This window comes from Pinus tabuliformis, chromosome X, assembly GCF_031772625.1.
Source record: "Pinus tabuliformis cultivar Carrire ecotype Pingquan chromosome X, CPIR1, whole genome shotgun sequence".
In the NCBI taxonomy this organism is placed as follows: Eukaryota; Viridiplantae; Streptophyta; class Pinopsida; order Pinales; family Pinaceae; genus Pinus; species Pinus tabuliformis.
Window position 1 is genome coordinate 499,302,661 of NC_142308.1, and position 274,060 is coordinate 499,576,720.

The 274,060-nt window shown below is 39.8% G+C and overlaps 1 protein-coding gene across 2 annotated transcripts; it reads left to right on the forward strand.

Moving 5' to 3' along the window:
• The first annotated feature begins 41,066 nt into the window (after window positions 1-41,066).
• Window positions 41,067-217,046, forward strand: LOC149140866 (multifunctional methyltransferase subunit TRM112 homolog A-like). 2 transcript variants are annotated; one of them, XM_089449551.1, is made up of 3 exons: window positions 41,072-41,224; window positions 128,954-129,038; window positions 216,287-217,046. In XM_089449551.1, the coding sequence occupies exon 3, from the start codon at window positions 216,335-216,337 to the stop codon at window positions 216,701-216,703; it is 369 nt and encodes a 122-aa protein (XP_089305677.1). In that variant the 5' UTR covers window positions 41,072-41,224; window positions 128,954-129,038; window positions 216,287-216,334; the 3' UTR covers window positions 216,704-217,046. The 2 variants fall into 2 exon arrangements, with proteins under 2 accessions (XP_089305678.1, XP_089305677.1); XM_089449552.1 differs by lacking the exon at window positions 128,954-129,038 and having other exon boundaries at window positions 41,067-41,224.
• The last annotated feature ends 57,014 nt before the right edge of the window (window positions 217,047-274,060 follow it).

Genomic DNA, 274,060 nt, shown 5'->3' on the forward strand with positions numbered 1-274,060 from the left:
GTCGTTGCCATCCAATTGGCATGGCGGCTCTACAAAGCGAGGTCAGTTGTCGTTGGCTCCTCTCTCGCTACCCTCTCCTTGTTCGGTTGTGAAGACCACTAACCAAAATTTATTCTTCTTCCTGCGAAGATCGCCTCCGACTCTATGCTACTTTCATCGCCTCCCCCAAACCGAATGATTACGATCTCTTCTTATGATATTGCCTTTTGCTTCATTCGTTCATGATCCATGTTATCTAGGTATTTAGATTGAAAGTTTTTTAACCACATATCCAGTGTAGTGTACTCACCAATACCTTTTTCTATGCATTGCAAGATCTGTACGGGATTTGCCCTGTATTTTATGGGCTGAGGGAGCAGGTTCGAATCTCCTCTCCCTTGCTGGGTTGTTGCGCCATGAATTTCTAGAGGCTGGGAAACGGAGCTTGAAGGATTTGCAGTGTTCGCATTATATGAGTGTGTATAAGAAAGAGGACAATGATGCTATTGAAGCATATGGAATTTGTCTCTCCTCTGTTCTTGATTGTACGATGGACATCATACTCTGTATTTTTAATATTTTGGTAATTAAAAGAAACGTTAGAAGAACTAGGTTTTATCCATATATGAAAATAGTAGTGCAATATTTTTTCTTTTTCAAGTAAAGTATATTTCAAGTGTAGTCCCAATCATTTCTTATTATAGACATACAATGGGCCTCACTAAGTCTTATTTCTGGAACAATGCCATTTTATCTAGGCATAGATCATTGTTCAAGTCACGTACTCATCTTCCATGTGTTGTCCTACCTGATTTTGATTAACCCACGATTTTACTGTGCAAATATTCTATGAGTAAATAAATATCACATCATTTGGAATCAAAATTGGTTAGATGGTTTTTAATTAGGTAACCATAATTTGATAAACTAACTGATAGACTATGTGAAGAAAATGTGAACATATTTTTCTATCATGTATTGTTTGTCTTAGTATAAGATTTGTCCTGTGCACAGAACATTACCTTCATAATCTATCATGTATTGTTTGTCTCAGTATGAGATTTGTCCCATGCGCAAAACATTACCTTCATCTGCCAAATTTGGCATTTGGGCTGATATCATGTTAATAATTAATCTAATGATTACAAATACTACATTAAGTGGCATTTTTATATTGATTAAAATGGTTCTAACTATTGGCATAGTTATAAGAATAGACTCAGAAGTGGAAAGAAGTTGAGATTTTGAAATTGTTGAGAGCTAGAAATTGCAGAAAATTAGTAAATTTGTTACAATTATTCTTTCAAAATGAACCTAAAGGGAAAAGAAAGATATGATTGACCAGTTATCAAAAGATTGATTTAAAAAATTTAGATCAAACTCACTGCAATATCCTATGCAAACTAATTAAGAAATCATCATGCAAAATCCAATCCAATTAGGATGTTGCCATCAACATAATTAGGCTCTTACCATCAACCTTATCTCTTTCTTAGTTAGAAAATTTGATGCCGTGAATAGTGAAAATGAGAACACCCATTAAAATGACCACACCCATTTTTTCCATGTTGATAAAAACTTAACACAATTAGACCATTAACATCTACCTAGCCCCTTTGTTAACTAGAAATTTTGATGCCATAGAAAGTGAAAATCCATTTCCTTTGCATATTCTGAAAATGTGTCAATGCATTTTTACATATATCTTGGAACAGAAAGGAGTAATACATTAACTACTTTCTTGTAAGAAAAAGTAGGGATCTATAGTGAAATATAATGGATAGCTCTATGGTTCTTATGTATAGACTGTGGTTGCATTTATCTATGCATAAATTGAGCCTACTAATAATTTGGGAGTAAAAGTGTGAATGATAGAGAGGTGATCAACAACAAATGTGGTTTCATTTATCTATGCATAAATTGAGCCTACTAATAATTTGGGAGTAAAAGTGTGAATGATAGAGAGGTGATCAACAACAAAACAAGTACAGTAATAACAATCTAACACAACACCCTTCCTTTACTTGAATGTGTAACAAGTACATTATTAACAATCTCAAATAACGTAATTCTCATAAATGAATTAGTGTATTATAATGTGTTATGTTGCATGTGTTTATAAGGGTCTATAACATATCTCATCATCTTCATCTATGCTCTTTTTTCATATGCTATCGACTTATGGCGTTTCCTTTGCAACATTTGGTGTAATTGCTAGTTACGACTATATTCAATGGTGGCATGAATAAAGATAATAAATAATAAATGCATAAAAAGCTACTACATTTACTTGCCTAAAATGCATTTGTCTTGTCGTTGCAAGATGCGATATATGCAATTTAAGTTCATTATTGTTTTTTTACTTCAATTTAGCTATATTTAAACTAAGCGACACGTACTAGCTACTATGTAGTACTTGTTTTTTTCTTTTCTAAATGGTATTTTTATTCAATTTTTTAGAGATATATTTTAATTAGAAGTAAGAACAATGGCGGAGCAGTGCACTAGGATTTTATTTTTTATGTATTTTTGTGGATTATATCGTTGCAGTCCATGCGGCTGTGTTACACAGAGGAGGGCATCGACTGGAAGACAATTTTCCCATTTCTCTTCATGGTGAGGAATGATGATGGTCTTGGAATATAAATTTCAAGGAACTCCTGTTTTTTTGCAATAGAATGCCCACAGAACCCACAAAGGAGCGATGGAATTTTCCATTGGTTTCTCTTTTCTATGGAGCTCCCACCGCATCTAAGGTTCATCATAGCGATTGGGTTTATGCCAACGAGGGGAGCCTACAAAATAGTAGCTACGATAATACGAAGTTTGATTTTCACATAGACTCTTTTGACTACCCAGCAGTACTAGATCTGGGGTTTCGTGATCTAGGATGTGCCAAATTGGAATGATTGTTGCAAAGGAAGCCTTGCCTCTTCAAGGGATTGATGGGAATGAGATTTTGGGGGTAAATCAAAATCCCTTTTCCCTAAACAAATCAATTCTGAGGTCTATGGGTTATGGCCCACAAAGCCTATCGGAAGCGTTTTAGGCTTTAAGCCTTTAAACTGTGGACTTACTTTAGACCCTTTCAACCATTCCACTATCGGGTCTTTATTAACACCTATCGGGAGCTTACACATGTCGCATTAAGCCTTTAACCCTCCGGGAAACACCAATTTCAAAATACACGGGGAAACATACAAAACCCCGCTCCGGAACACATACAGGACTTCAAATCATATACACCCGCTTTAATAACTATCGGCGGGTTCACAGCTTTATTCTGTTGCAAGTCCACCAAGACAATCCATCCTCTGATCTCCAATAGGGATCGCTCCGATTGCAGATCGAAGCTTATCGGTGACATCGCTTCGTCAGCCCTCGGTTCATCGCCAGAATCGCTATCGATCATCCTGACTTTCCATCGCCGATTTATTGCTATCGGCGTTCCACCATTCCACTATATTTGGTCCTTTGACTTGCCGATCTGTGATCCATCTTCCAGAACTGATCAGGGTATAGACCATGTTCTATGACCTTTCAAGTCCGGACTCTCGAATCTGCTAAGGGTTTTTTTACGCTAATTCTCAGTGTAATTTGGATTCGCTTGCGGAACTATCACTTGCTAAATAACTTCGCCAACGTGATATAACTCTTATGCATGCTCACATTCGTCTACCATTTGATGGAATCTATGCTTTAAGCCAGTTTCTGGGCCCACACTTGCGTTCACACTCTGTTAACACATATAACAGTTATATATATCTCTTTGGATCACCATCGATCCTACAGTGGTCGATGGTCGATCAACATGCATCTATAATTGGGATTAAACCCTCAGCGCACATACACGAACCAAAGTTGAATAGAGACATAACACAGACACACAGGAAACACAATATCTATATTATATATATAGGACAATTACAGCTAAGGCATTTCAGCCTTAGAACAATCTCCTCTTGACTACATCGCACCTATCTTTGATTTCACAAATCTATCTAATTCTCTGTCTCTCTTCTCTGAACACACAGGTTCGTTGTACATATATTTATATGGAAAATATTGTTGGATCGGATCACTATGAAGGGTCCGATCACATCCCCTCCTTGATTTGCTCCAACAAAAGCCCTAAAGCTCTATAATGCATGCATATGGAAGAAGACAATAATAACAAGTCTTCGAGAGACTTTTCTCCATATTTTTCCATCTTTAAATCTGTTTTAAAACATATTTTTCCCTTTTTTGTTGCACTGGTCCACGTCTGCTTTCTTTTTCCGCTTTGGATTCCTCCCTTCATCTAAGGGTGTTGGATGCTCCCGCATCAGACTCCCGAGGCACAAAAATTTATGACCTCCTGGTCATATGCTTCTCCTTGTCCTTAACAATTCTACCCACTGCATTCTTCAATGGAACTACCTTCATGGTCTTCTGTGAGCTGCAACCAAACCTCTGCAGTAACAGTCTCCTTCTGCTACATGATACCTCACCAAGCTCTCCTCACTCAGTCTTTTGGCATCCTTCAGGTTCTCTCCTCTGGAACCATATGAGCACTCCTTGCTCTAGGTTTGTTGCAAGTCGTCTCACCTTCCGCTGTTGTTCTTTGCGAGACAGTAAGACCACAAACTCTCCAGCTTTAAACAACTGTACCTCCTACTCCTTCTTTCTCTCTGGAATCCTTTAACTTTCTCTTTGCACGCAGAATCTTCTTCTGCTCTAATACCAAATGATGGGAATGAGATTTTGGGGGTAAATCAAAATCCCTTTTCCCTAAACAAATCAATTCTGAGGCCTGTGGGTTATGGCCCACAAAGCCTATCGGAAGCGTTTTAGGATTTAAGCCTTTAAACCGTGGACTTACTTTAGACCCTTCCAACCATTCCATTATCGGGTCTTTATTAACATCTATCGGGAGCTTACACATGTCGCATTAAGCCTTTAACCCTTCGGGAAACACCGATTTCAAAATACACGGGGAAACATACAAAACCCTGCTCCGGAACACATACCGGACTTCAAATCATATACACCCGCTTTAATAACTATCGGCGGGTCCGCAGCTTTATTCTATCGCAAGTCCGCCGCGCCACTCCATCCTCTGATCTCTGATAGCGATCGCTCTGATCGTCGATCAGAGCTTATCGGCGACATCGCTTCATCGGCCCTCGGTTCATCGGCGAAATCGCTATCGATCATCCTGACTTTCCATCGCCGATTTATTTATCGGCGTATCGGCGTTCTACCATTCCACTATCTCTGGTCCTTTGACTTGCCGATCTGCGATCCATCTTCCAGAACCGATCAGGGTATAGACCATGTTCTATAATCTTTCAAGTCCGGACTCTCGAATCCGCTAAGGGTTTTTACGCTAATTCTTAGTGTAATTGGGATTCGCTTGTGGAACTATCACTTGTTAAATAACTTCGCCAATGCGATATAACTCCTATGCATGCTCACATTCATCCACCATTTGATGGAATCTGTGCTTTAAGCCAATGTCTCAGCCCACACCTGCGTCCACACTTTGTTAACACATATAACAATTATATATATATATATATATATATATATATATATATATATATATCTTTGGATCGCCATCGATCCTACAGTGGTCGATGGTCGATCAACATGCATTTACAATTGGGATTAAACCCTCGGTGCACATACACGAACCAGAGTTGAAAAGAGACATAACACAGACACACAGGAAACACAATATCTATATTATATATATAGGACGATTATAGCTAAGGCATTTCAGCCTTAGAACAGTCTCCTCTTGACTACATCGCACCTATCTTTGATTTCACAAATATATCTAATTCTCTGTCTCTCTTCTTTGAACACGCAGGTTCATGATACATATATTTATATGGAAAATATTGTTGGATCGGATCACTATGAAGGATCCGATCACATCCCCTCCTTGATTTTCTCCAACAAAAGCCCTAAAGCTCTATAATGCATGCATATGGCAGAATACAATAATAACAAGTCTTCGAGAGACTTTTATCCATCCTTTTCCATCTTTAAATCTGTTTTAAAACAGATTTTTCCCTATTTTGCTCCCCTAGTCCACGTCCTCTTTCTTTTTCCACTTTGGATTCCTCCCTTCGTCTAAGGGTGCTGGATGCTCCTGCATCAGGGATCCCCTCAAAAGACAACTAGAGATGGTGAAAAAATTCCATAACTTCTTAATAATTTTGACAAGAAGACCGAAAAACTAGATTTAGAGGAGGGATTTAGATATTTGTTAAGATCCTTAATGGGAATTTGACCCTGTTGTGGGAATCCAGATTTGATCTAGTGGTGGATGTAAAACAGAAGATAGAGCAAAGGACGAGCATCTCTGAGGCCTTGCAACAACTATTACACAAAGGGAGGCAATTATTGGATTCTTCTCCTTTATACGAATATGGTATCTCAATAAACTCCACCATCGTCATGCTTGCGAGGTTGTGTGGTGGAGTTACAAGTACTAGGAAACCAAACGTATCTTATAAGGAACCTGCTCGATCCAGTAACCCCATTGGCTCTGTCTCTTTCGAGGATGCATCTTTCAAGGATGCAATGAAAGGGAAGGCTACCTTTCTTGTCGATCAAATCCAAAATATGCCAGGAACCTATGTTGTTTAACAAATAGAACAAGCACCAGCCATGGAAGTTAAACACCCAAAGGTAAATTCATTTTTCATCAAACTTCAATCCAAGGCGTTAATATGTAAGTTTAATGGAATCTGGCCGAGATTTGAAGATTTACACCAGTGGGTTTTTTCTTCTTGGACACCCAACTATGAAATCTATTTATGTTTCAAAAGTTTCTTCCTTTAGTTCCTTTTGAAACATAGAAATATCTGGAAAACGTATTAAATGATGGACAATGGTTTTGGGGTAGATCTAGGCTCTTCATTATGATATGGTTTTCAGATTTTGATTCCACAAGAATGGTGGTCACAACAATGTCAGTTTAGGTGAGATTACCAAAACACCCTCTTCCTTTTTGGCACCATTAGGACCTGGAGGCTATTGAAAATACTCTGGGAAAATTCAAAAAGATGGACTTTAACATAATAGAAAAAATTATCTTTACATTTGTCAGAATTCGTGTGGAGATGTATTTCAGTAAAGGTCTACCTAATCGTATCCTACTGAAACATAAAAACCTTCAGTGGACCCATGTTTTATATTATGAAAACATGATATTTAGATGTTGAATTTGTTTTCATACAAGGCACTTGCAGAACATATTCCCACAAGCAAAAAGGATCCCAAAAAAGAAAAAGAGGCAGGCCCAAAAGCCAAAGGGATGGCAGGTATCTGACACTCACCTTTTTGAAGAAGAAGAAGACACCATGGAGAACAATCCAAATATGGATGCATAGGCATAACAAGGTAACCAAACAGAGGGAGGTGTTGTGGATCAGTCGGGAATTGTGACCCATATCCAAAAGGGTGTTGAATTAGTAGAGATCAAAGCATTACAACAACAAAAAGAGGAAACACTCAATGGAAAGGGCATGGAGGGTATACAGGGAACCCATGTATTTGAGAGCTTGGACTCAGACAAAGAAGTCCCTTTGTAGGTAATTGGAAATGAATTGGCAATGGTAAAATTTGATCCCAACCATGGGGTTTGTCAAAAGGTTTAGAAAAGGAAAGGCAAAAAGGGAAAGTTACGTGATTTTTATCACACTTAACCTCAACAAAAATTATGTATTTTTTTACAGTTTTCTTTTTATTGCTCATTAGCCAAAAGGTTGATATGACCAAATGCTTAACAACGTCTCCAAAAATGTAAATTTGTTCCTTGTTTCAGAGTTAATAAAATTACGATTTTTTCTTCAGATTTTTTTTAGAAAAGTTATTATAGTAATTATAATTTTATTTTTTTGAATATAATTTTTTTAAGAGATTTAAATTATGATATTTTTTAAAAAGATATATATAAATGACAATAATTATATATGGATTAATAATTTTTTAAATAATCTTGTTTTTTTTAATTTTTTTTTTCTTTTTGTGTGGGATAAATATTTTGTATTACTGGAAAATATGAAATACATATTAAATCATATTGTTTGAAAACACGAAGTACATACTTAGTCATATTGCTTGAAAACATAAAGTGCATTAAGTCATGGAGTTATAAGCTAGTTTGTGAGTGAGAAAACTAGACCAAATCTAGAATATCAACATTTTCAAAACATAAAGTACATAAAGTCATGGAGTTCTAGGCTAGTTTGTGAGTGAGAAAATTAGATCAAATCTAGAATATCAACATGTTCAAAAGAGTGAACATATTTCTACGCGCTGATATAAAAATTAAAAACCAAAAAAAAATTGAGTCACATCGGCGAATTATAGACTAAGACATACAGAGAAAGAGCGTGAAGCAATAAGATAGAAAGAGACCGATCAAGGAGATTTGTACTACTTAGCTATGGTCTAACATTTTTGCTCGAGGGTAGAGCCTTCAAAGGAGTGTCGTGAGGAAGAGATTTGTGAATATGATGAGACACATCCTTGATTGGCTAACTTATCTGCAATTTTATCTTCAGTTCTTTTGATGTGTGTAGAGATCATCACTGGAATGGAAGGAGTGATGCTACTCACATGAGTAGGCTTTCAAGTCTCCTATTGTAGACTAATCATGCCAAGCGAAAAAACTAGGGTCTCTTAAGTGAAATTCATGAAAAATAGCAGTGAGTTTCTAAGTGGTTCACTGCCTTGCAAATAAGGCTAAATAACGCTAATATTTTTTATTATTATTTGGAGCTTGTGATATTATATGACAATTTTTTTACAATTTTATTTTAAAAATTTATTGTTTTAACAAAAATCATGCTTTCATGAGCATTTTGCTCTAAATCTTTTATTAAAAGCTATTGGGCTTTCTTTCTTTAAAAGAAATGTATTGGGCTTTCTTTCTTTAAAAGAAATGTATTGGGCTTTCTTTGAGGTTGTTAAAAGCCCCTTTCTTTAAAAGAAATTTATTGGCTTTCTTTCTTTAAATGAAAGAATATTGGGATTGGGCCCAATCTCCAAGTCACAATCAATCGATAGTCTCGATAGTCAAAATTCAAGCCAACACCAACTCAAAGTGTCAAATTACCGTGAGATTGTCGATGAATATAAACACCAAAACAACTGTTTTCACAACCAATTAATTTCCTCAAAGTATCAAATTATTGTGAGATTTTCGATGAATATAAACACTAAGACAACTGTTCTCACAACCAATGTGGGATATTGGCCATTGTAAATAACATATACACTATATAAAGCTGGAATAAAATATTCCATTGGCGTATTAATGCCGAGATTAGCTCATAGGAGGTGCAGAAAATTCGGGGTCAGATTCATTATACTAGTCAATGGATATTTGGGTGACAAGGTTAGCCCACCTGCATAATTTCAACCTTCATTTTGGGGTTCTTGTGGAAGACCAGGATTTGGTCGAGGAGGTGGTGGCTATGGTTCTGGGTCAACTCGTCTAGCCGTTGAGTAATTGGCATTAGTTTTATCCATCTTAACTTTTAAATTCATGTGACATTTCTTATAGATGTTGGTTCCTAGAAATGTTTTAAGCTATTTGCAAAATCCACAGCAAAATCAGCCCAAGTGCACGCCGAAAAGTATGATGATAACCCAATTGGATTTTCAAGATGAGACCACTTCTATTTTGGACTCGTATGTCTTTGTGGGGAACAGAGTCAAATCATGGTTCTATATGCCTGTTTAACAACTGCTCCAGATTACGCTTTTACCTTTTTATAGGCATCAATTGTAAGGATAATATTTATTAAACAAGTTTAGAAGAATAATTTGGTTCATCCTTAACAACGGTCTCATTTACTTTATTGACTCTAGAAATAAAGAAGGGCTTCAATATTGTGTGCAGTTATCTCTTAGATAAATGTACGAGCATGAAAGAGATCGATTTCAATTTTGTGGTATTTTGGGGAAAGAGTATAATGAAATATTTGTTATGTGTCAGATCCAGAAGTAATACAATCGATCTTATGAGAGCATTGAAGCAAAGAATAGATTTGGACATGGTTCTAAGGCCCACCTTCACCGAGGGCTACATGTCATCAAATCATAATGGCATTTAACACAATTCATGTATGAGATAATTGGCTCTAGGTTCTTTGATGTGGCCCATATGATGGAAAGATTGAAATTTATGTGTGTCTTAACAACTTGGCAGGGATGGGTCCCATTTCTCATTGTAAAAAATTATAATATGTATCGTGTTTATAAGAAGACTTCAAACCGTGTACGTAATGGAAGTATGCAAATATTTATCAAAGCAATCGTCTAGGAAATTTTAATTCACTAATGAAGAAGATGGCTCGAGGCACTGACAATTCAATAACCAAATCTCTTCTTGCGCATGAAATTGACATTGTCATTGAGATTAAATTTCGACGAAGATCGTGTTTAACAAGATCGAAACACCGACGACTTATGGGTTCAATGTCTAGACAGTACCACTGGATGGCTTTGCAACAACGGAATCCTCTCATATTTTCTCAATCAACTACTGGAAATAGAGCCAATTTGCATGGTTGGAAGATATTATTGGGTGTGATTTGTCAGAAAGGAAAGAGAGCATTCGAGGCAGGCCAAGTTTCGAAGAATTCAGTCTAATTCCATGGGCATCGAATATCTTCGTTTTATCTTTATTTAACCCTGGTTGTTCTTGTTTAAAAAATGACATTATCTCTAGTAGAAGTTACCAAATTCCTTCATAAATTAATTCGGGATTCAAAAGATGAGACTGTCGAATTGCAACAAAACTCTTTGTGTTATGTCAGCATATGAAATTGAGTGGGAAGGAGTTTTCCTTACCATACCAAGTGTAGTGACCCTCCTCCCACATTTACCTAAGTAATTGGTCCACCGGGATAACCATTTGATAAAGATTTATTATGATATGATTCAACTCCCCATGTACAGTTAAGGAAGTAGAATCGACATACCAAAACCAAACTGACCTTCCTCAGGAGCTACAAGACTTCCAAGGGCTAACCAACCACTCCAGGTGCCCAACCCCTGAGTTAACTCACATTTTTATTGAACTAGACCCCCAGTTGCTCCCATAAAAAGCCTTCCATGTGACTAAGACCCTTCAGTCGCTTCCGCAGCAAGGCATACATGCAACTGTGGCCTTTTCCAGACAGTTTTGTGCCAACGACCCTGCATTCTGAGCCACTTTTTCAAGGCTAAGACTTAGGCCTTTACCTAGAACTTCATGAAACTTCCAGAAATGATAAATAACATTAAGACAAGGCTACTAATACAAAAACTTGAACAAGGACTTGACCTGACCCTTACCAGCCATGACAGGCATTCCGTCAAACACATCATGAACATGTAATCCACAAGTCATAACAATGGATCTAAACATAGAGGTCTCATACTTATCTGAGAATCATCAAGAAGGTTTGATGCCCTCTCACAATAGTTGCATTATCATCTATTAGGTCATACATTCATTAACATTTCATTTACTAATCAAAACATGATGAGATCCATAACTAAAGTTTGTCATAAACCATGCTTATAACCAATATATAATCAACAGATTAAAAATGATAGAACAACCATTAAAACCACATAAAAACAAGTGCATTTACACATGGAACACAAGAGGAAAAGAGCTTTTATTAACATATGCAAAGGCCAGCCAAGTCAAGGACTTCCACGTACCACCTGACCATAGATTGGGCTGAACCAAATCTTTCTTTCAGCCAATCACCCCTGTGCCATATTCCAAGCATGAATGTGGGACTCACAACAAAACCAATCAAGGCTTCCTCAGGCTTTACCGTGTATCCCGCTAAGGGATTCCTAGGCCCAAACAATAAACATACACTATAGGCTTTACCGCAATCTCGCCATATATCGGTCAAGGGATCACTAGGCCCTAAACAAGCATGGATGCCTCTGGATCTCTCCACCTAAACCGTGAGGAATTTGTCTGTCTCCACCCTCTAGGATTTACTGTGTATCCCGCCATTACTGGTCAAGGGATTCCTAGGCCCAACGAGGGTATTCACAACCAGGCTTTACCATGTATCCTGCCATTACCGGTCAAGGGATTCCTAGGCCTTGTGATTCTTCCTGAGACCACCCCACTTAGATTCGAAACCATTCGACAATCCAGGTCAACCAAGTAAAAGAACCTCATCACACAATGGTTATCCAAAAATGGAAAGGAAAGGTTGAAAACCACTGTCACACCTAGCAAAACCCATGTTAATGATAACAAAGAGAACCAAATACACACATGCATATACCATGCATGCCAAAGCTAGAAAGGAAATCATACATGCAACTCGATACCTACACGTAATCTTGTTGTAGCCGCTTGATCCCGCTCTTCCTTGCTTGATCTTTGCTTCCCTTTTGCTTTCTTGTCCTTCCTTTGCCTTCCTTCCTCCAATGTTGAAGTGCTCCAAGAACACTCTAAGTGCATGAGAGTATGAGAGAGTAGAGAGAATAGAGAGAAAGCTCCAAAACTGAACTAACAAAAGGTTGTGAATTGATCCTCATAAGCCTTTTTATCAATGAGGCCTCTATTTTCTTCAATTTCCACTATTTTTCCTTCAATTTCCTCCTCACATGCAACCTATGACCTTTCACCTTCCCTTTCTCATATTTTCCATTATTTTCATAAAGAAAATCTCAATTAATGCCACTTGTCTTTCCAAAGTCTTTGTCGTCGCCTTTGTCAATTTCCCTCAGCCATATTAAACCAAATGAACACCCACACTAGGTTGTTTTGCCCAACATTCAACTTGGAATAAGTGTCTTATGACCTTGGTTATTTTTTTGCCTTTATTAATTTTATTTAATGGATTTTTAACTGGGGTTGTTACAGACCCCTCCCCCTTAGGGGAACACCGCCCTCGGTGTTCAATGACACCTATAACCAGCAGGACCGCTGAAAAGAAAAACATATTGCCCATGGAACTTTATAACTTAGCTCAATGAAGTATCTACAATGATCAACCTGCTGAAAAGCAACTAACATGACAAACATAACAACATGACAACCATACCGCTTATTGGAATTTTATAAAACAACTCATGGCGTATTTACATCCATATACATATATACATATACCAAAATACCACGCCAAAACATATACCAAAAGACATATGCTCAACCAGCGAATAGAGAATTGTACATAGCCTGCATCTGGTAAGTCGTCTCCCATGTAGCTTCATCAGGCCCAAAGTGCTTCCACTGCACTTTAACCTGCTTGATTTCTCGGTTTTGGAGCATAAGCATCTTTCTGTGCAAAATACACTGAGGTTCCGACTGGATTTCTCCTTCTGGCTCCACCTGCAATATAAACCAATCAATAACATGATCAACATCCTTTATATATCTTTTAAGCAATGAAACATGGAAAACATCATGGACTTTCAATGTTGGAGGAAATGTAAGTTTGTAGGCCACTGGTCCAATCTTCTCAAGGATCTCGAAAGGCTCACAATACCGAGGTGTTAAGTTCGCACATGACCCGATCCTCAAGGATCTCTTCTTGGGCTTGATGCGCAAGTACACATGTTCCCCAACCTAAAACTCCTTAAACAACCTATGTTGATCTACATAATTTTCCTACATGTCTTTTGTTGAATTTATATTCTTCTTAATAACCTACATTTCATGTTCCATCTCTCCCAACATGTCTGGTCCTATAAGTACCCTGTTCACTGGATCACTCCAACTGATGGTAGTATTATAACTTCGCCCCTAAAGTACCTCAAACGGACTCATCCTCAGTGACTCCTGATACCCATTGTTGTAAGAAAACTCTACCAGTGGAAGATACTCTTCCCACTTTCGTTGTTGATGCATACCATACATTCTCAACATGTCTTCTAAAATCATGTTGACCCTCTTTGTATATCCATTTGTCTATGGATGATAAGTTGTGTTGAAGGCCAACTCTGTACCCAAACCTGCAAACGACTCTTTCTAGAATCTGGAAGTGAACTTAGCATCTTTGTCTGACACGATCTTCTTCGAAACACCATGCAACCTCACTATCTCCCTGATGAATACTTGTGCTACATCACTAGTTGAATAAGTAGACTTCACCGGAATGAAATGTGCTACCTTTGTTAATTTGTCCACCACAACCATGATAGAATCATATTGTTTAGATGTCCTCGATAGACCTGTAATGAATCCATGGAAACGACCTCCCATTTCCACTTTGGAATCAAAATCGGTTATAGTAAACCACCTAGATACTTACACTCTACTTTTACCTATTGATAATCCAAACATCTAGCCATAAACTCTGCCACTGCCTTCTTCATATTCGGGCAATAGTAGAACTTCTTCACTGTTGTCAATGTATTTTTATATCTTGGGTGACCTAAATATGATTTAGCATGAAATTACCTCAAGATATGCTTCCCAAGCTCGTTGTTCTTCGACACATAGATCTTATCCCTAAATCTAACCAAACCATCCACTCTGAAACGATAGTCCACATCCTAATCACCGATACCATGTTGTTGTAACCTGTGCCTAAGCTCTCTTTACTTATTATCCTGATGTCATGCCTGTAAGCTTCGATCCTATAAATTTGTCCCATAAGAACTCATAGCTACTATATGATTCACGTGCACTCTTCTACTAAGAGCATCTGCAACCCTGTTTTTCCTTTCCCTTAATGTACTTGATCTCGAAATCAAACTCACTTATCGTTGGGAACCATCTAGCTTGCCTGGAATTTAGATTCGGTTGGTCAAACATGTATCTCAATCCACTATGATCACTCATTAATATAAATCTCCCGCCAAGAAGATAGCACCTCCACAACTTCAAAGCATGGATGATCATTGCCATCTCAAGATCATGTGTAACATAATTTTGCTCGTGCTCATTCAATTTCCTTTATTCATAACATACCACATGTCCCTTCTACATCAAGACTCCACCAAGTCCTCTCTTACAGGAATTTGTACACACCACAAACTCTTTATCGGGATCTGCAATCTTTTGAACTGGAGCATTTGTCAACAACTGCTTCAACTACTCAAAATTGGTTGCACATTCCTCTGTCCATTCAAACTTCTTACCTTTTATTTGCAATGATGTAATAGGATATGCAATTCATGAGAAGTTCTTGATGAACCTCCTATAGTAACCTGCTAACTCCATGAATGATCTTACCTCATCCACATTCCTAGGAGTTGCCTATTACATGATAGCTCTTGTATTTTTCGAATCCACTACTATGCCTTCCTTAGAATCAACATGCCCCAAGTAATGTATCTTTGTTTGAAAGAAACTGCATTTTCTAAGCTTGGCATACAAATTGATGTTTTCTTAGCAATCTCAACACTGTTGCTAAGTGTTCAACATGCTCTTCCTCATTCTTAGCATATATCAAGCAACACACTGTTCATCAAGCATAAAAAAGTAGTTGGAGCATTGGTTAGACCAAAATGAAGCACAACAAACTCATAATGCCCATACTTGGTCTTGAAAGCAATCTTGTAGATGTCCTCTTCTTTGATGTGTACCTAATGATATCCTGATCTCAGATCAATGTTTGAGAACATTGTTTCTCCCTCCAACTGATCAAACAAGTCATCAATCCTCGGCAATGGAAATTGGTTCTTGATGGTTACCTTGTTCAAAAGCCTGTAGTCAATGCATAACTTGAGAGTACCATCCTTCTTCTTCATAAAAAATACCAGTGCACCCCAAGGCAATACACTTAGCCTAATGTATCCCTTGTTAAACATTTCCTTCGACTGCAACTTCAGCTCTACTAACTCTAGTGTGGTCATCCTGTATGGTGCCTTTGATGTTGGTCTTGCCCCTAGTATTAAATCAATGGAAAAATCCACTTCTCTATGAGGCAGCAACTCTGAAATCTTTGCGGAAAATACATCCTAAAACTGTTGTAAAATCGGGGACTTGCGCAATACCTCTGTATTCTCAACATATTTACCTTTATCACTTGAAATATGTATTGCAAACAATATACATCCTTTTCTATGGCTACGCTTTGCCTGCATAGCTATCACCATTCTAACTGATGTTGCCTTCTTCTTACCCTGCAAGATTCTTTGTTCTCCATTGTCATCCAAGCATTTAATGGCTTTGTCATAACAATCCACCTTGGTCCTATGAAGATACACCCAATCCATACCCAAAAGCATACTATACCATCCCAATGGAAGCACATTCAAATGCATTGATGTAGGCATACCATTCAACTCAAATGCACAATCTTTTACTCAATGATGAACTCTTTTCTTTGTACCTGTAGCCAACTCCACTAACCAAGATTTTGCATGCACTTTTTATTCAAACCACACTTATCCACCAGGTCGGGATTAACATAACTATAATTATACTTGGGGTCAATCAAAATAGAAACAACTTGATCACAAAGCTCACCATCCATCTCGATAATAGATTCTTGGTGATCCACCTGCCTGTTATCCATTGTTGCATACATTCGTGGTATGCTCTGCCCAACATCCCCAACTATCTACACTTCTTGTGCACCGTAAATCTGAGGCCTACCACCCTCATACTATAGAAAATCTCTCTTGAGATGATGCTTGCCACATATCCAACACTGCAATTGTCCCTTACCATCACCTTTATTCTTCTTCCCTCATGCTGAGGTCCATTAACCTTCTTGTGAGGTGCAACATTCTCTTTCTCATCTACATCTTGGTGTCTTGTTCTTTTCAGTTGCCATTTACCTTTAGTATTGTCTTTCCCTTTCCAACCTTGCTGATATTTTGTCATATGCTTTGATTTCTCATAATAGTCCTTTAACTTCCCAATTAATTCCTCAAGTGACCGAGGCTCATCATACTCAATCTGATCTTTGAATGCTAATGGTAATCCACTGAAAAATCTCTGAAATCCACTGACAAATCTCTGAACTTTGGCTTTCTCATCTTTAAGATACAATACATACCTCAACAACTCCAGGAACTTGGTTGTGTACTCCTCATCTATCATCGATCCCATCTTTAGCTCATAGAATTCCTTGGCTTTACTGTTATAGTACCTCTTTGACAAATATTCATTCCTGAAAAGTCTCTTGAATTCATTCCAACTCAACTCTTTTGTTCTAATGTCTCTAACCCGCTTCACATCTTCCCACCAGATGTTTGCTTTCCCTTTAAGGCTGAAGATAACTATTATGACCTTCATATTCTCTGTGTAATCATGTAGCTCAAAGAACTTCTTCATCCCAAGTAACCATGCCTCTGCATCTTTTGGTTTCTTCAAGTCTTCATCAAAGGTAGCTGGCTTGGCTTTCTTGAACTCATCTAGCAAATATCCCTTGTCACTCCTCCTGTAAGGATGATAATGATGATGACCATGGTACCTGTCGGAACCAGAACTAGAATAGAACCTGTGCCCATCACCTTTCATATCTGGTGTATCCAAGAACCTTCCATCTCTAATCGTGCCATCCCTATCCAACTTGTGTCCACCATGAGACCTACTACCATATGCCCCGTTAGTCCTATCATCCTGCCCATGACTGATCCTAAGAGGTCCCTATCTCTGCAAAATTGACAAACGCTGAAGGATAACGTCACTAACCTATACTTGTTTCTCCTATGCTTGAATGATTCTGTCATTATCTGTCTTGCAAATTCTTATTTCTACCTTCAAACTTCTCAATGTGTCTGCTATGTCAGGAGAGTGCCCATCACCATGCTTCTCATTTGATCTATAGGTAGAATATCGTGAACTGTAGTCTACCATCTTGCTAGTCATATTTGATCTGATTCCTTCAAGTATACCATGTAATCTAAACCAAAATATAAACATAATCAACACACCTCAGTATAGTTTAGGGGAGGATATCTTGTCTACAAGATCAACCAGTTTAACATAATACATGTATAAATATATTCATATCAGTATATAAACATAATTTCAACCATTATTCAGTTATCATGCATGACTATAAAATAACCATGACAATGCATGCATAATGACATATAGACACTAACATGCATAACAAATGCATAACCGACATGCACTCACAATGACCACATCCAACAACAATCACCATAATCTTCCACATGGCGACACAATTGCAACAATGACCACTGCCATGCATACACAACAAGCACATAGACCACAAGCATAAAGAACACATATGCTACCAACATGTATGCATGACAAACACATTCCACCCATCCAGTCCAAGGGGTGAACCATGCTTTGATACCACTCTGTAAGACCCTCCTCCCACATTTACCCAACCTAACTGGTCCACTAGGGTAAACATGTAACAAAGAGTTACTATGATATGATTCAACTCCCCATGTAAAGTTAAGGAAGTGGAATCGACATACCAAAACCAACTTGAACTTCCTCAGGAGCTACAAGACCCCCAAGGGATAAACAACCACTCTAGGTGCCCAACCCTTGAGTTAACTTGTTGTTTTACTGAACTAGACCCCCAACCACTCCCATGACAATCCTTCCATGCAACTGAGACCCTCCAGTCACTTCCACAATAAGGCATCCATGCGACTGTGGCCTTTTCCAGGCAGTTCTATGCCGGCGACCCCGAATTCTACACGGGGGCTTCATTGGGGGAGCAATACCATATCACGTGCATTCATATTGGGGATATATATTGAGGGAAAGTTGACATAATATATTGGGGATATATAGGGAGTAAAGGGTTTTTATATTGGCAGGTATAAAAAATGGGGCTCAAAGTTAATGAAAAAATATAAAGGGGTATAAAAAATGTTAATGAAAAAATGGATACCTACAATATCTAGTAAAAGAAGGGATTTTTTTAAATTGGGAAGTTGTATTGGGCTCGTATTGGTAGGGGGTTAAATAATGTGATTTTTAGAGGTATTTTCCAATATGTTCAAATTAAGGGTATTGTTGAATATGGCATGAAAGCACGTGATATGTCAGAGGTTCATTAAGTGAAGTCCCCGTGGAATTCTGGGTCACTTTTTCAGGGCTAGGACTTAGGCCTCTGCCCAAAACTTCATGAAACTTCCATAAATGACAAATAACATTAAGACAAAGCTACTAGTACAAAAATTGAACAAGGACTTAACCTAACCCCTACCAACCATGACAGGAATTTTGTCAAACACATCATGAACATGTAATCTACAGGCCATAACAACATATCTGAACATAGGGGTCTCATACTTATTTGAGAATCGTCAAGAAGGTCATATGTCCTCTCACAATAGCTACATTATCATCTATTAGATCATATATTCATTAACAATTCATTTACTAATCAAAACATGATGAGAGCCATAACCAAAGTATGTCATAAACCATGCGTATAACCAACATATAATCAACATATTAACAATGATAGAACAACCATTAAAACCACATAATAACAAGTGCATTTGCACATGGAACACAAGATAAAAAGAGCTTTTATTAACATATGCAAAGGCCAACCAAGCCAGGGACTTCCATGTACCACCCAACCATAGATTGGGCTGAACCAAGTCTTTCTTTCAGCCAATCACCCCCGTGCTATATTCCAAGCATGAATGTGGGACTCACAACAAAAACAATCAAGGCTTCCTTAGGCTTTACCGTGTATCCCGACAAGGGATTCCTAGGCTCAAACAACAAACATAAACTATAGGATTTACTGTAATATCGCCATATACCAGTCAAGGGACCACTAGGCCTTAAACAAGCAAGGATGCCTCTAGATCTCTCCACTTAAACCGTGAGGAATTTGTCTATCTCCACCCTCTATGATTTACCGTGTATCTCACCATTATCGGTCAAGGGATTCTTAGGCCCAACGGGGGTATTCACAACCAGGATTTACCGTGTATCCATCCATTATTGTTCAAGCGATTCCTAGGCCTTGTGATTTTTCCTTAGACCACCCCACTCAGTTTCGAAACCATCAGAGAACCCCATCACACCATGGCTATCTAGAAATGGCAAGGCAAGGTTGAAAGCCATTGTCACACCTAACAAAACCCATGCCAATGACAGTAAGAGAACCAAATACACACATGCATATACCATGCATGTCAAAGCTAGCAAAGAAATCATACATGCAACTCAATACCTGCAAGTAAAACCCATTATAGCCGCTTGATCCTACTCTTCTTTGCTTGACTGTTGTTTCCCTTTTTCTTTCTTGTCCTTCCTTTTCCTTCCTTCCTCCAATGCTAGAGTGCTCTAAGAATACTCTTAGTGCATGAGAGTATGAGAAAGTTGAGAGAATAGAGAGAGAGCTCCAAAACTGAACTGACAAAAGGTTGTGAAGTGATCCTCAAAATCCTTTTTATCAATGAGGCCTCTAATTTCTTCAATTCCCATTATTTTTCCTTTATTTTCCTCTTCACATGTAGCCTGTGACCTTTCACCTTCCCTTTCTCATATTTTAAATTATTTTCATAAATAAAATGCCAATTATTACCACTTGCCTTTCCAAAGCCTTCACCAATTTCCCTTAGCCATATTAAACCAAATAAACACCCACACTAGGATGTTTTGCCCAACATTCAGCTTGGATCAAGTGTCCCATGACCTTGGTTATTATTTTGTCTTCATTAACTTTATTACATTTATTTTTAACTCAAGGGCCATGGAAACAATTCTTGCATAAAATGGCCTTTATCAAAATGCTCTTAGACTATTAAGTCTTGTAATGGCCACGTGAATATAAATTCGGATAGACTTGAGGGCTGGCCATACATGGAGGATAACACCAACAATGGACTTCAAGCATTTGGCTCTAATGCACCAAATACCATGCTAGAATCAACAACTCATACATTAGACGAGGATGGTCGTTATTCTAAGACTTTGTCCACCATATTAGAATGACAATTAAACGGGAAAAAGGGACACCTACATGCAGGTAAGAAATCTCTTAACAAAATTTTGTGAGTCTTAGAGCAGTCAATGATCGATGATACACCTGAGCTAGATCAATGGAGTCCCAATGGTTTAAATTGCATGAAGTTTTTGCCAAGGCAAGCCCTTGGAAAGCGGTTTAGCCAAACTGCTCTTCTACAAATCAATGGTCGACATTTATCCCGGGGCACCCTCCCCGATTTTCCTAAACTGCTATGAGTGCCCTCGGGGGTGGTCTCTTATTCTTCAAAACCACAAGTGGTTTACAAGTGGATGATGAGATTCAAGCCCACACATTTAATGTATGTGTTTGATTTAAATGCCCGATATATATATGTTTATGTTGTAAAAATTTAAAGGGGTTGAAGTTTTATTTTCTTGAAAGCGATCATATATGTGTGTGTGTGTGTGTGTGTGTTGTAAATTATTATTTCAAAAAACTGCCAAGAATAGCTAGTCTAGGGGGGAGAGATAAAAGTCTGAAAATCACATTTTGTAGGATTTTAGAGTCTTGGAGTCATGACTCTCTTGTAACAAAGAAATCTCTTAAGAACTTAGTAATAGAAAGCAGTTTTGATTCCAACTTTAGTTGTAATTGCAAACATTGTTTTTTTTTTGTATTCGTCATTTCATTTATGTTTTTCCTCTCTTGGAACAATGTAAGATGTAGTTGGTTGCTTTAATTTAATTATCCATGAATTTACTTATTGGTACTCATGTTTTTTTCTCACATGGAAAAATCACAATTTTATTCATAATGAATAAAATTATATATTGTAGATGCTAAAAAGCATATGCATAAAACAACAAATCCTGGTGTCCAAGATCAATAAAAAATCATCAGAGATATAACACTAGTTTACTATTTTTTACTCTTTTTTTTTCCACTTTCCACCAACCACTAGAGTTGGGTGTGGAAGATACAATAGTCATTTGATTCTCTTTTACATTTACAACGATTTCTTTATTAGAATTCGAACTTTCTGATGCATGAATTCGTTTGGTACCACTTACTTCTTTTTCAGATGGAATCATCTCAATTTGCTGCTGTTGAAATGAAGGAATTGGAACTAATGAAGAATTAAGCTCGACCTCGTTCTTCAACGTGGTATCTTGGGATTTCTGGTCATTAATGTTTGAGGTGTTTTCTGGGGTTTCTACATCCTAGGTTTCTAAAATTTGCCAACCTTTTGGCTTTTGAGCTTGTCTCTTTTTTCTTTTAGGGTCTTTTTTACTTTAGGACACGCGTTTTGAAGATGGTTGGTTTGAAGACATGTACGCTAACCAAATGTTGTATTCTCATAGTCAAGGGGCTACGACCACTGCAGATTGTTGTGAATCAGAAAAATGCGATCAGGTAAACCTTTAATAAGGCCTACCTCTACACAGATTCTAGAAAAAAGTGAAAATGCCTTTTGAGACTCGATCTGCATCCACCTTTAAGAACTCCCCCAAAGAATTCCCTATTCCTTCTAATATTTTGCGATGCCAAAAATGCAGTGGTATATTATGTACCCTAACCCACACTAGCATTTTGGAGACTACCATGGTGCTTGCATCAAAACCCGAAAACCAAGATATCATGAATACACCCACATTACCCCATAACCATGGTCCCTCGTTTAATACATAATCCATATCTTTTGTTGTGTCAAACTTTACAATAAAAAAAACCCCACAACATAAATGGATATCACAATTTTCTGTCCAAGTAGAGAAAATCCATTGATGTAGAGCCTCTGATTTGGGCCAGAAGCCATTAAATCTACATATAACTTCTCTTGCATGGAAATCAGCATAAAGCTAATTTACCTTGGGCAAGTTGACTGCCAAAGCTGGCACCTAGGTCATCTGCTCCGCAATATAGGGACCAAGAAGATTGAGAGGTTGTTTTGTATTTTTTGTGGATCTGCCTTCCTTTTAACTGCATCCTTGAAGGAAGTTGGGCCTTTAGAGCTAGATCCGGGGCACACTCCATGAAGTCTCATGTTAAGGATGATGGTTGAGTCGGGAACAATGCCATAGTCCTACAACGTGTAGTCCTCTTGCAATGATTTCCCTACATAAATCAGATTTTGAAGTCTTGCTGGAATACCCAACTATTCTTGAATCTTTTGCTTAAGAGCTTGTACCTGATCCCAAATCCAAACCCTTGTACACGTTGTTTTCCTACTCAGGGTTCTAATAAAAATTTGGACCAGAGTTCTTTCAAGCAGATCTAGGGATTGACATTCAAGATCCATCCATTTATTGGTCTCGACCAGTATATGCAAGGGTAAATTGGGGTTCCAAGAGTGTTTTACCGAATACTGGTAGAGAATGTATTTGAGAACCTCCCTGACATCAGATGCTTGAAAAATCCATTCCATACAGTTCCCAACTTCCCAGAGAAATAAAAAACCTCAATGAGTTATTAACTTGACAAGGTATATAGGATCTATGACGAGAAAGTAATTTGGGAGTTGTGATGTTATGAAACCAGCTCACAAAAAGATAGAAAAGATAGATAAACACCTTATAAATAAGCCTCTTCGAGGGGGCAACCTCCTTTACATTACACAAATGAAGAATTCTTGGATGATACAAATGACAAGAAGTCCTTTCTATATATAGGAGTCTAAGGGGTCATAATATAATCATAGCCGACATAACAATAATAATGTAAGGGCACAATAATAACAATAGTGGGCTTCTATGGGGCACAGTAACAATATGGGGACTATATGGGTGCAACAATATAATAAGGGGGTTGTACTAATAACAATAAGGGGTTACACTAGTAGTATAGGGGCCTAACATGCCCCTCTCCTTCAAAAAGTGTTGTCCTCAACGCTTGAGTAGTTCTTGATGCTTCTATATAAAATTCTTGTCCTCCATGTGGAATCTTCAACGGGTAAGTTCTTCCACTTGATGAGATACTCTGAAATTGATTGATTTCGTAGCCATCGGGTTCTTGTTTCTGTGACTGCTCCAGGTTCCAATATGATTTTTCCTTCCTCTTCAAGTTCTGGCAATATTGTTTGAATTGGGATCTTCTGCAACTTTTGAATGAGTGGCCACACTTCTTTGTCCTTCTTCCATTCATCCCTTGCTTCATTTATCCAATCTGGTTGGATAATAGAAATAGCATAAAACAATGCTTCTACATCCTCATCCTTTCTTGAGAGTGCATCTGCAACAAAATTTTGCTTCACTTTTCTATAGATGATGTCAAAGTCATAACCCAACATATTTGTGACCCATTTTTTTTTGTTCTTCTAAAGATAATATTTGTTCTAAAAAGTATTTAAGACTATCATGATCCTTTTTTACCTTGAAGTGTCTTCCCATTGGGTAAGGTCACCATTTCTTAAGTGCATGTAGTATTGCCAACATTTCCTTCTCATAAATAGCTTGCTTGAGATGTAGCCGTAAAAATACTCAATCACCTACATCAAAACATTTTTCACTGCGATGTTGATCTGCTTGTTGTTTCATTCGATTTTGCACTAAAGTGGCGTTATCCTTTAAAAGTTGGAGAACTTGTTGTTGATGCACGATGTGATCTTTCACTCCTTGAACCTTTTTCTTCTTGATATGTCCTTCTATCTTGAGAGTTTGAGGCGTGGTAATTTCTTCCAATGCTTTACAAGATATGGTCGGATTCATTTCTTGATGCTCGATGTGATATTTCACTTCTTGAACATTTTTCTTCTTGATATGTCCTTCTATCTTGATATTTTGAGGAGTGGTAATTATGGGTAATATAGCCAATGCATTACAAGATATGGTTGGATTCATTTCTTCTTTCTCGATGTGATCTTTCACTTCTTGAACCTTTTTCTTCTTCATATGTCCTTCTATCTTAAGAGTTTGAGGAGTGGTAATTCTTGTCAATGCTTTACAAGATATGGTCGGATTAATTTCTTCTTTCTCTGGGGTTGATTCCTAGTGTATATCCTCTTCTTTTGATGTTTTGTGATCTTTTTCTTCCTCCTCTTCATAATCTATGTAAAATAATTTCTTCTTAGCACACTTATGACCTTTAGTGAATTTGCTATCACAATTGTAACAAAGCCCTTTTTCTCTTTTTTCTTCCAATTGTTGTGGTGTCACCCTTGTAGGTTGTGGAAGGCTAGGAGAAACAACACTTCCATGTTTATAGTTGTGAGGGTCAGAATTCCTTGTTTCCACAATTTTTCTTTCCACTTTTCTTGCCAACCTGAATGCCTTCTCCAATGAAGTAGGTTCCCAAAGACGAACCTCATGTTGAATGTTATCCTTTAAAGTCCCTATGGAGACATCAATCCTTTGCTTCTCTAGAATATCATTTTCCCTTATATTCAATTTTTGAAAGTCCTCAATGTGCTCTGCCATTGAACACTTTTTTTTGAGATTTATCAATTGGCTAAAGAAGGTGTTTCTCTTTTTATCCTCATAATGTGCTATCATTTCCTCCGTGAAAATTGACCATGTGACAAGTGGTTTACAAGAACAAAGCCCTTTGTACCATAAAAATTGATTCGGTTCTAAATAATTAGATGCAATACATACCTTTTGTAATAGTGGTACACCATGTAGATAAAAATATTTCTCTATATGTAGTATCCAATTTACCGGATCCTTGCCATCAAACTTCCTCATCTCGCTTTTTCTTGATTTTAAGAGCTCGATCTCGAAACAACTGTAACTCTGTAATTTCGGATCTTCCAGTTTTGAAATCACGACCTGCAGTAGCCCTCTGCGTCCTCTTTCCAATGCCACTAGTCTGATCAAAATTGGATTTTCCAAGAAAGAGTTATGCACAATCTCCCAAGATGATCTGATTATATACCTTTTCAGAAGAGCGAACTTGTATTAAGTGCCACGTGTCACTATTTTGACCTTAGAATCTGAAAAATATACACCAGAAACTATAGTCCGTACTCTTTTTGTAACTTCTTACGAAATTTCGATCTGATGCTCAAAACAAAAGTTATGACTATTTTCCCCAAGTCACCTGTTTGGAATGTAATTCGGGAGTCTGCAAAAAGGCCAACTTCCTCAGATCATATCTCCGCAAATATAGCGTGCAAAACTCTGAAATTCGGACCCGAGGTTCAGAACGATTTCAAACCAATTGGGTTTTTTTTTAGCGTCTGAAACATCGCAAAAAAAAAAAAAAGAGTTATAGTGCAAATACCACAATGACCTGTTTGGAGCAGCGAAACCCTAGAATCCAAAGATTTGATACCAAATGTTATGAAACCAGCTCACAAAAAGATAGAAAAGATAGATAAACGCCTTAGAAATAAGCCTCTTCGAGGGGGCAACCTCCTTTACGTTACACAAATGAACAATTCTTGGATGATACAAATGACAAGACCTCCTTTCTATATATAGGAGTCTAAGGGGTCATAATATAATCATATCCGACATAATAATAATAATGTAAGGGCACAATAATAACAATAGTAAGATTCTATGGGGCACAATAGTAACAATATGGGGACTACATGGGTACAACAATATAATAAGGGGGTTGTACTAATAAAAATAAGGGGTTACACTAGTAGTATAGGGGCCTAACATGTGACCAAGATGTCTCAAACTCTAAATTCCTATGACTGCATTCTAGGCCCATATGTGGCCAAGCCATTGATCCCTGATGAAGCAGATCCTGCCAACCATTCTCGTCATACCAAGGGTTGCAGCGAAATATGTTGCTAATCAATCCTTTGTTTGCAATTGCATGCTCTGCCTCTGTTGTCCTGCAGATCCACTAGATCTCGACCCTAGGCCCTAGATCCAATTGGAAAAGCAGGAAAAACAATTTTTGAGATGTCGCCCCATCTGCGCTAGAGGTAACATGGCCAGATCCAATAAATAAAAGTGTATCTATCCATGGATCTACACTTTCAAAAGAACTATAATTCTAGGGAATTTTTAGTACTTCAGAATTTACCAAACTAAACCTCCATATCTTCTTGATGCCAAAATATCTCTACTTTCCCAAACCCCACTCCTTGACTTTCCATATGCGTTGATCTATATATATCAAACAATTTCTTATTCTATGATTAGCGTTGAAGGAAATGTAACTAGGTTCGGTCTTCATAAATGTACTTTTGATATTTGTATTTATTCAAGAAAAAGAATTTTATTTTTATTATATATGCCAATGAGTTTCTTGCTCATTGAAATAGGTCTAGCACATGTTAAAGTGCTATAGGTGAGTCAAAGAGTCAAAAGAATTATGTTGAAGACCTTAAGTACATGTTACACTAGGTACACTTATGTATTAGAGCCAAAGAAGACACATCCAAGCAAAGTCAAGTCTCCTCCAAGCAAAGACACCATCAAAAGAACCCATCTGTAGCAAAGAACACAAGTCGACCCACATTCATCAAGTCGGCCTAAAGGAGGGACAAACCTCTATATATAGAGGTTGTCCACTCCTCCAATTCCAAGCATTCATTCCTCTGAAATCAACGAGCAAGGAAGACGAGTTAGGTGAAGAGAAAGCAAAGAAAAGGAGCCTCTAGTGCAGCAAAGAGGGAGGAAGATTTACCAAGCCTTGGAAGTCTATTCTAGGGCTAAATACAGTCACATGTGCGAAAATGAGAGGGTATCCCTGCTATCATAGCAACCCTATATCATAGTCACATAAAATTCATTGTTTGGGCTAGATAATTAGGCCTATAAGACCTCTCACTCAAGCGAAGAAGGAAGAGGTAAATCTCACAAGAAATCCCCTCACACGTGCGAAGAAACATGGCTGCACTACTGTAATAACAAGTCTGCAACTATATCTCAATAAAGAGCTTGGTTGGGCAAGAGAGAAAGGTCTCCTTATGTGTACTAAGTATCAAGGATAAAACATCTCTTCTAGAGCTCACATAACAAGGTCTATCATCAGTTGTCGGAAGAAGAAGGAGGACGAAGTGCTAGAAGAAGGAAGACTAAGTGTCGGGGAACAAAGTGCAGAAAGGAGAAAGGACTTGACTTGTGCTTGGAGGGCATTCTAGTCAAGGGTATAGGTTTGGCATTTATCAATAGAAGCTTCAATAAGAGAAACTTACCAAAGGGTTTTCCTCTCAAGAGAAGAGAGGTTTTGGCCCTGACAGAGAGCCAACATCTTGTGTTCTTGTTCTTATGTTTTGGTAGAAGTTTGATGAAGTACGCACAAATGCATTAATAATAATAAGAAGAATATTAAGCTAACAAGACAAATTGTAAAAAGACTTCACAAATCGTTATCAAGTCAAGAAAAAACACACTACACCTAATTGCCCTAGATTCTTCAACATGGTACGAGAGCTAAGGTGACGCATCAAGGAAAGGGCATCTTAAGAACACTCATCAAGAAAGGACATCTACAAAAGTTGAAGCATTGAGCCAAGAAGTCTCAATCACTTCAAGGACAAGAAGGTATACCATATATCATTCATCAAGGAAGACTACAAAGAAAGAAGAAGAGACTTACATAAAAGCATCTACAAGAGGAGAAAATCAAGGAAGGACCTAGATGATCTACAAGCCATCAAGCACATCTCATCATCAAGCAAGTCCACTTAGAGAAAGAAATTTGAAGAACATCAATATCTAAGGAAGGCAAGCCATCAAGTCTTCAAGGAGAAAGCAAGTCCACTACATCTCAAAATCTATCAAGTAAGTATATGTCCCCTTCTGAATATACACCAATGTCTTTCTGCAAGGAAAGCAACAAATTGGTAGGTACCAATAACTTTCTTCCGTGGAAGAAGAGGACTGATTTACTTCTCAAGGAGCATGAACTTCTATAACACATCAAAGGGAATATCACTATCCCTGCTAAGGAACAAACTCAAGCCTTAGCCAAGTACAATAAGGATGAAACAAGAGCTCAAAGGATTCTAATAAAATCCATCAAACACTCTCTAATTCATTATGTATCCAAACTTGAAACATCAAAAGAAATCTATGATAAACTAGTAGAGCTATTCTCGGTAACCACAGCTGGAGAAGTGATATCTCTGCAAAATGAATTGTACAAAATGAAGATATCAAAGGAAGGAATAACTCCCTACTTCATGAAGATCTCTGAGATGAGGGATCAACTTCAAGAGCTAGGGGAAGTCATGTCCGATAGGGAAATGACAACTGTAGTACTCAATGTTATACCTAAGGATTGGGGAAACTTCACATCAAGCATAGATGCAAAGAAGGAAGCTACCCCACTAAGTGAAATGTGGTCTCTATGCAGGATAGAGGAAACAAGACTCAAAGCAAAAGAGGATGTGGGATTAAAGGAGCAAGCATTTGCAACCATGGCCAAGAAAAAGGAAAATTTGGCAAATTTGGTCCACGAAGAACAAACAATAGAGATATGTCTGAAATCCAATGCTTTGGATGCCAAGAATATGGACACTACAAAAGGAATTGTCCAAAACTTAATAAGGACAACAACAACAAAAGAAAAAGGGAAGAAGCTCACATGACTCAAGAGATGAAATAAGAAGAAAAGAAGCAAAAGAAGGAAATCCTCTGGATCTCTACTATGACTAAGTCTACGTCTTTACTTAAAATCTTCTTTCAAAGTTTTGAGTAGTATAGGAACATGTAATATTGCATGGCTAGAAACATCTTCTAGAATCTAGAAGCATGATGTACATAGAGTTCAAAATACTCATGTATAAGGAGCATTTAGAAATAGAACAAAATGCATGGTTATAAATATCTTCTAGAATATAGGAGCATAATGTACATATAGCTCAAGATATTCATATAGAAGGAGCATACCTAGTATAGGACCTCACCCACAATGAAAGAAAATTGATCATGATTAAGAATCTTAGAAGACCTCCATCATAAAAAAGAAAGAAACATTTGCAGGGTAAGGGTCTTAAAGATCCTCTGATGGAATCTCCAAAAGAAGATTCATAAACAAAAGCAAATGTCTCAATGGGAGTCTCATTCATGGAATTCAAGAAAAGTATGATATGCAGGCAAGCTAAGATGAAGCAAGAAGAGCCACACCAAGGACAACCAAATGAAGCTAAGATGATCAAAGGAGAATCAAGATGAGGTATGCATGCACCAAAGTTAAGTCATGTCATCATATGTATATTATTTAGTCATGGGAATAGTTCTATGACATGATCAAGTATGAAAGAATCTCTTTCACCAATGACATGCTCGAAGGCATGTACTACAATGCAATGAAGGTCAACAAAAGGAAATACTCACATAAGGAGTATAAGATTGCTGACTAAGAAGCAAGAAGAAATGCTGACTAGTCCAAGAAGCAGGCAATGAAGAAGTGCTCCCACAAGGAGTAGAAGGTGGTTGACCAATATATCCAAGAAGAAGCAAATGAAGAAAGAGATCAAGCATGAGAAGAACACCATGGTCACAAAGAATCACTATCTGACAAAGATCCATTGAAGACATCTCCCGAAAGAAGGAAGGACAACTTTGAAAAAGGAAGGAAAAGACCAAAGGACCATTGACACCTATGAAGGCCTTGGAGATATGAAAGGTGCAGATCACTGATTCTAGTCTACGAAGATGTCATGATGAATAAGCCATCCAACAAAAGCACCATTTAATGTTGAAGCAATATCAGGAAGAAGTCATGAAGGGCTACTAGATCAAAGCATGGGAATAAGCAAGTACAACGAAGCATCCATGTGAAGAGTAGTCTTAACCATAGACAATATGACAAAAGAGTAGCCAAGATGAAAAGAGAGTCTGATATATGTCAAGAAGGCCACTTTCCACGAGGGAAGCAATGACAAGACAAACCAGGAAGGAAAGTGATCGATGGATGGTGCCCTACCAAGAAGAAGTTCAAACAAAGACTTCATGACATCAAAGGAAATAAGGAGATCAAGCAGCTGGAGGACCCATGAAGAAGAATTTGCTAATGAATGGACAAGTCCCTAGCTAAGAGGGAGTTATAACAGGTTCCCATACAAAGGAACTTGGACAAGTACCTTGTCAGAGGATACTTGGTCATGTCTTCCTCAATTGAAAGGAAGAGATAGACACAACATTCTTGTCTTCACTTGGAAAGAGAGAATGGGAGAATTGGGTAATCATCTAGCATCATATACTCTTTGAGGATGTGTAGGGCATCCAAGACAAGAGTATGCAAGAGGATCGATATTCTTTGAGGGTTGGGAACCCAAGATAAGAATAGTCCTAGAAGGTCATACTCAGTGAACACACAGGTGGGTATGTACCTTGAGAGACAATGACTAAGGTGTCTATAAGTCATTGGTCTCACCAACATTGAGCTCTGATCTATTGAGAGATAGAGTTGTCAGTCAAGGCCTTGTTGTGGAAACAATAGATGTTACTATGATGCTATAATAGATGGATTGCCAATCTAGTTTCTCTTATGTGAATTCTTCAAGATTGAAACATAGCCAAACACCTTGTAATGTTGTATGAATACCTCCCTAGTTAAGAGTGAGTGTTGAAGGAAATGTAACTAGGTTCGGTCTTTATAAATGTACTTTTGATATTTGTATTTATTCAAGAAAAGAAATATTATTTTTATTATATATGTCAATGAGTTTCTTGCTCACTGAAATAGGATTAACACATGTTAAAGTGTTATAGGTGAGTCAAAGAGTCAAAAGAATTATGTTGAAGACCTTAAGGGCATGTTACACTAGGTATACTTATGTATTAGAGTCAAAGAAGACACCTCCAAGCAAAGTCAAGTCTCCTCCAAGCAAAGGCACCATCAAAAGAACCCATCCGTAGCAAAGAAGACAAGTCGGCCTAAAGGAGGGACAAACCTCTATATATAGAGGTTGTCCACTCCTCCAACGTCAAGCATTCATTCCGCTGAAATCAACGAGCAAGGAAGACGAGTTAAGGGTGAAGATAAAGTGAAGAAAATGACCCTTTTGTGCAGCGAAGAAGGAGGAAGAAATACATAGCCTTGGAAGTCTGTTCTAGGACTAAATACAGTCACACCTGCGAAAAGGAGAGGGTCTCCCTGCTGTCATAGCAGCCCTCTATCACAGTCACATAAAATTCATTGTTTGGGCTAGATAATTAGGCCTATAAGGCCTCTCACTCAAGTGAAGAAGGAAGAGGTAAATCTCACAAGAAATCCCCTCACACGTGCGAAGAAACAAGGTTGCACTACTGTAATAATAAGTCTGCAACTATGATCTCAAATGGAGCAGATTAGTAATGCTGTGCTAATTCTCCATTCAAGATAAAACCCAATATGCTTATCATTTTCTTATCAAGTGCTTAAGGATTAACCATTTTTTCTTAATTATCTGATTCCCATGAGAGTTTCTTATGTAAATGTTATAAACAATTTTAACATAAAACATATGTTGATCAACAACAAAATAACAACAAAGAACATCAAAATACAACACATGACACAAAGATTTGATGAGGAGTTCACCTCTCTTGGGCTACATCTCCTTGGTCCAACTTCCAATGCTTGGGCCTCTCTATTATGCTCAAAATTACAACAAAGGTGTGCTTACAATGCTCAAATGCCTCTAAAGCATGTCTCAATGAGTTTAGAATAGCCAAAACTACTAGAATTGACTCTTTTTTTTTACCTAATTTGGATAAGAACTGAAGAAGTTATCACTTCTCCTAGTTTTCCCACTATTTGGTCCATAATTTTCTCCACATCAGGCATGATCCTACAAGTTAACCCCAAAAACTGCTAACTAGGTGAAAATTTTGCCGCGTAGTGAGCCATAATTTTTCGGTCGAATCGTAAATCGCAAATCGCAATTAATAAGAACCGACAGGATTAAGGTCTGTGAAAATGGCGGCGGTGTGCGATTGCAATGTGCACGGACCCGACGAGAGTATTAATTGGAGCTTATAACCTTATTGCATCTAGAATATCACGATCAGCGGAAAACAAATGGTCTTGGATATGCGGGATTGTGCAGTATTGCGATTTGCGATTGTGATATCGCATTGCAACCCTGATCTCGCCGGGGTCAATTTTTTCATACTTCACTCTCTTCGTCGATGTGCAATTGTGATTTATCGCATCACAACCCTTCCCTGCTCAGGGCCAATTCTTTAACACAATCGCCTATGATTTGCGATTGCGATATGTAGGGGCCAATGGCAGCCTACCACTTGGCACCTCCTCATTCGCTGAAGGGTTTGCCATGTCATCCAATCCTGCCATGTGTCTAAGTCAAACCTGAACTTTGACTTGCTCTCACTTCTGCATACGAGCTTGAATTTGAGTGTCATTCACATTGTTGGAATTAGAATGATGAGCTCTTCGATCTGAAGCCGAGTTTAACAAAATTCTAACACTTTGATTTTTGAGCATAATTTTGAGCACCTGATCACTCCTCCCCATTGGAAGCTTTTGGACCCCAAAAGAATATATTTAGTTATTGAACAGATGAAGGTATTGTTCCCTCACCTTCCCCTCTTCAATCCATTTTGCCTTTGAAGGATTTGTACCTTTGTGACCCGCTCGAAGATAATCAACATTTCTCCTCTTTGATGACCTCGTTCTTTTGTCAAGTATGGTGTCTTGTTGAAGCTCATCAAGAAATTCTGGAGAAAAATCTTCAATTGATGGAATCTATACACTTTCTCCTTGATCTTCAATCAAAGGAGGCTCATACAATCTCAAATTTTCAACATTAACAACGAAATAAATTTGCATATATGAAGGCAAATCAATCTTGAAAGCATTATTACCAATCTTGTCCAGAATTTTAAATGGACCATAACATATTGGTTTCAACTTTTTACCTTCACCTTGAAGCCTTTCCTTGCTAATGTAAAGCCAAACTCCATCACCTACTTGAAACTGATGATCCACATAATGCTTATCATGCCTTGCCTTATACTTGCCTTGAATCTTTTCTAGTTGTTCTTGAACTGTTTGGTGAATCAACTAAATTTGCTCAAGAATTTCTTTGCTCTGTCTATGCTGTTATGTCCATCTACAATTACATCTTTCTCAAAGATGAAATCCAAAGCCGATTTAGGAAAATAACCAAGACATGCCTCAAAAGGAAAAGTTAGAGTAGAAGAGTGTTTTTCTCGGTTGTAAGCATGTTGAATATAATGCAACTGTTCATCCAACAACTTAGGATGTTTGTTGCAATATTCTCTTAGCAAATGAATAACTATCCTATTAACCACTTCAGTTTGACCATCTTTTTGCGGATGGAAGGCTGTACTTTTCTTCAACTTGGTGTCCATCAAGTTCCATAAATTTGACCAAAAATTCCCAACAAATCGGGAATCACAATCACTTACAATAGAAGTAGGTAATCCAAAATGAACCCATACATTTTGAAAGAAAAGTTTAGCTATTTGTTGAATTGTAATTTGTTTTTTACAAGGCATTAATGTGCACATCTTACTGAACCTATCCACAACTATGTACAAATAATCACGACCTTTTCTTGATAAAGGAAGACCTCCTACAAAATCCATAAAAACACTCTCCCATGGACGTGAAGACACTTTAAGTGGTGTGTACAATCCTAGTTTCCTATTACTAGGCTTATTGACTGCACACAATGAACAACCTCTGAAAAAACGTGACACGCTTTCAAGCATACGAGGCCAGTAAAAATACCTCTAAAGATTTGCCACTATTTTACTTACACTGAAATGTCCAGCAATAAGAGAAGTGTATGCTTCCCTTGTGACATTTACTCTCTTTTCTTTTGGAACATAATGTTTTCCCAAATGATACAACAGATTATCATGTACATGGTAGTCTAATTCTTCAACTTGGTGGCCTTGACTCAATTTTGAATATACCTCTTGAAAGTCAACATCATGTGCGTATTGTTCAACATAACTTTAAGGCAAAACATAATGATTCTTGAGTAAAATTGCTACATTAACAAACGATCTAGAAAGCATATCAACAACTCTATTATAAATACCTTTCTTGTACCTGATTACCAAGTGGAATCGTTGTAAGAATCCCATCCAACGAAAGTGTCTTGATTGCTGCAATTTTGTTTGAGATTGCAAATATTGCAAAGGTTGATGATCGGTGTGAATAATGGTTTCTTTTCCCATTAAGTAATGCTTCCATTTATTCACATTTTGCACCAATGCATAAATCTCTTTATCATATATAGGATAGTTAATAACAACACCATTAAAAATCTCAGAATGAAATGAAATGGGCTTACCATGTTGTAAAAGAAATACACCCATGGTGTAGTCATTTGCATCTGTTTGTATTTCAAATGGTTGTTTCAAATTCAGCGATGCTAAAACTAGGGTTGAACTGATCTTTTGTTTTAAAGCATCGAATGCTTTTTGTTGTTTGCCTCCCCACTGGAAGACAACCTTCACGTTGGTCAAAGCATGTAGTGGGCCTACTATGGAAGAGAAATTGGCAATGAACTTCCTCCAATACTGTGCTGCTCCCAGAAAACTCCTTACTTCTATGATTGATTTGGGTACTGGCCAATTCACATGACCGAAACGTTAGAGGGATCAATCTTCAACTCACCTCCTCCAACTATGTGGCCCAAATACACTAAGGAAGTTTTCCCAAATTCACATTTAGACATCTTCAGAAATAACTGTTCTTTTTTCAAGACATCTAACACTTTCCTCACATGCTTGACATGCTCTTCTCGTATTTGCTAAATATCAAATTATCATCTAAATAGACAATTACAAACTCATCAAGAAAGGATCTTAAAACATCATTCATAGCTCTCATGAATGTAGTTGGAGCATTGCAAAGACCGAAAGGCATAAGCAACCACTCAAACAATCCTTGTTTGGTTTTAAAATAAGTCTTCCAGATATCCTCCTTAGCTATTCTAACTTGTTGATATCCACTTCTCAAGTCTAGTTTAGTGAAATATTTTGCATTCTTCAACTAATCTAGCAAATCATCTATTTTGGGCAGTGGTTATCGATTCTTTATTGTAATTTTATTCAAAGCTTGATAATCTACAAACATGTGTCAGGTTCCATCTTTCTTGGGTACTAAAACAATTGGTGAACCACATGGCGAAGTAGAGGGACGAATTACACCTTTATCTAACAATTCCTGGACTTGTTTCTTAATTTTTGAACTTTCCAGAATTGAAATTTGATACATACTGATATTTGGGAGTGGACAGTCTTGCTGTAGCTGAATTTCATGTTGAATTCCCCTTCTTGGTGACAATCCCTTTGGTTCTTGAAACACATCTCTATATTGATTGACCACATCAACCAATTCGGCTTTCAGCTTCACGTCACAACCTGCAAAGGATTCACGCTCTGTGTCATTCTTCTACTTGATCATAAGGAGCACGAGACTCTTGCTGGAATTGACCCGTCGCTTCATTTTCCCTACACTTGCTAAAGACATATTAAGATTTCTACGATGGGCTCTTACAATATACTCCACTCCATCTTTGAACAAATGATATTTGTTCTCAAATCTGTGGAAAACAACTTTCCGGTCATACATATACGGGCTTCCCAACACAATTTGAGAAATATCCAGGTGCACTACATCTAATTCGATTTCATCAATGAAATTGGTAGTAATAGCAAACCTGAAAACACATTTCCTTGTGACCTGAAGATTTGCATCCACAGTTATCCAACCCAACGGATATGGTTTATGATGAGGCACGGTTTCCGGATTCAACTTCTTGACCAAGGCTGTAGAAATTAAATTTGCCTAGGATCCACTGTCAAACAACGTATCAATCTTGGTGTGTTTGGAAATAACTCTGATATGGAACAACTCAATTTTGTTTTCTTCATTTGAAGCATTGTTGGAGTTATATGCTACACTGGTGCTTGCCACAACTTCCTCTTTGCTTGTTTTTGCCACTACTTTTCCTTTAGTGACTATGGCTGCAATATTTGTTTCATCACCTGAGTCGAAACCAAGTCTTGTTGTACAACAACGCTTGTCTTCTATTTCCCTTTATTGTTAAATTTCTTTGGTCTTAATTCAAGATGAAGCTTCCAGCAATGCACTTCATCATGGCCCTCTTTGAAACAATTCTTGCACACAGGTTTCTTCCCTTCCTTCTTAACAAAAATAATTTTCTTATACTTTCCTTTAGATTTCTTTCCTCTTTCAGCACTCTGGAATGGTTCTTCTTACCTCCTTCTTGTACATTTTTCCCTCTTGCTTTGAGGTGTGTAGCTTGAACACATACCTCATCAAGATTCATGGGATTAAACATAAGAATGGTGTGTCGAAGATAACTATGAAAACCTCCTATGTATTTCAACAAAGTATCTTGTGACTACAAGTCTACTCCTAACATAAGAGCTCTTTTCCTAAACTCCTGAGTATACTCTTTCACATTTTGACCTTTTAACTGTCTAAAATTTTGCTAATTCATGATAGCTTTTTGCATATGAGCTAAAGGGTAGAATTGTATTTTTATAGCAGCAATGAAATCAGACCAAGTAATAGAGATCTTACCATGTTTTTTGATCTCGTCTTGAGTCCTTGCTTCCCACCAAATGAGTGCTACACCCTCCATTCTCAATGAAGCCAATTGAATTTTGATATCATCCTCTTGAAGGTTCTAAATTCTATAATACACCTCCAACTAACGAATCCAATTATCAAGCTTCTCTGCATTCACTTCACCATTATACATGGGTAACTCGAATTTAACATCTAGTTTAAGTAGAGGTGATTTTCCAGCTCCTTTTGAAGAATGATGATGAGTATGAGTAAGGGTTGTATTAGTGGAAGAGTGTGAAGATGCTTGTGAAGAAGAAGATGAAGAAGATGGTGGAGAGGGTGGAGGTTTGTCTCCATTCCCATTACCTCCTCCTGAAGAGCCTTCTCCTTTGGGAGGTTTGGAACTTTCTCCTTGCAACCTGCTATTCCTCTCTTCATAGAGAACCTTCACCATCTTTTTCATATCAAAGAAAGCCTTTATGAAGGTCTTCTCATCCTCTGTCATGTTTGTAGATTCTCCTTCATGAGACATGATCTCTGGAGTCTCAACTACAACTTGAGGCTGAACTGGTGTTGGATATTGTGGCAACCTTGCTCTTCTTTCCCTTGACCCAACTTCAGGGCTTCCAACCAGCTTTCCTTCACCTCTTTTGATTTTTAACCTTGTTAGCATGACACAAAACTAGCAAACAATACTCCTTCTTTGCACAAGCAAATCTAGTAAGCAAAAACCAGTGCTCTAATACCAACTTGATCTAAAATGGAGCAGATTAGTAATGCTGTGCTAATTCCCCATTCAGAATAAAACCCAAGATGCTTATCATTTGCTTATCAAGTGCTTAAGGATTCACCATTTTTGCTTAATTAACTGATTCCCATGAGAGTTTCTTATGTAAATGTTATAAACAATTTAACATAAAACATATACTTAATATCAACAAAATAACAAAAAAGAACATCAAAATACAACACACAACACAAAGATTTGATGAGGAGTTCACCTCTCCCGGGCTACATCTCCTTAGTCTAGGTTCCAATGCTTGAGGCTCTCTATTATGCTCAAAATTACAACAAAAGTGTGCTTACAATGCTCAAAATTACAACAAGAGTGTGCTTGCAATGCTCAAATGCCTCTGAAGCTTGTCTCAATGAGTTTAGAATAGCCAAAATTGTTAGAATTGATATATATATATATATATATACCTAATTTGGATAAGAACTGAAGAAGTTATCACTTCTCCTAGTTTTTCCACTATTTCTTCCACAATTTGCTCCACACTCGACATGATCCTACAAGTTAGCCCCAAAAACTGCTAACTGGGCAAAAATTTCAGCGCGACGGACCATAATCTGGCGACTAAATCACAAATTGCAATTGGCAAGGACCGGGGGCGGGCTTAAGGTCTGTGAACATGGCGACGATGTGCGATGTCCGCGGACCCAACGGGAGTATTAACTGAAACCTATAACCTTATCACATCTGGGATATCGCGTTCGACGAAATACCAATGGTCTTGGATATGCAAGACTATGCAATATTGCGATTTGTGATTACAATATCACATCGCAACCCTGATCTCGCCGGGGGCCGATTCTGTCGTATTTCACTCCCTTCGCCAATGTGCGATTGCGATTTATAGCATCGCGACCCTTCCCTGCTCGGGGCCGATTATTTAAAATGATCCACCCGCAACTTGTGATTGCAATATGCGGGGCCAATGGTGACCTGCCACTTGGCGCCTCCTCATTCGTTGAAGGGCCTGCCATGTCATCCAATCATGCCATGTGTCCAATTTAAACATGAACGTTGACTTGCTCTAACTTTTGCATATGAGCTTGGATTTGAGTGTCGTTCACACCATTGGAATCAGAATGATGAGCTCTTCAATCTGAAGCCGAGTTTAACAAAATTCTGACACTTTGATTTTTGAGCATAATTTTGAGCACCTGATCAAACTATATCTCAATAAAGAGCTCGATTAGGCAAGAGAGAAAGGTCTCCTTATGTGTACTAAGGATCAAGGATAAAAAACCTCTTCTGGAGCTCACATAACAAGGTCTACCATTAGTTGCCGGAAGAAAAAGGAGGACGAAGTGCCGGGGAATGAAGTGCTAGAAGAAGGAAGACTAAGTGTCGGGGAACAAAGTGCAGAAAGGAGAAAGAACTTGACTTGTGCTTGGAGGACATTCTAGTCAAGGGTCTAGGGTTTGACATTTATCAATAGAAGCTTCAATAAGAGAAACTTACCAAAGGGTTTTCCTCTCAAGAGAAGAGAGGTTTTGGCCCTGGAAGAGAGCCAACATATTGTGTTCTTGTTCTTATGTTTTGGTAGCAGTTTGATGAAGTACACACACATGAATTAATAATAATAATAAGAAGATTAAGCTAACAAGACAATTTGTAAAAAGACTTCACAAATTGTTATCAAGTCAAGAAGAATCACACTACACCTAATTGCCCTAGATTCTTCAACAATCAGATCCACATTCATCGTCTATGATCAAGGCTGAATGTGTTTTTGCATGTGAAGCGGCCTTTGTGAAGAAAACCTGATCCAACTTCCCTACTTTCTCCCTTGGGTAAAAGGGGGCCAAGACCACAACATAATGTAGATCTGTCACCGCAGTTCCAACCCTGCCGCCGACGTCCACCAGAGAAATCACTCCATTGAGGTCGTGAGATTTGGTAAGGAGAGTTGTCGACATGATCCCCAAGTTGGAGGCTATGGCTTCGTCCATTTCTCTCTAGTCAGAAATCTTGATGCATAGTAATAATTGGTACTCATGTTATTTAAACTTGAAATCCTTAATGAAGCCACATCCAGGAACGCATACACATTTTCCCAGTCTTTCATCCTTCTTTGTGCAGAAGTTTGAATTCAGATTCTTAGTTGCTCAGGTTTAAACTTTGTCTTCTTTATTTCTCTTCTAAACCATTTCTTTAGTTCAAAGTCCCAACAACTCCCAATGTTTCTAGCCATTATGGTTTTGAAGGTTAGGGTTTTGAATTAGAAGATTTGTTGCAAGCTCTCAAGGTCAATCCCTCCGCTACCTATTTTAAAATCTTGATTAGTTTTGTGGATGTCCCAAGCAATGGTTCCTTGCACCCAGGAATTGTCTTCGGGGTTACTACATCTCCAACTGCGAGATATTTTTTCATATATTCTACCTTCATTAAAGAACATATTTAAGAATAAAAATTAGTACATCGATAAAAATGATTTTAGTGGTGAACCAAAGATTAAAGGTTTCGATCTTTGTGGATGTGTGGAGTATGATATGGATTTAGTACCATACATTGTTTTTTAAAATGGATTTTAGAGAGGTTTAATGTTTTCAAACCCATAAAAATATTTTTGCACATAAAGTTTAATGCATAGATAAAAAATGTAGAAAAGTTGGGAGCACGGTTTGTTATCATTTTTTGCAATTTCAATTCTAATAAACATGTTTGATTCTTTGTGATAAGGTTAAAAGGGTAAGCACCACACTCGCAAGGACATTTTGACCTTTGCTAAGTCACAAATTAGCACAAATTATTGACATTTGACTTACTAGCTGTTAAACATACTCTAGAAGCTTACTAAATCTTAAATTATTAATATATGTAAGGGGTAGATTATTGGATATCTTCGACATAGTATAATGGCAAGTGACCAAAGCCAAATTACTCTAAATGACTAAAATGAAAACATTTGAATGGAAGGTTCTCAAAACTCATCCGTATAATTGAAGGGTTTTGGTTTCATAACCTTTGTTTTGTGTTAATGGATTTGACAAATGCATGATACAATTATTTAATTAAGCTATTAGTGGTCGGGTCGAATATTATTGCTTGCAACTGTATAAACTTACTCTTTGCTTCTTTGCTCATCACTACGTCGTCGCGAAGAGAGTAGGAAAGATCAAACAGGCTCAGTTTCTGCTTTTCTCATAGGCCAGCCGAATTACTTTTTAAGGTAACCATCTCATCGTTTTCTTCAGAATTACTCCGCTTGACTACAATTTATGGAAACTCAAGCGAGATTTGTTGTAGCCTCTTTTATTTGTAACTGGAAATTCGTACGAGGCAGAAGTTCTTACTCTTGTTGAATTGGGAACAAATGACTGAACTTAACTTATTTAACTGTATATGATTTTTTCAATCCCGTAATGCGGTGCCCACTTTCTGCGTGTTCTTTGCGTGCTGTACCAGCAAAAAATTCTGCCTTTTGAATTGAACCTGCCGCCGACCTTTAATAGGCTGCGCTCTTAAATCCTAGGTGTAATCCTAGTTAGCATTTATGACCTCGTTTCTGTGCAGAAACGCTGAGAATGATCGTAATCGGTATAATATTTGAGCTTGTTTTTGGTACAGGAAGATGTGAACACCCTTGTCATGTTATACACATTTTTGGTCCAGACTTTCTTGCGAAATAAAGCACAAAATAAAGATATTTATATGAGAATTAAGTCAGGTGTTAAGATCTTATCCTCCTCAAATATCGCGACTATTTTAGTTCCAGACAAACTACTTGCCTATATTCCATACACAAACTACTTGCCTACGTTCGATACAGCAGTGGAGTTTTCAGTGTTTCATGCTTGTATTCTATTTTTATTTTTATTTTGTATTTTTAGTTCCAAATCTTTATATTAATATATGAAGCATTTATATTACCTGTAATTATTTAGATTCAAACCAAACCAATGGCAAAATTGAAGGATTTTGTTCAAAAATTTCAAAATAAGCTTCATAGCCTTAACATAGTAGATAACAAGCATAGAAAATGGTGGCTTATCAACAAGTATTGAGAGGCTAAAACTTGAAGAAACATGTAGATAACATAAAATGAAACATTGTTGCCACATGCAACTATACCCAGAGTGTCATTAAGGTTGATTTGTTGGCTCTGCTGGATCATGATTGGGTGGGGGAAGAGGATCCCTGTGCTGAAGTATGGCAGCCTCCATACGCCCCATCCTTTTGTCCATGTCCTGGTAGAGCAGTTGGAGCTTCTCCATATGAAGAGACAACTCGTCCCTGCTCTCATTACATTCGAACAACACTTTTCCTAGTAGTTGCTTAATGTGCCAGTAAAGGTTAATGCTAAGTAAATACTGGTTTTGCTGAGCCCCCGCAGTTGGAGCTCCTCCATCTGAAGAAAGTTGAAACAATTTGGCCCTGCTCTCATTGCATTCAGACAACACCTTACCCAGTAGTTGCTTAATGTGCCAGTAAAAGTCAATGGTAAGTAAATATTGGTTTTTCCAAGTCCGAGCATTGCCTAGGTCCAACATCCATTCCGAAAATGCAGCCAAAGCTTCTGAATATGATTGATTTTCTCCGTCCTTGATAACTACTTGTTTGATGTTGTGCAGTTTCTGTTGCACCCCAGGGGATCTGTTGGCAGTAAAGTCTTGTTGAAGTGCAGGCTCTAAGGCAAGCTGATCCAGGTGGATATTGGTGGCCACTTGCCTATTCCACTTGGATCTCCAGCTGGTTTCATTAGTTTCCTTGATTATAGCACAATTAACTATTTTTAGCAGTTTTTTTAGTTCCTGAATTTCCAGAGCTGTTTTGACCCCCTAAACGACTTTTTTTGGAGGTTCACAGCATTGTAGTACTTGGAGAAATCTTTCTAACAAGGTATCGTAAACGCCAACTGAAGATCATTTGACCATGTTACGACCCTGGGAAAGTTGGATGTCCAACTAACCCCAATGGGGCCCACAAACTCTTGGCATTCCATCTCCTAGGGTTAGGGTTTTGGTTGATTAGGGTTTCCCTTTGTTGTCCGTTAATAAAAGGACCTTTGAGCCTCATTGTAACACAATTCATAGGCATGTCGTTGCCACATCTCTTCTCAGAGATAAGCTATCATTGCTTGAGTTAGTTTATTTCCATTCTGTATGTAAGCATCTTTCAGTTCTTTGATATTAATGAAATGAAGATTTATTTCTGTTGCATCTCTGTGTTTATGTTTATATTTGTATTCTGTTTCGCTTCTGCATAAGCCCAGACCAGTGGTATCAGAGCAATTTTCTCTTTCTTTGTTTTTATGTGCATGTCCCTAACGAGGTCGGGGTATAAGGAGTTAGGGCTCGAACTGGTTGAACCTTTGTAAGACCGACCTCGTCAACCTTGATGACCTCCCATGGTGGAAGAAAAGAAAGACGAGGGAGCAAGAGATCCTTTCAAAATATTGTTCGAAGAAGCCCTTGAGCGACAAAGGAACGCGATGATGGACAACTTTGCCTAGATCCTTCAGTGGATGCCCAAAAGCGACGCATCTTCATCCGACAACCACTTTGGAGGCGCCACTCCCTTTAAGGTACACGTCAACTTTGACATTCGCATATTTGAAGGCTAGATAAATGCAAATGCCATAGATAAATGGTTAAATCTGTTGGAAAGATATTTTTCGGTTCATTATTTTTCCAATAGGGAAAAGATTACTTTTGCACTCAAAGTCGCCCCCCACGTCAAGGACTGGTGGGAAACCTACTGTGAGCAGAGGGATGAGAGGGAACCCTCACTGTTTTTAGCCGCACCCACTTGGAATTATTTCCGAGACGCCATCAAGGAACAGTATTACCCTATCGAGAGCTATGACGACAAGTACATACAATGGACTACACTGCGACAACAAAGGGATCAAGATGTGCATGAGTTGAGGAAACTTTTTCATACCCTACTCGCAAAGTTGGGTATCAAAGATTTCGAGAAATATTTGGTGCTCAAGTACCGCTGTTGTTTGCACAAATACATTCAGGAGGAAATGGAGTTCTTGGACATCTCCTCGCTTGGTGCAACATACTAATACACTGCTAAGATTGAGTAGAAATTCAAGTAGAAGAAGTGAGACTTTGGATCTGTGAACCCAAAGCAGAGCAAAGGGCAAAGCTAGGATGCGATGCCCCAAAACAACTCCTCGAAGCCGAAAGCCAAGAATAACGGGAAGGCAAAGAAGGACACCGACAAGTGGTGTGAGTTCCATAAAACTCCCACTCACAACACGAATGAATGTCGCGCAAAGCAGGAGCTAGTGGCCGAGCTAAAAGACTCAGAGACGGATGCATGCTCTTTGATTCTGAGCTAGAACTTGACAAAGACTAACAGGGAAAGCAAATCTATTACGCAAGACTCACTGCGATGGTAGCCACCACCAAGCTCCAAAAGGTGGAACCTAAGGATTCAGAGGAGGGGGAGCGCCTCTTCCACTGGCAAATGAGGGTAAAGGGGTCGCCTATGCAGTTCATTGTTGACAATGGGAGTAGAAGAACATGATCTCAACTTAGGTCGTTAAGAGATTGAAGCTGCCAAAAACGCCGCACCCACATCCTTACACCATCGGGTGGTTCCACTAAGGGCGAGATCTCTGTGTCAGCCAACAGTGCCACCTACCCTATAACATCAAGCCCTTTGTAGATGAGGTATTGTGCGATGTTGCACCTCTGGAAGTCTATGATGTTTTATTAGGTTAGCCATACCTATGGAAGCGTCATGCTGTATATGAATCCATACCTTGTTCTATTATTATTACTTTGGGTCAGAAATTGTACAGGATACCAAAGGTAGCGCCGCCTACCGCCTTTTCTTTGATCTCTGCTAAACAATGCAGTAAGATAATTTCCCAGACTAGGAAATTTGTCTTCCTTATGATTCGCCCTCAAAGCAAGAGGAAGATTGTAGCCACATCCACAGCCTCCAAATAGGGCTCCTCCACATGGCAGCAACAGATGGACAAGGTCGTGGAGGAGTACAGGGACATCTTCACCTCACCCATAGGGGTACCCCTATACTGTCAGGTCAAACACTCCATTGATCTGACCCCGGGTGCGTCGCTACCTAATGGACCGATCTACTGACGCTCTTATATGGAGAACAATGAAATCAAAAGGCAGATTCGGGAGCCATTGCAGAAAAGGCACATCAGGCCAAGTTCATCACCTTGTGGGAGCCCGATCGTGTTGGTACAAAAGGACGAAACCTGGAGGCTCTGTATTGACTATCGGGCGCTGAATAAGATCACTGTACGGAATAAGTATCCAATCCGACGGATTTATGACCTTTTGGACCCAACTCAAGGGGGACAAATATTTCAGCAAGATTTACTTAAAGTCCCGTTATCACCAGGTACCAATCGAACCCTCTGATGTGTGGAAAACTGCCTTCAAATCCAAGGAGGGCCTTTTCAAATGGCTGGTCATGCATTTCGGGTTGACGAATTCCCTCACAACCTTCATGAGGTTGATGGATGACATCTTGCGACCCTTCACCAACTTGTTCGTGGTAGCATATTTGAATTTTGGACAACTTTCTAATCTTCAGCCAGAGTTGAGAAGAGCACCTACTCCATATTCGACAGGTCCTCCAAACCCTGCGACAACACAAATTGTATGCCAATTCGGAGAAATGCACTTTTGGTATGACCCAAGTTCAATATCTGGGGTACATTATTGATGAGCAGGGTGTGCATGTGGATCCAGCCAAGAGACAAGTTATTCGGAATTGGTTAGCCCCAACCACTCTAATAGAGCTCCGCAATTTTCTGGGTCTTTCCAATTTCTATCACAGGTTCGTGTTGGGATTCTCTCATATCACTTGGCCTTTGAGTCAAGTCACCAAGGGCAGAGCGAAAACAACGTTCTTTTGGTCCAAATCCCAACATAAGGTGTTTGCTGAGTTGAAGCATTACCTCTGCTCTGCACCAGTGCTCACATTAATAGACCTGCAACAACCATTTGAAATTGAGACAGACGCCTCTGACAATGCTATTGGTGCAGTTCTTACCCAACAGGGGCATCTAGTGGCATATCACAGTGAGACACTTTCAGATACAATCCAAAAGTATCCCACGAGCCACCTATAACAAAGAGATATATTCCATTGTGCAAACCAGTCGATAATGGAAGCATTACATTCTGGGGAAGGAAACAATCATCCACACAGAGCACCGACCCCTGCAGTTCATACAAACACAAGGAAAGTTGCAGAACGATCACCATCAGAAATGGTCCATATATCTGCAACAGTTCCATTTGAACATTAAGTACAAGAAGGGCAACACCAATAATGTTGCACATTGCCTCAGCCGACTGCCAGTTATGGCACTGACCACTGTGCTCGACTCTTGTGGACACGAGACTTCAAGATGGCCACATCTTTACAAGAGTGATCCAGAATTTGACAACACATACCAGATGCTCTTGGAAGGCAAGAAAGTTCCAAACTTTCACCTCCAGGACGCACTGTTATGCCACTTGGGACACCTCTGTGTTCCTTCAAGTGAGCATGCCAAGATGATTTGGGAGGCGTACTACAGTCAGGTTGTTGGACATTTTGGGGTAGAAAAAATAGTTGCAGTGCTGCAAAAGTATTTTTATTGGCCGAACCTTTGACAGGATGTTGGGAAGTACATCAGATCTTGCACTGCCTGCGCCATTGCTAAACCTACAATCAAGAAGCAAGGTCTGTATACTCCTTTGCCTACTCCTAGCCGACCCTAGGAATCCGTATCCATGGATTACATGTTGGGCCTTCCTTTTACCAAGCATGGCAACGACTGTGTTTTTGTGGTCGTCGACAAATTCTCTAAGATGACCATTCTGGCGGATTGCAAGAAGATTATCACAATAGATCCACTGTCAAACTCTTGTTTGAACGAGTGTGGGTACACTTTGGGATCCCACAATCCATTATCTTAGATCGGGACAACAGGTTCCTAAGGAAATTTTGGTTAAGCCTCTGGTCGTTGTTGGATACCAAGCTCACTAAATCCACGACCTTCCACCCCCAAACTGATGGCCAAACAAAGGTTGTCAACAAGATGATCATGCACACCTTGCGCATGTACAACTCGAAGCATCCACACACATGCGATGAAAGCCTCCCCTATGTCCAGCACAGCTACAACAAAGCTCTCCACAAATCAACTGGCCACAACCCCTTTTAGGTGGGGTTGGGATTCCAATCTCTATGTCCCATTGATGTTGCCATACCACTTGCAGCTACTCAGGCAGATTTGGCTCATGTCCAGTCTGAAGCTGACAGAGCTACCAACTTCATTGAATGCATTCAACACATCCACCAGCAGGTCCATGACATATTGGACAGAGCAAATGCTAAATACAAACAACATCATGATTAGCATCGAGTGCCACACAAGTTCCAGGTGGGAGACAAAGTTTGGTTACATTTGCAGAAGGAGCGCCTCGCTAGGGCCCATTGCAAGCTTCACCCGCTCCGATATGGGCCTTACACCATCACTAAGGATGTAGGAGACAATGATTTTGAGCTCATCATTCCATCATTCCTTGGCTTGCACCCAATATTCAATGTGGACCGACTGCTGCCATACTTTCCCCCATTGCTGGACACATAAGACATTGTTGAGCAACTGACACCAACAGAGCTCAACCCAAGCTATATCGAACATGTCACGATTGATAGGATCATGGACACACAAATGAAGAACAACTGACAACTGTTAATTTTAGATAGCAATGGTATGTTCTATGCTTAAGCACAATTTACTTCAATGTTCCATTAGCAGCCGAATGACAATTTCCAATTATATCCAGTGGCAATCACATTCACTTATAAACATTGACAGTAAATGCAGATAGAACATAAAATCATATGCAGAAAACAAGCCAAGGCAAGAGGACACAAGATGTGGCGGATGCTAGAGACAAACCCCAATGTGGGGAAACCCTTTGATCAAATCTTATTATTCTTCAATAGTTCAGTAGAGAGAGAGTACAAATATCATAAGTACAAGCCCAAAATAGATCTGCCAAATCAGCAGTCAAACCAGCCCTAACCAGAAAGTCAACAGTGGTCAAAGCTGTCCAAAAATGTCCTCCAAACAATAGTCCAATTCGGCCTTCCAGGAGAGTCAAAGTTAGCCCAAAACAATTTGGTTAAACCCAATCAAAGGAGAGAGAAACAATGCTGTAATTTTCTCTAGTCAAATCTAAATTCAATGCTGGTAAACCTATCCCAAACTCCTTGAATTTTCTGTGAATAAATGTGGTCTAGAGAAATTAGAATTCTGGCCCAAAAACAGAGGTCAACGCTGGTCAAATTCCCCTTGGTCAACGCTCTAAAACTCGGCCTGTTTTGACCCAGAAAAACTTGGCTTCCTACCACACGTGCGAAGAAGAGAAGCTGCCTCCTAGAAGTACAAACCAAATAAGAGAAGAGAGAGATGATGTGATGTGTGATGATTGAATGTCCAAATTGTGAAAATTCCACGAGAGGAACCCCTACTGCAGCAAACTGATGTTACTTCTCCTACTTGTTAATCCATACAAGTTATTTACTGTGTGCTACGACAAATATCAAAGTAACTACTACTGCAGCCTTCACTTAATTAAATTATAAGCAGAAACAAGATACTGAGAAAGAAAGAAAATACAACACAATAGACACCGTTATTTTTGGACAAATGTCCCTGGAAAAACCCAATGCGGGAAAACCGAAGCAACAACTCTGAGGGTTTATTATTATTAAGCAATAGTTCCGAATACAACTCTGGATGCGCTTCCGGCAATCCTGTTACAAAGAAAAAGACAATGGCAAAAAACTTAGTGAGATTACCTCATTCCACCCGGCAAATCTTGGCTGATCCGACAGTTGAACTGATTGTCCTCGGCTACAACTGTGCTGCCCCTTCGTAGTAACTGTGTGGGCTTGCGTGGAGTTCTCTGAGGCTTTGCGTTAGCTCTGCGTTGGGTCTCCTTGCCTCCTGGAGCTTTGACGTCAACCCTCCCGGCTGATCCGACAGCTCCTTGACAATTTTGGACTTCTGCTGGAAGGCAGCTCTGCCTCTGAAATGGTCCTTCTGGCTTTGCGTCAAGCACTGTGTGGGCCCTCCTAGCCTAGCGTCAGTCCTTTTTGGGTCTGCACTGCCTACACTGGTGCTTCTCTGCCTCTCTGCTGAGTATTCGAGGTCCCGAAGAAGATACTCCAACCATCCCTGCCCCTCAACTGCAAGAAATCTCCTCAATCGAATTTTCCTCCTGAGAACTTCTCACTTTAGAAAATCAATTTCTTGATCTCTCTTGGTGTATTTTCCAAATGACCCTCAAGCCCCTTCTTATATCTTTCTATTGGACAACCAATGACCTAGATTAACTCCTAATCAAAGGCTCAGATCGTTTTGACTTGATCTCTGTCTTTTTCTAGAAGTTACACCCACAATTAGATTAATACCCATTAATATTTTAATTTTCCTAAGTTTAGACTTAGGAACTCCATTAAAAATATTAATTATTTTAATAAAATCATCTCTGGGTGGAATTTCCCAAAACGGTTTCTGGGTTCTTTGGAATGCATGTGCCCAAGCCTCCCTGCAAAATTTGAGGCCTAGAGCACATCCGATGCTACCCCAAATCAACACTCCCTCTTAGCGAGGAATGTGCTATAACAATACACTGCTGTTGCATATTGCTCTGACTCTGAAGCATCGTCCTCTGCGCTGCTGATGTCTGACATGCTGTCCACCAACTACTGCGCTGCTGCTGCAACTGTCTTGTTGCTTTTGACACTTCCACTGTCAATGTTACATCTGTACTACAACTCCCTCTCAAATGCTGCATCTGCTATGTTGCTCGCACTGCCAATGCTAACACTGCATCCGTACTGCAACTCAGTTGCTAAGAGAAGCAACTAAAAAACATCCAAAATTACTGAACTAACTGTGTTCAGTATGATACGACGTGAATGTTGGAATTGATTGCTGCTAGTCTCAGAGTTGACCCTCTAAATCTACGACATTGTCGCTGACCTCTGCTCTGTGCCATCTGCACTGCTGCGAACTTTGCTCCGTGCTACTCAGACTCTGGCGCTCCTATCCATTGCAATTATCCTAAGTTACCGGATCCGGCCACGGCAGGTGGAGTATTGCCGGATCCACGGATCTGAACCGGATCCGGATCCGGATACTCCAAAAAACGGCAAAAAATACGTATTTTTGAAATCGCAGATTTTTGAAACGGCTCACCTTTACCGGATACGGATCCCGCCGGTGGCCGCCGGAAGCGGGCCGAAAAAGTTAAAAAAACAGATATTTTTTTAGGTTTTACGTTTTTGTGGTCCCGCACGGGCATATATTATATCATTTCTTTTGTCCGCTCTACTGTTTTCTTCTGTCGCCATTCATTCGTTCCGACCGCCGGCACAGTAATATTTGCCATTTGCCATTTGTTTGCGGGCTTAACTCCGGCCCCACTGCACGCAGCACCTGGTCAGGCGCCGGTTCCCCTGCACGCACTGTCGGGCAGACTGTTCACGGCAAAAGTTTAAGCGTTAACAGGTATTTACTATTAAGCGTTAATAATATATGTATCAGTGCTGTATTATTTATGCTGTATTATTTATGACTGTGCGTGAACAGGTATTAAGCGTGTGCTGTATTATTTATTTCAAAACAAATAATATATATTTATTTCAGAACTAAAACCGTAATATATGTATTATATTAATGTTTTATGTTATTTAATATTAATGTTTTATGTTATTATATTAATGTTTTATGTTATTTAATATATGTTTTATATTAATGTTTTATGTTATTTAATATTTATATATATATATGTTATATATATGTTATATTTATTTATGTTTATACGTTCGAATAGTTGTTATGTTTATTATTTAATATTTAATATTTATATATATATATATATATGTTATATTTAATTTACCGTATGTTTATTGTTCAATGCTGTTTAAACTTTAATGTTTAATATATTAAATAATTAAACTTTAATAACAGTTATAATATATATTAATATAACAGTTATTTGATTTGTTAATTTATTTAATATTTATATTTATATGTTATATTAATATAACATAAATGATAAATCATAATAATAACAGTGATATTAATATTTAATATATGTTATTTAAATTTTTTAAATGTATTTAATTTTTTTTAATGTATTTATAATTTAATTTTTAATTGTTTATAGATAATATTAATATATTATAATTTGATTTTTAAATGCAGTTGCAAGTAACTCTATACCATTATCATAATGGAACCATCACAAGATTCACAACATGAGCATGGTGAAGGGGAAATCATCAAAACAGATCCAAAATCTCCTCTGTGGCAGTATGTGGAGATTATTGGAAAAAATCCCGGAGGTGGTTCATTTAAATGGAAGTGCAATGAATGCCAAGATATAAAAAATGGCTCATATACTAGAGTGAAGGCCCATCTCACCGGTCAAACTAACACAGGGGTGCAAGTATGCACCGGGCCAAAAGATGCAAATGGCAAACCTGGCCAAGGTTTGAGTCCTGGAAAAATGAAATTCTATGCATCTTTGCAAGAAGCTGCTGATAGGAAACTTGCTAAGGGAAAACACCCTGTGCAAAGTTCTACAACTAGGGCGCCATTGCCATCTAGGTCTGCTGTTACATCTAATAAAAGGGCCACTCTAGGCCCTCTTGAAGCGTGTTTCAATAATCAAGGTAGAGACATCGCTGATGAACATGTAGCTCGTTGCATCTATGCAAATGGGCTAGCATTCAATTTGGTGCGTTCCCCTTACTGGCAACAAATGATTAAGGCAGTTAATGAAGCGCCAAAGGGGTACAAAAGCCCTGGATATGAAAAGGTCCGCACTACTTTGTTGGCATCAGAAAGGCAATCCGTGGATAGACAGCTACAGGCAATCCGGGATACATGGGCAGAAACAGGGGTGTCCATCATTTCTGATGGATGGAGAGACCAAAGAAACCGCCCATTAATTAATGTTGTTGCAGTATGCCCCCAAGGGGCAATGTTTTTGAAGGCTGTTGATTGCAGTGGAATAGAGAAAGATGCATCTTTCATATCCACAATTCTTATTGATGCAATAGAAAGTGTGGGGCCACATAATGTTGTCCAAGTCATTACGGACAACGCACAGGTTTGTAAAGCTGCAGGTTTGATTGTGGAGGGTCGATATGACCACATCTTTTGGACTCCATGTGCAGTCCATTCATTGAACCTGATGCTTGCCAAGATTGGTGAGATTGAATGGATTAATGAAATATATGTAGCATCAAAAGAAATCCAAATGTTCATAACAAATCATTCAATGTCCCAAGCCATTTATCGGGGTTTTGCAAAGTTGGAGCTACTGAAGGTAATTTTTTTAATCAATACTATTTGTATTAGAAATAATGAAATTCTTATTTTTAATTACAAATTTATATATAGTTTCTCATTTGAGATTTGGCCTTTTGAAACTTATAGGTTGCTGAAACTCGTTTTGCCTCCCACACTCTTGTCATAAAGAGACTTGTGGAGGTGAGACAAGCACTACAAGCAATGGTCATTGACCCTCTTTGGGAATCATGGAGGACTTCCACTTCTGATAGAGGGCAAAAAATCAAGTCCATCATTCTTGATGATGCATGGTGGGACAAGGTTCAATATCTTCTACGGTTCACTGAACCAATCTTGACCTTGATCAGGGCATTTGATACAGATACACCTTGCTTGGGGGAAGTTTATGAAAACATTGATAGTATGTTGGAGAGGATAAGGGAAATTATCAGGGCAAGTGAAAATGACCCTCATGAAACATTCTATTATTTAGTGAAGGACATAGTTACAGAAAGGTGGAACAAAATGACCACGCCATTACACCTTCTGGCATATGCATTGCACCCTAAATACTATCATTCTAAAACTTTGTCTTTACCTGGTAGAGCAGCACCAAACAAAGATTCTGAAGTGGTACAAGGATACAAGACAGCCTTGAAGAAAATTTATAGAGATATGGGAGTTGCAATGGAAGTCCGCCAAGAATTTGGAGGGTTTGTACAGTCTACTGGTAGCTTTTCAGATCCAGTAGCAATGGATGATCGAGGACATCTTGATCCTATTACTTGGTGGGGCTTCCATGGTGGGGATAGCATTCATCTGTCTACTCTAGCCACTAGGTTGTTATCACAGGTTGCTAGTTCCTCATCAGCTGAGAGGAATTGGAGTACATATGGCTTCATCCATTCAGTGAAGCGAAACAGGTTGGGAGCGGCAAAGGCTGAGGACCTTGTTTATGTTCATTCCAACCTCCGTCTTCTATCACATGTTGAACCAGAGTATAAAAAAGGTCCGAGCAGGATGTGGGATGTGGAGCCTGAGATCTCTGACTTGAACCTGACACTGAATGCCATGACTCACCTCAACCTACTTGAGGATATTGTTCCACCACCAGTCCAGCCTACTGATGCAACTTCCTACATTCCAGGACCCCCATCATCTATTCATGATGTAGAGTTGCAATATGCAGAAGATATAGATCCATTTGAGGATATGTAAATGTATTTACTATTATCATTCATGATATTATGAATCATGATCCTTGGACCTTTTTGTTACTTTGTATGAGGGACGATGCACCATTTCAATGTTTTAATCTTCATATTTATGATTTTATCATTCAATGTTCTAAAAATGTTTGATGGTTTCATGGAGTATTTGATTTTTTAGCTTTAAGGTGTTTTTTAAAAGTTTAAATATATATATATATATATATATATATATATATATATATTGATTGTACGTGACGTATCCTTGCCGTATCCGGATCTTAGATTTTCAAAAAACTAGCGGATCCAGATCCGGATCCGTATCCGTATCCGTATCCGTATCCGAATCCTGGTAACTTAGCAATTATCTCCGCGACACTCCTCGGCACCATCCGACACTAGTCCATCCTGTTACTGCAAAACTGGGCTCCCGTAGCAAGGTATTGATCCAAGAGGTGGACTCCTGAAGGATCCTGCCCATCTATAGCTCTTTTGAACTACAACTCCAAATTAGCCCACCTCCTTCCTGGAGGTATCTTGGCTGTCATGGCGAACTCCTCTTCGATCTTCGCGACTGCAACCTTAGGATCATGCTTCTCATCCTTGTCCTTTTTCTTCAAAGGACACTGGGATGCATAGTGGTGTTGGCTTGTATGGGCCTAACCCAGGTTCGGAAGAATTATTTAGCCAAGCAAATCTCGCAGCGACCGGCCCTTTCGGCAACAACCTGCGAAGCGTGGGCTGAGGTCTCACCCGAGGTAGTAGGGGAGGGTGCTGGAACCAGGTTTCCGCACCCTTGGGATGTCTAGATGTGGTTTGAAGGCTTCGCGCCCCATTCTACAGCTTTGCGCTGTGCTGTATTCGCGCAAATCCGGAATACCTTTTACTGTCTATTAACGTGTAATCTACTGATCTAATCTAGAAGCATTGCAACCCGGATCTACTTTAACGTGGTCTTTAAACAAACATTTATCACTTTTATCCAGTTCGCATATTAAGATTTAAACCTAGATTTACAAGTATTCAATAAGCAGTGCGCATAAATCAAACAGTCTTATTAACCATACAAAATGCCAGATTCGAAATAATTCGGAGAGCACAAATAATTCACAGAATGAACTTAACTTTTATTTCCACTTCTCACTCGTACAACCAGATCTGCCCTGCGCACTCAGCTGCAGGGGTCCGCGCACACAGCTGCGGACTCTTCCAGGCCTCTGCGCACACAGCTACAGAGCCTCTATCCTCTACCCAAACCCTCGACTCGGACTTACAGATGCTTTCAGAGTGCTTCCCTCAACAACCCATTACAATTTAGATCCCAGATCATGTCCCCAAAAAGAACTGCCTTTTCCTCATAGAGCTGCGCTCTATTTATACCTTCCTATGGTCCACAGACCGACTTACTTCCTATTATTTTACATTATTTCTTGGGCGGACAACCCTTTGACTCGACCTTTTACATTTCGCACTCCACATACTTCGGAGTTTTTACAATAATTTAATCCTAATTTCTAGGCTTTCTGCCCCAAAACCGTTACGCGGGACCTCCGCTACCCAACAGTCCCCCAACACAATCATCGTGACTCGTCCCGAGTCACTCGCCGGCGCGGCTAGACGCTCTGCCTTGGCTTTGCGGTTCACCTCCCTTTGAGTGACGCTTGTCGTCCTGCAGCTCCTTCGTTGCCTCCTGCAGCGCTTCGTCCGGCTCCGGCTTCGTTGTTTCTCCCACTTCTCGCAACCGATAATGCTCATTCTGCTCTGCTCGGTTAACACAGAACACCCCCTCAGAAGATTTTAGCGCGAGCAGGGGAGCCGCATACGGGACGCCCTGGTACCACCGCAGCCACTTTCGACCTTCGTATCTTCTCTTCGTACTGCCTGCTGCAGCTTGTGTTGCAATTTTGCAAGACCCTTGCTACTGTCCGCAAGATCCCCATTTTTAAGGAGCCGCAGAGCCGACTTATTAACTGCATATCTACCCGTGGTCTCCGTTTGTCGATCCTTTTGCTTGTTTGGTGTAGTTTGCCGGCCTGCCCCTAGGGGGGCGACGACATCCGGACCAATTCTGCTTCGTGTCTCCCCTTTTCCAGTACATCCTCTACTGTTGATGCGGCAGTCTGCGGGGTGCCCGCAGCTGTCAACACCATACCCCTTAGAGAGTCCTGCTTCTTCAGCGGCCATATCACCACCCTCGGGCTTACTCCTTGTGCAGAGAGAATGAACAACTCCATATCGATACCTAGTATATGTTTTCCAGAAGCGTAGGTCACCCGGTGGATGCCCCTCGGCGATTTATAAGGCATGCGAATTTCAAATTCACTGATTCTCGCATGTTCTATCATCCTTGTGTAAAATCTGTGGCAGCTCGTTCCATATCTGGCTCGTACTGTTCCGCTTAATTGCCCGCCGCCCGCTCCCTTTTGCCATAATGCAGACATCTTGTCATGAATAGTGCTATCAACGGTCATCGTTCCTCTTACCGGTGCATCCGCGTGATTCGTCTTGCGCAACCGCGACCCTCGTGTTTGGCCAAATGGACGCGCACCCTGGTATTTGCGCATTGGTCCCCCAGACTGCTTTATCGTCCCGCGCTCTCTTTCAACTGGTTGGAGCGGTGAGACTATCCTCTAAACGGTTAGTCAGGCGGTTGGCTCGCCCGTGTAGAGTTTCAGGCGACTGCCATTCACTCAGGGGTCTCCATTGAGTTTGGCAAGCTGAACCGCGCCCCCATCGGTAACTTCTTTGACGACATAGGGTCCCAACCAATGCATGCGGAGTTTGCCTGGGAACTTCTTGAACTTACTGTCATATAGTAATACTAGATCGTTTTCCTTGAAAGTGCGCACCTTGATATGGGGTCATGCCATGCTTTCTTGCGCTATTTCTGCACTTGCTGATGGAATCCTGCCAAAAATCGTTCCTCCTCCAGTTCTTCTAGCTGCGCGAGCCTTTCTTCCAACGCCCCATGGTCTGCCATACCTGTGATTGCCGCGATCCGCAGACTAGGCACAATATATTCCATAGGCATAATGGCTTCCTTGCCATAGACTAACTGAAAAGGTGTCTGGCCTATCAACTTCTTGCACGTGGTTCGGTATGCCCATAGCATAGCAGGGATGCGCAAGTCCCAGTCATTTCGTCGTGCATTACAGACCTTAGTCAACACGGTCTCCAAAATTTTGTTGAATGCTTCAACGGTCCCATTTGCTTGCGGGTGGTATGGCGTACTCTGTTGGTGATATATCTGGAATTCCTCAGTGAGTGCGCTGATCGTTTCATTTAGAAAATGCATTCCCCTATCACTCATGAGAATTTTGGGACATCCAAACCTGGTTAGTACATTCTCGAACAAGAACTTCGCTGCTATCGTAGCCGTGCAATCCTTTATTGGCTGTGCCTCTGCCCATTGGGTCAAATATTCGGTCGCGGTGATGATATAGTGCGCACCCGTCTTTCCTCGCGGTTCAATAGGCCCGACGAAGTCAATTGCCCATTTCTCAAATGGTTGTAGCGTCATCTGTGGCTGGAGTGGCATTTCATCCCTCCGCGATGGTTTCCCCGTCCGTTGACATACATCGCAGGCACGACAGTATGCTTTCGAATCTTGATGCAGGGTGGGCCACCATAATCCTGCGCGAAGAATCTTCTGGGCTGTGGCACGACCCGCATAATGTCTGCCAGCAACCCCCCCATGTGCTTTGGCCAGGATCTGTCCTCGCTCGAACTCTGGGACATATCTACGTAATATTTCGTCATTGCCCATTTTGTAGAGGTGTCCTGCAATCACGGTGAAGTCTGCTACACGTATCACTAATTCCTTCTTCTGCTGAACAGAATATCCCTGCGGTGCGGTTCCTGTCGTTAAGAAGTGGATTATATCTTCAAAGTGACCATCCGCTATGTGCACCACATATAGCTGTGCATCTAGGAGTCCATCCTCTAGATTTGTGGGTTCTTCACCAGTCTCAATTCGGGACAGGTGATCGGGGCCTGCGTTTAGACGTCCCGGCTTTACGACAACCTCAAAGTCATACTCCTGGAATAACAGTAACCATCTACAAATGCGCCCCCCCAACACAAGCTTGTTCACTAGGTATTTTAACGCCAAGTGATCGGTATACATCTTAAAGTGGCCTCCAAGCAGATAGTGGCGGAATTTTTGAAGTGCATATACCATTGCTAATCCCTCGTGATCGGTAGTGGAGTAATTCTTCTCAATTCCCTCCGCTCCTGGTTGAGTAAGTATTGTCCTCAGCGCGATACATGATGCGTTGACATGCACATGAAACTCAATGTCCCATTTCATAAAGACCAATATAGGGGTTGATGCCATCTTTTCCTTGAGCGTCTCCAGAATTTTGTTGCATTCCTCATTCCAATAATAAGTAGCATCCTTCTTCAACAATTGTTCCATCGAAGTTGTGATCTGGGCATAGCTTTTGATGAACTTCCGATAGTAGCCCGTGTGTCCGAGTGTGGCGCGGAGTTGTTTGACACTTTGCGGCACTTGTAGATTGAGTATGACGACGATCTTTGCCGGATCCACCATCAAGCCTTGCTTACAGACCACATGGCCCAGCAGGTTCCCGAATGGGACAAGGAAAGTACACTTCTTTAAGTTTAGTGCAATCTGGTGTCGGCGGCAAGTATCCAGCATCAACCGTAAGCTCGCTACGTGCTTCTTAACCAGTCCAAACACGGTCCAATCATCAAGATAGACCTCTAAGAACTTGTGTATAAATTCTTTGAATGCCGCTACCACTATTCGTGAAAATATCGCCGGCGCATTCTTCAGTCCAAAGGGCATCACCGTGTACTGAAAAGGAAACCCCATTCAGTGGCGAACGTCGTTTACTCCTGTCCTCTGGCGCGATCTTGATCTGGTGGTATCCTGAGAATCCATCCATGAAGGAGTAGGCTTCCTGCCCCCCCACATTTTCCAGTACCTCATCTGTAAACGGAGTTGGAAATGGATCATTAACGCAGGCATCATTGAGCTTCCTGAGATCTACGCAGATACGAATCTCACCCTTCTGTTTCTTCTCCTGCACAACCATCGGACTTACCCAATCGGACTCCTCGACTGGTTCAATGATTCCCGCTGCCAGCATCTTGTCCAGTTCTTTGTGGACCTTTGCTTTATATTTTGGGTTCAATCGGTAGGGTCATTGCTTAACTGGTTTCGCGTCTGGCTTCAATGTTATCTTCATCATTCCCAGGTCTCCTAGGATCCCTTTTAGCTCCGTGATTTTTGTTGGGAATAAATCTTGATATTCGCGAAGCAATTCGACGACCTTCTCCACTGTGGCGTCATCCCAATAGTCCCCAAGCATTGCATACTTCGGCTCGTCTTCTGTTTCGATATTGACTTGTCTTGTTTTCAACGGCGTCGTGATATCTGGATCTTCGATTTCGGGTCCGCGCACCTCACGGCTCCCCTCTGATTCCAGAATATTGACGTTTCGCGGATCGTCCTCATCATCTTCTGCCTAGACATTATAGCATTCGAGAGCCTGGCTCAACTGTCGCGACCAGTCGGGCTGCACAGTTTCTTTTGGTTCCAGTGGTGTCTTGAAAATGGCGGCCTTTACCAGCTGTAACGCGTCATCCACGGGATCCATCCATTGATCTTCAAAGAGGAATGTCGACAAAAACCCTTCGCGCAAGATATCCCACTCGCCTGTGTCGTGCCGGAGCTCTGCTTCAGTATACCAGTTTCTGGGAATGACGTCCAGGGTGTGATAAAATAAGTGCACCCATTCTGGCTGAGGTTCTTCTTTGTAGGCTTTGATCCATCTGGTAAGGTGCATGCACGGGTCATCACGTCCATCGTATTTCTCCGTTAGGTGTAATTCCGGCTTCCCAAATCTGATCTTCATCATACGCCTGCAGGCGCGCCAATCTTCGAACGTCCCTTCATGTGTTCCCCACCATCGCGCAGGCGTCGCGTGCAACGCCCACCTCATCGCATCAAACTGCTGGTGCTCTAGTACTGCGATTTCAAATTTGGTCAGGAATTCGTCTATTATTGTCAGCGCATCATATGTCAGTATTTTGCGATCCTGGGCCTTCACGCAATACAGAAATTTAGTCACCATGTTGCAATGTAGTGTGGTCACTCCGTTCAACCTGTTGCGCCACCGCTCGTCTTCCTCATCTGACTCGGAAGTGTAGGATTCTCCATAGCCTCGTGATATTCTTCTATCCTTCGCTGTCTTGACCCCTTCTCGCCTTTGTGCAGCCATTCTGTAACTACAATCTGCGTCGTCGTCGCTTTCCCTATCGCGCACAGGTTCAATGTAGCGCGGTCCTTCAGCCGGATCTAGCGGAATGACCACGCGGAGTGACTTTGTTTCAAATACCATTGTCCGCTTCTTTAAATTAATAATCCCATTCATGTCGGTGGCCCAGTCTATCCCTAACAACGCAGGATAGGGCGTACTTTCATCCATGAGCTCAATAACTTCAAAGTCCGTCCGAGTACTTGCGCCGTCAAGGTCTACCGTAACTCCTTGCAGCCTTCCCATGGGCAATACCTTCTATTGATTTTCCATCCGCAATTGGATAGGGGACCATTGTAGCGTAGGCTTACCCATGCGCTCCCAAGTCTGTTTAGGCAGTACGTTGGCATCTGAACCTAGATCCAGAATGACCTGATCCATTTCATACTCGCTGATCTGTGCTGTTAGTCGCATTTCCCTCCCGGTCCGTGATGCATGTCTTCCCAACTTTCGAACGACGCAAGGTTCACTCCATCCTGTGCATCTATTTATCAACTCCTGCAAGCCTTTAACTGCCCTATTGTCACGAAGCAATTTTATACATGTCTCTAAAAAGGTAGTTATCATTGAGGGATCCTTATCTGCCTCCGGCTGATCCCTACTACCTGGAGTAGAGACCTCCACGAAGCTCCCTCGAGCTTCCAGATATGTCTCCTTACCGATCCCTAAGTTCCTTTCATCTGCTCCTGTGGCCATGCCACTTCTCAGTACCATGTTGACTTTGGGATCTTCCTCGCGGGGTTCGGACCTCATCATCTGCACATTTTGGGTCGTTGTTGGTTGTGCTGTCCTTTTTTCGCGAATCTGTGCTATCAACGTAGGACAATCTATCAGCTCATGATCGAATTTCTCACAGTAACTGCACGAAATTCTAGTTGGGTTGGTACAATCCCGCGCGTAATGTCCTGGTCCCCCGCAGTTGTAGCAGATTAGCTGCCCGCGACCCCTTCCTGGCCCCATTCCGCCTCGTCCTCGTCCTCGGCCCTGGAACCCACCGCGCGCGATCACTGCGGCTGGATCCTGACCTCGCGCCTCAGTCTGCATTTTGTAAGCAGGTGACTGGTCCATTAACAATTGGTAGCTACGACAGTCTCTTTCCTCGTGGCCCATCGACCTGCAAAAGTTACAAAATCGTTGCTAGGGGGTCTGGTTGTATTTTGGTAATAGATGACAGTTATCAGTGTTGTGCTTTCCTCCCACCTGACAGATTGCGCACCAGAGTGGGGCTGTGGTGCTTGGTCCTGCCTGTGCCTCTGGTCGCAATAGGGTTGGTCCCCCCGTTGCCACAAAATTCACTGAGACTGGGCAGTGATCTTTATCGTGTCCCTGGCTTCTGCACTTTATGCACCATACTTCCTCCCGGACTTCCAGTCGCGGTACCTGTTCTTGTTTTAACTTCTTCATTTCCAAACACAAATTTTGGATCTGTGCTTGGATTTGCTGAACTCCCAACCCCGGGTCTTGTAATGGAGTTTCGTGTAACCTCATTGCTGTCTCTAGTGCTTCGGCCTGGGTTGAGATCTTTTGTTGTGATAAAGCCGTCCTTAGATGTGGTGTTAAGGATGCCATAAACCAAGCGCAGTGCTGCGCATCCGTCAATGTCATGTTAGCCTCGCGAATAGTACTTTTCAGTCTTTGGTCCAAATCCCACAGGGTTTCACCAGGCATCATCGCAATCTCTTTGAACCCTATAATCGACTGTGTTTCTGACTTTGGCCGACTAAACTCCTTTAATTCGGTCTGGATTTTTGCTGTCCTCGCCGTTGGGTGATCATTCGAGTACTTTATGTACCATGTCAGTGCTCGATCCTGCAGCGCACTGACTAAGGTAGCCTTTCTGATATTATCATCTACAATTCGCTGCGTGTTCCATATTGATGTTAACACGAACCAGAATTGTTCTGGGTCTTCGCCTCTTGCTCCTTTGAATATTGGTAACTGGATTGCGCTCGTCATTGTTACCCTTAAACTACTACTGTTCCTAGTCCCTCCGCTCCTCTAGTTCTTTTCTTTATAGAGTCCCTGCGTTTCACACCAAACACCCCTTAGGCAGATCCCGGTCCTGGCAACGGAACCATTTATTGGCTTGTATGGTCCTGACCCAGGTTCGGAAGAATTATTTATCCAAGCAAATCCCGCAGCTACCTGACCCAGGTTCGGAAGAATTATTTATCCAAGCAAATCCCGCAGCTACTGGCCCTTTCAGCAATAGCCCGCGAAGCGTGGGCTGAGGTCTCTCCCGAGGTAGCAGGGGAGGGTGCTGGAACCAGGTTTCCATACCCTTGGGATGTCTAGATGTGGTTTGAAGGCTTCGCGCTGCGCTGTATTTGCGCAAATCCGGAATACCTTTTATTGTCTATTAACGCGCAATCTACCGATCTAATCTAGAAGTATTGCAACCCGGATCTACTTTAACATGGTCTTTAAACAAACATTTATCACTTTTATTCAGTTCGCATATTAAGATTTAAACCCAGATTCACAAGTATTCAATAAGCAGTGCGCATAAATCAAACAGTCTTATTAACCATACAAAATGCCAGATTCACGATAATTCAGAGATCACAAATAATTCACAGAATGAACTTAACTTTTATTTTCACTTCTCACTTGTACAACTAGATCCGCCCTGCGCACTCAGCTGCAGGGGTCCGTGCACACAGCTGCGGACTCTTCCAGGCCTCTGTGCACACAACTGCGGACTTTTCCAGGCCTCTGCGCACACAGCTGTAGAGCCTCTATCCTCTACTCAAACCCTCGACTCGGACTTACAGATGATTTCAGAGTGCTTCCCTCAACAACCCATTACAATTTAGATCCCAAATCATGTCCCCAAAAAGAACTGCCTTTTCCTCATATAGCTGTGCTCTATTTATACCTTCCTATGGTCTGCGGACTGACTTACTTCCTATTATTTTACATTATTTCTTGGGCGGACAACCCTTTGACTCGACCTTTTACATTTCGCACTCCGCATACTTCGGAGTTTTTACAATAATTTACTCCTAATTTCTAGGCTTTCTGCCCCAAAGCCGTTACGAGGGACCTCCGCTACCCATCAAGTGGCCTATTTCCCCACATATGAAACACTTCACTTTGGAGACGTCCTTCTTTCGTCTCTGTTGCCCCTGCTGCCCCTTCGATCCAAGGGCTGCATTATCCTCCTCCTCCTTGGGCTTCGACCTACTACTATTGCTGCTGCTTCCATCAAGTTTGACCTCGACCAGGTCTCTCCTCAGCTCCTCTTGTTCTATAGCTGCCCACATCTCATCTCAATTAGGAAATGTTGCTCTGCCCAGGATACTCTGGACAAAGACTTGCCACTCATCTAAGACATAATTAAGGGCCAGTCTAACTAACTCTGAATCCTGAGGTGTATGCCCCGCAGCTGACAACTCATCACAGGTTTCCTTCAACTTCGTGAGGAATGGATCCACACGCTCTCCGTTTTGCATCTGAGTAGATCTCAGCTTCTATTGCAAGTACATCTTCCGCTGCTTGGAAGATCCCCAATATAACGTGGCCTAGCATCCCACATCTCCTTAGCAATTGCTCTGCTAGCAACGTGACACACCACGTGATCCTTGACTCCATCCAGGATCATCCTCTTGGCCTTTGCTCATCTAGAAGGAAAGACATTCTAGCCTTCCAGATGACGTAGTTGGAGGCTCCGTCCAACTTGTCCTGATCCGTCAAGCCACTGGTTGCCATATCTACCAAAAATGTCGAAAATCCCCTCTGCTTCTCACTGTTGCTGCTTAGTCAATGAGAAAACAGACTTCTCAGCGGGAAGTCTGTTGAGGAAAAGTTCCCTCAAGGTGCTTCTCTTCTCTTTTCTGATGTTTTTTCGTCCAACAAACAGCCTGCTGAAAATCTGCGTCCCACCAGCTCTCTCAATTGAGGCTTCAACGCTGCTTCCTCTGCCCCCTGCCAAAATTCGAATTGGAAGTCCTTCTCTTCGTCGACTCACTCGGAGAGAGACTACCTCGAAAATTTGTGGCGCGACTTGGAACTGCATCAACCTTTTGGGGTTTTCGAACTGCTGCCTCCTGCAGCTTTTTCGAACTCCCTTCTTCTGTTCAGTGCTGGATCTATCAGCTCTACTCTTCTTGCTTCACCTGCAGCTCTGATACCATGTGAAAATTCCACGAGGAACCCCTATTGCAGCAAACTGATGTTACTTCTCCTACTTGTTAATCCATACAAGTTATTTACTGTGTGCTACGACAAATATCGAATTAAATACTACTGTAGCCTTCACTTAATTAAATTATAAGTAGAAACAAGATATTGAGCAAGAAAGAAAATACAACACAATAGACACCGTTATTTTTGGACAGATGTCCCTGGAAAAACCCAATGCAGGAAAACTGAAGCAACAACTCTGAGGGTTTATTATTATTAAGCAATAGTTCTGAATACAACTCTGGATGCCCTTCCGAAAATCCAATTACAAAGAAAAGGACAATGGAAAAAAACTTAGTGAGATTACCTCATTCCAACCGGCAAATCTTGGCTGATCCGGCAGCTGAACTGATTGTCCTCGGCTACAATTGCGTTGCCCCTTCGTAGTAATTGTGTGGGCCTGCGTGGAGCTCTCTGAGGCTCTGCATCAGCTCTGCGCTGGGTCTCCCTACCTCCTGGAGCTCTGACGTCAACCCTCTCGACTGATCCGACAGCTCCCTAACAATTTCGGACTTCTGCTGGAAGGCAACTATGCCTCTACGTTGGCCCTTCTAGCTTTGCATCAAGCACTGCGTGGGCCCTCCTGGCCTAGCGTCAGTCCTTCTTGGGTCTGCACTACCTACACTGGTGCTTCTCTGCCTCTCTGCTAAGTATTCGGGGTCCCGAAGAAGATACTCCAACCAACTATCCTTGCCCCTCAACTGCAAGAAATCTCCTCAATCGAATTTTCCTCCTGAGAACTTCTCACTTTAGAAATTCGATTTCTTGATCTCTCTTGGTGTATTTTCCAAATGACCCTCAAGCCCCTTCTTATATCTTTGTATTGGACAACCAACGACCTAGATTAACTCCTAATCAAAGGCTTAGATCGTTTTGACTTGATCTCCATGTTTTTGTAGAACTTACACCCACAATTAGATTGATACCCATTAATATTTTAATTTTCCTAAGTTTAGACTTAGGAACTCCATTAAAAATATTAATTATTTTAATAAAACCGTCTTTGGGTGGAATTTCCCAAAACGGTTTCTGGGTTCTTTGGAATACATGTGCCCAAGCGTCCTTGCAAAATTTGATGCCTAGAGCACATCCGATGCTACCCCAAATCAACACTCCCTCTTAGCGAGGAATGTGTTATAACAATATACCGCTGTTGCATACTGCTCTGACTTTGAAGCATCGTCCTCTGTGCTGCTGATGTCTGACATGCTGTCCACCAACTACTGTGTTGCTACTGCAACTGTCTTGTTGCCTTTGACACTGCCACTGTCAATGTTACATCTGTACTACAACTCCCTCTCAAATGCTGCATCTGCTACGCTGCTAGCATTGCCACTGCTAACACTGCATCCGTACTGCAACTCAGTTGCTAAGAGAAGCAACAAAAAAACATCCAAAATCACTGAACTAATTGTGTTTAGTATGATACCACGTGAATGTTGGAATTGATTGCTGCTAGTCTCGGTGTTGACCCTCTGAATCTACGACATTGCTACTGACCTCTGCTATGTGCCATTTGCACTGCTACCAACTCTGCTCTGCGCTGCTCAGAGTCTGGCACTCCTAGCCACTGCAATTATCTTCTCGACACACCTCGGCACCATCCGACACTAGTCCATCCTGCTACTACAAAATTGGGCTCCCGTAGTAAGGTATTGATCCAAGAGGTGGACTCCTGAAGGATCCTGCCCATTTGTAGCTCTTTTGAACTACAACTCCAAATCAGCCCACCTCCCTCCTAGAGGTATCTTGGCTGTCATGGCGAACTCCTCCTCTTCGATCTTCACGACTGCAACCTTAGGATCATGCTTCTCATCCTTGTCCTTTTTCTTCAAAGGACACTGGGATGCATAGTGGCCTATTTCGTCACATCTGAAACACTTCACTTTGGAGACGTCCTTCTTTCGTCTCTGTTGCCCCTACTGCCCCTTCGATGCAAGGGCTGCATTATCCTCCTCCCCCTTGGGCTTCGACCTACTGCTGCTGCTGATGCTTCCGTCAAGTTTGACCTCGACCAGGTCTCTCCTCAGCTCCTCTTGTTCTAGAGCTGCCCACATCTCATCCCAATTAGGCAATGTTGCTCTGCCCAGGATACTCTGGACAAAGACTTGCCACTCATCTGAGACATAATTGAGGGCCAGTCTAACTAACTCTGAATCCTAAGGTGTATGCCTCGCAGCTGACAACTCATCACGGGTTTCCTTCAACTTTGTGAGGAATGGATCCACACGCTCTCCCTTTTGCATCTGAGCAGATCTCAGCTTCTACTCCAAGTACATCTTCCGCTGCTTGGAAGATTCCTAATATAATGTGACCTGGCATCCCACATCTCCTTAGCAATTGCTTTGCTAGCAACGTGACACACCACGTGATCCTTGACTCCATCCAGGATCATCCTCTTGGCCTTTGCCATCTCAGCCTTGTACTTCTTCAGCGGATCTACATCCACAGGTTCAGCCACCACGCTGTCGACGTACGTCTTGAGGGCATGCTCATCTAGAAGGAAAGACATTCTAGCCTTCCAGATGACGTAGTTGGAGGCTCCGTCCAACTTGTCCTGATCCCTCAAGCCACTGGTTGCCATATTTGCCAAAAATGTCGAAAATCCCCTCTGCTTCTCACTGTTGCTGCTCAGTCAATGAGAAAACAGACTTCTCGGCGGGAAGTTTGTTGAGGAAAAGTTCCCTCAAGGTGCTTCTCTTCTCTTTTTTGACGTTTTTCAGCCCAACAAACAACTTGCTGAAAATCTGCGTCCCACCAGCTCTCTCATGCTGAGGCTTCAACGCTGCTCCCTTTGCCCCCTGCAAAAATTCGAACTGGAAGTCCTCTCCATCGACTCACTCGGAGAGAGACTGCCTCAAAAATCTGCGGCCCGACTTGGAACGGCGTCAACCTTTTGGGGTTTTTGAACTGCTGCCTCTTGCAGTTTTTTCGAACTCCCTTCTTCTGTTCAGTGCTGGATCTATTAGCTCTACTCTTCTTGCTTCACCTACAACTCTGATACTATGTGAAAATTCCACAAGGAACCCCTACTGTAGCAAACTGATGTTACTTCTCCTACTTGTTATTCCATACAAGTTATTTACTGTGTGCTACGACAAATATCGAATTAAATACTACTGTAGCCTTCACTTAATTAAATTATAAGCAGAAACAAGATATTGAGCAAGAAAGAAAATACAACACAATAGACACCTTTATTTTTGGACAAATGTCCGGGAAAAACCTAATGCGGGAAAATCAGTGCAGCAGCTCTGAGGGTTTATTACTATTAAGCAGTAGTTCTGAATACAACTCTGGATGCCCTTTCAGCAATCCAGTTACAAAGAAAAAAACACTGGTAGAAAACTTAGTGAGATTACCTCACTCCACCCTGCAAATCCCGGCTGATCGGACAGTTGAACTGATTGTCCCCGGCTACAACTGCGCTGCCCCTTCATAGTAACCGTGTGGGCCTGCGTGGAGCTCTCTGAGGCTCTGTGTCAGCGCTGCGCTGGGTCTCCCTGCCTCTTGGAGCTCTAATGTCAACCCTCCCGACTGATCCGACAAGTCCCTGGCAATTTCAGACTTCTGCTGGAAGGAATCTCTGCCTCTGCGCTGGCCCTTCTAGCTCTGCGTCAAGCATTGCGTGGGCCCTCCTTTCCTAGCGTTAGTCGTTCTTGGGTCTGCACTGCCTCCACTGGTGCTTCTCTATCTTTCTGCTGAGTATTCGGGGTCCCAGAGAAGATACTCCAACCCCAACTATCCCTACCCCTCAACTGCAAGAATTCTCCGAAATCGAATTTTCCTCTGAGAACTTCTCATTTCAGAAAATCGTTTTCTTGATCTCTCTTGGTGTATTTTCCAAATGACCCTCAAGCCCTTTCTTATATCTTTATGTTGGACAACCAACGACCAAGATTAACTCCTAATCAAAGGCTCAGATCTTTTTGACTTGATCTCCATCTTTTTCTAAAAGTTACACCCACAATTAGATTAATACCAATGAATATTTTAATTTTCCTAAGTTTAGACTTAGGAACTCCATTAAAAATATTAATTATTTTAACAAAATTTTATCTGGGTGGAATTTCCCAAAATGACTTCTGGTTTCTTTGGAATGCATGTGCCCAAGCCTCCCTGCAAAATTTGAGGCCTAAAGCACATCCGATGCTACCCCAAATCAACACAAATGAGAGAAGGGTCACTCCTATTTATACAATTTGTTGAGGGTGAGGAGACCCATCCATTGGGCTTCAAGAGCCTACATTTGACTAAGGCCAACCTTGACAATTTGTCCATAAGAAGAATAAATTCATAATTCCATTTCTACTTGTTAGAATGAGATGATCTTTATATCAAAATTGTACCTCTCTGAAAGAGGAATCCAACGCAATAATCATCTCCATCATATGAGCTGTCGTAAGGTGGAAGTTGGCCCTAGTTGCCAATTTTAACACTCCCTCTCAACTAGGGATAATTCCACCTGCCAATCCATCATCATGCCAACTTGTCATCCTGAACCATCATGCCATCACTGCTCTGCTTTGCTTTGCTGAACCATGAAGTAATAATGAAGAAGAAGTGATCGAGAGTGTATCATACCACTCTCCATTGACTAAAGTCAGTCCTTGATCCCAGATCAAGTTGTTGAACACCATGCATCCTAGTCATAGGGAGTATGACAGTACACGATGCATCCATCGGTAGTGCTATGGTCCCTAACCAACTTTTCCCAACTCATTGGCCAGATGAGAGGTACTTCCCATGAGTCCTGGACTCTATGGGTATGATGTGTGTTAGGGCATCAACAGGAGAAGGTGAACTACTCATCCTGCTCATATGCCATAAGAGAAGGTGAACCACTCATCTTATGCATATGTCAATCGTAGGGGAAGGTGAACCACTCAACCTACATACATGTTTCCGGGTAGGGGAAGGTGAACCACTCACCTTACACACATGTCAACCATAATGGGGTATCATGTCAACCATAATGGGGTATCACAGGGGAAGGTGAACCACTCACCCTGTATCCAGTGCACCACTAGGGGAAGGTGAACCGCTCACCCTTTGGTTGCTCATAGCTAGCTCCAAGAAGTACCCCATGCCCCCAGGAGCTCCCAGAGTTTTGCGCTCAACTCATACGAGACCCTCATAAAAGGGTCATTCCACGACTCCAAGACTCTCTTAAAAGGTTAAAAATTTGACCTTCCTGAGAGGCTTTGTGAGAATGTCAACAACCTGCTTATCTGTCCTGATGTATGAGAGCCTAACTGCTCCCCGCTCTACGATATCCCGGATAAAGTGGTACTTGATATCAATGTGCTTGGAGCGGTCGTGGAACACAAGATTATTTGATAGACGAATCCCACTCTGGTTGTCGCAGAAGATCACGGTGGTATCTAGCATGTGCTCAAATAGCTCATTGAAGAGCTTCCTCAACCAAACTGCTTCACAACATGCCATATTCGCAGTAATGTATTCGGCCTCGGCGATTCTTAGTGCAATCGATGTTTGTTTCCTGCTCATCCAAGATATAGAAGTAGACCCCAAAGAGAAGCAACATCCAAACGTGCTCTTACAATCCACCACACTGCCAACCCAGTCAGCATCTGTATATCCATGTAGCCTCAAATCCCCAACAATGTATCTTAGTCCATAGTGGATTGTGCCTCAGAGATATCTCAAGAGATTCTTGGCAGCAATCCAATGAATGTGATGAGGCTTGACCGTATATTGACTCAACATGTTCACAACGAAGCATATGTTAAGACGGGAGTTGACCAAGAACATCAATGCCCCCAAAAGTTGACGATACTCGGAAGGGTTTGCCAATTCGGGCCCAGCAACACTTCTTCTTGAAGTTGACTTCCATCGGAGTAGTCACAGACTTGCAGTCCACCGTCCCACATCTCTCAAGTAGCTTCACAATATATTTTCCTTGAGAATGGAAAATCTCACCTGGCTTTTGCCAGACCTCCAACCCTAGGAAATAATGCATCAGTCCTAGGTCCTTTATCTCAAACTCGGAAGCCAACTCTTTTAAATTGGCAACTAGGGCCAAACTCCATGTGGGTCAGCTTATTTATGGTAGCTGATATTTTTATTGGATCCCTCTCGTCGAGAGGTGTAGGATTGATCCAAAGATCATCCGATTCCGATAAGTATTTATGGAGATATGAATTTATTTTGTTTATGTAATTACCATCAAGCCGACCAGCACTTATGTAGGCTCTAGAAGCCCAACCGACGTGTCTATTGAATATTCAACCTCTACATTTTTAGTATAAATTAGAGAGGATTTGATGTCATTTAGACACACATTCTTGAGGTGATCTCCTCTCCACGTCTTGGGTTTTTGGAGAAGGAGAAAACCAAAAGAATGTGCTGGCCTAGAAGAAGCCCTAGCTGCAGATAAAGCTCTAATCACAGTCAACGTGTTGCCCTCAAAGTGATGCTCTAATTCATGTCTGTGGAAACATCTATACGTAGGCTATGATACAACGCAACAAGATATACATATATACGCAAGCCATGGCAAACACCGTTCTTGAGGCACTTACAGGTTGTAACATAAACGGTGGTTGTAGGAATAAAGGGACGCAGTCAAGTTGTGGTCATAATCCCGCTGTCCTGAAGTCTAGCCACCATCAATGCATGGTAGCCGCAGTCACAGTCCTGAGGTGAATGGAGCCGCAGTAAGGTTAATGAAACTGTTGTCAAGGTTAGGGGAACCGCAGGCTAGAAAGCAGAAAACCTAACACGCAGTGGAAAAGTTATGAGCTCTCATACGCTGTCCCAACACTCAGCCAGAATAGTCATACGCTGTCCCCAACACGTACGTGGAATCATACGCAGCAACTTCATGAATATATATACACAGGTGGACTTCAGGAATATATATACGTAGGTGGATTCATGATATATATACACGCAGGTAACTTCATGAATATATATACGCAGGTAGACTTCATGAATATATATACGCAGGTGGATTCTTGGATATATATATACACGCAGGTGACTTCAAGAATATATATACGCAGGTGGACTTCATGTATATATATACGCAGGTGGACACGTAGGTGACTTCATGAATATACATACACAGGTGGATTCATGAATATATACACGCAGGTAACTTCATGAATATATATACGCAGGTAGACTTCATGAATATATATACGCAGGTGGATTCTTGGATATATATATACACGCAGGTGACTTCAAGAAGATATATACGCAGGTGGACTTCATGTATATATATACGCAGGTGGACACGTAGGTGACTTCATGAATATACATACACAGGTGGATTCATGAATATATACACGCAGGTAACTTCATGGATATATATACGCAGGTAGACTTCATGAATATATATACACAGGTGGACTTCATGACTGTATATACGTTGGGCAGTCACGCTGGGCAATCATGGGTATATATTCGCTGAGCAGTGTTGACATGATGCATGAAGCATGGGCAGCTTGATGATGTATGAGACCATGGACATAAAGGGCAGCATGAGATCATGATCATGGGCAGCATGATATATGAGCGACATGATACATTAGCAGGGGCAGCAGCATGATGATGATGCACATTAGTTTGAGCAAGATCATGGACATGGACAGCCGCATGATGTAGTATGCAGTGGTGCAACTAGAGAACCAGATGCAACATGATGATCTCATCGTTATAGGAGATGATCTATGCTTAGATCTAGATAAAGTCAAAGTGTTGACTTCTGTTGCAAATGTACTCTCTCTCTCTTTGCTGAATTTTGAAGATAAAAGAAGATTTGATCAAAGGGTTTCCCCACACATTGTGGGGTTTGTCCCTGGCTCGCGCCATATCTTGTGTCCTCTTGTCTTGGCTTGTCTTCTGCGATTTTATATTTATGTTCTATCTGCAGTTTATTGTAATGTTGATGTGATTGCTAACTATGAAAATTTAAATAAATTGCTCTAGCATAGAACATACCTAAACTTAACATGGTATCAGAGCTGAGGTGAAGACAATGCCCAAGCAAGAGTGAAAGAGCAATCACTGAAGACAGTTGGGACAAGACAGAAGGATCAATGGGTTCCTCATAATTCACCTAGGGTGAAGTCAAAGCAGAGAATGTTATCAGAATGGCGCAGCGGAAGATTCTGATGGTCCATCTTAAGATCACTTCATTGGGAAGTTCGGATCTAAGGGTGGAAGGAAAGGCGGATGCCTTGTTGAAATAAGTTCGACCGTTATGCGAAGGAGTGGCAGAGACACATCTCTTGATGAAGATAACAATCATCCCTGGGACATCCTCAATGATCAAAAGAATGACTGGTAATGCAGGTCATCAAGGAAATGGTTGACTCTTCCACGAAATCAAGGAACCCCAAAATCTCTTTTATGTACCTGATCGAACCTGGTTACAGGGTGGCACTTATCGATGGAAAGGTACGTGTTTGAAAATAGATTTTTTAAAGATGTTTTTGAGTTCAGGGTTGTATCAAGTTACAGGAAGTCCATTGGGGACCATGTCCTTTGACTCAACTCTGGAGGTCTGTGAGTTAGATGGTCACTAGGATGCCTGAATTCAAAAAGAAGCATGAAGGTACATGTTTGAAATGTACCGAAGGAAAATATTATAAGGGGACCATTCCCCTCTTACAGCAGGTCCATAGGCTTGGAACAACCCAAGGAGTTTGAGACTCATGATCAAGAATCTCATGTATACAGGAGGAAGAAAGCCCTTTATGGCTTGAAGCAAATCACCTCAGGCATAGTATGAGAGGATTGATATCTGTCTAATGCAGCTGAGATTCACTAGGAGTGAAACCGATCCAAAACCATTACTCGAAGGTTGTGGATGCTAAACCTCTCGTACCGGCACCTATGTCTGACAGGTGCAGACTCTCTCATTTATAGGAGACAGAGGGAGTTGGATTCTGAATGTGGGAAGATAAGTTGCAAGCCTGTGACTACCTCGAGGATCTTAACTTTCAAGAAGTTATATGGTAGTGATGTCGGACCTGATTTGGGAATGCCTTTGAAATTCATAAACTCATTCGCATTGATGTTCTTGGAGAACCTCCGTTCAGACATGTGTTGTAGTCAATGTTTTACAACTCGGACTCGGACTCGGACTCGGCCGAGGATTGACTCCGACTCGGACTCGGACTCGGTAATGACTCGGCCGGCTCGATTTCAATGACTCGGTCGTTGTAAAAAATACATTAAATATTTATTTTTTTTATAAAAAAACATAATTTTAAATATTTTAAACATAATTTTAAAGATTTTCATTCATGTTTCCAAACACACAGCATTATAATATAGATGGAAGACAACATATGATCAAAGTAGGCTCATGAACCAATCCATTATATCAAAATGGTACCCAATGGGTGGGCAGAGACTTCAAGCCCCCGACTTAGTTTCCCAGCTTATATTTTGAGATAAGTGTTTACCACAATTGATATGAGCAATGGATGTCATGTTTATATTTCTGGAATGGTTTATATGCTAATTAACTGTGTGAAGTATGCTTTCTTAAGGGATTGGAATTGCTCATGTTATGATAATGCTTTGATTGTTGATGAAAATGTAAATGATTACATGTGTTGACCTCATGATATGCATCTGATCATGTGAAAATTGCAGTACTCTATATGCATGTGCCATGGACTCTCGAGTCTAATTAATCTCAGCATTAAGGGTGCTTATGGACACTATTCAAGTTTAAGATGCTTGCATTAATAGATTCCTGTGTGGTAAAAGGAATGCTACAGTTCATAGCCTAGATCTTTATTAAATAAGTCTACACTTGTGTGAAATCCTACATGTTGTGTCTACACTGCTGAAAGAATGGTGATCATAATCATGAATTAACTTTAGCTATACGTGCCACAAGAATGCATCACAGTCATTGAGTGGCTGATTGTAGTTACTATGTCTAATCCTGGGCTGCAAGAGCATAGATGTACATATACCCAGCTATTTTATTAACTGTTCTTGAACACCTATTTGAAACCTAAATAATACAAATGGCACCTAGAGAAACCATGGGTTCTTTGACTCGGCCGAGTCAATACGGACCCGGCCGGTTTGACCGAGTCAACTATGACTCGGCCGAGTCAATACGGACCCGGCCGGGTTGACCGAGTCAACTATGACTCGGTCAACCGAGCCGGGTTGCTGGCCGGGTCATTAAAATTTGCTTTGGCTCGGTTCGAAACGGCCGTTTCCGAGTTGACTCGGCCGGGTTGTAAAACACTAGTTGCAGTTAGCATGGTGAGCTCATATTTGGTTGAGCCTCACTGGATTGGTGCCAAGAATCTTCTGAATTGAGATACATTGCCGAAAATATGAAACCACATGATTATTCGAATGATGAGTGGGCAGGCAGTGTGGAGGATAACTAGAGCACTTTTCAGTGTTGGTTCTCTTTGGATTCTGCTTCGATGCAGGAAGCAGAAGTCGGTCACTATAAGCACCGCCAAGACCAAATACATGGCTACGAGTATGATCTCGTATGAAACTGCATGGTTGTGGAATTTCTTATGTTAGTTGTTTTTCTCTGTGACAACCAGAGGTGTGATTCGATTATTGAGGAATCCTGTATTCGACAATTGCTCCAGCAGATAGACATCAAATACTGCCTTATCTGCGATATGGTAACTCGATGATCAAGGAGGGTCCATCACACTGAGATGATGTACAGGACAAAGCCTTGAGGAAAGATCAAATTTGTGATTTTCCCGAACGACTTGGAGTCGTCGAGAGATCTTTGTAAAAGGGTCCTGCATGTTGCATAAATTGAGCTCTAGGAGCTTTGGGGGGCTTGCAGTTCTATTGGAGCAACATACGACCACAGGGTGACTCACCCTCCCCTGGTGGTGCACACTGGAACAAGATGATTCGCTCTCTTGTGGGACAAGATGATTCGCTCTCTTGTGGAACAGGATGATTTGCAATCCTGTGTAGCAGGATTGATGTGTTCTCCTGTGAGGCCTGGATTGATGTGTTCTCCATGGTGGCCTGGATTGATGTGTTCTCCATGGCGATTGTAGCAGGATTGATGTGTTCTCCTGTGAGGACAGAATTGATTAAGTTCTCCTGTCGAGGCATCCTACCCATGCAGTCTGGGACTCATGGGAAGTACCTCTCATCTGATCAATGAGCAGGGAAATGAAGTTAGGGACCATAGTAGTACCGATGGATGCATCGTTGTATCTACCATACTCCCTACGCTAGGATGTCCTCCATTGATCTGGGATCAATGATACTGGTCTGGGACCAGTGGTAGGAGTTGTACATACTATGACGCTAACTTCGGGTCTGCTGAGACTGGTCTGGGACCAGTGGTACATACTCCGACTGACTTCGTGTCAGTGCAGGACTGGTCTAGGACAAGTGAGAGTCATACCTACTACGATGCTGACTTTGGGTCGGTTGAGACTGGTCTGGGACCAGTGGTACGCACTCTGATTCTGACTTCGGGTCAGTGGAGAATGGTATGAGAAATTCTTGATCAATTCTTCTTCTTCATAGTTCAACAGAGCTGAGCAAAGTAGAGCTAGCAGAACCAGCAGCGCTGAGCAGAGCAGAGCTGAGCAGAGCAGAGCTAGCAGAGCCAGTAGAGCTAGCAGAGCCAGCAGAGTAGAGCTAGCAGAGCCAGCAGAGCTGAGCAGAGCAGAGCAGAGCCAACAGAGTTGAGCAAAGCATAGCAGAGCTAGCAGAGACAACAGAGCTTAGCAAAGCAGAGCTAGCAGAGCCAGCAGAGCTGAGCAGAGCAAAGCAAAGCCAGCAGAGCTAAGCAGAGTAGAGAAGAGCCAGCAAAGCTGAGCAAAGATGGGCAGAGTAGTGCAGGGCACTAATGGCAGAGATAGTACAGTCGGACATATGGATCAGCAGATGGAGTTCCCCCTAGTTGAGAGGGAGTGGGAGTGTTAAATTGGCAACTAGGGCCAAACTCCATGTGGGTCAGCTTATTTATGGCAGCTGATATTTTTATTGGATCCCTCTCGTCGAGAGGTGTAGGATTGATCCAAAGATCATCCGATTCCGATAAGTATTTATGGAGATATGAATTTATTTTGTTTATGTAATTACTCTCAAGCCGACCAACACTTATGTAGGCTCTAGAAGCCCAACCGACGTGTCTATTCAACCTCTACATTTTTAGTATAAATTAGAGAGGATTTGATGTCATTTAGACACACATTCTTGAGGTGATCTCCTCTCCACGTCTTGGGTTTTTGGAGAAGGAGAAAACCAAAAGAATGTGCTGGCCTAGAAGAAGCCCTAGCTGCAGATAAAGCTCTAATCACAGTCAACGTGTTGCCCTCAAAGTGATGCTCTAATACATGTCTGTGGAAACATCTATACGTAGGCTATGATACAACGTAGCAAGATATACATATATACGCAAGCCATGGCAAACACCGTTCTTGAGGCACTTACAGGTTGTAACATAAACGGTGGCTGTAGGAATAAAAGGACGCAGTCAAGTTGTGGTCATAATCCCGCTGTCCTGAAGTCTAGCCACCATCAATGCATGGTAGCCGCAGTCACAGTCCTGAGGTGAATGGAGCCGCAGTAAGGTTAATGAAACTGTTGTCAAGGTTAGGGGAACCGCAGGCTGGAAAGTAGAAAACCTAACACGAAGTGGAAAAGTTATGAGCTCTCATACGCTGTCCCAACACTCAGCCAGAATAGTCATACGCTGTCCCCAACACGTACGTGGAATCATATGCAGCAACTTCATGAATATATATACACAGGTGGACTTCAGGAATATATATACGTAGGTGGATTCATGATATATATACACGCAGGTAACTTCATGAATATATATACGCAGGTAGACTTCATGAATATATATACGCAGGTGGATTCTTGGATATATATATACACGCAGGTGACTTCAAGAATATATATACGCAGGTGGACTTCATGTATATATATACGCAGGTGGACACGTAGGTGACTTCATGAATATACATACACAGGTGGATTCATGAATATATACACGCAGGTAACTTCATGAATATATATACGCAGGTAGACTTCATGAATATATATATGCAGGTGGATTCTTGGATATATATATACACGCAGGTGACTTCAAGAATATATATACGCAGGTGTACTTCATGTATATATATACGCAGGTGGACACGTAGGTGACTTCATGAATATACATACACAGGTGGATTCATGAATATATACACGCAGGTAACTTCATGGATATATATACGCAGGTAGACTTCATGAATATATATACACAGGTGGACTTCATGACTGTATATACGTTGGGCAGTCACGCTGGGCAATCATGGGTATATATTTGCTGAGCAGTGTTGACATGATGCATGAAGCATGTGCAGCTTGATGATGTATGAGACCATGGACATAAAGGGCAGCATGAGATCATGATCATGGACTGCATGATATATGAGCGACATGATACATTAGCAGGGGCAGCAGCATGATGATGATGCACATTAGTTTGAGCAAGATCATGGACATGGACAGCCGCATGATGTAGTATGCAGTGGTGCAACTAGAGAACCAGATGCAACATGATGATCTCATCGTTATAGGAGATGATCTATGCTTAGATCTAGATAAAGTCAAAGTGTTGACTTCTGTTGCAAATGTACTCTCTCTCTCTGCTGAATTTTGAAGATAAAAGAAGATTTGATCAAAGGGTTTCCCCACACATTGTGGGGTTTGTCCCTGGCTCGCGCCATATCTTGTGTCCTCTTGTCTTGGCTTGTCTTCTGCGATTTTATATTTATGTTCTATCTGCAGTTTATTGTAATGTTGATGTGATTGCTAACTATGAAAATTTAAATAAATTGCTCTAGCATAGAACATACCTAAACTTAACATGGTATCAGAGCTGAGGTGAAGACAATGCCCAAGCAAGAGTGAAAGAGCAATCACTGAAGACAGTTGGGACAAGACAGAAGGATCAATGGGTTCCTCATAATTCACCTAGGGTGAAGTCAAAGCAGAGAATGTTATCAGAATGGCGCAGCGGAAGATTTTGATGGTCCATCTTAAGATCACTTCATTGGGAAGTTCGGATCTAAGGGTGGAAGGAAAGGCGGATGCCTTGTTGAAATAAGTTCGGCCGTTATGCGAAGGAGTGGCAGAGACACATCTCTTGATGAAGATAACAATCATCCCTGGGACATCCTCAATGATCAAAAGAATGACTGGTAATGCAGGTCATCAAGGAAATGGTTGACTCTTCCACGAAATCAAGGAACCCCAAAATCTCTTTTATGTACCTGATCGAACCTGGTTACAGGGTGGCACTTATCGATGGAAAGGTACGTGTTTGAAAATAGATCTTTTAAAGATGTTTTTGAGTTCAGGGTTGTATCAAGTTACAGGAAGTCCATTGGGGACCATGTCCTTTGACTCAACTCCGGAGGTCTGTGAGTCAGATGGTCACTAGGATGCCTGAATTCAAAAAGAAGCATGAAGGTACATGTTTGAAATGTACCGAAGGAAAATATTATAAGGGGACCATTCCCCTCTTACAGCAGGTCCATAGGCTTGGAACAACCCAAGGAGTTTGAGACTCATGATCAGGAATCTCATGTATACAGGTGGAAGAAAGCCCTTTATGGCTTGAAGCAAATCACCTCAGGCGTAGTATGAGAGGATTGATATCTGTCTAATGCAGCTGAGATTCACTAGGAGTGAAACCGATCCAAAACCATTACTCGAAGGTTGTGGATGCTAAACCTCTCGTACCGGCACGTATGTTTGACAGGTGCAGACTCTCTCATTTGTAGGAGACAGAGGGAGTTGGATTCTGAATGTGGGAAGATAAGTTGCAAGCCTGTGACTACCTCGAGGATCTTAACTTTCAAGAAGTTATATGGTAGTGATGTCGGACCTGATTTGGGAATGCCTTTGAAATTCATAAACTCATTCGCATTGATGTTCTTGGAGAACCTCCGTTCGGACATGTGTTGCAGTTAGCATGGTGAGCTCATATTTGGTTGAGCCTCACTGGATTGGTGCCAAGAATCTTCTGAATTGAGATACACTGCCGAAAATATGAAACCACATGATTATTCGAATGATGATTGGGCAGGCAGTGTGGAGGATAACTAGAGCACTTTTCAGTGTTGGTTCTCTTTGGATTCTGCTTCGATGCAGAAAGCAGAAGTCGGTCACTATAAGCACCGCCAAGACCGAATACATGGCTACGAGTATGATCTCGTATGAAGCTGCATGGTTGCGGAATTTCTTATGTTAGTTGTTTTTCTCTGTGACAACCGGAGGTGTGATTCGATTATTGCGGAATCCTGTATTCGACAATTGCTCCAGCAGATAGACATCAAATACTGCCTTATCTGGGATATGGTAACTCGATGATCAAGGAGGGTCCATCACATTGAGATGATGTACAGGACAAAGCCTTGAGGAAAGATCAAATTTGTGATTTTCCCGAACGACTTGGAGTCATCGAGAGACCTTTGTAAAAGGGTCCTGCATGTTGCATAAATTGAGCTCTAGGAGCTTTGGGGGGCTTGCAGTTCTATTGGAGCAACATACGACCACAGGGTGACTCACCCTCCCCTGGTGGTGCGCACTGGAACAAGATGATTCGCTCTCTTGTGGGACAAGATGATTCGCTCTCTTGTGGAACAGGATGATTTGCTCTCCTGTGTAGCAGGATTGATGTGTTCTCCTGTGAGGCCTGGATTGATGTGTTCTCCATGGCGGCCTGGATTGATGTGTTCTCCATGGCGATTGTAGCAGGATTGATGTGTTCTCCTTTGAGGACAGGATTGATTAAGTTCTCCTGTCGAGGCATCCTACCCATGCAGTCTGGGACTCATGGGAAGTACCTCTCATCTGATCAATGAGCAGGGAAATGAAGTTAGGGACCATAGTAGTACCGATGGACGCATCGTTGTATCTACCGTACTCCCTACGCTAGGATGTCCTCCATTGATCTGGGATCAATGATACTGGTCTGGGACCAGTGGTAGGAGTTGTACATACTATGACGCTGACTTCGGGTCGGCTGAGACTGGTCTGGGACCAGTGGTACATACTCCGAGACTGACTTCGTGTCAGTGCAGGACTGGTCTAGGACCAGTGAGAGTCATACCTACTATGATGCTGACTTTGGGTCGGTTGAGACTGGTCTGGGACCAGTGGTACGCACTCTGATTCTGACTTCGGGTCAGTGGAGAATGGTATGAGACATTCTCGATCAATTCTTCTTCTTCATAGTTCAGCAGAGCTGAGCAGAGTAGAGCTAGCAGAACCAGCAGCGCTGAGTAGAGCAGAGCTAGCAGAGCCAGCAGTGCTGAGCAGAGCAGAGCTAGCAGAGCCAGCAGAGCTGAGCAGAGCAGAGCTAGCAGAGCCAGCAGAGCTGAGCAGAGCAGAGCAGAGCTAGCAGAGCTGAGCAAAGCATAGCAGAGCTAGCAGAGACAACAGAGCTTAGCAGAGCAGAGCTAGCAGAGCCAGCAGAGCTGAGTAGAGCAAAGCAATGCCAGCAGAGCTGAGCAGAGTAGAGTAGAGCCAGCAAAGCTGAGCAAAGATGGGCAGAGTAGTGCAGGGCACTAATGGCAGAGATAGTACAGTCGGACATATGGATCAGCATATGGAGTTCCCCCTAGTTGAGAGGGAGTGGGAGTGTTAAATTGGCAACTAGGGCCAAACTCCATGTGGGTCAGCTTATTTATGGCAGCTGATATTTTTATTGGATCCCTCTCGTCGAGAGGTGTAGGATTGATCCAAAGATCATCCGATTCCGATAAGTATTTATGGAGATATGAATTTATTTTGTTTATGTAATTACTATCAAGCCGACCAGCACTTATGTAGGCTCTAGAAGCCCAACCGACGTGTCTATTCAACCTCTACATTTTTAGTATAAATTAGAGAGGATTTGATGTCATTTAGACACACATTCTTGAGGTGATCTCCTCTCCACGTCTTGGGTTTTTGGAGAAGGAGAAAACCAAAAGAATGTGCTGGCCTAGAAGAAGCCCTAGCTGCAGATAAAGCTCTAATCACAGTCAACGTGTTGCCCTCAAAGTGATGCTCTAATTCATGTCTGTGGAAACATCTATACATAGGCTATGATACAACGCAACAAGATATACATATATACGCAAGCCATGGCAAACACCGTTCTTGAGGCACTTACAGGTTGTAACATAAACGGTGGCTGTAGGAATAAAAGGACGCAGTCAAGTTGTGGTCATAATCCCGCTGTCCTGAAGTCTAGCCACCATCAATGCATGGTAGCTGCAGTCACAGTCCTGAGGTGAATGGAGCCGCAGTAAGGTTAGTGAAACTGTTGTCAAGGTTAGGGGAACTGCAGGCTAGAAAGCAGAAAACCTAACACGCAGTGGAAAAGTTATGAGCTCTCATACACTGTCCCAACACTCAGCCAGAATAGTCATACGCTGTCCCCAACACGTACGTGGAATCATACGCAACAACTTCATGAATATATATACACAGGTGGACTTCAGGAATATATATACGTAGGTGGATTCATGATATATATACACGCAGGTAACTTCATGAATATATATACGCAGGTAGACTTCATGAATATATATACGCAGGTGGATTCTTGGATATATATATACACGCAGGTGACTTCAAGAATATATATACGCAGGTGGACTTCATGTATATATATACGCAGGTGGACACGTAGGTGACTTCATGAATATACATACACAGGTGGATTCATGAATATATACACGCAGGTAACTTCATGAATATATATACGCAGGTAGACTTCATGAATATATATACGCAGGTGGATTCTTGGATATATATATACACGCAGGTGACTTCAAGAATATATATACGTAGGTGGACTTCATGTATATATATATGCAGGTGGACACGTAGGTGACTTCATGAATATACATACACAGGTGGATTCATGAATATATACACGCAGGTAACTTCATGGATATATATACGCAGGTAGACTTCATGAATATATATACACTGGTGGACTTCATGACTGTATATACGTTGGGCAGTCACGCTGGGCAATCATGGGTATATATTCGCTGAGCAGTGTTGACATGATGCATGAAGCATGGGCAGCTTGATGATGTATGAGACCATGGACATAAAGGGCAGCATGAGATCATGATCATGGGCAGCATGATATATGAGCGACATGAATCATGATACATTAGCAGGGGCAGCAACATGATGATGATGCACATTAGTTTGAGCAAGATCATGGACATGGACAGCCGCATGATGTAGTATGCAGTGGTGCAACTAGAGAACCAGATGCAACATGATGATAGGTATCAGTTGAAGCAAAATGTCTTCAACTGATCTCATCGTTATAGGAGATGATCTATGCTTAGATCTAGATAAAGTCAAAGTGTTGACTTCTGTTGCAAATGTACTCTCTCTCTCTTTGCTGAATTTTGAAGATAAAAGAAGATTTGATCAAAGGGTTTCCCCACACATTGTGGGGTTTGTCCCTGGCTCGCGCCATATCTTGTGTCCTCTTGTCTTGGCTTGTCTTCTGCGATTTTATATTTATGTTCTATCTGCAGTTTATTGTAATGTTGATGTGATTGCTAACTATGAAAATTTAAGTAAATTTCTCTAGCATAGAACATACCTAAACTTAACATGGTATCAGAGCTGAGGTGAAGACAATGCCCAAGCAAGAGTGAAAGAGCAATCACTGAAGACAATTGGGACAAGACAAAAGGATCAATGGGTTCCTCATAATTCACCTAGGGTGAAGTCAAAGCAGAGAATGTTATCAGAATGGCGCAGCGGAAGATTCTGATGGTCCATCTTAAGATCACTTCATTGGGAAGTTCGGATCTAAGGGTAGAAGGAAAGGCGGATGCCTTGTTGAAATAAGTTCGGCCGTTATGCGAAGGAGTGGCAGAGACACATCTCTTGATGAAGATAACAATCATCCCTGGGACATCCTCAATGATCAAAAGAATGACTGGTAATGCAGGTCATCAAGGAAATGGTTGACTCTTCCACGAAATCAAGGAACCCCAAAATCTCTTTTATGTACCTGATCGAACCTGGTTACAGGGTGGCACTTATCGATGGAAAGGTACGTGTTTGAAAATAGATTTTTTAAAGATGTTTTTGAGTTCAGGGTTGTATCAAGTTACAGGAAGTCCATTGGGGACCATGTCCTTTGACTCAACTTCGGAGGTTTGTGAGTCAGATAGTCACTAGGATGCCTGAATTAAAAAAGAAGCATGAAGGTACATGTTTGAAATGTACCGAAGGAAAATATTATAAGGGGACCATTCCCCTCTTACAGCAGGTCCATAGGCTTGGAACAACCCAAGGAGTTTGAGACTCATGATCAGGAATCTCATGTATACAGGTGGAAGAAAGCCCTTTATGGCTTGAAGCAAATCACCTCAGGCGTAGTATGAGAGGATTGATATCTGTCTAATGCAGCTGAGATTCACTAGGAGTGAAACCGATCCAAAACCATTACTCGAAGGTTGTGGATGCTAAACCTCTCGTACCGGCACCTATGTCTGACAGGTGCAGACCCTCTCATTTATAGGAGACAGAGGGAGTTGGATTCTGAATGTGGGAAGATAAGTTGCAAGCCTGTGACTACCTCGAGGATCTTAACTTTCAAGAAGTTATATGGTAGTGATGTCGGACCTGATTTGGGAATGCCTTTGAAATTCATAAACTCATTCGCATTGATGTTCTTGGAGAACCTCCGTTCGGACATGTGTTGCAGTTAGCATGGTGAGCTCATATTTGGTTGAGCCTCACTGGATTGGTGCCAAGAATCTTCTGAATTGAGATACACTGCCGAAAATATGAAACCACATGATTATTCGAATGATGAGTGGGCAGGCAGTGTGGAGGATCACTAGAGCACTTTTCAGTGTTGGTTCTCTTTGGATTCTGCTTCGATGCAGGAAGCAGAAGTCGGTCACTATAAGCACCGCCAAGACCGAATACATGGCTACGAGTATGATCTCGTATGAAGCTGCATGGTTGCGGAATTTCTTATGTTAGTTGTTTTTCTCTATGACAACCGGAGGTGTGATTCGATTATTGCGGAATCCTGTATTCGACAATTGCTCCAGCAGATAGACATCAAATACTGCCTTATCTGGGATATGGTAACTCGATGATCAAGGAGGGTCCATCACACTGAGATGATGTACAGGACAAAGCCTTGAGGAAAGATCAAATTTGTGATTTTCCCGAACGACTTGGAGTCGTCGAGAGACCTTTGTAAAAGGGTCCTGCATGTTGCATAAATTGAGCTCTAGGAGCTTTGGGGGGCTTGCAGTTCTATTGGAGCAACATACGACCACAGGGTGACTCACCCTCCCCTGGTGGTGCGCACTGGAACAAGATGATTCGCTCTCTTGTGGGACAAGATGATTCGCTCTCTTGTGGAACAGGATGATTTGCTCTCATGTGTAGCAGGATTGATGTGTTCTCCTGTGAGGCCTGGATTGATGTGTTCTCCATGGCGGCCTGGATTGATGTGTTCTCCATGGCGATTGTAGCAGGATTGATGTGTTCTCCTGTGAGGATAGGATTGATGAAGTTCTCCTGTCGAGGCATCCTACCCATGCAGTCTGGGACTCATGGGAAGTACCTCTCATCTGATCAATGAGCAGGGAAATGAAGTTAGGGACCATAGTAGTACTGATGGATGCATCGTTGTATCTACCGTAGTCCCTACGCTAGGATGTCCTCCATTGATCTGGGATCAATGATACTGGTCTGGGACCAGTGGTAGGAGTTGTACATACTATGACGCTGACTTCGGGTCAGCTGAGACTGGTCTGGGACCAGTGGTACATACTCCGAGACTGACTTCGTGTCAGTGCAGGACTGGTCTAGGACCAGTGAGAGTCATACCTACTATGACGCTGACTTTGGGTCGGTTGAGACTGGTCTAGGACCAGTGGTACACACTCTGATTCTGACTTCGGGTCAGTGGAGAATGGTATGAGACATTCTCGATCAATTCTTCTTCTTCATAGTTCAGCAGAGCTGAGCAAAGTAGAGCTAGCAGAACCAGCAGCGCTGAGTAGAGCAGAGCTAGCAGAGCCAGCAGAGTTGAGCAGAGCAGAGCTAGCAGAGCCAGCAGAGCTGAGCAGAGCAGAGCTAGCAGAGCCAGCAGAGCTTAGCAGAGCAGAGCAGAGCCAACAGAGCTGAGCAAAGCATAGCAGAGCTAGCATAGACAACAGAGCTTAACAGAGCAGAGCTAGCAGAGCCAGTAGAGCTGAGCAGAGCAAAGCAAAGCCAGCAGAGCTGAGCATAGTAGAGCAGAGCCAACAAAGTTGAGCAAAGATGCGCAGAGTAGTGCAAGGCACTAATGGCAGAGATAGTACAGTCGGACATATGGATCAGCAGATGGAGTTCCCCCTAGTTGAGAGGGAGTGGGAGTGTTAAATTGGCAACTAGGGCCAAACTCCATGTGGGTCAGCTTATTTATGGCAGCTGATATTTTTATTAGATCCCTCTCGTCGAGAGGTGTAGGATTGATCCAAAGATCATCCGATTCCAATAAGTATTTATGGAGATATGAATTTATTTTGTTTATGTAATTACTATCAAGCCGACTAGCACTTATGTAGGCTCTAGAAGCCCAACCGACGTGTCTATTCAACCTCTACATTTTTAGTATAAATTAGAGAGGATTTGATGTCATTTAGACACACATTCTTGAGGTGATCTCCTCTCCACGTCTTGGGATTTTGGAGAAGGAGAAAACCAAAAGAATGTGCTGGCCTAGAAGAAGCCCTAGCTGCAGATAAAGCTCTAATCACAGTCAATGTGTTGCCCTCAAAGTGATGCTCTAATTCATGTCTGTGGAAACATCTATACGTAGGCTATGATACAACGCAGCAAGATATACATATATATACGCAAGCCATGGCAAACACCGTTCTTGAGGCACTTACAGGTTGTAACATAAACGGTGGCTGTAGGAATAAAAGGACGTAATCAAGTTGTGGTCATAATCCCGCTGTCCTGAAGTCTAGCCACCATCAATGCATGGTAGCCGCAGTCACAGTCCTGAGGTGAATGGAGCCGCAGTAAGGTTAATGAAACTGTTGTCAAGGTTAGGGGAACCGTAGGCTAGAAAGCAGAAAACCTAACACGCATTGGAAAAGTTATGAGCTCTCATACGTTGTCCCAACACTCAGCCAGAATAGTCATACGTTGTCCCCAACACGTACGTGGAATCATACGCAACAACTTCATGAATATATATACACAGGTGGACTTCAGGAATATATATACGTAGGTGGATTTATGATATATATACACGCAGGTAACTTCATGAATATATATACGCAGGTAGACTTCATGAATATATATATGCAGGTGGATTCTTGGATATATATATACACGCACGTGACTTCAAGAATATATATACGCAGGTGGACTTCATGTATATATATACGCAGGTGGACACGTAGGTGACTTCATGAATATACATACACAAGTGGATTCATGAATATATACACGCAGGTAACTTCATGAATATATATACGCAGGTAGACTTCATGAATATATATACGCAGGTGGACTTCATGTATATATATACGCAGGTGGACACGTAGGTGACTTCATGAATATACATACACAGGTGGATTCATGAATATATACACGCAGGTAACTTCATGGATATATATACGCAGGTAGACTTCATGAATATATATACACAGGTGGACTTCATGACTGTATATACGTTGGGCAGTCATGCTGGGCAATCATGGGTATATATTCGCTGAGTAGTGTTGACATGATGCATGAAGCATGGGCAGCTTGATGATGTATGAGACCATGGACATAAAGGGCAGCATGAGATCATGATCATGGGCAGCATGATATATGAGCAACATGATACATTAGCAGGGGCAGCAGCATGATGATGATGCACATTAGTTTGAGCAAGATCATGGACATGGACAGCCGCATGATGTAGTATGCAGTGGTGCAACTAGAGAACCAGATGCAACATGATGATCTCATCGTTATAGGAGATGATCTATGCTTAGATCTAGATAAAGTCAAAGTGTTGACTTCTGTTGCAAATGTACTCTCTCTCTCTCTGCTGAATTTTGAAGATAAAAGAAGATTTGATCAAAGGGTTTCCCCACACATTGTGGGGTTTGTCCCTGGCTCGCGCCATATCTTGTGTCCTCTTGTCTTGGCTTGTCTTTTGCGATTTCATATTTATGTTCTATCTGCAGTTTATTGTAATGTTGATGTGATCGCTAACTATGAAAATTTAAATAAATTGCTCTAGCATAGAACATACCTAAACTTAACAAACTCCCTCTTGCATTGATGAATGAGAGGGTCACCTTGTACCCAATGAAGTGCCTTGAGGCACCACTATCAATCAACCAATGGCCTAATGTATTTGGAGGAGAGGCGGTGGAGAGGGCAAAAATAAGATAAAATTCTTTTTGCTTTACAACATTAACTTCATCATTCTTGGAGTTTCTCGACTTCTTAGGAGGATGTCCACCTCTATTTCAAGCAGCAGGAGCATTCCTCTTTCCTTTATTATTGAACCTGTTGTTCCTTTGATTGCCATTGCCTTTGAATTTGTTGTTATTGTCATCATCTCTTGGAGTATCCTTCTTGTGAGGACATTCTCTAGCGAAGTGGCCAAACCTTGTTACAATTGAAGCACCTTCCTTCCTTGAATCTCGGCTTGAACCCTTGTCCTTGATTCCTTGGGCCAACATTGTTCCTTCTCTTAGAATGAGCGGAGAAGGCAGTATGATTGTTTCCATTGGAGGGCTTGTCTCTTTCCATCATCCTTATTTCTTCTTTAGTGAATTTGGCCAATAGTTCATCAAATCCTAAAATCCTGTCATTATTGAGGATGGCAGTGTTAAACACATCCCAATCTCTTGTAAGGCCACCAAGAGAAATAAGAGTAAGCTCCCTGTCACCAATGACTTCTCCAATAGATAGGAGATCATTCTTGATCTCGGTAATCCTCATGAAGTAGGATTGGATGGATTCTCCTCTATCCATCTTGATGTCTTTCAACTTGTTCTTGAGAAAGAGAACTTGATTTGCATTATTTACTTTGAACATCCCAACCAACTTGTCATACATTTCCTTAGATGTTTCCAAATCAGAAATATAGGCAACCAAAGTCTTATGAATGGAATCAACAATAATCTTCTTAGGTTTGACCTCACCTTTCTTGTACTTGGTTTGGGCAGCAGCGGATGCATTTGAAGGAGGCTCTGTTATTTTTCCTTTGACATAGTCCATGGCATCATTATCTTCCAAAGTCAAATCCAAAGTCATCTTCCATGCATGATAGTCGGACTTGTCCTTAAGCTTGTCCTTGAATTTGAAGAAAGATGTAGTCGTCATTGGGACTAGTTCCAAGTCCTTGTCCAACAAATTTTCTTAGTGATTGCTTTGCTTCACTCTTGTTTGGGATTTGTCTTCACCTAAGCTTTGATACCATGTTAATTTTAGATAAAAATGGTATGTTCTATGCTTAAGCACAATTTACTTCAATGTTCCTTTAACAACCTAATGACAATTTCCAATTATATCCAGTAGCAATCACATTAACTTATAAACATTGACAATAAATGTAGATAGAACATAAAATCATATGCAGAAAACAAACCAAGACAAGAGGACACAAGATGTAGCGGATGCCAGGGACAAACCCCAATGTCGAGAAACCCTTTGATTAAATCTTCTTATTATTCTTCAATAGTTCAGCACAGAGAGAGTACAAATATCATAAGTACAAGCCCGAAACAGATATGCCAAATCAGCAGTGAAACCAGCCCTAACCAGAAAGTCAATGGTAGTCAAAGCTGTCCCAAAATGTCCTCCAAACAGCGGTCCAATTCGGTCTTCCAGGAGTGTCAAAGTCAGCCCAAAACAATTTGCTCAAACCCAATCAAAGGAGAAAGAAACATTGCTGTAATTTTCTACAATGAAATTTGAAGTCAATGTTGGTCAACCTGTCCCAAACTCCTCGATTTTTGTGCCAATAAATGCGGTCTAGAGAAATCGGAATTTTGGTCCAAAAATCGAGGTCAACGTTGGTCAAATTCCCCTTGATCAATGCTCTGAAACTTCGGTCTGTTTTGACCTAGAAAAACTCGGCCTCTTGGCACACGTGTGAAGAAGAGATGCTGCCTCCCATAAGTACGAACCAAATAAGAGAAGAGAGAGATGATGTGATGTGTGATGAGTGAATGTCCAAATGAGGGAAGGGTCACTCCTATTTATACAATTCGTTGAGGGTGAGGAGACCAATCCATTGGGCTTCAAGAGCCTACATTTAACTCAGGCAGACCTTGAAACTTTGTCCATAAGAAGAATAAATTCATAATTCCATTTTTGCTTTTCAGAATGAGATGATCTTTATATCAAAATTGTACCTTTTCCGAAAGAGGAATCCAATGCAATAATCATCTCTATCATATGAGCTGTCCTAAGGTGGAAGTTGGCCCTAGTTGCCAATTTTAACAGTGACAGAGGATTGAGCTATATCAAGTTGTCTAAGTAGGCCAATTCCTTCACCAAGGCAAGTGGCTCACTAGGGACTAGGTTCAACAAAAAATTCCTCACCTCATGGAGGCTCTACATGCAATGGGGACCATTGCTTCCTAAGGGGGGAGGACTGATCCACGTGGATATTGGTGGCCACCTGCCTATTCCACCTAGACCTCTAGTTGGTTTCATTAGTTTCCTTGATTATAGCACAATTTACTATTTTTAGCATTTTTTTGGGTCCTAAACTTTCGAAGTTGTTTATACCCCCTAAACAGTGTTTTTTTGAGGTCCGCAGTAGGCCCGTAGCTGTAGGCAAGGGCTTGCCGCAAATATTGTAGTAATTGGAGAGATCTTTCTAACAAGGTATCGTACGCGCCAAACGAAGATCATATGACCAAGTTACGACCTTGGGAATTTGGCTGTCCAACTAAACCCAATGGGGCCCACAAACTCTTGGCGTTCCATCTCCTAGGGTTATGGTTTTGGTTGTTTAGGGTTTCCCTTTGTTGTTCAATATTAAAAAGGCCCTTGAGCCTCATTGTAACACAGTTCAAAGACATGTAGTCGCCACATCTCTTTTGAGAGATAAGTTACTATCACCCGAGCTAGTTTATTTCCATTCTGTATGTAAGCATCTTTAAGTTATTTTATATTAATGAATGAAGATTTATTTCTGCTGCATCTCTGTGTTTATGTTTATATCTATATTCTGTTTCGTTCCTGCATAAGTCTAGATCACAAGCTCAAGAGTTGCCAGAGTTAGTACTATCCCTTGAGCCTTTATGAGATCTGGCCCTTCGACGAGTCATGATGAAATGTGGGGGTGCCAGAGAATGAGAGAGGGAAAAAAGGGACGTGAAGAGGGCTAGATAATAGTTCGGAGTTAGTGAGAAGGGTTGCGAGGAAGTTTTTAAACATTTTAGATAGTCACTTCGAAAGAGAATTAAACAAAATACAAGTCAAGAGAGACCATAATTCAAACTACCCAGAGCTTTCCTAATAGAATGATGGAACAAAAGTTGGGTGAGTTGGAAGTGTAACAAAAAGCAACTAAATACATGTAAAGTCAAGGCTACTGTGATATTGGGAAGGAGAGGAATCTTGTATTGAGGGGCCTAAAGCTGCGTCGACGCTAGCTAAAGAATGCTGACAGCTCTCAGCAACATGCAATCAAGGAGGCCTACAATTCCTAGAATGCTGAAACTTTGATCCTTTAAACCAACATTGCGCCAATTCACTGATGAATGCCCAAGGTAGGAAGAAGGAACCAGTCCAGGAGGGCTTGATCCTCCCTCCAATTTAGCACAGGCTAAAAAACAGGGGAGTGCAGAAGTGCACTCGTACTTCTGGTGCATTACATTCGTCAATTGTTTCCCTGAGCCACAAATATAAAGGATGGCAAGAGCACTAAACCAGTTGTTGTCATTCCAATTCATTCCTTGAATTGTGTTGGGGTGTTAACCATATTCAATGTCCATTCCCATCACGAGGATCGCACGTAGAAAGCTTTGTGCTTTGTCGACTTGCAAATGCGGCTAGCTATTCTCCAGATCGGATGAGTTTTGATCGTTGCATCGATTTGATTAGGGGGGGGGGGGGAACTGTTGCCACATTCTCACCATAGTCCTCGCGAGGGTGTAGATGGATGCCCCCTCTCCTTTCCACATGCACGCTTTGCCCACCCCATATGCGCATGCTTGTATTTTATGTTGTTCCGGAGGCTGGGATGGAATTGTGGTTGCTGATCTTATTTAAAGGTTGCGTATGACATGCATTGCATATAAATCCACAATAGAAGTCGATATAGCTTATTGTGAGACTTATGTTTTTCATGTTTAGCATTCGGTTTCATCTTTTTCACTACAGGATAGTGCCACAACAGATATCACAACCTACAATGGCATTATTTCCAATATCCATATGTACATTACATACAAAGATATGTGTTTTATTTATGATAACTTCTACGATTTAGAATTTTTAAGAGTTTTTGATCATTTTGTATAGCTACATAAATTTGGCATTAGGTTTATTAGTTGTTTGTTATAGGTCATTTTGTCTAGGGTACGTTTGAATCAAAATAACTAAAACATGGAAACAGGTCTGGTATTTTAGATTGTTAAATTTCCATGAAACTCTCCAACTACTTAGATGAATACCAGAAAATCGAAATCTAATTTACTTTCACCAAGATGCAGAGTATCCTAAGAATTAATAAGCAACGGAATATAAACACAGACATAAAAAACATATGCACACAATATTGACACACTTTTCTTCTTAGGAAACCCAATAGGGAAAATCTGCTTGCTTGATGTGATTGTTTTAACTTTTTATTGATTGTTCTAGAGCACTTGGATCTATTACAAAGCAATTTGTCTCTTTGAGAAAGCGTTCTGCTTCTCTCACAAATCTCAACAGATACAATTGATCTTGGCTGCCCTTGATCTTGCTTGATCTCAACCCTCTAGCACATAATTTTTCCTTCGTTGCTTCCTTGACTTGCTCTACAAAACTTCCTCTTCTTCTCCTGATCTTTGCGCACTAGAGGCACCTTTATCTTTGTGTACATGAGTCCCTATTCTCTAGTGCAGATCAACTCTTATTTTATAGGGAAAATCCCTATTTCCTTGCGCACTTGGCTGCCCTGTTTCTTAGGACCCAACTCCTCTTCTTTGCGCTCAACCAACACCTAAATCCTAGTGCACTTATTCCTCCTATTTCTTAGGAAACAATTCTTGCTCTCTCCACAATCAAGGCTCTCTCACAAACTCGTGGGCTCTATCTTGTCACACAAATCTTTGTGCAAAAAACAATAAATTTTATTGTGCCTTCGTTGTCCTCTTTATAGACCCAATTCGATCCTGCAAGGAGACCCAATTCAAATTTAGAACTTGAGTTTTGGTTGACGAGTTAACTGAGAGTAACACTCTTTCTCTCTCTAATCAACACGAGAGTTCTTAACTCATCGTTCCTTCAATCAAGACTAAAGTCTAACTTTCTCTAACTGAATTTCTAACTTCCACCTTGTTCCATAGTCATACTGATGAAGACTCCACTTAACTGAAGCTCCAACTCTTACGCATGCTAACTTGATGATTATTCTAGTAAACTAGAAATAACTCATCCTAACTCAAGTCTAACTCATAAGGACAATTCAAGGTCTTCACTGGCTAAGGCACACGTCAGAAGACCTTGCTCGCTACATTTTCAACCCTCCCTCTTAGCGAGGAAGGTACTTTTGGAAGAACCTCGTCCACCTGAATCTGTCTTCAACGCCACCACGTTATTTGCTATTGTAGCTACTCCCTCTGAACTAGGAGACTTCCCTGCTTCCTGTTGCGGAATCTAATCTGAAGACCTGTTTTTTCCAACCATGCTCTGCGGGTCTATCACCTCAGTCATGAGTGCCATGTACCCCGTGTTTCTCGGTGGTTGCTTACTCTGCTTGAGGGTGATACTGGGAGGTGTAAATCTCTTTTGATCCTCCCTAAACAATTCATTTGCCCACTTGGCTCGAACTATCCCTATATTGGGAGTCACTGATTGAGTGGTTGCCTCCACTCGCCCTGGGTTTTTCTCCTCATCATCCTGCTGGTTGGCCCAATTGTCAACTAGCTGAGACTCAAATTGAGATACTGGTTGAGGCTCCATCTTGAGTAGCTTCTTCTCAGGTACTCTAACCTGCTCTTGCTCTAAGGACTCCCTCAAAGTTCTGTTCTCCTCAACCCTCACTTCTCTACTTTGAACACTTCTTGCCTTGCTGCTCAAGGCTACGCCTATCTCTACCTGGAACTTGTAGAGATTCTTCATCCTCACACCTATTCACTTCTTGCATCCAGAAGCTAAGTATTGGAGGTAAGCCTTACCTCTATTGAAGATGACATCATAACTCTTTTCCTCCAGGGTAGCTATTGATACAAGATTCTGCTTCAAGCTTGGAACATATAGGGCATCCTTGAGATGGAGAGGATTATCTGACTCCCTTTGAAAATTGACAGTATCAACTCCTCTAGTCGTATACATGCCATCATCTCCTAGCTCAATTTGAAGTTGCATGCCCTTCTCCTTCAGGTGGCTGAATTACTTCTTGTTCCCGGTCATGTTGAAGGATGCCCTTGAATCAATATACTATCCTTACTGGACTCCTTCCTATTAGGGCACTTGGTGGCATAGTGCCCTAACTCATTGCAATGGAAGAACTTGATCTTGCTCAGATCCTTCTTCTTCTCACCCTTTTGACTGGACTCGATCTCTCCTTGGCCCTTCTTGCCCTTAGCTTTGCTACCTTCACCTGCTAGGCAAAGTTCTCCTTGTCCTCTGTCGTAGCTGATATCGCAGTTCTAGTCCCTCTCTGGATTACTTCTTGGACATAGTTTGATCACAACCTTTCCCAGGTGGGAATATTCTCTCTGCAATTGACTGCGTTCTGAAAATTCTCCCAAGAATTATGAAGGCCTAGAAGCGCAAGACTCAAAAGTTCATTGTCTGCAGTCACGCCCACTCCACCTAGCTCATCTCGAACTTGAGTGAACTTGGAAAAAAATGTGGTGATGGGATCTCATTTGTTCATCCAGATATTTCTTAGGTTGTCCTTGAGAGCAAGCTTCCTGACATCACTGGAATTTTGATACAGATCTAAGATGGCTTTAAATATCTCATATTCTGTCTTCTTCTCATGGAGATGAGGGATAATATGGTCTCTTATCCCCTCGAGAATGATCCTCCTCGCCTTGGTGTCATTCTTGTTATGCTGGGCCAATTGTTGGGCATCTGTAGGTGGCACTATTTGCTGCTTCACAAACTCTAGCACCCCATTATCTTCCAACACCACTGATATTGTCTCCTTCCATGAGAAGAAATTCGAGGCTCCCTCTAAACTGTGATCTGACCTTAGTCTTTGGAACACCATACTGCTATCCAAAGCACTGCTCTGCTCTTCAAACTCTAGCGCAAACCTTCTGCTTGATCTGCATTGTCCACTAACTGGTCAATTTGTTGTTGGATTTTATACTGATCTTTGTTCTACTACCATGTTAAATTTCCATGAAACTCTGGAACTACTTAGATGAATATCTAAAAACTGAAATCTAGTTTACTTTCACCAAGATACATAGTCTCTTAACAATTCATAAGCAACAAAATATAAACACAGAGATAAAAACCACATGCACACAATATTGACACACTTGTTTTCTTAAGAAACCCAACAAGGAAAACCTGTTTGCTTGTTGTGGCTTACAAAGCAATCTGTTTCTTTGAGAAAGCGTTATGCTTCTCTCACAAATCTCAGCTGATACAATTGATCTTGGCTGGCCTTGATCCTGTTTGATCTCAACCCTTTAACACACTATTCTTCCTCTGCTGCCTCCTTGACTTGCTCTGCAAAACCTGATCATCTTCTCTTATCTTTGCACACTAGAGGCTCCTTAATCTTTGCACACATGAATGAGCCCCTATTCTCTAGTGCAAATCAGCTCCTATTTTATAGGGAAAATCCCTATTTCCTTGCACACTTGGCTGCCCTATTTCTTAGGACCCAACTCCTCTTCTCTGCGCTCAACCAACTCCTAAATCCTAGCACACTTGTTCCTCCTATTTCTTAGGAAACGTCTCCTATGCTCTCCACAATCAAGGCTCTCTCACAAAATCGTGAGTTTTATATTGTCATATAACCCTTTGTGCACAAAACAATGAATTTTCTTGTGCCTTTGTCCTCCTCTTTATAGACCCAATTTCGAGCATGCAAGGAGGCCCATTTCAAATTTAGAACTCAAGTTCTGTTTGATGAGTTAACTGAGAGCAACACTCTTTCTCTTTCCAATCAACACTGGAGTTTTTAACTCGTCCTTTCTTCAAATAAGATTGAAGTCTAACTCGCTCTAACTCGCTGAATTTCTAACTGCCACCCCGTTCTGTTGTCAAACTAATGAAGACTCCACTTAACTGAAGCTCAAACTCTTACACATGCTAACTTGATGATTATTCAAGTAAACTAGAAATAACTTATCCTAACTGAAGTCTAACTCATGAGGACAATTCGAGGTCTTCACTGGCTAAGGTACAAGTCAGTAGACCTTGTTCGCTACATTTTCAACATATATTTTCTTTGATCCATGGCTCTGCATCATCACTAATTCAACCTCTCCTAGAGCTTGAATGTGGTATCTGGTCATATCAACAGCTCTATATTATTTGCATATTTGGAGTGTAGTTTCTTCCATATCATATGAAAACCTACCTCGACAGAGTCTAGTGTTTATATCTCTTATCTTTTTTTCCTAGCATCTTTAACTAAATTTTTAGCAGGTGATTTGTAGAATAGATATTTGAATTTCCTAATGACTATTGAATTTGTGCATATTGTTGATTTGATCATGACGGAAATGAAAATTATTGGGGTAAGTGGTAGCTAGATGGGTACTATGGTTATTGTCAATACAAATGGAAACACAGATAATCCATCATGGCGCTCGTTCATGCATGCTCCTGCTGGGAACCATGCTTTGAATGTGGATTAAGAATTTATGTGTATTAGCTTCTAGACTTTAAATGACCTAAAAACATGGGCAAAAATGGAACTCGCCACTGAAGTTTGGCAATTTGAGCAAGTTTGTGAAATCTTCTTACACACTTTCTCATTTCTTTCCTTCTTATTGGAAGATGTTTCTATGTTGTGGTTAGGTTCTCTTCTTCTCTTGGTCGTTGTCTTCTACAATACTTCTCACTATTGTATAGGATTTGAATTTTGGGTTAAGCATGATAAAATGACAGCGGGTGCTTGCAAAACTACAGTTCTAGTTGAATTCTTGATTGATGATTAATTGACTGAAGGAATAGCTTTGGAGATGTTAGTAGCTTAGCTGAGGGGGCTACATTTTGCATTCTGGCTTTTCACTTTCATAAACAATTCCTGCTTTTTTTGCTTGACACATACACATACCCGATGTATATTTACTTTCCTTTTATTGGTGTCAAATCAAATATAATCTTGTATGATTACTTTTATTTGTTTCTGTTTTTAATCGGGAGTTATTTTTATTATTCTAATACTCTAGTATGCTTAATCATCCCCGTTACCCCAGGCCTCACTTTGCTGCTTCTTTGCAAAGTGCTAGTTTGCTGGAGTTATTACCCCAGGTGCTCCTTTTTCTTCTATCAAAATTTTATTTGTCATCAATATAATGATCGTTCAGATTCCAGAAGTCTTCTGTGGGAGAACTTCTATTTTGGGCAAATGCAATTCTTTGAAATTACTATGTTAATATGTTGGATCTCATAAATAGACTGTCAATGCTACGTTCTGTAGTTGCAGTTCTTTGAAATTTGTGCCCACATAAAATTCTCTGAGCACCATTACTACATTTTATTTGTGTATGCCTCCATCTATTATTGACGTTCAAGACTACGATTCCATTTCTTTGTAGTTATTAATAGTCTTTTACCCCGAGCAAATTTTTCAGCTTGGCAAAATAAGTTGCTCATAAGCAGCTTGTAGAAAATGTATATGTTCAATGATAGGCTAGGTAGTAATTGTCCAGTGGTGACCAAAGTTTGTGATATTAAAATTTCCATTTTGCTTCAATTTCATTTGCAGTACTATATATGTCCCAGTCTCATGAGCAGATAAACTCTAATCACCTCAAAGAAGTCGGCATTCTGTACTTTTAATTTGCTTGAAGTATTTATGCTCATATGCGTTGGTATTTTTTCCTTTGGGATCTGACAATGAAAAAACTGCACATGGTGTTTTTCCTTTGGGATCCAACATTGAAAAAAATGCACAATGTCAGTTAAGAGAAGAGGCTTTAAACAGTCTTTAAATATTTATGACTAGAAATCCAAATTATATACTATGAGAAGCATTTAAGCTTCTGGCAAAAAATCTCTGATCACCTGTCGCACAGATGCTTGGACTAAAAACCATGATTGGTTGCATCAAGCTAGGAGATACTTGATATAATGTTTTTATGCATCTTACTTCAGAAGCTTAACATGCTGAGTTGTAGTAGTTAAGAGCAAATGAATGTCAACATTTTGCTCAGGTTCATGGTTTCTGAATTTTACTGTGGAGGTGTTAACCACCACTTCGTGGTTGATATCCCCAGGAGAATTTTTTCTCCATGATGAGCCTCAGCCGGCAACCAGCAGCGCCTTGATGCCTCCTACTAGCTCGTTGTGCCATTTTTCTGCCACTTAAGTTAGCCATGTGGTCCCTCACTCACCTGTATTGATCACATGTTTGAAGGTGGGCCTTCAGAATCTAAAGGTATGTCTTATCATTTGGTAATTGAGTATTGAGTTTACTTATCATGGATTGATGGGGGGATTTGGCGGAAAGAGTGGGCTTAGCTTGTGCCCTTGTCCCCTTGATCTCTTTTGGTTGTTACCCTTGGATCTTAGTCCCATGGGATCTCCTTGATTGACCATTTGGTTCTAGGGTGGTACTACTTCGGAAACCCCGACTTTGGGTGCGTGTTCCCACTCCTTTATCCACACATATTACTCTCTATCCACTCACGACCTCCATTCATCTTTTATCCCACCTGGGTCCACATTCCCATTCTGGGTCCACATAGGGCTCGCACATATTACTCCCTATCCACTCACTATACCTCCATTCATCTTTTATCCCACTTGGGTCCACATTTCCATTCTGGGTCCACATAGGGCTAGCCTCCCTATTCCCTTGCCCCCACCTTGGGTCAGGCCTAGAATGATGCCCCGGAGGTTGAAGCAGTTAAAAGAAAAAGTGAAAAGCATAAATGACCACATTTAACAGGAAATTGTACCACAAAATGCAAAAGATGCTCGGGACAAAAATAATTAGCATGTGGAAAAAACCATTACATGAGCTCTACCCCAATCATTGGCCATCACCCTGGTACCATAGGCCCTAGATGAGCCTACTTTATCATTTAGGAACCCATGATTGTCCCAACCCCTGGAGGGCAATGAACCACTCTACTTAAAAGGGGGTAATCACTGCTATATCTTACACATCATGCTCTTGTCCTTTGAGCCCCGAGAAGTTAATTAAAAAAAATTCATAAAAGGCAAAAGGTATATGAAGAAGGATGGAAAAATCAAGGCCGAGGTACCTCATGTATCACGATTGCTCCCTCCTATACATTACATACCTAGGTGTTGGCTTCCCCTTATCTAGCTACCCCTATGCCCCACTATGTGGCCCATGATTTCCCTTCGTCATTCCCCTATCCCATTCCACTTATTTGTCACTTGCCACTCCCATTAGAGGGATGTACCTTGGACATGCTATCCCCTTTAAGGGTTGAAACCACCTAATAAGGTACATGGCTAACCCCCTTTGGAGCTTGGAGACATTAGCACATGCCAAAGCCCATTACGGAAGGGCATGCCATTATAAAGTGCCCACATTGTTATCCATGATTTGTAAGTTTTTTACCTGATTATTTTAATGACTAGTTGTACTGGAAGCTTAGGGGACGCATTGGATCTTATGTAGGATTACAGGTGGTTTCCATTTGGGTTTGGTTTCCCTATATGGGATCCTAACCCCTAGAGGTCTACATTGGCACATGTAGGGTGTGCATAAAGAGCCATGGGCCTCCACAACAGTGGACAACACTACATGAATCTTCATGGATGCTTAGAGATTACTAGCGATTCACTTTTGTGATGATGCTGTATGCTTGATACATTATGCCCAATAGAACCCCATAGGAGCCCCACACTCTTGACAGGTGTCCCAGGACTTGTACGATGTCATGGCATCATTCATTCCACCACTTGGACCCTTGCAGAGGATCTCCGATTCATATGGAGATCCATGGGGTCATCTATGTGCCCTCATACCAAATGGGAGCACCACAGGTCTACTACTTGGAGAACAAGGGGACATCCCCTTGTCCATCATATTTAGAGGAATTTATTCCTCAATATAGCACTTCAGGATATTATTGAGCCTTTAGAGGGCCCTACGACATGCACATATCATTATTTAGCCCCTTATGAGGCTTATTTTTAAACTTATGAGCTAGTTTGGTGGGCTTGTCACCAATAGGGGTTTTATGTGCACATCATTTTATCATTAGGGGCTAATGTAGGCCCATAGGCTAATTCGAACTCCTTAGGAGGCTATATATTGATGTTAGATACATTCATTTGTATCACTTAATTTGGGATCTCTCTAATCATAGAGAATTTTCGTGCTTTTTCCTTGGTGGATATTTTTGGAGATGGATGAATTTTGATGTATGGATTTGGGCTATTTCTCTTGCCTTGGAGCTTTATTGAGCAAATGAAATGCTGGTTGGATATACTCTATAACGTTGTAAGTAAATTTTGATGTTATTATTCTTGTTGTTGCATACTGCTAAAATTAGGGCTAGTTGTTGCATTGTCGAAATGTGAAATTGAGCATGTTTAGCTAATTTAATGTACGGGCCAATGTTATATGAATGGAATGTCCTAGAGATTTATTTATCTCGAGAAGTTTGCATCATTTTCTTTGAAGTATAAATGCTTGAAGGTCACTTTTCTTTTCTCTCTCAACATTGGACGAAGTTGACTTTCTAGGCCTCCTTGATCAAGAAACCAAGTTCTTACTCATCATTATCCTTGACCCCATATCCCCAAGTGAACTAGGCACTGATCCCTCAAAAAGGGTGATCATTTTAACCCTCTTTTAACCATTTCCCCTTTCTCCCCAAATCTAGCCCCATTAGGTCACCTAGGGCATCAATTTCCCGAGAATTGACGCAAGGGAAAAATTCAATCTCCTATAGGCTACTGCACTGGTGGGTCCCCTCCCTCTCCTCCAAATTTGAGGAAATTCTAACTGCGGAATCTCTGGGAATCTCAAGCCCTAGCTCTAGGATCGAATTGTGCTTAGGCATCCCCAAGGCTAGACCTCAATATGATCAATTCAACCTTTTGAAGAAAGTATTCTTGTTTGGTCCTTTCCCCTCACCTTGTCCAGAATAGGAACATTATTGGTTGCTACATTTCATCCTCGAACTTGGTTTGGGTTCACTTGGCCCCGTGTGGTCCCACTTCTCAATAAAGACTATTTGTCAAGGACCATCTGGGAATCCAAGTTTCCTAAGGATTATAGGGATTGAGAAACTTGTTCATAAGCCTCTATCCTTTCGCCCTCAACTCTCCAATCCTCACCCCTTATCCCTGGTGGACCAAGTCCCTTGCATAAAGATCAGCCAAGCTCCATTCTTCACTCCATCTTTGGGAAAGGGTTTTCAGGGTCACTTTTCACCTATCCATTGACATATACTTTACAAGTGAATCCCTACACTACCGAGACTCCTCCCATCAGTGAAAGTCCGTGAAGAGCAGGGAGACTTAGCTGTGGTGACAGTGGGCAAAGCCTCCATAGTTGCCCTTAACCTAGCAGCTGCCCTCTTAGGAACCCATTTAGGTCCCGTGCGGGTTTGAGTGGTAATAGGAGGTAACATCAAGATGTAAGACTCTACTTTAACAACACTATTTTCTGGACAATCATATTTTTTTGGAGTTCTAGATTTTGGTTTTGAATGTGTGAGAAATCTGATACGTAATAGAAGCATATGATGAATCCAACAACTATTTTAGCAGAATCTCTTACACCATAGATTTCAATGGAAGCCTATTTTCACAGCTGGCAAAAATTAGAGAAAATGCTGCCAATTATTTTTTCAAACAATAGTTGAAAGACAATGAACAATGGAGATCTAAAATGTGGAGAAATAAGTAAGAAACAAACTATCAAGTACAATTCCATAGTGCAAGAAATTGAAAAGGGGGAAGAAATAAAATATAACAATATACACGTGGATCATAGATTTGCATGTAATGTTCCTAAATGGAAATTAACAACGAATACCAAGCAATGAACTAGGAACAACAAATAAGCTGAAACTCATACACAACAATTAAAAAATAAAATGTCTAGGAACGCAATTTGAGCCATTTTATTAATATTATGATGAAAGAGTACATATAATGGGCTGAAATGATAGAACCTGGGCTTGCTATGCAAGTTGAGCAAAACCCATAAAAGTTAGCTCAATCCCAAATGTGGAAGTACCCCCTGAATGATTTGTGCACTTCTCGAAAATAATCTGCTATCGGATGGTTGAATGGAACTAGAAGTTCTGCTCAAAATATTGCCGAACTTCAACTCTGAACTCCTTTCCCAAAACCTAGTAAAACCCATAAATGGTTTGGGCCAAATCCAAATGATGCAAAAGCCCTTCAAAGAGGTGCAAGTGGCTCTCTAGCTGGCTATATGCCCTATTGGAAATTATGCCCTGTAAATTGCTCAGAAAGTTCTGAAAATTTCGTTGTAGGCTCCTCACGCCCAATCCAACGAAATCCTGAAATTTTTCAGGCTAATTCCAGCTGACCCGTAATGCCCAAAAAATGCAAATTTACCAGCCAACTAGTTCTGTGCCCAACAAGAGAGAAATTTCTGAGAAATGGCAAAAATCCTCCCACAAATAGTTGAGAAATTGTGCACAAAATATCCTCTGAAAATAACAATCTTTACTTGCTGAAATCCAAGCAACCACCAGCTCCAAATCTTCTGTGAAATTCCCAACCTACCAATCCCTGTGCATACCTTGGAAAAACGAAATTCTGCCCAGGCAAACAACACTGTTTCAGCTCGGAAATTAGGTTCCAATCTCCTCCTTCGACCAATAGAAAATCTCTTGCAAAAGCCTGGAACCTGCAATAGAAGGAAGCTACTCCAAATAAACTCCGGGGTTTGTCTTCCGCGCCCAAGAATAACAAATAGCTGAGTGGAATCACTGCAATAAACTCCAATGGAAGTCCTGAAATTGACTCCCCCAAAGCCTCACTAGGGAGACACTTGAAGTTCTCCAAAATGAGGTTGAGTTTCGCTTGAAACTCTTGAGCTAAACAACTCTGCTCCTCATGTGCTCAACAACCTCCAAGAGAGAGCATGATCTCAGACAATAGATGGACAAAATATGATCAACAAATGAGTCCATTCTCTTATAATTTCTTCCCATGCTTCTAAACTCCCTTTTTAATTATTATTTTATTGGTGGGGGGCATTTTCCATTAAGTGATTTTTTCCTCCATTTAATAAATAATAATTTGCCGCCAATCTTCAATAATACTTGCCACTTTTCTCCAAAATAATATTTGCCCCTTTTATTAATATTGCCAAAATTGGGCAAAATTCCCATGCTCATAAAAATAGGGATATTACAGTTGTAATTTTCCTTTTTCCTCCTAAGTCCCTAATGCCGACAATGTCTCCTTTTTCCAAAATCGTCTCTAATGTGGAAAATCAAAATTGGGGACATGACAGTTCTCCTCGCCAAAAATTGCTTGTCCTCAAGCAATTGCCTAAACAAGCATCTTGTCAATCCACTGCACCAAATGGCTATTGCAAACGATACCGGGGTCCCAAATGTGCCATTGAGTCATCCCTGTCCCTAGCACTATCCTGTTGTAAAGGAGTCCCTTGATATGCAGGTCCCAGCCATCCTGATCAACGTGAAGCACCCCTTGCTCCACTCACTGTCCAACCTGGTACAGGCACCCGAAGCCCTCTACCGTTAGTAAGTAAAGCATCATGAAAATATAAAGTTCTGACCGCCTCGTCATGCAATTTCTCTACTGAGTCACCCATCTCATGCACTCCAAGGGTGGACTCCTGAAGGTTCAAACTGACCCCTATGGAGATGAACCCTCACTCGCATGAGCTTCCCCTGAACTCCTCTTGTTGATCCAACAACGGATCACTAAAATCCGATGGAAGATCATAATAATCTTCCCCCGTCTAAACCAGCTCATCCCTAAGGGTAACTGAACTGTCAAGTATTGTGGTGCTAGGGTTCCATGCCCATCACAGAAAGAAACTGTCTTGCTGACCTTGCAACGCTCTGGTCCAACATGCTCATACCAAATCCTCCTCTCCTGTAACTCTCGGCCATAATACATGTGATGATGGAGGCTATGCCCAACCTGCCAAGGCGACTTAGTAATGCCATAACCTCTTACTCCATGGTTGGCCTCAATCTTGTGCAACAACTTGCCTCGCCATATGAGGAAGACTGGTGAATCCCCATGAGTTAGCCTAAGAATGAACCGAATCACCTGTTACCATGACTGTACCCACTAGGAAATGGAGTGCCCCACTAATCAACTGGATCCTTGGATCCCATAGCCATACTGGAGGTCCATAACCCCTAAAATCCTCACTGCCTGTTGCTAGCTACTGGGACCCTTCTGTGCATTGTCTCTAATCAATGTATGCATCCAATAGATGGGCACCAAGCATCAAGAATGTGTCCCATGTTTGGCAAACTATTTTGCTCTTGCCGAACCACATAGCGAAATCTACTATCCTTACTCCTGATCAATGTTTTAAAACTCCGACTCCGACTCCGACTCGGCCGAGGATCGACTCCGACTCCGACTCCGAAACGGTAATGACTCGGCCGGCTCGATTTCAATGACTCGGTCGTTGTAAAAAATACATTAAATATTTTTTTTTTTATTAAAAAACATAATTTTAAATATTTTAAACATAATTTTAAAGATTTTCATTCATGTTTCCAAACACACAGCATTATAATATAGATGGAAGACAACACATGATCAAAGTAGGCTCATGAACCAATCCACTATATCAAAATGGTACCCAATGGCAATACATAGTCAACTGTCATACATGATCAAAGACTCAAAACAAAATACAAATAACCAAGGAGGCTAGAAATGGCCTCTACAACAAAAGTAAACTGTGATGGTGACCAGACTGCAATACTAGTACTACTGGCTAGTAGCTACTGCCAGAGGAGCCAAGATCATCTCGACCAATCGCTGGATCATCATCATCAGAGTCAGACAGGGGGCCCCATGGCTCCTCATCATCATCATCGTCTCCAACTGCAACTGTAGAAGTGGTACCAGTACCACTAGCAGGCTGTGCAGCAGATAGAGTAGATATGCGGCTGTGCTTCGGTCGTGGCTGAGCAGAGGAAGCACCTACAACTGGAGTCCTTGCTGGCTGTGAGACTGAGGCTGGTGGATTGGGATCTGCATTCAACTGAACAGGTTGAAGTTGAACAACAGGTTCAAGTTCAACTGATGTCTCCATATCTATATCTACATCAAGATCCTCATCAGGATCAAACTCTAGTGGACGACTCTCCACTACCCAATCTGATGTTGGATCAATGTCTTCCAACACAATGGGATCTGAATCAGGTCTTTTGTTCAGCAATTGGTTTCGTCTGAGCCGAAGGTTGTATTGGACATAAACTAAATCATTCAACCGTTTTTGATCCAAACGGTTTCTCTTCTTTGTGTGAATCCTCTCATAGACAGACCAATTGCGCTCACACCCAGATGCACTGCAAGTTTGACTCAAAATACGAATTGCAAACCTTTGCAATTCAGGGCACTGGCCACCAAAGGCCTCCCACCATTTTGCTGCAAAAAACATAGGAGTGTAATGAATTATGAGTTAGATGAAGGCTGAAGCTCAACAAAATTACAAATTATATCTAACTTTCAAATTATAAATGATTTAACAAACTTTAATAAAAAAAGTAAAACCATTAAGAAATTGAAAATTGAAATTTTTGTTTACCTGGCTCATCTGCTTCTCTTGCAATCTTTGCTAGGTTCTTCCCAAAGGTACCTAATGCATTGCTGAAGGATGTGACTTGTCGATGTATCTCCAGCTGATCAGACTCCGATGGGATCATGCGTTCAATGCAATCAACCAGTCCATCTCTGACCTCCCCCCTCAAAGCTCCTGACTCCTTAGCTTTATAATGATACCGTGGGTTCAAAAAATACCCAGCTGCATGTATAGGGCGATGGAGTTGATTGTTCCATCTTTCATCAATGATTGCCCAAATGGGCCCATACTTTGCCACTCTATCCTTGTATGCTGTCTTTATTTGCTCCTTTGCTTGATCCATAGCCTCATAAATGAAGCCCATAGCCAACCTTTCCCCATCCACCAACCGCAACACCTTAACTAGTGGCTCAGCAAGCTTCACAATCTCTGCTGCCTTTCTCCAAAAGGTTTCTTCATGGACTTTCCTTTTCAATTCTTTGCCTTCTGGTTTGTTAGACCAATTGCTTTGATTCCATTCATCACTGGAAAACATCTTTTGCAAGTTTCTATGTTGGGAAAGCATAGATTGCAATGTCAAAAAATGTGTAGCAAATCTAGTGATGGCAGGCCTAATAATATCCTTGCCTCCAGTGTGTTTCCTCATGAGACTCAAAACCAGTGTATGATTGTAGATAAAATTTGTTATGCTTTTGGCATGATCTACAGTGTTTTTGACCCAATCTAATTTTCCAATATCCTCAAGCATTAGGTCTATGCAATGTGCAGCGCATGGGGTCCAAAAGATGGTCTTGTGTTTCTCCTCTAACAGTTTACCAGCAAGAACATAGTTAGAGGCATTATCTGTGATGATTTGAACAACATTAGCCACCCCCACCTCCTGAACAACCTGATCCCCACCTCCTGAACAACCTGATCCAATAGCTGAAACAACAAGTGGCCATCTTTTACCTTATCAGATGCATCAACTGATTTTAAAAACATGGTTCCTTGTGGGCAAAAGACAAGAAAGTTTATGATGGTACGGTTCCTTTGATCAGTCCATCCATCTGACATGATGGTACACCCTGTTCTTGCCCATGAGTCCCTGAACTCTTGCAAATACTCATTAATGGATTGAATTTCTTTCTGCAAACGAAACCCCCTTAGCTCATGCATAGTAGGGCCTTTGAAGCCTTTTCCAGCAGCATGTATGGCATCAAACATAGGCTCATAATATGGTGAACGAGCAGCATTAAAGGGGATATCAGCATCATACCACCATCTAGCTATGTACTCACAAGCAGTCTCCCTCAATTCTTTCTTCCAATGGTCATCTAAAGTGGGTTGAATTTGACCTTTACTAACTTCAAGACCATGTGCATCTGATGGAGAGGAGGGAGTGAAATAACTTTTGATAGTCACATCACCCTTTTTCAAATTCATTCTACCCTTTCCCTTACCTTGAACAGAACCAAAAGAGGGAGGAACATAACGGAAAGGGTTGGATGCCTCAGTTTGAGGGATAGAGGAAGAACCCTCAAAATCATAGTGGGGGTTGGTAGCCATCATTTTTTGTATCTCCCTCTTCCTCCCAATTTCAGCCTGTATCTCTTTTTGCCTAGCCTTATCTTCTTTAAATTTCTCAAAGCTGGCCAACAAATTCTTTCTAATCTCCCCAATTTCTGGTGAGGTACATGGGGTAATTTGGCCTCTAATCCCTGCCAAGTGTTGTTTCAGCCTATTAATGCCCCCAGGACCTTCCTTAATTTTCCTATGGCAAAATTTGCAATGCATTTGACTATCAACCATTTCAACATATGCCCAAGCAGGATCTTTTGCTCTAGGTGCCATTTTTTGACTAGGAAAACAATCTGAAAATGAAAAAAAAAAAAACATTGATTCAATGTTCATTTATTTGACAAAAAACACTCTCTAAGCTTTCTTGATATGCACCTAAAATTTACTAAGCAAAAACAGATTTATAGAGGTGGAAAAAAATACCTCCAGGCACAAACTGCCTCCTCAAGCTTGCTCCAAGAATTAGCTCCTCAATGCTTCTCCAAATGGCTGCCCAAGAAGCTCCTCACTCCAGCTACAATGCTCCTCCAAGACTCCTCACTGCTGCTCCAAAACAAGCTCAAGAACTGCTCACTAATTCTCAAAGAAGACTCTCACTCAAATGCATAAGACTGCTGTGAGTGAATGAGAGCATTTGGGTGTCTTAAATAGGGTTTGGGAGGGGGAAATGGACCCCAAAAACATTTAGCATATTATTATAACAGTTTGGGATCCATAAACTTCATTAAACAATTCAAAAATACCAAAAAAATGAATATTTTATTGTGGTTTACGCGTGCCTGGCCGTTCCCTTGTGACTCGGCCGAGTCATATCGGAACCGGCCGGGTTGACCGAGTCACACATGACTCGGTCAACCGGACCGTTTCAAAGGCCGGGTCAATTCCCTCAGCAATAACTCGGTTCAACTCGGCCGTTTCGGTTTCGAAACGACCGGTTTTTAAAACACTGCTCCTGATGATGTACTCGGATATTGCATGGAGCCTAGGCATCCTCCTGTAAACAAGGATTGCCATCCCCTGTATCTCATGCTCACATAACGCCTCAGGCTGTCCTGTTAAAAGCATGTCCTGCAGCTCACTCATGGTCACCTCCCTAAGTGTGACATTAAGGGTGGAGCATATGCTACCTATGCAATAAATCACGCACTCCCTAAGGCTGTACCTGTCAGTTCGTGCCCTGACCAAATGCCCTCACTAAGAAGTCCCTCTCTGGATACTCTGTGTCCCATCCAATTGTCTCAAGTGAGCCTCCTGTGTCCTGCTACTCGTGATGAAGGCATCAAGGGGAAACACCCAACTCCTCTGCCCCTGCAAGTAAAGTGGAGGGACAGGCGTGTGAATCCTTATGGATATTGTCAGATCATGCTCATCTGCGTCCACATCGATCCTGGTTGAGCTACACCCAATGGCATGCCTGTCGTCCCTATCAGGCCTGCGTCCTACTACTCATGACGAAGGCATCAAGGGGGAACACACAACTCCTCTGCACCTGCAAGTAAAGTGGAGGGATAGGTGTGTGAATCCTTATGGATATCGTCAAATCATGCTCATCTGCGTCCACATTGATCTTGGTTGAGCTACACCCAATGGCATGCCTGTCGTCCCTATCGGGTGGTCTCCTAGGAGGTAACGCTCCTAAATCCCACGGGCCAACGTCACACACCACTACATACAACCAAGTATCCATGCTCCTCTGCATACAAACATGCACCTCCATGCCCCTTGGCACACGCTTGCACCCAGTTGTACCCCTCTGTGCACTACTGGATACCACTGTTGGCTACCATATCATCCCGAATCAGCTGTCATCCCTCCTGTGTCAAAGCAACCGTCACTCCATGCGGAAACTCTAGCGGGTGTGAATCACTCCTACTCCACAGAGCAAGCCCACACATCACATCACACCACCATACAACTTTGTGTTCCCACTAGATAACACTGCCTACTATCGTACCATCCTGCATCATAAGGCATCCTGCATGTGCCAACGTATCTGCCACTATATTAATAAACCCACTATGATGTGTGCCATATCTCCTCATCTGTCTTGGTAGAACTGAGCGACCTAGCTCCACACATGCTAGGGGTCGGTGTTGCGCGAATCCTTGGTGGCTCATGTGCCCAATACATCAATGGGATAGCATCATCCCCATATAGTGCCCTATTTGGTGGCCTGCTAAGACCTCCTCCTCTAACAAACTCCTGCCATAGTATAATAATCATCCTATATCTCCCTGCACCACCAACATGCCTAAACAACTCATGGAGTCTACCTGCTCCCTTGCCAATCCAACCTGTCACTAATGTTGATGGAGATTCAGAAGTGTGTGGATACTCAGTCACCATATTCGTCACACTACTAATTCCCTCACTAGACAAATCTATGATGTGGTGGGGAATCCCACCTAGATCCCAACAACTGTCATCCCATGTCTTGAGTATATGGTAGGAAGCCCCACTTGGATCCCAATGCCAACCTGGGCCTCCAGTTTCCCCAATTTTTGGTGGCTCCTGCTAAGCTTCACCCTTGACTACGTTCATCTCGATAAGTCTAGCCCACTCCACCGGTTACCAACACATAATCTCTCGCCATCCAACCCCAGGGGTAGGAGCAAATGCATGTGTACCCGCATATGCAACAACCTGAACATACAAATTCTTTTTAGTTGCACAAATTATGTCATCTCATCTCATTGTCCTAGTCAACACATGATTTGACTAGGTAATTTTGCTTCTCTCTCTCCAATGTGTAGAGGTGACCCATTAATGCTGCAAACCCCATCTATGTATGCTTGAAGAGAGATATTGATTGGAAGTACTCCAGCTTGGCTCATTGTTTTCGCATCTATTTGTTCCCCGTTGATGGCAGGTCTAAAGGATCATTGCCCATCCTCCTCTAACATGGGCTTAACAGGAGTCCCGAGCTGTCCCTCTACATGTTGCTCATCAAGCATAACATCCTTATCTAGCTCACGCTCCTTAAGGTGCTCCCCATGTTGCTGTAAGTAGCTGTCGTCTAGGAACTCTATCTCGGATCTGGACGCCTATGTACCTATCGACACTGCATCAATCTGCTGTGGGATGCTATCGCTTGGATTCCCTGGAAACTCAAACAAAACCCTGGGCACCTCATCAATGAATACCTCAACAATGGATGACACGTCATCAATGATGCACACCTCTATGTGTCCTGGCACCTCGTCAATGCATGGCCCTACCGGTGTATGTCCTACTCTCTCCCCCAAGGTGTCAGCCGGGGCTATCAAAGGAATCTCCAACAAGGGTGACTCCTGTGTCACTCTGGGTATACCTACGTGCTCCTCCTGTGTGCCACCAACCTCATGCTCAATCTTCTCCTTGGCCTCATATCTAAAGCTAGGTCTCCACCAACAAAAGCACCTCTTGGTCTTACCCTCCAATTGTCCTTGTTCCATCCTCTCCTTTTGAGGAGGTCTAATGCCCTAATTCTATTGACTTTCCCCACATGGTATAAATGGCTTCACCCCTGTGGCATGCACACCTCTAGTGTCTCTGTCATAAGGATGAAGATGGTACTAGTCCATCATCTTCCTCAACTGGGCCAACATCTCATCGTTCCCACGAATCCCGTCCCAGATTTCTTGTATACTCACTCGCTTCATTGGTTTGTCTATAGCTCCACCAATTATTATGCATGCATGCCCAACTCATCCATGATCTTGCTAGCTTCCCCACAACTAGCCAAGATCATGCTCTGATACCACTATAATGTTCCTAAATGGAAATTAATAGCAAATACCAAGCAATGAACTAGGAACAACAAATAAACTGAAACTCATACACAACAATTAAACACCAAAATGTCCAACAACACAATCTGAGCCATTTTATTAATATTATGATGAAAGAGTACATATAATGGGCTGAAATGATAGAACCTGGGCTTGCTATGCAAGCTGAGCAAAACCCAGAAAAGATAGCTCAATCCCAAATGTGGAAGTACCCCCGGAATGATCTGTGCACTACCCAAAAATAATCTGCTATCAGATGGCCGAATGGAACTAGAAGTTCTGCTCAAAATATTGCCTAGAATGCTCTGAAACTTCAGCTTTGAACTCCTCTCCCAAAACCCAAAAAAACCCATAAATGGTTTGGGCCGAATCCAGATGATGTAGAAGCCCTTCAAAGAGGTGCAAGTGGCTCTCTGGCTGGCTATACGCCCTACTGGAAATTTGCCCTGTAAACTGCTCAGAAAATTCTGAAAAATTCGTTGTAGGCTCCTCACACCCAATCCAACAAAACCTAGAAATCTTTCGGGCTTGTTGACCACTCTGTGTCAACAACCCTGTAGCAGTACACCCATTTTTTTGCAAAAGGGATCTATCGCATTCGAGTGTTTGTGCCTTTCAGATTTTATCATCAGTCAACAATTTAGTAAAGATGTCAACCCATTATGCATATGTATAATGTAAATAATCCTAGTATGACCACGTCTGTATGTAACAACCTAGGTGACGATTTCCATTCTAGAAGGTTTTTTGTCTCATTGATTCATCTATGTCTCTAGACACAAATGATCGACAAAGTTTTTCACTCCACTCTCACCCCAAAGCTAGGGTGGATTTTGTCATCAAAATCTTAGGCGATATCTAGTGTTTTAGATCGAGTCTTTGTAAAAGTGACTTGAAAATAATTTTAGTTGATTAGTTAAATTATTTTATTACAAGTCACTTGATTTACTAGATTATATTTTTTGTGTCACAAAAATGAGTAAATGTTAAGGGTCTATATGAACGGGTTTTCCCCCTTCATGTATTAAAATGTAAAATCTTAATGTAAAAAATATTTAATGCATAGTCCCTCATAATTAGACACCATGGCTGAATATTAGAGGGTTGGAAAAATTATTAATCCCCTCATAAGTCAATTAATCAAAATTTTTGGCAAAATTATATGAAAATCTTAAGCCAGAAATTTAATTAATTTTGTGTCTTAGGTAAAATTAAATTCTCCAAAGGTAAAATTCGTGGGTTTTAAAGAAATTAATTTTTGGAGGTCCTCGACCAAGGGAATATTGAAAATTTCAAGAGATTTTGGACCCTTGGGCCTTGGTAGTTAAGTCAAAGTCAATTTTTTGGGGAAATTAACTCAAAATAATTATTTTTGAGTTAATTAAAAATGAATTAAATGAAAAATTCGAAATTCCTCAAAAATAAAATAATTTTGACGGAGGAGATTAAAAGATAATTAAATCTTTTTCAACGGTCGAGATTACTTTGACGGGGATCAAGCGAACTAGTCGTTGGAGAATTTATCTATAAATTAGAGGTCGGTGTCAGTGTATTCTATCCGATCTTTGAATCGTGTACTAAGCTCTCGAAGCTCTCTTGTAATATTTTTGGAATATAATGCAAAAGTCTTTGGGGTTTCGATTGATGGTGGTGTTCCTCTTCTCGAATTTATGGTAATATTGTTTTAAATTTTTTTGCTGAATATTATTTGAAAATTGTCAATCAATAGCTCTCGTGGAATAATCTGTGCACAGGTATCTTGTTCAGTTTATTGGATCTAGGGTAACAATTTTAATTTGATTGAATTAGCAGGTATCTCTAGTTCTTGAAAATTATATTGTTATTTTATTTTTCTACTTGATCTGACAGTTGGATCTAGTGTTTGCAGAAGATCATTCGAATTTTAATTGAGCGTTTGGGGATAGTCCTCGGTTGGACCAACCGACTCTCAAAGCATAATTTCTGAAGAGCCTACTTGATCAAAGCCTCAGGATTTATCTAACGATCTATTTTTCTGTAGGGTGTTTTTGGGCTAGTACCTCATTAAAATTTTAAATCTTTTATAACTTGTGCAAAATTGATAGATCTGGCTAGGAAGAGCCTTAGATCTACAAATCTGGGAGCGGAGTTGGACTCATACTCAAATCTGATAGATCTATAACTCATTTGTATAGATTTGTAATTATCTTGTATAGATTTGAGATTTCGTTTAATTTAGGTCTTGGGGTTTTATTTATTTTTTGTATATATCGGGATTTGGGTATTTTTGTTTTCCATTTTGCAGGTACAAATCTGAAAGATTCCATTAATTTGAAGCCAGATCTAGACCCTAGAGGGCAAGATCTAGCCTCAATACCATTTTGCAGGGACAAATTATTCAAAGATATTTCCAGTCCAAGGGTTTCAAATTTAGATCTGAGGATTTCATAAGTAAATTTTGAGAAAAATTCAAAGCAAAAATACATCAGTTTGAAATATAATTTTCTGGGATTTGTTTTTTTAATTTTTAGGGCCCTTGGGCTACTATTATATATATATATATATATATATATATTTATTTTTATTTTTATTTTTTCTTCTTGTCTACTGCCTTGAGGCTCTTCATTTGCTGCGTGATTTTTCTTCCCTAAATCGCAGCCTCTTCCCTCTGCGTTTTTCTTTTCTCAAGCTGCAACCCTCTTTTTTGCTCCCTCAAATCACTATCCTTCCCTACCGCATTTCTCCTCCCATTTCATTTCTTCGTTGGCCTTTTCCCTTGCTGCCATCCGTGTCCCTTCCTTGGTCTGCAGCCTCGCGCCCATCCTTCCCTTCGCTGCTCGTCCTCCTCTCCTTCTTCTCGTAGTTCCTTCTTCCTCAGCTCCAAGCTCCCTGCATGTCCCTTCATCTCCTCGCAACCCTTGCTCTTTCTTGCTGCTCACTCGAACCTGCATACAGTCTCTCCCTTGTTGCCTTCGCGTGACTTATCTCCCGCTGCCAAACTCACCCTCGACTTTGCCTTTTTCACTTGGACTTTTTCGACTTAGTTTCATTTTTTTTCATGGCTTCATTTTGACTTAAAAGGTAAGCTTTGGGCATTTTAAAAAATAAAGGAATTAAATCTAATAAAAACTTACCTTATCACCTTCATTCGAATTTGGCATTTGAAAAGAATTAAACCTTTGATTAAAATTTTTTAAGTGGCCTTTGGCCCATAATTTTTTTTTAATATATATATATATATATATATTTTCCACATTAGATTTATTTTGGCCCTTTCAAAATTTTTTAATTCACAAACTTTATCACATTTAACTTTAAAGGATTTTTTTTTGGTTAAGTAAGAGTGGAGCCATCAATTAAACGAAAAAACAAGATTACATATGGTACATGTCTTTACAAGTGTAAAGACCAGCAAAAGGCAGAGCCGTTGATGAAAAACAACCAACAGAGTCAACAAAACCCAAAACATTACACACAAAAACCAATTTAGATGCTTCAACCCCTTCTCGGCATATAGCCCATCGCAGTCTCCATAAGCTGCCAAAACTTTATTCTTGCGAAATGCGAGAGTTAACCTCTGCCGTTCAATCAACTCTTTGATCTGACGGTCCAATATCCATCGCAACATCTCTAACCTCGGCACATCACATATCGCAAAACTGGGTTTATCTCTGACCAGACTCATTTACCGAATGCGATTTGCGATTAAATCTCCGTCGTCGATCTAATTCTTGATCCGATGGTTGTCGCAACATCGCATCGGGACCTTTGCGCGCCCCATAACCGCTCCCCAGAGCTGATATAGAGAAAGAACCTGGGTCTATAAAACTTCAGGTCCGCAAGCCGCCAACACTTGATACCTGCGAAAAGCGAGAGTTAACCGCCACCGCTCGATCAACCCTTCGATCAGACGGTCCAAAATCCATCGCAGCATCGCAACCTTAGCACATCGCACCCCGCAACATCGCGATATCACAATATCGCAATAACGCAAAATTGGGTTTAACACTGACCCGACTCTTCTACCGAATGGGATTTGGGATTAAATCTCCGCCATCGATCTGGTTCTTGATCCGACGGTTGTCGCAACATCACATCGGGAACTTGCTCGCCACTTAACCACTTCCCGGAGCTGATAAAGATTATGAACCTTGGTCCATAAAACTTCGGGTCCACTCTTAGACTTAACCTCCAACCACTTTAGCACCCGATATCCAATCGATGGCAGAAGCACATAAAACCTTCGGTCTGCGGCCATTCAACTAGCACGCGGGTTACAAATAGTTGAACCCTCGTAGTTACATGTGACGTCATCATTTGGAAATAAGATCGACGGTCAAGATTTAATGCGGCACTTCAACCAGGCTCAAGGCCTTCCGCCCTCTCCTACTCCCACTAATCTTTTCCACCATATCTTACATGATCTAACGCCTCCTGTGCATCGTTACCTCACCGCTTAGTCCTTCTCTTCACTTCGGGTTTATGTCATTCCTTCAACTCCCGCTAGTCTTCCTCCTGCTCATTATTCATGGTCTGGAGATACGCCATGTCTTTGGCTGCCTGTCGTTGACAATCATCACGCAGTTTACCAGAGGGTAAAGACTCCCAGTCATACTGAATATAGCTTTCCTTACATAGCACCCCTTCATTTGCCAGACGATCAGCTAACATATTGGCTTTTCTTCGCACATGAACGAAGCTGACTGTTCTCAGGGTTCGCAAGTGGGAATGAATACGCTGAAAGACCTGCGAGAGCCTCCAGTGTTTCGACACTTTTCCAGGGGCTATTCCATTACACATTTTCTTGGCCGCATTAATAACCAATTCAGAGTCAGCTTCAATGATGGCGTTATGTAAATTTGACTCCATTAGGATTTCCAGGCACTGCTCTAAGGCCATGAGCTCCGCCATGTTATTAGTGGCAGTCCCTAAATGACTGTGAAAGATATCCTTTATGCGCCCCTGCTCATCTCTTATGACACCGCCAAATCCAACCATCCCTGGGTTGCCCTTAGAGGCCCCGTCTATATTGATTTTCCAAAAACCATGAGGAGGAGGCTACCAGATATCTTTACCAGCAGTTGTTTTTCTCACACCCTTGACAGTGCCTTGGGGAACTAGAGAATGGAGACCCAATTGCAGCAGTATGCGAGCATCCTGGGGCGAAGGAGGGTCCTCAGGAATTTTCCACATAAGGGCTCCTACTATATCTTTGAGCTGTCGTAAAATTTGGACAATGATGTTCTGGGTTGAGCCTGTTTTGTTCTTGAAAATCCTACCATTGCATTCTTTCCAGACATCCCAGATGATAAAGCCTGGAACCAGAGTCCAAGCCTTGTTAATGATTTCATTACCTGAGAAGTCTTTCCTCCAATTCTTCAAAGTGTTGGTGATGCTGAGTCTATCCCTGTCAGTTTGCCTGAAGATTGAGGCCGCCCAATCCCATAGGGTAGAGGTGAAGGGGCAGAGGTTTAGTAAATGTTCCATCATCTCCTCCTGTAGACCACATAGATGGCATCTGGATGGGCCAACAAAGCCCCTTTTCAGAATATTCTCCCATGTGAGAATTTTCTTTTGGTGAACTAACCACATAAACAACTTGATTTTCATCCATTGCAAGTTTTGCCAAAGGTCATTCCAAACCTGATCAGGGTTTGGATAATCGAAACCTAGGGCCATGCGTTTAGCTTCTTTGAGGTTGAAAGTGCCTTCGGTGTTTCGACCCCATCTCAGTTGGTCAGACGAGGATGACACCAAAATCTTCCTCTACTCCAAGTCAAGAGCAAGAGACTCCGCCTGGGCCTCCAAAGGACTCTTTTCACTATAACCAAGATCCTTTCACATTCTCCATTTACCATTGTTCCTTGCCTAATCCCAGAAGTCACTTACCATAAGTAAACCTTTGCTGTCAGTGTCATTTTTGAGAGCAGTTAGTCCTTCCCTAAACAAATTTGGTTCCTGCTGCCAGTTGTCCTCCCAAAACCATGCAAGGTTCCCATCTCGGATCTCCTAGAAACTATGTTTCTGGATAATGGCTCTATTCTCCCAAGCAAGGTTCCAAATGTGGGAGCCCTTGATGAGCTAGACATTTAGATATGATCCCTCTCTTGCCAATTATTTGCATATTTCTGCTTCCAAAGCTTGGCCCAAGGGGTGGCCGATTCCTTGAGCCACCTCCACCATAGTTTGGTTCCCGATACTTTGCTAAGGATTTCAGGGTCATGTAGCCCCAAACCACCATGGGCCTTAGGTTTACAGAGCTTGTCCCAAGCTACCAAAGCCCACTTCTTTTTCTTTTCCCCCTTGCCCCAAAGAAAATCTCATTGAATACTCCTGATTTGTTGCATAACTCCTTTAGGAGCAGGAAGAGCTGAAAACATGAAAATGGGTATAGCTTGTAGGACAGCCTTAGTAAGCACAAGACGCCCCACCATATTCAAAGACCTGCAGGTCCATTTCCTGACTTTGTCCTGAAGTTTATTAGTTACCGGCTCCCACACTCCCTTGCTCAGAGGTTTGTCAGTAAGAGGCATTCCAAGGTACTTAGAAGGTAACTGATCCCTTTGAAACCCAAGAATTCTGGTAAGGTTCCTCTGAATAGCAATGTCAGTGTTAAAAAAGAACACCTTTGATTTGTCAAGGCTTACCTCTGTACCAGCGGCCAATGCAAAGTCGTTCAGAATTTCTTTGAAGGCTCTGGCTTCCTTGATCGTAGGAATGCCCTGCAACATTGTGTCATCCACAAATTGTTGATGAGTAGAAGCAGCACCATTTGGAGTAAGTTTCAGACCCTAGATTTTTCCTTCAGAATTTGCCCTATTGATCGCTCTGCCTAGTCCTTCCATCATGAGAACAAAGAGGAAGGGGGAGAGCGGATCCCCTTGTCTGAGACCCCTAGAAGGCATAAAGGTTTTAGAGGGAGAGCCATTAAGCAGAATGGAGAAGCTGGCCGTGGATACAAGGGCCATAACCCATCTTATCCATTTGTGGTCAAAGCCATAAGCTCTTAGCACTGCCCTGATGTAAGACCAGCTTAGCTTATCATAAGCATTCGCTAGGTCAAGCTGCATGATCATACCGACTTGCTTGTTGCTCTTTAGGGAGTGTACCACCTTGTGAGCTTGTATGATGTTGTTGAGAATCTGTCTTCCTTCCACAAATCCAGTTTGCTCCTTTGAGAAGAGAGGAGGAAGAAGAGGCTTGAGTCTATTAGCGATCACTTTGGAAATGATTTTGTACACCACATTACATAAGGCTATGGGTTTGAATCTGTTCGGTGTCATAGCTTTTTCCTGCTTTGGAATCAAAGCTATGAAAGAGGCATTAAGAGCTTTCAAAACAGTTTTGGATCTTCTAGAGTCTTCCACAACATCAAGGATATCTTGTTTGATAGTTTTCCAGCAAGCTTTGAAGAATTCCACGTTAAAGCCATCAGGGCCAGGAGCTTTCCCATTTTGCATCTCATTGATAACTTCACTAACCTCTTCAAACACTGGCCTGTTAAGATTGTGGTTGTCTTCCCTGGTTACAAGCTTAGGAATAAACTTGGTGAATTTGTTAATGAACCGAGATCTGTCAACGAGAGGCTCCTCTACTATGCTAAGGAAGTGTTGAACTAGGATAGATTCCATTTCTTTGTGAAAGACAAGCTCTTTCCCTTGAGAATCTTTAAGTTTTGAAATTCTGTTATGAGATCTGTGATCTAAGGTTGATCTGTGAAAAAACTTCGTGTTTCTTTCTCCTTCTCTAATCCACTGCACCCTCGATTTCTGTCTCCAGAAAATCTCCTCTTGCTTGCACCGATCGTCCCATTCATTCTGAAGAGAGTCAGCCTGAATTTTCCGTTCCTCGGTAAAACCTTCTGAGATGATGATCTGATTAATCTCCTGGAGTTTCTGCTCAACTTCCCTTTTGGCTTTAAAGATATTCCCAAACTCCTTTTTGTTCCAATCTTTAAGCCTAGATTTGATATGTTTAAGTCTCTGTTGCAGCATGAACATTTTAGTGCCTTGAACGGGCATATCTTCCTCCCACCATTTGTCAATATTGTTGGTGAAGTTAGGGTGAGAGAGCCAAACATTTTCAAACCTAAAAGGTCTGTTCCTCGGTATACCCATGAAAGTAGCTTCAAGCTGGACAGGCCAGTGGTCTGAGCCTCCAAAGGGAAGGATTGAAGCTGACATATCAAGGCCTTTGAGAAAGAGGTCCTCTGAGATTATGAATCTATCTAGTTTAGAGGCAACTTGGAAAGCCCCTCCACTCTTATTCCACTCTTATTATTCCAAGTAAAAGTGCCATTTACTGTTTCGGTGTCTACTAGCCCCATGTTATTCATGAAGTTTTGGAAGGCAATGGAATCTCTGCCTAGTTTTCTGGTACCGCCTTTTTTCTCTGTAAGAGATCTGATCATATTGAAATCCCCCGCCAGAATCCAGGGCATATCAAGATATCTCTCTCTCAACTTCTCAAGGGAGGTGAGAAGCTTAAGTTTGTCTTCTAGTTTTTGAGGGCCGTAGACGTTAGTGATCATGTAGATCTCCTTATCACCCAAAGGTTGAATCACTAGCGATAGATAGTTCCTAGAAGCTTTAGCATCTAGGATTCCAAGTTTTGGAGGATCCCATAGAGTCAAAATCCCCCCCGCCAACTTATCCGCTTTAACCTTTAGATGCTCATACTTGATTAACCATTTGTTGTGTATCTCTCTGATCTTGTCCATTGAACATTTTGTTTCCTGAATAAAAACCATATCTGATTTTTCTTCTTTTATTCTACTGCTAAGAGTTCTTTGTTTCCTTTTACTTCCTAGACCCCTAATGTTCCAAGTTGTAAGCTTCATTAAGAAAGGTTTGTAAAGGAGTAACTGGTAAGATCACTCATCTTACCTGAGTTAATCATCAGTTTCCCACATTCGGTTAGCAACTCATTCTATTTTTATCTTCCTCTTTTCTTACCCGGGTTCTTGGAAGAATGCATCGGTGTATCCTCCATTGTTTTCACTCCCCTATTCTCCTGGCTATCATGGTTTCTTTTGACTCCAGAACACTTCGTTTGTGATCTCCAGAGGAAGAGCTGTTGAACCCTGTCAAACTCCTCTTTTGGCAGAGAGTCTACCCCTTTGGTGATTCCCTGCTCCAAAAAACTTTTCTAGATCTAAATTCTCCCTCTTTAGAATCTCCTGCAGTTCATGGTCTTTCATTCCAACCTCACTTGTGGTCATCTCGTGGTCCCTACTGAGCTCCATACTGCTCGGCATATCATCCTTTTGTTTGATGTTTTCTGGTATATCCTCCATATTAGCATCCCTTTCCTTCTCAGTTTGTCCCGTTGTTTTCGACTTCTTCTTCTAAGATCTTGAAACTATTGTGGCTCGGTTGTCCGTCTTCATTAATTTTCTTTTGGTACCACTTTCCTCCTTTTCCTTTACCCCCAACCTTAGTAAAACCTTCAGGATCCTTGCCTGTAGTGGCTTTCGCATTGCTCTCTAGCTTGTTCACTGGGCATTCCCTGTATAGGTGTCCATGTTCATGGCACTTACAACACCTAAATGGAATGTGTTCATAGTCCACCGCCTGCACCCATTTTTCGTCATACACTTCTAAAATGATTGCATCCAGAAGTGCCCTAGATAAGTCCATTTCCACACATATCCGGGCGAAGGAAGTGTATTTGCCTCTTAGAGTAGCATTTGAGATCTTTATAAAATGCCCTAGCTTGTTGCTGATAGCCTTTAGAGACTCCGGTAGCCAATAATATAAAGGAAGGGAGTAGATTCTTATCCATACCGGCACCGAGGTGAAAGTTTCTCATTCTGGGACAAAGTTCATTACCCATGGTCTCATATAAAGGCCTGCAGAAGCGTAAAAATAGGGTCCTCCCTCGAACACTCTGTCTTTATCCTCTAAGCTTGTGAACACCACCGTGAAGAAGCCCTTGGACCCAAGGTGAAGGTCAATTTTCCCCTTTGGTTTCCAGTGGTTCCTTATCCATGCTTGCAAAGCCTTCTTCGTCGGCCAAATCCCCATAAATTTACAGATAACAACATATTCCTTCATGTGTTCTCTGTGCACCTGCAGTGCTGGGTCACTTAAAACGACTTGAGGAATAGTGGTCAACTTGGGTTTACAGACCCCTGATGTACTCATAGGAGCAACTTTCTGACTGCTAACCTCTGTCCTCTTCTCCTTACTAGCTTCCTCATGATTCTCTTCCTGTCCTTGAGGTCTGATAGTTTCCGATTTCTCTGTATTCATAGCCTCTGTTACCACCTCCGTTGGTTTCTTGAAGCGATGCGATCTAGCTCCCTTGCTTTTGTCCACAACCACTTGACTGTAGGAGGGAGCAAAACTCCCTCCTCCGCACCCTACCATGGTGAACAACGTCAAACCCCTAAAGAAAAACCCTAGTTCAGATTGCAGAGCCCCGAGTGGAACTCTTATCTTGGCATCAAGCAACTTTTTGACTTCTTTCTCAATCAATGGTAAAAGCCAACTTTAAAGGATTTTTAAAGAGTGGCATAAATTTGATTTAAAAAGTCTAAGTCCTTTTAAGTTTATGTGATAAGGGTTTTGGGACCAACAAACTTAAATTTAAAAATTTTCCTATAGTCAAAGTAACTAAAATTTTAAATTATCTCTAAGTTTGATTATAGGAGTAAATATTTTCTCGATAGGAGTTGCCTAAGAAAATCATTTTAATTCCGGAATTGTTTGGAAGTATTTATTCAATTAGCATTTAAATTTCATGGTTTTTCATGGTAATTAATTTTCAAAATTTAAGTGCTTAAGCCTTTTGCATGCTTTAGCTAAGTTAAGTTTCATGATCATTGGCATTGGATTTTAAATATATTTTTTAATCACTGTAAGAGTGGGTTTATTTACTTGAATTATTGGATATTTCTTGCATATTTAATTTTGAGAAATTTTCAAGTAATTGCTGAATACTCTATCGTGGACTTGTGGTAAATTGTATATTTTACGTTTCCTAAATTGAGTATTTTGAGCATCTATATAATTGGCATTATCTTGAGGGTGATCCTGAAGAATTGTGAAAAAGTTTTTGTTCTCTTTAAGCTATAATTTCTTTGGAAAAAATTTAGATAAATTGAAGTGATAAGCTTGTGATTTAATTGGGCATTATATTGTGATATTTTAAGCATATTGCTGAGAAGTTTATCTTTCAGTCATTGTCTAGTGAAATGAGTATTTATTTTACCGATTAAAGGCTTTGGCATATAACTCATAAATAAATCGTAATATAAGCGCTTTCAATCCTTGATCTAGCTTCATCTCGCTCCATCTTATAATCATCTCTTGCATTTGCATATTAAGTTACCCTTGCATAATTAGAATTCACTTCCAAGCATAAGCTTGGTCGATAAAAAGATAGGTACCCATCCATATTTGCTTGAGAAGCCTAATTTAATAGTACTTAAAATGGTGACCTTGTAGTTGTCAGAGCCACAACTCTCTGCAGCGCCGGAGGCACTGGGTACATTGGATTTTCAGAAGAGGTATCGTTAATCACACCTTAGTGTGCTTCGCCTTATCTTCTCTTTGCCACTTACTAGGAAATCAGGCTCGATATAGAAAGGATTGAAGGGTTAAAACTTAGATAGTCATTTAACTAGATTAACCAAGATTTCTGCATCTCACATTAGTTTTAGGATCTGCATTTCATATAAGATGGTTATTCATTCGAGCAACAGTTGCTCATCAATTACTTGGTCTTAAATTTCCTAGCAAGATAGTTGACTCCATAAGGCACTGGTATCAATTGTCCAAATCTAATTGAATCCTGTAAGTCTTGCTAAATTTAAAACAAGTATTTGGTTGCTTAACTGTGTCTCCTGAACTGGTTGGTTCCCAACGAGTTCTCTTTCATTCCATTTTTGTAGGGTCTACCCCCCATGGTTTGCTATTGGGAGACAACTTAAATGGAGAGATTGGGGATCAGGGTGACAACCCCCGATCTAAGCCGTTGTCGCGGTCCCTAGACATTCTGTTGGACAATAGGGCTAATTTTTGCTGGTCCAGATTTATGCAAGAACGAAATGAAATATAGATATAGACATAAACACAGAGATACAATGAAAACAAAACTTCAATTCATTAATAACAAAGTACTCAAAACTGTTTACATGCAGAATGGAAACAAACTAGCTCATGCGATGGTAGGTTATCTCTGAGAAGAGATGTGGCGGCTACATGCCTTCTAAACTGTGTTACAATGAGGCTCTGAGGCCTATTTATTATTGAGAAACAATGGAAAACCCTAAACATCCAAAAAACTAACCCTAGAAGATGAAGCGCCAAAAGTTTGTGGGCCCCGTTGGGGTAAATTGGTACATCAACTTCCTAGGGTCGTAACTTTGGCATACGATCTCCGTTTGATGCATACGATACCTCGCTAGAAAGATCTATCCGAAGACTACAACTTTTGTTTGCAAACCCCTGTTGTTGTTTGTTGGTTTGCTCGTTTTCCAAAAAAATGTTGTTTAGGGCCTCAAAACGGCTTTGGAAGTTCATGACTAAAAAAACTACCAAAAATAGTAAACCATGCTACAATTAAGGAAATTGAAAGAAATAATGGTGAGGGTCCAAGTGGAATAGGCGAGTGGCCACCAATATCCACCTGGATCACTAGCTGACTCGGAATGCCCAAAAAATGTGATTTTTCCAGCCAACTAGTTGTGCACCCAACAAAAGAGAAACTGCTGAGAAATTGTGCACAAAAATCCTCCCGCAAATAGCTGAGAAATTGTGCACAAAATATCCTCCTGAAAATAGCAATCTTTCCCTGCTGAAATCCAAGCAACACCAACTCCAAATCTTTTGTGAAATTCCCATCCTACCAATCCCTGCGCAAACCCTGGAAAAACGAAATTCGGCCCAACCAAACAACATTGCTTCAGCTTGGAAATTAAGTGCCAATCTCCTCCTTCAACCAATAGAAAATCTCCTGCAAAAGCTCGAAAGCTGCAATACAAGGAAGCTACTCCAAATAATCTCCAGAGTTTGTCTTCTGTGCCCAATAATAGCAAGTCGCTGAGTGGAATTATTGCAATAAACTCCAATTGAAGTCTTGAAATAGACTCCCCCAAAGCCTCACTAGGGAGACACTCGAACTTCTCCGAAATGAGGATGAGTTTCACTTGAAACTCTTGAGCTAAACAACTCTACTCCTCATGTGCTCAACAACCTCCAAGGTAAAACTTGAAACTTGCAATAGAAGGAAACTACTCCAAACAATCTCCAGGGTTTGTCTTCTGCGCGCAATAATAGCAAATAGCTGAGTAGAATCATTGCAATAAACTCCAATGGAAGTCATGAAATAGACTCCCCCAAAGCCTCACTAGGGAGACACTTGAACTTCTTCGAAATGAGGTTGAGTTTCACTTGAAACTCTTGAGCTAAACAATTCTACTCCTCATGTGCTCAACAACCTCCAAGAGAGAGTTCGATCTCAGACAATAGATGGACAAAACATGATCAACAAATGATTCCATCCTCCTTTTATAATTTCCCCCATGCTTCTACACTCCATTTTTAATTATTATTTTATTGGTGGGGGCCATTTTCCACTAAGTGACTTTTTCCTCCATTTTAATAAATAATAATTTTCCGCCATTCTTCAATAATACTTGCCACCTTTCTCCAAAATAATACTTGCCCCTTTTATTAATATTACCAAAATTGGGCAAAATTCCCATGCTCACAAAATTGGGGATATTACAGCTGTAATTTTCCTTTTTCCTCCCAAGTCCTCAATGCTGGCAATGTCTCCTCTTTCCAAAATCGTCTCTAATGCGGAAAATCAAAATTGGGGACATGACACTGCAACAGTTCAATATACACTAGCAATAATATGGCTCAAGAAATTATAGGAACTAATCTTGCTTTAACTACAAGATGTTTTCAAGAATGATAGAGATTTAAATTATGAAGAAATGAGCAGAAGGTAAACTATTAAGTCTAATTACACAGTTCAAGAAATTGAAAAAGGGGAAGAAATAAAATATGACAATATATATTAACTGGAGGATAGATTTGCACAAGTTCAGTATATACTATAGACTAACAATAAAATGATTCAAAAAATTATCAGGGTTGATATTGCTTTAAATGGAAGACTTGATGAAGAATTGTAGGAAATGAGCTTTTAGTCATCAAAATATACTAATTTCCCTTCCTATTTGGCTTTAAATTTGCATTACCCACAAAGTGTTGAAGTTTCTAAGTTTTCTTAATTTAGAAACCCTTCATGCACTTTTTCTGATTTATTCCAACCTACTTGTTAATTTTTCTTTAACAAATTATTTATAGAGTAAATACTGAAAATAAACACCAGTGCATGCTCAACATATTACAGACCAACAACTAAAAGAAACAAGAACAACCACACCACATGACACCATTATTTTTTGGACCAATGTCTCCGGAAAAACCCAATGCGGGAAAACCGGTGCAGTTATCTGAGGGTTTTCTTATTAAGCAATATCAGAGTACAATCTGGGTGACGTAACTGGCCTACCCAATAGAGAATTTCCTTAGCAGCTATAACTCATAGTTTGAGAGAAATTTCTTGGCTGAAACCCCAGAAAACCCTTCCAGCAGCTCCTCAGCACAAAACTGCTCCTACAACCCCAACGTCTGCCCAATCTGGACTACGTCAGCCCCTCTCTATCTCACGCTTGCCATGCATCAACCTTTCTTGGCCTGCGTCAGCCCCAGGAGGCCTTGCGTTAGCTCTGGGAGCCTCTGCGTCAACTACGTTGGCCCCTCCAGTGCTCTGCGCAACAATTGGCTACCTCTGCGTGGCCCTGCATGAGCCTTTGTTGGCTTTGCGTCACCCTCCTTAGCTGCTGCGCTGCTCTCTGGGCACAATCTCTGCCTTCTCTGTTCCTCTGTACTCAATGCCCCTTAGCTGCTCTCTTGATCACTGATTCTATCTCTCTTAGCAAACTCCGCTCTAGAGAATAGAATGACTGATCATCTCGTGTGATCTGCAAGTGACCCTTAAGCCTCCTCTTATACTTTTCCTGTTGACGATTCAATGGCCGAGTTTAAGTTCCTAATCAATGGCTAAGATTAGATCTGACTTGATCCATGTCTTTTGGACCACTTTAACACATATTCATATTAATACACATTAATATTTTATTTTCCCTAAGTTTAAACTTAGGGACTCCATTAAAAATATTAATTATTTTAATATCTCTTGATCTGTTTAGAATTTTCCCAAACCCTTTCTGGGTATTGGATATCTCATGTGCCCCAACCTCTCCACCAAATTTTGTGGCTAGAGCACATCCTATGCTACCCCAAATCAACACTCTCTCTTAGCGAGGACTGTGCTCTAGCAATACTCATCACTGAGTATTACTCTGATCATCTGGCATCGGTATTTGTGCTGATGCTAGACCTTCCTGCCCAACATCCTCTGCACTGTTGCCTCTTGTACTGCTACCCATGGTTCTGCCACTGCCACTGTTGCATCTGTACGATAGCTCCCTCTACATCCATGCTGCTGCTGGTCCTTTCTCCCAACACTACATCCGCACTGCACCTCCTCTCATCATGCTGCATCGTGCTTCCCACTGCTGCACTGCAACTCAGTTACTGAGAAGTAAGTAACTGATCTCCCAACTAACCTCCTTGTTGGGCTATAAACAGCCACTGATGCTGAAGCTCCCTCTGCCACTGACAAGTGCTCCCTCTCTGTGACCTCTGCATTGCTGCAACACCTCCCTGCATCTCGCACCATTGCACACCTCTTTGTGCCTTCCTACACTGGTGCAACACTCTTGTGCCTCTCGCACTGCTGCAGCCTGCTAGCTCTACGCTGTCTCGGGACTCCTGCACTGTAGCTCTCTCTGCCGCTCCATCTGCTTTCGTCTCTACACACTCAGCCAATCCTGCTACTTCTCGTCGGGGCTCCCGTAGCAAGGTCTAATCCAAGAGGCTAGGTACCTCGAGGATCCTACCCCTCATCGCCTGTAGTCTGCCTGACTACAGCTCGATGTCTCCCCACTTCCGCTCAAGTGGTGCGTATGCATTCATGGCACAACCATCGTCTGTCAAAACTTCCTTCTCTGCTTGTGCTAGCGCTGCCTTAGTCTCGGAAGACTCTCCCTTACTCTTCTTCCTTGGGCACTGGGTCGCATAATGACCCATCTCCCCACAGTGGAAGCACTTGATCTTGGAGAGATCTTTCTTCTTTCGCTTCTCTTGCTTTCCCTCAGATGCTAGCGCTACATCCTCCTCCTCTTGCTTGACCTTGATCCCTTTGCTGCTGCTACCTATCTTTGACTGCCGTTTGATCTCTTCCTGGCGAAGAGCTGCCCACATCTCGTCCCAAGGTAGGAGAGTCCCTCTGCGCAAGATGCTTTGGACAAACACTTCTCACTCTTTTGAGATAGCATTCAGGGCTGTCCTCACCATAAGCTCTTGATCCTGTGTCTCTCCTATAGCAGTCAACTGATCTCGGATCTCATTCAGTTCTCCGAGGAAGGAGTTAATCGATTGACCCTTCATCTGATACGACCTCATTTGGTTCTCGAGCAGCATTCTTCTTTGCACAGAAGTATGCTGGTACAAGTTCTTGAGAGCCTCCCACATCTCAACTGCTGTTTCCTTCTCGGCTATATGTGGTACCACATATGATCCTTGACCCCGTCAAGGATAATGCACTTGGCCCTTGCCATCGCCTCCTCGTACTTGTCGTTATCATTGGGATCGATTGGGATAGCTATAACCTTCAAGGCGAAGTTCTTGACACAATTCCTGTCAAGCACTGATAAGATTCTGGCCTTCCAGACTGCGAAGTTCGATGCTCCGTCCAGTCTATCCTGGTCTCTTACCCCGTGTAGTGCCATGACGCTCCTCTACTTCCCTCCTGGAAGTTCTCTATTCGACTCCTCTGAGTCTCTACTTCCCGTTTGGAAGTTCTCTTTTGGACTCCCTCTGAGTCCTGATTTCCCTCCTGGAAATCCTTCTGCCACTTGTCGAGATGCCCCCTACTCTAATCGTCTTGTGCAATTGCACTGCTGATCCAGGTTCCTCGGCTAGAAACCCTCAGTAACAACTCCTCTAGCCCTGCTCTGTCAGGTACTGTTCTGACTACAGTACCTCACCAGCTCCACTCTGCAATATTTTTGCAGCCTTCTAGACTCCAGCAATTGCCTCTCTGTGAACTGCGTCAGCCCCTCTCTGCCTCACACTGGCTCTGTGTCAGCCCTGGGATGCCCTGCGTCAGCCCTCTGGCCCTTTGCGTTAGCAACGCTGGCCTCTCTGGGTCTCTGCGTAGCTCCTGGCTTCTTCTGCATGGCTCTGGCTGGCTCTGCATCACACTTCTTGGCTTCTGCACTGCTAGAAACAACTTTTGTCACCTCGGACCGCTGTTTTCTGCTGCTATTGCTCCGCTTGGCTGATGTCTCTTAGTCCTCCTGTGATCTGCAATCACGCTCTGATACCATGTTGAAGTTTCTAGGTTTACTTAATTTAGAAACCCTTCATGCACTTTTTCTGATTTATTCCTACCTATTTGTTAATTTTTCTTTAACAAGTTATTTACAGAGTAAATACTGAAAATAAACACCAATGCATGCTCAACATATTACAGATCAGCAACTAAGAGAAACAAGAACAAACACACGACATGACACCATTATTTTTTGGACCAATGTCCCCGGAAAAACCCAATGCTGGAAAACCAGTGCAACCATCTGAGGGTTTTCTTATTAAGCAATATCAGAGTACAGTCTGGGTGCCATAACTGGCCTACCCAACAAAGAATTTCCTTAGCAGCTATACCTCACAGTTTGAGAGAAATCTCCTGGCTAAAACCCAGGAAAACCCTTCTGGCAGCTCCTCAGCACAAAACTGCTCCTGCAACCCCAACGTTTGCCCAATCTGGACTGCGTCAGCCCCTCTCTGTGTCACGCTGGCCCTACGTCAGACTTTCTTGGCTTCGTCAGCCCTGTGTCAGCTCTGGGAGCCTCTGTGTCAGCTACGTTGGCCCCTCTGGTGCTCTGTGTAGCACTTGGCTGCCTCTGCGTGGTTTGTGGGTTAATATTGGTAATGGCAGTGAACTGCTAGCATTCATCCGAATCAATCTAGTTTACTAAAACTGCTGTCAAAGAGGTCATTTATGGCCTTGGAAATGTATTTGGATGGATCTGCCCATTAATGTTTCCTGGATGTTTTCAAAATGGAAAGAGGTATTGACTTTGGACTTGGGCCGACAAAAATGCTCTTTTAATTTTTTTATTTATTTTTCTGATATATGGCTCCTATACCCAACTATTGAATCCAGAATGAAACTCTTAGCTGCTTGAAGATCTTAATGGAAAACCAAAGATCAAAAGTAGAAAAATGTAAACTGAAAACATGATATAGTCTCCACACATTCTATGTTTGTTAGAATTTTAGTATTTACCTGGCTGCTTGGTCTGTATTCTCATACAGGTAGATGCAACTGGCAGTTTGTAGCAGATTCGTGCTGTATCTAGCAGATTCAGTTTGCCTTGGGATTTGTGTGCTGCTGTGACAGGTATGAGGGCACTCTAAAGAAGCTTCTTAGAGAGGCACTGTTTTGTAGACATCAGAGAAGTAGAGAGTGCATGCATGCATGCACCAACCTCAAATAAGTTCTGATTTTAGTTGAAATTGTAAAATTAGAAGTGTAATGCCTTTTCTTATTTCAGATTAGGTTCTAATTCTGTCAGTAGTTGGCTGTTTTCCAGAATTTGTATAGGCATTTTCTTTAGCTGAGTTAGCTGCTGTTTTTAATATTGAACTGGGGTGCTTCTTAGCTTCAGGGTTTTTTCAGATTAGGTAGGCCACAGCTTTCAAGGAGGCATGCATGGTTGCATGTGTGAGCCTATCTTCTATAGGTGCTCTGTCATAGACAGTGTCTTCTTGCAGAACTGGTCACTCTATCTAGACTAGATTGGAAGCCTTGTGTCTTCCTAGTCTATACAGGAAGTAGAGGTGTCCATGAAGATGAGATACAATCTACTGTATTGTGCAGTTTATCTGACAGTCAATATAAGAAAAACAGATGTGATTTTGAGACCTGCAAATTTCCTCTCTTTGCTGTTAGTATTTTTAGTTAGTCTATATGTGTTTATAGATCTAGCATATATAACATATATACCAGCAATGTTGTGAGTTTTCAGGTTTACTGCTTCTAGGGTTTTAGGTTGCAGGTCTGCTTAGCCTGTACTGAATTTAACATGCTATCAGAGCTGTGCTTCTGAGATCCTCCAAGAATCCATGTATGGGTAGGTCAGCTTTTTCTGAGAGAGAAATGTTGAACGGTTTTAGTGGGTGTTGATGCCCAAGATTCTTCAGTGATTGAAGAAATCTAGACCTGTGAGAAGTTGTAGGGTTTGATGCCCTAAGAGCTCTAATTATTGGAGTGTTGAATCTGATGTTTCTTAAGGCTGATTTGTTTGGGTTGGGATTGTACTAGGATTTTCTGTGACTAGTCTTGGTCTCGAAGAAATTAGAATGTCACATGTTGGAGGGTGCTTCCAATTTTGTACCATGGAAGTGCAGGCTGCATAATCTATTGCATGAGTTTGATCTTTGGGATTTTGTGGAAGGAAAGGTGACTGCCCCTACTGTTCTCATGTAGTTTGCCAAGTATAGATTGAGAGGGATTCTAGATCTGATCTATTCAGATGTATAGAGACCTATGTTATCAACTTCTTTGACAGGTAACATTTGTTAAGTTTCATTTGTTGGTGACTCCTTTAGAAAAATCAGGATATATTTTATAAACACCAATGAAAAAGTCTCTAGTAGGTTACAAGAGTTCAAAGCTCATGTGGAGAACCAGATATGTGAGAAGACAAAGGTGTCGAGATAAGATAAAGGAGGAGAGTATGCCTCCAAGAGAGCAGGAATAGGTCCATCAAAGAGAGAACCAAGGCTATGAGGTGCAGGGTATGTTGGGCTTCAACATAGAGAAGGCAATAGTTTGTAAGGGTTGTGCACTTGGCAAGCATGCCAAGAATGCTTTTCTTGGTAATGAACACAAATGGAGACGAAGTCTAGATCCGATGCACTTGAATGTATGCAGGCCTATGCCATCAACTTCCTTGAGAGGTAACATTTATTAAGTTTCATTTATTGATGACTCCTTTATAAAAACTAGGATATATTTTATGATGACCAAGGATGAAGTCTTCAGTGGGTTCTAAGAGTTCAAGCTAGTGGAGAATTAGATAGGCAAGAAGATTAAGGTGCCGAGATCAAATAATAGAGTATAATGTCAAGATAGCAAGAATAGGTCCATCATAGAGACAACTGAGGCTATGCTTCATGGTTTAGATTTGCGCATGTTTCTTTGGGCAAAAGCATTCAAGAATCAATACAATTGTTTATAAGTTTATATTCTAAATAGGTGTCTGCAGAGGATCTTGAAGGACAACATGTTGGAAGAAGATTTTACTAGTGAGAAGCCAGAAGTATGACGCATTTGTGTTTTTGATTATCCCATGTACATTCATATTCCTAATGAGAAGGGATTAAGCTTGAAACTTTAGCAAGAAGAGTATTTTTGTGGGATACAGTGAGACCTCCAAGGTTTATTGGATTTACATTCTAACACATTGAAAAACATTGATAAGTCAAGACATGATGCTGGATGAGGATGCTTGGTCCTCTAAGTCTTAGGAGCCTCCTATAGAGGTAGAGGAGGAAGAACAAAGTTTTCCATAGGCACTAATCTGTAGAGTTAGTGAAACCAAAAGCAGTTATGTTAAGTTTCTCGTACAAGAACAAATATCCTAGTAGCACCTAGTACAACTAGAAAGCCAAGGTGGCTTTAGTGATTGATTTCGAGTGGTTTTATATGGTCAAGTTTCAAACATATAATTGATGGCAACATAGTGCAATATAAGGCCATATTAATTGCACGAGGATTCTCCCAAAGAGAGGGTGTTGATTATGATGAGACCTTTGCTTTAATTGTCAAGTATACCTTTATTAGACTTATCATATCTTTAGCATTAGTTTTTGCTTAGTTTTTATATTAGATGGATGTTAAGACAACTTTGCTTAGTTTTGAGGCCCATGCACCATGTCAGAGAGAGGGTTTCTAATGAAAGATTTATTGGAGTGGATAATAGGTGGTACAATCCGAGAGACTAAACTTTGAGATCATCCTATGCAATAAATCATCCATATGAGAAGGGTCAAGTTGTCAATATCCCTTTGTATGAATGTAAAGCACAAGGCACAACAAATCAAGGGACTATAGCCTTGTGCATGAGTTTATTTTGTTGGAAGAGAATGATGCTAAGAAATTGATGGTTTATTTGCTCAATGGGAATTTGGCCCTACATGCTCGTTGTTAATTTCTTAATTCCAGATTCGCTTTTAATCCCTAGCAATTTTTTATACCCAAAAAATTATTTCTGCAATTACTGAATGTAAAACACATTGGAATTATTAACGAAAAATTAAATAGTGGAAGCACACATAGAGGAAATCTTTCACACAACAAATAACCCTCCAATTACTTGTCACTTTTATTATTTGAACAATGAGGCCTTCCTTGCTGGGAAAATGGCCCACAGAGAAAACAGTGAAAATTTGCAACAATTTAGAACTTGGCTTATTGGCCCTTGAGAAAACCCAATCTGCACCTTTGCTACCTTATCTCCACTCGTATGACCCTTTAGAAACTGGCACTCAATCACGTGTGCAACCTTGCACTCTTCAAGTTGTCACACATTTGTTCTGTGTGCTTTCTCTTATTCATGTGCAACCTAAATCTCTCCGTGTCACATGCACGATTCTCCTATTGAAGCACTTCACCTGTGCGACTTCTCTGAAGCCGAAACTTGATTACACATTCAGTTCTCTGCAAATTTGGTGCTCAGAAAATTAGTATGGCCTTGACCTCCACTCAATCTTCCTTCTTTGGATTTTTCTCCACCGCTACAACACTTATTTCTCTTCAACCTTGAGCATCAGACTATCTTGTGTTTTTCTTCTCTCCTTAACCTTGCTTTAATAATTTCTCATTGAGCTAAATCCTTAACCTTAATCTCCAAAGTGATGGATGGCTAGGATTAAATACTAACCCACTTGGAATCGATGGTTGAGATTAAATAAATTCATTAAAGTAAATAATTTACTTTTTCTTAGTTTTTTTGGCTTAATAGTCTAACATAATTAATTATGTGCTTTTCCTAAGTTAGGCTAAATTACAGGAAAAATTTTAAGGATGGAAGTTTATCTTAAAATTTAGAAACCTTGTCAAGTCTCACTAGTCTTAAATATGTAAATTGTAAAATGTTTTGCAATACTTTTGTAAAAATATTTAGATATCTAATTATTTTTATTAGCATATATAAATTTTGGCGATTTTAAAGGTAAATAATTTTATACTATAAAATTTGGTGAATCATTTTTAGAGAAAATGGAAATTGGCGGACCTTTTTTTGGAAAAAAAATTAAAACATTGAAAACTAGCCCACCTATGAATATTAGCCCCTAAAACTTTCCCTACTAAATTACAAAAGCAACTTGCTCAATAAATTGAGCAAGTATGCCAAGGAGACTTTGGATGACTCTTGCATGCTTGACACTCAACTAATGTAGAAGTACTTGTTTGTTGCTATAATCATCAACACTCCCTCTTAGCGAGGAACGTATTCTACACCACTTCTAGCTTATCTATGTAGAAGACAAACTTCTCTTTCACCAAGGGCTTGGTGAGAATATCTGCAACTTGATCATTTATGGTGATATACCAAAGTTTCACTACTCCCCTCTAGACCCTGTATCTGATGAAGTGATATTTGATCTCAATATGCTTGGACCTATCATGGAACACTAGATTCTTCGAGAGTTTAATGCAACTATGATTACCACAGTGCATCATAGTAGGATCCAACTCTTAACCAAACAATATTATCAACAATTTTCAAAGTCAAATGGATTCACAGCTTGCCAACTCGCTGCCATATACTCTGCCTCTGGTTAACTGAGTGCCACGAAAGTTTGCATCCTACTCAATCAGGAAATCACTATTGATCCCAAGCTGAAGCAACACCCTGAAGTGCTTTTCTTGTCCACTACATTCCCAACCCAATCTAAGTCTATATACCCTTGCATCTTCACTCCATCACTCCTAACATATCTTAGCCCATACTTCATTGTACCATGCAAGTACCCAAGCGCATGCTTTGTTGCAATCCAATTTACTTATCTTGGTTCCACCATGAACTGGCTCGAGGTGTTCAAAGCAAAGCATATATTTGGCCTAGTGTTAATCAGATACATCAAAGAACCAATCTGTTGCCTATACAAAGTGGGATCCAACAACTTCAAATTCAAAGCACTTAACTTCTTTAGATTGGTTATCATAAGTGTAGTCATAGGCCTATAGTCATCCATCCCGAATCTCCTCAGAATATCGATTGCCTACTTTCCTTTCCTAAGGAAAATATTGCTTGTCTACTACCACACCTCTAACCCCAAGAAATAATGCATCAATGAGATGTCCTTCATCTTTAATTTTGAATCCAAATCCTATTTGCACATTTCAATGATCTTCCCAGACCATGTGAGAAATAGGTCATCAACATAAAGCACCAAGATGAGTGGATCATCACCAACAAGTGTGTAGTATTGGTTGGGATTTGCCTTAATCTTGGTGAAGCCCATGCACAACAAGTACCCATCAATCCTTGAGTATTGTTCTCAAGGTGCTTGCTTGAGTTCAAATAAAATCTTCTATAACCGACATACATGAGAATCTCTCCCATGTATCTCAAAGTCCTAAGGGTACTCAATATACACCTCTTAATAACTCCATTGAGTAGGGCTATCTTCACATCCTTTTGATGTATCCTCCACCCCATCTCTAAAGTAATAGGTATTAAAGCCTGAATAGAAGTATACCTGGTGATTAGAGTAAACTTCTCCTCGTAGTACACTCCCTCTTTTTGAGAGAACCCTCTCTCCACAAACCTTACCTTGTATTTTTCGGTACTGCCTCGCAACATACTTGATCTTATAGATCCATCTAAAGCTCACATTTAATTTCCTCTTTGGCATCGGTATAATGTCTCACACATCCTTCTTTATGATGGATTTATAATACTCCATCATGGCATCCCTCCAAACTTGGTGGTCTGCTTCCTCCTCAAAACTTGTAGGCTCAAAATTAATGTCTCACACATCATTCTTCATGATGGATTTATAGTACTCCATCATGGCATCCCTCCAAACTTGGTGGTTTGCTTCCTCCTCAAAACTTTTAGACTCAAAATCAATGATGCTACTCATGAGAGCCATGTAACTGGGAAGCTTCCTTGGAGGCTTGCTCTCTCTGAAAGTACCGTAGGAGCCTCCACATGCTCCTGAGAATTTCTTAATGTTTGCTCTAGCCATCTTGGCCTCCTCCTAATAGAACTGGAAGGATCCTCCAACCCTCCTCTTGACTTAAAGACAGAGTCCCTGTTGTAAGTGGCGAAGATATCTCTTCAATCTATGGAGCCTCCTCCTCTTTGTCCTTTGTCATTGCTGGAGGGGCTCCCACAACTTCCTGAATGCCCGACCTTCCTCAAACTTGACATCCTAGCTCACCACAATCTCTGGAATATACACCCTATATGCCTTTGAAGTTTCTCTATACCCCATAAAGATGCCCTCCCTTACTGAGAGTTCCACCTTTGTCCACTTCTCTGAAGGTACATGGACATATTGGAAAATCGAAGATGCCAAAATGCCTAATCTCCAGTTTGACTCATGTGAACACCTTCTCAATAGTCTTGTCCCCCAAGACCTTATGAGGACTCTTCTTCTGCACATACACTACCATATTTCATGCCTTTGCCTAAAGGAACATGTGTAGATCCTAGTCATGAATCATTGCCTTGGCAACTCCAATGATGGCCCCGTTATTCTTCTCAGCAACTCCATTTTGTTGTGGGTTGTAAGGTACTGTTAACTCCCTCTTGATTCTTGCCTGCTTGTAGCGATTCTTAAGTCGTTGGAGGTATACTAACTCCAATTATCCAACTTCAAAACTCTGATTTTCCTCCCTGTCTAATTCTCCACAAGAGCCTTAAACTCCTAGAACCAACTAAAGCCCTGATACCTAGTTCTCATGAAGTAAATCCACTTCATCCTAGAGAAATCACTGATGAAGGTCACATGGTAATCGTAACCACTCAAGGATGCTACTAACAATTTGCAACACATGTTTGTATGTACTAGATCCAAGTTCCCTTTGGACCTGCCCTTGTTGCTTGGAAAAGTATTCTTGGCATGCTTTCCAAGTGTACATCCTTTGCATACTCCCTGTTGCTCTACACTAAATTTCGAAAGATTAGTGACAATTTCTCTTAATATCAGTAAAGCTCTTGGATGCAAGTGACCTGTCCTCTTATGCGATAATTCATGTAGGTTGTCATTGTCATGAACTAGGGTTTGAACAAGCTGAGCCTTTAACATGTACAATTTACCCTCTGCCTCCAATTACTTGTCTTAAGTCAAGGCTAGATTCTCTTGGTGTAACAAGTACGTATCCATCTCAGAAATAGACCACATACCCCTCGTCCTCCATCGCTGATACCGAGAGTAAATTCTTGGTTAGCCCTGGAACATACAATTCATTTGTCACCTCTAGAGGACATCCTAAATCCAGTTGAAATTGAATGATCCCAACTCCCTCTACAACAATGTTATCAGAACTGAACCGGAAAACCTTGTGGACTAGGAACCACTCGAAATTGGTAAAAAACCGGAAAAAAACCGATTTATCAAAAGCACCTAAAATATTCATATTTTAAAGAAAAACATATATATTCATGTGTATCCATATGAATCCAAACAATTTATACACAAATATGAAAAAGTTCTCATTTATATAGGAAGTAATAGTGCATATAACCAAAATAGCACTTAGTGCAAAACATCGCTGAACTAAAAAACATTAAGAAGCAGGCTCTAAAAGGCCTTTATAGTCCAAAATAACATGATAGTATGATACTGCAGTCTACAATACTACAACTACAGCCGACAAGTGCTAATTGTCAATGTCATTATCACAATCATCATCGTGATCATCCTCCTCATCCTCATTTGAAGAATGAGTAGCATCCAAGTCTGCAATCATTGCCTGTATTGGGATCTTCGTCATCAATATCCCTCTAAAATAAGATAGAAAAAGCGTAGCATGTCAAGTCAAGATTTTGTTGATGGGTACATTTTCAGTAGTCATGATAGAGGACTTCAACAACCATTGCCACTAACATCAAAGTACATAGAGGGATTGGTGCTCTTTATTAAATACTAGTTCCTTACCCTTGTACATGACAAAATCCAGTGGAAACCTTGCCATCCCCGCAATCCTGATTTCCTGTAAAATTGTTAAGTCTGTTGGATTTTGAGTGAAATCTAAAATTCTATTTTCTCCTAATGAGATCCAATGAGTTTGGAATGACTCTCAAACATCTTGAGTCATTTCACGGTAATGTTAAAAATTTAAGTAAAATGATGGAAATGAAAGATTAAGGAGAATGTCACTTTTACCATGAAATGCATAACAATAATAGGACCATAGGCTTGAATATTAGGTTGGCCTAGGGGATAATTATGTGTGGGCCAACCAAATGAAAAAATGAAAAAAAAAAAGACAATTTTTTTACGTTGACCTGGGAAGATACAAACTGCTCAAAACCAGTCCCGGTTCGGACCGATTTTGGGCCAAAAATGACTAATTCTAATAACATTGCTCTACAATACTTGTCATTGTTGCCAAGCTCCAAATGTATATTTGAGTCATTGACTGATAAATCGGTGAAAAGCTTTCATGTTCTTGTCATGTGTCTAGAAGCAACATTGACCAAGAACAGGCACCCTTGGCTACAGTACCGAAAAGGCATGACACCAATGAGAACTCCTTGAATCTTGTAGCAAACTCATTGACTTCAGTATCTGTAGAAGCGGCAACCTGTTGTGTCTTTCCCTTACTTTCCTTCTTGTTGAAATTCTAGTGTAGCTAGGACTAGAATAGTTTTTCACAATTGATAACTACTTCTATTGATGCAATCAGTTCCTTCTTTATACTTTAATCAACAAATAGCTATACATGAAAAACTTCAACCATTCAACTCTTCAATACAAGTAGTAAATAGAGTTCACAATGGACAATGAACAATAAGAGACAAGAGACACCAAGATTAGGCTCACAGCTAGGGCAAAACCCACAAGGGGAAAACCCAAATTCTTTCCTTATGAGAGAGATTTTGTCCATCAAAGGTACATCAAAAATTTTCCAACAAAATTCAAATCTGTTTTCAATGAAATACTAGACAAAGTCTGCCAATAGAGAGAGATAGTCAACTTCTGTCCAATTGAATGAGGTCTGCACAATGAGGCCAAAAACTTAGGCTTGTGGTCACTGCAATAAGGTCAATGAATTGTCCATAGAAGTTCAGCCCAAAAACACAGTCAAAACCCTTGGTCAACCTAGGTCAACGTCACACTATAAAAATGAAATCATAGTCCCAAGAATCAATGAAATTTTCTGAAGTATTCAACATTCCAAAGAGATTAGAATAGATGCCAAAAATGCCCAAGACAAACTTCAGTCAACATAGCTACCAAAAGAAAGTCAACACAACTGTAATATTCCTCTTTCTGTCCTTCGCATGTGTGGTCTTTCTTCTTCAATTGCAGATCAAATGCTTGAGATGAGATAGTGGTGAAATGAATGCCAATGATGTCTTTTTATAGTAGATTCATGTGGGCTAACTTGCCCTAATGGAGCCGACTTGATGAGCATCACGAGGCTGACTTATAGGAGGAATTTTTTTCATCAAAATTACAATGAAAAATGTCGACCTTAGCTACATATATTTTCAACACTCCCTCTTAGCCAGGGAGGTAGTTTTTCATTCTTTCTCAAGATCCATCTTCTCGATCAATTCATAGGTCTTGTTGTTGTCCGGATTGTACAGGCACTGCGACAATGCTAAGGACGGGGGCTGTCACTATGATCCCCGCCCACTCCGTTCTCGCTGTCTCCCAACAACAGGCTATGGGGGGTAGTCCCTATGGAATGAGGTGAAGGAAAGTAAGTTGAAAAATCAACTTACCTGGGAGACACGGATGAGTGGCCTAGCTACTTGTTTGGAAATAAGCAAGATTATGATTAAATTAGATTTTCTATTATGAGACCAGTGCCTTAATGGAGTCACAAATTCTTGCTTCTTATGAATTGAAACCAAATGACTGGATGGACACCCGCTGCTTGAATGATTAACTAACCTATATGATGTGCAAATTTCAACAATATACCAAGATACCAAGATACTCAAGATGTCAAATGCCAACAATAGTCAATCAAGACGCTGATCACAGATTTATGACAATGTATCTCAGCAATAAATATTCAGAAAATTCAGACTTGATCAATGTTATAACAATAGTAAGAAAATACTAAACCAACAATGTTTATGCTTGCCCAAGATCACAAAAATATGCCAACTTAAAAAATATGTATGTTAGCTTTCTCAAGATATATCTTTCAATAAAATTTCATATTTGAAGTATAATTTGTAGCAGTAAGTTAATCCACAGATCAACAAATAATGATGTCAACACCAATGCCTAAAATTTGTTAAAATTGCCAAACTTGAGAAAAATCAAATTTTAAGATTTTTTTAGGGCTTGACTAAGAAAATTTCAGATTTGATATACTTATTTCAGCAATGAAACAGTGACCAATGTTGCACGAAGCGGGAGCGAAGCGGAAGCGCGGAGCGCGGAAGCGTCATTTTCCAAAAATCTAGGAAGCGAAGCGTCCGCTATATATATATATATTTTTATATTTTTTTGCATTTATACTCAAAACAAACATCCCAAATACCAAATTAATTGTAGAAGACATGAAAACATGCATATTTTTGCATAAATCAAGATAGATATGGCATCCATGATTCCATTGTAGTTACTAGTATGTACAACAATCATCTATATTCTAGCTATTACAAACATACATCAAATTTTTAAGCATATTATAAAACATAAAACATTTAAGCATATTATAAAACATAAAACATAGAGCATATTATGATTTATCTAGCAAGTGAGCAACTGTCAACATTTGTCATGTCCAAAATTCAAATAATAATGTTTACAAAATATGTCACTTGGTCACCGCCAAGCCAAAAAGGTTCAAAATTCAAATTCACAAGTCTACAAGTCTAATGAGTAATCTATGACAAAAAGAAGTAGATTGTGAATATATCTACTAATCTCTCCTCCTTCCACCACGAATAGAACGTGATGGCGGGCCTCCACGTGGTGGCAATGAAGAAGATGGTCCCTGTGTAAGTCGTGGCACTGGAACTGATGAAGAAGAACCCCCTGCTTTTGGTGTTGAACCATGGAACCTAGGAACCAAGGGACCAGATGGGGGTGGGGGTGGTGGCATATCAACACGGTCATCATCATCCTAGAATCGCTCAAAAAATTCATGCAAAAAAAAAAAACACTAGTTAACAAAAAAATTAAAAACATGAATTAGAGAAATGCTTTATAAGGGAAAATTGGAAAATTCATACCACAATGGACATACCTGGATAAGAGCATCCTCTAATTGCTCTAGTCGCAACACTCCATCCTCCAAATTGGGCTCCTCTGGATTCTTGTCCCAAGTCAACAAGTCTTTATTAGACTTTGCATCTTCACAGTAATGGGACAACAATCGCAAGTTGTAATGAACATAAACCAAGCTCTCTGCCCGGTCTAAATTCAACCTGTTCCTTTTAACACTGTGGATGAAAGAATAAGAGCTCCAACACCTCTCTGCAGAAGAAGTGTTTACCACCTGTGATAGCACCCGCAATGCCAAACTCTGTAGAAGTGGAGTAGGCCCTCCATGCATGTTCCACCACTCAAGAGCAGAAAAATGCTCTCGATCTTGAATTGCATGCATGCTCCCAAATGGACCAGTGTTGCTCGTATAGTTGCTCACCTGTCTCCGTACCAATGCAGCCTCCTCATTATCAGGGATTAATCTACTCAATGCAGCCATATATTTTTCGTGAACCTCTTTATCTTGGTGTGGTTTTTTCCTGCTTCCCCCCCAGGTGCTGGTGTTGAAAGCCATGATGGATGATAGTATTTAGGTGTCAAAACATATGCTAATGCATGCAATGGAATATTTAGCATTTCCCATCGGTTTTGCACCTCTTCACGAATATAATTGTACAAGGTGGTATCTCTAGGCTCAACAATGTCTTTAATCTGCCCCAACATGCTATCCATTTGCTCATACACCTCCCCAATTACTGGTCGATCTGAATCTGCAAACTTGATCATGTAATAAATTGGTTTGGTGAATTGCAAAACATATTTAACCTGTGACCAAAAGTAACTGTCAAGAACAGTGTCCTTGACTGCATTAGCACCATCTGTGTCAGTGTTAATTTCATCCCATGTTTCAGCACACACCAGATTAGTTAAAGCTTGTCTCACCCTCACTAGCCGCCTAAAGGTGAGGTAATAACTAGCAAATCTTGTCTTTGCAATTTTAAGCAATTGCAACTTGGAGTAAGTGCCATAGAAGTAGTTTACCCTTGTATGCCCTGTGATGAATTTAATGAGCTGCTTCCCTTTCCTGTAAACCTCAGCAATCCACCCATAATCTTTGTGTTTCACAATATCATGCATCAAAAGGTTCAATGTGTGAACCAGGCACCCAGACCAAAAGATGTGTGGATGAGTACGCTCAATAATTTTCCCTGCTAACTTACAATTTGCTGCATTATCTGTGATCACTTGAACCACATTATTCGGACCAACATCTTTGATTGATTTCAATAGGAGATCTGCAATGTTTTGTGCAGTTGCACTGATGGAGGAGGAGTCATGAGATGCAATAAATACTGCACCACTAGAAGAAACACCAAGAACATTTATCAAATGTTGGTTTCTAATATTTGTCCACCCATCTGATACAATGGATACCCCATAATCCACCCACTCATGTGTAAAACGTGTCAAAGCTCTTTGAACCTTAGCTTTTTCTCTTTCTAATAACACTGTTCTAGCTTTCTCATAGTTGGGGGCCTTGTATCCTTTTGGGGCTTCATTGATGGCCTTTACCATGTCATGCCAATAGGGAGAGCGAAGCACATTGAATGGTACACCGCAAGCACAAAGAAAACGGACTATCTTTCCATCCACATCATCCCTCCCAGCAACATTAAGGAAATCCCCTATTGTTTTTCTACCTCCAGAGGTTGCAGAAGTACCATGAGGAGATGGGCAACTACCAAATTTAGAGGTTGCACTTGATTCAGAATGAGTTTTTTGTTTCTTGTTTTTTCGTTGTGCAGCCATCTCTATTTGGATGTATTTTTGTCTTTGTTCACTTGAAATGTTTGGGCAAATGGTTACCCCCACAGAACCCTTTTTTTCATCACTGTCCAGCACCCCACAAAGATGCCTCCTCAGACGGGTATATGAACCCGTATATGGTTTTCCTCCATGACAACCATGAGGGCACAAAAATTTGTAAGATCCACCACCCTTTCCCCCTTCAAGTTTGGTCACATAGTTCCACAAGGGATTTGATGTACCTTTCCCATCTTGTGCTTCAGTGTCCCCTTCAAGTTCATCCCCTTCCTCTTCAAACCCTTCCTCCTCATCATACATTGGGTCACTACTATTAGGACCAAGTTCATCCCCTTCCTCTTCCCCTCTATTCCTCACCCTTGCCATCATTAAAACCAAGAGTGGAATGATACATAGAAGCCAAAAGAACACCATCTTGGAATATGGATATAGGTGGTGGACAACCTGTAAATAAAGGAGCAAGTAGAAACAATGGGAAAGAGTAGGAGAGGGAGGAGAAAAATACAATTTTTTTTTCAAAAAAACAAGGGAGTTTGGGGTTTGAACTTACCTCTTTAGCTCTTGTAGATGAAGTCCTCCAAGCTCTTGCTCCAAGCTCCTCCTCCTTCTCCTAGCTCCTCCTTCTTCACTCCTCCAAGCTCTCCTCTCTTCTCCTCTCCTTTCCTCTCTTCTCTTCTCCTCTCCTCTCTTCTCTTCTCCAACTCTCATAAACTCAAAGTGAGAAAATGAGAAGAGAATGGGGGCTTTATTCTTTTCTAAACTCACCCTAAACTGACCCTAACCCACCCCCTCATGCTTAGTTAAGTTAAATTTTAAATGAAATTAAAAAAAAAAAATGTTTATTTTGCTGCCCCGCGGGTTGCGTGCGGGTTGCGCCCGGGTGGCGTGCGCTTCCGGGCAGGTTGCGTGGCGCCACCTCTTGCCCGAATCGCCTTCCGAAGCGCGATTCCGGGGGCAACGCAACCTATATGGCAGGAATCGTTTTTAAAACCAGGAATCGCGCCACCTCAAATTCGGAATCGCGCTTCTTTTGGAGATTCCGGAACGATTCCGCACGGGTCGCGGTTCCGGGTTAGGATCCGGGGGGGGGGGGGCGATTCCTGCAACCCTGACAGTGACAGATCAACAAGATAAAATTGCCAAAAATAGATAACCAATATTTCCAGAAATGGCAAAATACACTAAAACTTGAAAATTTCCAATTTGAGGGCTTTAGGAGAGTTTGATTCAACAATTTTCAGAACTGATAAGTTTATGACAACAGTATATTAATGACAGATCAACAAACTGAAAATACTACAGATAATCCCCACAATGTCTAAAAATAGTAAGTTTGCCGAAAAAACGAAAATTCAGATTTTTTAGACTTTAATTAGGATGTGATTAAGAAATGTTCAGATCTGATTTGTTAAGCTAAAATGTCAAATCTAGGTCAAATTAGAGATGCCCAAGTGGCAAAAAATTGTGAAAACGAAGATTTTGCAATTCTAAACAATTTTGACCATATAGAATTTGATTTTAGGGCCTAATTATTTGTGATTTAACTGTTGTAATGAAACTGAAGCAAAATGAGGGTTTGGAGGTCAAACCCTAGGCCCAAGGCCTTGAAGATCAATTGAAAACCCATGTTTCAAAAATTTCCAGATCTGAATTTTGCCTTCAAATCTTCAGTGAATGGCCCTGCAAAATTGTCTAGAACTAGATCTTACCCTCAAGGGCCTAGATCTATCTCTTCTCTCACTTGATCCCTTGATCCAACCTGTAAAGAATGAAAAAAAAAACACCCAAACCCCAAATATATACAAATTAGATCTAAAACCCCAACCCAAGTTAGAAAAAATAAATTACAATTACAATTTACAATTTAATTTACAAAATATACATGGGTTTTTAAATAGGTTTTGAGAAAATAATATTTTCAATATTTTTTAATTGAAAGAATGACTAAAATGCTTAAGAAAAATTAATGATTCACTATAGCCCAAGCGAAGATTAAATCCACCATATAAAAAACTAGTGATCCAGGTGGATATTGGTGGCCACCTGCCAAGTCCACCTGGACCCCCACCATTGTCTTTCTCAGCATTTTCAGTTTCCTTAATTGTAGCACAACTTACTATTTTTAGCAATTTTTCGGGTCCTGAACTTCCGGAGCCGTTTTGAGGCCCTAAACGACGTTTTTTGGGGAATCCGAGGGCAACACGAGTCCATGGAATGGACTGGACTGGTGTTGCCCGTTCCAACAATGATAGTGCTCGGATAGATCTTTCTAATGAGCTATTGTACGCGTCAAACGGAGATCATATGCCAAAGTTACGACCCCAGGAAGTTGATGTACCAACTTACCCCCAAACGGGGCCCACAGTTTGGCGTTTCATCTCCTAGGGTTAGGTTTTGGAATGATAAGGGTTTTTTTCCATTGTTTCTCAACAATAAATAGGCCTTCGAGCCTCATTGTAACACAGTTCAGAGGCATGTAGCCATCACATCTCTTCTCAGAGATAAGCTACCATCGCCCTAACTAGTTTATTTCCATTTCTGTTTGTAAGCATATTTCAGTATTTTCCATTAATGAAATGAAGTATTATTTCCGCTGCATCTTTGTGTATATGGTTATCTCTGTAATTTGTTGCGTTCCTGTTTAAATCCGGATCAGTGGTATCAGAGCGGTCTGCTTTTTCTCTGTTTTTCTTTGCATGTCCCCAACAAGGTTGGGATATAAGGAGTTAGCGCTTGAACTGGTTGAACCTTTGCAAGACCAGCCTCGCAAATCCCGACGGCCTCCCATGGCGGACGAGAAGAAAGACGAGGGGGCAGGAGATCCCATCAAAATCTTGCTCGAAGAAGCGCTCGAGCGACAATGGAACGCGATGATGGACAGCTTTGCGCAGATCCTTCAGCGGCTACCCAGAAGCGGCGCATCGGCTTCCAGCAGCTCCTCTGGAAACGCCACACCCTTTAAGGTACAAGTTAATTTTGAAATCCCCATATTCGAGGGTCAGATAGACACCGATGCCGTAGATAAATGGTTAAATCTGCTAGAGGGTTACTTCTCTGTTCATGAATTTTCGAGTCGAGAAAAGATTGTTTTTGCTCTTCTCAAAGCAGCCCCCCACGTCAAGGACTGGTGGGAAACCTACTGCGAGCAGAAGGATGAAAGTACTGGCTCACTATTTTCAGCCGCACCCACCTGGGATTCGTTCCGGGATGCCATCAAGGAGCAGTACTACCCTGTCGGAAGCTATGAGGATGAATACATAAAGTGGACCACGCTGCGGCAGGGAAGGGACCAAGACGTGCCGGAGTTCACCAATCTTTTCCATACCCTTCGCACAAAGTTGGGTATCAAGGATTCGGAGCAACATTTGATACTCAAATACCGTGGCTGCCTGCACAAGTACATCCAGGAAGAAATACAGTTCCTAAACATCCCCTCGCTCGGCACAGCATACCGGTATGCCGTCAAGGTCGAGCAGAAGTTTAAACAAAAGAAGCGAGACTTTGGATCTGCGAATCCAAAGCAGGGGAAAGGTGCCCCTAAACCACAGAACAAAGGACAAAGCCAAGGCGGGACAGCCCAAGACAACCAGCCGAAGTTGCAAGCAAAGAGCAACGCCGCGAAGCCGAGAAAGGACACTGGAAAATGGTGCGAGTTCCATAAGAGCTCCACTCACAACACAAGTGAGTGTCGGGCCAAGCAGTCACTGGTGGCTGAGCTAAAGGTTTCAGAATCAGATGCATGTTCCGACTCTGAGTCAGAACCCGATAAGGGGTATGAAAAAGGGAAGCAGATCATTGATGCAGATCCCAGCGCCACTGTTGCTACCGCAAAGATCCAGAAAAATGAACCCGAAGATCCAGAGGAGGAGGAGCGTCTCTTCCACTCCCAGATGTGGGTAAAGGGCTCCCCGATACAGTTCATTGTTGATAGCGGGAGTCAAAAGAACCTCATTTCGGCAGAGGTCGTGAAGCGGTTGGGCTTACCGACCACAGCACATCCACAACCATACACCATTGGGTGGCTTCACCAAGGGCGAGATCTTCGCGTGAGCCAGCAGTGTCGCCTTCCATACAACATCAAGCCCTTCACGGATGAGGTATTGTGTGACATTGCTCCCCTTGAAGTTTGTGATGTATTACTAGGACAACCATACTTGTGGAAGCGACATGCTGTGTATGAATCAAGGCCCCGTGCTGTTATTATTACATTGGGAAATAAGTTGTTCAGGATACCAGAGGTAGCACCACCTGCCGCCATCTCTTTGATTACTGCAAAACAATGCAGTAAGATCATTTCCAAAACCAGGAAATTTGTTTTCCTGATGATACGCCCTCAAGGGAAGAAGAAGACAGTGGCCGCGACCTCCAAACGGGGTCCCTCTGCACGGCAGCTACAGATGGACAAGATTGTGGAGGAGTACGAAGACATCTTCACCTCCCCGGCAGGGGTTCCTCTGCACTGTCAAGTCAAGCACTCCATCGATCTGACCCCAGGTGCGCCGCTACCCAATGGACCAATTTATCGGCGATCCGTTCTGGAGAACAATGAAATCAAGAGGCAGATTCAGGAGCTCCTGCAGAAAGGTCACATCCGTCCGAGTTCTTCGCCCTGTGGGAGCCCGATAGTGTTGGTACAGAAGAAGGATGGGACGTGGAGACTCTGTATTGACTATCAGGCGCTGAACAAGATCACTGTCCGTAATAGGTACCCGATCCCGCGGATTGACGACCTCCTAGACCAACTAAAGGGGGCGAAATATTTCAGCAAGATCGATCTGAAGTCAGGATATCACCAGGTACCAATTGAACCCTCAGATGTGTGGAAGACTGCCTTCAAATCCAAGGAGGGCCTCTTCGAATGGTTGGTCATGCCTTTCGGATTGACGAATGCTCCTGCAACCTTTATGAGGCTAATGGATGACATTTTGCGGCCATTCACCAACTCCTTTGTAGTAGTATACTTGGATGACATTCTGATCTTCAGCGAGAGTTGGGAAGAGCACCTCCACCACATCCGACAGGTTCTCCAAACACTGCGGCAACACAAGCTATGTGCCAATTTGGAGAAATGCACTTTTGGCATGACCGAGGTTCAGTATCTGGGATACATCTTTGATGAACAGGGGGTGCATGTTGATCCAGCCAAGGTCCAAGTCATTCGGGATTGGCCCTCTCCAACCACTCTAACAGAGCTCCGCAGCTTTCTAGGTCTTGCCAACTTCTACCGCAGGTTTGTGTTGGGATTTTCTCATATTTCTTGGCCCTTGAGTCAAGTCACCAAGGGCGAGGCGAAAGCAAAATTCTTTTGGTCTGAATCTCAACAGAAGGCATTCAGGGAGTTGAAGGATCGCCTCTGCACGACACCAGTGCTCGCGTTACCAGATTTACAACAACCATTTGAGGTCGAGACAGATGCCTCTGACTATGCTATTGGGGCAGTCCTTACTCAACATGGACATCCAGTGGCATATCACAGTGAAACACTTTCAAACACAGTCCGGAAGTACCCCACTTATGATAAAGAGATGTATTCCATTGTACAGGCCTGCCGACAATGGAAGCATTACATTTTGGGGAAGGAAACGGTCATCCACACAGACCACCGACCTCTGCAGTTCATACAGACCCAAGGGAAATTGCAGAATGATCGCCATCAGAAGTGGTCTACATACCTGCAACAGTTTCACTTGAATATCAAGTATAAAAAGGGCAGCACCAATAATGTTGCAGATTGCCTCAGTCGACCACCGATCATGGCGCTAACCACCGTGCTCAACTCTTGCGGGCACGAGACTTCTGATTGGCCACTTCTCTACAAAAGCGACCCAGAATTCGGCCACACATACCAGACATTCTTGGAGGGTCGGCAGGTTGCAGATTTTCACCTCCAGGATGCCCTGTTATGCCACCTCGGTCACCTTTGTGTTCCTTCAAGCGAGCGTGCCAAGATGATTTGGGAAGCACACTACAGTCGGGCTGCTGGGCATTTCGGGGTCGAGAAAACAGTGGCAGTACTGCAAAACTATTTCTATTGGCCGAATCTTCGACAGGATGTTGGGAAGTACATCCGATCATGTACTGCCTGTGCCATTGCCAAACCGACCATTAAGAAGCAAGGCCTCTATACCCCGTTGCCTACCCCTAGTCGACCTTGGGAATCCATCTCCATGGATTACATGTCAGGCCTTCCGTCCACTAAGCATGGAAATGACTGTGTTTTTGTGGTCGTCGACAGGTTCTCAAAGATGGCCATTATGATGGCCTGCAAGAAGAATATCACAGCAGAAGCCACTGCTAAACTCTTCTTTGAACGAGTGTGGGTGCACTTTGGGATCCCACAGTCTATCATCTCAGATCGGGACAGTCGGTTTCTCAGCACCTTTTGGTCCAGTCTCTGGTCAATGCTGGACACCAAACTCATGAAGTCCACAGCCTTCCATCCTCAAACTGATGGCCAGATAGAGGTTGTCAATAGGATGATTGTGCACATTCTGCGCATGTATAACTCAAAGCATCCACGCACATGGGACGAGAGCCTCCCCTACGTTCAACACAGCTACAACCGAGCTCTTCACAGCTCCACTGGCCATAGCCCTTTTCAGGTGGGTTTGGGATTCCAGCCACTATGCCCATTGATGTGGCCATGCCACTTGCAGCTACTCACATGAATTCAGCTCATGTCCAGTCCGAAATAGATAAGGCCACCAGCTTCATTGAGCGCATCCAACATATTCGCCAGCAGGTCCATGACATTCTTGAGAAATCAAATGCCAAGTACAAGCAGCGACATGATCAACATCGGGTGCCACACAAGTTTCAGGTGGGCAACAAAGTCTGGTTGCATTTGCAAAAGGAACGCCTTACTGGAGCCTATCGGAAATTGAGACCACTCCGATATGGTCCTTACACCATTACTAAGGCTATGGGAGACAATGCATTTGAGCTTAGCATTCCCCCATTCCTTGGCCTGCACCCAGTATTCAATGTGGACCGCCTTCGGCCATACTTTCCACCATTGCTAGACACATCCGACATTGCAGAACAGCTCAAACCCACAGAATTAAATCCAGATTGCATGGAACAAGCTGCAACTGATCGGATCATGGACACACAGATCAAGAACACTCGCCAACAGAATATCCAACTGTATCGAGTGGTCAAAGCGGGCCAACTCCTTCAGCAGGGCAAGTGGCTCACCAGGGAACAAGTTCAGCAGAAGTTTCCTCATCTCATGGAGGAGCTCAACGCAATGGGGACCATTGCTTCCTAAGGGGGGAGGAATGATCCAGGTGGATATTGGTGGCCACCTGCCAAGTCCACCTGGACCCCCACCATTGTCTTTCTCAGCATTTTCAGTTTCCTTAATTGTAGCACAACTTACTATTTTTAGCAGTTTTTCGGGTCCTGAACTTCCGGAGCCGTTTTGAGGCCCTAAACGACGTTTTTTGGGGAATCCGGGGGCAACAAGAGTCCATGGAGGAATGGACTGGTGTTGCCCGTTCCAACAATGATAGTGCTCGGATAGATCTTTCTAATGAGCTATTGTACGCGTCAAACGGAGATCATATGCCAAAGTTACGACCCCGGGAAGTTGATGTACCAACTTACCCCCAAACGGGGCCCACAGTTTGGCGTTTCATCTCCTAGGGTTAGGTTTTGGAATGATAAGGGTTTTTTTCCATTGTTTCTCAACAATAAATCGGCCTTCGAGCCTCATTGTAACACAGTTCAGAGGCATGTAGCCATCACATCTCTTCTCAGAGATAAGCTACCATCGCCCTAGCTAGTTTATTTCCATTTCTGTTTGTAAGCATATTTCAGTATTTTCCATTAATGAAATGAAGTATTATTTCCGCTGCATCTTTGTGTATATGGTTATCTCTGTAATTTGTTGCGTTCCTGTTTAAATCCGGATCAACTAGAGACCTAAGCAACAATGATTTTTGCTCAAGTTTGTGACATGGAGGCCAAGGACTGAAGTACCTGCAAACACTATGTATTTATCTAAAAAATAATCTGTCAGATCACATGGGGAATCAAACAACCTAAGATTAGCCCAAAACTATCAATATTATGATTTTATCTCCATCTAATGAAAAACAGATCTTACCAATATTCAACACAACATAGAGATGCCCGTAGTCAGCACATACCACAAATCAATAAGCAAGAACACCTTCAATTGCACCCCAAAGTCTTTTATTATGATACAAAAAATAGTTCCCAGTGGGACAATAGTTTACAAAATACTTTAGCAGCAATTCGAGTCAGAGATTAAGATGACTAGAGACTCAAATGACTCTCTAATTTATAAATAAATTGTTAATTTTAGTTTAACATGTTCTTTGCTAGATTAATTACTTCAATGTTCCATAGAGGCCCAATCTTTAATTTCCATTATTTTTATTAGCAATCACAAAAACCATTATCACATTGACAGTAACTGAAGAAAGAACACAAATGACATGTAGAAGACAAGCCAAGATAAGAGAACTCAGGAATTGGCTCAAGCCAGGGAAAAACCCTTGATCAAATCTTCTTATTATTAATATCAAATGTTCAGCAGAGAGAGTACAATAATACAAAGTCAAGATTGTCTTCCCAATGAGGAGATCCACAATCACAACCCTTAATCATAAATGCAATTCTAGAGCTAACGAGATGTATCCTCTTAAATTGATGACATACACAGAAGAAGCTTGGATAGATGAGGGTTGCTTTCAGTTTATCTAAGAGCTGCTATAATCAAGTCAACCATCCAACGAATATTCACAATTACAGAAATACCTCATATATTATGATCACGAAGGTTGAAGAATGTTGTTGTTGCTAGGAGCTCTGGTTAGGGCAAGTGGTACACTGCTTCAACACTTACAAATTCGGTCAAACTTCCTTCTACAACTGCGACCCTTCTCCAAGTAGTCAGCCCTCTATCTATTTACAAGACAGGGCTTATTCTAGCCCTCAAACATGCCTTCATACCAATCTGCCTTCATCAAAACAAGTCTTCATCCTACCTGAGCAGATGATAACCCTCACGGTCCTTTGTTTATCAAGTCAATGCCTATGGCCTACTTGAGAAAGGTATCCTGGAAATGCGGCTCACCTAGAAGAGAGATTCCATACCATAGTCTCACACCCAAACCTGCGATCAACTTCAGAAGGAACTCATAACTGTAACAGAAAGAGAAATAGGCCCATAACAGAACACAATAAAACCCAAACTTCCTCCTAAGAGGCTCGACCTCCTACCTGAGGAACTTGGCTCATGATGAAGACCAAAGAGATCACAAACTTGCCCTTGATACCTTCGCTGGAGATCTTCCTCTTCTGTGGCCCAATTCAGAGAGAATAATAAGGAAAATGATGTGTACAAATGAGGGAGAAGGCACCTCTATTTATATAATTCGATGGAGGACAAGAGACGTGTCTGTTGGGTTTAATGAGCCGACTTATAGGAGAGGTCGACCTTGATAATTGCTTGTGAGAAAACAAAAATTCAAAATTACACTTCCACTTATCCAAATGAAACGATATTTATATCGAATTTGGTCCTCTCGAAAAGAGGAATTCAATGGAATGATTATCTCCATCAACTAAGCTATCCAAAGTGGAATTTGGCCCTAGTTGCCAATTTTAACATAAATCCTCCAAATGGAAAAATAATGGCTAGTTTCTTTGATACTTGTCAAAATAATCTTGGTCATTGATAAATACTTCAAGATATTTTTATCATGGTCCTTGATTTCTTATTTTTGAGGAATTTTCGAATTTATCATTTAATTCCATTTTAATTAGCTCAAAATTAATTATTTAGAGCCAATTTCCTAAAAAAATTGACTTTGACTTAACCACCAAGGTCCAAGGGTCCAAATTTTCTTGAAAAAGACAATATTCCCTTAGTGGAGGACTTTTAAAAATTGATTCTTTCAAGACCCACGAATTTTTCCATTTGGAGAATTTATTTTCCTAGACATTTTAATTTTGACTCTAATTAATTAATTTTCTGGCTTAGGATTTAATTTTATTTTGCTAGAAAAATTAATTAATTTACACGTGAGGGGATTAATTATTTTTCCAACCCTCTATTACATATGATTTTTCTTTTAAAGACTCAAAGAGGGAATACACATTTGTCTTAGACCCTCAAGACACAAAACCCATTTGCGACTCAATATGATCTAGTAAACCAAGTGATTTGTAATAAAATAATTTAGTCAATTAGCTTAAATTATTCCCAAACCACTTTTACATCAGACTTGACTAAAACACTAGGACTCACCTAATAATTCGACAATAAATTTCACCCTAGCTTTGGGGGTTTAAGCTGGAAGGAAAAAACTCTTATGATTAGCTATGTCGAAAAACACAAGTAATCATTGAGGTTAAAAAACCTCATAGGATGGAATTCATCATCAAATTATAGGCTTACCTTGGTCGTTACATAGACTCATAATTTTACTAAGATCATTTACAATATATAACTTGCAGAATGGGATGACTTTGACACAGGGACTATTGATATGTGATCCGATCCTTGTTGAAAAAATTGGTACTTCTGCTTCCTTGGAACTTTGACAATTTGAGTGCAACATCTGGCTCCATATGGGGACACGTTGCTTCCAAGAAGTAACTTGAGAACCCCAAAATCCTGCATCCAAGGAAACAAAAGTCCATCAAATAGATATCCATTCAACATCGAAATCATTATGCATATATAGAAAAAACCGCTGGACTAGAAAATCTATCTTAACAAAAAATAAAAACTACTAAAAGTAAAACTATCTGGCTGACATGAAATAAAAGGGAATAGGGTTAGAGATACTATACAAAACGATGCCCATGGCATCAGATGTCCTCAACATAGTGCATTCTGAACATCTACCGACTTTTCGGCAAGTCTGTGGGCTGCTTCTCGGATGTGCCATGCTGAATTCTGAAAATGCTAGGATTGTGACTCATCCGGATATCAAGCTACTCTTGGCCATGAGATGCATCAAACTTCTTCCTTTTTCTTTTCTTCTGTCTTTTACTTTTCTTCCCGGTGGGCTATGATGTCAATAATGAGACCACTGTAGATTTCTTGTCCTGATTCTGAGAATGCCTAGATGAAGGATTTGAAGAATCTGAAGTATGCCCAATCTTATTCTGTATGTACTCGGTCAAAGGTGACACATAAGCCTGATCATTCTTAGCTTCTTTTTCAATTTTGGTACTTCCAGTTGACCTGTATTGAGTGGGGAAAGTAACCTCTTGGAAATGAGATGAGAACTGCTCCTACGGACTGGGAGACCTGTGAGTCGTGAAAAACCTTTGTGCTTCCCCTCTGAATCCTTCGGCTTGAGCTGAAGTCTCAGAATCTGTATCTTTTCCAACATTTGTAGCTTATTCTGAAGAATGGTCTTTTCAATTTTGACGACATCCATCTAGTTAGAGTGTTCGACCTTTAAAGCATTGATTTTTTTGGCATGGCTTTCCTCCATGGTGAACAACTTATCCTGAAGGCATATATTACTGGCTTCCATATCCTTAATTACTTTGTCATTATCCGCTTTTATGGTAATCAAATGATCCTACATATTGGACATCATAGCTTCCATCTCTTGAGCACACTTTTCTTCTATAGCTGACAACCTGCTCTGAAAACTTATTTCCATGTCCTTTATCACTTTATCATGATTTACTTGAATAGAATTCATTTCTTCCTTATGATTTGCTTCCATGGTGATCAAATAACTTTGCATGGAGGCCATCTGATTAGAATGATTAATTTCCATGGTTTTCAGCTCCTTAGCATGTTGCTCTTCTATGGTTAATAATCTGTCCTGAAGACTGACCTCCCTGTCATGAATAGAGTTGATTTCTTTCTTATGACTTTCTTTTATGGAGCTTAGCTCCTCAACATGTTCCTCTTCTATGGTATCCACCATGTTCTGAAAGTTGATCCTTTGATTATATTGAGCAACTTCCATTGCCTGTAACCTGTTTCCCATGGAAGTCATTTCTCTGGCGTGATCTGCTATTAGTTTTGCTTGACTAGACTGCATGTCTTTAATCATTTGAGTTAATTCCTTAACAAGACGCTTATCATTTTCCTTTTCATTGTCAAAATGATTAATCTGGTTACTGGTCCTTGCCTCTGTACTATCGAAAATTCTTCTTGCGATGGCACAAGTGGATTCATCATGACAGTGATTACAATATCTACAATATGGCACATTCTCTTGATCACTAACATGGTGTAATTGATTCTCTTGCATCTTCTTTATGAGATTCTGCATATCAGCAAATTGTTTATCCTCCTTAACTTGTATTCTTTTAACGATCTCTATTAATTCTTTAACCTTGTCTTCCTCTTCTGGAGGATCATGAGGATAACCTTGAGTGTTAGTACAACGAAAAGGGATGGACAAGTCATCCATGATGACTTGCTAATGGATGTCAGAGAGAGAGATCCTTGTTCAAGAAAATCAAGAGATCCACAAGAAGCGAGCTTCTAGCAGAAATTCTTGCAAAAAATGAAAGAAGTGGAGTCGCCACTTGAACATGAATCTGTCTCCAAAATCCAGAAGGCAAAAAGCGAAAAGTTAGTCAGGGAAAAGCAGGTGGATATCAAGGCTTCCTGTCTGAGAAAAATGAATGCTTACTAGAATGTAATTTATTTAACTGAGCTCTGAGAATAGGGTTAAGCAAGCTACCAAGATTCTTTCTAATGTAAGCCTTTGTGAATGGATGAAACAGTGGAGTCGCCACTCGAACAGGAAACTGACCCAAATGTCCAGGTGCTAAAGTGCAAATAGAGGAGTGAACAAGGTGATAAGGAGATTAGTGAATGCAGTGTCAAGAAGATGAAAATGGATCAGAGGATTATGAAGATTAATGAGAATGTCGTCAACACTAAGGTCCAATAAATTGGTCCCCGACAACAGCACCAAGAAATGTTGTGCCACTTTGATGGGACAAGGGATGAAGAAAAATGGAAAGATTGAAAGAATGAGATATTGTCGTAAACCCTCGGAATGAAAAAATCTATCCCTAGATTGTACAGGCACCGCGACAACGCTCAAGACGGGCACTGTCACTTTGATCCCCGCCTTGAGCGTTGTCGCGGTGCCTGTACAATTCGAATGCCAACAGGTCTCATGACCCACAACCTAAGGAAGAGGTCACAATCCAAGTCTCTCTCTTTCAATCTCATCATAAGGAAAGATACATAACATCCATCTCAAAGCGTCTCCCTGACCATGAGGTCTCATAGCACATAGCCTAAGTGAGGAACCAACAAAGCATCTCCTAGACCACAACGTCTCACGATACACAACCTATATGAGGAATACATTTCCCAGACCACAAGGTCTCATGGCACAACCTACAACAAAAACACATCTCCTGGACCACAATGTCTTACGACACACAACCTACAAGAGGAATACATCTCCCGGACCACAAGGTCTCACGACACAAAGCCTACATGAGGAATCAACAATACATCTCCTAGACCACAAGGTCTCACGGCACATATCCTACAGGAGGAATCAACAATACATATCCTGGACCACAATGTCTCAGACACATAGCCTACGGGAGGAATCAACAATACATCTCCCGGACCCCAATGTCTCCTAGGAGACAACCTATGAGAGATGGTCTATAAAATGATGCTATGTAATTAGTGCTCCCTCTTCAAGGGGATTCTTAGTCATTCCAAATTCTTCAACAATTAGTTCATCATCAGAAATGTAGCCATGGTGGATCTCAAATATTTCAGCAAACATCCAGTTGTTCATTCAACTTCAACCTGGGCTTCTCTCATAAGCAGACATTAAGAACTATCAACAGACAATAATAGACCTCAGTAATGGCTTCTCACAGAAGCAATTATCGGTAGCCACAAAAGTGAATATTAGTATCCATAGTCGAATACAACAAATAATAAATGGCTTCTCACAAAAGTAGGTATCAACGACCATTGTAGAATTCAACAAACCATAATCAAATCCAACAGATAACAATAGACTTCATCGTAAACAAACATCATCAGATAGATCAACGAACCAATTAGAGAATCAACCAAGTCAATATCAAAGTCTTGCAGCTTCTTCAAATAATTCATTAGTAGATGTTGATGGATCTGCAGTCCATTGTGCCAAAGATATCACCAGGCTAATCTATTACATAGAAGTCCTCTTCATAGAAACGTGCTTCAATCAGGTTGATCTAGTTTTCTCCCTCTGAGTATAGAGCCTATAACGAGTCTTCTTGTTATTTCCAACGATTGCCACATCTTGGTAGTCTCCATCATGTACCTGCAAACCTCAACTATGGAAGAAAAAGAACAACCCAACAAGCCAAGAGACTCAATGAAATAATCAATAGAAACAATCAAGATAATACTTATCTTTTGAGAGTGTATCAGCTCCCTCTTGATCTTAGCCTTCTCAAATCGAGTTAATCACATCATCAGGGAGTTCATACTATCATCATCACCATATCATCATCAAGAAGTTGACCATATCATCACCATATTATCATCAAGAAGTTGACCTTATCCATATCACCAAAGAGTCCACATACGTAGTACATATCATCTATATTATTGGGGAGTCCATATCATCATCAAGTCAAAATCATTATCATCAATATCATCGAGTCCACATCATCATCATCCAGATTATCATCATCATCAAAGAGTAAGAAGTTCATATCACCATCAAGGAGTCCAATCACATCATCCACGTTATCAATGAGTCATTCATCATTGTCAACAAGGAGTACTTATCATCATCAACAAGGAATACACATCGTTAACATCACAGAGTACACATCATTCATCATTAAGGAGTCCACATCAACATCCTCAAGGATTCCATATTATCAAAGAGTTCACATGATCATCATGAGTCCACATCATCGATATCATCATTAATGAGTTCACATCATGAGTTTACATCATCAACAAGCCTACATCGTTATCATCATCAATGAGTCCACATTATCCACATCATTATCATATTTCCATATCATCAACAAGGAGTCCTCGTCATCATCAAAGAGTTCACATCATTAGTATCGATTTAAAAATAAGATGAAAAACATATGATACTTATCTTTTCAACTCCCTCTGAAGTCATTATTCCTTTGCATGCTTTATCTTCATTTGTACCAAGGTTTTGCCTCATCTTTCAATCATCAATGTGTTCTTGGAATGAATTAATCAGCGGGAAACTTCATGTCCATCAGGGTCCTTACAATTCCCTCTTTCCATCATGCTCATCATTTTCAAGGAGTCATCACCAAGTATGAGTACTGCTTTAGTTCTTCCATTCTTCTCATCTTGCTTACATAGCCTTCATTGTGTGCCTACAATTCTAAGTAGCAAGAACAACCAAGCAAAAATATACAAAGACAAAAGCATGATGTCAATTCTATCAATCTAGGGTTTCCATGGATTCTTAGGTGGTGTACTTCCAGGGTTCTAGTTACAAACCCTATATTTATTGATCTAACCCTTATCAGGGCTCTTAAATTCAGCGAAAACATCAGCCCTAAGATTTATCCAAAACAATCCTTACTAGGGTTTTATCATATGCCTTAGATTATCCTTTAAAAATTGTTAACCCTAGATATTATTTTCCAAGAGCTAGGGTTTCTTTAGAGGGAACAACTAATATAGTAAGGGTTTTTCACTTCTAGAGTTAAATCAATCTAAACTTAGGGTTTAGAAACCCTAAGTACCAAGAGTTTTCAAGACTTATAAACCCTAGAAACTTCATGGTTATCAAGAATTGTAAAAGCATACTGCTAACTGCAAAACCCTAGAAAATTTTTAGACCCTTTTTAATATTTCTGCAGACCCTTTGTTCTTTAAATGACCATCCCGAGTTAGAAAACTTGACATATATCATGAGATGCACATAACAATCATACATACCTCTACATACTTTACCTTTGTCCTTCTTTGCAAAGATCTGGTTCCTCATCTTATTTTCAATTGTTAACTTTCTTTAAAATGCTTCAACTTCTCCAACTAAAACACTGCCTTGACATCTGTTTAATTCATGCGACCATAACACCTTATAGTAGTCAGGTTGGAACATACGACTTCGAGGATGTAATCAAAGTTGTCTTCCAAGTTTGGTTCAACATGGCCGTTATTAAGCATGGATCTCAAATTTATTTAGTTTTGGCTCATGGAATAAGAGATGGCGATATTCAAACCAACAACCTGCTCTTGTTCAATATTAACAAATCGTTGTTCAACTTGTCCGATTACTCAATAACTGGCCATGAGTGTCAATGTGCCACATATTTGTCAAATTGATTTCTTCTTGCATGGCTAAACAATAAAACATCTCTGGAATTTTTATCTAACAATTACCAACAACCCAATCAATTCAACGTATCATATGGAATCCCTGCTTATTATGAGTAAACAATTGGGTTTTACCCAATCCAGTGTGTGATAATCAAAATAACTACAACGATACTTTCAACTTATATTCAAATAGAACCAAAATTCTGCAATAGATTGCCCCATACAATGGATCATAACCATAGTCCAACAATTATTAAACTATGTTGTAGTTCAAATGACACATCATTTTCCCCTTTCCATTTTGAGCCACATATGGATATACAATGCCAATTGTGCCTCACGTAATCATCATCCTGTGCACTCATAACTCCATAGTCATATGAAAATGTATCAGCTTCAATATATATCCACCCGATCTTTTGGAATGACCACAAATATCAACCAAAACTTCGTTTTGCAACGAATCATTATATTTCTTATGTTTTCCATCCCTTCATCATTCAATTATGTTGATAGACTTTCGATATTTCAACCAGAGCCGTCCATCACATAATAGACATTCCACGATACATAGAACTCGTATATATGTTATTTTACATGAGATTATGTTCGAGTCATACTATATATTGTGATTATATGCAAGCCATGTGATTACAGGGATGTGAGCGAACTTAATGTCAGTACGAACCACTGCATATTAAAAGAAGGTTCTATGCCACCACAGAGCGAGATCAACCACAGATTATGTGATTCCAAATCATTGTTCAGAGCAGATCGAGATCCATACAATTCTTTGTAATTTAGCTATACTAACTATCATTATTAAATCTGAGCCATCAACGTGTGCCAAAGTTCAGATCCAAGATATATTTGTGTTACAGAGATGCGATTCATAGATCGAGAAAGCCATAGCGAATCATTCGATGCTAAAGCAAGAGCATATCACGGTGCGAGCGAGGGAATTTCATTACTGTGCAATGTCTTTGTATTGATTCATCCCTATTAGGTCCCTATAATACTAGTGTAGCCCCTTATTGCTATTGTTAGTGTAGCCCCCTTATTGTTATTGTTGTGCCTGTGTAGTACCCATATTGTTATTACTGTGCCCCAATAGAAGCCCACTATTGTTATTGTTGTGCCCTTATATTATTATTGTTATGTAGACTCTGATTATATTGTGACCCCTTAGACTCCTATATATAGAAAGGAGGTTTTGTCATTTGAATCATCCAAGAATTGTTCATTTATGTAATGTAAAAGAGGTTCCCCCCTCGAAGAGGATAATTTTTAAGTCGTTGATCTATCTTTTTGTGAGTTGGTTGCATAAAATTTGGTATTAGAGGTTTGGATTCTAGGGTTTCGCTTCTTCAAACAGGTCATCTTGGCATTTTCGCTATAAATTTTTTCTACAAGGCTTCAGAAGCTGAAATTTTTACCACGTGGAGCCGAAATCATGGTTAACTTCGTGTAAAAATTTCAGAGCTTGTTTTGCTATATTTTAAGAGATATGATATGAGGAATTTAGGGTTTTTGTAGGCTCCAGAATTCTATCTCAAACAGGTGACCTAGGGAAAATCGTCATAACTTTCGTTTCAGGCATCAGATTTGAATTTTGTAAGAAGTGGCTGAAAGAGCATGGACTGTAGTTTTTCGTGTTGATTCGGAGTAACATCGGATGTGCTCTAGCCATGAAATTTGGTGGAGAGGTTGGGGCACATGAGATCTCTAATACCCAGAAAGGGTTTGGGTAGATTCTAAACAGATAAGGAGATATTAAAATAATTAATATTTTTAATGGAGTCCCTAAGTCTAAACTTAGGGAAAATAAAATATTAATGTGTATTGATATGAATCTGTGTTAGAGTGGTCCAAAAGACATGGATCAAGCTAGATCTAATCTTAGCCGCTGATTAGGGACTTAATCTCGGCCGTTGAGATGTCAACAGGAAAAGTATAAGAGGAGGCTTAAGGGTCACTTGGAGAATACACCAGAGTGATCAGTCATTCTATTCTCTAGAGCGGGGTTTGCTAAGAGAGATAGAATCAGTGATCGGGAGAGCAGCTGAGGGGCATTGAGTACAGAGAGACAGAGATGCAGAGATAGTGTCGGGATAGCAGACAAAGAGAGACGCAGGAGCAGCCAGTGCTCACGTGGGGTCACGCAGAGGTAGCTAAGTGCTGCGCAGAGCACCAGAGGGGCCAGCGTAGCTGACACAGAGGCTCAGAGAGCTGACGCAGGGCTTCCTGGGGTTGACGCAGGCCAAGATAGGCTGATGCAGGGCCAGCGCTGGGCTAGGAGAGGCTTATTCAGTCCAGATTGGGCAAACGCTAGGGTTTTAGGGGCAGATTGCTTAATAAGAAAACCCTCAGATCGCTATACTGGTTTTCCCGCATTGGGTTTTTCTGGGAACATTAGTCCAAAAACAATGGTGTCATATGGTCTGTTTCTTCTTGTTTATTTTAGTTGCTGATCTGTAATATGTTGAGCATGCACTAGTGTTTATTTCAGTATTTACATTGTAAATAACTTGTTAAGGAAAATAACAAGTAGGTAGGAATAAATCAGATAAAGTGCATGGAGGGTTTCTAACTAAGTAAACTTTGAAACTTCAACATTTCGTGTATCAATTTCAGGGCCGAAGGTTGAAACAATGACACATGGAATCCCTTACAACTTCGCTCTACTGAACTAGTCCATAATCAGGTCATCATGGGAGATTTGACATAACTCTTTCTTGAAGAATCTAGTCACAATAAGACTTGTGGGGTTGGAAAGAAGACTCAGAGGGCTACCATAGGAAGAAATTTCAGACCTTGGGGATCCGAAATTATAGAGATACAACAGATTCAATATCGAGCTCCTACATAGCAAGAAAAATGTGTTGTTGTTTTTTTTTGTTGCTAATTTTGCATAAGTCTTGTAGTGAAGCATAAATATCATAATTTGATTCCAAAATGGCTTGAAGCAAGAAAATGGAAACACCTAGTAAGCAACCAGAAAGGCCTCCCACCTATTCGTGATCATGATCATGCTATTCATTTGATTCCAGGAAGTGTTCCTGCAAACATTAGGCCTTACAGATATCCCTATGCCCAAAAGAGTGAAATTGAATATATTGTTGCAGAAATGCTAGAGGTTGGTATAATTCAACCTAGTCAAAGTTCTTTTTTGGCTCCAGTAGTATAGGTGCACAAGGAGAATGGATCATGGCACATGTGTTTGGATTATATGGAGCTCAACAAGCTCAGAATTAAAGATAAATTTTCCATTCCTGTCATTGATGAACTATTGGATGAATTGCATGGAGCAATTTACTTCACCAAGTTGGATCTTCGTTGAGGATATCATCAAATTAGAATGAAGACTGAAGACATTCAGAGAACAACATTTAGAACTCATGAGGGTCATTATGAATTTTTGGTCATGCCTTTTGGCCTTACCAATGCACCTTCTACATTTCAAGGTTTGATGAATTCCATTTTCAAAACCTTCCTTACGAAATTTATGTTAGTATTTTTTGATGATATACTAATCTACATGAAGTCTTGGAAGGATCATGTTCAACATGTTGACAGGGTGCTCAAACTATTGAAGGAGAAACAATTATATGCAAAAACCTCCAAATGTTTCTTTGGAGCACATGAGGTGGAATATCTGGGTCATATTGTATCTCATGAGGGTGTTAAGGTAGACCCTAACAAAATTAAATCCATTAAGGAATGAAAAATCCCCACAACCATAAAGCATCTGCAAGGATTTCTCAAGTTGACAAGGTATTATCGCAAGTTTGTTAAGAATTATGAGAGAATAACAACACCTCTAACAAAATTAATGAAGAAAGATGCATTTTCTTGGACTCTAGAAGCAACTAAGGCCTTTGAATATCTTAAAGAGGCAATGTGCCAAGCACTGGTCTTAGCTACGCCAAACTTCACAAAAACCTTTATTGTGGAATGTGATGCCTTAGGAAATGGCATTAGTGTTGTTTTAATGCAAGAAGGAAGACCCATTGCTTTTGAAAGTCGTCCAATCAAAGGAAAGTATTTACACAAACCTATTTATGAGAAGAAAATGTTGGCAATACTACATGCACTAAAGCAATGGCGAACTTACCTAATGGGAAGACACTTCAAGGTAAAAACAGATCACGATAGTCTTAAATACTTTTTGGAACAAAGATTATCTTCAAAAGAGCAACAAAAATGGGTCACAAAAATGTTGGGTTATGACTTTGAAATCATCTACAAAAAAGGGAAGCAAAATGTTGTTGCAGATGCACTCTCAAGAAAGGATGAGGATGTGGAAGCATTGCTTTGTGCCAATTCTATTATCCAACCAGATTGGATAATTGTTAAGTCGTTGATCTATCTTTTTGTGAGCTGGTTGCATAACAATCCCATACTATTGTAAAACATTTTTCTCCAAATCACTTGTCAATAGAGTGATCTTCAAGTCTCCATCTTCAAACCTTTGCTGTGATACCATGTTGAAATTCTAGTGTAGCTAGGACTAGAATAGTTTTTCACAATTGGTAACTACTTCTATTGATGCAATCAGTTCCTTCTTTATACTTTAATCAACAAGTAGCTATACATGAAAAATTTCAACCATTCCATTCTTCAATAAGAGCAATAAATAGAGATCACAGTAGACAATGAACAATAAGAGACAAGAGACACCAAGATTAGGCTCACAGCCAGGGCAAAACCCACAAGGGGAAAACCCAAAGTTCTTTCTTTATGAGAGAGAGATTCTGCCCATCAAAAGTACATCAAAATTTTTCCAACAAATTCAAATCTGTCCTCAATGTAATACCAGACAAAGTCTGCCAATAGAGAGAGATAGTCAAGTTCTGTCCAATTGAATGAGGTTTGCACAATGAGGCCAAAAACTCAGGCTGTGGTCACCGTAATAAGAGGCCGAAATTAGTATGTAGTTCCCACAGTAAGGTCAATGAACTGTCCACAGAAACTTGGCTCAAAAACATAGCCAAAACCCTCGGTCAACCCAGGTCAACGTCACACTATAAGAGCAAAATCACAGTCCCAAGAATCAATGAACTTTTCTGAAGTATTCGGCCTTCTAAAGAGATTAGAATAGATGCCAAAAATGCCCAAGACAAACTTCAGTCAACATAGCCACCAAAAGAAAGTCAACACAGCTGTAATAGTCCTCTTTCTGTCCTTCGCACGTATGTTGTTTCTTCTTCTATTGCAGATCTAATGCTTGAGATGAGATAGTGGTGAAATAAATGCCAACGATGTCTTTTTATAGTAGATTCATGTGGGCTAATTTTCCCTAATGGAGAGTTAGCTCTCTCTCTAGTCGCAACACTTATCTCTGTGTATAGCGCTGGTTTTGCTTGCTGTTTTGTTCACTGTTTCAGCACTTTCCTCCACCTAGCTCTAATACCATGTAGAAATTTGGTATGTAAACCCTCCTTGGTTTCAAGTTTAGTGATTCCTCATCAAGTTTAATGTCCAACCCACATTTAATATTTTCATAAATTGAAACACATAATCAACATCTACTTTTTCACTTTTGCTGAGATAAAACACAAGCATGCACACAAAATTTTACATAGTTTTTTTGGTGAAATGACCATGGGAAAAACCCCATGGGAAAACCAGTGAGAGAGAGGAGGAATTTTTATTTCTTCTGAGAATAATTTACAGCATTTAAATTTTCCAGCAAAATCACACAAACTTATCTCAATTTGTGTTCCAAATTTCTTGGAAATCGTGCTGTACTTCTCTCTCTATTTCTGTGCCAAAACAGATCTGAAATGTGTGCATACAGTCCCAGAAAATTTGTGCTCAACAGCTTTCTCGATTTCTGTGCTGTTGTGCGAATTATCTGCCTCAAAATTCGTGCCACAGCCCTTGAAATTTCTGCCTTTTTTGTTGTATGAACAACACAATAAATGCATTGAAATTTATGCCAGCTACTTGGAAAATTGTGCTATACCTGCTGTACAATTCCTCCCTTGGAATTTGTGCCCTCTGCTGTATGATCTTACCCTTGAAATTTGTGCAATTGCTGCTGTACTTTTCTCCCTTGGAATTCATGCCTCTGCTGCTCTGTCTTCTCTTCAGCTCAGTTCTTCTTGTGCTTTCTCCTTTTCTGCAAAACTCATGAAGAATGAATTGGTGTCTCTTCCCCTTTCTTGACCTTTTGTCTTCTCATAAGGAAACCCTAAAATCCGATGGTTGAGATTTGATCTTAGCCATTGAGATCAAGGGTGGAGATATGATCTCAAATTGACCCACTTAAGTCACTTAAACTTTAATTTTCATAAAGTCATTAATTAGACCAAAAAATCACTTTATGACTTTAATGCTTATAAAGTCATTTCAAGTCATTAATTAGACCAAAAAATCACTTTATGACTTTAATGCTTATAAAGTCATTTTAACTTTATTTCTAATAAAGTTAAGTCAAGGGGTCATGTTGGACACTTTTTCCTAGGCAAGATACCATGCTTTTGGAAACACTTGTCCTTGGTACACTTTATGAACATGCACTAATTTGTAAACACCTTAACACCTAAGGTACATTAAAACTTTGTTGTGCTGGTTGAGAATTTAGCTTGCTTGATGTAAAGGTTCATATGAATGGTTTATCAGTCAAGTTTAAGGCTTGTGAATGATACACCATTAGTCTTGCTTTCTTTCCTCCATTCAAATGGTAAATAATCTATGTTAGGAAATGCTCGAGTGATGTAACTATTTATTCACTAATGGTTTTCACTGTCATTATTTTGTTTGGCACCAAAACAAACAATATATTTGCTATTCATTAGATGAATTGGATTGGATTCTTTTAGATAGTTTTGCAATCACTCTCATGTCTCCAAACAGATCTTGAATTTAAGCATAATAAATATGGGTTTGCAAAATACATCATAACAATTCACTGGTTATAACTCACTGTTTAAGTTTTTGAAGTGTCTGCAATTTTGCAGTTACCACAACAGATTTGAAAATTTGCTAATGATGATCATCTCTTTGAGTTCGTTGTTGGTTGAAACAATATTTTGAACACCTAGTTCTGAGTGATATCTTCCTGAACACATTTTCTGCTCTGGACTCTTCATACTTGCATCAGCACTGTCATCTAACTCAATGTCTCTTACTAAGCAAAATACAGTGCTATATTTGAACAGCATTTTGGAGCAATGTGATGATTGTTTGATGATATATTAGTGTCATCTGAGCATGCTTAAATTTGATTCCAAACACATCTTTTATGTACTTAGCACACCTTTTCCCAAAGTGATGATTTCTCTCGTTTATGTATTGTCCGTAGTGCAACAGCACTTTATGGTTGATGCTGACAACACTTCTTTTTACCTCTAGGTACAGCACACAAACTTTGATATCGTATAGCAAGGGCAACTTCTTAAATCTGGAATGTAACCGCATCATTTGATTCTTTTTTGGAAATACTACTTTATCTTTTAAAGAACAACACACGAATGTGTTTTTTATTTATTGTAAGTTCGGCATTGGTGAGGCTACATCATGGTCATGTCCAAGAATAACACCCAAATAGGGCGGGGAATTGAACAACGCATCCGATATCTGTCCATCCAAGACTCCATGGACAAGACACGAACGCATTACATTTAAGGTGAATGTGAATCGTGGATTTGGGACAACACATGTTGACGGATGTTGATAACTCTGAGCAGGGTTGCGGGGAGCGTCCCCCCCTCAAATCCACTCTCTTTGGGAGCTAGCCCAGGAGTGCGCTCCTTAAAAGAAGTTTTACTCCCTAGTATTTTTCGCAAATCATTTTTTGCAAACACGTTCCAAGTGCGAACGTTTGTCAATGAAACACGAATTTTTGAGTGGGGCAGCATAATGATCAAGCCTATGGCTGTAGTATCGATATGAAATTTATAGTAATATTAAATTCTTAAAGTAAAAGGATCATTTTAATCCTTTTACTTAAATTTTTAACATTACCATGAGATGACTCAGGACGTTTGAGAGTGGTTACGACCTCATTGGATTTCATACGGAGAAAGTAGAATTTTAGATCTCACTCAAAATCCAACAGACTTATCAATTTTTCAAGATTTTAGGATTGGGGGGATTGCAATGTTTCCATTGGATTTTGTCATGTACTAGGGTATGCTAATTTTCATCAATTTTTCGATGTTGCAACTATTACTTCAACAATACCCAATAGCATCCAATTTAACAATTTCCACTTCTTCAATTAACCAATGACAATAGAGCAATAATAGATAGAACAATTATATAAATGCACAATGAAAGATAGCCAAGAGACAAGAGACACAATATTTGGTTAATGACCAGGGAAAACCCCACAAGGGGGAAAACCCTTTGCAAATCTTCTTCTATTTGATTGTCTTCAAATGTTCAATAGAGAAAGTACAACATCTAAGAGTCAAAGTCAAACTTTGACTAACCAATATCTAAAACCAATATCCATATCCAATAATGTTAATATGCCAAGCAACTATCCAAATCAGAGACAAGAGAGAGAGAGATGAAGTCAACAATAGTCAATTCTGATCTTCTTGCAATTTGTTTTGGTCAACAACAGTCAACAATAACAAAGTCAACCCTAACCGTCAATGGTCAAGGGTCAAAACAATCCTCTAGGAACTTGGTCAAGGGTAGTCAAATTCGGCCTCAAAAGCTGGTCAAAGTCACCTCAAAACAGTCCCAAAATAGTCAGTCAAACTTGGTCAAAGTCTGCACTTCTTGCTGTGGTCAACTTTGGTCAACTAGCCCAGATTTCCTCGATCTTTGTGCCCTCCAATGCGGCCTAAAGAAATAGAAAAATTCCACCCAAAAACATAGTCAAAGGAGGTCAAATACACCCAAGTCAATGCTGGTCAACGCCTTGCAATAAGTCTGAAATTCGGCCAATTTGAAACAACCACCTGTCCCTTTGCATGTGTGAGAGATTCCTTCCAATTTTGAGTTGTACGAACCAATAGAATGAGGAGAGAGAAGATATGTTGTGAGTTGATGATGTGCCAAATGAGGAGGACTCATGTTGTATTTATATGCAACTTGAGGGGTGTCATTTTGACCATGAGATGTGTCATTTGATCCAAGGCCGACCTTGACAATTTTGTACTTGTGGGCTTTGTTACCCACCACTTCGTGGGTGATATCGCCAGGATAAATTTTTCTCCATGATGGACCTCAGCGGGCAGCCAGTAGCTCCTTGCAGCCTCCTGCTAGCTTGTTGTGCCATTTCTCTGCCACTTGAGTCAGCCATGTGGTCCCTCACCCGCCTGTATTGATTGTATGTTTGAAGGTGGGCCTCCTAAATCTAAAGATATGTTTTGTCATTTGGTAATTGAGTATTGGGTTTACTTATCATGGATACTTCTGGGTATGGATTGATGGGGGGATTTGGCGGAAAGGGTGGGCTTAGTTTGTGCTCTTTTCCCCTTGATCTCTTTTGGATGTTACCCTTGGATCTTAGTCCCGTGGGATCTCTTTTATTGACCATTTGGTTCTAGGGTGGTACTACTTGGGAAACCTTGACTTTGGGTGCGTGGTCCCGCTCTTTTATTCGCATATATTACTTCCTTTCCACTCACTATACCCCCATTCATCATTTCTCCCACTTGGGTCCACATTTCCATTCTGGGTCCACATAGGGCCAACCTCCCTATCTCCTTACCCCCACCTTAGGTCAGGCTTAGAATGATGCCCCGGGGGTTGAAGCAACTAAAAGAAAAAGAAAAAAACATAATTGGCCACATTTAACAGGAAATTGTACCACAAAATGCAAAAGATGGTTGGGACAAAAATAAATAGCATGTGGGCAAAAGCCAATACGTGAGCTCTACCCCAATCCATGGTCATCAACTTGGTTCCATAGGCCCTAGATGAGCCTCCTTTCTCATTCAAGAACCCATGATTGTCCCAACTCCTCGAGGGCAATGAACTGCCCTACCTAAAAGGGGTAATCACTGCTATATCTTACACATCATGCTCTTGTCCTTTGAGCCTAAGCAATTAATTAAAGAAAATTCATAAAAGGCAAAAGGCATATAAAGAAGGGTGTAAAAATCAAGGCTGGGGCACCTCATGTACCATGATTGCTCCCTCCTACACATTACATACCTAGGTGTGGGCTTCCCCTTATCTAGCTACCCCTATGCCCCAATATGTGGCCCAGGATTGCCCCTCTCATTCCCTACTCCATTCCACTTATTTATCACTTGCCACTCCCATTAGAAGGATGTACCTTGGACATACTATCCCCTTTAAGGGCAGAAACCACCTAATAAGGTGCTTGGTTAACCCCTTTGGAGCTTGTAGACACTAACACATGCCAAAGCCCACTACGGAAGGGCATGCTATTATGAAGTGCCCACTTTGTTATCCATGGTTTGTAAACTCTTTTACACAATTATATTAATGATTGGTTGTACTGGAAGCCTAGGGGACACATTGGATCTTATGCCGGATTACATGTGGTTTCCATTTGGGTTTGGTCTCCCTATACATGATCCTAACCCCAAAGGTCTACATTGGCACATATAAGGTATGCGTAGAGAGCCATTGGCCTCCATAGCAGTAGACAACGCTCCACGAATCTTCATCGATTCTCATAGACTACTAGCGATCCACTTTTGGGATGATGGTGATATGCTTGGTACATTATGCGCATCAGGCCCCCACAGGAGCCCCACACTCTTGACAGATGTCCCAGGACTTGTACGATGTCATGGCATCATTCATTCCACCACTCAGGCCCTTGTAGAGGATCTACAGGTATCTTCGATTCATATGGAGACCCATGGGGTCATTTATGTGCCCTTAGACCCACTGGGAGCACCACAGGTCTACTACTTGGAGAATAAGGGGCCACCCCCTTGTCCGTCATATTTCGAGGAATTTATTCCTCATTATGGCACTTCAGGACATTATTAGGCCTTTGAAGGGCCCCACGACATGTACATATTATAATTTGGCCCCTTGTGAGGCTTTTTTTTTTTCCACTTGTGAGCTAGTTTGGCGGGTTTGCCACCAATAGGGGTTTTATTTGCACATTATTTTATCATTAGGGGCTAATGTAGGCCCATAGGCTAATTCAAACTCCTTAGGACACTATTTATTGATGTTAGATACACTCATTTGGATGATCACTTGACTTGGGATCTCTCTAATCATAGAGAACTTCAACTTTTTTTTCTTGGAGGATATTTTTGGAGATGGATGAATTTTGATGTATGGATTTGGACTATTTTTCTTGTCTTGGAGCTTTGCCTTGCAAACAAAATGATGGTTGGGTATACTCTATAACGTTGTAAGTAAATTTTAACGTTGTTATTCTTGTTGCTGCATACTGCTAAAATTAGGGCTAGTTGTTGTATAATTGAAATGTGGAATTAAGCATGTTTTAGCTAATTTAATGTATGGGCAAATGTTATATGAATGAAATGTCCTAGAGATTATTTGTCTCGATAAGCTTGCATCATTTTCTTTGAAGTATAAATGCTTGAAGGTCACTTTTCTTTTCTTTCTCTCAACGTTGGATGAAGCTGACTTTCTGGGCCTCCTTAATCAGGAAACCAAGTTCTTACTCATCATCATCCTTGACTCCATATCCCCAAGTGAATTAGGCATTGATCCCTAAAAAGGGTGGTCATCTCCTTCACCTTTTTCACCTTTTACCACTTTTTCCCAGGTCTAGCTCTCAAAGGTCACTTAGGGCATCAATTTCCCGGGAATTAACCCAAGGAAAAACTTCATCTCCTATAGGCTACTGCGCTAGTGGGTCCCCTCCCTCCTCCAAATTTGAGGCAACTCTAACAGTGGAATCTCTAGGAATACCAAACCCTAGCTCTAGGATTGAATTTTACCTAGGCATCCACAAAGCTAGACCTCAACAGGATCAATTCAACCCTTTGAAGTAAATATTCTTGTTTGGTCCTTTCCCTTCACCTTGTCTAGGATAGGAATATCATTGATTCCTGCATTCCATCCCGGAACCTGGGCCTGGTCCACTTGGCCTTGTGGGATCCCACTTCTCAATAAAGATTATTTGTCAAGGACCATTTGGGAATCCAAGTTTCCCAAGGATTATATGGATTGAGAACCTCGTCTATAAGCCTATTCCTTCTCCCTCAACCCTCCAATCCTCACCCTTTACCCCTGGAGGACCAAGTCCCTTGCTTAAAGAGAAAGCAAGTTCCATTCTTCACTCCATCCTTGGGAAAGGGTTTCTAGGGTCACTTTCCACCTATCTATTGACATATACTTTACAAGTGATCCATACACTACCGGGACTCCTCCAATCGGTGAAAGTCCGTAAACAGTAGGGAGACCTAGTTGTGGTGACAGTGGGCTAAGCCACCACCGTTGCCCTCTTAGGAACCCCTTTTAGGTCCCGTGTTGGTTTAAGTGGTAATAGGCTTGACCTCAAAAATCCACTATTCCTTATCCGAATTGAGTGCTTCAAAAGTCAATTTTGGTTCTCTCGAAAAGAGCAATTCAATGCAATGGTTAGAATTTTTTACTGAGCTGCCAAATTAACACTTCCTCTCAGCTTGGGAGAAATTCCAACCGAATCATGTGATCATCATATGTATCTCGTCATCATGTCATGTACATCCTTGCTCATCTCTGCTTGTCTTTGCTCATCTCATGCTGAACACTCTCGAATCTAAAGAAGAAGATTTGCTACAGGGGAGCTCTAGCTACCACCTTATCTCTATGACCATCGGGGAGACTCTGTTACCACTCAAAATCATCATCATCATCGGGGAGCCATAGCTACCACCCGGAATCATCATCATCATCAGGGAGCCATAGCTACCACCTGGAACTAAAGACAATGGGCAAGATCAACCTACCCCAATGCGTAGGGATCACACTCTATCCCAAAGTCCCTGACAATAGGTGAGATCAACTTATCGAAGGTAAGGATCACACTCTACCCTATTGTCCCTGATCATCCATCTTAACCCTAAAGAGTCAGATGGTAGAACACTTGCATCCACCAACTTGGGCGAGATCCACCTACTGCAAAGGGTAGGGATCACACTCTATCCCAAGTCCCTCAACCCATTGGCCAGATGGGAGAGGTTATCCCACAGAGTGGGCAGGACGCTAACTGGGGCATACTCTGACTAGGGGAGATCCCAAGTCTCAACATCTTATCAGTCAGAGGTCTCTCATCCCTAGGAGCCCTATAGCTCCATTCTTCACCCTAGGATCTCAACTAGGGGGGAAGAGCATTACTCAGTGTTCTTGATCAGGCTGGATCCTTATTCGAAAGGGTCATCTCAACCAGTCCAAGTTGCTTTCTATAGACCAAGAACTTTCCTTTCAACAAAGCCTTGGTGAGAATATCGACTATTTGCTCATTTGTCGAAATGTGGAGGAGTCTCATGGCTCCTCTCTGCACCATGTCACGGATGTAATGATATTTGATCTTGATATGCTTGGACTTGTTGTGGAACACATGATTCTCCGATAAACAAATCCCACTCTTGTTGTCGCAATAGATAGCTGTCATGTCTAGAACTTGCTCAAATAGCTCTCTAAAGAGCTTCCTCAACCAAACTGCTTCACAACTCGCCAGGTTGGCTACAATATAATCGGCCTGAACAATGCTATGGGCTACAAATTTCTTCTTCCTGCTCATCCACGATATCATGGCGGATCCCAGACTAAAACAACATCTGAAAGTACTCTTCCTGTCAATAACATTGCCAACCTAATCTGCATCTGTATATCCATGTAGTCTAACATCTCCAACGACATATCTCAATCCAAGGTTAATAGTCCCATGTAGATATCTCAATACATGCTTGGCAACGACCCAATGTACATGGTGAGGCTTGGTCATAAACTAGCTTAAAGTGTTAACTACAAAGCATATTGAGGGGAGTGTTCATGAGGAACATTCGAGCACCAACCAGTGGTCTATACTTAGAAGGGTTTGCTAGGTTTGCTTTGACGACCTCTCGACATAGCTTCTTGAAATTCATCTTCATAGGTGTAGGCAAGGACTTGCACTCAACCATGCCAAATCTTTCCAACAATTTTACAACATATTTCCCTTGTGAGAGGAAAATCTCACCTGACTTTTTCCATACTTCTAGTCCTAGAAAATAGTGCATCAAACCAAGGTCTTTCATCTCGAATTTGGAAGCCAAATCCCTCTTACATTCTAGAATGAGAGGGTCTGCACCTGTCAAGAATAAGTCATCAACATATAATACCAAAATGAGAGGCATACCTTGAATCATTTTGAAGTACAAGTTTGGATCAACATTGCTCCTTGTGAATCCCAGCTTCATCAAGTAACTGTCGATGCGAGCATACCAAGCATGAGGGGCTTGCTTCAATCCATAGAGAGATTTCTTCAATCAGCATACATGGGTCTTCCTGTCATGAACTTCAAATCCTGGAGGTTGTTCAACATACACTTCTTCTTGCAGCAAACCATGTAAGAAAGCAGTCTTCACATCCATTTGGTGAAGTGTTTATCCTTGACTTGCAGCAAGGGCTACTATCGAATGAATGGTTGTATATTGGGCCACCGGAGCAAATATATCATCGTAATCTTCTCCCTCCTTTTGGGAGAATCCACGGGGGCTACGCACCTTGCTTTTGTATTTTTCGATGCTTCTATTAGCCCCATGCTTGAGCTTATAGAGCCATTTCAAAGTCACAACTGATTTCCCTTTTGGTCTCGACACAACATCCCATACGTCGTTCTTCATGATTGACTCGTATTCTTCGACCATAAAATCCTTCCAGACTTGTTCTTTCACGACTTCTTCAAAGGTATGAGGCTCAGATTGAATCATGTTGCTCATAGCAACAACATATCCTTGGTACTTGCATGACTTCTTACTTTCCCTAAATGTACCACGAGCAACAACATGTTTCTCAGCATCTTGTAGTGTGTCCTTGAGCCAAAGTGGTATTTTCCTCATAGGGGGATCACATGGAGGAGGATCCAAGGGGTCCATAGGCTCCATGGGATCATCAATGATGTCCTTCTCAGATTCAGGCATAGAAGGACCTTCTAGAATATCCATATCATCACTCTTGTCTTTAGGAGGAGGAGGCAGAGGGAGGTCCCTTGCTTTTCTAAGAGAAACATCTTCATTGAATGTTACATCCTTGCTAATTTCAACCTTCCTTTGACCAGAAATATATATTCTAAATGCTTTAGAATCTTCACTATATCCAACAAATGTACCTTTCCTTCCTATAGCTTCCAACTTGTTTCTTTTGTCCTTTGGCACATGGAAATACATGAGGTTAACCTCTTGTTGTCCAAAGCTTGATGAGGTAACATGTTTTGAACGTATACCATTGTGTTTGTTGCTTCAACCCAAAGGAACTTTGGCATCTTTTGATCATGGAGCATGGCTTAGGCAACTTCCACAATGGACCTTTCTTTCAGCCACTCCATTTTGTTAGAGAGTGTAGGGCACAATAGTCTCCTCTTAATTCCTTCCTTCTTGCAAAAGTCGATAAATTCATTTGAGATGTATTCCCCACTGTTGTCAAACTTGAAGATCTTTATTTTCTTTCTTGAATAATTTTCAACCAAAGTCGTGAACTCCTTGAATGTTTGGAAGGCCTCATCCTTGTGCTTCAAATACTATATCCACGTCTTCCTTGAGAAATCATCGATGAAGGAGATGTAATAGAGATGATCCCCAAGAGAATGCATGGGCATTGGACCACATATATCAGAATGAATGAGATGAAGGATGTCTTTCGTCTTGTTTTCACTAGAGGGGAATGGTCCCCTTGTCTTCTTTCCACTGGCACACCCAGGGCATACTCCATCATGTTGAGCTTGAACATCAAGGATCCCGGAAACCAACTTCTTTAATTTTGGAAGAGCATCATAATGTAGATGGGCCAGCCTTCGGTGCCACAACTTGCTTTGATGATTTGTATTATGGACCATAGCTAGAAGGGGTCTTCCAGTGACTCTATAGAGTCCTTCAAACCTAGATCCCAATGTGAAGGCATTTCTCATATAGGATCCAACAGGCCAAGTAAGTACTTTTCCTTTGATGAATGCAACCCTCATTCCTTTATCCTCCAAAGCAGATATTGATACCAAATTCTTCTTCAATCCCAACACATACATCACATCATGAAGCAAAACAGATTCCCCAAAGTCCAAATGAAATTTGACAGAACCAAAGCCCTTTACGGGATGAGTGGAGTTGTCACCAAGAATAATCTTCAAATCGGTATCCTTCTCTACCAAATTAGAGAGAACCTCCTTATATCCAGAGAAGTGATGAGAGGCCCCACTATCAACCAACCAACTATCCCAAGTATCCAAAGGAGATGAACTAGATAATGCGGAAATAAGAATATATTCAGATTGATTAGTAGCATTACTTTCATACTTGGCGTTCTTCATGATCATCGAGAGAGTCTCTTCTTCTTCTTTCATTTCTCCTTCCATCTCTTCTATCATCTCTTCTTTCATATGACTTGTTGTTGTTGAAGCCACGATTATTGTTGTAGGACCTTGAAGAGTTTCTTCTTGGAGCATCTCTCTTTTCGGGACAATCTCGAGCATAGTGACCCTTTCGATGACAATTGTAGCATTCAACATCTATATCTCGCCTTCTTGAATCCTTGGAATCTCGATTGGATTGAGGAGGTCTTCTTGATTTAGATGGCTTTCCCTTTCCTTTCTTCATATTCTTCTTCTTCCCTTGAGCAACAAAGGCAGTGGACTCTCCTTCATTTGGCCTTTGAATTCTTCCTCTATATATCATCAATCTTTCCTATTGATTGGATAGAGTAAGTAGCTCATCAAAAGAAGGGATCCCTTCGCTATTGTTGATAGAAGTAATGAACAAATCCCATGATGAAGGAAGGCCACGAAGGGCGGCCATCACCAATTCCCTGTCGGATATGATTTCTTGAGTAGTGCAGAGTTGGTCCCTGATCTATTGATTCTTATGAAGAATGATTGCACGGTTTCTCCCTTATGAAATTTAGACTCCTTGAGTTGATTTTTCAATTCCATTATGTGGCTCAAATTGTTCACTTCATACATGCCAACAATCTTATCGTACATCTCTTTGGAAGTCTTCAAGGATGAAATATAAACAAGTAAATGATCTCTTAAAGAATCAATAATGATCTTCTTAGCTTTAATCTCACCTTTCTTATACTTGGATTTGATAGCTTGAGAAGCATTTTCTAGTGGTGGTGAAATCTTTCCTTCCATGTACTCCAAGACATCATACTCATCTAAGGTGACATTGATCCTGGTCTTCCATGCTGCAAAGCCAGATGAGTCAACTAGCTTTTCATTGTCCTTGAAATAAGAGGTAGACATTTTTACCAAAAGATTTTCCCCTTTCAATTAGCTGCTTAGAAGATGGATGCTCTTGCTCTATGTCTCTTGGGCTTGTCTTCACCTCAGCTTTGATACCATGTTAATTTTTCATCAATTGTTCTATGCTGCAACTATTACTTCAACAATATCCAATAGCATCCAATTTAACAATTTCCACTTCTTCAATTAACCAATGACAATAGAGCAATAGTAGATAGAACAATTATACAAATGCACAATGAAAGACAACCAAGAGACAAGAGACACAATATTTGGTCAATGACCAGGGAAAAACCCCACAAGGGGGAAAACCCTTTGCAAATCTTCTTCTATTAGATTGTCTTCAAATGTTCAACAAAGAGAGTACAACATCCAAGAGTCAAAGTCAAACTTTGACTAGCCAATATCCAAAACCAATATCCAATATCCAATAATGTTAATATGCCAAGCAACTATCCAAATCAAAGACGAGAAAGAGACGAAGTCAACAATAGTCAATTATGATCTTCCTGCAATTTTTTCTAGTCAACAACAGTTAACAACAACAAACTCAACCCTAACTAGTCAACCGTCAAGGGTCCAAACAATCCTCTAGCAACTCGGTCAAAGGGTAGGCAAATTCGGCCTCAAAAGTTGGTCAAAGTCACCTCAAAATAGTCCTAAAATAGTGAGTCAAACTTAGTCAAACTCTGCACTTCTTGTTGTGGTCAAATGCAGTAAGCTTTGAAGTCAACGCTGGTCAACTAGACCAGATTTCCTCGATCCTTGTGCCCTCCAATGCGTCCTAGAGTAACAAAAGAATTCCACCCAAAAACGCAATCAAAGAAGGTCAAATACATCCACGACAATGCTGGTCAACACCTTGCAAGAAGTTTGAAATTCGGCCAATCTAAAACAACCACTTGTACCTTTGTACCTTTGAAAATGTTGCCTTGGGAGTGGAAGTGGAAGGGGGAGCGGGAGCAAGGAGCGACATTTTCAAAAGCTCTCGGGTCGGGAGCGAATCAAGAGCGATTTTTTATATAATATATATTTTTATATATATTTGATGCATATATGCCAACATAAGCATGTAGAATGATGAATTAGATATAAAAAGCATAAAAACATGGATTAAACCATATAACATCAATCATCTAGAAGTTATAACTTTCATCAACCACATGTCCACAAGTTACAAGTTCTCATTTAAATTTTATATAACATGGAAGGGTGCACATAACCAAAATAACATCGAGTGCAATCCATCTCTAAACCGAAAATACATCAACAAATAGGGCTTTAGATGGCCTTTAGCATCCCAAAAAATCATTCCGCAACAAATACCTACATATCACCAAAATCATTGCCTATCCTGGGATCTTTGTTATTAATATCACCCTCTAAGCAAATAACATAAGATAGAAAAAATGTAGCATGTGAAGTCAAGATTTTGTTTGAGTGACGGGTACAGTTTTAGTAGGGTCATGATAGAGTAGTTTGACAACCAATGTCACTAACATCAAGGTACATAGAGGGCTTGGTGCTCTTGATTAAATAAGAGTTCGATACCCTAGTACATGACAAAATCCAATGGAAACATTGCAATCCCCCCAATCTTGGAATCCTGAAAAACTGATAAGTTTGCTGGATTTTGAGTGGGATTTGAAATTCTACTTTCTCCATATGAAATCCAATGAGGTCAAAACCACTCTCAAGCACCTTGAGTCATTTCGTGGTAATGTTAAAAAATTAAGTAAAAGGATGAAAATGAAAGACAAAGGACAATGTCACTTTTACTTTAAATTCTTAAACATTACCATGAATTACATATCAATACTAGAGTCCAACATGCAATTATATAATCGAAAACCATTAACAAGTAATTAAGAATGGTTGATGATCTTTATTATCCAGATCCATACTCTGCAAATATACTAGAGCATCCTGATAGACAGGCTCAAGAGCCCTTTCACGAGATTCATCAATATGAGGGGCATCAATAGCCTTCAATAACTTAGATTTTTGAGAAGGAATCTTTAGAATCTCAGTGACTGGAACCAAGATTTTTGCATTATTAATCCATCCTCCTAAGTCAATATCTAAACCAGGGTTTGAAACTCTTGGGGTAATTTGATTCTCTTTTTGCTCTTTATTCTTTCATTGATAAGTTAACCATTTATCCTTTGCAATCTCTAAGACTTGTTCTTGAGATGACTTTTCTCCATACAATTCAATGGTCATGTCTTTTTCATCATTAGCATTATTAATAATATAAGAAGATGGGAGCGTCTCAACATCATAACTGTTCTCAACAACCTCCATCTAATCTTCCATAGACAAGTGATGTTCCTTACCAACTATATTTATCTGATCACTTGTCCCCGCCTTTCCACTATCCAAGATTCCTCTTGCAACAACACAAGTGGCCTCTTCATGAAAATTATCACAAGGTGTACAATATGGTAAAGATTGATCACAACATTTGCAGACTCAAGCATATTAGGCGGTCTTTGCTTAGGAGGGTCCCTCTTTTGCCATGCATTATTATTATTTCTATTATTCTGCAATTTATTTCCTTCAGACCTTTCCATATTGACCAAACGATTCTGAAGGGCAGTTATCTGATTAACATGATCAACTTTCATATCTTTAATTAGTTGTGTTAATTCTTTAATAGGATCCTTATCAGCTTCTTTACCTTCTTTACCCTTTGATTCATTTTTAAGATTACCCCTAGAAAAACCCGGGATCTCGGACTTTCCAGATGCTCTTCTACATTTTTCCTTTTCTTCAGCCAAAGTCTGTGCAGTCTTTACATCAACAGGCTTAGCGTGCCACAATTCATAAGAAAGATCAACAGGGAATGCATTGGTATAATACTCCAGAAGAGACTTCTTAGGAGGTTTATATTCTTGAGGTAAATCCCTTGCAATATCATTAAACCTCTTATTAACTTCTTCTATAGTCTCATTCTCCTTTTTTATAGTATCAATATCATTAAACCTCTTATTAAATTTTTCTATAGTCTCATTCTCCTTCTTCTTTATAGTACTAATAGTGTGAAACAAAAATCTCTCTTCTTTCTTATCTCTATATCTATTCTTAAAAGCATTGATGAGAGACTGCAGAGAATAGAAAGAGCCATTCGGAAAATCACGAAACCAATCCATAGCATCATCTTCTAGAGAAAGGACAAAGAGCCTCATCTTAATATCTTCATGATTGTAATTAGCAGTAGTGCACCATTTTCCAATACAAATATTAAACTTCTTAAGGTGACCACTAGCACTGCTACATTATTGCCTTGAAAAGAGGGCAACTTATCAATGGCCTTTTCTGGAATATCATGCAAATCACCTTGAATGTTAGTAAAATTACAGGGGGCAAACAAGTTATCCATGGGATCTTGTTGTGCTTGACCCTAAAAAAGCAAATGGATATCACAGAGAGCTTCTTGTCCGAGCATTAGGGTTGCGGGGGAGCAGCCCCCCCCTTGAATCTGCTCCTAAAGCGTGCTCTGAGCGGGTGTGAATTGGGAGCGCGCTCTCGAAATTCGCTCTCGTAGGGAGTAAATTTTGGGAGTGCACTCCCGTAATAAAAATATCTCTCCTTGGCATTTTCGCTATTTTTTTCTTTTCACAAAGATGTTCGAAATGCAATTTTTTCAAAGAAACAAAAGTTTTTGAGTAACGCAGTCTAATATTCAAGCCTATGGCCCTAGTATTGATATGCAACTCATGGTAATGCAATTCTCCTTTATCAAAGAGGGCAACTTATCAATGGCCTTTTCTGGAATATCATGCAGATCACCTTGAATGTTAGTAAAATTACAGGGAGCAAACAAGTTATCCATGGGATCTTGTTGTGCTTGACCCTAAAAAAGCAAATGGATATCACAGAGAGCTTCTTGTCCGAGCATTAGGGTTGCGGGGGAGCAGGCCCCCCCCCCTTGAATCTGCTCCTAAAGCGTGCTCTGAGCGGGAGTGAATTGGGAGCGCGCTCTCGAAATTCGCTCTCGTAGGGAGTAAATTTTGGGAGTGCACTCCCGCAATAAAAATATCTCTCCTTGACATTTTCGCTATTTTTTTCTTTTCACAAAGATGTTCGAAATGCAATTTTTTCAAAGAAACAAAAGTTTTTGAGTAACGCAGTCTAATATTCAAGCCTATGGCCCTAGTATTGATATGCAACTCATGGTAATGCAATTCTCCTTTATCTTTCATTTTCATCATTTTACTTAAATTTTTAACATCACCATGAAATGACTCACGATGTTTTTTGTGATTTCAGAATTGGGGGGATTGCAATGTTTCCATTGGATTTTGTCAAGTTCTAGGGTATGGAACTCGTATTTAATCAAGAGCATCAAGCCCTCTATATACATTGATGTTAGTGACATTGGTTGTCGAACTCCTCTATCATGACCCTGTTACCACTCCAGGAAACTCTTCTAGGTTGTAGATCGGAGATGCCTGGTAACATGTAATCTTCAATATTGTTCTCTGAACTATTGGAATAAATGATGGTTTGGATCAAGTTAGATAACCATTTTAGCTCTATTCTCACTCAAGACATGCATGAACACCCTCAACAACACAAGGCTTTAGACCACAAATGCTCAATAGTTTGTAGATTTAATGGATAGATGGAGAATACTGACAGTACCAGTAGATTGCATACATGAACATATATGAATGGCTAGCTACAGGCAGCAAACGAACTTACTGACTATACTGGCAAATGCATATATAATAACACATATAAATGGCTAGCTACAGGCAGCAAAGAAGCTTGCTAATCTAATATATCAAAGCAGAGATAAGATGACAGTTATCTGGCCTTACACACACAGAAAACCTGAACAAATTGTTCAAGTGCAAGCATAGAACAACATAAAGGGAATGGACATTGAACATCTAATGGCAAAAGAAGCTTATATTTCTTAGAATGAAGATGAGAAGCTTGAATAAACAAAGGAGGAATAATCTCCAAAAGTTGAACCTCTATTACATCTTACTAACAACTATTTATAGCCTGTTTACAATGATCCTGAGCCTTTTGAGGCTTCAGGGGTCTTAATCTGCCTGATATGCACTGTTAACTGATTCGATGCCTTCTAGGTAAGCATGGCTCGACAGTTTTCCTCTTTTGACAGAGGGATAACTGCATTCAGATATTTTGGGTAGTTGTTGTGCTGTCTGGGAGCTTTCTCGGGCTAGAGATGCCCCATAATGTTTGTTAGGATGGTTGTTGCGCTGGCAGGACTGTTGATGTGGTTGTTGCGCTGTTGGAGCTCCCTGAACTTGTTTGATTTGGCTGTGTGGCGCATTATGGCTCCATGATTGCTGCTCGGCCTCTGTCTCCCAGCAGTTATTTCTCGGCAACTGTCTCCTCGGCGTTGTTATACGGTGAAATAGGTCTTGGGGCCTTTGAAACCCCTCTAAAATGCAAACAGTGACTGGTCTTTGTTTAATACAGAAAAATGATGAAATACTGTGAACTCCCGCCTTCTCTATGTATTTTGGAAATACATGAAAAATACTGAAGAAACAGGAAAAATCGGCCTTGGCGGACTTGAAAAGTCTTCAAACATGGCATATATATCTATCGGGTCCGCCCTTTGGGTTGCTATCGCAAGTTGCATGTGGCCTGGTCCCTTTGTTCCCTTTGTATTTTGAAATAGCCGAAAAACACGGGAAATACATGAAAAAATATTTTTGGGCGGACTTCAAATTCCCTATATTCCACCTCCCGAACCCTTTCGGGTCCGGGCTTCATCGCTATCGGCGCTGCCAGGCTTCCTTTGTATTTCATTAAAATAACGAAAATACGATAAAAACATTGAAAAATGCTTGGGCGTGGACCTCAAATATTATAGAATATTGTTCATAATGCCGTCGGGTCCAGCCTTATCGCATCGCACATAGGAATATGTAAAGGCCCCGCCCCTTGGGTCAGCGCTGATGCGATATTGCGATGTGATCTGATCGCAATCGCATATCGATACTCCCCCGGGCCGTTTAAACAGCGCTCCATACTATCTCCGATAGCGATCGCCGATCGCCATCGCCATTTCCCTTGGGCCCGCGTCGATACTCCGCCGATACTTCCACCGATGCGATTAGCCGTTTAGATCTGGGCCGTTGATCGGCCAGATCTAACAGCTGCTATGCAACCACTGTTTAAGCCAGTGCCTGTGGGTTTTTTCACTGTTTTAAGGTGTTTTATCATCCCTATAATGTATTTCCACCCATCCAAGGGCTTTCCTCCTGACCATTTTGACTTTGAACGATCCTTGAGAGGATTTTGAAGACTTTTGGGGCATACTTGGATCCTTTTTTGGACCGTTTACCCACAAGGCTAACATTGGCTTCCTCTGGGGACGAAAGCCTCCCTATGAGGCTTCAAGAACTGCAGATCAATGCCTTTCCTGTAAAAACAAAAATTAAATCTTCCTTCTAGTGTTCCATTGGGCATGGAGTATATTTTGTAATGAAATAAAAACTTGGAAAAACATATTTACAATAACAAGGCCTTAAAGCCTTAAACGAAATAAAGTTTCAAGAATCGCCCATTTACTGGGCTGCCAAAAGTATCTTCTCCTTCCAGACTGTGCAGAATGAATGTATTGTTCTGCTGAGCTTGAGCGATGACAAAAGGACCTGTCCATAAGGAGTCAAACTTGCCATGATTTCCTCTCTTTTCCTTAAATGCATCCCATTTAAGAACCCAATCACCAACTTGGAAATTGTCCACTTTTGCTTTCCTGTCAAAGGTTTCTTTGATTTTCTTCTGATGAGCCTTTGACTTCTCAATCAACTGCTCTCTGATTTGTTGTAGTTCAACTAGGTTATTCATTCTTCTTACCATGTCATTTTCTTCATCTTGTTCTTCTTGCAAGAACTTAGCCATAGGGAGAATCAGCTGGATGGGGAAAACAACATCAGCACCATAAACCAGTTTAAATGGAGAATTCCCTATGGATTTTTTAATGGTAACTCGGTCAGCCCATAGAGCAAACTTCAGCTTGGAATCCCAACTCTTTTTGTTGTCCTCTAACAGCTTTTTGATTACCCTTACCAGGCTCTTGTTAGATGATTCTGCTAGGCCATTGCCTTGAGGATAATATGAGGTAGAATGCACCACTTGAATTCCCATGGATTCAGTCATGTCCATCAATTCTTTTGCCTTGAACGCTGCTGCATTATCAGTGACTAGTTTGGTTGGGCAACCAAATCTAGTGAAAATATTCTCATTCAAGAACTTTATGACAACTTGATGATTGGCATTCTTCATGGGTATAACCTCAATCCACTTGGTAAAATAATCAATGGCTACTAAGATCCATTTGTGCTGGCCACTGGAATGTGGGTTGATCTCACCTATAAAGTCCAAGCCCCATTGCTGGAAGGGACCATTGACATGTATTGGCTTTAAGGGCAGAGATTTTCGCTGTTGTTTTCCTGCAAATCTCTGACATTTGTCACAAGCTTTTACAAAAGAAAACACATCAGAGAACAAAGTAGGCCAATAATATCCAACCCTCAAGATTTTGTGAGCTATGGTTTTCCAATAATGATGCCCTCCACAGATGTTGGAATGAAACTGGTGTATGACCTCCAAAGATTGTTCTTTACCTAGACACCTCAAGAGGATTCATGATGGGTCTTTCCAATAAAGCAGATTTTTATTAATGTAGAATTTCGCTGATCTGAGTTTAATGGCACGAGCTTGACTTGAGCTTAAGTCCTGGAGGGACTTCTAGCTTTTGCAAAAAAATGAACTATGTTGTAATACCATTCACATATGACTAGATTTTCAGCCAAAGACTGATCCTGCTTTTGCTCTTCTATTGCTCCCTCTGTCTGTTCATAATTTGAATTTAGACCCATGGAATTTATATCTAACAAGCTGCAATTTTCTTCAACCATAAGTTTAGCCAAGCCGTGGCCTTTGACAAGCTTAGTGGGCTTCACCTCTATGAATTTTGCAATCCATTTAGCTCTCTTCCCATCAATATTTGGCTGAGTTAAGACATCCTTTACTGAGACTGAAGGTACATATGCAACTACTTTGGAATGCAGAATGTAAGTTCTGAATACATTTAAAGACTTTATGAGAGCATAAGCTTGTTTTTCGATAAGGTCATACCTTAGTTCAACATCCCTTAAAGTTTTGCTGAAAAAGGCCACAGGGTGCTCTATGCCTTCATCATTTTTCTGCAACAGAACTGCCGCAAGTATATCATAAGAGGCAAAAGAGAAAATACAAAACTCCTTAGTGTAATATGGGCTGATTAGAGTGGGAGCTCCCATGATAGCTTGCTTGATGGCTTCAAAAGAGCTTCTTGAAGCATTTGTCCATTTTATTTCTGCTCCTTTCTTCAGCATGGAAGTGATGTGCTTTACAAGCTCTGCAAAGTTTGGAATGAACCTCCTTACGAAGTTAATCTTACCCAAGAAGGATTGAATGTCCCTTTTTGACCTTGGGATGGACAATGTCTGAATGGCTTGAACCTTGGCTGGATCAATCTTCACACCTTCAGCAGAAACAATATGTCCCAGAAGTTTGCCTTCTTCTAGAGCAAATTGTGACTTCTTTGGGTTGATTGAAATTCCAAACTGTCTACACTTTAGGAAGACTTTCTTCAAATGTTGTAAATGGTCTTTGTGGCTGCTGGAGAAGACTGTTATGTCATCTAGATAAATAAGGACAAATTTGTCCTTCTCTCCCACGAAGGCTATGTCCATGGCCCTCTGAAAGGTAGTGCCAGCATTCATCAGTCTGAAAGGCATTTTGGAGTACATGAAAGTGCCCCAAGGAGTAGTGAAGGTGGTCTTTTCCTGATCTTCAGGGTGTATAGCAATTTGATTGTAACCTGAAAATCCATCTAAGAAAGACATGACTCTAGCCCCTGAAACTCTTTGCAGCAAGTGTTCCATCTTAGGCAGGGGATAGTTATCTTTTTTAGAGCACTTGTTCAGATTTCTGAAGTCAACACAAAGCCTGATTTTTCCATTTTTCTTTCTTACTACCACAAGGTTAGCTGTCCATTTTGAATACCTTAAGGGCACTATAATTTTGGCATCCAATAGCTTCTTGATGTCTTTCTCAATCAAAGGCAATAAGAGAGGGCTGATAGGTGTTAACTTCTGCTTAAAAGGAGTGGTATTCTTTTCCAATGGGATCTTATGCTGAATGATGTTTGCGTCATAGGTTTTAAGATCGCTGTATTCCCAGGAAAAAATGTCAGTGAATTGCCTCATAAGGGTGCAATACTCGGAATTTTGGGCAGAGGACAAATGCGTGGACAAATTTATGTTTTTTGGATGGGTTGGGCTCCCTATATTATGTTTACGAACAACAGATTCATTTTCTGTTTCGGCAGGCTTATATGGCACATCGTTTTGGTCGAAAAGCTTCTCTAGAGGCACCAATCCTTTTGGTATGTGATTACTAGGCAGCTGGACGATGCTTCCTCGGCCGATCTCGCTTTTTAGCTTGGGCTGGCCACATTCTCCCATGGCTTCGTTTTCCTGATCGATGTGCATTTCAGAAAATTCCTCCACGACTTGCAAAAATTTGTTAATTTCCTCATCGTCTTCAAAAACCCTCCAATATTTGACATTGTCAGGCAGAGACGGTCTGTATTTTACCTGAACTTCGTATGTCAATTTAGGAGGCAAAGGAGGAATAAACATGCTAGCAGAGACAACGAGGGAGTTGGCAAGCTGGTTCTTCATTCTTGGAATATAAGAAATGCTGAAATCATTAAAAGAATCCTTGAGCCTCCATACCTCATCTCTGTATGCCTTCAGCCTTGGATGCTTAGCTTGGAACATTTTATTTACTTGCTGAATAATGAGGTCTGTGTCTCCAAACACTTTCAGGCCTTTGATACCCATTTCTTTAGTAGCGCTTAAGCCCAGAATTAGAGCTTCGTATTCTGCGATGTTGTTTGTGACCTGAAAGGTTAATTTGAAAGATAAATGAATGTATTCCTATGTTGGGGACACAAGGACCACACCTGCCCCTGCAGCTTCTTTAGAGCAAGCCCCATCAAAAAACATATCCCAAATTTGTGGGTTTTCTTCCTCAACGATCTGGCAAACTAGTTTCCTGAGCTGCGTGGAGGCCAACTGAGATTCTTCAATATGAAGGATACAAGCTCCAAAATCAGTGTCGATAGCATATATGGGATGATTGGTGGGATTCTTTTCATTGTTGATTATATAAGCCAACTGTGCCTCTCTATATAATCTCTTGCTCTCACCTTCAAAAACTGGGACAGTGGCATAGGATAGATCATTTTGTAATGATCCACCTAATCTCTTGATCCAACCTCTGGAAAGTAACATGCCAAACTTGGGAGGTACATATGCTATCACAATGTCCATTATCATGCTTTTCATAGGCAGCTGAGACAAAGTGATGGCTAGGTCCTTGATTAACCCTAGACATTTCACTTTTCTAGAGTCAAAAGAAAATAGGCCATGATAAGGCTTAGTGATGTCAAGACCCAACTCATCCATGACAGCCTTGGGCATTAGATTATGGCTGGATCCAGTGTCCAAAAGGCAGTTGTGAAGGATTTTATCATGAATAGTCAGAGAGACATAGAATGATGGGGAGCTGTCTTCACAGTTTTCAATCATTGGGTTGAGGATAATAGCTGGCTTGTCATCTTGCAGGTTTACATAGTCAGTGGAGGCTTGGATGGCTTTAGGTTCAAGGACCTCGAGGATGGATCTTTTGAAGGACTCATTCTTCACTAGTTCAATAAGAGGCATAGGTATTCTTAGCTTTTGAATTTCTGATTGAAAACTGAAAGGAGAAGGGGACTTGTCGAGGCATTTTACCTCATGAGCTAGAGCTTTGAGGATGATGGGATCAACTGGCAGTTGTTTTTGCTTATTAACTTGTGGTACTGTAGGGACAACAACTCTTTGAACAGGAGTTTCCTTGGCATTATTTATCTTTGACCTTAAATTATATCTTTACTGATCTATAGCTTGTAGAATAGCTTCACCATCCGATTCCTGGCTAATATGGTCATTGCATAATGACTTTTCATATGCAGCTGAGGTCAAAAAGGAAGCATTGCCTTTGTCTTCTAGACAATGGATCTCATGCTCTTCTTCAAACTGCTCCTCTTCCATCAGTGCATTTTGAAAAGGAGCCCCCACCCTTTGGTCTTCATTTGCATCTTTGTTTCTTTGTAAAATATGCAACTACTCGTTCGTTCTTCTATATGGATTTGGATTTGGATTTGGATTTCTTGGGGCAAAGGTATTAGGAATTCTTCCTTTCCCTGGTTGCTGCTCAACCCTCAATTTAGAGATTTCAAAGGCTATTGACTCGATCATTTTGGTCATTTTATCTATCTTAGGATCAGAGGATGATGAAAACTCGCCCCTCTGTCTTCTTCTAACAACATTTCCCTTGAGTTTCTCTGCAGCCATGATGTTTGATTCCACTTCCAAGGCTGCATCCTGCATGTTAGCCAAAGTAGCACATCGCCTCTCTCTCAACAGTAGGCAGAAGTCAGAATCAAAAGCACTGGCATAGGTGATTTTAGCAGAGGTAGTAGTGGGTTTTACTTCAGCTGGAATCTTGCTGTACATACGGTTAAACCTTTTATTGAAATCATACAGAAACTCACCATTTTCTCTTTTTAAGTTTCCAAACTCAGTGTGGTAGTAGAGGAGGTCCTTTTTATCCCCCCAATGTTTGAGAAATGCATCATCTAAAGCTTCGATATCTGCTATAGATCTTGGGGTTAGTTCTCTGAACCATTTCCTAGCCTCTCCATCTAGGCTTTGGACAAAGACTCTCATCCACACATCATCCTCACTAATGTCCAGATTATCAGCATAGCTATAGAATGACTCAAGATGTTCTTCAACAGTAACACCTTCAGTCCCAGTGAATTTAGGCCTATATTTCTGATATTCTCCAGTAGGCATGGCATTTAAAGGAGTGGGCAGTATTAGAGGCCCATACCTAGTAGCTATGATTCTTTCCATTTTGGTAGGTGCTTGTGGACCTGCCATAGTTGTGGTAGCTAAAAGAGTACTGGCAGTCTGAATGATAGAGGGCTGAGGGGTGACTGACAGGACCAAAGGAGTTTGATGGATAGGAGGTGAGGTTTCCTTAGGGCTTAAAGCAAAAGGAGAACCTAAAGAACAAGGAGCTTTATGAATCTTTGAGAGTTTTTCTTCACTGCTAGTATTAGATGCTATACTCTCAACATGTATTTGTTCTATTACAAGCCTTTCTTGAAGAGATATAGAAGATTGTTTAGGTTTACCTGAAATTGATGCTCCTTTCTACAATTAGATAACCATTTCAGCTCTATTCTCACTCAAGACATGCATGAACACCCTCAACAACACAAGGCTTTAGACCACAAATGCTCAATAGTTTGTAGATTTAATGGATAGATGGAGAATACTGACAGTACCAGCAGATTGCATACATGAACATATATGAATGGCTAGCTATAGGTAGCAAATGAACTTACTGACTATACTGGCATATGCATATATAATAACACATATAAATGGCTAGCTATAGGCAGCAAAGAAGCTTGCTAATCTAATATATCAAAGCAGAGATAAGATGACAGTTATCTGGCCTTACACACACAGAAAACCTGAACAAACTGTTCAAGTGCAAGCGTAGAACAGCATAAAGGGAATGGACATTGAACATCTAATGGAAAAAGAAGCTTATATTTCTTAGAATGAAGATGAGAAGCTTGAATAAACAGAGGAGGAATAATCTCCAAAAGTTGAACCCTATTACATCTTACTAACAGCTATTTATAGCCTGTTTACAATGATCCTGAGCCTTTTGAGGCTTCAGGGGTCTTAATCTGCCTGATATGCACTGTTAACTGATTCAATGCCTTCTAGGTAAGCATGGCTCGGCAGTTTTCCTCTTCTGACAGAGGGATAACTGCATTAAGATATTTTGGGCAGTTGTTGTGCTGTCTGGGAGCTTTCTCGGGCTAGAGATGCCCCATAATGTTTGTTAGGATGGTTGTTGCGCTGGCAGGACTGTTGATGTGGTTGTTGCGCTGTTGGAGCTCCCTGAACTTGTTTGATTTGGCTGTGTGGCGCGTTGTGGCTCCATGATTGCTGCTCGGCCTCTGTCTCCCGACAGTTATTTCCCGGCAACTGTCTCCTCGGCACTGTTATACGGTGAAATAGGTCTTGGGGCCTTTGAAACCCCTCTAAAATGCGGACAGTGATTGGTCTTTGTTTAATACAGAAAAATGATGAAATATTGTGAACTCCCGCCTTCTCTGTGTATTTTGGAAATACATGAAAAATACTGAAGAAACAGGAAAAATCGGCCTTGGCGGACTTGAAAAGTCTTCAAACATGGCATATATATCTATCGGGTCCGCCCTTTGGGTCGCTGTCGCAAGTCGCATGTGGCCTGGTCCCTTTGTTCCCTTTGTATTTTGAAATAGCCGAAAAACACGGGAAATACATGAATTTTTTTTTTTGGGCGGACTTCAAATTCCCTATATTCCACCTCCCAAACCCTTTCGGGTTTGGGCTTCATCACTATCGGCGCTGCTAGGCTTCCTTTGTATTTCGTTAAAATAATGAAAATACGATAAAAACATTGAAAAATGCTTGGGCGCGGACCTCAAATATTATAGAATATTGTTCATAATGCCGTCGGGTCCGGCCTTATCGCATCGCACATAGGAATATGTAAAGGCCCCGCCCCTTGGGTCAGTGCTGATGCGATATTGCAATGCGATCTGATCGCAATCGCATATCAATACTTCCCCGGGCCATTTAAACAGCGCTCCATACTATCTCCGATAGCGATCGTCGATCGCCATTGCCATTTCCCTTGGGCCCGCGTCGATACTTCGCCGATACTTCTAATGATGTGATTAGCCGTTTAGATCTGGGCCGTTGATCGGCCAGATCTAATGGCTGCTGTGCAACCACTGTTTAAGCCTGCGCCTGTGGGTTTTTTGACTGTTTTAAGGTGTTTTATCATCCCGATAGTGTATTTCCGCCCATCCAAGGGCTTTCCTCCCGCGACCATTTCGACTTTGAACGATCCTTGAGAGGATTTTGAAGACTTTTGGGGCATACTTGGATCCTTTTTTGGACCGTTTGCCCACAAGGCTAATAGACCCTACTAAAAATGTATCCATCATTCAAGCAAAATCTTGACTTGACATGCTATGCTTTTTCTATCTTATGTTAATTTCTTAGAGGGTGATATTAATGACAAAGATCCCAAGATAGGCAATGATTTTGATGATATGTAGGTATTTGTTGCAGCATGATTTTTTTGGATGCTAGAGGCCATCTAGAGCCTATTTGTTGATGTATTTTTGGTTCAGAGATGGATTGCACTCAATGCTATTTTGGTTATGTGCACCCTTACATGCTATATAAATGAGAACTTGTAACTTGTGGACATGTGGTTGATGAAAATTATAACTTCTAGATGATTGATGTTATATGGTTTAATCCTTTCTTTTACGCTTTTTATATTTAATTCATCCTTCTACATGCTTTTGTTGACATATATGCATCAAAATATATAAAAATCATTTTTCGGTTCAGAAATATACATCATGAGGACCTAGAAAGGTCTGTCCTTAGACTATTTCTTCAAGAAAAAGATGTATCTGTACATCTTTCTTGACATGGTTGTTTGTAAAATACATCCATCTTGATATTGTGATCGTCTTCTTTTACAGATTGATTACCATGGCCTCATAGGCCTGTCCTTCCATGAATTCATATGTGCATGTTGATTATTAAACATACATGATACAATACAAGTCTGCAATTTATAAACGGAGGGATAACTTGCTGTGGCTGGATAGTTTATGATTTTTTAACTTCAGCACTGTTGTTCTGACTTGGATTGAAATCTAATCTGGCAAAAACATATGTGCATCACTTTGGGATACTCATTTTATGGTAATAACTTTGAAGAAGTGGTGTGACATTCACATTTCTTTTGGTGGTTTTTTTGCTTTTCACATCTTTAGGGAGTAAATCAATTTGATTGAGTAATCAATTTAACCTAGTGTTTCCTACTTCCTCTAATGATTTAGCTTGGATTGACCATAGGGACAACCCCCCCAAGGGTAAGAATCCCCTTATCACTAGTCTGAAGAGTGGGGCAAAGCCTCCTAGGCAATAGTGGGTGGCTTGCCTGATATTGCCTCTAGCCTCTTGTGAGAGTTTAAGTGGTAGCACTTCCAAAGAGGAGAGCATCGTCTACAAAGAATAAGTGTATAATTGAGAGGTCTTTGCCAATTTTGATATCTTTTAATGCCCCTACTTCCTTGTGGTAATTTATTAACCTACTTAGGACTTCTGCAACCAGTGAGAGGAGAAGAGGTCATCCTTGTCTAAGCCCTCTAGTGGGCTTCATAAAACCGGAGGCTGAGCCATTTATTAGGAGAACAAAAGAGACATTTGAGCAGTGCTACCCACCATTGTGACTGGGTAATTATGGGGCTAATCCATGAATATCTAAGCCTGCAAGGAAGCATACCAGAGTGCCACGTGGTGAAATTTGTGCTTCTCACACTCAAGCAATAAACAAAGAGACAACAGAATTGAAGCTTTCCGTTGACACTTTGAAAAGATGCAGAAAGAACAGTAGTTTATGAATATTGCTGGAGAAATTTTTGTCAGTACATAATTTGCAAGTCACAAAGTCACTTCGTAAACAATTTGAATTTCTGCTGAAGGATGTGGGTCCAGTGAATGTCGATAATATCACTTGCAATCAAGCTGAGTGATAGCAAACTTTGGTTTGAGCAGTATGTGTTTTGGCCTTCATCCTAGCATAATTTCCATTTTGAACAGAGAAATATTGGATTCTATATTGCTGCTGGTTGGTGGTTTAATTAGTTGTGGAGAAGGGATTGGTCATTTAAGAATGTCAGGTTGATACTTGGAGCTACTTGCATGGACTCCAATTGGAGGATTCCATCTATAGGTGCTTAATTTAATTTGGAGGTTCATCTGTTTTTTTGTTGGTCTAACCCACGGGGATTTGAACTTTGAATCTCATGCTTTACTTATTACTTCAGAACAAGGTGATCGCCAATTGAGCTACACCCCGTGGGCTAATTGGGAGGTTCGTTAGATGTATATCAAAAGTGTTTTTCTTCGTGGAGTTTTGGAGGAAGAGATTTATATGCAACAACCACTAGGATTTGTATAGAATGGTCATGTTCCCTTGGTTTATAAGCTTAAGAAATCTCTATATGGCCTTAAATAGGTATTTTGCGCTTGGTATGAGAAGATCCATAATTTCTTTGTTAGTCCTGGTTTCACCTGCTACAAGATTGAGCACGACATGTACATTTGTCACCAAGGGCCAAACTCTTATTATTGTGCTGTATGTGGATGATCTTTTGACTAGTCAATCCACATCCATGATCAATGATCTGAAATAGCATCTCAAGGACTATATTGAGATGATTGATTTAGGGTTGCTTCATTTCTTTTTGGGCTTCAGATATCTCATACCTCTGTTAATGTTTTTTTTTCAATTGCGGTACACCTTGAATATCTTGTAGTGCTTTGGTATGGAAGATTGCAAGCCAATTGGTCGTCCTCTTTTTTCTAGTAAGAGTTTTCAGGCCAAGTGCCCTTACCATTGTTTGATGCATCTATCCATTGATCTTTGCCTGACAATTTTCTGTATCCTACACATACTCGGCCAAATATCTCCTTTGTGGTCAGTATATTCTCACTATATGCAAGAACCTCATGAGAGTCATTGACAGGCTGCTAATTGCATTTTGTGCTATTTTAGGGGCACCATTCACATGGACATTCTCTACTTAAGAGGTGTTAAGATTCATATTCTTGCCTTTTTCTATGTCAGTTGGGCATGCGATATGATGAGTAGTGCCCACCTTAAGATATTTGTTCTCTCTTGGTTTTGGACCAATTTGTTAGTGTTCCAATAAGCAACAGGGGTTGGGCTCTCCTCCACTGAAGTTGAATATGCTAGTGTAGTTCCTTTCGAGAAACATCTTTTTTGGAATTCAGATTTTACCTGGTGAGCTAAAGTTTCGCTCAAAATCATCCTTTTGTCTTATTTTGTGACAATTAGAGTATTATTGAACTTAATCACAATCCAAAGAATCATAACAGTTCAAAAACATCGAGATTTGGAAGCATCATATTTGGCACTTCCATGCTTGGGGAAAAGTTGTACAATTTTTCTTCCTTTTGCAGATCCACTTGCACTTGTTTATGGACACATATTGGTGGTATGTGATCTGCCATTAAGGAGGGGAATGAGATGTATCACAATATCATCTCATATAGCTCCCTGTTTAGATTAAGGGGAGTTGTTCAGAATATGTATGTAATCTCCGCTTGTGGCATTGTGCCAACTCAATATGTGGGTAGTTTAGGGCCTTAATGGGCTGACCTATGGAATATCACAACACTTAACAATTTTTTTTTTTTACAATTCATCAAGATGGTTGTAACTAGTTATGTGGCTGATGATACTTGAAGGCACTTTTGTCTTCATAATTGGCTTGGTAGATCTTCTCCAGATGTGTTTTCATCTCATCCATATGAGAGCGCAAGACATTCACTTCAATCTTCAGTCTATGGATGCAGGATCGAAGGAATTGCATTTCTTCCATAACGAAGGAGATTTCCCGATGAACTATACTGAAAAAATGATCATTGATGTTGCCCCCTGGGGCCATAACCTTATAAGAAGCAACTAACAATTATAGGCAGTAAGCAGAGAAAACACACGGTCTAGTATCCCAGATTGTCTCGGCCCTGTGAATGTTAATGGCGAGGCTCATTAGAGACAACGTCGAGATCACCTCACCATCAGGCAAAAAACCAAGAAACATTAACATAAACCTCAAAGAGGCCATATCAACTATAGTACCAAGTTGTCTTAGGAGAAGGGGATTAGTGTTTAACTCAAGGGAGACCAATAGAGAGAACAAATCCACCAAAATGAGTGTTGTAAGATCTTTTGGATTATTAAAAATACACATTGGACAAATCACATGGAACTTTATGGAGAGAGACCCTTTGGGTTTGGCCTTGGTTGATCCGAATTAGATCCTATAACACTCTCTAAGTTTTCATGAACTCTTAAAAATCATGCTAAAGTTTCAAAGTCTTATAAAGGTCAAGCTTATCAGAGATATCCTCGTGACAATGGCAATATGTGATCAGCGTGGAGCAACAAGGACCCTCGGTCAAGCGCGTAGACCGTTGGCCCATGGTAATGCGCGCTGGCGCAAATTAGCAAAACCAGAGGTTAATTCGAGAAATAGGGGCAGTTTCTGATATGCGATTAGCGACAATCGCATATCGCAGGGAAAACCCCTCAAAGAAGGATAAGCCCTAAGTGCCCGGACCCGAAAATATTATAAAATGCGGAAAATAATGCCTTGGTTCCGACGGAGCGGGATTCCACAAAACCGACAAAATATCGGAAGGGGTTTGAGCGGTAAGTGGTTTCAACCGAGTTTCGCCCATTGCCATATAGGGAGTGCCACGCGTCCAGCGGAAGAGAGAGAAAACCGCTCACATCGGACGGGTAACCATCATGCTACTTAGCCGCCTGATATGACCGATGATCATAGGATCTGGGACCCCCAGATCAACGACGAGGACGCGTTCCGATGGATGACCGGATTTGACGGGGTCAATAGGCAGGATTGTAAAGGATTTGAAGTCCAATATGGACGATGCATTGGTGGAGATTCGTATTTCGCGGGCATTCTTGGAGTTAACGGACAAAACAGTCGTTCAAACACTTCCAATGAACCTGACACACTCATCCGTTACAAAATTGGTGGCCACCTCCCTGTGAGGCGTTATACAGTGATGATTATGCCGAACAGAGGGATTCAGACGGACAGAGGCAGGGAAACCAGAAAGCCGAGAAGCAGAAACGAACAGTCAGGAAGCCGATGGCTTTAAAGCCACGAATTGACAGAGACAAAGCAAGCAGAAGGCAGTAGTGAAGAGAGTTTGTTAGACATAGAAAGAAGGAGCCGAGCTGACCTGCAGAAGCAAAGGCAACATCGAGCCAGACAGAGCCAGAGAGAGTCAGAGAGTCTGTGTACTCTAGAGAAGGCTTGAGAGGTTCAAGCGAACTCCTCTGTATATGCTTGTCATGTATGAGTCTCAGATTGGGCTCATACTACTGTGACCAATAGAGGTCGAGTTTCAGTAAGTAGAGTCTGTGTACTCCAGAGACTTGGGGGATCCAAGTATAGTCTTGCTGATTCATATCTGCTGTGTGAGACTCAAATTGAGCTCACTGTTGTAAAAACTCTGCTTTTGAAAACATAATAGAGAGGCCACCACTGAAGGCTAGACCGGGAGATGTAGCCCAGGAGTATTGGGTGAACTCCTTATTAAACTTGTTGTGTTTACATGTTTGCTTGTTATGTTTTCTCTAACTGCTTCAATGTCTGTGTATTTCGCAATCTTATCGATCCGTTGCATAAAATAACATAGGCACATCCATGCACATGAGTCTGTAATACCTTAATTGTTTGTCTTAGATCAATTTCAAATCAAGTGGTATCAAAGCTCTAGGTTGCTAAGGTTAGACAAGCTTGTGCTAGATTTTTTTGTTGAATGCTAACTAGATCAAAGCTTAAATTAGGAGAAGGAGAATTGGTTGAAACTAACCCAGAAATTGGAAGAGTCTATCCTAAGAGGAAAATGGCTGAAGAAAGTCCCTTGGAATCAGACCCCCAGTTCATGGATAGTTTCATGACCATGAGAGCCATGGTAGAGGAAATGTATAGAGAATTCAAGAAAGGTAGAGAAGAAGATTCATCGAACTCCAAACAAGATAAAGGAGCAGAAGAATCTCTCCTCAATGACCATTCTAAAGGCAAAGGGAAAGAAGAAAAGCTTCCCACACCTCCTGATAGCCCTGAAAATAAAAAGAAGACATCTTTGATTAAATTAGATGTTAAATTTGATTTACCAATATATGATGGAGAGTTGAATGCAGAGAAGCTGGATAATTGGATTAGACATATTGATGTGTATTGCAGGGTGCAGAGAATTGATTCAGACAGTAGTAAGATTTAGTTGGCCAGCCTATGCCTTGGAGGCACTGCCTTGGTATGGTGGGAAGGCAGGACACAAGCTGACATGAAGAAGCATGGTAAAATTCTTTCTGTCTGGAGTGAATTTGTTTCTGCAATTAAAAAACAGTTCTACCCACTAGCTTATATGCAACAAGCCATGATGAGTTGGCAAACTCTTCGACAATTGAAAGGGCAAAGTGTACAAGGTTACACCCAAGAATTTAGGAAAAGAGCTTTAATTTTAGGAATTTCTTTAGACTCACCTGAAAATTTGCTGAAGTATATAGGTGGTCTATACAACTATTTAAAGCATACCATTCTCGTGTTTAATCCCACTAGCATAGATGAGGTATCGGTTCAGGCTACACATCTAGAGGCTAGAGGCAAGAATGTGAACCCAGAAGTTGCGGGATTATCAAAACCCACTGCAAGCAAGAATAAGGAAAAGAGAAAGCAGAAATGGAAAGAGAGGAAGACAAATGTTGTACAAAGGACCAAACCTTCATGCACTCACTGCAAGAAGGATGGGCATGATGATGAACACTGCTGGATTTTGCATCCAGAGCTGAAACCCAAGAAATACGATGGCAAAAAGAAGAAGACGGTTGCAGCTATTCAGAAAGATTTGGGATCAGACTCGGGAAACAACAATCACAGCCACAGGTATAAAAGGTAAAAATTCTGAAGCATCTACTAGTAATTCTGCACAATCTACTGATAATGAAGAAAATGAGAGGAAAATACATGAGATTTTTCATATTATGGTTATTTCCAAGCATCAAAAGATTGATACTTTGTTTGATAGTGGCTCACAAGTAAATTTAATTTCTGAAGCAATTGTAAAGAAGTTGGGATTACTAACCACACCTCACAAGAAACCATATCCATTAGGTTGGTTATGTGATAAAGCAAAGCTACAAGTGACTAGACAATGTAAACTTAGGTTTTCTTTTGGGTCAGCATTTGTGGACGAGGTTGAGTTAGATATTGTTCCCTTGGATATATGTGGAATTCTTTTAGGAAGTCCTTACTTGTATGATAGAAAAACTATTTTCTATAGGGCAGAAAACAAGTATCAGCTCGTTAAAGATGGAATTGAATATATTGTAAGAGCTCATAAACTCAAGGATAATTATACTCTCATAAACTCAGGGCAGATGAAAAGAATTGTAAATTCATGCAAACAATTTTCACTGATGGTTGTAAAGGAAAAGAAACCTGATAAAACCAATGTATTTGAGCATTGTAATGCTAAACAACAAGCTGATTTAGAAAAAGTTGTTTCAGAATATGATATACTATTTCAAGAACCTAAAGATATGCCACCCAAAAAGAAAATATTACATGATATTAATTTGCAGCAACATGCTCCATTGCCTAACATCAGAATGTACAGGTTGTCCGCTTTAAAGAATGCAGAAATCAAGAAGCAGGTACAGGAGCTGCTCGAGAAAGGGTTCATAAGACCTAGCACATCACCATGTGGATCTCCAATTGTCTTGGTGGGAAAGAAAGATGGCTCATGGAGAATGTGCATTGATTACTGAGCACTGAATAAGATAACGATAAAAAATCGTTATCCCCTTTCTCGCATGGATGATCTATTAGATCAGTTGAAAGAAGTTGTTTACTTTTCCAAGTTGGACTTGCATAGTGGCTACCATCAGGTCAGAGTTGCAGAGCAAGATGCATGGAAGACTGCTTTCAAAACAAAGCAGGGATTGTATGAGTGGTTGGTGATGCCTTTTGGCTTAACTAATGCTCCTGCTACTTTCATGAGAGTAATGAATGATGTACTTAGACCTTTTATTGATGATTTTGTCATTGTATATTTAGATGACATTCTTATATTTAGTAAAACATGGGAAGAACACTTGAAGAATGTAAAGCAGATTCTAGATGTTTTGAAAAAAGAGAATCTTTATGTTAAGCTCTCAAAATATGAATTTGGCAAAACATCTTTGAATTTTTTGGGTCATTTGTAGGGGGTGGTGAATTGAAGATAGATCCCTCTAAGGTTGCAGTCATTGTAAACTGGCCTAAACCCAAATCTGCTACTGAAGTTAGAAGCTTCCTAGGAGCAACATAGTATTGGAGAAAGTTTATTTCTAACTTTTCCTTAATTGTAGCTCCTTTACATGCTTTAACAGGATTGAACAAGGTGTTTCAGTGGGAAGGCAAACAGCAGAAAGCCTTCGACACCTTAAAAGAAAAGATTAGTACAACACCAGTACTAGCATTGCCTGATCTTCAAAGACTATTCGAGATTGAAATCGATGCCAGTGACTATGCCATGGGAGCAGTGTTGATGCATCACAGTAAACCCATATGTTATGATTCTGAGACATTTAACTCTGCAGTAGTCAATTATCCCACATATGATAAGGAATTATATGCATTAATACAGAGTGTGAAAAAGTGGAAACATTATCTAATGGGCAAAGAGACAGTTATACATATTGATCATCAACCACTTCAATATTTACACTCACAAACTAAGTTGCAGCAATCAAGACACTATAGGTGGATGGGGTTTCTACAACAGTTTTATCTTGTCATGAGATATAGAAAGGGCATACACAATAAAGTTGCAGATATGTTGTCCAGACCAATCATAAATGCATCCACTATACTTAAGCATAATTCAGTATTGCATGAAAGCTACATTGAACAGTATGCTCAAGATATAGATTTTAAAGATGTATATGCAACTTTAAGTCATGGCAAACAAGTAGAAGAATTGGATTATCATGTTAAGGACCAACTCTTGTATCATTTTGGAAAGTTATGCATTCCAAAAACTGAAAGAGTAAAGATAATTCGAGAAGCACACACTTCTCTAATATCAGGTCACTTTGGTGTAAGTAAAACAGTTGCACAGCTGCAAAGATTTTGTTATTGGCCAAAAATGCATGAAACAATTTCTAGATATGTAAGAGGTTGTACCATGTGTGCTAAAAGCAAGCCCAAAAATAGAAAACTAGGCTTGTACACTCCACTACCAGTTCCTTCTCATCCTTGGGAAAGTGTTTCCAAGGACTTTGTTGGGGGACTGCCTAAATCTAGAAAAGGTCATGACTATCTATATGTTATTGTGGATAGGTTCAGCAAAATGTGTATTTTAATACCTTGTAACAAATAGATTACAGCTGAACAAACAACAAAGTTGTTCTTTCAGCATGTATGGGTTCATTTTGGATTACCCACTTCCATTGTATTTGATCAAGATTCCCGATTTGTTGGGAAATTTTGGTCGAGTCTGTGGGAATTGATGGACACCAGACTAAAGAAGAGCATAGCCTTTCATCCACAAACAGATGGCCAAATAGAAGTGGTCAACAGGACAGTGATCCAGTTGCTCAGAGGCTATTGCAGCAAGCATCCCAAGCTTTGGGATGAACACCTATGCTATGTGCAACATGCTTACAACCGAGCTAAACATTCTTCTACACAGAGATCTCCTTTTGAGACTTGTTTTGGTTTCACACCAAGGTCTCCCTTGGATTTTGTCTTTGGTAAAGACATAGCAGTTGATGGACATAGTGATGTGGACAAGGCAACCAAGTTCATTGAAAAAATCCAAGAGATTCACCAGGCAGTATAGGAACAGCTGGAAAAGAGCCAAGCCAAGTATAAGGCAAGGCATGATAAGCATCAGATTGAGCATAGTTTCCAAGTTGGTGATCAAGTCTGGCTGTATATCAGCAAAGACAGAATGCAAGGTGAAGGTAAGAAGCTGAAGCTAATAAGGTATGGACCTTTCAGGATACTTGAGAAAATTGGTGAAAATGCTTTTCACCTTGATTTGCCAGCTTACATGCACATCTATTCAGTTGTTAATGCAAAAAGCTTGAGACTATTTGAACCTTCATTGATTGAAGATCCCGAAGAGCAGAGTCAATTGCCTTCTATTGATGATCTGTTGCCTGAATATCTCAATGAATTGCAGGAAGATACAGTTCTGGACAGGAAGGTAAGGACAACGCGCAGAGGGGATGTTGAGTACCTCAGGATTGGGCTCAAAGGTTCAAAACCAAGCAGTGCAAGATGGATAGAAATTGGGCAAGCGAGGAATCTATATCCTCACTTGATTGATGCTTAAAAACCAACTTTTGGTGGTCCAAAAGCTTTTTCAGTGGGAAGGTCGTGATCCGAATTGGATCCTAGAACACTCTAAGTTTTCATGAACTCTTAAAAATCATGCCAAAGTTTCAAAGTCTTATAAAGGTCAAGCTTATCAGAGATATCCTCGTGACAATGGCAATTTGTGATCAGCGCGGAGCAACGAGGACCCTCGGTCAAGCGCGCAGACTGTTGGCCCATGGTAACACGCGTTGGCGCAAATTGGCAAAACCAGAGGTTAATTCGAGAAACGGGGGCAGTTTTTGATATGCGATTAGCGACAATCGCATATCACAGGGCAAACCCCTCAAAGAAGGATAAGCCTCGAGCGCCCGGACCCGAAAATATTATAAAACGCGGAAAATGATGCCTCGGTTCCGACGAAGCGGGATTCCACAAAACCGGTAGAATATCGGAAGGGCTTTGAGCGGTAAGTGGTTTCAACCGAGTTCCGCTCGATGCCATACAGCGAGTGCCACGCGTCTGGCGGAAGAGAGAGAAAATCGCTCACATCGGATGGGTAACCATCGTGCTACTTAGCCGCCCGATATGAGTGATGACTGTAGGATCTGGGACCCCCAGATCAACGGCGGAGACGCGTTCCGATGGATGACCGGATTTGACGGGGTCAACAGGCAGGATTGTAAAGGATTTGAAGTCCGATATGGACGATGTGTTGGCGGAGATTTGTATTTCGCGGGCATTCTTGGAGTTAACGGAAAAAACGGTCGTTCAAACATTTCTAGTGAACCTGACACACTCATCCGTTACAGAATTGGTGGCCACCTCCCTATGAGGCGTTATACAGTGATGATTACGTTGAACAAAGGGATTCAGGCGGACAGACGCAGGGAAACCAAAAAGTCGAGAAGTGGAAACGACAGTGGAGAAGCCGATGGCTTTAAAGCCACGAACTGACAGAGACAAAGCAAGTAGAAGGCAGTAGTGAAGAGAGTTTGTTAGACACATAAAGGAGCCGAGATGACCTGCAGAAGCAAAGGTGGCATTGAGCCAGACAGAGCCAAAGGGAGTCAGAGAGTCTGTGTACCCCAGAGAAGGCTTGAGAGGTTCAAGCGAACTCCTCTGTATATGCCTGTCATGTATGAGTCTCAGATTTGGCTCATACTACTATGACCAATAGAGATCGAGTTTCAGTAAGTAGAGTCTGTGTACTCTAAAGACTTGGGGGATCCAAGTACAGTCTTGCTGATTCATATCTGCTGTGTGAGACTCAAATTGAGCTCACTGTTGTAAAAACTCTGCTTTTGAAAACATAATAGAGAGGCCACCACTGAAGGCTGGACCGGGAGACGTAGCCCAGGAGTATTAGGTGAACTCCTTATTAAACTTGTTGTGTTTACATGTTTGCTTGTTATGTTTTCTCTAACTGCTTCAGTGTCTGTGTATTTTGCAATCTTATCGATCTGTTGCATAAAATAACATAGGCACATCCATGCACATGAGTCTGTAATACCTTAATTGTTTGTATTAGATCAATTTCAGATCATTGGTAGACTCGATTTCCTTTGGGGAGAGTAGAGCCTAGATTAGCCATTTCATCTGCAACAAAATTATTCACCCTTAGGACATGGTAACATTGATTTCTGGGGATGAGACAGAGTAAGTTGAGGATCCTTTTGATGATCTAAGCTAGCTTGAGATCCTTGGGAAGTGATCCATTTAAGATTCTAGAGAGAATGAGAAGTGAATCTCCAACCATGATGGTCTCTTCAATTTTTAATTGCTTAGCTTATTTTATTCTCTGATAAAGAGCATAGGCTTTAGCAGCATTGTTGGTCGCCTCTCTCAATCCTCAAGCAAATTTGAATTCCTGATTATTCTCAAGATGAATAATCACCCCCCTCGTTCCAACCGCCTCTAATTATATGAACATGTTTAACAAAAGATTGAATCTTTAATATCTATAAATATTCATCTAGAAAACGAAAAATAAAATATGTTTATAAACTTTTAATATTTTTGTAAAATTAATTTTTACATATATAAACTTCCAACATTTTGTAAATGTGAAACAATGTTATGGTTTTGATTGGAAAATAAGCTAAATAGTACCATTCTCATAATATGGAAATATAGTAAACATCAATGATATTATTGATTGAGAGCAACAATAAATTGGAACATTGATTTATTAAACTTTCGTCATTAGTATTAGCTCCAAGGCAAATTTGCGTTAAAAATTATTCATATCCATAACTATAAAGTGAGTAGTATTAAGTTTTTTTGTTTAAATAATTTTTGAAAAAAGATTTATGGGTAGTTTAATCTTTGTTTTATAACAATATTTGATTGAATATTTATAATAAAGTATGTTACCACAAAATCTAGCAGGCCTTGGAGAGGGAAACCCTACAAGACGAAAACTAGAATAAGTGCTAATAAAGGGGCAATGGCCCATTGTCACCACAACTAAGGCCCCTTTCTCTTTATAGATTTTCACCGATAAGAGGAGTTCTGGTAGGATAGAATCACCTATGAAAGATATTCTATGGTTAAGGTATAAGGTGATAGGCTAGAATCTCTTAAGAAAGACTCAAATTTTAGGTATAAGGCTTTTCACTATGAAGCAATATGCCTTCTATGAGAGACCTAGGAGGAAAATGCACAAAACCTAAGGTTTGTTGATTTTGCTTGAGTATAAGAGTTCCCAAGGGTATGGCAATGGAGAGAAAAGTCTTCTCAAGATATACTTCAACAAGTACAAAGTTCATACAACCTCCAAGGAAGCCCTTAAGTTAAGGAAGAGAACGCTAGGGTTTCCCTCTTAGTGCAACCAGCAACACCTAGGGCAAGAGATTTTATGGAGGAAACTTATGTGGATGCCCACCAAATTTGTAGGTCAATTAGCTAAGACCTTCCATTTGATGTTTAGGCTCTCAAGCCTCCACAAGACCTCCCCCCCTAGAATTTCGCTCTAAGCCCTAGTTTCCGTCCTAGCCTTAAAAGGGCTGAAATTTCAAGAGAAGAATTTATGGATAAGATGTGAGAATGATCACCAAAGACTTGGACAAGTGCCTTGTCCTTTGGGCATATGGAGTCAAGGATGCTCAAGATAAGCTAAATTTGTTTCTAAGGAGGCCGAAATTTGATGCCCTAGGTATCGATTTCCAACAATTACCCACTTCTAAGGAAAATGGAGTTTGATGGAGAGTTATAAGAATTCCTCCACTAGGAACATTCATTACATGTTATACAATGAGTAACATATGCAATTCTCAACTAGATAGCTTTCGATTTTTTTTTTTTGACAAATTAGGACATAAACAAGCATAATCTAGAAGCAACAATTCCATAGATTAGACAATTCAAAATAAAATCTTCAATAATAAGCACGTACAACATAACATGTAGTATATCCATCCATTCACCAAAGAAATAGCTCCAAAGACAATCCAAAATAGCTTCCAAACATCAAAATGCATCCAAGATACTCCAATAGCCAAAGAACAGTAAATGCGAGTTCCTCTAAGGACGTTGAAAATCCCATGTGTGATGATGATGAGAGATGAAATGAGATCTCTCTAATTTATATGTGTCCAATGATCTCTAATTTTAACCTACTAGCCCGTTAAACAATAAAATGATGGGCAAAAACTAGGCAAGGTCACAAGTCGACATTATAGGCAATGTAAAATCATAATATATCACCCATAAGAGGGTCGAAATGTTGACGTCATGCATGGTGTTGAGTATGTTGTCATTGGTATCAAAACAGGTGTAGCAGGTGCAAGATGTCGTCATTGATGTCCTCAGTGTGTTGGCTGTCTTGGATGAGATGATGCATTGGTAAAACCCTAGCTCTAGGGTTTGGACTCCTTGGACGATGTTCATACCCCGCACTTGTTGGATGTTTTTAATGATGCAAGTCATCAAATTTGTCTTGGAGACCCTCAACCATTAGATTCTCCTCATCATACTTTTTTTGTTGACATGTGGAGTGTCTTGTGGACCTTCATGGTTTGAGAGATATGTTGGTTTGAAGATGATGTACCGAATTTGTGGCTCAATTCCCCAAAGGGTTGCTGATGTGGCAACATTCTATTGGTTGAATGATGGAAGGAAGTAAGAATTGATTTTACGGTCAAATTAATAGTCTATCATTGGAGGATGCTCTTGGCTCAATAAAAGTAAAATATTGTTGACAAAACTATTTAGGGCAAAATCAGTTACTAAGACTCCTTGGTCCAAAGCTCGCGGTCAAAATTTGAATTATTTAATCTCTTGAAGTCGGTCTAAATGTTTGGCTCAAATTTTTAAGAATCTTGATCTTTCCCTCCAAAATTTTTGAGTCGGTTGCCCCAATGCTCATCCAATCTATATAAGTCAAGGACATTTGCATCTTTATATTATCAAAGGAGTTGAAATTTTTCTCTGTATCTACGGCTTGAGGAGTTTTGGAGATCTACCGTCCAGGCAAATTTGGAAGGGCTTTTCTTGTGTTAAGGTGACAGGTCATTATGTTTCTCCTGCCAAGGGATTCACTGGGATCTTTGTTTGTATTTTACAGGTACTCACCAAATATTTTCATTGCTCTGTGACCAATCCAGTGAAGTGTTCTCTATAAGGATTCACACTGTCTTGAAGCAACTACCTCCAACACCTTAACTATGCCTGCGACCCTCTTATAGGACCTTTTAAAACTCGTTTGACATATGCGGTTTTCCTAGTCACCTACCATTGGAATTGACACGATGAGGAAAGCACAATGAGGATGGTCTCGCTTGTAAATTTACTAATCCTCACATCCAAATTCCTCCTCAAACACGGGGCATCTTGGCCACACTACAAGAGCTCCTCATACTTCTAGATTTCTTGATTATTAGAGTTGCCAATCAATGCAATCTATAGATGTATATTAAGAGTGTTCAAAGACCAACGTTGGCATATTTGACAACACCATTCAACAATCTCCTCCTTTGTCATTGATGGCAACACACGTACTCCCCCTGCGATTACTGCTCCCTCCGACTCCATGCTTTCGATCTTCCTTTTCTGATTTCTCTCCTCCTTTGACATCAATGGCAAAGGGTTACTCCTCCTAACGAAATATCTTCATTTGATTCCTGCAGTATACCTTTCTTCCTTTGACTACTTTTCTCCCTCTAACATGCTATGCCTTCCATTAGTTGATTCCTCCTGTCAATAAACATTACTGAAAAGTTTTACCTTTGTGACAAAGACGAGTCCTCCTTGAAAACTGTCCATGACTTTGCTACTCCACTGAACACAAAGCTGACTAATATGCCCACCATGTTGATCACTGCTCTGACAACTGCGTCACATCTGCCATCTGTCAAATTGTTGAAGGATAGATCTTCAAATTTGCAACCACTGCTACATAGATTCCCCTCTTCAACATTCACAGGACAGGGAGTCTCCAAGCCGGATCATTTAGAATAATATATGAACCAACTCTGTAGCCAGAGTCCCTGATCATCTTGAACCTTGACATGTTTCGTTGTACCTGTAGATTTGTTATGGCCTTGCGACTTTACAAATCTGAAGCATGATTGCTAAGATTTTTTCATTCACCCAATATTCTTGCTTTTGCTTTCTTCTCAAAATCTTCTTGTACTTGAAGTTAGAGTTCTCCTTCATGGAAGATTCCATCATGTATATGCAATCACGAGCTATATGTCCATAGTTATGGCATTTGAAGCATTCTATATGGTACTTGAATGATGAAGCAACTGACATATACTTTTTGCTGACGAAGCCATTTGAATATTTGTCTTGTGTTCTTGCAACCTTGCTTCTAGGGTTTTGATAATGGCCTTGATAATTATCCTTATCATAAGCTTTGCAATCCTTGACCTTATGCCCAAAGTTAGTACATGAGAAACAATAACCATTAAACATACTAGGGTACCTGAAAGGAATGGCTTGCCTTGATGATCTCTTAAAGACATTCTTTCTTGGAGGAAGATCAATCCTTTGTTGTTCCTTGTCTTTGATTACTTCAGCATGACTTCTGGGAGCAACATCACTTTCGGTCTTCTTTTGTTCTTCACTTCGATTTGGCCTTTGAAGGATTTTTCTGTCAGGCTTCTCTTCAACCTTGCTTTATGGGGGCTTGGAGCTTGTGCCTTTGTTGCGTGGAGCTTCACCTGCTTCTTTTGCCTTCATCTTAAAGTAAGCAATTTCTTGATCCTTCTCATTAATGACATGAATTTTCCCTTTGAAATCTTGCAATTGCTCCTTTTGCCGTTCCTCGAGCCTATTTATTTCATCTAGAGCTGCATCAAGTTCCTTTTGCTTTTGAGTAACTTCTACCTTGTACTTTTGAACATATTTTGCCAAGTTTTTCTCTTTCTTTTCTACTTTGTGCACTTGAAGTCTTAAGAGAGCACGAGTTTCATTGCCGAGGGAGAGTCTGCATTCTTTATTTGCTGGCTGTGTGGGTTTCCTTTTTGGAGTTCAAAAGTGGCCCTGAGATAGCCATGTGCTTTTGCTGAACTAAGCCACTGCCTTTATTATGTTTGTTGGGTGCTCTTTGAGGAAGATTAGACCATTGTTTGCACAGAACAGAGCCACTCTTCTTCTATGTTGACCGTGTGTGCCTTTCTAAGTTTCTAGTAGTAGAAACTCAAGTTTCGTAGAGGGATACGATCATTTGGTTGTTGTACTTATGACTCTTTAGTTGACTCTATTCTTGTAGCTTCACATGGTTGTAGTAGAGGGCATAAAGTAGAAGAATGGAGCAGCGACTCTCTGAAAGTTGCACTGCTGATATATAAATACATATGCAAAGGTGATAGAGGACATGGAAGCATGGGTGTCATCAAAGGCAATAAATAGGAAAAGAAATAGCAAATCCAAAGATGAAAATGTAGTCAAGGACCAGGAATCAAGGATTGAAGGTGAAAACCATGACCAAACCTTCCAGGACGAAATTGGGAAAAATCACGCCTGTTGAAAATGAAGCTATCACAAATTCACCCCAACAAGTTGGAATGGGAGTTTGGGATGAAAGGAAATCAGAAATTGCTATAGAATGCCTATCGTCACTTAGCGAGATTGTTGAGTTAGATGATGAGTACAAAGAAAATCATGAGGCTACAACAATTGATGATGATTCCCAAGGGGTGTGTAAAGATGATAACACACATGTTGTTGACAGTGCAAACCCAAACCCATTAGTTGATGAGGTAGATGTTGCTCACAAGCCCACTTATGCCTATAACTTGGAAAACCAATTGAAGATGAACACATACAAGATTAGGGCAGTGACGAGGCAATATGATGATGCACTAGTATTAGTGACAGATTATTGTAGGAGAAGTGTAGTGGCACATGATAGTTTAGGAGGAGAGCCTTCACTTGCAGATGTTCAGATCCTCAGAAAGACATTGGTAGAGATGAAATCTAATTACCTACACCTCATCTTAGACAAAGATCACGTACTCATGCTTGCTAAGATATATCATGATGCACTAGTAGGGAAAGAGGAGGAAATTGACAGGCTTACACATGAACTTGATACTGCCCAAGAGTCCTTGAAGAGCACTCAAATGGCCCTTCAAGAATCAGAGTTGCAGGTTGAACAACTTTATATGGAGTTGAGTTATGTGCATTCTTCATCCTCCATAGCAGACAATCAGTTAACTATGGAAACCATCACACAAGAAGATGTTAGGGGCACTCATGATATGATAGAGGAGCCTCTAGTGATAATGGAGCACGAGGAGCACCTGGATGAACTGGCACTTGCAGAGAAGTATGTTCCATAGGTTTCTGATTATACACCCATGGGATGTGGAGACATATATATTTCACATGAGGTTACATCCATCTGGGATCTAGGTTTAGTTGACACGATTGGAGTGCATGTTGGAGACCCTGGTTGGCATTGGGATCCAAGTGGGGTTTTCAATCATTCACCAGGTGTGAAGGATGACTATGGCGTTGACAAGGTGATTGACCCAGTGACCAAACACTCACATTCCTTCACACTTCCACCAAAGTTTTGGCCAACGCTAGTGGTGAGTTGGTTTGATGGAGGAGTGTGCAGACTTCGGGAGATGTCTTGGCACATCGCTCGTAAATGGGGTTGCAGGGTGTTCAACATGCCCCGACAGGAGTTATTCAGATGGGAAGGCATTTGTAAGTTGTATGCCACCAGACAGAGTAGTATATGGAGATGATGTTCTTCCACTGATGTACTGGGCACAAGAGCCACTGAGGATAGGCATAACAGTGACATCCCCATTAGCATGTGAGGAGTCATGCCACTTAGGTCTACCAAGATAGAGAAGGAGATATGACTCACATCATAATGAGTCCACTAGCAGGGTGGCAGATACATTGGCACATGCAAGATACCAAATGATACAGGGTGGTTCGACAATAGGCATGGGTGTCCAGTGGTGCACCTAGATATGCCACAGATTACAGTATTATGCACTGGAGTGCGAGGTTATGTGGCCATATGCAGTAATATATGGTGTTGCATAGCGGGATCTTGGAGCATTGCTTCTGAGGAGGTCGAAGGACTGGGATGTCAGGCATACCATGGGGTCTGGTTTACCCAGAATCGAGGAGTGGATGGATGAGCGTCATGGAACATTGCATCCTTTCAAGAATGATCTTCAATTGGAATATCATCTGATCTGGGTCGGAAAGCAGGAGACTTGCAGGATTGCTGTTGGGTATCTGTATCGGTTCTTGATCATGCCATTGGGATTGATCCATGCCCCTATCATTTTCAAGTATGCATACTATTACAAAGGATTTTGTTGTTGTTCTTTGATGCTCTCATCACATATAGCAGGACACATGGGGGTCACTTGAGACAGTTGGGTGAGACACAGTGCAACGTGGACAAGAGAATGACTTCCCAGTGAAGGCAAACAGTCGGAGCGCGAGTTGACAAATATAGGATTAGGGATGGCGTGACCCACTACAGAGGCAACGTATGTTCTGCTTCCGAGTACACACTTGGGGAGATGATCAGGAGAGATTTGCATGACACACCTTTGGCAGGACATTTTGAGGCATCGCACAAGCATGGGGCACAGTGGATGGTAGGCCTCTTTTACAAGAGGGCGTGTGGGCTCCACACAATAATTGGGTACATCACTAGGGGATGTGATAGTAGAGTGCGCTATGTGATTAGGTAGGAGCAGGGCAGTTTAGCATGCACTGGATTGATTCATGACACATGGTGCCCGTCTATTGGTTGCATATAGGGATTAGTGATGAGGCACGGATGCACGCCAACAATTAGTAGTACTTTGTCACAATAGTTAGTTATGATCAAAGTGGCGCAACAACAACAAGGCAACCTCCTTTTGAGACCAACATGGGGCCCTAGCATTACAGGTTTCGACAACTCAACTACCATTATGGGTGAGCTAGTCTTTACAGGGGAAGATCACTCAGATCTTCCATTGGACTTTAGTTTGGAGAAGGGTGTTTCATTTCTCAGTGATTTATTGATGGCATCAGAGGTGACAATGTTTGGTTTATGTGGGTGAGGACCATTTTCAGCAAGAATTGGATTGTACTTCCAGGAGTTCACTTTTGGGTGCATGAGGTTGGTTTTCCGATAGAGCAGCTTCTCAAGGAGATGGCTGAGATTTTGCATTTTGGAGATGCTCTACTTATTGGCAGTATGCAAAGGGCCTCTGGTATCTATGCCTTGTTGGGGAGTGCGTGGGGCAAGGAATGATGCACGATGATCATGGTTTGGGATCCTGGTATTAGTTTGGATCAGCTTGTGGGGAAGTAGCATGTGATGGCACTGCTTGAGGACAAGCAATTTTGGGGAGGGGAGACTGTAATGCACGGGCATGGGGCATAGTGGATGGTAGGCCTCTTTTACAGGAGGGCATGTGGGCTCCACACAATAATTGGGTACATCACTAGGGGATGGGATAGTAGAGTGCGTTGTGTGATTAGGTAGGAGCAGGGTAGTTTAGCATGCACTGGATTGATTCATGATACATGGTGCCCGTCTTTTGGTTGCATATAGGGATTAGTGATGAGGCACGGATGCACGCCAACAATTAGTAGTACTTTGTCACAATAGTTAGTTATGATCAGAGTGGCACATCAACAAGGCAAACTCCTTTTGAGACCAACATGGGGCCCTGGCATTACAGGTTTCGACAACTCAACTACCATTATGGGTGAGCTAGTCTTTACAGGGGAAGATCACTCAGATCTTCCATTGGACTTTAGTTTGGAGGAGGGCGTTTCATTTCTCAGTGATTCATTGATGGCATCAGAGGTGACAGTGTTTGGTTTATGTGGGTGAGGACCCCTTTCAGCAAGAATTGGATTGTATTTCCAGGAGTTCACTCTTGAGGTGCATGAGGTTGGTTTTCTGATAGAGCAGCTTCTCGAGGAGATGGCTGAGATTTTGCATTTTCGAGATGCTCTACTTATTGGCAGTATGCAAAGGGCCTCTGGTATCTATGCCTTGTTGGGGAGTGCGTGGGGCAAGGAATGCTTCATGATGATCATGGTTTGGGATCCTGGTATTAGTTTGGATTAGCTTGTGGGGAAGTAGCATGTGATGACATTGCTCGAGGACAAACAATTTTGGGGAGGGGAGACTGTAATGTCCCCAATTTTTACATTATCTTATGATGAGATTAGGAGTCGTCTCCGGAGCTTATGTTAGCCAGGTCACAAGAGCTGGATTACTACATTGGTGGGCCTAGAGGGTTTTAGAGGAGTGTTATGGGTCCGACTAGGATCACTTACCATATTTCATCATCAGGATCAATTGTGCACGGTTTGCTCTTGGTTCTGTTGCATTTCGACGATTTCTGTAAAACGACATTATTAACGAACATATTTTAATTAATTACACTTAAGGTGTTGTTTCAGGCCGATTACTTGGAGTAACACCTTAGTGTAATAGCTTTGGGTAGGATGATGAAAAGGGGCTTTGGGTGGCCAATGTGACCATAGAGGCGAATTAAGCATTTTCCAGCATTAAAAGTTACTTTAATTAGTTTATAAAAGTCACTTTATTAAATAGAGAAAGAAAAAGTGCTTTTAAGTATTTAATTGGAGGGAAAAGGTAAATGAGTTATAAAAAGGGAAATGAGGGGGTTTCTCCTCGTTCATTCGTGCATTTGAGTTTTTGGAGAAAGGAGCTCTTGGAGAGAGTTTGAAGGAGAAGCTTAGGGTTTTGGAACCCTAGCTGCCATAGCTAACTTCGGTGTTGAAACTAGACACCCTAGTTTGATTTGAGAGTGAAATCACACGGATTTCACCATTGCGCTTTCAAAGAGAAAATGATTTGCAGGAGATATTGAGCTCTAAGAGGTTTTATAAATTGATTTATCTCTAATATAGTTTTTCTATTCATCTCTTGTACAAGAATCACATCACCATAAAAGAGGTGAAGACTCCAAGCCCAAGAAAGACGAGTTCTGAAGGTGAAATAGAGGCCGAGTTCCCTTTGTATAGCAGGGACGAGTTGCTTGTTGGCTGGCCCTACTTTCTCTCTTCTGAAGGGTCGATTTTATCACTGTTATCAAGAGCCTTGCTGTCTGGATTTCTTGGAGTGTCTATAGCTGGGTACAAAGGCACGAGTTTCATTGCAAAGGGAGAGTCTGCATTCTTTATTTGCTGGCTGCGGGGGTTTCCTTTCTGGAGTTCGAAAGTGGCCCTGAGATAGCCGTGTTCTTTTGCTGAACTAAGCCACTGCCTTTATTATGTTTGCTGGGTGCTCTTTGAGGAAGATTAGACCACTGTTTGCACAGAACAGAGCCACTCTTCTTCTCTGCTGACTGTGTGTGCCTTTCAAGTAGCAGAAACATGAGTTCCTAGAGGGATGCAGTCATTTGATTGACTGTACCTATGACTCTTCAATTGAATCTATTCCTGTAGCTTCACATGGTTGTAGCAGAGGGCATAAAGTGGAAGAATGGAACATCTATTCTCTGAAAGTTGCACTGCTGATATATAAGTACATATACAGCAAGGGCTGGGCGTTTCATCATGACCAAATCAGGTTCCATACTGTGCTTACTGTGATAAATTTCTTTTACCAGAATTGAGATGATGAATCTGTATTTGCCAATGTGTTAGTAATGCAATTTGTATCAACATATCTGAGTTATTTCTGAGTTAAAAATGTCATGCTAGTAGCTGGCTACAATCTGGTTATACATTCTTATCTTGGTATGTTGATGTATAATTTGAACAAGCAAAAATTTGACATCTACAGTAGTGTGTGAACAAAGTGTTTGACAAAAACTCTCACTGAAATTTACAATAGAAAGTCATTTATTGGGAAATCTGAAGTATTACAAGAAGGGTATCTTACAATATAGGTCTTTAATGATTACATCAATAGGAAGCTCCAACTTCCATGGTTTTCTAGCAACAATTGGAAGGAGGCTCCAGTCCCTTGATTTATCAACTCCAACTGAAAGAATGCTCCAACACCCTGATTTACCAGTTCTAATTGGAAGGACACTCCAATGTCCTGGTTTTATCAGCTCCAACTGAAAGGATGCTCCAACACCCTGGTTTCCCTGCTCCAACTAGAAATATGCTCCAATGCCTTTCACAAGCTCCACTGTTAAAACCTAATACCATTGGCATATCAATGATCAGCCTTTCTTACGATGACATCTGCAATACGGTAAGGTATTGGACCCTGGTACATGTAACTGCATCTGCTCAACATGGAAACCCTGTCGGCAAATGTCAGTGATCAATGAATAGTCTGGTACAAGTCTCTGAGATACTGTACTAATAGCATCTAATCTGGTCACAAAAACGACCATGGCAGTTTCAACAAAAGCATGGTATCAATGAGATCTCATTGCAACAAGGTCACTGTTTTTCCAAACTGTAGTATGCATGCCCAGATATGCAGTGGTGTCCCAAACTCTGCCAAACTTTGTGGATATTTCTTTAGGCTTTCTATTCAACTCTCGTCTTCAAAAACTTAATCATGAATTGAACAACTTGTCACATACTTCAATCTGCTGATATGAGGTGTGCCTTTTGTGCTACTGATATGCTTCAGACCTTGCCAAGCATTCATACCTGAAGATGACCTTTTTCTTTTGATTGCAAAATGCCATTAATGATACCTCAGGATATTTAACATTTCAATTTTGCAGTGCTTATACCTGATTCTAGAAAGGACTTGTCATCATAAGTCTGACAGGCTTACTTACGTCTGTATTTAAAAACATGCCTTCTCTGCCACTAACTAAGAGGTCTGTCCTTCAAATTGTTTTTCCGTTTGCTGAGATATATCAACCATCAAACCTGGTTCTGAAATGCCTCCAATCCTTAGCTCAGATCCAAAAGACAATCGACAAGTCTTCCTTAGACAAACTCTGCTCTGCTTTAAAAGGGTTTCAATAATTCATATTAACCTCAGGATTGATCGCAGAGATAGATGTCAGATTGGCCCTAAGATAGGTCTCAGTGAACACAAATCTTTGTCCTATAAGTATCCAGCCTTGGAGGACTTTGAACAGAGCAAGGGTTACTTTCAGAAGAGCCCAGAACAGATATGTAAATGGGCCACAGATCAGACTTGGAACCCCAGAGAGGTGACAGAAAAATTCAAAAGTTTGTCCACAGAGAATAATACTGAAGTCTGCCTTGGAAAGCCTTTCACAAGAAGGTAAGACAGTGAAGGCCTACCAAGATCGAAATCGAATAAGCCTGCCTCAGATTTGATGCAAAGCAACTTCAGTCCAGCGAAGAGTGATGATGAAATTTCAATGATCAGATGTCCTAGAATAAGCTTCAGAAACAGGTGTCAAGATCTGCCAGAGAGGTGGAAGATTGCTTCGTTTTGAACCTCAGGGGCCGCAGAGAACTGTGACAAAGGAGGCCGAATATAATCGCCGAACCATGCCTTAGATGGTGGCCTTCGGGCAGGCCGAAATGGGCTTCAGGACACCAGATCCGAGCCTCAGAACGCCTGCAATAGGAGACAGAAATAGGGCCAAAATAAAGCATTTCACAACTCTAGCGAGAACCCTTTACCAAGAAAAAGATTAACCCAAAACTTTTCTGAACTTCAGCCTCCTGCTTCAGATTAACATGTAAGCCCCTGGCCTCTGAACGAAGGATAATCTTGTGAATGATTTGATACCCTTTAGGAGGAAATTGAGCATATATTTATAGTGATGAATGGGGTGGGGGGAGGCTTCTAATGGAGCCAACCTGGCCTTATTGCAAGGGAGCAAACTTTACAAAATTAAGATTTGAATTTTCAAAATTCAAAAATTTGGAGCCAAAACTTGAATATCTTTTCAGGCTGACTTGAACTTCAATTTTCATAATTAAGAATACCCTTGACATAACTTCCTTTGCAAGTCAAAATGGGCTAGGATAGCCTGGTTGATAAATTTAAACAAATTTTCTTGAGAAAAATTGCCATCATTTAACCAATCAACAAGATGCCATTAACATCACAGTTTGGGGCTCCTTGACCAAATTTTGTGGCTTCAAATTTGAACAGCCATATCTCCTTAACTGTGAGGAGTTATGTGGCGTGCCACCTACCATTGGAATCGGTACGACGAGGAGAACACAATGAGGATGGTCTCGCCTACAAATTTACTGATCCTCACAACCAAATTTCTCATCAAATGTGGGGCATCATGGCCACACCACATGAGCACCTCATCCTTCCAGGATTTATTGATTATTAAAGCTTCCAATCAATGCAACCTACATATGTATATTAAGAGTGTTCAAAGACCAATGTTGGTATCAATGACAGCACCATTCAACAGTACTTTACACAAACCAAAAAGCAGGAGTGCCCATAAATTAAAGTTGTACCCATCCCACCTTTCATTTTAGGGGCAAGAGTCAATTATTTTGTGGTAGTTCGTAAGTGCATATAATATACATGGAAGCTGGTGGCAGAGTGAAAAATGCAAAATATAGAAAGAACTAACACACAAAAGTTAAAACACTGCACTGTTGTGTGTGGCAGTTAAAAAAGGAACTTAAACCATTGCTCCCTTGGTGCAACCTATACATGAAACCAGTCCAACACATGCATAAAATTTCATAACATAGCCACCTGTCCATAATTTGCTTCCTTTAGGGAACCATGCCACCTCAATAGAGATCTCTTTTTACAAATTACATTGCCTCGTTTAGGCTCACATACCTTTATTTTCGTACATGTATTATTTTAATTACTGTATAACAGACAATACAATTTAAAATTATACTAAACACTATATAAATGGAGATAAATGGAGATAAAAAGAGGGGACTTGATCAGGTGAAAACAAATTAAAAATTTGTAGTTTATTTTTGTTGTCTACATATTTCTGTAGTTGTGCATCATAGGCTATAGCAGATGCCAATCCAAAAGCAAAGGGGTTGACATTCATTTTTTATGATAACTGAGGTCGGATCAGGTTCTCACAGCAAAGCATAATGCAGATGGTCTAGATAATTAGTATGTTTTTTTCTTGGGTTTTCAGATTTGCATGCTTTCTGTTATGATATTCTTTTTCTTTGTGAAGAAAAGGAAGATTAGGCTCTTTTTTAGGATTTGATTGGATGATACCAGATTTGGCATCAATTTTACTTGCTCATAGGAAGGGAGTTTTGTTGGCATTTTAAGCCTCTGTTATTGACCTTTTAATCGTTAGGGATTTCAAGGCATTGAAAATTGCTCTGGGATTTGTTTATATGTTACAGGGGTATGGGTGCACACTTTATATTATATGATTCTTTTTGGTCTATATTGATCTCTGTTAGGTGTTATGGCAGTAAATATTGAGCAGGAGTTTTAGAGTTTTTGTCATTCTTTTAATGGTTAAACTTGGCTGAGGAGCAATCCCGAGTGAATATAGGCAGTTGCCTTGGGTCATTGGTTCTAGGGTTCATTTCTTGCTTATTTCTGTCTGGCCTGCATATATTTCAAATTGGTTAATTTAAATGTATGTCAAGGCAGTTCATTAATTGAATCTTCAAATCACAGTTACGCCTTTTTTTCTAAATGCCGAATTAGTGATTGGAATGGTTTTCTATGAAAAGACATTTTGAAGCAGGTGTGAAATGCTGATATAAATGATTATGTTTAAAAGTTAGAAGACTTCACCGGATTGGTTGAGCTTAAGAGATTAGAATAGAACTCTAAAATACATTTCTAAGAATTTCCCATGAATGCAATGTAGAGCGTGGAGATTTTCCATATTTAAAGTTAGATTGCATGCAAAATTTGATAAATTGGTGCTGCTCAGATTTGATAACATAACAAGGTGGACACAACAAATCGGATTTTGATAAAATGGAATGGCATTTTAAACTTAACTACAATTTAAGGAATAGGAATGATAATAAAACAGTGATATAATATTTCTTATGACTATCCAAATTTCATTATAAATTTGATACATATTAATAAAACAGGAACAAATTTGTAAGCTTATTTGCAAATCGTGACAAATTTAGACTTTCAAGCTGAGTTATGATCTATATTTTCCATACTGTTCATTTCTTCTAATAAAGCTTAAATGTATAACGTTGGTGCTGCAGGTGCTAGTTTGGTTGGGCATTTTTTTGTGGTTCTCAGAATTGGTGAAGATGAGGCTTTTGACACACAATATGCTATCCTGTAACATTAGGGGAGTGACGAAGGGGTTTCCTTTAGAGTTGGAAGTTGAGAATTTTGTCACAAAGGAGGTTCCCTTTAACCCTGATTTCTTGAAGCATATATTCCCAAAGATCGAATGGAAGGCTCTCCATGACGCAGCAAAGAAGATGGATGACAATGATCTCCCAGAACAAGCAGATGCAAATATGCTAGAAAATGATGATTTCTTGCACAGGTTTCATCATGCTCTTTTAGAATTGCACCTAGAAGAAGGTGCCCTAATTTGCCCTGAAACTGGTAGACGATTTCCAGTAAACAAGGGTATTCCAAATATGTTGCTTCATGAAGATGAAGTGTAAGAATAAAAATTCGTATATCCTTTTGGATAGTTTAAGGAAGTCATATATGATTTCTAACTCATTTTTGGACGAACATAAATTGAGGTGCCATATAAACTAAAATCGACACCATCTTCCTAACTATTAGCACTGAGTGAGGATCTACTAGTGCTGTTTTCCCGTACAGCTTTGGTGTTCGGTTGACTTAATGTGTAACCCTGTTTTATTTTTCTCCATCGAGCCAGTAGACATCAGAGTTATTGTTTTAGTTTGGGAATTGATATATGTACTTGATTAAGGTTCTTCTCTGTAGATATTTTGAAGTAAACATACAGACAATATATACATAATTCTCTTAGCTCTAGCTTCCGGTTTATAATATATATCACTCTGTTTATAAAGTTTCTTCTATTTGCCAAGCAGGATGTCCTAGATGGTGTTGACACTGTTAAATGATAAATATAGTTGAGATCTTTCTAACGCTGTCATGCAACTGTCTGTTATTTCATGTCATGGATTTTGTTTTATCTCTCAATATTTTCTTATGAGATCTATGCTTCCAAAGACACTTTTTTTTACTCTAGTTTTTCCAAAGTAATTATTATTAGTATTGTGCTTAAACTTTTGGGGACGTGTTTACATTTCAAATGGATTCAAATTGCCACCGTTCGAGTTTTTATTAAAGAGGTTTTCCAGAATAGAAAAATAGTTCTGAAGCCACCTGAAAAGTGTTTTCCACTGGTAATTAATTTGCTCCATTTCATACATTTTAGTGTCATGTCACATGGATGTATAAAATTATATACATCTTCCATGAATGGTACCATTTTTTGCAATTTGGACACTTGGGTTCAGCTCAATTCGTGATTGGTACCTTTCAACCAAAAGAGGTCATGTATTATTTGGATATTAAAAAATGAAATGTATTGATAATACAGGTTGAAACTCTGATTTGATGGTAGAAAGAAATAACAATCATGCCACATGAAAAAATTACCTTTGGTAAAGTCTTCATATTGTACATAATTTTATTTTTCCAAACCATAATAAGTCTCCAAATGTAAAATTCAAAAAAACCTTTTCTGATTGGTATTGAACATGTTACCAGTTTCTCAAAGCTCTCCTCGTGACAGAAGTGGCCTTTGGGATGATCTCAGAGGATGGAAATGCCTCGATTTCAGACCATTTCCCAAAGCCACTGAGGCTGTTTCTAGATATATTTTGAAATACCAACAATTTCCAGTGCTTTCTTATTTTTAGTTATAAACTTCACAAAAAATCCTATCCCTTCCTAGTAACCCTAAAATAACAGTTTCAACCATAAGAAACTCAAAACAAACTAGGTTACGCATTCCATAACAATTGTTAATAAAACTATAGGCCCTACTCCATATAATTGTTCAATGCCCATAAGCACACTTGACTCATTCCTAAATTAAAAAAAAAAAAAAAAAAACCAGGGAGACTCCTATCAATGCACAGGGATATTGTAACCCATGATTTCAATTATTATTAGTAGAATTCCTACTTGAGCTAATGAATGCAGTACTCATGCTTTTATCTATGTTTTTGCCTTAAGAGTCATGTTGATGAAGCTGTATAGTGAGTGCATAATTGTTTCTATATATGGGGCATGTCTATGGCAAACACATGAATTCGCATAATGGCATAATTGAACCAATGTGAGGGTGTAGTGAATGAATGATGCATGCACGATGAATAATGTTTCATTGCATTTAAGTTATTGATAATTAAAATGATTGATTATTAATGTATGATAATTCTGAAATTAATTTGAGTGTTGTTCGTATATTGCAATGAAAGATTTATAGATAATTACTCACAGTTTCCTTAGCTAAATTAAGTTATATCTAGAAAGACATAATTGCAAGTAGAATTCTCTTGGATATGGTAGTGAGATGATGGATCAATCTAGTAAGAATAGATGATGGTTGTTGTAAGCTAGAAAGCATAGGAAGAATGCTACTATGGTGACACTAGAGCCTTGTGACATGTCTTGATCACGATGAGCTATGCTATATTTGAGGTTGCCAGTGGGAGACCCCATTGGTAAAGAATTTATAGGTATGTTCACTTCTTGTGGAAGAAAACCCTGGAAAGTGATAAATTTCCCAAGGGACTATTTACTAGAGAAGGGGATGCATGAGCTTGGAAGGGTGAGTGACTACAAAGAATATGTGACTTGAATGAATCTATGGCGAGTGATTCATGTTACATGCTAGTTAGGATCATGAGTGCATTACATATATTCAATGTATTAAATAAGACAATGAGTTAAATCTTACCAATGGTTTCCATGTGGACTAGATAGATATTCATAAACATTAGACTAATTTGCATGCTTAATCTTATGAACATATGTGCTTCAAGTATGCAATTTTAAATTTTGTGAATGGAACATTTTTTGCAAATAAATGGGTATGATATATGTGCTTACTTTGATGATTGTTGTAGGCATATGTTGGAGTGCTAAAGACTTGGAGTTACACCAATATAAAGAGGACAGCATGTTACAAGTACAACACAAGATTGAAGACATAAAGTATTACTAAAAAGAAGAGAACATTGAGGATGGTGTTAGGGCCAAGGTGAGGGGATGTAATGTCCCGATTTTGACCCTTCAAATATCTTGGAGTTGACTATGTATATGTTTTAAATGATGTAAATGTCTTATAGAAATTCTTAGTTGTGGAGCTCAAGGCCAAGGTCTGACTAGTGACTATTCATACATGCAATGTTTGAAATTTTAAAAGGTATATAAAAAATTAATAATGCTCCAGGGAAATTGATTGAGAATGAGCACTTAAAGGGGTTTTGATATCATTAGAAAGGAAATGTAAGGGTATCCAAGGGATCCTATATGGCTAAATACCTATGTCTCTTATAGTCTATAATTTAATTTGAGATAGGAGAAGTGAACCTAAGCATCTCCTATATTTAGGTAACCACTTGTTACATTCTAAGAATTTGTCCCTCACATTATTGGAACTAAGGTATCTTGGATTAGGACTCTCTTGCTGTCTTTTACTCATGCTAAGAGAGGAAATTCAAATAGGAAAAGATGAAGTTATTTTTGGAGGTTTTAGAGAAGGGAAAAACAAAGTTTTACCTCGAAAGAAGGGAGCTACCGTAGTATGGGACTTAATAGACCATAAAAGAAAGCAATGAGAGCCTAGTAGACAATAGAAGGAAGATGAATTCATTCAGAGAAAGAGAAAGGGACTAATGTACAATAGTATAAACCATACTGACTGGAGATACACCCATATAATCCTTGAAGAAGTTGATCATAAAATGCCCAGGAACCAAGATAAATTTTGCTAGAGTTAAATTTAAAATAGTTGGACTTTTTAAACACATTAAAAACCATTGGAGGGAAGAGCTCACATGGGATTTTTGGGTAGAGAAGGAAGTTTGATTAAAGAAATTGATAGTGGTTTACTTGGTTAACCTTTTATTGCTTTATGGGATGGGGAGGCTAACTTGAGAGTTTTGCATTGTCTTCATTTCCCTCGTTGTACCACATCTCAGCTAGGGGGTGACATCCCTAGAGGAATGCCTATGGTGTTGAAAAGTGTAACTAGGTTCGGTCTTCATGATGACATGTAATTGTGTTTTTTGTAAATGATGAAAAGAAGAAAATAAAATTATTTTTGTGATATTTGCTTCATGGGTTTCATGAGCAAGAGATTTTATTTAGATTGCGCCCATTGAGAGCCCTAGGATTTGTCATAAAAGTCAAAAGAATTAATGTCACATATGAAGAGCTCTTCTTGAGCATGTGTCAAATGCATATGAGTCAATAAAGGTGTCTAGAAGCCCTCCAACGACAAGCACTAGTTCTACTCTTCATGTCGGCCTTAAGATGCATAAGAAACTCATGTCGACTCACATTATAAGGAGTCACATCTATTCGAAATGACAGGTCAGATTATATTAATGGGAAAACAACTATATATTAGTGTGTAGGCACTTTCATTAGACACAATTCAAAATTTGGACATCTCTGTGATTCAGATGAGAGAGCAGAAGGAGTTTCGACTAAGGTACATACGTAGAGTTTGGGTGTTGTCAAGGGAATTCAGATCCCTCTGAATTTCGTATTACAGTGGCAGTGAAAAAGGATATGTGATAGTTCAGATTACATCACAGTCATGCATTTCGGTGCCATGAAGGAAGCCTCTGATTCAATACTATCTCAGGGAATATGATTCGGTCCTCATAGTGACTATAGGTTAGGAACCATCTCAGTCTTGATGATTACAATATTACAGTGATAAGGGTTCCATATACCTACAACAATAAGAATGCCATCACAATTAGAAGTAATTAATCCATCTTAGTTTGAAGGATGACTATCACCGAAGCAAGTTCTCAAGGATATGACAACGAGAAGGAGATCTCGATGTGAAGACAATGATGAGATCGCAATTATAACTGTGTCTTGATGTAAAGAAGGTCGAAGCGAAAGAAGAGTCAAGAAGAAGATAAGACGATCAAGAGAACTAGTGTCTTGGTCTTGGAGTGGCTAATAGGTTAAGGGTCTTGGTCTTGGTATTTGTCAAATTGGAATCTCTATAAGAAGAATTTGTGTGGGTTTTCCTCTCAAAGAGTGAGAGTTTTTGGCCCTGGCTCATAGCCTACATCATGTGTCTCTTGTCTATTTATGTTCATGCATTGGTAGTTGTTTGATGAAGAAGAACACTAATAACTTAAGCAAAGAGAAGATCCTAATCTAATGAAGTAAAAGATACTCACAAGCAGTTACTAATTAAAGAGAAATCACCTAATACTAATACGCTAGATTTCTCAAAATGGAACCAGAGCTAAGGTGTCAACGTCAAGGAGGGACATCTTATCAAAGAGATACTCAAGGATTGAGTTTCAAGGAAGGTATCAAAGCAAGTTAAAAGATATCAAAGTGAAATCAAGATCTACATTGAAGAAGAAAGTCTACTTCACAAGGAGTCTTGGGATCATCAAATCAAGGCAACTAAAAGTCTACACCAACAAGAGTGTTGGATCTTGAGTCCATAGCAAAAGACCACAAAGACCCTCATCAAGATGAAGAGATGTACAATGCCTAAGGCAACCGAAAGTATAGACATCCAAGAGAAACATTTCTAGGACTAAGATCACATCATCTTGGAAACCCTAGAAGCATTTCTGATCTGCACTCATTCACCACCGAGAAGTCGAAGTATCTTGAAGGTGAGAAGGCATTGTCATTAGAAGTAGAAGTATCTTGAAGGTGAGAAGGCATTGTCATTATCTTCAAAAGATATAAGGCAAGTTCCCTCTCATTGAAGCAAGGATCCCCTCCTTATCCTTGAAGAAGATCATTCGAGGAAGCATCAAAACTTCCTCATCAATCACCATCAACAAAGAGAGCTAGATCTAAAGGCGTTGTCATCATAAAAGAAGCAATCTCCTTTCATTGAAGAAGGGATTTTCATTTGGAAGAAGATCATCCAGAAGGAGCACTAATACATCTTCTTCAACCACCATCAATGTCATCAAGATTTCATCTTCATTTGTCAAGTAAGTATCTTTCATTCTATAATCAAATTTGGTAAAATGACTTCGTTTTGCAAGGAGATCTATAAGCTGGTTGGGTCATCGAAATTCCTTGCATGGAAAAGGAGGATAGACATAGTCCTCGAAGAAAGTGAAATCATTGAACATATCAATGAAAAGTTATCCTCTGAATACATGAAAGGGCTTCTTATGAAAGGTCCCATCATATAGCAGTATTGGAGACATTAAAGAGATACATATGAGACGCTGGTAGAACTATTCTCTGAAGATGCAATAAAGAAGGTCAAATCACTTAGATCTGATCTACACAAATTGAAGGTATCAAAGGATAAAGGGTTATCTTCATAAGATCTCAATTGCAAGATCTGGAAGAGATAATCCTCATTGTTCTAAATGCACTAACTGATGAACAAGGTAATAAATGTCTATGAGGATAAGAAAGCTATCCCATTCAACAACTTGTGGTTTCTATGCAAGATAGGAGATGACAGGTTGAGGGCAAAAGTGTTGAAGGATAAAATGAAAGGATTCAGAAATTTTGTCGAAAGGAAAGAAGAACATAGCTAAGATTCAATGCTATGAGCATTAAAGGAAATATTTTCCTAAACTCAAGTAGGGCAATAACAAGAAAGATAGAAAAGAAGTCCATTTCACCGGAGAAGTGAAGGAAACTAAAAGAAGGAAGTCCAAGAAAGAGGAAAAGCATTAGAAGTAAGAGCTCGTGACATCACCATAGGAAACATGAAGGATGTCTGATAGTCAACTATGAAGGATATAGCGCTTTAGAAACTCATTGGAAAGAAGGGTCAAGAAGAAGAGAAGACAGTCAAGAGAACTAGTGTCTTGGTCTTAGAGAGGCTAATAGGCTAAGGGTCTTGGTCTTGGTATTTGTCAATTGGAATCTCTGTAAGAAGAATTTGTGCGAGTTTTCCTCTCAAAGAGTGAGAGGTTTTGGCCCTGGCTCTGATAACCTACATCCTATGTCTCTTGTCTATATATGTTCATGCATTGGTAGATGTTTGATGAAGAAGAACACTAATAACTTAAGCAAAGAGAAGATCCTAATCTAATGAAGTAAAAGATACTCACAAACAATTACCAATTAAAGAGAAATCACCTAATACTAATACCCTAGATTTCTCAACATATGGTTTGGTGGAAACTTGCTTTATTTGAATGACTTGCTTGGTATTCATTTATTTGAAAATTTAAGTATTGCTTTATTGTATTGAAATTTCTTATCATGTTTTGAGTATAATTCTATGTTGCTTATGGTTGAGTGCATTGTAAATTTCTTATGGACTTAATATGAAAATCAATTGTTTGAAAGCTACTCTCTTTACAAAATCTTGTAGAGAAGAATGAGGTAGCAAGATTTGTTTGAACTTTTATGTTAGGGTCCTACCCGAACCCCGTTACTCTATTGATGTATGAGGCCACCTTTTCTAAATAAAGCCTACTAAATAGTTAGATAATAATCCATTATTTTTAATTTCGTTCTTTATTAGGCCTAAATTAATTAAGACACTTTCTTATAAGTGGGTCCGTGGGTAGTTAAAAAATTCTATATTCTTAATTTTATATTGAGCATAAAATTATATAATGTTTTGTTAGGCATGATTTTGCATTATTTCTGTCCGTACCAAAAATTTTACAAAAAAACCATGGAGTCTACGTAGTTCACCTTAGGTTTTGATTTTTGATTTTTCATAGATGGTGATCTCAACACTGCCACCACATCAGGGCTATAGAGCTCGATGTGGCGGCGAGCTCTGTATTGGGGTTTCAAAATATAGAAAGTATGGTTAAGCAAGGGCTAGACAACGTGTCATGCATGTATTAAAACACTGATCACTTATGTATACAGTCCTCACGATGCCACTGAAATGACTAATCACTTAAGACGCGTCTAGATCCTTACAGGGCCACTTACTGAACATCTGTGCATAGAAGAAGACCCGCCGACATGATTGGCTATGATGGGGTTTCCACGGATGTTTTGTTCAGAGTTCTGTTGACATTTTCGTTTCGAGAGATTAATTTAACTAAGCTGGAGAGCAGGCCTGGGCCTGGGCAGAATAGCATGATGAATGATCTGCAGCGAGGAGGAGAGGGTTTCAATGTCAAGCAGTTTCAACACATGTTTTATATAGACTTTGAAGCTTCCATGGCAGAGAGTGGCGCACAACACGCATTGACGGAATTGCAGGAGTTTACCACTTTTCTGAAAAGGGGAAAATACTGTAGTTACATTTTATACCTTTTGTATTTACCTGCTAACACAAATGTTATCTATATTGTTGTGTTGGTTTGTGCTTTGGCTGTTGAGTCATAGTAATAACCAAGGAGCTAAGTCAACATAGGCTTGTTTGCACCATGTATATTAGAATTTGGGTAAGTTCTAAGTCTTTCACAGTTTTGTGATAGAAAGAAAGAGAGAAAGAAATTATTTTAACCTCTAGAGGTTAAAGATAGCCTATAGGACATATTGCTTCATCATTTGCTTGATGTCTTTGGCCCTTTTTTTGTGAAGCTTCAAAATAAATGCTCCCAGCTTCTCGACAAATCTCTCGCTAAATAGATTATCCCAAGAGTATATTTGCCAGCATATCTGCATAGTTTTCCCTGTTGTCTTTGAAGGCCTCACATTCTAAAATGAATTTTTTTTTTGTTTCCACTTTTCAAGAAGAACAAAAAATGCATACTCTTTCCTCCCACACTTCTTTTGGCCTTTTCCAGAGCCATGTTTCACAACGGAGTTTATGAGAATTAGTCCTTAATTGAGCAATACTAATTTTGGCTCTCCAAGAGATATTGGCTTCTATGTATGCTTTTGGTTGACGACTATGAGTGGGATTAAACACTTCAATATAGTACTTTTTATTTCTTCCTAGCTCCTTATCCCAAATATGCTTGTGGAACTTTTCCATAACAAAAACTTTTATCTCTTCGTTGTTTATGGGACACGCGTTCAAGAAAACACAGGCGCTACATCTATGAGGATGTGGGGCCCCTCCTTTATGGGCACTCTTTTAATTGTTTAGTAGTTATTAATGTCAAACTTCAAGATTTTAGGTGCCCCAGAAGTTTTTGATGGTGCTGAATCCATTTCCACCATCAAAAACATGATTCAAACACTACCTCTACAAGATTTTTTGAATTTTTTTTGCCGGATTCTGGCCACTTTTGGCCGTCCAGGCAATTCCTCCACCTCTGTAGACGACTCCGTTAGTAATGCCCATTGTAGTTTTGTGATAGAAAACACAGGCACTACCTCTGCGAGGACGTGGAGCCCCTCCTTTATGAGCACTCGTGATGGTTTGACAATCAATAATGTTGGTCCCCGTTTTGTGGTAGAAATGACATATATGTTTTATTTTATGAGAATGTAGACACGTAGGTACTCATTATTATTATATTCATTATAGGATTTCTTCAAATAAATATTTCTTAACTATTAACAAAGTTTTATTGTAATTAATAATTTAGTTAAAATTGAATAAAATATATATTTTTGAATGATTATAAATTTTATCTTTGAAAATTTTAATTTAATTAAAATAATATATTCTTAAAATTTTGAAGAAGAAAGAGAAAACACACCACTTTAACCCCCACGACATATGAATGTTTTACGTGATAATTACAGTAGGTAAAAAAGCAACAAAAAAACAATAATAAACAAAAGCCACGTGGTGGTAATGCGAAAAAAAAAAAAAAAAAAAAAATAGAAAAGAAAAGAAAAAGCAATGGCATTGCCACCACATGGCTCTTGTTAAGATTTATTATTGTATTTGGAGCTTTGTTGTGGGAGGTTGCCCCCTTGAAGAGGAAAGTGAACATAACTCTCTCTTTTTTAATATTATTAATATAAGAGATCTTTCTCAGTGTTTACCTATTTTTTGTTGTGTCTTTTGGTTTTGCACCAATATTCTATTACATTCTAAGTGATTGTTTTGAAATTCTAGGGTTAAGTACACTACAAGTGGTTTTAGAGTTCTTTCTTTGGCCAAAAAATGAGTTTTTATTTATTTTTCTTTATTTCTTGTAGATATTTGACCAAAAAAATGGATGCTAGCATTTAGGTCGATTTTGAAACTTTCTATGCAAAATTGAAAGAAATGAGGCATAGATCTTAGTACCCCTTGGAAAATATCCAATATATAAAATAAAACATCCAAAATGGAGTTTGGGAAATGGAGATATCATTGATTTAAAATAATCATTTTTTTAGGACTTTTTCTAGTGACGATCATGAGATTTATAAATTGGATACATTTTCATAAATTTGTCTATCAAACTAGGAATAATAGATCCAAAAGCCATGACATTTCATAATTGAGGTCATAATAGCTAATTCAGGAAGTATAGCGCAGATGGTTGTTTAACATTAGCCACCCCAAATACTAACCATATAAAGGAGCTCTATTGAAAGGTAAGTGATTTTCTATAAACCCTGAACCCTAGTTCTATTTTTGAGTTATAACAAGCATGCTGTTTTTTTTTATAGATGATATCATTATTATTAAAGAATACATAAAAGGGATGCAATCTCTATCTCTAGTATCTTGGATAACATCCATATAATACATACTTAATCATGAATAAACAATGGCACTTTCAAGGATAAGAAAAGCACTAGGGATTTATTTTCACGTGAAAAATTCATATTACAAATTAATGGATGTATAATTTCAACAAGAGAAGATCATTGTTTCTATTAACCCTACTTGCAAACATAGTTTCATCAATGTCAACTTGTCTAAAATATTGCAAGTTTCAAAAAATAATATTCAAAGCCCAGAGGTTGAGGGTGAAAATGTTCAAAGTTTTAAATATTTGAAGGTTACCATTGATAAATATGTCTCACATTTAGATTTTTATGCTATAGATATTGATGATGTGGATTTGGAATATTCTTTGATGGATTCAGTTGATACAATAATATTAATATGTAAAACAAGTCTTTAAAGCTTTGGTACAAGAAAAAGTTAATTACTTTGCAATATATTTCTTTTATTAAAAAGGAAGGCCCAAGGATACACATGAAAAAGTTATTGCAAGGGAAGTTGTAGTATGTCATGACACATCATATGAAGAGTCTAGGGTTGAATTAGAAGAAAATCTTATAGAAACACTTGATGAAAAACCCCAAGATGGCATAAAGAGGAAGAAGAAGCCTAGGTGCTAAATGACAAAGGAACCTCATGTTGAAGAGTCAAAGCAAGAATAACCAATGACTAAGGTTGTTTTATATTTCCACATACATCACTAAGGAATAACAAACATCAAGGGAAGGGCACGAACATCAACAAACATACTATGGATCAACATCGAACAGGAAAAACAACTAGTATGGAGGCACAAGGAGGATGAAAAACATACATGTCGATATCAAAGTGTCATAGTGAAGACTTGGATTCCAATGAGAAATCATAATCAATATCGAGGAGAAAAGGCCACAATTGGACCCCATGTCCACGTTTAGCTAGGATGGATGTATAGTTGTTCATGGTACTAGTTTAGGACATTTCTTAGTAGATCTTCCTATATGGCCTCTTTCCACATTTTGAGGATAAAACATGCTAAGGGGGATGGAACGTAATGTACCTAGGGAGGATAATATGGAGTACCTAGGGAGAACCCAAGGGAATAATGAATGTAATGTAGTCATAATAATTGAATAGGCTCAATATGTAACTAAAAGGAAATAAATAATAATAAGGTATACCTAGCATAGACCCCAAGGAACACTCATGAGAAAGTATAAAAACACATGAGTATCATTGTATTGGAAATGTGTTGGATTGTTTGTTTTGTGGCAAGAATGACTTATGGAGTAATTCCTTCCATAATGAGTAATTGATGGTGTTACCATATCTTAAAGGTTGCTCTTTCCATACTCTTGTGTTGTTCATAGTGATTTTTTGGTATCTTTGGTGTTTAAAGAGTTTTTTTTTAATGATTTTTTACCATTTATTCTCTTATATCTATCAAGGTTCCCTACACTTTATATTTCCAGGTAGACTTCTAAATATATATATATATATATATATATATATATATTTTGTTGGTTACAACCACATACAACTACAACATTTTCATTAATTATGTGATGTGACTTATCTTCTGTGAACTTTAAAGGCTCTAGCTTCTTAGACTAAGTTAGAAAATGATTCTTAAAATAATTCTATGGTTTCCTTATTTTTTCCCCTTTGAGCTTGAACCAAATATTGAACTTGTTCTTTTACCTTTCATTATGCCATTGGTTAGTTCCTCTTGTATCAAATCCTTAACATAACAATTTAAATCTATGGTGTATGGCTAGAATTTCTTGTGTTTTTAATTTCCCAAACTTAAAATTCAAGAATCTTTTCTACACATATCCGTTCACTAGGTTACTCCATCCAAACTATTTTTGGTTCCAATAAGAGGAAAATTATGTAGAAGGAAACAATTATGTTATTGTTTGGACCAATTTTTGATAACAATAGATCATTAGGGGTCAATTCCATTGGTAATTTTTATAGGGTCAACATCCTCAAGGCAGGTGAATGTCTAAAATATATTGGGAATCATCTTAGTATTATCATTTCATTACAAGGATGCATTTTCATCATCTGATTAGTTTATATATCACATTTAGTACATTTTAGAGCTTTAAATCAAACCATCACATATTTCATATTTTACAATTGTCCCACCAACTCATTGCGAGAGTCGTTAACTATTGAACCTAAGTGGATTCTAAGGGGGAATTTTCTTGTCCATTCCAACTATGTTTAAGTTGTCCCACTATCTTTATTGTTATTTAATTGAATTTTGGAAGTGGATTCCATCATAAGGCAACAAAAAATTGAAGTCAATAATACACACATACTCTAGCAATTCAATGGGAATCTTGGTTGGAGCTTCATCATATTTTCAACAATAAGGTAGGTGAATGTCTAAAATATATTGGGAATCATCTTAGTATTATCATTTGCATTACAAGGATGCATTTTCATCATCTGATTAGTTTATATATCACATTTAGTACATTTTAGAGCTTTAAATCAAACCATCACATATTTCATATTTTACAATTGTCCCACCAACTCATTGTGAGAGTTGTTAACTATTGAAGCTAAGTGAATTCTAAGGGGGACTTTTCTTGTCCATTCCAACTAAGTTTAAGTTGGCCCACTATCTTATTGTTGTTTAATTGAATTTTGGAAGTGGATTCCATCGTAAGGCAACAAAAAATTGAAGTCAATAATACACACATACTCTAGCAATTCAATGGGAATCTTGGTTGGAGCTTCATCATATTTTCAACAATAATTGCAACAATAATTGTGGTATATGAGATAGATTGCATATATAACATTTTTACTATGTTTGCTTCAACTCAAATTACAATTAACATACTAGTCTAGACACTAGGGTGTATCAACTTCCCCCCCTTGTTTGTAGTGTCATTTAGCTACCATTTTATTTGCTTTGCATGTATTTCCTACTTAATTATATTGTTTATACTTTATTATGCATAATAATAGTCCCAAACAAATATAGTGGATTCTACGAATATGTGAATTTTATCATTTATTTTGAGAATGGATCTCATATCTCATTGTTAAACATTATAAATTAATATTACAACCACTCTTGATTGAACTAAGCCATTAGGCCCCGTTTGGTGATTAGTACAAGAAGTATATTACAAAAGATCTCATTGGATCATATCAAGCCTCCTTCTCTAAGGGTATGGTCTTGGTCTCCGCCTATAATATTGAATTGACAAGGCAATGAAGAGGTCAATGATTTGTTGAAGAAACTCAAAACATAGAGACCCAAATGTATCGTGTAGCTCAAGGGATCATCATTTCACCAAAACCCTATAGTACTTATGTGAATAGAAAGGGTGTGGAAATGGTTTTTCATGTTGAAGGATCCCAATGAAGTGTGCATTGTGGAATATCTAAGTGCTTACAAATCCCATGAGAAAAGCCAAGGTTTGTCAAATTTGTTTAGTAATTTCATATTTAAATATCCTATATTTGGAGGAGGTAAAGGTTATAAACCTTTTTTTATTGAGAATGACCCTCAATTATATCTAGCCATGGGATAATACTTTTTAGATCATTCATGAAAAGATAGCGGTGAAGTGGCCACTCTTTTCTTGCTAAGTCTTGTTAATCCATGTAATTAATCATGGATATGACTTGGCATCATGCAATGTGGCTGTCGCTTAATTTGGAAAATCGAGGGATTGATATTCGATCATATTATGTTCACAATAAGGCGAGTTTATAGGATTCATTGACACAAAACCTTCTAGAAGCCAACTAGCTAATATATAAAAATTTCAACAATGTTGAGACTTAGGATGATGAAGCAGTGAAACTTGTTTGAATGCCCCCGTAGAAGAGAATGCCCTAGAGTGGCATCAAGGTTAGGGTTTGTTTGTATGAGCTCAATAAGTTTCAAATATGTGACTCTATGGAGTCATGTCACTTGGTCAAATTCCAAGACAAGTAAAATAAATTCTTGAAAATGCTACACAAAGCCATTTTTTCAATAATATAATTCATTTTATTTTGATTACGAAAGGGCTAGATTAGTCAAATGTAATGAAATATTCCTCTCTTTTATAATCAAGCCAATGTGCTCTTTAAAGACCTAATAAGATGATAATGCAGTTTGGAATATATCTTCTTAATATATCTCTCCTAAAGCAATGAATATGCATCCAAGCCATTAATAGGATTTGGACCTTACTACCTAGGGCAAGGGAAAATAATGTGTACTTGATAGGTTGGTGGAATGATGTAGTGCTATGGATATAACCTTCATGCATGGATTGGAAAAGGAATTCTTATAGTTAAGTGTAAGCACCAAAAAGTTGCTAAAGAAGAGCTACAATAAATGTCTCATAATATTTAGTTCTCTCCTTTTGATTAGGCCCTTTATGCATGAGTTATTAGGCTTAGGTATGGCCCAAAGGTTTACCAGATTATGTGCCTATATTCAAGCCTATTTTGATTGTCTAAACTTATTGATAAACCAACGAAGTCCTTTTTAAAAATCTCTAGCCACTAAGGAGGATTTTAAACAACTTGTAGCTCTTAAAATAACAACATGGTAACTTGCCAAGTAGGAGGATGTAGAATGGACTTGTTAGCCACCATGGAACTATATTTAAGTCTTAAGGAATAATAAAGGAATGTTGAGTGGCTATATAAACATGCATTTGCATTTTCCCTAATTATTTATCTCTTGAGCATGAAGGATGACTAGACTATGGGTTGACTTGTATGAGTTGAAAACAAACCCGATGGTGATGGCAACTGAAAAGTCTCTTAGACTTGATGAGTACCCCATGTTAGTTTGATAAGGCCACATGGAATTGTATCAAATTGGAGCTTCAAAATGAAAAATCATCCTTAAACACTAATTGAAAGACTACATCAATAAAGCTCTAATTAATTTTATTCCCAAAGTTTGTGAACCTAAGTTTATTGCTAGCAAGTGACCTATACCTTGTTTAATGTTTCGTAGACGATTTTAGCCAAAGCAGTCATTTCATGGCTAATTCACACTTGTCCAAGGTCACTGGGCCTAAAAAAATGAGCTTCATTAGAGGTTAATTCATATTAGATAATGTTATTGTTGCTTGGGAAGGAATGGAGGGGGATATATCCCTATCCCTAAATGTATTATTTATTAAAAGTGGTTTTGAGAAGGCCTATAATAGATTCAAGTGGTCATTCACTCCTATGCTCAAAGTTATGAGTTTCGATAAAATTTTATTAATGCTATGGAAATTATTCTCATAGATATGACAACCTACCTCTTTATCAACTAGGGTAAATCAAAGGAAACTGTGTTAATCATGTCAATTTGACAAGGATTCCCTCTAGCCATGGAGTTGTAGGTTATTGTTGTTGAGGCTCTTAATCTTGGAATAAAGTTGTAGGTGGTCTTATTAAGGGCATCCACTTACCCTAAAAAAGGGTTAGCTAATTGGTAAAAAACCACTTTCCAAATTAATTAGATTTATTACCATCCTTAGAGGAGAAGGTAACAATGGATACAACAATGCAACGTCTCCAAAAGTTTAACATTAATTATGGGTCTAAATTGTAGTGGGCCAAAACTTACTATTACATACAAAGCTAGATTGAAGTCCTAGAGTGGTTGGATACCATGGGATGGTCTTGCTTACAACAAGGTTAGGTTTTAAATTATAGGGCACCATGTTTGCTTTTCAAACCTCCCCAAAAAGAGTAATTGGAAGCTGTTCTCTAGAAAATAGCCAAAAGGTTCAACAAGTGACTCAGTGAGCTTGTGACATTAGAAAATTAGTTCCAAATTTGTATTAAAGTCCTTGCCACCACACATGTTTATTACTCATCATGTTGGTTTCCTTCTATTTCATCTTATGATAGATTGGAAAAATTCGTCAAAACTTCCTCTACATTGGCTGTAGTGGCAATAATATATTTCATAGAACAAATTGAAGTTTGCGTTGTAAGAATAAGCACTGGAAGGGAATTCTATATTTGGTGCCCATATATATGGTCAAGGCTTCTGTGTAAAATGGGTTATTAAAGTAGTGGAGGGTAATGATGGTTAGAAGGTGCTACTATGAAATTTTATCTCTCAAAGTGCCCCCCTTGGTAAAAAAACACGGTGCAAGTTTAATTTGAAAATCCTCCTCACTTTTGCATAGGTGGAAATCAAGGGCACATTTGTGACTAGGAGTATCTATAATCCCTAAAAGACCATCATGTCTAATTTCACTTGAGTAAGCCCTTGAGGCATGGGTTACCATTTAATGAGATTTCCTTTGGTGCTTGCTTGTAGATCGTATGAGAGGAATCCTTTAACAAATCCACTTGATTCTCGCACAAGCAATTATAGAAGTGAGGAATCACCATTGTTATTGATCTCTTTAATTTGTGGATTAGATATTTGAATAGGTACATTGAGTTGCAGGCTAATTTATCCTATCTAAATAAACTGATAGAGTATCTAATCAAAAGCCTTGTACCATTCAATTTATCTCTCAAGCTTGGTATCCATGCCCCAATCCCTTAGTACCATGATTAGAGATATCACCATACAAAAGGTTTTGAGAAATAGTGATTAGCTGATGGTCATCGTTGTCTAAGCCAAAAAAATATTCTTTATGGTTGTCTTAACAAATTCTAGAGACTACATTCCAAATAGAAGGCTTGGTTATATTGGCTCCAAACCATTTAGAATCCTTCAACCCTAAAAAGGTCACTTTTTGCTTTATCTTTTATCTTAGGGGCTTTGTCCTTCGGCCAATAGCAAGATGCAATTAATTTATTAATTCATTCACATGACAAAAATGTCGCATGGGACAATAAAGTTTACATCCTATTTGCACCACTTTCTATGTGTCGCTTCTACAAGTAAAATGGAATTGGTAAACATTTGTTCTGTTTTTGTAAGTTTTCTGAGTCAAACTAGGTATGGAATATCATATTTGTTGCTAATAGCTCTCTGCCATTCTTTCCTAAAAATTTTCTGTGTTATAACTTATATTCCTTTGAGTCGTCGAGTTCCACACAACATGGAAATTATTTGAAATTGAAATCTTATATGGAAAACAAGAAATGAGTGTTTATTTAAAAATAATTGACATAACAATAAATTTACCTAGCATGACGGTGCTCTAACATATACCAAACTTCATTTGTATATTGAATTGTAGGATAGTGAGTTGGAGCTAGAGTTGTTGCATCTACATTATTTTCTTTAGTTTTGGGGTGGTAATCCTTAGACCATGAGCTGATATCCCTCATAGGCTCGTGCTATCAAATTTCATGCTCACTCAACCTGATCCAAAATGCTTGAAGGTTCCCCCCAACATAGACACAATTGGCATGAATGTAGGGAGAAATGAAACAATTGGTCTCCTCCCCCTCGACATGAGAATGATAATTTCCTCATTTGGAACTTATTATTTTGGAGGGTGGAAAATCCACCCAAGATTATTAATAACAATGATGGATGGGACTCAAACTTGTTGATAATAATGATGGATGGGAGCCAAGCTGTTTAATTAGGAACTGATTATTGAAGGTTGAGTTCCAAACCTTAATGTGAGGAATGATATATCTCTAAAATGGGAATGGTATCTATTTCCACTTGATGTGTGTCATGATGATAACTAGTTTACCTTTGTTAATTTTGAACTTTTGTTGTATGCTCTTATGGTTTAATGGCCTCTGAAGGAATGGATATTATTATCTTTTGTAGACTTGTGGAATTTAGATAATATTATTTATCCCTAGGTCAAAATGTTTCTCATGGACATTGCTTTTAGTGAAACTTTATTTTTATAAAATGTATTGTTCATCATTGTTCTATTAATACTTAAATAGGAGCATTTCATTTGAAAGGAAAATATTTGTCAATTTAAATGATAGCCTTAGAGTGAAAGTCCCCAAATTAACATGATAACATCCTCCCTCACTTTGGTACTAACATCACTTAGAGGTGCTTGTTTGGTTTGTGTTTTCCCATTTATCATGATTATCTTTATGATATGCCTAACAAGAACTTATTCTAATTCTAGTGTAGGCACATTTAATGTTACTTATATTACATGATAGGACTATAGATCCATAAACGTAATATCAAACCTATTTGTGTGAATTGCATGATCATTCGGAAGAGATAGAAAGGAAGTTGAATGAAGGAAAATAAACCCCAATGCTTACAATCATTATTAGGAACTTCACACAAAGTCTTGTACCATCCATATTTACAAACAGAATTCATTAAAATCATAAACATAAGAAAAATTTGCTTTAGAATAAAGAATCCCATCTTCATGGAAAGACATTGGATACAATCACATTACTTGCCACATATTGAATGCGTTGGAAGTTGTCTAATTGAGATCTAACATGAAATGTGCAAAATTTACTACACAATAGCATTCTATTCTCTATTGAATGATCACCCATTCTATCCTAATTGTTGGCCAGTGCAAGCTCACAAGTTAGAATTGATCATATAGTTAAGCCTTCACTAAGCACTGTAAATATGCATAACATTGAAACAACTCAATTTTGTTAGGATGGAGATATGTAACATTGATTTGCACTAATTTGTAGAAGTGTAGATTCAAGAAAACCCATATTTTACACTTGCATACTTTGAATAACAAAAATGGGGAAATGTCAACAAATAAAACCTCCAATCCATGAAGAACTTTGAACAACTATAGCTAAAACAATTCTAATAGATTATATTCCTATTGACCTACATAATACTTCCCAATAATATGATCTACTTTCCAATCAAGGAAGCATAAATGCCAATAGTGGGATGCAATCTCAATTCATTTCAGGACTCAATAATCATAAGATTTTAACGACCAATACAATTAATGTTTATCATGCCATCAAGATATGACCCTTGTTAACTTGATCATTTATCCATCTTAGTAATGCATCATTTTATTATTAGTATTATAATTGAATACTCCACATTGCCTTCATCTTGTAGTGTTCTAAGCTAAAATTATGTGATTACTACTCTGACTAACTAAATGTTTTTACTTATGTAGAAGGGTCTTAGATAGTTTTGTTAAGGCCATAAAGTATTTAATTCTAGTCAATGCAAGCAACATTATAACATATGTTTATCTGAAGGTTAAGTCCAATTTTCTATAAATAAAAGTGTCTCAGTAACAAGGTAAATATCAACTTGTGAAGCTTTTTGTCCATTCCCTATGGGACAACAACATGTATATTCATAAATATCATTATAATGATTCTTTTCAATGAAAAAAACACTCAATGTGTCCACTTTACATATTTTGATACCTTCCAACACTGGTGAAATTAAAATTAAGTAGGAAGGCTTATTGCATGAAAAAAATAACAAGTAGATATTTTGGAGGAGGTTCTCATGAACTCCACAAATTTGTCACTAGTTTACCTATGTTTGATATAATTACAACATTTTCCTTGAATGCGTTTACCATAGAGAGAAAAAGAACAATCCTTTGGAAAATGGCAATAATGTTAGATTGCGAGTCCCTAAAAATCATAAAATTTGAGACCACACTCTTATAGTTGTCATCCTTATCTACTAATGAGGTGTTTTCATTATCCATTGATGAGTTTTAAGTGAAAATTAAATATAAAAGTGGTGAATTACATGTGATATAAATTGATATCTTGAAATGAATACATATGTTGAGAGTGGCATAGAGCCTTTTTGCCAAGTTTTTATTTCTTGAGTCAGACTATGAGTCCCTAGACAATAATAAGTGAGAGACCATAATTTTCATGAGTTGTAAACCTTATTTTTGATGAGGTTATATCATAATACATTGATGAGTTGTCAGTAGATCTAGATCTAGAATGGTCAAATTGATGTACTATAAATTCATATAATGAGAACAACATAATGAGTTGATAATAGCTTAAGCCCTTTTCACCATATTTTTGTCTTGTCTTGTGCTTGCTCAATTTTTGGCATCTTGTGCCTTGCTTGTTCTATTTAAAATCAAATAGCATTATTACTTCCTTTTTGGTTGTTGCAGTGAATGATTTTAGCATTATAGTGCATGTGTGGTTGTCAATTACAATGGTATAATTCACAAAATTATATTCAATATTTTGTTTTACAGAAGAAAAATCAATTTTGTAATTGCAAAAGGGAACTTGTTGACTCTTTGGAAGTATACGAAATTTGTAAACAAAGAGAAAAGGATCATTTGAATTTTGTAAAGGAGAAAAGAATCCTAGTTTGTTCATCTTCTCATAAAAAAGATGAAGAAAATATCAATTAAAAGTTTTTTCCCTTTCCAAAATTTTAATAACATTATTCATTTTGCAATGGTCTTGTTATTCCCCAACTCCTTTGTTGTGTACCCTATTTTTTTTTTTTTTGGCTAGAGTCAACACCTTTATAAGTACAAATGTGTGCAATTTTTTCTCTATAAGTTCATGTGGGATGATATGTACAAGTGTTGGATATGAGGTATCCTAGATCCACATGTTTATCAATCATGCCCAACCCTTTTAGTCCCCATATTCATTGCCTCTAAATATGTGGTACTTATGCACTGAATACCCCTTGGTGGGTTGTAACTCCCTACCTTGATGGGAATTTAATGTCCTAGTAGGATTTGGAGGTCTTGAAGGTGGATTTATTTGGACACATGATTTAGGGGAGACCTTAGTTACTAACTTATAATTATTGCCATGTAAAGGTGATTGCACCATGTAATGATGGAAACACTCATGTCTAACACACCTATTGTATCCCGTTGGTGGACCATGTTATCGAATATATGCATATCTTTGGTCATGGTTTTTTTTTTCTCATCATTTTACATGGCATTCTCATAATTCAAAATGCATTTTATGCTCCTCTAGGAACATATCATGTTATCTAAGGCAAGGGAATATGTCCATTACACTCTCCTAGGCAAGCCAAGTCATCTCCAAGTCAAAGCATCCAAAATTTCTTCTTCAATGTCTTTTTGAGCCTTATTTTTTCTCCAAAAGAGGTAGACTTCACTTATGATAGTCATGGGGGTCAAGAAGGTGACGTGGAAAGTCAATTAAGCGATGTGAAGGTACAAATATGAAAAAGAATTATGTGTCAAGTCTCAAAGACCATAACAAAACATTAAAAAGATGAAATCAAGCCTTAATTCATCAAAGCAAGCAAAATAAATCCTAAGTTATTTAGCCATTCACCTTCAAGTTAGTTGTTGGGGTCAAAAAGGTCAATTTCAAATGATTGTTGAGCAAGAAAAAGGAGATGTTGGGCCTCTTTTAGCCCAAAAAATTATTTCAAGTCAATTCAAGCCATTTCTAAGGAGAATGTTGGGCTTCTAAAGAAAGTCATCCTCCTTTTCAAGCAATTTGGGCCTCTCCAAGTTCGATGTCAACCTCTCTTGAGTGCCTTAAGCAATGTAAATTAATTTTTTTATGTAGTCACTTAGTCCTCAAGCATTTTTTAGAGGACAAGTCAATCTTTATTGAAGTTTCTTAGGCATTTCTAGGGAGAAAAAGGGGGAGAGATGTTGAGAGCCCCTTCTTCACCCAAATCAATTTGAATTGATGGAGATCATCACACCATAATGTAACTATTTTCATGAAGCTTTGGCATCAACTATTGAGTCTCATTTTCTTGGTAATTCTTCTTGATTTTCAAAGGAAGTGTTGTGATAATTCAAGACTACTACAAGACTAACAGACCGATCCATTAAAGGGGAACTTTGTCACTCAGAAGGAGAAGTCAAGGGTATTTTTCTCTCACTCTCTCCTTTGTTGGCTTGAGGTAAGTATTGAATCTCTTTGTTAGGCCATACCCTCTAAAGTTCCTTAACAAGAGAATGCTTTTATTTTATTCCATAGTTGATCTTGTGGTTGAAAGGTTTCCTCTGTGGAGGGATCCTCTTCATTTCGGTTTAGTTTCAGAGTTTGTCTTGATTAAACAAGAAACTAATTTAACTTCTAGGGTTCTAGCCTCATGCTTTATTTCAAAAGCATTAGATAACCAACTTTATTATGGGAATTCATATTAGATAAGGGACCCTAATGGAAATAGTACACTTAAGCCCCAATCTCAACAACCATCCACTTCTTTCAAAATTTAAATTCTTGTATTTTATTTTCTATAAATTCCAAAATATAAAAAAAAAAAGGAAAAATTGATTATTTTGTAGAAAAAGTCATTGTCAAAATAAAAAATAGATTGTTTGAAATCATTTATTTATGATCTAGAACATAGTTCATGGATTACAATTTCAATCTAGACATTTTTCTTAGGATTTTAGCATAAATTCTTGATTTAACGACCCAAGTGGAAAATGACCCTCTTATTTATGCTTTCAAGGTTGATCTAACATATTTTTAGGGCTCTAAGGTGTCTATTTGATTCTAGAATTTTATCACAACATTAATCTTGCGAGGATTGGTAAGACCCTAAGCCTAGGGGCTTCATGAAGAAAGGTTGTCTCTAACCCCCATCAATCCCTAGTTTCATTTCTAAATTGTTTTAAGTGCATACAATTAATATTTGGAAGTGATTTGAGGCACCCAACGCATTAAAAATTTCTTTATCTTAATTGGGGCATTTTTCAGTTTTGACCCTAGGGGGATTAAACCTCTTTTCTATGCAAGTTTGGTTCAAATTGCTACATATTTCAAATTTTACTCATAATTCAATGCCCAAGTAAAAACACCTAAGGCTCTTCCATCCTAGTGTGCTTCCACACTTCCAATTTACTTGTAAGGCAATCCAAATGTCAGATTTTCCATTTTTTCTATTATTTTGTAGATCTAGAAGTATAGGACAACAACAAGATTTTCCAAAATTAGACTACAAAATCAAATGGTAATCAAAGGAAATTAATCTCACTTGATGTATATATATTTCCCTCACTCCTAAGCATCAAAGGTAATCATTTATTGTGGTCTTTGAGTGGGTTTTCCTGTGTTGGTTTTTATTTTCTGTGATATTTATTCATATATCATATTTAATGCTTGTTTAATTAACTACTAATCTTCATCATACATAATTGTTTCTAGGCATTGATATTTCAATTTGTTAGTGAAGTGTGTGTAGATTTGGATACCCATTGTGGCTTTTTAGGCATTGATCTAAAGTGAGAGGAGACTGTGACGAGGTGACAATGGGCATGTCTCTTATGTGCTTATCCCGTAGCACCTTGACCATGAAATTACCAATGCTATTAATCTGGGCAGCAACAAATCCTTTGTCCTATACTTGTCTTGAAATGGAATAGATGGGTATAATGAGCTTTTTGTGCTCGTGTGCTTGTGTGATGGTATATTATCACACAGTTTCTTAGATGATTGATTTTGTGCTTAATTTTCACACTTAACCTTCATGCTTGCAACTTTATAATTGCCACTAGGAATTAAAAAATTATACTAATGCGTGTAATCTCATGTAGAGAAAGGATAAAAGTTATAGACAAATATTTTTGAGTCAAGAGTTGGTTGAATCACTTAATTGTAAAAAAATTAGAAGAAGATTTTTTTATTAAGTAGAATTATAAAATGGCTGGCTTGCAAAACCTTTCCATGTTAAAGAAACTCATTTTAGGACTTGCCTAGAATTGAATAAGGTCATTATTATTGAATACAAACATTGTAAAAATCACACTTTGAGGTGCATGATCAGTAGTACCCTGCACCCTAAGGTTGACAATGAGAACAAATGAGCATGGCACATAAGAAAACATATAAGAAAGTGACTATGACAAGAGACAATAAAAAAAATTGGCGAAGGGGGAAAGAACTTGCAAAATGATAATAAATAAATCGAATAATTGCAAGAATCCTTACATAAATTGGATAATTAGGTTATTCATCTTCATAAGAAAATTGATTTAAAATATAAATTAATTGAAGCACTTCAAGTAAAATTAATAGAAAAGGTGCAAAAAGTTGAGAACATGGTCGACGTCATGTGTGTTGAAATATGTAACTAGGTTCAATCTTCATAATGACATATGTAATCATGATTTTATGTATTTAATGAAAAGAGAAAAATAAACCTATTATTGTTATTCTTGAGGCATGGGTTTCATGCTCAAGGGAAACTTATTTTTAGGTCAAGCACCCATTGAGTGCTTCTAGGTTTGTCATAAAGTCAATTGAGTCATTGTCATGTATTGAAGACCCATTTGGACATGTTAAATATTGTAAAAGAAAAATTATTTGAGTCAAAGTCAAGTCAAAATGACCCTCCAAGACCTTGTCAAGTGCTTATCACCAAGTTGGCCTGCAAAAGAGCTAGTCAACCAACCTAAGGAGACATGTTGGTGTAACAACCCTAGGTTAAAAATCCATGTAATAAAGTTAATAAAGGAAAAAATAATCCCAAGGTCATGGGACACTTATTCCAAGTTGAATGTCGGGAAAAAAATCCTAGTGGGTGTTCATTTGGTTTAATATGGCTAAGGGAAAATTGGCAAAGGCAATGACAAAGGCTTTGGAAAGGCAAGTGGCATTAATTGACATTTTATTTATGAAAATAATGGAAAATAGGAGAAAAGGAAGGTGAAAGGTCACAGGTTGCATGTGAGGAGGAAAATGAAGGAAAAATAATGGAAAATGAAGAAAATAGAGGCCTCATTGATAAAAATGCTTCTGAGGATTAATTCACAACGTTTTTTCAGTTCAGTTTTGGAGCTTTCTCTCTATTCTCTCTACTATCTCATACTCTTGCACACTTAGAGCATTCTTGGAGAAATCTAGCATTGAAGGAAGGAAGGAAAAGAAACGACAAGTAAATAAAGGGAAACAAAGATCAAACAAGGAAGAGTTGGATCAAGTGGCTACATCGAGATTACTTCTAGGTATTGATTTACATGTATGATTTCCTTGCTAGATTTGGCATGCATGTGCGTTCTTGGTTCTCTTGTTATCATCGACATGGGTTTTGCCAGGTGTGACATTGGTTTTCAACCTTGCCTTTCCATTTTTAGATAGCCATGGTGTGATGGGGTTTCCCTTTCTTGGTTGAGCTATATTTTTGGATGGTTTTGAAACTGAGTGGGGTGGTCTTAGGAAAAAATCACAAGGCCTAGGAATCCCTAGACTGGTAAAGGTGGGATTGCGGTAAATCCTGGTTGTGTGTACCCTCATTGGGCCTAGTAGTCCTCGACTGGTAAATGACGAGATATACGGTAAAGCCTAAAGGATGGAGATAGACAAATTCCTCATAGTTTAGGTGGAGAGATCCGAAGGCATCCATGCTTGTATAGGCCTAATGTTCCTTGGACCGGTATATGGTGGGATTTTGGTAAATCCTGGTAGTGCATGTTTCTTGTTTGGGCCTAAGAATCCCTTGATGGGATTACGGTAATGCCCGGTGGTATAAATGAGGGATTTAGGCCTAGGAATCCTTGACTGGTGTTGGCGGGATATACAGTAAAGCATGAGGAAGCCCTGGTCGGCTTTTTTTTGAGTCCCACATTCATGCTTTGAATATGGCATGGGGGTGATTGGCTGAAACAAAGATTTGGTTCAACTGAATCTATGGTCGGGTGGTACATGGAAGTCCCTAACTTGGCATTTGCATATGATAATAAGAGCTCTTTTCCTCTTTTGTTCCATGTGTAAATATACTTATTATTATGTGGTTTAATGGATGTGTTATCATTGTTATTCTGTTGGTTATATGTTGAAAATGCAACAAGAAAAAATCAGTTTGACTTTGCCTTAGTCAAACTAGAGAAAATTTGAATTTCTATTTTAGCAGAAATATTGGAGGTAGTTAATTGAGGTGACATGGCACTTGTCACTTATTTAAATCAGTTAATTCGAGTTGGGGAAGCTTGAGTTTAGTTCAATATGTTTGATTGCTAATTTGTAGTAATCTATTTCAATTAATTTGAGTTATTATCAGTTTAACTAGTTCTAGCTGTTAGAAGAACTGGTGGAGGTCAAGTTGTGGAAGTGGAACTTCAACCACACTCAGTGATCAACCAATTAACTAATCAATCAACCCAAAATAATTGTTGCATGTAGAGAATTCGAGTTACCCAGTTGAGATGGATATTCCAAGGCAGTGTACTATCAATTGTAGCATATTCCAATGTGTACAGGTGGTGCATGTAGTCATAGGAAGGACCTAAGGCAATTGCATAATTTCATGGTGGGAAATTCCTAAAAAATAGGGGCAATTTCTCAAGGGAACGACACAATGAAATAAGAGCTTGGAGGGCTTCAAAATTGGCTAAGTGTTGGCTAGAGTCAGTCAGTCAAGTAGATGGATGAACTATACACTTGCAGGGTGTGCTCAGGCTTGAGAAATCATATGTATTTCATCTCTATTCTTTGATTAATGTAATATAGATAGTAAGGGGTTTTGAGTAGTTGCTTTCCCCTCGATAAATATTTGTGCATGTGTGATGTTTCCTTCTGCGTGTCTATAATTCTTGTTCTAGATGGTAAATTAACTTCCATAGATCAGTAGAGTAGCTTCAAGTCTTGTGATTTAGTAAATTTCATGAGCAGTATTAGAATATACACATTAATTTCTACATGTTATCAGAGTTGGAATCACTGTAGAGTAGAGATTTCGAAGTTGTCATTGTCGGAGGTTCGCATTTGCAGATCAATGTTGCAAGTTTTCTTCAGGATTGAGAAGATGGTTTTCAATGGGCTAAGGCTCGAGTATGCCCTTGAGGGAAGCTCGGATTATGCTACATGGAAGGACCACATGGAGACAATACTGGAGGATAATGGGTTGAAGGAATTCATTGATAATGATATTTCGAAACCAATAATATTTGATGCTAAGGATTTTATAGAATGGCAGAAGTGTGTTGCCAAGGCGAGGATAATCATATTGGAGGGATTACGAGACCATATTGTCTAAAATCTCCATAGGAAAGAGACTCTGTATGCAATGTGGCAAGCACTGACATATTTTTTCGAGAATAGTAGTGACCACGGGAAATTGGCACTCAAGGGAAAACTTCAAAATATCATGATGTAGAGGAATGAAACCATTCCACATTACCTGAGGAGGTTCACATAATGTTGTGATTAACTTGGTCAAGTTGGTGTTACTGTAGCAGAGGATGATTTGGTGAGCTTAGCCCTTCTAGGCATTCCCAATAGTTGACACAACTACCAAGATTCGGTGAATGGGAGGGAGAAACTACCAAATTGGGAATTCCTATGGTCTGATTTGGTATAGGGGGAGGAATACAGGGTTCATCCAAGGGCGAGGATGAGGAGAACTATGCCTTGGCTGGAAAGGCAAAGAAAGGGAAAGGGAAGAAATCCCAATCCAAAGTAGAATCTAGTCAAGGGGGCAAGAAGAAAGACTTGTCCAGAATCAAGTGCTTTCACTATCATGAATTCAGGCACTATGCCACGAAGTGTCCACACAAGAAGACAAACAAGAAGACCTCAAGATGAGTAGCGGGTGAAGCTTTAGCTTCACAGTTTGAGCTTTATTTCACTCTCATTGCATGCATGGCCAACATAGAGATGGGAAGCGTGTGGTATCTCGACAACAGTGACTTGTTCCATATGACAGGGAATATAATTTTTTTCAGTGATTTGGAGGAGAAGGATCTCCAGATTAAGATCGAGATGGGAGATGATGGAAGGTATAATGAGACCGAGATTGGTACAATCACATTTCAGAGGGATTCAAGCTCCCCTCTTAGGCTCAAGGATGTGATGTTTGTTCCGGGTCTAAAGAAGAATCTTGTCTCTGTTGCAGTTTTAGAATACCGTGGTTACAGTATGATTTTTAGCAAAGGAAACACATTCCTAAGAAACATAGCCACAATATAGGTGAAGCAGATCGAGGTTCATGTGAAGAACCTCTACAAGATAGATGTGGAGGATTGTGATGCATTGAGCACAAAGGCGGATAAGGTGCATAGACATGATGTCGATGAAATTTGGCATATAAAACTTGGCCATTTGTACCATGACACTTTGAGGATCATGCAACAGATTAGCACGAGCCTCCCCAAAGGAGCACTAGAGCAGCAAGATACATGCAAATGGCGTACCTTGGGGAAGTACACAAAAGCCACTTTCCATGATTGAGACAGTAGAGCACATGCAACCCTTGAAAGGATCCACTTTGATGTTTGTGGACCTTTCTCGATAGCCTCCACTGCCAGGCACAAGTATTTTTTCATCTTTATTGATGACTATTCACGAAAGTGTTGGATCTTCTTCATGCGGAAGAAGGATGAGATTTTCTCCAAGTTCTTAGAGTTCAAGGTACTGGTGGAGAAAGAAACGAGCAAGAAGGTGAAGGCTCTCGAGAGTGATAATGGAAGTGATTACGTGTCAAATGAGTTCAAAAATGTATGTGCAAAAGAAGGCATTCTACAAGAGTTGACAAAACCCCACAACCCACAACAAAATGGGGTGGCTGAGAGGAAGAACTGAAGCATTGTGAGAGCAACATAGGCGATATTGCATGACCAAATCCTACATTTTCACTTGTGGTCTGAAGCATGCAACACAACGGTATATTTGCAGAACATGATTCCTCATTGGATTCTTGGCATGATCACACTAGAGGAGGAAGCCGGATGTATCACACTTCAGGATCTTTGGAGCCTTTGCCTATTTCCATGTCTCCAAAGAATCAACGAAGAAGCTAGAGACAACAATAAAGTTGGGGGTATTTTTGGGTTAAACAAAAACTCGCCACAACTATCATGTGTATTTTACATCCCTTAGAATGACAGTTATGCGAAGAGATGACAAATTTGATGAAGACAAAGCCATGCAGTGCTATCTTGAGATCAAGCTTCAGATCCCACCAGATGAGGAGCTTTTGGCTCCAAAGGAGGAGCCTCAGGATGTTGTGGAGCAACCACAAGTTGAGGAGCAAAGAGTGGAGATAACCACTCAAGAAGAACCATCCAAAGAAGGAAGGAAGAGAACCAGGGAAGTTGAGAGACTTGTGCAGGATACAAGGGAGAATGTGGGTGCTCCTTCAAATCAACACAGGTAGAGAAGGTCACCAGATCAGTACACTGGCTACATGGCTCTAATGACTGAGCTAGTAGAGACTAAGCCATCCTTTTTCGAGGAAGAAATAGAGAAACTAGTATGGGTTGATGCAATGGTAGAGGAGTACGAATCCATTGTGAAGAACAATGTTTGGGAAGTGGTCCTAAGACTAGAAAACAAATCAATTGTGGGTTTGAGATGGATCTTCAAGGCGAGGCAAGCAACAAATGAAAACATAGTAAAGTAAAAGACCATATTTGTGGGCAAGGGGTGCTCTTAGGTTGAGGGGATTGACTCTGAGGAGACCTTTTCTCCTGTAGCAAGGTAATCATTGATCTAGATTTAAACAGGAACACAACAAATTACATATATAACCATAAATACAAAGATGCAGTAGAAATAACAATTCATTTCATTAATATCAAATACTAAAATATGCTTACAAACAGAATGGAAATAAGAATAGCTTGGGCAATGGTAGCTTATCTTTGAGAAGAGATGTGGTGGCTACATGCCTCTGAACTACATTACAATGAGGCTCAAGGGCCTTTTTATTATTGAACAACAAGAGAAAACCCTAAACAACCAAAACCCTAACTCGAGGAGATGTAACACCAAGAGTTTATGAGCCCCGTTCGGGTTAGTTGGACAACCAACTTCCTAGGTCGCGACTTGGTCATATTATCTTCGTTTGACGCACATGATACCTTGTTGGAAAGATCTCTCTGAGGACAACGATGGAAAAGAAAATTTTAGGTAGAAAAATGTTGGCGGTAGATTGCCAAAAAAACGTTGTTTAGGGCCTCAAAACAGATCTGGAAGTTTAGGACCTGAAAAACTACTAAAAATAGTAACCTGTGCTACAATTAAGGAAAATGAAAAACTGAAAGAAACAATGGTGGGGGTCCAAGTGGAATGGGCGGGTGGCCACCAATATCCACCTGGATCATTCCTCCCCATTTAGGAAGCAATGGTCTGCATTGTGTTGAGTTCCTCCATGAGATGAGGAAACTTCTACTGAACTTGGTCCCTGGTGAGCCACTTGCCCTGGTGAAGGAGTTGGCTTGCTTTGACAACTCGATACAGTTGGATCTTCTGCTGGTGAGTGTGCTTGATCTGCGTGTCCATGATCCGATCAGTTGTGGCTTGTTCCATGCAATCTAGACTTAACTCTGTAGGTGTGAGTTGTTCTGGAATGTCTGATGTGTCTAAAAATGGTGGGAAGTATGGTTGAAGGCGGTCCACATTGAACACTGGGTGCAGGCCAAGGAATGGGGGAATGCTGAGCTCAAATGCATTGTCTCCCACAACCTTGGTCATGGTGTAAGGACCATATTGGAGTGGTCTGAGTTTCTGATAGGCATTCCTTTTGAAAATGCAACTAGACTTTGTCGCTCACCTGAAACTTGTGTGGCACCCGATGTTGATCATGTAGCTGCTTGTACTTGGCATTTGATTTCTCCATAATGTCATGGAACTGCTGGCAGATATGTTAGATGTGCTCAATGAAGTTGTTTCCCTTATCAGTTTCGGACTGGACATGAGCTGAATCTGCCTGAGTAGTTGCAAATGACATGGACACATCAATGGGACATAGTGGTTGGAATCCCAAGCCCACCTGAAAAGGGCTGTGGCCAGTCGAGTTGTGGAGATCTCGGTTATAGTTGCGCTGGACATAGGGGAGGCTCTCATCCCATGTGTGTGGATGCTTTGAGTTGTACATGTGCAGAATGTGTATGATCATCCTGTTGATGACCTCTGTTTGGCCATCAGTTTAGGGATGGAAAGTTGTGGACTTAGTGAGTTTGGTGTCCAGAATCGACCAGAGACTGGACCAAAATGTACTGAGCAACCTACTGTCTTGATCTAAGATGATATACTGTGGGATCCCAAAGTGTACCCACACTCGTTCAAAGAAGAGTTTAACAGTGGCTTCCAATGTGATATTTTTCTTGCAAGAAACCATAATGGCCATCTTTGAGAATCTATCAACGACCACAAAAACACAATCGTTTCCATGCTTAATAGAAGGAAGTCCCGACATGTAATCCATGGATATGGATTCACAATGTCGACTAGGGGTAGGTAACGGAGTATAGAGGCCTTGCTTCTTGATGGTCGGCTTGGTAATGGCGTAGGTAGTGCAGTATCTGATGTACTTCCCGACATCCTATCGAAGATTCGACCAATATAAATACTGCTGCAATACTGCCACCGTTTTCTCGACCCCAAAATGCCCAGCTGGCCGACTGTAGTGTGCTTCCCAAATCATCTTCGCACGCTTGCTTGAAGGAACACAAAGGTGTCCCAGGTGGCCTAATAGGGCATCCTGGAGGTGAAAATATGGAACTTTCTAACCCTCCAAGAGCATCTGGTATGTGTGGCCGAATTTTGGGTTGCTTTTGCAGAGAAGTGGCCAATTAGAAGTCTCATGCCCACAAGAGTTGAGCATGGTGGTTGACGCCATGATTGGTGGTCGGCTGAGGCAATTTGCAACATTATTGATGTTGCCCTTCTTATACTTGATATTCAAATGGAACTGTTGCAAGTATGTGGACCACTTCTAATGGAGATCATTCTGCAACTTCCCTTGCGTTTGTATGAACTGCAAGGGCTGGTGGTTTGTGTGGATGATTGTTTCCTTCCCCAAAATGTAATGCTTCCATTGACGGCATTCCTACACAATGGAATACATCTCTTTGTCATAAGTGGGATACTTCTGGACTGTGTCTGAAAGTGTCTCACTATGATATGCCACTGGATGCCCCTATTGAGTAAGGACTGCCCCAATAGCATAGTCAGAGGCATCTGTCTCGATCTCAAATGGTTGTTGCAAGTATGGTAATGTGAGCACTGGTGCAGAGCAGAGGCGATGTTTCAACTCTATGAATGCCTTCTGTTGAGATTCAGACCAAAATAATTTTTCTTTCACTCCTCCCTTGGTGACTTGACTCAAGGGCCAAGTGATATGATAGAATCCCAACATGAACCTATGGTAGAAATTGGCAAGACCCAGAAAGCTGCGAAGCTCTGTTAGAGTGGTTAGAGCTGGCCAATCCCGAAAGAATTGGATCTTGGTTGGATCCACATGCACCCCCCGTTCATTAATAATGTATCCCATATACTGAACCTGGGTCATGCCAAAAGTCCATTTCTCCAAATTGGCACATAACTTGTGTTGCCGCAGTGTTTGGAGAACTTGTCAGATGTGGCGGAGGTGCTTTTCCCAACTATGGCTGAAGATCAGGATGTCGTCCAAGTATACCACTATAAATGAGTTGGTGAATGGCTACAAGATGTCATCCATCAACCTCATGAAGGTTTCAGGAGCATTCGTCAACCCGAAAGGCATAAAAAACCATTCAAAAAGGCCCTCCTTGGCTTGAAAGGAAATCTTCCACACATCGTAGGGTTCAACTGGTACTTGGTGATATCCTGATTTCAAGTCAATCTTGTTGAAATATTTTTCCCCCTTTAGTTGGTCCAGAAGGTCATCAATCCGTGGGATCAGGTACCTATTCCGGACAATGATCTTGTTTAGCTCCCGATAGTCAATACAGAGTCTCCAAGTCCCATCCTTCTTTTGTACCAACACGATCGGGCTCCCAGAAGGAGATGAACTCGGACGGATGTGACCTTTCTGCAACAGCTCCTGAATCTGCCTCTTGATTTCGTCGTTCTCTAGAGTGGAGCACCGATAGATTAGTCCCTTGGGCAGTGACACACCTGGGGTCAGATCGATGGAGTGCTTGACCTAAAAGTGCAGAGGCACCCTTGTGGGGGAGGTGAAGATGTCCTCGCACTCCTTCACGAACTTGTCCATCTGTTGTTGTCGTGTGGAGGGGCCTTGTCTGGAGGTCGTGGCCACCGTATTCTTCTTTCCTTGAGGGCGTATCATCAGGAAAACAAATTTCCCGGTTTTGGAAGTGAGATTACTGCATTGTTTTGCTGTAACCAAAGAGATGGCGGTAGGCGGTGCTACCTCCAGTATCCTGTACAACTTATTTCCTAACGTAACAATAACAACATGAGGCCTTGGCTCATACACATCATGTCACTTCCATAAGTATGGTTGACCTAATAATACATCACAATCATCAAGGGGAGCAACGTCACATAATACCTCATCCGTGAAGGAATTGATGTTGTATGGAAGGCGACACTGTTGGATCACGCGAAGATCTTGTCCTTGGTGAAGCCACCTGATGGTGTACGATTGTGGATGTGCTATGGTCGGTAAACCCAGTCACTTCACGACCTCTGCCGAAATGAGGTTCTTTTGGCTCCCACTGTCGACAATGAACTGTAGCGGGGAACCCTTTACCCACATCTGGGAGTGGAAGAGGCGCTCCTCCTCCTCTGGATCTTTGGTTCCTCCTTCTAGATCTTCGTGGTGGCAATGGTGGCGTTGGGCTCTGCATCGATAATCTGCTTCCCTTTGTCATTCCCCTTGTCGGGTTTTGACTCAGAGTCAAAACATGCATTTGATTCTAAAGCCTTTAGCTCGACCACCAATGACTGCTTGGCCCGACACTCACTTGTGTTGTGAGTGGAGCTCTTATGGAACTCACACCACTTTCCCGTGTCCTTCTTCGGCTTCTCGACATTGTTCTTTGCTTTCGGCTTTGGCAGGTTGTCTTGGGCCACACCGCCTTCGATTTGTCCTTTGTTCTACGGTTTGGGGGCACCTTTCCCTTGCTTTGCATTCGCGGATCCAAAGTCTTGCTTCTTCTATTTAAACTTTTGCTCGATCTTGACGTCATATCGGTACGCTATGCCGAGCGAGGAGATGTCCAGGAATTCCATCTCGTCCTAGATGTACCTATGCAAGCAGTCGCAGTACTTGAGAATCAACTGATTCTCAGAATCCTTGATACCCAACTTCGTGTGAAGGGTATGAAAAACATTGGTAAAATCCGGCACATCTTGGTCCCTTCCCTATCGCAACGTTTTCCACTTTATGTATTTATCCTCATAGCTCCCAACAAGGTAGCACTGCTCCTCGATGGCATCTCGGAACGAGTTCCAAGTGGGTGTGGCTGAAAACAGTGAATTCCTACTTTCATCCTTCTGCTCACAGTAGGTTTCCCACCAATCCTTGACGTGGGGGGCTGCTTTGAGAAGTGAAAAAGTGATCTTTTCCCGGCTGGAAAAATCATGAACGGAAAAATATCCTTCTAGCAGATTTAACCATTTATCTATAACGTCTACATCTATCTGACCCTCAAATATGGGAATGTCAAAGTTAACTTGTACCTTAAAGGGTGTGCACTTCCAGAGTAGCTGCCAGAAGTAGATGTGTTGCCCTTGGGTAGTCGCTGAAGGATCTGGGAAAAGTTGTCCATCACTGCTTTCCTTTGTTGCTCGAGGGCTTCTTCGAGCAAGATTTTGATAGGATCTCTTGCCCCCTCGTATTTCTTTTCATCAGCCATGGGAGGCCATCGGGATTTGCGAGGCTGGTCTTGCAAAGGTTCAACTAGTTCAAGCCCTAACTCCTTATATCCCGACCTCATCGGGGACATGCAAAGAAAAATAGAGAAGGAGCAGACTGCTCTGATACCACTAATTTGGATTTAAACAGGAACACAACAAATTACAAATATAACCATAAATACAAAGATGCAGTAGAAATAACACTTCATTTCATTAATATCAAATACTAAAATATGCTTACAAACAGAATGGAAATAAGACTAGCTTGGGCGATGGTAGCTTATCTCTTAGAAGAGATGTGGTGGCTACATGCCTCTGAACTACGTTACAATGAGGCTCAAGGGAACTTTTATTATTGAACAACAAGAGAAAACCCTAAACAACCAAAACCATAACTCGAGGAGATGTAACACCAAGAGTTTATGGGCCCCGTTGGGGTTAGTTGGACAACCAACTTCCCGAGGTCGCAACTTGGTCATATTATCTCCGTTTGATGTGCATGATACCCTATTGGAAAGATCTATTCGAGGACTACGACAAAGATGACAATTTTAGGCAAAAAATCTTTGGCAGTAGATTGCCAAAAAAATGTCGTTTAGGGCCTCAAAATGTCTCCGGAAGTTTAGCACCCAAAAAAATTGCTAAAAATAGTAAATTTTGCTACATTTAAGGAAACTGAAAAACTGAAAGAAACAATGGTAGGGTTCCAAGTGGAATGGGCGGGTGGCCACCAATATCTACATGGATCACTCATCCATCAGATCAATCCTTGCTTTGGCTACACAGATGGGGTGGAAGATCCACCAGATGGATGTGAAAACAACATTCCTCAATGGAGTTGTTGCAGAGGAGGTGTATATTGAGCAACCAGAAAGCTTTGATACTTTGATTGAGAATCTCAAGTGTGAAGAATCAAGTGAGCATTGTATGGTCTTAAGAAAGCACTGCGTGCCTCATACACCGAGATTGACAACTATCTCACCAGTTTGGGCTTCACCGAAAGTGAAGCAAACACAAACCTTTATCATATTTTAGTAGAAGGTAAATTGTTGATTATTGTTTTATATGTTGTGTTATCATGGTTATTCTGTTGGTTATATGATAGCTATATGTTGAAAATGCAACAATAAAATCTCAGTTTGACTTTGCCTTGGTCAAACTAGAGAAAAATTGAATTTCTATTTCAACAGAAATATTAGAGGTAGTTAACTGAGGTGACATGGCACTTGTCACTCAGTTAACTCAGTTAATTCGATTTGGAGAAGCTTGAGTTCAGTTCAGTATGTTTGATTGCTAATTTGTAGCAATCTATTTAATTTAATTTGAGTTATTGTCAGTTTAACTAGTTCTAACTGTCAGATGAACTATTGGAGGTCAAGTTGTGGAAGTGGAACTTCAAACACACTTAGTGATCGACCAGTTAACTCATCAATCAACCAAAAATATTTTTTCATGTAGAGAATTCGAGTTATCTAGTTGAGATGGAGATTCCAAGGCAATATACTATAAGTTGTAGCATATTCCAATGTTGTACAGGTGGTGCATGTAGTCAGAGGAAGGACCTAAGGCAATTGCGCTATTCCATGGTGGGAAATTCCTAAACATTAGTGGCAATTTCTCAAGGGAACATTGCAAGGAAGGAAGAGCTTGGAGGGCTTGGAAATAGGCTAAGTGTTGGCTAGAGTCAGTTAATCAAGTAGAGGGATAGACTATACACTTGCAGGGAGGCTTGAGAAATCATATGTATTTCATCTCTATTCTCTGATTAATACATATATATATATATATATATATATATAGTAAGGGGTTTTGAGTAGTTGCTTTCACCTCGATAAATATTTGTGCATGTGAGATGTTTCCTTTTGCATGTCTATAGTTCTTGTTCTAGATGGCGAATTAACTTTCACAGATTAGTAGAGTAGCTTCAAGTCTTGTGCTTTAGTAAATTTCATGACCAATATTGAATCTACACCTTAATTTCTACATTATAAGTATGGTTTACGACAAACTTTGGTTATGTTTCTCATCATGTTTTGATTAGTAAATGAACTTTTAATGAATGTATGACATAATATATGATAATGCAACTATTGTGAGAAGAGAAAAAGATCTTCTTGATGAATCTCAAATAAGTATGAGGTCTCTATGTTCAGATCTTTTGTTATGACCTATAGATTACATGTTCATGATGTGTTTGATGGAATGCCTGTCATGGATGGTAGGGGTTAGGTCATGCCCTTGTTCAAGCCTTGTATTATTAGCCTTGTCTCAGTGTTATTTATCATTTTTGGAAGTTTCATCAAGTTCTGGGCAGAGGTCTAAGTCCTAACCCTGAAAAGGTGGCTCATAATTCAGGGTCATTGGCATAGAAGTGCTTAAAAAAGGTTGCAGTCACATGGATGCCTTGCTATGGAAGCGACTGGAGGTTCTCAATCACATGGAAGGCTTATCATGGGAAACACTGGGGGTCTAGTTTAGTCAAGAAGCAAGTTCTCTCAGGGGTTGGACACCTGGAGGGGTTGGTTGGCTCCTGAAGGTTCTGTAGCTCTTGAGGGAGGTCTTTAAAGTGTTGGTCTGTTGATTCCACTTCCTTAATGTGATCTAGGAGGTTGAATAATATCATATTAACTCTTTGTCACATGTTTGCCTCGATAGACTAGTTAAATTGGGTAAATGTGAGAGGAGGGTGTTAAAGTTGGCCTATTAAGGACCCTAGAAGGCCTATATAAAGGAGGACTCAACCTCACTCAATGACTTACTCACTCAAGCTCAAGGAAGTTCGATCAAAACAAGAAAATAAGCCTAATAATCAGCGAAGGAGGAAGGAAGAAGAGAAAAGTATTTTCTGATCTATTTTGACTAAAATTCCTCCACACGTGCAAAGATTAGGGCATCATCCTGTAGCAAAATAAGCTGAAAATTGCAGTCACTCAAAGGAGTCAAATTTTGGGTCAAAGAAGGTTTATTTAGCAAGCCAAATTTTCAAGAGAAGGAGTCAACATAAAGAAAAGTCAAAAGGAGGAAAATTTTTCCACATTCCAGCAACACGTGTGACCTAGGTTTTCTGCAGAAGAAGCTAAAATTGTAGGTCTGCAACAGCTAACCAAAATTCTGAGTTGGGGCTGAAATTTGAGGTAGTGGTGCAATTTTTACCAATGTTGACTTGAATAAGGAGAAATTAATTTAGAGGAAGCATTGACTTGGTCTTGGAGGGGTTGTTGGTTAAGGGTCTATGTCTTGGAATTCATCAATTGAAGATTCTATAAGAATAAGAATTTTGTGGGTTTTCCTCTCAGGATTAGAGACTTGGTTTTGGCCCTGGATTATCACCTATATCTTGTGTCCTTTGTATCATTGTTATTTATGTTTTGGTAACTGTTTGATGAAGTGAAAACAATACTGATAAATCTAAAGAAGAAACTGATTAAGAAAAGGAAAAAGTCTTCACAAGCAATTATCAATTTTAAAAGAAATCACCTACACTTGTTGCCCCCTATATTTCTCAACATGGTATCAGAGCTAAGGTGACAACTCAAGTAAGGGCATCACAACAAAGGATTGAAGTTCTATAATATTATCAAGGGCATCAAATCATCAAGAAGATCCTCTCATCTCCAAGGCATTTCAAGGTCAAGGATTACATCATCATCTTAAAGGAAGTTAATAGAAGAAGACCTACAAACCCTAGTTTGTTCAAAGAAGGATTCTAAACTTATTCTTGGGAACCTTTCTAAATCATCAAAGAGAAGACCTTAAACACCTCCATGAAAGGAATGACTTTGAAGCATCTTGAAGTTTACAAGGGAAGCAAGAGAAGGAATTGTCATCATCACCAAGGATCCAAGGTGATCTCCCTCTCTTTGAAGGATCACTTTTGAAGACATCTTCTATCATTATCAAAATCATGAAAATCAAGAAGGAAACAAATTGAAAATATTTTCATCAAAGAACATATTCTCAAGTATCTTTAATGTCCACATCTGAATCTATCAAAATGTCTTTTTGCAAAGAAAGCAACAAGTTGGTTAGGGCTTCAAACTTTCTTGCATGGAAGAAAAGGATATACTTGAACCTCATATAAAATGAATCTATGGAACATGTTAAGCGCTCAAACACTAAACCTCCAAAGGACGAATCTCAAGCTCATGCAAAATTCATGAAAGGGGAAGTAAGTGCTCAAAGGATTTTCATAGAATCTAACAAGGACATGTTGGGTGTGTGTTATATTATTTCCATGACTAGCCCCACAGGTGAAGCAGGGGGGTTTCAGGGGGGCGGTAGCTCCCTTGTACAGGGTCCATGGAAACGACTCTGGAATTTTCTTTTTTGGACCCTTTATTAGGTGGGAAAACCTACCTATGGTTTTGTGCATGGGTTTTGCACGTGGTTTTGGGCATGATCATTTTCTTCCCATGGTATCTTGTAGATCTGGTTAAGGGAACTACAATTATGTTCTAATCCAGGGTTAATGGATTGGGGTTTATGAATTCTTTGGCATGTATATATATGTATTGTAACAACGAAAGGAACATAATGAAAAATCAATCTAGTAGTCCTGGTTTTGGGATCCAAGGGAAAATCTATGTGTATATCTATTTTATATTTATATTCTCGCCATTGTTTATTTTCTATTTTTAGAATTCGTATGCAAGTAATTTTTGTACAGTGTTAAAACTTACATTTGGTATCAGAGTTGTTTTGGCTTCAAGGGGACGAATTTCCTACTGAGGGGTTTTTCTCAGGCCTATGGTAGACCCTGTTTAGTGGGAGATCTACGTGATCGATTCTTGCGGTGAAAGAAGATGATGAGTAATGGAAATATAGAGATCGAGAAATTTAATGGTCAAATTTTGGGTTACAGAAACTCAAGATGGAGGATCTACTGGTGGATAAAGATCAATGGCTCACAGTAGATCCAAGTACTAAACCAACGACAATGTTAGATGAAGATTGGGCGAAGTTGGATCGAAATTAAAAAGCACAATACTATTGTGTATCTCCGATACAATATTGTTGAATGTATTAGGGGAAGCTACGACGAAGGCTTTATGGGAAAAGTTAGGGAATTTGTACCAATCTAAGTCTCTAGTGAAAAAATTGTTCCTATGGAAAAAGATGTATAACCTAAGGATGAAGGATAGAGACTTGGTGATAGAGCATCTAAACGCCTTTAATACTATGGTAAGTAAGTTGTTATCTGTTGATATTAAAATTTCAGATGAAGATGAGTGCATCAACTTGTTATGTTCTTTACTAGATTGGTGGGACAGTCTGGTTGTTGCAATAGGTAGCAATACAGCTACCTTGAATTTTGATGAAATAGTCTCATCCTTGCTATCAGAGGAGATGAGATGGAAAAATATGAAGGGCAAAAATGGAAATGCCTTATCTATATGAGGACCGTCCCAGGGAAAAAAAAAAATTTCCTCGAGTGGGAGATCTAAATCTCCAGGAAAACTTGTAAAGGTGTGTTGGAAATGCAGAAAGGAAGGGCACTTCAGAAAGGAATGTAGATCTAAAGCTCCTGAGAAAGGAAAGGGATCTAATGATTCTCCTTATTCATAGGTGAAAACCACCTCAGATGAAGGTGGGGATGTGTACTTAGCTTCTTCTTCAAGTACACATGTAGATCATGAAGCATGGTTGATTGACTTAGGTGCCTCCTTTCACTTCACTCCCCATTCGGAGTGGTTCTGCGAGTATGAGAAATATGATGGCGGTGATGTCTTCTTAGGGGATTATAAGAAGGCTAGAATTGTTGGAAGCGAGAAAGTCAATATGAAGTTGCAAGGTGGAAGTATTAGAACACTTTCAGGTGCTCTTCATATCCCTGCATTGGCCAAGAATTTTTTTTTTGTAAGTAAGATGGATGATGTAGGTGTAAAAACAATGTTTGAGAAAGATACCTGCAAGATGGTCCAGGGAGCATTGGTATTGATGCGGGGAGTTCAGATTGAAACTCTATAAAAGCTTATGGGTAGTACTGTTATTGATGAGTGCAATAGTTTTGTGGTTCCTGAAAGTGGAGCAGAAAATCTAGTAGTCTCTAAAGAAAAGACCATGCTATGGCATCAAAGGCTTGGACATATTGGAGAGAAGGGCCTTCAAATACTCCATGGTAATAGTATGGTAGAAGGTATTCATAATTTATATTTGGATTTCAATTTCTATGAACCTTGTGTATATGGGAAGCAAAATTGGGTGAGTTTCCCCTCTAGTGCTAAGAGGGCAAAAGGGATATTAAAGCTTGTGCATAGTGATTTGTTTGGGTCTGTGTCAGTTCCATCACTGGGTAATTATGTGTACTATGTATCATTTATAGATGAATTCTCAAGGAATACATGGATATATTTCCTCAAGAATAAATTTGAAGTCTTTGACAAGTTTAAAGAATTTAAGGCTCTAGTGGAAAACCAGACATAGAAGAAGATAAAGGTTTTGAGGACAGATAATGGTGGAGAGTTCTGTAAGAAGGAATTTGAAGAGTTTTGTAAGAAGTGTGGTATAGAATGGTAGAAGACTATCCCATACATAGCTCAGCGAAACAGAGTTGCAAAAAGAATGAACATGACGTTAATGGAAAAGGAAAGAAGCATGCTCAATGGTGCCAGGTTAGGACAAGAATTATGGGTAGAGGCGATGGAGACTGCATGTACATGTTCCAAAGGAGAAATGAAACAAGTTGGATAGTAAATTTGAAAGGTGCATTTTTATTGGGTATAAGAATGGTTTAAAATGTTATAAGCTTTGGAACCCAGAAACAAGGAAGGTTGTGTACAACCAAGATGTGGTGTTTAGAGAGGTGAAATATGTTATTAAACATGAAGTCCTACCAAAGAACATGAGAAGATAGAGTTTGAGCTAAAGGAGGAAGAATCATACTCTACAACAGAAGAGAAATCAAAAGATGAAGAGCCACAAACTCCAACTGTGAGAATATTAGTTCAAGAAAGAAGGCAACCAAAAAGGTACAATCCATCTACTTTTTCTTCAAATTTTGCTTTATCTATTACTGATGATGATCCTAGAACTGTCAGGGAGTTAGTAGATTTAGAGGATGGAAAAGTTTGGAAAGAGGCCATGGTTGATGAAATGGCATCTTTGGACAAAAATGAAGCTTGGGATCTGGTAGAGTTGTCGGCTGGAAGGAAACCCATTGGAAGCAAATGGGTGTTTAAGAAGAAGATGAATGCATAAGGCAAGGTGGAGAAATACAAAGCTCAGTTGGTAGCAAAAGGCTATTCCCAGGCGCTGTGATTTTGGTGATATTTTTTCTCCTATTACGAAGGTAGCTTCTATTGGATTACTTTTATTTGTTGTTGTTGCTTTTGATTTTGAGGCATAACAGATGGATGTGAAGAAAACATTTCTTCACAGGGATCCAGAAGAAGAGATCTACATGAAGCAACCTGAAAGCTTTGCGATGAAGTGTAAGAAAGAACTGGTATGCATGTTAAAAAAGTCTTTGTATGGGTTAAAATAGTCACCAAGGATGTGGTATCAAAAATTTGATACATTTATATAGGGACTTGGATTCACTAGAAGCAAAGAAGATCACTGTGTGTATTTTAAATTAATTGGTGACAGTGTTATTTACCTGGTCTTGTATGTGGATGATATGTCACTGATTGGAAATGACAAAGAAATTATATAGGATTTGAAGACCCAATTGTCCTCCAAATTCGACATGAAGGATCTTGGTGCTACAAACTATATTTTGGGCATGGAAATTAAACGAGATCGGGCAAAAAAGAAGCTCTGGTTAAACCAAAGGAAGTTTCCGAAGCAATACTACAGAGGTTTAATATGCATAATAGTAAAGCGGTGAAGGTTCCTATTCCTATAGGTATAAAGTTATTTGTTGAACAATGTCCCAAGACACAAAAAGAGGAAGAGGACATGTCACGTGTTCCATATGCAAGTGCAGTCAGTAGCATGATGTATGCAATGGTCTGTACTAGAACAAAAATTACACACGCAGTGGGAGTATTGAGTAGGTTTATGTCAAAACCAGGGAAGGAGCATTGGACAACAATGAAGCAGATTTTCGGGTATTTGTGTGGAACTAGTGATTATGGTCTGTGTTACCAAGGAAGATCAGGATTGGATAGAGTTTTGGACATCTGTGGCTTTATTGATGCATACTGTGCTGGAGATCCATATCAGATAATATCTACAAGTGGGTATGTGTTTAACCTATTTGGAGGTGTGGTCAGTTGGATGAGCAAGAGATAGTATGTAGTGGCACTTTCAACTATAGAGGTGGAATACATGGCAACCACTCATGCAAGCAAGGGATAAATTTGGTTGCAAATATTGTGTTCAAGTATGGGGTTAGTATAATGAGTTATAAGGATAGACTGTGACATCCAAAGTGCAATTTTCTTGGCAAAGAACCCTGCTTATCATTCAAAGACAAAGCACATTGATATTCAGTATCACTTTGTGAGGGATATGGTTGAGGAAAAAAAGGTGTTATTGGTAAAGGTTGCCACTTTGAATAATGTTGTAGATGCATTGGCGAAGTCTATGAGCATTGAGAATTTTTCTTGGTTTAGAGAAAAAATGGGCGCTATAGGGTTGGACCGATGACAAAGCTCTCCTGTGACCCCCTGTGTGGAAAAGAAAACAAAAAGTTGGAGAATGTTGGGTGTGTGTTATATTCTTTCCACGACTAGCCCCATGCACAAATCAAGGGGTTTAGTGGGGGGCGATTATCCCCCCCTTTGTTGAGTCGGGCACAACAGGGGGGGCGGTAGCCCCCATGTACGGGGTCCAGGGTAGTGCCCCAAGATTTTTTTTTGGGTCCTATATAAGGTGGGCGAACCTACCTATGGTTTTGTGCACGGTTTTTGCACATGGTTTTGGGCATGATGGTTTTCTACCCATGGTATCTTGTAGATCCAGTCAAGGGAACTATGGTTATGCTCTAATCTAGGGTTAGTGGATTGGGGTTTATGAATGTTTCAACATGTATATATATGTATTATAACATTGAAAGGAACATAATGAAAAATCAATCTAGTAGTCCTGGTTTGGGAATCCAAGGGAAAATATCTATGTATATCTATTTTATGTTTTATGCTCCCACCATTGCTTATTTTCTATTTTTAGACATCGTATGCAAGTAATTTTTGTACAGGGTTAAAATCTACAAGACCCCCTCATTCCCTATGTATCAAAATTAGAAACATAAAAAATAAATTTATGACAAAATTGTATAATTGTTCTCTGTAAGCATTGCAAGAGAAGTGATCTCGTTAAGACAAGAACTATACAAGATGAAAATATCAAAAGAAGAAGGAATAAACTCATACTTATGAGGGTGTCTGAATAAGGGACCTACTACAAGAGTTGAGAGAAATAATTTTTTACTAGGAAATGACTACTATAGTGCTCAATGCACTACAAGAGGAGTTGAGTAACTTTACATCAAGCATCTATGGGAAGAAGGAAGCTACTCCATTCTATGAACTATGGTCACTATGAAAAATTGAAGAAACCAGATTGAAGGCAAAGAGTGATGTAGGATCAAATGAGAAAACTCAAGCATATGCTGTCATGGCAAAGAGGAAAGGTAAGTTTGGAAATTTTGGTCCTCAGAAAAGGAAGAAGAATATGGCGAAGGTTTAATGATATGGATGTCAATAATATGGGAACTACACGAATGATTGTCCCAAACTCATGAAGGAAAACAACAAAAGAGGAAGAAAAGAAGCCCATGTCATTGAATAAGTGGAAGAAACCGAAAAGAAAATCCAAGAAAGAAGAAATAAAATATCTCTACTATGATTGAGATAAGTCTTCTCCACCTAGTTCTTTTCAATTCTTGCAAAATATGTCTATCATGGTAAGAATCATTAGGAACATGATAGGATGCATCATTTTAGGAGATGGAATCATAGGAGCATACAACTGAAAAGAGCTCAAGACATCATCATAAGAAGCTGAAGTAGAATTCTATGACAATCATCATTAGAAGAAAGTAGCTCTTGGTTACCTCAATAGAAGCATAAGTAACACTTATGGGAAGAAGGAAGTCATATAGTATATATATCATCATACATCATTGGGAACGATCATTTGCCAGATGAGGATAATCAAGATCCTCAATTGGAATATTCATTAGAAGGTTCATCTCTTGGAAGAAACAAGTTTCTCGCTAAGAATACCACCTTGGATGTAATTCACTATTTAGAATGATGGTATGATGACAAAAGAATGCAGCATGTCAAAAATGATTGAAGCACTCTCAATCAAGTAAAGGAAGTTGTTGAAGGAAGTCTAGATGACCAAAGAAGAAAATAGGCATGTATGCATATGTTCAATGAGTCAAGTCATGTCATAGATAGTTACAGATAGTAAGGATGCATGTTCTACCTCATGAGAATGATCCAGGGAAAATGACCTCTTTCATTAAAAGGATGCATGAAGTCATGGTTCACATATTAACTAGATGAAATCAACATAATATGTCCTCCTATGGAATATGAAGTGGTTGAAAAAGATGGAGGAACTCTGATTGGAAGTTTCCGAGAAGTAATATGTGAATAAAGAGAAAATAAGAGGTCATGAAAGATGCAACTATGGAAAAGGAAATCAACATCCGATGACTAGAAGAATTGACTATGATATCTCCACGGGAAAGATATGAAACCCTTAATGTAGTTTGGAAAAAATTGAAACCCTTGACATTAAATATCTTGGAGATGTGTCAATATGAATGCAGGATGTTGGTATTGCAACAAGTAGATGTCATGATGAAGGGCTATCACAAAAGGTAATTTTTGTTTTGATGATTTTTTTTAATAATATATGGATGGGATAATATAGGGCTACCTAAAGAGAAGTGTAAATGTCATCTACAAATGATACTCATGTGGAAGGATGGAAGATCCTGAAGGAGACATGATGTGAAAAAGGTAGTTGTATGTGGAAAATCCAGATATGGTCCAATGGATCACTCTCCAATGAAGAAATGATGACATGATTGCCCTGATTCAAGAAGGAAGGTGATGAATGGCCGATTCCCTACATAGAAGTCCCAAAGATGAAGGCTCCATAATATTAAAAATGAAATTAATGACATTGAAGGAAGGAGCTATACAAGTAGCTGAAGGTCCCATGATCTACACCAATGAATAAAAGAGTTGTTGCTGGGAACAAGTCCCTAGTTAAGAGGGAACCTGGAAGCAAGTTTCTGATTTAGTAGAAACTTGGAAACAGGTCCCTAAGCTAAGAGGGATCTTGGACAAGTCCTTGGTTAAGAGGGAGATTGGGAACATTCCTTTTATAGGAATGGATACATTCCTTCATTGGAATGGGTATATCCTCTATAGTTGAGAGGGAGAGATAGACACATCATTATTGTCTTCACTTGGGAAGAAAGAATGGAGGATTGGGTAAGCATTTGGCATCTGATACTCTTAGAGGATGTGGTAGGGCATCCAAGATAAGAGTAGTCATAGAGGGCCAATATTTTTTGAGAGCTGGGAATTCAAGATAAGAATATTCTTGGAAGGATATACCCTGTGAACACCCGGGTGGGGTATGTTCCTTGAGAGACAATGATGAAGGTGTCTATAAATCATTGGTCTCACAAAAATTGTGATATGATGTTGTGGAGAGATAATGTTGTTAGTCAAGGAATTTCTACGTGACAATTCTAGATGATATGATGCTATACAAGTGGTTTAGCAATCTGACTCTTCTTATGAAAATTCGTTAGATTAAGAATGCCCAAGTACCTTGTATGGATTATGAATACCTCCCTAGTTAAGAGGGAGTGTTGAAATATGTAACTAGGTTTGGTCTTCATAATGACATATGTATTCATGATTTTATGTATTTAATGAAAAGAGATAAATAAATGTATTATTGTTATTCTTGAGGCATGGGTTTCATGCTCAAGGGAAATTTATTTTTAGGTCAAGCACCCATTGAGTGCTTCTAGGTTTCTCATAAAGTAAATTGAGTCATTGTCATGTATTGAGGACCCAATTGGGCATGTTACATATTGTAAAAGAAAAATTATTTGAGTCAAAGTCAAGTCAAATTGACCTCCAAGACCTTTTCAAGTTCTTATCATCAAGTCGACCTACCTAAGGAGACATGTTGGCCTATTAAGGACCCTAGAAGGCTTATAGAAAGGAGGAATCAACCTCACTCAATGAATTACTCACTCAAGCGCAAGGAAGTTCGATCAAAACAAGAAAAGAGGCCTAATAATTTGCGAAGGAGGAAGGAAGAAGATCGGAGTATTTTATGATCTATTTTGGGATAAAATTCCTCCACACATGTGAAGATTAGATCATCATCTTGTAGCAAAAGAAGTCGAAAATTGCAGTCACTCAAAGGAGTCAAATTTTGGGTCAAAGAAGGTCTATTTAGCAAGCTAAATTGTCAAGAAAAGGATTCAAGGTCAAGTGAGGTCAAAAAGAGGAAAGTTTTTCCACATTCTAGCAACACTTGTGACCTAGGGTTTACGTAGAAGAAGCCGAAATCGCAGGTCTACAACAGCTAGCCGAAATTCTATGTTGGGGTCGATATCTAAAGCAGTGGTGCAATTTTGACCAACGTTTAATTGAAGGAGGAGGAGTTCATTCAGAGGATGCACTGACTTGGTCTTGGAGGGTTTATTGGTCAAGGGTCTAGGTCTTGGAATTCATCAATTCAATATTATATAAGAAGAAGAATTATGTGGGTTTTCCTCTCAAGATTGGAGAGGTTTTGGCCCTAGTTGATTGCCTATATCTTGTGATCTTTGTCTCATTGTTATTTATGTTTTGGTAGTTGTTTGATGAAGTGAACAAAATACTAATCAAGCTAAAGAAGAAACTAATTAAGAAAAGGAAATATTCTTCACAAGCAATTATCATTTTTAAGAGAAATCACCTACACTTGTTTTCCCCTAGATTTCTCAACAATGTGCCACAAGTGACTCAATGGAAATGATGGAAGCTACTCCTGACACAAATGACCTCATAAAACATGCTAATGTTACTTTTGATACACATAACTGAATGTTTGATACACGAACAACAAAGGATACTGATGATGATTACTTAACTAATCATGAAATGGAATCATATAGTGAATTGATGAAGGAATGTTTGTTGAAGATGAGTCACAAGAAAAAGCGCAAAGTGATAGAAGCAACAATATGTGAATTTGAAGGACACTAATAATACAAAATTATCTTTTCAAGAGGTGTTAAAAGTTGACAAGTCAATGTTATACGAGTCCATAGACAATCACAAAGTTCGAGACCATGAGCTATAATCATTACGTTGGTGAGGTGTTATCATGACCATTGATGAGTTTTCAGTGAGATCTAGAAGGTCAATTAATGTATTATAAATTCGTATCCTAGGATCAATACAATGCAATACAACGACTTAAGGCCTTTTTCCACCACAGTTTTGCTTGTCTCATATTTTTCTTACCAATTCTTAACAAGAGGATCATCAATTCTTGGGAGGAATTGCAACTCAACAAAAATAAACATGACTTAGGATATGAAAAAACAACTTTTTTCATATTCCATATTACTCTAAATTTAGTTTGTGAGTGCAAGGTTTCTTGATGAGAATTTGAAGACTCCAAAATTTAATAAAGAAGTTAATGATGTAGATAATACAATTAATGATAAAAACAATGAGAAAATTCTTTATAAATGCTAACATTGTCATCAAGTTGGTCACATGTAGAATCAATGTTTTGATCTCCATCCTTGTCTTCATTGTGGGAAGACAAATAATATTTTAGTTAAATTTTGGAAGAGAAAGAAGGTTTAAAAAATATTTCGTTATGGATTAGATGATTTTTTAGCGATGGAAACAATAGGTTAAGAATTTGTATAAGTCTTACCATCTAGTTCAGATTTAGGTAAGACATATTTGCATAGATAAATCGCAAAAGCAAAATGTGTTCAAACAAGTATTCCAAATAAATATTTTGGGCATGATTGGGGCATGATTCTACATGTATTTTAAATTGAAACATGAGTCAAAGATAATGGTAATCTCTTCATCTTGTAGGATGAAGTACATTCATAAAACAACAATATAGTCTCCAATACCTTTAGGGGGAGAGTATATTGTGCAAATGGCTAGTGGCCCACATAAAACTCTACATTGATCAAGTCAAAATGATTAGTGTCCAATAAAAAAACAACTAGATACAATGATCAACCATTAAGGAACACGAGAATCCAATAGCTCAAGCTTGGATCCCTTCATAAAACCTATCACCTTACACTTAACGAGTTGAATGTCAAATATCAATGATGATAGTCAAAATTCAAGTTTCAAAGTCTTATCAATAAAAATGCAATCAAAATTTGGGAATTCTAGAATGGAAACAAGTCTTCTTAGTAGGCTATCTAAGATCATATTACCTATTCATTAGGATGTCATTTAACACCTAATTGTGTCTAAATTTATAGACCAACTCAATGATCATATTTGTTCACTAATAGTAAAATGGTAACTGTATTTTTTCACCAATTACCAAGGGGATGTTCAAACATGGTTGTTGTTTACTTCTAGAAATTCTAGTCTATTTCAACATATATTTTGAATGAACCATTCAATATTTATATTTGGTAGTTTTTCAGGGACGTCTTCTTTGAAGATAAATTCAAAAGCTTCAGATCAAAGATTGAAATGATACCAGTTTATGCACTAGTTCATGTTGCTTTATTGGTATAATTATTCAAATTTTTTATTTGTGGGGGTGGGTTAGGCCGAGTCCCTAGATAATCACAAGTCAAAAACCACATTATTAAGAGTTGTCATCTTTATCTATTCATGAGGTGTTGTCATTTTTTATTGATGAGTTCTCAATGAGATCCTCAATCTAGAAGTGATCAAGTACAACTATAAATTGATATCATGAGATGAATACATATGTTGAGAAAGTCATAAGGCCTTTTTTGCCAAAATTTTGTTTCTTGTGTCTTGCTTGTTTTATTTATTAACAACTAATATTTCTAATTTTCCAAATTAAGTAAATTGTGATCTTTAAATGCCCAAAAGGAGAAAACACCTTAATTGGTTAACTTATTTAAGCCATTCACTTGCATTCACCTTGATAAAAGCATAAAGAGTAACCTTTATTAGGCTACCATCGATTTAAATTTGTAAGCACTTTGTCAAGGTTTAAAATCCCATGATTAGCATCCAAACACAATGCAAAACAAGAGTTCATGGATCTTTAGAGGACTCAAAAAATGGATCACTAAACAAGCCTTTTTAGCTCCATGTTGATGTTTACTCAACTAAAACGAACACTCCTTGTGCATGTGTAATACAAACATTTTTTACTTTAGCTTTGTGTGCTTCTACCATGTTTTATTTAAGAGGTGCATACTTTAACATACAAATGAATTTTGTAAACAAGCCTTTTTAGCCCCATGTTGATGCTTGCACAACTAAACCAAACACTCTATGGGCCATGTGCAATACAAACATATTTTTATTTTAGTTTGTGTGCTTCCACCATGTTTTCTTTAAGAGTTGCATACTTCAACATACACATGAATTTTGTTGCAAATATTGATAATGAAGAAAGAAAACATTTCTAAGAAGCAAAGGCCATGTTGGAAAACAAAATACCTAATGATATGTGAAGATTTGAATTTAACATAAAAATTCGATCTTTTTGAAAGGAAAAAGGGAAATGAAAGAGACATGAATGCACTTGCTTTTGCATATACCATTATGGTTTTAACAATCATATCATTCTTCCTTACCTCTCATAATAAAGAAAAACTATTAAATTCTTATAACCAACCAATGATCATTAAATTAATAATTTTGATATATATATATATATATATATATATATATATTTATTGACATCTATTGAAAGAATTAATAATAAAATATATAAATATATAAATATATATATATATATATATATATAATAAAAAGTAATGTGGCTAATGCAATGAGCATAAGACTCATTATCGAAATACAAAATTAGATTGGCTAACTACTTAGATGCCCAAAAATCTTGTTCATTTCCATAAAAGTTGTACATAAAGGAGCAATAAAAACAATGCACTAGACATAAAAACATAATTCTCCATGTACAAGTACTAATAAAGTGCAATCAAGTTGCAATACGGAGTAGCCTGGCATTATGGGATGAATAATCATGATTATGGGGTGTGGTCCCCAACCAGTACTAGTGTGTTTACTTTCCACTCATTGTTACCTAGTTTAGGAGCTTTTTTACTTTTTAAGATTGTAGACCCTAAGGTTAGAGACTTGTCATTGTTTTACATAAAAGTAGGAAGATAATTGTACTTCCTTTCCCTGCTCTTTTTGATAGCACAACTAATGCTATATGAAGGTCAATTTTTTGATTTCTAAACCTAGTAGGATTGTATGGATCTAGTAGGAGAAGTACTAGGTGGCTCTTTGATAATATTATTAGCATAGATCTATCTTAACCCCGAATCTATAAAGTGTTGAGACGGATCAAATATCTTGAGGTGCAAACCTTTCTACACGCGCACACCATGTATAAACTCCATGTTGAGCTTTGAAGGAGTTGCACATTTTGTTCATTTTGGACCACACATCGATATGTGTTTGTATTGTACTATATATCAACTCTGTGTTGAGCATGGAAGAGATTGCACATCTCCTTCATTTTAAACAAAAAACCAATAAAATGTTCCAGTGATATAAGTCATCATGAGATTGTAAATTTTCATTGTTTAAATTGCATTTCTAAATGCATAAGTGGATTCAACGCCTTGAAAATCCCATTTGGCACTTTGACTGTGTAGACTTTTTTTTCAATAAGAAAAAACCGAAACATTTTCATCAAAAAGTGAAATGTTTTACATATTCATATGTCTTGAACACTTTGAACAATGGAAAATATTACAGTCATTCATCAATTGACAGACCAAGGAAAAAACCCTATTTCACTTCTGACAAAATGGAACAAAAATATTCTCCAACACATCGTTGATAAACATAATTATGCTCCACAAACAAACCATCAAGGGAAATAATAAGTAATATAGAAGGAGATACATGACTAAGACATAACTTAAACTACATAGCTTAAACTTGCAATTCCAATGAATCTTTAACAAAATTCAAGCAAAATTGACTGAAAAATAGACATGTTGCCAACATATAAAATAGTTAGATGACAAAATGTTTTAACCTAAGAAACTTTTTATTTTCAATATATATATATATATAGTTGATATTGAAATATTTTACTCGTCATTGACAAAAAAACATTATTTTCAATTGTTTATAAAATATTTACATAATTGACATTGAAATATTTTATTCAATACGAGCATTGAAATATTGTATCTATGGTCCACATTCTTCATATTAAATTGTTTTTGTTATTAATATATGTTTAAATAAATATCTTAAAATATTTTATTAATCTTGCATATTGGAATATTTTAATTAAAATTAACTATATATATATATATATATATATATAATATGTTTATGATTATGGAAATTATTTTTTTTAATTAGTGAATATTTATTTTTAGTTTAAAAAAGACAATTGTTCATTCTAGATTGAACACAAAAGGAATTACACATCTTGCTCATATTATGTTGTAGAATGCATTTATTGGTGCAATAAGATGTGCTGCCCCAATTATCTAACAATTCGTGTTTGATGACCAATCTCGATCTCAATCATTTGCACTTGCTTGAAGAACTACAGGTACAAGGTTATGCACATTAATAAATTGTCAAAGTATGATTTTTTTTAATAATTTTCTTATTAATAAGACATCATTTTTCTTCGTCTTTAATGAAAACAGAGGTTTTTTTACATGAATAAGTTACCAGAAACTAGAAATTCTATAACACAACTTTGCCTCCCAAGAGATAAGATTAGATTATATAATTCTTTAATAAATAAATAACTACCAAAATAAATCTATAAGACTAAAAAAAATACCATTAGTATAGTATACTATTAAAGGGAGTATTGTAGCAACACCTATATCTAAACTAACTACGATAAGTAAAGATAAAAGATCTAAGAACAAATCCATAAAAAGCTATGCAGGTATTCTAATAATTATTAAGTTAATGTGTTTCATTGACCTGTAAAGTGGTTATTTAATTTGATTTCCATCTTTAAAATCATATCATTGCTCTGGTTGATGGATGAACACGAAATGAAATGAATAGATAGGTGAAAGTTCCTCTTGAAAAAACAAAAAACATATCAAATAGTGTTGGAGCTAGGGGTCGAAAATGAAAGAGAAGGGAAGTATCCTCATCTAAGTTGTTAATCATTATAAATGGTCAATGCACTACTCGAGGTCAAGTGAGGGTGTTCCATATTCTAATCTAAGCATTTTAAAAGAGAAGTATTCAAAATTTTTAACAAAACCAACAAAATAAATACAATTTTAAGGCATATGTGGTACATTTCCATAAGGGGAAAAAGTTAATTCAAACTTGATACGAGAGATCATTATCAACTCCAGTGCATTGAGAAATCTGGCACTAAATTAAGAGTTAATGTCTTCCATTGACCTACAAAGTGGTTATTTAATTATTTAATTTGAATTTATATATATATATATATATATATATATATAATTACAAAGTAGTTAGGTTATTATTATTGTTGATGGATTTTTTTTAAATTGCTTCAAAATTTTATTCCATTAATATGTTAAAATTATAAAGTAGTTAGTACTAGCGTGTTATAAAGAGTAACAATATCATATTATCATATGGGGATATTTAACAAGCAACTCCTCAAAGTATTAGTACCTAATAAATACAGAGTCTATCACGACACCTCAAAAACATACAACAATCCACCCAAGTACAAAGTCGTAGAACCACCTTTTATCCTGACAATCTAAAACACTAGAAAAGAGCGAAACATCAACGCCCGAGAACCAACGAAAACTTGTTATTATGTTGTCGCCGTAGATACCACAATCACTTTGCAACTTAATCATAAGTTTAGGCCCAAGTTGCCAAAATCTCTAGAGACACACATAAAAGTATGGAATAGGGCAAATACCATGGTGCCCACTAAAAGTAATAAACTCAATGCCCACAATGACCATACTAGTTTCATGAGGAAGTGCAAGTATAAAGACATGACCAAACATGAATAAATTTAAGCATTTTAAATCTGCCAACAAGCCAAAAAGAGCAGCATGCTTTCAACATCCAAAACCAATGTTAATAGACCGCCATTGAAGATGAGTGACTAATATTAGTAAGAAGTTCAAAATTCCCCATAAACATATAACCTCCACACACCCAACAACAACCTTCATACATTGGTGACAAAACAAACCAAGTAGAAACCTCCATCGTATTTCCAATGCATGGAGATAGATGATGAGACTCAAAACCAAAAACCAGAAGAGTAGTGAATGCTAGTCTTGACTTGATCAAAGGAGATAATTGTCTGTGCACTTGATCCAGGGGGATATTGGTGGCCACCTGCCAAGTCCACCTGGACCCCCACCATTGTTTCTCTCAGCATTTTCAGTTTCCTTAATTGTAGCACAACTTACTATTTTTAGCAGTTTTTCGAGTCCTGAACTTCTGGAGCCGTTTTGAGGCCCTAAACGACGTTTTTTGGGAAACCTGGGGGCAACATGGGTCCATGGACCCATGTTGCCCTTCCCAAAGTGGTAGTGCTCGGATAGATCTTTCTAACGAGCTATTGTACGCGTCAAAAGGAGATCGTATGCCAAAGTTATGACCCCGGGAAGTTGATGTACCAATTTACCCAAACGGGGCCCACAGTTTGGCGTTTCATCTCCTAGGGTTAGGTTTTGGAATGTTAAGGGTTTTCCATTGTTTCTCAACAATAAATAGGCCTTCGAGCCTCATTGTAACACAGTTCAGAGGCATGTAGCCACCACATCTCTTCTCAGAGATAAGCTACCATCGCCCTAGCTGGTTTATTTCCATTTTTGGTTGTAAGCATATTTCAGTATTTTCCATTAATGAAATGAAGTATTATTTCCGCTGCATCTTTGTGTATATGGTTATCTCTGTAATTTGTTGCGTTCCTGTTTAAATCTGGATCAGTGGTATCAGAGCGGTCTGCTTTTTCTCTGTTTTTCTTTGCATGTCCCCAACAAGGTCGGGATATAAGGAGTTAGGGCTTGAACTGGTCGAACCTTTGCAAGACCAGCCTCGCAAATCCCGACGGCCTCCCATGGCGGATGAGAAGAAAGACGAGGGGGCAGGAGATCCCATCAAAATCTTGCTCGAAGAAGCCCTCAAGCGACAACGGAACGCGATGATGGACAACTTTGCCCAGATCCTTCAGCGGCTACCCAGAAGCGACGCATCGGCTTCCAGCAGCTACTCTGGAAACGTCACGCCCTTTAAGGTACAAGTTAATTTTGAAATCCCCATATTCGAGGGTCAGATAGACGCAGATGCCGTAGATAAATGGTTAAATCTGCTAGAGGGTTATTTTTCTGTTCATGAATTTTCGAGTCAGGAAAAGATTGTTTTTTGCTCTTCTCAAAGCAGCCCCCCACGTCAAGGACTGGTGGGAAACCTACTGCGAGCATAAGGATGAAAGTACTGGCTCACTATTTTCAGCCGCACCCACCTGGAATTCATTTCGGGATGCCATCAAGGAGCAGTACTACCCTGTCGGAAGCTATGAGGATGAATACATAAAGTGGACCACGCTGCGGCAGGGAAGGGACCAAGACGTGCCGGAGTTCACCAATCTTTTCCATACCCTTCGCACAAAGTTGGGTATCAAGGATTCGGAGCAACATTTGATACTCAAATACCGTGGCTGCCTGCACAAGTACATCCAAGAAGAAATACAATTCCTGAACATCTCCTCGCTCGGCGCAGCATACCGATATGCCGTCAAGGTCGAGCAGAAGTTTAAACAAAAGAAGCGAGACTTTGGATCTGCGAATCCAAAGCAGGGGAAAGGTGCCCCTAAACCACAGAACAAAGGACAAAGCCAAGGCGGGACAGCCCAAGACAACCCGCCGAAGCTGCAAGCAAAGAACAACGCCGCGAAGTCGAAAAAGGACACTGGAAAATGGTGTGAGTTCCATAAGAGCTCCACTCACAACACAAGTGAGTGTCGGGCCAAGCAATCACTGGTGGCTGAGCTAAAGGGTTCAGAATCAGATGCATGTTCCGACTCTGAGTCAGAACCCGATAAGGGGAATGACAAAGGGAAGCAGATCATTGATGCGGATCCCAACGCCACTGTTGCTACCGCCAAGATCCAGAAAAATGAACCCGAAGATCCAGAGGAGGAGGAGCGTCTCTTCCACTCCCAGATGTGGGTAAAGGGCTCCCCGATACAGTTCATTGTTGATAGCGGGAGTCAAAAGAACCTCATTTCGGCAGAGGTCGTGAAGCGGTTGGGCTTACCGACCACAGCACATCCACAACCATACACCATTGGGTGGCTTCACCAAGGACGAGATCTTCGCGTGAGCCAGCAGTGTCGCCTTCCATACAACATCAAGCCCTTCACGGATGAGGTATTGTGTGACATTGCTCCCCTTGAAGTTTGTGATGTATTATTAGGACAACCATACTTGTGGAAGCGACATGCTGTGTATGAATCAAGGCCCCGTGCTGTTGTTATTACATTGGGAAATAAGTTGTACAGGATACCAGAGGTAGCACCACCTACCGCCATCTCTTTGATTACTGCAAAACAATGCAGTAAGATCATTTCCAAAACCAGGAAATTTGTTTTCCTGATGATACGCCCTCAAGGAAAGAAGAAGACGGTGGCCGCGGCCTCCAGACGGGGTCCCTCTGCACGACAACTACAGATGGACAAGGTTGTGGAGGAGTACAAGGACATCTTCACCTCCCCTGCAAGGGTTCCTCTGCACTGTCAGGTCAAGCACTCCATCGATCTGACCCCAGGTGTGCCGCTACCCAATGGACCAATTTATCGGCGCTCCGTTCTGGAGAACAATGAAATCAAGAGGCAGATTCAGGAGCTCCTGCAGAAAGGTCACATCCGTCCGAGTTCATCGCCTTGTGGGAGCCCGATCGTGTTGGTACAGAAGAAGGATGGGACGTGGAGACTCTGTATTGACTATCGGGCGCTGAACAAGATCACTGTCCGTAATAGGTACCCGATCCCGCGGATTGATGACCTCCTGGACCAACTAAAGGGGGCGAAATATTTCAGCAAGATCGATCTGAAGTCAAGATATCACAAGGTACCAATCGAACCCTCTGATGTGTGGAAGATTGCCTTCAAATCCAAGGAGGGCCTTTTCGAATGGTTGGTTATGCCTTTCGGATTGACGAATGCTCCTGCAACCTTCATGAGGCTAATGGATGACATCTTGCGGCCATTCACCAACTCCTTTGTAGTAGTATACTTGGATGACATTCTGATCTTCAGCCAGAGTTGGGAAGAGCACCTCCACCACATCCGACAGGTTCTCCAAACACTGCGGCAACACAAGCTATGTGCCAATTTGGAGAAATGCACTTTTGGCATGACCCAGGTTCAGTATCTGGGATACATCATTGATGAACAGGGGGTGCATGTCGATCCAGCCAAGATCCAAGTCATTTGGGATTGGCCATCTCCAACCACTCTAACAGAGCTCCGCAGCTTTCTAGGTCTTGCCAACTTCTACCGCAGGTTCGTGTTGGGTTTTCTCATATTACTTGGCCCTTGAGTCAAGTCACCAAGGGAGGGGCGAAAGCAAAATTCTTTTGGTCTGAATCTCAACAGAAAGCATTCATGGAGTTGAAGGATCGCCTCTGCACGGCACCAGTGCTCGCGTTACCAGATTTACAACAACCATTTAAGGTCGAGACAGATGCCTCTGACTATGCTATTGGGGCAGTCC

What these genes read in the sequence shown, in the direction of transcription:
- LOC149140866 (XM_089449552.1), top strand. Translation starts at nt 216,335, where the DNA reads ATGAGGCTTTTGACACACAATATGCTATCCTGTAACATTAGGGGAGTG.